This window comes from Echeneis naucrates, chromosome 9 (assembly GCF_900963305.1).
Source record: "Echeneis naucrates chromosome 9, fEcheNa1.1, whole genome shotgun sequence".
Taxonomy (NCBI): Eukaryota; Metazoa; Chordata; class Actinopteri; order Carangiformes; family Echeneidae; genus Echeneis; species Echeneis naucrates.
In genome coordinates, this window is record NC_042519.1 from 21,763,795 (window position 1) to 22,043,309 (window position 279,515).

The 279,515-nt window shown below is 42.1% G+C and overlaps 10 protein-coding genes across 18 annotated transcripts; 4 read left to right on the forward strand and 6 right to left on the reverse strand.

Annotated features, from left to right (window-relative positions):
* The first annotated feature begins 29,796 nt into the window (after nucleotides 1-29,796).
* Nucleotides 29,797-34,915, forward strand: LOC115048795 (kelch-like protein 20). Its single transcript, XM_029510556.1, has 6 exons — nucleotides 29,797-29,958; nucleotides 31,388-31,531; nucleotides 31,954-32,087; nucleotides 33,307-33,518; nucleotides 33,776-33,882; nucleotides 34,799-34,915. The coding sequence occupies exons 1-6, from the start codon at nucleotides 29,858-29,860 to the stop codon at nucleotides 34,854-34,856; spliced, it is 756 nt and encodes a 251-aa protein (XP_029366416.1). The 5' UTR covers nucleotides 29,797-29,857; the 3' UTR covers nucleotides 34,857-34,915.
* A 1,094-nt stretch (nucleotides 34,916-36,009) lies between these two features.
* kcnt1b (potassium sodium-activated channel subfamily T member 1b) lies at nucleotides 36,010-89,275 on the forward strand. Its single transcript, XM_029510554.1, has 30 exons — nucleotides 36,010-36,134; nucleotides 39,032-39,092; nucleotides 39,744-39,914; nucleotides 62,104-62,183; nucleotides 63,522-63,621; nucleotides 64,327-64,375; nucleotides 64,580-64,639; nucleotides 65,975-66,049; nucleotides 66,391-66,474; nucleotides 67,715-67,809; nucleotides 68,557-68,737; nucleotides 69,236-69,400; nucleotides 69,527-69,663; nucleotides 70,762-70,825; nucleotides 71,091-71,199; nucleotides 71,307-71,415; nucleotides 73,354-73,503; nucleotides 73,617-73,852; nucleotides 74,495-74,708; nucleotides 75,770-75,875; nucleotides 76,018-76,190; nucleotides 77,396-77,467; nucleotides 77,931-78,065; nucleotides 78,320-78,431; nucleotides 78,733-78,834; nucleotides 79,007-79,090; nucleotides 79,166-79,294; nucleotides 80,277-80,574; nucleotides 86,212-86,296; nucleotides 86,793-89,275. Exons 1-30 carry the CDS (start codon nucleotides 36,068-36,070, stop codon nucleotides 86,920-86,922), a joined length of 3,633 nt encoding a protein of 1,210 aa, XP_029366414.1. The 5' UTR covers nucleotides 36,010-36,067; the 3' UTR covers nucleotides 86,923-89,275.
* Nucleotides 89,276-95,473: 6,198 nt separating this feature from the next.
* Nucleotides 95,474-116,004, reverse strand: camsap1b (calmodulin regulated spectrin-associated protein 1b). Of its 3 annotated transcripts, XM_029511164.1 has the most exons (19): nucleotides 115,797-116,004; nucleotides 114,110-114,275; nucleotides 109,620-109,882; nucleotides 105,630-105,791; nucleotides 104,668-104,748; nucleotides 104,317-104,349; nucleotides 102,498-102,639; nucleotides 102,142-102,281; nucleotides 101,961-102,057; nucleotides 101,714-101,834; nucleotides 101,158-101,243; nucleotides 100,956-101,040; nucleotides 98,493-100,800; nucleotides 98,162-98,298; nucleotides 97,841-98,055; nucleotides 97,524-97,626; nucleotides 97,297-97,409; nucleotides 96,887-97,005; nucleotides 95,474-96,479 (listed from the first exon to the last, which is right to left on the reverse strand). In XM_029511164.1, the coding sequence occupies exons 2-19, from the start codon at nucleotides 114,273-114,275 to the stop codon at nucleotides 96,183-96,185; spliced, it is 4,668 nt and encodes a 1,555-aa protein (XP_029367024.1). In that variant the 5' UTR covers nucleotides 115,797-116,004; the 3' UTR covers nucleotides 95,474-96,182. The 3 variants fall into 3 exon arrangements, with proteins under 3 accessions (XP_029367024.1, XP_029367023.1, XP_029367022.1); XM_029511163.1 differs by lacking the exon at nucleotides 104,317-104,349; XM_029511162.1 differs by lacking the exon at nucleotides 104,317-104,349 and having other exon boundaries at nucleotides 101,681-101,834.
* A 1,333-nt stretch (nucleotides 116,005-117,337) lies between these two features.
* On the reverse strand, nucleotides 117,338-125,310 carry ubac1 (UBA domain containing 1). Of its 2 annotated transcripts, XM_029510614.1 has the most exons (11): nucleotides 124,828-125,310; nucleotides 123,715-123,835; nucleotides 123,572-123,645; nucleotides 123,347-123,454; nucleotides 123,101-123,203; nucleotides 122,562-122,670; nucleotides 122,200-122,335; nucleotides 122,059-122,148; nucleotides 121,474-121,560; nucleotides 121,044-121,182; nucleotides 117,338-119,819 (listed from the first exon to the last, which is right to left on the reverse strand). In XM_029510614.1, the coding sequence occupies exons 1-11, from the start codon at nucleotides 124,963-124,965 to the stop codon at nucleotides 119,704-119,706; spliced, it is 1,221 nt and encodes a 406-aa protein (XP_029366474.1). In that variant the 5' UTR covers nucleotides 124,966-125,310; the 3' UTR covers nucleotides 117,338-119,703. The 2 variants fall into 2 exon arrangements, with proteins under 2 accessions (XP_029366474.1, XP_029366473.1); XM_029510613.1 differs by having other exon boundaries at nucleotides 122,059-122,335.
* A 1,789-nt stretch (nucleotides 125,311-127,099) lies between these two features.
* Nucleotides 127,100-165,479, reverse strand: notch1b (notch receptor 1b). Its single transcript, XM_029509754.1, has 34 exons — nucleotides 165,179-165,479; nucleotides 164,432-164,513; nucleotides 152,202-152,464; nucleotides 151,744-152,082; nucleotides 149,948-150,070; nucleotides 149,628-149,861; nucleotides 149,218-149,373; nucleotides 148,608-148,793; nucleotides 147,717-147,830; nucleotides 145,060-145,173; nucleotides 144,657-144,890; nucleotides 144,460-144,570; nucleotides 143,592-143,784; nucleotides 142,685-142,830; nucleotides 142,426-142,539; nucleotides 141,564-141,680; nucleotides 140,872-141,024; nucleotides 140,557-140,785; nucleotides 139,806-140,007; nucleotides 139,405-139,558; nucleotides 138,975-139,159; nucleotides 138,291-138,423; nucleotides 137,207-137,464; nucleotides 136,596-136,708; nucleotides 135,910-136,466; nucleotides 134,997-135,431; nucleotides 134,753-134,901; nucleotides 133,026-133,239; nucleotides 132,603-132,693; nucleotides 132,182-132,344; nucleotides 130,497-130,795; nucleotides 130,051-130,198; nucleotides 129,872-129,969; nucleotides 127,100-129,763 (listed from the first exon to the last, which is right to left on the reverse strand). The coding sequence occupies exons 1-34, from the start codon at nucleotides 165,234-165,236 to the stop codon at nucleotides 128,399-128,401; spliced, it is 7,530 nt and encodes a 2,509-aa protein (XP_029365614.1). The 5' UTR covers nucleotides 165,237-165,479; the 3' UTR covers nucleotides 127,100-128,398.
* A 28,630-nt stretch (nucleotides 165,480-194,109) lies between these two features.
* On the reverse strand, nucleotides 194,110-196,776 carry LOC115048615 (gamma-crystallin M2-like). 2 transcript variants are annotated; one of them, XM_029510238.1, is made up of 3 exons: nucleotides 196,765-196,776; nucleotides 194,485-194,727; nucleotides 194,110-194,397 (listed from the first exon to the last, which is right to left on the reverse strand). In XM_029510238.1, exons 1-3 carry the CDS (start codon nucleotides 196,774-196,776, stop codon nucleotides 194,110-194,112), a joined length of 543 nt encoding a protein of 180 aa, XP_029366098.1. The 2 variants fall into 2 exon arrangements, with proteins under 2 accessions (XP_029366098.1, XP_029366099.1); XM_029510239.1 differs by lacking the exon at nucleotides 196,765-196,776 and adding an exon at nucleotides 194,966-195,016.
* Nucleotides 196,306-202,779, forward strand: inpp5e (inositol polyphosphate-5-phosphatase E). 4 transcript variants are annotated; one of them, XM_029510236.1, is made up of 12 exons: nucleotides 196,306-196,385; nucleotides 197,215-197,664; nucleotides 197,695-198,067; nucleotides 198,833-198,956; nucleotides 199,088-199,185; nucleotides 199,280-199,404; nucleotides 199,818-199,937; nucleotides 200,210-200,317; nucleotides 200,564-200,725; nucleotides 200,803-200,918; nucleotides 201,177-201,313; nucleotides 201,646-202,779. In XM_029510236.1, exons 2-12 carry the CDS (start codon nucleotides 197,271-197,273, stop codon nucleotides 201,776-201,778), a joined length of 1,890 nt encoding a protein of 629 aa, XP_029366096.1. In that variant the 5' UTR covers nucleotides 196,306-196,385; nucleotides 197,215-197,270; the 3' UTR covers nucleotides 201,779-202,779. The 4 variants fall into 4 exon arrangements, with proteins under 4 accessions (XP_029366096.1, XP_029366093.1, XP_029366094.1 ...); XM_029510235.1 differs by adding an exon at nucleotides 197,107-197,139 and having other exon boundaries at nucleotides 196,330-196,385; nucleotides 197,215-198,067; XM_029510233.1 differs by having other exon boundaries at nucleotides 197,215-198,067.
* Nucleotides 202,780-202,821: 42 nt separating this feature from the next.
* pmpca (peptidase, mitochondrial processing subunit alpha) lies at nucleotides 202,822-208,761 on the reverse strand. Its single transcript, XM_029510237.1, has 13 exons — nucleotides 208,684-208,761; nucleotides 207,498-207,700; nucleotides 207,331-207,410; nucleotides 207,093-207,175; nucleotides 206,842-206,936; nucleotides 206,640-206,740; nucleotides 205,952-206,215; nucleotides 205,313-205,405; nucleotides 205,107-205,225; nucleotides 204,929-205,019; nucleotides 204,667-204,729; nucleotides 204,419-204,563; nucleotides 202,822-204,288 (listed from the first exon to the last, which is right to left on the reverse strand). Exons 1-13 carry the CDS (start codon nucleotides 208,728-208,730, stop codon nucleotides 204,119-204,121), a joined length of 1,554 nt encoding a protein of 517 aa, XP_029366097.1. The 5' UTR covers nucleotides 208,731-208,761; the 3' UTR covers nucleotides 202,822-204,118.
* Nucleotides 208,762-209,319: 558 nt separating this feature from the next.
* On the forward strand, nucleotides 209,320-230,619 carry ppil2 (peptidylprolyl isomerase (cyclophilin)-like 2). The gene is made up of 20 exons (XM_029511344.1): nucleotides 209,320-209,458; nucleotides 209,644-209,693; nucleotides 209,856-209,901; nucleotides 210,034-210,096; nucleotides 210,338-210,389; nucleotides 210,931-210,982; nucleotides 211,230-211,321; nucleotides 211,725-211,814; nucleotides 211,913-211,988; nucleotides 212,131-212,291; nucleotides 215,541-215,616; nucleotides 216,349-216,455; nucleotides 220,460-220,549; nucleotides 222,310-222,343; nucleotides 225,680-225,797; nucleotides 226,123-226,179; nucleotides 228,167-228,239; nucleotides 228,676-228,738; nucleotides 229,160-229,302; nucleotides 230,470-230,619. The coding sequence occupies exons 1-20, from the start codon at nucleotides 209,427-209,429 to the stop codon at nucleotides 230,576-230,578; spliced, it is 1,584 nt and encodes a 527-aa protein (XP_029367204.1). The 5' UTR covers nucleotides 209,320-209,426; the 3' UTR covers nucleotides 230,579-230,619.
* Nucleotides 230,620-248,079: 17,460 nt separating this feature from the next.
* On the reverse strand, nucleotides 248,080-273,620 carry ypel1 (yippee-like 1). Of its 2 annotated transcripts, none has more exons than XM_029509818.1 (5): nucleotides 273,126-273,620; nucleotides 266,820-267,104; nucleotides 253,511-253,554; nucleotides 251,621-251,729; nucleotides 248,080-250,482 (listed from the first exon to the last, which is right to left on the reverse strand). In XM_029509818.1, exons 2-5 carry the CDS (start codon nucleotides 266,934-266,936, stop codon nucleotides 250,393-250,395), a joined length of 360 nt encoding a protein of 119 aa, XP_029365678.1. In that variant the 5' UTR covers nucleotides 266,937-267,104; nucleotides 273,126-273,620; the 3' UTR covers nucleotides 248,080-250,392. The 2 variants fall into 2 exon arrangements, with proteins under 2 accessions (XP_029365678.1, XP_029365677.1); XM_029509817.1 differs by lacking the exon at nucleotides 273,126-273,620 and adding an exon at nucleotides 270,817-271,064.
* Between the last annotated feature and the right edge of the window lie 5,895 nt (nucleotides 273,621-279,515).

Here is a 279,515-nt window from a genome sequence, read left to right on the forward strand (position 1 = left end):
TCATGATCCAGAGTATTTACTTCCTTATTTAACTTTGTATAATATAGGAGAAGCCCAATCACAGTGACAAACCTTCAAACATACACTGAATTTTAGACGGTATAATTAATAATTAGTTAACGATATTCAAACTAAAGGCTTTTTTTGTGACAGCCTTCTTTCACCTTCTGCTTCTCCAACATCCACTTCCGTCCTCGGCCGAGGAGCAGGGATCTGGGTTTGAGGGCTTCACTGGTTTCAGTATGTGTGTGTTTTTGTGTGCGTGTCTGCGCTGTCGTGTGCTGTGAAATTCCTCTGCCAAAGAAAGTCCTCATTGACCCGCCTTCAGCAAACACGCTATGACAGTGTCCAGGGGAGACCCAACAGAGCACCGATTCAGCTGCCTGCAACTGGATCCCTCCCGCTCGCACAGAGCCGCCTCACAGTCCGTCCTCTCAGGGCCAGGAAGGAAGAAGCTCGCCGCTTTGAGAGAGAACTTCCCATGTACCTGTCTGGGCTGCGTCGGATGTGAGCTTTTGTTACCCCAAGTTTTAGCTTGCAGACAAGAAGGGCAATGTCCTCGCTGCCTGAGGAGGATCCTCCAAAAGGGCTGCAGGGGAGGAGGGAGGTGTAAAGTTTCACTGGGTTTCGTAGCGATTAGTGTTCCAACCGATGGAAGTGGTTCCTCAAACCGAGAACCAGAGATGCCAAGTGCTCTTCAAGGCATGCCGTGGGAAGCCAAGTAGGACGAGGCATCGGTAGTTGGACATACTCTCATTTGACTTCCTGCCAAGAGTTATATGAGAAGATTGATACTGCTTCCAAGTTGATGATGAATGTGAAGCTGCAGCAAGTGACAGGTTAGCTTAGCTCAACAGAAAAACGAAGGACCCCCCCCCCACCCGCCCCATCCCGACTCCATCCAAAGCTAACAAAGCTGCTCAAACTATTATTCCACTGAGTATCATTTCCCCAAATTTCTTTCATTCTGAGCCAGCTGCCGATGGCACCTTTTTAAAAAAACAAAACAAAGAGTTGCTAAAAAATGGTAGTGAACAGGACATTTGTTGGAGCAGTGTGTCAGCAGGTGTTGACCGCAGCGGCCCGAGGTGAGCTGAGCTGAGCTGAACTACGGAGCCCAGGTTAAGAAAGGAGCATGTCAGCCCGTCTAAAGGCACGACGATGTTTTCTGGACAACAGTTGAGCGCTGTGGAACAGTGGGATAAGCTACAGCACATCAGGATGTGACTACACTGACACTTTTCATTGGATTTGTTGACAATAAGATAAATGGATAAGGCAGACATCCCTTATTGCTCATTGGTCAGAGAATGAGGGCGAGCTATCGCTGTCAACATCCATCTTTTCCCGAGCAACATGGGTCAGTAAGTTATATAATTGTTCAGTGGAGTCTTTCCAGATATCTTTGGGGAGTTGTGATCTGATACCTATACTGGTGGTCCTCAGCATGTAAAGACTTAAGAGCCCATTTTAAGTCGGCCCCTGAGACACGGCGCCTGAAGGCAAGATCACCGCAATTTTATCATAGATTTCCTACCTGACAGAAGTTCAACACGAAACGCTTTCCAAAGCAAGCAAAGACCTTCCATTTTGTGTTCGGGCCAAAAGCCTGAATGAGCTGTGGTGGAAAGAGAAGTGAAAGTGTTTCTTTTAGTGTTTTAAAAGTTGGTTTTCATCCGTTCTTCGATTGTGACTGCCATCCTGGACCTCATCTATAACCACTGACAGGTGGGGATGGATGCTGTGACTGTTTTCACTCCAGACCGGCGGTGGGTAATGAAAGTCAGCTGGCAGTTCACTCCAACATTACAATGGATATTAGAAGTTCAGTGTCTGCGGGAAATTGGAGGATTTTCCTGCAGACAGACGGTGTCGATGCAAGCAGGGCGCGTATAGCATATCCATATGAATCCTCTTTAGCTAATAGAGTCAATGTTGTGTGCCCAGACCAAAAATCACGGCCTTTATTCCCGAGATTAGCAAAAAATAAAACAATAATAATCACAAATATGTGTCATTCCCCTCCCTCAACAGGCCTCAAAATATGAACTTATAAAATAGCACATCCTTTCATGTCACGCTCTGGTGATGGAAACTCTGTGTGATAAACACAGAGTCTTTTGTTTTACTCCCATGTCTTGGGGAATTGGGGCCAGATGAATGCAGCAACCTCTGTCCAGGCCCAGCTGGATCCAATAAGAGGCCGCCCCGCTGCTCTGTTTACCCATTCCATACATACAACAGGAAATTTAGGGAAAAGTTCTGTTCATTCATGGCGCGTAAGTCCAGATTTAGAGTGACGTAATCGTATGTCTCTATTTGTACTGAATGAAAAACTCATAGCCTCTCGTAGTTAATTCATTTCATTCTTCCCCTCGTCTCAGTGGATCAGCCACAAGATCAGATGAACAGATAAATTAGATGTTTAATGACTGATAATAGCAATTTTTCAAGCACAAATAAAAGTTACCAAATCTAGATTCAATTTTAAATGTGCTGCTGTACTTTTCCATGTGATAAACAACTCAAAGTAATAAGTGATGACATATCGGGGATATATTAGTTTTTGCTTTTGTCCATGAGTTTGCAGGACTGTTGACCCATTCATTAGCAAAAAGTATTGGGGTCAGTTGCATGTCAAGTAAGTGCCTGCAATATTTTCTTTGCAGTCGCAGGTCTGTTACACACATCAGTCATCTCCCACGTTTCAGCAGTCCACACATTTCCTGCATTAGGTTTTTTATTTAGAAAACATCATAAATCAGAGCAGAGCGCAGCGATGCAAAAAGCCAAGAATCACATATCTTCCCTTACCTCTCAATGAAATTGTAGTAATAACAATAATAATACCATGAAAAACAAAATCGTTTGACAAGACAAAGTCTAAATCCTTCTGAAGGCCACATTAGATGTGGTAATTATTGCCAATTCCTTACCCCGCAGAGCTGCAGAAAGACGGCCGCTGCTGCCAAGTCAGAGGTATTGTTGTGGTGACATTTGAGTGGAGGATCAAACCGCTGATGAATAATCTATATTGAAAAGCTGCTCTTTCTGCCAAATGTCAAACAGCAGCAGGAGCCATTGTTCAAGGAGCGGATTTTGAAAACTTTCCTTTCACCATCATCAAAATGTGTGTCACATAATGTAGTGCACTGAGCATTAAGCTGTTTGAAGTCTTTGGGGGCAGCACTGTTGTCCTCATATGTTACTCACTGACAGTGATGCTGCCCCACGCTAAGAATTTAAGTTATTGTCATGATTCTTAATTTGGGTCATTACGGCCTAAATCAGCAGGTCCTATGTTCTTTTGAGTTGTATTGCAGACAGCTAATATGAGCAAACGCCGGATCTGCTTTGCTTTCTTCGATTTATTTATTTTCTTAGAAAGCAGATTGATGGAAACAATTATCCAGGTTTTCCCAGGAATGAAGCCATGATCTGTGGACATGTTCTGAGATTCCCTCACACTTAGTTTGGGAACGAGTAGTTTGAATTCTGATGGCTGTCCCAATATGATAATAAAAGAGAGGAAATGCTGAATATAGCTCCAAAGATGTGGAATTTAAGGAATCAGTCCAAAAAAACTTTTTGCTGGCATCGCTCTGTTGAATGCTCAAGCAGTCAAGCCACATGGGACAGATTTGTTTAGGCTACAAACGCCAATAAATTTCATTTCGCAGATAATCTGGGTCTGGCTCAGGCTGGGGGGGAAGTCTGACTTGACAGAAGACACATTTTGCTAAATTTGCAAAATTTGACTATTTTCCACTTGAAGTCAGTTTTTTTTTTTTGTTTATTTGTTTCTGTCACAGCAATGAGAACATTTTGCTTTCCTGTAACTGTAGCTTTGCATGCATCATCTCCAGTCGATAAAGGCGATCTGTTATGGAGAGGTCTCACTGCAGCGCTACATCTCACAAATCTTCGAACCTTCACTCTCATCCTCAGCCAGGCCTCATTTATCCTCTGCTTTAGCGTGTGCGGCTACTTCCAGCCAAGGTCAACTTCCTGCTCCCTTCTTACCGCCGACTGCAGCAGCTGAAGATGAAGACAAAGATCTTCATGCTGCTGTTAATCGAGAACACATCATAGTTTTTTTTTTTGGTTTTTTTTTTGGGCACCATAATTTACCTGATTATCTTGTCACCATCCAAACTAACTGCCAAACAGGGTGCTTCTAATTAGGCCAACACAAAGCCAGGCAATGTCTCCGGGGAGGCGAGGGGGGGGGTTGAATTGTGGACAAATGGCCTCCAATTGGTCAAGCTGCACAAGCACCATCTGATGTGTGTGAGCCCACGGTCGGTGCAGAACGGGCTTACACGGACACAACAGAGGGTTTGCTGTTCTGACGGACATCCACCACCCCCGGGCTTCCGTAAACACAAACACACCACCTGGGTTTCTAAATGTGGACTGAAAAACTGGTCCACTGTTCGCAAACATACACCCCTGCCCATCTATTACCTCATGGTACACACTGACTCAGACTGTTCTCATGGCACGGAGCCACAGAGTGGATCCAGCCGGTCCCAGCACACGTGCTTCGTCCATCAAGAAAGGAGGTGTTGGGAGTTTGGAAATACCAGATACAAAAGTTTGGTTTGGTCTAGCTTTTATGGAACAAGACTAAAGGTTTGAAGCCATGCTAGAAACTCAGAGATCTTTATTTAGATGAGAAGATGGGATGTTTTCACTGTGGTGATGGTGCTGGATGTAAAGTTAAGGTGATAAGAAAATGTTATGCAGATGAATTGATGAGTGTCCTCTATCTGTCAGCTAATCCAATAGTTGCTAAAATCTCCACTGTTATGAAACCCCAGGAGTTAATATGTGAATGCGGAGGTGAACAGTTTTCGAAACATCAGGCGTGTATGATTCTGTGAACAGACACTGACCCTTTCTATACTGTAAGAGGAAATAAATTACATCACCCCGCCCAGAAACTTAAAGGAAGTCTGAATCATTGAATTTCCCATGAGCCAAAGATCCCATTGTTCACCTCATTAGTTTGGTTTTTGCCTCGAGTCACAGTCAAGAAACTGAATTCCCAAAGCTTCCCTCTCTCTGTTTCCCCCCGCAGCATAACAACGGTTGTGTGAAACTTAACCCCTCAGTGTAACTGATGTGTGTGTTCCAGCTATTTTTCAGCTTTTAAAAGAGAAGAGCTCCTTGTTTTATGAAGATTCGACTTGCACCTGTCACAGAGATGAGTGATGTGTTTAGCCTGATTGTTTCTGGGCTCTGTGACAGTAGATGTTGCACCACGAGGGTGAGGTTTCGAGCGACTACAAAGGCCTGAAAGGAACCTTTAAATTCCCAACAGACTGAGCTCCTGTGATTTAAGGCCTTGTTTCTGGAAGATCAGTCGAAAGAAGCTTGCCACATTGCAGGATTTATTTCAGGCCGAGTGCAGATAGCATTAGTGGCCGGTCAATGGGGTCGCTGATCTGAGTATTACATGTAACATAACCGCGAAGACCTTATCGAAAGAAGTCGGCAAACTATTGAACACCTCCTGTTTGCAGGTTTATGTTCAGCCAGCCACAAAATCTTTCTCAGTCTTTTTTAATGCCGATAACAAAATTTGAGCTGCCTCATCAAAACAGCAAAACTTTGTAGAGGCAAAAACACAAAACCACAAATTTGTCATCCCTCCTTCGCTGTGCAGAGTTTTAAATGGACCACAAATGCAACCTCATTCATTCACAGCAGGATAACTTCTGCAGATGTAATCTTCAGGTGCGCCAGTCTCATTCATCTGTCATCATCCCAGGACTTCGCAGAGCGTCTTTATCAGGCTTCCTCAGACAGGAATTTGTGAGTGAGACTGCAGATGAAATATGAAGAGATTGGATTCAGCAGAATCGCTACTGGCAGCTCTGCTCGGAGGAGATAATTACCACTCTGACAAGCTTTGATCTCAGGTACAGTTATACTCAGAATGTCGGTGTTGATAGAACAATGAGACGACAGCCTTGAAATTCAGATGCATTCCCCACAGTTCCCCCCACACGCCCTCCGTGCTTTGAGTCTGAATAGAACCACCGTCTGGTGCATGCAGAGCGCGACAAACTGGGGCCAGGTGACATTTCACCGTGGAGCTGTCTATAAACTCTTGATTTATAGAAGTGGAAAAAGGGGATCTGATGATGGCTACTGAAAGGTTCCCAGGGAAAAACAAAAATGAAAGCGAATCGTGGATTAGTCATCCATGACCTGTAAATACTGTGGGTGGAATGAATCACTGTGGCTTCTTTTTTCAGGAGGCACAAAATTATTCAACAAAATGACAGGGATCGGTGAGCCTTGTGCTAGAGTCAGTTTCAGCAAAGTAGGAGGCGTGTGAGTCATGAGGGGCAACGGTGGTGGGAAGAAGAAGAAGAAGAACATCAAGGTGAGGATGTAACCTCAGCGCAGAGAAGAAAGGTTCGCTTCATTGAGATTGCTTTGAAAAGGCATCCAGACCACAGCGCGGCCCTAAAGCAAACATACCTCCTACACCACCTGCCTGGGCAAGATGCAGCTTTTCTGTTTGCTGGGCCACCCAGTTGTAGGAAGGAAGAGATCCGCGTGTGTGTGTTTGAGTCCGGTTCTGACCTCAAAATGTAAACAAAGAAGCTGATGAAGTCCGTGCTTTGTTAATGGTGTCACATGGCGAACCGTTCTCATGGTGCTCAGTTATATTTTACCTCCTCTTGTATCCGACTCATCAGCCCGGGGCTGATGTTGTTCTCCTGAAGGCTCAGATGCCTCAGGCGCCGCTGCGTCCTGCTAAGTAGCGCCCCCATGATGTCGTTCCCTCCTACGTCGCTGATGCCGTTCCCGTCCAGGTCCACCTGCAGCAGGCTCGCGTTCTCTTTCAGCGCGTCGGCCAGCAGCCTGACCCCGGGGTCGCCCAGGTTGTTCTCGTCTAAGATGATCTGAGTCAGCGAGCCGTTCGCCTTCAGGCTGTCGAAAAGTTCCTTCCACGAAGCCAGATCAGCATTGCTGGTCTGCGCCAGGCCCAAGTACTGCAGACAGGAGTGGCGCCTCACGTACAACGCCAACACCTTCACCCCTTCGCTGCTCAGGCCGTTTCCCCCAACGTCCAGCTCCGAAAGAGCAAAAACCCTGAAGGAGCTCCACCCGGTGGGGAGCTGCAGAAGCACGTTTTGCTCCGATGAGAAAAGCTTCGCCTGCTGGATGGCGGCGGCAGCTCTCCCCGTCTGCTCCTGCAGCTCAGCTATTCCAGTCAACAGGGTCAGCACGCCATGGTCACGCAGTTTGTTGCCAAACAAGCTGTTAGGAGAGAAAAAAAAAACAGTGTATGACAGTTGTTTTTAACTCGAAGTGTAACCACTTGCACTTCTCTCCCCGCGATGTGATATGTAAATTATTACAACCCGCAATGTCACACATCTGTTTTTTCTATCTGCTTGTTCTGCAGCTCCAAGACAAGCGGCTTCAGTGTAATGAGAAAAAAATCCGCCCGTGTCTCTCAGTGGAAATTTTATACACATTTCTCTATAATTGAGCCTGATAGATTTGGCGCTATTATTCCAGCGCAGAGCTGAAGGTACGAACAACTGCAGCAGGGGTATTGTTGGGCTTTAAACAGGCATTTCCTTCATTGTTTTGTCAATACTTTCATCTATTTACAGGAGTATGTTGCGTCTGCCGCGCACATTGAAGAAATAGTTTGACATTTTGGGCAATGTTCTTATTTGCTTACTTGCAAAGAGGTATATAAAAAGATCAATACCAAGTCTGGCTGTTAAATATGAGACTGCAGGCAGCAGCTGGTTCACTGAGCTCAGCATGAAAAGTGAAAACAAATGTTACATCTAGTTAGTTTAAGCCATACAAAAAAAAAGAACGAAAGAAAAAACACAGAGAGAAACTGTGTAAAATCACAATACACCATTTTAATGCATGACGTGCTTCTTGGCCGAGTTTAGCTGATCAGCTGCCTTACATTTAATGCGCCAGTGACCTTTTCTCACCACATTTTGCCAGAGCTTAAATCCATTACCAGCATTTGAAACCAGCCCCTTTGAGCTCCACTCAAAGCTGTGTCTCACACTTTGAGTTTCTAAACCTGTCAATATTTCTCTGAATCAATGCCACAAAGACACATTTACTGTAGTTAGCTGGGGGAAAGGAAACAACACTGAAAGGTGAGGCACTGGAGGCATTTCTTGTTCACATAAAAGAGATGGATTGTGTAATAGAAAAGCTGAAAGCTGATATTTCTTGTGCAGCGAGGAGGCCAACCTTGGATTTGCTGTGCTCCTTTGTCTGCTTCATCAGTTCTATTCATTTCCTTTAAAGGCAGATTCAGTTATTTAGGCTGATGTTCCCAGATCTGTTTGTTTGCTTTCAGCGTTTGGATTCTGTACTCTGTCAGATTTTTGCTGGATCACTGGACTTACTGTAAGCCCGTGACCTGAGGCTTCGCTCGCAGGACGTCCAACAGGATGTGAGCGCCATATGGGCCGATGAGGTTGAGGTTGAGGTTGAGCAGCGTGACCTCGGACGGGCTGGTCTTCAGGGCGCTTGCCAGGCTCAGCAGAAGGTCGTCGGTCAGGTCGGTGTTCCTCAGGACCAGCTGTTCCACCTCGTCAGATGTGCTCAGCACCCCGATCATGGCATCGAGCTGCCGTCACAAAGCAAGCCAGCGTCATGGAAGAATTTGAACCGTGCTGTTATTTTTGGATTTGGTTTGGCTTGGTTCGAGACATAGTTTCCAAAAAAAAAAAGACATATCTCCGAAAGGTCATCTCTTTTTTTTTTCTTTTTTTAACAGGGCTTTGGAAAGATTTCATAAGACCAGATCTATAAAAAAATGTTGGAGGGATTGGAAACATTTTATAACAACACCAATATATTTATTTATCTTATTTCTAATGCCTTTTTTCTATTCTGTAATCCTGCGGGGAAATGGTTCCCCACATGATGATACGAGGCTGCAAAAAAAAAAAAAAAAAAAAAGTGATCCAAACAGATATATCTTATCTAACTTCTACTTCGGCTGAATCTCCAGACAGCAAGTCCTTATAAAATACAGAAAACCCATTTTGTCCTGCAGAAAGATTATTTTTCTTCCTGGCAGAAATAAATTTTGCATCAGAGCCCTGAGAATTGAGTATTGTGAACATCAAGTATTTACTGTTTGGGTGTGAGAGCGGCAAAGCGCCAAAAATGTGTTGTTGGCCGGGAGATGTGAGCGGGACAGGTGTCGGAGGTTTTCTAAACACAGACGTGGGGGGAGCGTCCAGGGAGACATATGGTCTGGCTGTCAGCCACGTCCACTGTGTCACTTTGCTGCACCTTGAGGAATTTTTCAGGCACAGTTCGAAGTTTTTTCATCGTGATAGCTACAACCGAGGCAAACGTCTGCCTACCCCAGATAAAACCCAGGGGCCATTTGTTACAAGCTCTTTGTGTTAAACTCCCAAATAATGAGCCAATCCTTCAGTTTAGGATTCATTTGTAGTCATTTAATCAGCTTTTTGCCATTTGAGCAAAGCCATTTACTGTTATTAGAGTCGGCTGTATGTTATGTTAACTTCCTGGCTATTAAATGCATATTTATTCAGTTTAATCTGCATGGTTTCATTTCATTTGTTCCTTTCGGATATAAATCAGGTCTTAGTTCTGCCCAGTCCGCAGAGAAATCAGCCGGTGATCAGAAACTTCTGTAACTTAGTTTTTGTTTTGTTTTGTTTTTTTTCCTTTAAAATGAGTTTTCAGACATTTTCGCCTGACACATCGTCCACCCTTGCAGGATTTGGTTTCTGAGTGATTTGGTTTCAAAAAATCAATCAGACGAGAGTCTCGCCAAATTGCTTAGGTGAACATTTGCATCTTTGCTTTTTTATTACGTTCCAATTTGTGCCGCGTCACTGTGGAAGTTTTCTATCGTAACTAAACAGTCATCTGAATGTGCCGTGCAGTCACTCCGTCATTAGTGTTGGGCACACACCTGTGCCTGCAGGTCTTGCTCTTCGGCGGCCTTTCCGGCCTGTGCAGCTCCATCAGGCTGCTGCTCCACCTGTGAGCCTGCAGCGTCGGGGCCCCTCGGCAGCATCTTCTGTGGGCGGAGCCTCTCCGGGACTCGACACACACACAGAGGGAGAGAAAACGTCAGCACACAGTGATACAGGTAACGACTGCTGCTGTGAATCTAAAATTCAAATATGCGTGTGCAGGCCTCTGAGTGAACAACATCTGCGTAACCTCTCCGGCACGCCGTCCGTCTTCTTTTCAGCAGACTTTCAATGCATCACCTCCTCGCAAAGTCAAGCCCTTCTGCTAAAGTGTATTATGTAAGTGTGTTACAGCCCTCCAGGGGGATTCCAGTCTGTTCCTACTGTGCTGTGGTTTCTTTACTCACTGTTTGCCTTGAACCAGTTGTGTTTATTTGGGCCGTGCTCCAACGCGGCACTCATTTCTACACATTCTTCATGGAAGTCCTTCAGTCTATCCCCGTCTCTGTTTTTTCCATTGGACTCCAGCACCACCTTTTTCTGCTTAGTCAGAGCTTCCTCATCCTGCAGTGAACCTTTGAAAGGAGAAAGAAAATACTCTTGTTCTTTCCCATTTTCCTTTTTCCACACAGAGTATTAAATTGAAATACCACATGCAGATGGACTGCACCATCTCCACACGAAACGAATCTCCCTTCTTTTTCCATCTCCTCTTATCGGACTGAGAGCGGCTCAGATGAGTCAAACGCTGCTCACCAGGAACTTTCCTTGTCTTGTTCGCTCGCAGCTGTTCAGTTTGCATCTCCCGTTTCTGCTCTCGTCTGTCCAACAAAACTCGTTCCTCACTTTCTTCTGTCAGCGTTGACCTCGGCGAGACCTCGCCACTCTCGCTTTCTTGCCCCTCTCTTCTGTTATCTCCAGCTGTCTTCCTTTTGCTCTCTTTCTGATTAGCCTGACCCTTGCGCCGTTTCTTCTTGGAGGTCTCTTTAATCCCAGATACAACGTGGTCCTCACTGTCTGTTGATCCTCCGCCACCCTCCTTCACGTGTTTTCTCGTCCTCCTCACTGATTTCTTTTCTGGTTTGGCCGGGATAAACAGAGGAGACGATGGACGTGACTCAACCGTGCCTGCATCGGAGACACGCGAGAAAAAATAATGATGTGGGACATTTTTGAAATCAAAGCTTGTCCACTTAAATCATGAACTGGGCCTGATATCAAGAATATGATGATATGGTGAATAAGCTTCAGGAAATAAGAGAAAATTGAGACACTCGTTTCCAGGCTTTACCGTTGCCAGGGCTCAGCTCAGGAGGGAGAATTGGGTTCTCCTTTGTGCTGTTGTTCAGCTGCTGGCACGAGCTGTACTTGTTTCGAAGACTCGTACATCTGAAAAAGATGAGAAATGTGCTTTTATTGTAATCCACATTTTCCGCCACCAACATCAGTCCCTCATGTCATGCAATATCCGTCCCCATCGTCCCTCCTCTGTCAGCAGAGCTGTGTTGCCCCAGTCTGTTTTGACGGGTTCTGGTTAAAGTCTAACCTGTAACAGGGCGTCCCACCGGCCAGCCAAGTGAGTCTGAAGCAGCTCTTCCTTCCCTGCTGGAAGCCGGGAGCGTACCGGTACTCGCAACAGGAACTCATCCTGGCCGCCGTGATGCCGTTAACGTAGAAGGTAGCACTGAAGGGAAAGCCTCGGTGTCTCTGGGAGACAAACTGGAAGTTCTCTGAAGCACACAGGGGGACAGTGTTAGGAAACGCTTCTCTGATAGATTCAACATGGTGACTTTTATGTTGTGTGGAGATCAGCGGCTCTGATCTGTGCTGAGACGGCACACAGTACTGCAGTTCTTCCTAAACTGGTGACCCTTCATAGTCGAGAAACGCCTGCAGAAATTACAAATGAATTTTCAAATAGTTTTGGCTTCGTCTGGAGGATACATGTGTTTATGAGCTATGATCAGTTCATACAGCAGTTTGGCAGTAATGTTCTCAGATCGTTGTGTTTCAGTAGTTTCCAGAGGAATTAAAAAGCAGAAACTGTTTTCTTTCCTGACCCGAACTGCCTTCTGACTGTGAATGATGGCTTGTCACACCTTTGTGAGGTCCTGAATTTCAGGATCGCTCTCCAAACCATGTTGGCGCATCATGTGTCCAAACCAACCAAACCAACGTCAGACTTTCTCAACACAGATTAAGAAAAGTACTTATTCCAAAATCACAACACACTCTGTGAACTTTTTAGGGAAACTGTTTCCATTAAGGCCTCTGAGTAAAACCAAAACTATCTGAATGGCAAATGTCATTAGAGTCGAGTGAGAAAATGTTTTTGTTTTGTTTTGTTTTTTGTTATTTGGGTAAGCCGAGTCATGGGTAGAGAGTCAAATATTGTTTAGTCTAATACAAACGGAAAAATGTTGAGCTGAAGTTTCATCACAGCACCACTAACCACACCAACAACAAAATAAAAAAAAGGGTGAGCAACAAACTGCAAAAGATCAAATAACCAAGATTTAAGTTGTAAAACAAACCAAATAAATCACGCTGAGTTGTATTCGCTCACTTTATGCAGCTACAGAGGATTTTGGAAACAGGTCATGCACAAAGATTCAAGCAGAAATCCATAAGCTCTTTGTAGTCCGTCTGCCCGGCGCGCTGCTGTACAGAGCGAATCAACACGTACCACCTGTACAGATGAAATAGCTCGTCCATCACGGCCTGCAGGCTTTCTGCTCGCTGCGAGCCTGCCTGGACTTCCTCCCTGCTACACAATTAGACATCTGAAAACTAATTAGGTTTTTTCTTGTTACCTCCTGGAGTCACCAGGCCTTTGAAGACGCAGATGTTCTCGCTCCCGTTGACCTGCTGAAGCACCTTGAGCTCATCCCGCGTGGACTCGAACCCACGACGGCTCTGTCCCAGGTAGGTCATTGTCACGCTGACGTTGGATTTCTTCGCCTCTCTTTGCGCCTTCATGTTGCTCTGATGTGCAGAGACAAGGCGGCAGAATGTTTTGTTTAGTTTTTTTTTTTAAACACATTTTGATCCACGATGGTTTGATGGAAATGATAACAGATGCCAACTTGCTTGTTTTTTGGGGTGAGCGCCCGTTCGCTGAGAGGCCACTGAAGAGAAGGAGCCTCTTCTCTTGTCGTACAGGTAAGGACAGGACTGAGACAGAGTCCCCCTGATGGAGCTCACACCGGAGGTCTTTGTTGTGATGGCGGGAAGGAAAACGTCGTCTTTGCCTCCTCTGGTTGAACGCGCCGTTGGCTCATTCAGCTGTGAGAATAATTACTTATATTCATATTATGAACATCCCCATTAAAGACTGCATTGTTTTGTTTTGTTTTGTTTTTTTAAGCCACAAATTCAAGAGTTTTAAATTCAATGCAGCTCAATTCATCATTTTTAAAATGTGGAAAAAGACCAAATGATGCAACGTTAAGACATTTATTAAATAGTTTCTTCCATCAAGACTCATTTGGATATGTAGAGTAAAGTGACAGGAGCATTTTCTCCTTGATTCATTTGCTTAATTCATTTTTTGTTCAATGCTTCTGAAATATGTTGCTCTATTTATCTCTATTACTAAATCACCAAACAGAGCCGTGTTGGTTTCTTCTTCTTTTTTTTTTTTGTTTGTGTAACTCTGGTACAAAGTTTATTTGTTCTACTTCTCATTTGCATTTCTTAAAAACAACTTTGAATTTAGAGAGAATTTCTATCATAAATATTTAATAATTGGCTAAATCTGAAGCAAAAACTACAATAAACCAACCGCGCTTCTTATGGAGTCAATGTATATTAGGGGTGCCACATGTAAAAAATGGAAATAATTAAAAACCTGTTCCACTGTTCCCTGATAAATATTGCAGCACTGCAGCAGAGCAGGTTATAACTCTTAAGCTTTAGCTGAAGTGACGCTGCAAATCAGAAGTAGCTCTCACCGTGATAATAACATACTATTACAGCAGTGCTTTATCCCTCACCCTGTAGATCTCCACAGTGTCAGGGCTCTCCAGCAGGAGAAGTTTGCTCTTCGCTCTGATCAGACTGGCAATGGAGTGGATCATTTTAGCGTCCCTACCAGTCTGAGGCGGGATCTGTCGAAAATAAATTCAGGGAACGAAGGGATAAGGGTGTTCACAGCAGTCATGATTAAAACAGTTAGGCAAATGCTACTAAAAACAAGGCGCTGGCTACAACAGGTGCTATTTTATTCAGTGAAATGATTCTATTTAAATATTTAAATATGAACCTTATTTAGTCAAGTTTCTTTGTTTTTTTTTTTTGTTATTCTCTGACTCGCTGCACTTGCTGTCTGCTTCAGTGTGTTTGTTTTCAGGCCGTGCTCGTTGTTTTTATGTGGCTGGTTGTGTTACTGTGACTCTTTTAGTCCAAACCAAATGTGAAGTCTGAAGTCCATCTGATCTGAAGTAGATGCTGCTGAGACACTTACAGGAGTGTCCCGGAGATCCTGGAGGAGACTGTCTCTCCTGATCCTCCTCATGGATTCCCTCTGATATGACGGGTTAGGGTTAGGGTTAGCCACTCTAACCACTCTGGGCTGACTCGTGAGCTGATGGATCTGAGATACAATTGACACAAATTGACTTGAGTCACAGAAGCACTGATATTGGTACCATAGTTAGCCTAGCTTAGCATAAATCTGTTTACAAATGAAAGGCCATTCGAGCTTTTAGAAGATTTGGTGTGTTGTAACTATGCTGGGCTAACAACTCGTTCTTATTGGGCAGTCATTAGATTTGTCTCTATTTTGAGAAATTCATTTTGGGCATAGTCATTAAAAAACTCATACCCAAGAAAGACATCACCTACATAAATGATAATAATCAGAAGCTGTTCATCTGTTCAGCATGAAGAAAGCATAAAAAACCAACTTGTATGATGCTTCTCGTTTGTCAACTCGATGATGCAAAATTTTTTTCTGAGTTTTGGACAGTTGAAGTGAGAAAGACGGAGATCAGGTTTAATTCCATCAGTGGGATGTAATTCAGTCCGGAGAGAATGATGTCAATCCCCGAGATGAGAATTTATAGATGAAAATGAAGTGAGACTTCCTCTTCTGATTGGACTTGTGAGGTCACTGTGGCTCTGCAACTGAATAAACAGTCAGGTATAAAATCTGCACATTGCTACTACCCCCCTTTTCTTTTTCTTTCCATTGTAGGCTAACAAGCCTCCATTGTTCCGTCGCTCTGTGTGCAGCCGGTCTGCGGATTACAGTATCTGTAACCTAATCGCAGCGTCAGTGGCCATGTCATCTCCTGGGCTGGTGCCTCCGGGAGAGGAGGCAGCAGGCAGGCAGCCATCGCCTGAGATTAGCAGCCAACGTATGCATGAGTGCACTTCAGCCTCAGATGGTAAATAACAGGAAACAGGACTTGTGCTGTAGCACACATTTACCTCTTTATTTTCAGCCCAATTTATTAGTTGTTGTCCCAAATTGTGCATGAAATATAGAAAGGAAGAATTGGAGTTGGATTAAAATTGTAACAATCACATATTTTGTGCATTCTTTATGGAGTAAAAGAAACCTAACTAAGAGCTCTGTCAGTAAAACTGCAATTTAAACTTTAGTAAAAGTCGTTTTACGCCAAAAGCATCAAGGGCAGCAGCTTTTAGAGTCGTATTATTATTATTATTATTAAATAGTTTCTCTAATGTTTGTGCAGCTGGATGAGGTGGAGCTCATGTGACTTCCATTATATCCTGAAAAAGTCTGCATCTGACAGCATTTTGTGTTTTCTTAATTTACAATTTACACCAAATAAACATTTTGTCCATCACGGTGACTTCTTGGTCATCCTCATTAATTAACCATTCAGCTGCACGATAATGCTTACAACGCTTCACAAAGTATTTATTGAGTCTTTCAAATGACTCTCTGGAATTCTAATTCAGTATTACAGAGTTGAAACATCTTTCTCTTCACTACTTTCCCGTCAGCACAGAGGTCTTACCTGTCGTGCCGTCCTGCGTCTCTCCACCAGGTGATCTGATATGTCCACAGCTGTTGATCTCCTGTTCTCTGCTTCGTCTGACACCCGAGCAGCCGTCACCTTTGGCACCCGGCCCCCGCCGCCCCGACACTGGTTCCTCATTCAACTTTAACTGGCCCTGACCTTCCCCACACACACATGTGCTGCTGTGGTTTATGAGCTTTCCACTCCCGTCTGACTTTTTCCAGGTACCTTTTCCACTCAGTGTGTGATGATGCTGAAGATCATCCTTCTACATGTCAGAAGCTTGTTTGTAGTTTTGCACTCACAAAAGATTTAATCTTTTTTATTGAGAAAAAAAAACATCACCAAGGCACATCCAATCCCCTTCAATGCAAAAAAAATCAATTATTATTATTACTTAGCATTTACGTCTGGCCTGATCTAGAAAAGAGGAGAAAGTGTTTGATATGTTAGTTCAATTAACTTATTCACAAACGGAGAAAGAATAGCAGGCCTGAAAAATTAATGGTCTGCAGCTCATATGAATACTGAAACAAGTTTTTTGATGAGACACAATTCACCATTTGTCCTTCAGACTGAGAGGAGGATAAACTTTGGACTTAGAGGACTTTGAGTCATTTCTATTGTAAATGTCTGCAGACGGCAGCTCAAAGAAAGAGTTTGCTGATGCAAAAGCTGTTTCTTTGGAAAAGACATTCCTGATTTTTTTTGTCTCAAATTGAATTCAGATCAATTTAGGAATTTGGTTTTTTGTAGAACAAGGACTTTGAATTGTGTGACAGAAGAACTTCAAGTGGAAACACATTGGAGGGGGAGTTTTCCCAACTGCCAGTAATGATGAGAATCTGATTAAATGTTCATGTGATGATTCTTGTAAGAGACGTAAAAAAAAAACGCCAACAACATGAAGCTAATCTTTAATAAAGACGCAGAGTTTTCCACATACATGTTGGCAGACTGACATGTGGCTCCTAGCCGCTCACTCCGTGGTGATATAATTAGTGCCATGAAAGTTTTGACTGTGCACAGCTTGTTGCCAGACACACTGAAGGAAAATAAAGGGAACTGTCTCATTCATCTGCGGGATTAAAAAGAATCCAGAGATGAAATCACCATCACAAGACTTTTTCCCCCAAGTGGATGCAAAACATATGAAAACAGTTGAAATCTCCAAAAGGTTTCATGGAATAAATGGAGGCTAACATACGTCCCTCCTGACACGCTGCCGTCACACGGTGTTATTGTTATGTAACTGGCATTTTGCTGCCATTTCCCCTTAAAGACCTGCTCGTGCCCTCTTCATCTCTCCTCTGTGAGCGATCTGAATGGTCGCACTGTGCGCCTGGAAAAAAAAAAAGAAAAAAAAAAGCCTGACCGGCCAAGTACACACCGGTTCCATGCAGTTTTGTTATGTGCCGTGTCACATCCAACGGGCCTCTGGAGGCCAACAGGCTCCGTCTGCCTGCTGGATCCATTACATCCAAAAGCCTGATAGGGGGTCTGAGTGTATTTGGCTTGGCAGTCCAGCATTTGCTTCCTGCCATGTTCGCTGAAGCAATGTGTCAGTTTATTATGGGCCTGCCGCACACACCTCCGCCCTCCAGCATCCAAGATGTGACGCACGTCGTGAGCGGCGCTTTCCAGGAGGCCTGGTTTGTCCTTTTCTTCCCCCAGCTCAGCATCTTTTGAAGGCCGAGATTTGCGAAAGTCTACAATAATCAGCGTTGTGATGAATATTTGGACGTGTGGCCACATTGATTGTTGATGTTGGAGTTTGTCATCTGTGGTAAAGCTCTTTATTATTGACTGCTTATGTGATATCCGGCCCTCAGGGGACACTTTAGATTACCAACCCTTCATTCTGTTTCTCATTGTAAGAATCAAAGACGCAGAATATATTTCATTTCCTCCATTTATTCCTTTTGTATAGATCGTAACCGATATAAGGGAGCAGTACCTTAAAGTGGCGATGACTCAAATAACCTTGAGTGCTCTCCCGTCCTCCCTCTTCAATAGCAATTCAAATCAAGTGAGCTCTGTGGCTGTGACACTTTGACCCCTCGAAGTGGCAGCTACTGATTTAGACTCTCCTGCAGTTCTTTCCAAACCCAGATGAGTTTCCCCGCGGATTTCTTCGTGGTTCACAGCCTGGCAGCTGCAGAAGTTTAACGATAAGTGAAGCAGTGATGTGAACAGACGGGCGCTCGCTGAGTCTCTGGGCCTTAAGTGAACTGAAAGAGACGAGTTTCTGCTGCCTCATTGTCACCGCCGAGGTGCCCCTTCAGCAGGCACATTACAGAGCTGTTCGGTGGCCACTTCTTTTACTGGGCGGCTTCCAGGAATGAATGTGTGCAACTGTCAGAGCAAATAGAGCTTTTTAGAAACGATTGGAAGCAAATGTTGAGATGGAAAAAGCTGAAATATCACACGAGCATATGAAACAACAGGACGCAGAAGCACTTTGGTGGAAGGTCGGAGCAGAGTCTCAGTCTTTATCCACGAAATGACACTAATAATGGTGAAATATTCTACTCTGCAGATTATCATAAAATTGATGATAAACTTCACTTTGTTGAAACGATCTTTGTCTCAAATTCCTGCAGCGGAAGACAAGTTGGACTGTTCATCTGATTTCTCCACTATATAGAAATTGATTTTTGGCTGTAAAGTTTCAGATTGTGTTGCCAACGATGAGGGTCTGAAGTTGAGGGATTTTTTTCTTTTGTTGTGGTGTTAAAATCTATAAAGCTGTGAAGTCTCCAAAGCCCATGTGGGCTGAATAAAGACGTTCATTAATTCAGTATGTTTTTCTGGGCAAGGCATTTTTATTAGTGTGGCACGTTATCATCTACCAAGGTACCTCAAAGTACTTGACTGAAGCAGAAAATAAAAAGCACAATAAAAGAACATTACAAAACAGATAATATATAATTGTAGAGCAGGATTAGGCGGTGAAGTGAGCGCAGTGGAGAACAGAGCAGTTTTCTGCCTCTTGAAGCTGGGAGCCGGTTCTTCGTGGCCTAAAGACATTTCACCCTGTTTGGAGTTACCGTTTGGCTCCTGCAGTTCTGTCACACACACAAACATCCTCTGCTGCAGAAACATAGCAACGCTATGAACTATTAATCTCAATTAATAAGCTGTTCTGTGATTGTTGATGCTGCGCCTTCAGGCCGTTTATCTTCATCGCTTGGACTCAAGTTCCTTTGTCTCCTGAGCCACGAGCGGTTTGAGTTCTCAGTTACTTTCCAGTTGAGTTGATTTGCTCGAGTCCTTCTTTTTTATGGGAATGACACTGCTCGTTGTCATAATGAACAAACATCAGCTGCTGCTCTCTCGCTCATCCCGTCATGTCATCATTTCACCACTTGAGGGTGCAAGAAGACTGTCAGCCCATCACATCAACATGCTGTCATTGCTTTAGTGCACATAGGAGGGAGCTTTGGCAGCTCTTCCTGCAGCCTCTCGGTGCTCTGTTGATCCTCTGCACTTAATTACCTCCCTCTGTATCATCTCTTCCTGCTGTCAAGGCCATTTATTGCGGCCACTCAAACTTCTAATTGGCAAGTTTAGTGGAGTTTAAGCCAACGCTGGACTTTCTGCACACACCGCTGCTGTCTGAGAGGCAGCTCAGTTTCAGCACTCGGTCACAGCAATTTCATGTTATGGTGAAAATTATATTAATACCAAAAACCTGGAGTGTCTCATACAGCATTCAGAGGAATTACATTTTCTAAAAATTGGAAATTGGCAGATGGGTGAGTATTATTGTTATTGCACACTGATTTCACGCATTAAGAATTAATCCTCTGATGAAACCACACACACACATACAAATAAAGAACATCCCATTCTCTTCAACAATTTGCAATGAAGCACTTTGTCGGGTTTCTTTTTCAAACATTAAAAATCATTTTCCCGGGTGCTGCAGCAAATTTGGAAATTCTATTCATCTTTATGATTTGAGTTATGGGATGTATTGAGTTCATCTGCAGCATTTGGCTGCTTTGGCTGTGATACGTCTTCTGTGTCTGGGATCTTAAGTTCACGCAGCATCCATGCGCTGTGTCAGAAGATGGCACGAGTGGCCTGTCCCATCTGTGCAGAGCAGCAGGGGGGCCGGAGCTGGTCCCAGCTGGAGACGGGTAGAGCCATGTGGCAAGTTGGCACCTTCGTGACAGGACATGAAGCAGGCTGTATACCCCAACCCCCCAAAAATAATCAAAGGAAATGTTGTCTAAGCCCCAAAATCATGTTTCAGTAATCATTACACATCAGTGTTGGCTTGTAGCAAATCCAGAATCTGAAGTTAATGTATGAAAGTGGATTTAAGGCCACACTGTGGTGTTTATGTTCCCACCTACTGCTTCTAATAACGCCGTGTTCATGTGTTTGTTTTCATGGGCAGTCTTGCTGTTACACACTACAGTCTCAGCTCTGCAGGCTCAGAAGGGGCCCGCATCTCAAACTGAATGTGTGGGCGAAAATTTGCATGTGTTACTGTTCACATTTTCTTCTCTCCTGCGGTCCAGACGTGCAGTTGAGATGAAATGAAACTCTCCTACATGTGAACCTGTTCATTCGTCTCTATTATCCCTGTTAGAGTCGAGCAGCCCGGCCGCTGTGTTTGCCTGCTGTATTTAAATCAGAATGATCTCATTAGCTGTGTCTGCGCTGTATAATTGGTTGTCTGGGAGGTAGAGCTTCCATCCCCGGGCTCCTGCAGGCACTCATGTGGTCAGATGATAGGGTGAGAAGGGAAATCAGAGACAAGTCCTTTGTTTATTATTTATCTTTTAAATGCAGTAATATAAAATATCATCTTTCATCTGTGTCCCCAAACCTGTCTGTCTGTCTGTTTAAGTGACAAAATAAAATGTTTATATATTATTTGATATATGTCATTCATTATATCTAACTTAATTAGTAATTTTCTACAGAATAAAGAAATGATGATGTCACTGTAGTCAGCAGACACAGACCTGGTTATCTATCACACAGCTCACAGTGTTGCTTAGTTCATTTTCAGTGATACATGACGTTCGTCTATATCTATTCTTTTTTATGGAGTCTGTCAATACAAAACCTAAGCTGCCACGCTCTATACTGAGATCAACTTTCAAATCCTCACACGCAGGCAACAAAATCCAAAACAAGGTGGAAAGAGCACGGCTTGGGCCGTAAGACAGGTGAGCCCAGGACAGACACCCCTGAACTGTTTTCAGCTCTCAGGTGGCAGAAGGTGAAACGGAGCTGGAGTCTTACAGACATCAGTGCGTTCCTCTGCAGCAGCGTGTCTCTCTTCATCACACAGCAATGTCTTCACAGAGCAAATATCTTGCGGGGCTGAGTGGGAGAGAGATAAATCCTCTATCAGGGACAAACACACACACACACATAAAGTGGTCTGAAAATGCAACGCTCCGTCGCATTTGAAGAGCTATTTCACAGTTTGGTGCCGCTTTTTAATACAACTTTATTCGATCTACTTGAATTATGATGCTTATACAAGTGTTAGCATTAACGTGGCTGTGAATTCACATTAATGTCCACGGATACTAAGTTGAGTATAAATATTGCAGCATCTACAGAAAGGTGCCTGCTTTTAATTGTCATTTCTTTCCTAGTATCAGCATTCTTAACTAATTGATGCGTCATCAAGTTGAAAATTGCAGTTTCTGCAGTGACTGCTGCTCTGATAGACCAGGATGCCACATTGCTGCTTGTTTTTTCAACAGGAAATGCTCATTTGCAGTTATTATCTCCTGGTGTCAGGTCCCAAAGTCCTTTTGGGACTTGTGGGAAACTGCCAGCTGAAGGGGAACATATGTTGAGGGCGGACCGGGTGCATTTTGCATTAAAAATTGATGATTATAGTATATAAATCCTCTGATCTATCATTATAACCGTATTTAATGGCAGCTAAAGGTAACACTTGCGGAGGACGTCATGTGGATTTATAGTGGTGTGTGGGCTGGATATGAGGCTCATCAGAGACCCGTCTAGGAAGTCAGTAAAGATATGAATCTGATTATTAAGCCCCTGTGATCCAGGAATATACTAATGGACTCCTGTCTCTGGTTTGCAGCATTAGAGCTGCTCTCCCTCGGCTCTGCACAGTCCTGCGTGTAATGGCCTGTGTTGATGGCTGTTTGTTTGATGAGATTAAGACCACATTAATAATTCTTCAGCGTTGAAAATAAAAATCCATATACATGTGCCGAAAGCACGTTTAAAGAACCTTCCTTTAATGGGAAGGTTAGGTTAGGGAGTGAAACACTTCAGGGTTTGCTTCACATCTAGATGGTCAATCACTGAAAAACATCCTTGTTACTTTTCATTTGCACTGCATGGGAGGATCAGGGTTTGGATTACACAGCGGCACTCAGGGGAGCTGAGCCATATTTTACAGAGTGCACCACGACTTCCCAGCCACATATCACAATCCAAGCCAACAATGGGGCTACTGTGAAAAGACTGTGTGACACTAGTCAGCAGCATTAGCCCAGTCCATTACTCGTCACCAATTAACCAGTTAACTTAGACATGTTTGGCTGCCCACACCGGGATTTGAACCGATGACCTTCTTATTGTGGGGCGGACATGGTCAACACGTCATACTCTGAAAGCCACGCCCACCGGCACCATTAAAAAAAACAAAACAAAAAAAAAACCACTGTCCCGAAGTTGGTTTAAAACATTTTTTCAACATGTCAGATGGTTATTTTAACACGCTGGCTGTTCTGGAGAAAACCCAGTACAATGAAAAACTCCCATCTGTGTGTCTTTATCATTGTTCCTCCATTTTTATGGAGAAATGATCCCACTGAACGGCCGGTAAGACCAACATTTAACCTGGTAGATAAAAAAACATTTTAAAATAGCTCTTTATGACCCAGATGTTTTGGGTCAGCAGGGTCACCTTGGCCCATGTAATACAAATGATTTCCCAATAAAATAATAAGTAATACAAATGAAACTGTAAATAAAAAAAATATATAATGAGGCTTAAATAAATACCGCAACTTCATACCAACAATTTCAGGCACAGACCACGCCTACTTCCGGTTTAAGTACCGCCCCTAAGGAGTGCGAATACGGATCCAGATAATGTAGATGGTCAGTGGTGTGCTTGCTCATCCCTAATAACAATAAAAACAATAACAACAATAATAATAATATAATATTGTACCTGTATATGAACTGGGATCAGCGTTCTCCTCATTAGTAATGAGATGTTCATGTGCGGCTTCGTAAATCTAGCAATTCTACTCCAGCACCACCACAGCAGGAATTTATGGCATTGTGTTAATTAGCTGAGACAAATGCTTAGAAATATTGAACATTAATGAGCAAATAAATACACACTGTCATGTTATGTTTATTCTTTTTCATTTCGTTAACCTCGATGCAGGGAAAATAAAATGTAGCTAGTGGACAATTTTTTAGCGCTCCCCCTGAATGTCTCAGTCCAGGCTTAGCTCCTCTGCTAACGAAGATGAGAATAAAATAAAAATAAAATAATCCTTCATTAGTCCCTCAGTGGGGAAATTTGCACGTTACAGCAGCATATAAGCACGCATGAATATCTAGAATATTTAATAAATATATTGAACAAAAATGCACAATTGCACAATTCGCCTGTGCAATTGTGTATTGTTCATTGGGTGGAGGGGTTGTGTGGTGTTGTGTGGACTGCTGGGTGAAATGTTGACCTGTTATGAACTATAATCAGAATTTGATCAGAGTTTTCCTTTAAATTAGTTCAAAAGATCCTTTCACTGTTGACTCAGCTTTAAATTGGACACCATATAAATATAACCAGAAGCGAGCAGTTTGTTAAAACTATGATAATTACAATCTAAATGTGTTTGGAAGCAAGACACAAACATCCCCAAATGTTTTGTGTGTTTCAGATTCCAGTCAGTAAAAACAGAATAATGAAACACAAGGCTGCTGAAAATGACCTGACTGTGAAGATCTTCTGACTCCAGGCCCTTGGATCATCTGTCAGGAGCGTCACCACACAAAGCTGCACGGCCATTAACTTTATAGTGTCGAGGGTTCCTCTTCCTGAAGAACATCCCGTGACTTCATATCACTTTCTGCTCAGCCGGGGTTTTTTTGTCAACCGCAGCACTTTTTTAACAACTGCAAGAAATGTGACATCTCCAGAACCCTTAAAGATCACAGTTGGCATGTGGGGTCATAGTCAACGCCCCCAGTGGCTCAGTTTGTGTTTATCTATCTGGTTTGAAGACAACTTTGTTTAATTATAAAGGTAAGAAGTGAAAAATTAAGATCTGTACTAAAACTGAAGCATTGTCTTCATCTTAGTCAGCATTTTAAATGTGCATTTGACACATAAACTGAATGTAAATCTAATATATACAGGGAACATAATAATCCGTACAAAAAAATTTTGTATTTATATAAAGAGACACAAATCGAAGAACATTCACACCTAAAAATAAAATATGAAAGGTTAATTGAACTGTGGCAGAGTAGCCATAATTCTCAAATAATGATAAAAACAGATGCTGTGCTATTTTATACATGTAGGTTAATCTCTCCTTTTCCATTTCCTGAAATAAATATAATTCCTTAAACAACATATTAAGATGACAGAACATTTATTCTCATCTAGCTGTTTTCTTTTCCTTTAGTTCTTTTTCTGTCAACGAAAGCCTTGCAGAGAGACAAATATCACATTGACATTCACAATCTACCACTAACGTGTATTTTCTCTTTTAGGATCTTTAAGGATCATTTACACGGGTGCTGAGCTGCATGCCACACTGCTGTAACAGGAAGTCTCCAATGGGCAGCTGCAGGGGCGGTTAGCGTGTCATTGGGTGGCACACCGACCTCGTCGCTCAATCTTCTCTGGGGTCCCCCCTCCCACATTAGTGTACTTGAAATCGCATTGCTGAACTTAGGGACGTCATCCTTATGAATTCTTCTCCACCAGAAAACTAATGATTAAATAAAATCCCACGGCAAAAGGTCTGTGTGAGGGTTAACCCCCTAACCCTAACTCTCTGGAAAACTCCAGGCTGGTCTGGGATGTGTAAGAAACAGGACATTAAGGATCCGCATGCCGTTCTTGTTCAGATTTATGAGTGTGACCACAGACTTTTGACGTGCTCCATATGTTCGCACCACACAGCTGTTGGCCAAGAAATAGATAAGATACATGTTCAGCATAACATCTATAAAAACCAAAACAAAACAACAAAAAAACCATCTGTCTGCATGATTTAAAACAAGAAGAAAAAAAAAGAAAAAGAAAATGACAGCTAATAAACCGTTGGAAGATAAGTGGTGATTGAGTATGATTATTTCCAGGTGTCAGATTAAATTGGTATTGGTGTTTTATTGAAACTCTCCAGATGTGCTTTGTCACTGTTGATATATTTTTGCTGCATGGCTCCTCATTTTAGATGCTGTCTGCATCTGACTGTGTCCAAAATGATGCCAGATGTATGACAGCTCCCATTACCTGTTTGAATGTCTGAGTCAAGTGAAGGTGGAAGTGTTCAATATTACACTTGTTAATTCAAAAGCATATTGGACTTTGATTAACTGTCAGATGCTGAGTACGTATCTTTCACATCCACCCATATGTTGCATTTTTATATATCCTGTTGATTCAGATCAAAAAAGAAACAGTATTTACAGTTTATGGTCCAGAAGATACCCTGTCAGCAGCTTTTTTTTTTTTTTTTTTTTAAATCCTTTCAGACTTCAGGAAAGCCTTGACCTTCTGAAAATTTGGGATTTTACAGCTGAATGGCTCGACCGGCTCAAGGCGGGTGCAGTCGAGCTGCCAAGGTCATAAAGTGGCCAAATGAGAGCTGCCAGCCAATGTTTGGGTCTCTATTTTGGTTCTAAGAGGGTACGTTCAACACATTTCAGGGGATGAAACTTTAATCCTCACAGTCAGTCCTCAGGGGAAGTCTCAGCTCATCTTATCTGGATAATTATAGGCGTAACTTCTTTTATACCACCAGACCTCAGACTTCTCTGTTGCTGGATTAACTCTGAGGGGCCTCGTCAACAGGAGAACAGCAACTGTTTCACCTGGCCTGTCCGTCAGTCTGTCTATCCATCAAGTCCTCCTCAACCTTCACAGAGCTACATGACATGAATTATTTGACCTGATCTGGGGCATTTTCTCCAGACAGAGATATAAATGTGTAGCATTGAGAGTCAGATTTCAGAAACACGGAGGAAGTGATGGAATGGGTGAGAAGGAGCTAACAGGGCTGGGAAAGCCAGTAATGGATATTTGGAACCCCGGGGTGAAGATGTGAAATGCACACAATGACAGAGAATCAGTCACTCCTTACTCCTAATTTCACTAAACATTCATATAAACAGGCAATTTGAGCCCCATATTTCATTATTGGGAATCCAAAATCAGACACAAGACTAACCAAAATATGATTTCTTCATATTTAAAACAAAACCAAATGATCGTTCACTTTTCTTTTGAACTACACTGGACAGGCTGATAATCAATCAACTGATGTGCAGATAGACGTTATATTAATAACTGCCATCCCCACAGCCCAACTAACTGCAGAAAAATTGCACTGAACATGTAAAAACCTTCAACCTAAGCTCATTATCATGTGACCCGGTAACACAGAGACCACTGAGGGAGTCTGGTCTGAGCCCAAAACTGAAACCAGTCATTTCCTTCGGTGTCAAACTGAAGCCAGTGGGTGTGTGAGGAGAGTGTCAGGTTTCAGGCTGAAGAGATGGTGTGGTGAACCACTTAGGGAAGGTGGTGGGGGGGAGTTTGACCTCCCCAGACCAGTCAGGTGCAGTGTCGGTCAGAGCAGAACTTGGCAGTGACCAGCAGTTTAAGCAGTGTGCGCTGATAAAGCAGAGGAGGCCAGAAAGCTGACAGGAAGCTGCTGCAGGGAGGCAGAAACACAAATCCTGAAGGGCTGAGGAGATAAAAGATGGGAGTGTACAACGAACTGGGGTAAGAGCATCAATCCTAATACAGGAGTGTATAAGTGCAGCTGGAGACCTATTTTGATTCAAATTTAAACTGTATCATCTTTCATTGCCTCTATTCAATGCATGCTCTTCAAGGTGATATTCATGTGTTTAAATATAATAGAAATAATATAATAAATTATTCATAAATAACCAATAAGATATTTTTCTTTCATATATTCTTTACAGATACCTATTTAACCTACTACAGTTTCTGCTTTATCTATGTGGATTTATTACATTTTTGTTTATAACTGACCTCCATAAAAGGCTTTCAATTGGTTGTGCAATTAGAAAAGTATTCTTAAAGATAATTTTATTTAACTGTAAATCCTTTTTAGTTAACTTTAATTAAAATAAACAATTGGGATAGTGATAGTAAAAGAGGCCCTAATAAACATGACAGTTTGAAAATTATTTCTTGATGAAGAAAGACGATCCTGGATCCAAACCCTTTTTCCGGTCTGTGTTGCAGGGCTTCCCTGGAGGAACCAGAGCTTCGTCTCATGCTGATCAAGAGAAGTCTCGGAGGGTCGGCCCGCCATCCCCTCCGCAAACAGCTCAGCAAACGGCCCCCCAAAGACATCTCCACTGACATGATGTTTGTGGGTCAGTTCCTGTGTTTGTGTAACTCTGGCATGGAGAGTTTCTGATTGAAGAACCTCAATCATGACTGTCAAGTCCAGGTTTGCAGAAAAAGAGGAAAAAGAAGTTTTTACAGTTACTGAGATCTGCCTTTCCTTACAAACCTTAGAAATAAGAGACACAAGCAGCCTCTGGTGATTCTTGAGAAGCACCTCATTGATTTGCTGGCTGTGTTGTTGTGTTACCTTGATGAATAGACTGTCCTGTGTGCTCCATGTCTAGTTCCTCCTCTGCCTTCTTTTATGATTGCACTTCTTGTCAGAGATTCAGGATGACGGCAAAAATGGAGGCGAGAATTAGTGAGTTAGAGTCGCGGCTCCGCGCTTTAGCTAGCTAAGCTTATGCTAATGTTGCTAGCTATAAAGCTAAGTCTCGTTTCACCTTAGCTTAGCTTGTTGAGGCTGGTAACCATGGTAACTAGGGTCTTTACTTCCTTCAAACATCACAACACAGGACTTTTATGGCAGCAGAGTTCAGTTTCATCACACTACGGCTACAGCCGGCGTTACTGCTAACACCATTCACGGAGAAAGGGACAAACACGCTTCTCTGCAAGCGAACACACAACACAACGTGGCTACGTGCTGACTACGTCACACATTACCCACAAGGCCACCTGCTTAAAGGGGAATGCTCAGGCCGGTCACTCTGCAGCGGCCATGGTACAAGTGAACGAGAGACTCAGGACAGAAGTTCATAAAATGAATATAATTATTTACGTGAAAGATTATGTAATATTTGATTTACACAAGCTTCTTATTAGTCTTCTTCCTGATTGTCAACCCCCCACAGGAAGCTCCGCCCCCCTAGGTTACTGTTGCTATGCTAGCCTGTTCTCCGTTTTCTGAAGTTCGGTAGGAAAATGTCCGGTCAGCATCAGTCCGGTGATCAGAAAGGAAAAGAAAAGACGTTAAGAAAATAAATGGTGAAGAAATGTTCTAAACAAATATTTTTTAAAAAGGCGTAGGCGTACAGCAAGGTAAGAAACAGAGCAGTTAGCCTGTAGTAAGCTAACCGGCCAGCTCTAATGCTAACGTCCATTAGCCTAGCTTAGCTTAGCCCGACACAAAACGTTATCTTTGACAGAAACAGCTGAGTTTGGTAGCTCCATCAGAAAGGAAGAGACAGAGAGGAGAGGGCTCCAGCTGCAGACAGGTAACAGAGAGAGGGACACGGGAGGGCCCTGTCCAGACCGTGTAGTAAGTGATGTCCACAGAAGACGTCCAAACACCGGCTACAAGCTAATGGTTCTCATCTGAAATACAACAGGTGCGTGTTCCAGGTAATAAATAATACAGCCACGATGTGTAATGTACAATGAGCCGTACAGTACTCAAGTAAGTTACTGTCCACCCCTTCTAATGGCATTAAAGATGTTTTTGTTATTATGATAAGACGTCAGTGTCAATGAGTCTGGGCAGAAATATGACCCTCAATAAAAAGCCCTCAGTTATTTTTTCTAAAATGATCAGTAATAATAGACTACCTGACAAAGTAGTTCATCAATATATGCATTTTATGTAATTATCAAAGGGGCTCACAGAGCTTCTGCTATTCACAGGTCTCTGTTTACTGGGTTTTCTAAGAAAGAGAGAGCTAGGACTAAAAATGAAATGACATGAAACAAATGAACAGGGGGGATCGAAAAAGAGAATGAAAGATTTTGGACCAAAGCTGATAAAATGCAGAGGCGTATTACTTCTCTGCCAAACAGCCCTGAAGCCCCTCCGGAGGCCCAACACCAGACGGTTAATGTTGGGTTTTTTCCTGTATTTTGTCATCCATCTGCCTTGCGAATTACTCATAAATCCGAGTCCACTTTCATCACTCATCCTTTGGCCAGCGATCACCATGGAAACGAGTCAAAACATCCAGTGCTGTTGATCTATGCCTATATTTTCCATGTTTACGGTTTCTATTGAATTTAGAGAAACTTGGAAAATTTAGAGAAAAATTGTATAGAAATTTAATTATAAATTTTAATTTAGTTTAAAATCTTTTGTTTTTCTCTCTGTCTCTCTGTTGTGGCATTTGACCTTGAGAGTCTTTTAGGGGCAAAGGAGGAGATTTGCTTTCTTTTTGTGGCAGCATCATGAACACGCCTAAAAAGCACAATTATTATAAAATAAGAGCCCTATTTTGGTTTTGGCAGTTGGGGGGTGGACCCAGGACGATCCATCCTGCCTGGTAGAGCAGTTCTGTCCTGAGTACAACGAGTGGAGAACAGCAGCACGCATGGTGAACAGCCGGGGCAGCGTGGCTGTGGGTACCCTGGATGGAAAGATCTACACAGTGGGTGGAGAAGATAACATCCGATGTCACAGCAGCGTGGAGAGGTGAGAGGAAGAATCATTTCAAGGCATTTCTTATTAAATGTATGTCATTGTATTCCCAAAGTAGTTTGACTTCCAAATTTTCCTCCACTTCTTACAATTTCTAAGAAATTCACAACTCCATTTGAAGATATTTGGTCATATCTGGTTTGTTTTGATTCAAATAGTTTTTTTTTCTTTGGGTTAATTTTTCAGAATAAGCTGGGCACACCTGAACCATTTCATTATATTATATCACACTCCTGGTGAAAATGAATTTTAAATAAAAGTCGTTTCTTAAAAAGTGAGGGCTCCTCTACACTGGCAGTCATTTGATGGATCTGTGAAACTCTGGCCTACTGTTTGACTGACCTTATTTTAACCTTGGGGTCTTTGTTACCTGTGTGTCCCGACCAAGACAGAATATAGAAGATAACTAAACACTCATTGACACATCGGTGACATTTCAAGGGTGAACCAACGTCAACTTGGATTGCATTCAGCAACCCTGGACAAATAACTCATATGCTGAGTGCATGAACAGACACAAAAGACAAAAAGAGAGACATAAGAAATGTAAAGGGTTCACCACTTTGGGACAGTTAAAAATAAAAAAAAGAAAGACAAAGTGTGAGACTCACTGTTTATCCCATTGACCAAGGTTTGTTAGTAGGAGAAAAGATCATCTTTTATTTGTTGGTGTTTACATTACTGAACAATGGAGGTCAGTATTAAGGTAGAAATTAGATGTAGACCCTTTGATATTAAACCAAATAGTAAACAGTGATCAGATTTATACTATTTTAGTTGTATCTATCTGCTCGTATTGCCGGGGAATTCATTTCTCATATAGTCAAAGAGAGTCAAAATAAACTCTTTACATAGTACTCCTGTAGCGTATTTTCTGCCCTTTCCTCCCCTCCCACCCTATCAGATGTCTCCAGTGGGGCTGGCTCTGGTCCCAATTCTCACAGTCACTTCTGAAACGAATGCCAGCCAGCTGACCCCATAATGATTATCCTTGGCTGCAGACCAGCAGGGGAAAGACCTGCTCTCCTGACTGATGTTCTGGTAATGGTCTGAATCATCTAGCTCTTGTTTCGGTCACAGGAGAGTGCCTCTGAGGGGGGTTACAGCACTATTGTGACATCTCAGACGTCACTCAGGCAAAAACTTTGCCAATTAGAGGAAAGTGTTGTTTTTCATAATGTGGCTTTTTCCTCTAATGGCCTTGAGAGGAAATGTGCTGTTCAAGCGGTTCAGCACACACAACAACATCAAACACTTTCTCTCAGAATTCCTCGAAAGCAAACGTACAAAACAAAGCTCTTGCAAAATATGTTTCCCATGAAAGTTTGGATCTCTGTTGGTTCTGCTCAAGCTGTTATCACCAGCAGTTGATTTTAGCCTCCAACTGTTTGACACCCTCGCTCCTTGACTTCCATCCTGCCAGGTACAGCCCCAACACAGACAGCTGGAGTTCAGATGTAGCACCCTTGAGCAGCCCCCGCAGAGGAGTGTGTCTGGTGGCGATGGATGGATACCTGTATGCTATTGGAGGACACGATGGCATCACTGCTATGAATACCGTGGAGAGGTACTGCAGCACTAAAGTGCTACTAAAGACTATTGTCCTTTTTTGTGTGTGTGTTGTGATTCCTCTTTTATAATCACTGTCTCTTTTCAAGACATCTCATCTACAACGAACATCACTTGGATTTATCTATAAATACTCTGTAAAATAGATTTTTGATCTTTTTAAGACAGCTTTTCATTTTCCCAAAAATCATCTGTTACAGTTTTTGTTTCCTTCAACCGGTCGGCTGTGTCTTATATCTAGATTGGAAGAAATATTAAATTTAATTACCTGACATTTCACATCACTTTAAGAGCAGTCTGAAGTGGCTGACTCAGAGGAAGGGAGAAAAACATGATTCATTGGAGTTATGCAAGAAATTGAATGATTGACGCACTATTTGTTAAATTAAGTGCTGCTGAACTTTTATGTCATTTTTCTAGGTATGATCCAAAAATAAACTCTTGGAAGAAACAGCCACCAATGCTCACCAGACGCAGCAGGGCCATGGCTGCTGTGCTGGGGGGTCACTTGTATGTGATCGGAGGAAATGACGGTGATTTGACTCTAAAATCAGGTGAGAGACCTGTGATGGGAACGTGGGAAGATGGGGGGCCTGTTGAGAACGGTGAGAAAGCCCATTGAGCTCATAGTCAAATCTTCAAATTGCTTTTTTTTTTTTTTGTCTGACAACAGCCCCCAGAAATGCTAGAATAGCAAATGTTAATTATTTTAGGTCCAATATTGGATGAAATGTGATTTCAGGGTTTGTTATAAAGCGGTTCTGGCTTCTACATTTATTAATAGAGAAAATATCAGAAAAATGCACAAACTTGCAGGATTTGGGCTCTGAGTTTTTTTTTTTTTTAGTTTTTTTTTTTTTGCTTGTTTGTTTTTTTGTTTTTAATTTCTCTGAAATCTTTTATATTGATATTCAATCACGAAGAAAACAGTCAGCCAATCAGATAGTAGACTCAGAGCTGCTCTGATTGGCTCCCTGACTCGTTTGTAACCACATATAGATCTTTTTCTGGATATCAACACTTCAAATAAATAAAACGCTGGAAAAGTAAAAATAAAAAATAGTGGACCTTTAACGCTCAATGCTTGTTGACCTTCTAACAGAGATATGGCTTTATACAGCTGGCACAGAGTCCACAAAAAAGAAAAAAAAAAGTGGCTCTAATATTTTATTTATGTTGGGGTGCTGCTACTTCTTTTATTTTTAAATTAAGTTCATTCCACCATCATCTGAAATATTCCCATTTTTCTTTGACAGCTCTGAGGTGTGACAGACTAAAGCCACACATAACCTCTACCTTGACCTTTTATTTCCTGCCTGTATCCCACATCCAAGGGCACACACACACACATTCCTAAGCCCTAGGACATTGCCAAAGATAAACACGGGTTATGTTGCTCTGCCACTTCTCTCTGACTATTTCAGTCTGTGAGAACTGCACGTCATGAAAATTCCCACAACCTCTGGTGGTTCCCATCATGTCCTTAGAAAAATTGTTAAAAATTACAATAACTGGGGCTCATTTTAAAGAGAGTTTGATTTAAAAAAAAAATAAAATTGACATCACATTCATATCTCTGGTGTTTTGCTTTCTGGTAGTTGCTTTCAGCTTTTCAGGCGCTTCTGAAGTTGTAACAGATCAATATGGCCTAGAAATTTTTGACTGTAAATATAAACACCAGGTCTGGCTGCTGTTACTCATACAGTCTGGGCAGCCGTGTTTTATATGGTATATATGGCCTCTGACTGCAGCCCTCCTCTATATGTTCCCCAGTTGAGCGTTACAACCCTGTAGATGGCATCTGGTCGATATGCTCTCATATGCTGAGTCCCAGAGAGGACGCTGGCTGCACCGTGTACCTGGGACACATCTACGTATCCGGGGGCAAAGACGAGCTTGGCCTGGAGCTCTGTGCTGCTGAGAGGTTCGACCCCGACACCATGAGGTGGTCGCCTGTGAGGTGCATGAACAACAAGAGGAACAACGTGAGTAAAGAATGCTTCTCGTCTGATCAAGGTATATTTACATGCAGAGGGTAATTTAGTTTCCTTTTGCTTTTACAGATTATATAGATTAGATGTTTTTAGATAATTTTTTTTTATCTAATATATTGGATAATTAAAATAGGTGGATGTAATCCTCTTTAAAGAAACCCCAGGTCACAAATCCATTTGAATTGATTTATTAATTATTCCCCTTTGTTTATCAAATTAAACGCTTCTTCTTATGTATTGCGTCACAGGTGTCCCTTATAGTCTTTAATGGAGCCTTACTGGCCATGGGAGGCTCAGATGGTGTCACCCATCTGAAAACAATAGAAGTTTACAGCTATGAAACCAACACGTGGAGGTAAGAGGAGAATCAACGCTGTAAATCACTCAATATTATGATGATGCCCAAAGAGCCGAATATAGATAATATAGTTTGCCGGGAACATAAAAGCCATAACATCATTAGTCTTGAAGAGGCTATGAACTGAATTACTTCTGAGCATAATCAATGACCAGCTACAAGCTACAATGTGGAAATGTATAAATATGGAAACAGTTTGTGCAAACTGACACAAATTGCACAGAAGGACTAAACATACAGCAATAGAGTTAAATCTATACTGTGTTGGGGTTGTTTTTTTTTTTTTGTTTTTTTTTTTTGAGAAAGAAAAGAAAATCTAAATCCTATTATGCCAAAATGGATCCTCAACACTTGTGATTACTTATTTATTTTATTTATTATTTTATTTAATTTTTTATTAATTTTATTATTTATTTATTCACTTATTTTAATATAATTGAAATTATTTGTATTGATAAGGTGATATTCCACACGATCACAGGATATAATGTTGTACAAACATCTTCAAAAGAAAAGATAAAAAGTTGAAAAACTTTGGTCAAAGGCAACTTTGAAGTGACTCGATGACTAAAATGAGAAAAGCTTTGTCATTCTGTGCAAAAGCGCCGACTGATTAAAATGTAAATGTAACTTTTGCAAAGCAAAAAATGTTCACAGATGTCTGTCCTTCCACAGCAAAACAGTTATCAAATGAATTTGATTTATATTTTGAAAATATATAAATATATATATTTTACATCAAGACAATCTGCTGCTGCTTGCAGCTAGACACACAGCCACTTTGTGATTCATACACCAGGCTGTATGTATCCTGTTTGCAGCTTCTATATATTATATATGCCTGCAGGCTGCTCACTAAATCTGAGTTTTTCAGTGTCTGAGTCTCAATGTATGCCTCTCCATCTGTTTTTAGACACTTTGGAAGCATGAAGAGCAAGCATCCAGGAGGGAGAGTGGCTGTGCTCAACTGAGTCTCGACTCAGCACTGAAATGCTTTGTATTATGTGAACAGGGGGAGGTGATAGAGACAAAAAGCCCTAATGGATGTACGCCGGGATCCAGGACACATTGTGATATGGTTTAAGTAAGGCGGCATAATGACTCAATAATTAAGGAGTTCGCTCCAACATGAGCTATGCCAGCATTGGTCGAGGCTGGCAACCGCTGTTACAAAACGACTGTGAGCTTTAAAGCACATTATGGGCTGCCAGCTTACCATTTAAGTTATGGATATTTCTATCCAATTTTTCTGGCTCACAGCGGACCTCCTCTATAGAGATGAATCAGCCGCATTTCAGGTCATATTTCCCCTCTAGGTACAGATTGATGGGTTTTAAATACAAATTGAGTATGGTAGTGAGTTTATATTAGACAGAGGTCGTCACAAAGATATTAGTGATCTAGTGCTTTAAGGGATAAGCACATAAGTATTATGATGTGGTAATAATTTGTGATCATTTGTACTGATTCAGTATTAATGCGAAGTGGCAGGAGATGAAATGAGGGAAAATGTGATATAATCCTGGTAGATGGTAAAAAAGAAAGTTGGCTGATTTGGCTGTAAATGTTTATAAGACTGTGTGAATGTAAGAGAGACATCAATATTAAGTGCAAGGATTTTTGGAGGTTATTGGAAGTGAAAGGCTCACTGCATATTTGAACTCTACCACGACTAATATGAAATGGAATTTCAGAAAAAATATAATCTATATGAAACTTCATGAATAGATTCAGCCAGTAGTTAAGTCTTTGATTTCTTTTTTTGACATGTAGATGATAATATTGTGGTGGCTGTCTGCAATGCCATCGAACTGCAAATGGCCCACCATGATTGCAAAGTAAGCAGATTTTCCCATCACATTTCCTAATTTAATTTGTAAACACTCAGAGAACTGGCTGTAAAATAACCCAAATCATCTGGATCAAGTTTTGGAAAAGAAATCTGTGGGAATAAAGCTCCCTGAGTGAGATTGGGTACTGAGTGATATCTGACTGCTGGCATGGGAAAGCATAAGTAGCTGTGTGGGCTTTAAAATGATGACGCTCAGAGCTCTTTCCCCTGGAGAATAATAGGCTGAAATGTGGAGAGGCTGAGCACAAGGAACGCACGTAGAGCAACACGGATTTTCCAGAGAGACACAGCCAACAACGTCTCTCCCACCGGTTCCTCTGCGTGCGCAAAATGAATATCTTTTTCAATTTGAGAGGGACAGTTGTGAGGCAGATAGCAGAGGACAGAGGTTTAACAGGTATGTTTGAACAGATGAATAATATTCTGCCTACTGAAGACTTTGCATGCTGCATATACTCCATCAGTGCTGTTGATTATTCTGAAATTAAGAGGAAATTGAATAAATAACTTTTGTGATCTAATTCCAACACACAGGGGTTATTATTATTATTATTGTTGTTATTATTATCATTATTATTATTTTAATGTCTCTTATTTTAAACTCTTGGTCTGACAGAATGTTTTTGACTTGCATGGTTAATTTTATTCATTCCCAAAGTTGCACTTTCTATCTCTGACCACCAGATGACTCAACACTTTAAGACTGAACTGATGAGGAGGATGAGTCCTGACACATGAACACTGTCATGTAACTTTGAAATGAGAGACAAGCGTGTTTTTGTTTAGAAAATATATGATGATTGAGGGGGAAAAAAAGAAACAACAAAACATGATCAAGCATAGCTGCAGTATCTATAATCAGTATTTATATGAGAGGTTTCCTACTTCATAAGGATTATTTCACGGTTCTCCGGTAGATGGCGGAGGAACGGTGGGTCGATCCAGGTGGAGACACTCGCTGCTCTGCCCGCCTCCTGCTGCTCTTTCCCGGGGAGGGAGAGGATGCTGCGGCTGCTGCAGGGAAAAAAGAACCCATGATATTTAACTCAAAAAGCGAGATTTTCAAGGTGATTGCACACCTGGAGGCGCTCTGATGGAAAATTCGTTTCTAAATAATAATAATATTAATAATAATAATAATAATTATTATTGTTGTTAATTATAAGGATGGTGATAATAATAATAATAAACAATAGAAGGCAAGGTGAAAGTTTAATAATCGATATTGTTGCGGTTCCTCCGCCGCGCGGTGATAAAACAAAGCTGTTGCTAGGATACAGCGAGGCCCGTCAATATCTGCGGAAGTGCCTCGGCCGTGGCGCATTGATATTTCAAATCAACCGTCAGGTGTGCGGCAATTTTTAACGGTTCGGAACGCGCTTTGGCCAATCAGAGGGCAGGGACCGGGACTATTTGTTTGCTCGTGGGGGGGGGGGGGGGGGGTTAGCCAGCTGTTTTAAGTAAGCTAGTTTCTTTGAGGCAGCCGTTAGCTTGTTCTTAAAGCTTCTGCACGGATGTCTTTGCGTTTATCTAAAAGAAACACACATTTATTTAACTCGGTTTTGCCGCTTCAGTCCTCGTAGTTGCCGTTTTCCGATGATGGCAGAGCTGTCGCGGGGTCGCGTTGACGGTCCTCCGTCGGTCGGACACGCTGACGGCGGCCGGAGGTCTCCGGATCCAAGCGGCCGGCAGCGATGATGGGACCTCGGCCAGAAACAGGAGCACAGCCCGGTAAACCGAGTTAGTGAAGAAGTTAGCTGAAAAGTCGGGCTGTGGTGGCATTTCTGCTGCAGCTTCAGGCAGCTGATGTCGAAGCACAGCTACACATCTGACTGGAGTAAATAATAATAATAATAATAATAATAATAATAATGCAGCTGTTTTAGGACCATCAGTCCAGCTGAAGGAAGTTTGTGTTACTAATTACTGGATTCTTACACAGTGATTTTATTTATTTTTTTTTATTTTTTTCTGTTTACAAAGTTTGTTTGGTTTTTTTTTTTTTTTTTTTTTGCAGTTTTTACTTTTGTATTTTACATACAAAACATACTTTTAACTTGTTTTTTAACTAGCATTGTTTACAGTGGACTTAGTTTTGGTTGATCTGATTTATTTATTTCATTATTTTCACAAGGCTTTGTAATTGTAATTCAACCTCCCTGTAATGTGTTGAATATCTATTGTATAACTAAAAAGTTGATCACCATCACCCTGGGCCTTATTTAGAAACCAATTTCATCTCTGTGCCGTGTGTATTTGAGCTTCACATGTTTTCTTTGGTCTGACTGCGGTTTACTCTCCATCATGGGAAGAAAGTCCTCTTACCCGGAGCAACTCTTGTTTTCTATTATTGTGGCCACTTTGCTTCATCCATTAAGTCGGTTTTCAAAGGTTTCAGACTCTGTATTTTCATAAGGGACATAGTTTATTTTACTCACAAGGCAGAGCCATCTTTTTTTTTTTCTGTATTTATACAGGGTTAATATTGTCACTTGGTTCTTTATTCCCTCCTCCTTGTAGCTCTCAGTACACCAATTTGTCATCAACCCACTCTTTTCTCTAGCTGAGCCTCTGAGGTTCTTGTGCTTTCACTGTTTATCAGACAGAGGATGTCTTTGGGTGCTATTAGTGCACTTAAGGCTGTCTACACTGGACTATGAAGACCACACATAAACACACAGCTCTGTTTTGCCCACATGATGTTCCCATCTTAAGGCACTTTAGAGGAAAATAGAAGCCACCTCAACACTCCACAATTGGATTAAACATTCTTATGTGAAATAAGATGAACATAGATTAACAAAAAATGACACAAACACACAAAAATGGAAAAACATAGATTAATCCCTGTTTTGCACCTAGAACTGGAAATCTGTGAATACCACCCAAACAAAAGGATTCCCAGTAGCTAAGTCAGCACAAAGAAGCCTCTGCTCTTATTTACTTTTGGTAAAAACATAACAGCACAGCAGGTTATTATAGACCATTGACCACCTCAAATGCTGCTTTCCTCTTTAACAGAATATATGCTATAAATAATAGAACATCCACAAATGGGCATTTGTGAGCGGGTGCGCATATTAATATTAAACTGTACTGTTGCATTAAAGTGTGTCCATGTAATCCCTCTCTGCTTCAAGAGCAGCACGTTCCAGAGGGCTTGCTCAACTCTGAGCAAAGTTAAGCTGCAACCCAGGCAGTGAACATAGTGTTGAAGAGGTGAATTTTTAATGTGTTTAAACTCACTCTGTCTTTCTTATCCCTCTCCTTCTCCCCCTCTCTTTGTCACTCAAGTCCCCGCTCAAGAGGCAGCCATGAGCCCACCACGCCGACCATCAAGTTCCCATGCTGACAGGTAATTTCCTGAAGCGCTCAATTATCCTACATCTGTCAGTAGGAGTACTTGTTTACATATACACCGATACGTGGCCAGTACTGTACACAGACATGCACAATTACATGTACATGCATACTGCTATAAGTATGTGGGTGGTGTTTTCATATGTCTCTGTAATAACCTTTTTAGGTTTAGTTTAGTTCAGTTTAGTCATTCCCTCAGCTGTGTTTCACTTTCTAGACAGGGCAGTTCATTCATGCCAAAATGTAAAAATGTTATCACTTCTCTTTAAGTTGCCTTTAATACATAATTTCTGGTTTAATTTGAATTGGTAAGGATGGATGTCGATACAAATGCACCTTCTTAATTTGCTTTAGATTTTTTCCCTTATTCTTTCCTGGATTATTATATACAATAATGATTGTAAACGGTCTCCTTGTACATGCCATACAACACCATAACTGCCTTCAAATTTCCCAGAACATTAAACCCTTCCCCCAGTAATGGATTTTCATTTAGTGGTTTGTATTTATTGCATTTGCAAAAAAAATCTCATGTGCCTAATCGCTGTGTCTGTTGACTTAAATTGTTCTGTAATATGAACCTTTGTAAGACAAGAGTCCGCCTTAGTAGATCAGTGTGAAAGCTGGAATACTGATTCTCGTACAGCAGGCCCTCCTCTGAGACCCTGCAGAAGAATAACAGCAGCAACTCGGGTGTCATTCTGGACATCTCGGCTCTCAAGATGGCAGAAGTGGATTCAGAAGTGCCTCCGCTTCCACCTCGCTACCGCTTCAGGGACTTGCTACTGGGGGACCAGACGTTTCAGAATGATGACAGGTAGCATGACAAACACTGTTATTGTGCAGAGCGTTGAATATGAGAGGCTGCCCTGGGTGTTTTCCTGGAGAGGGAGAGAGCGTAGTGTTTGTGTATTTGTGCATGCATACATCTACTTTATGTTTAGATTTCCTTTGGTACTAAAACAGTTTTCTGTGGTTAATGGAAGTTCATGCATTCCAGAAGTCACATTAAGGTTAAGTATTACAGATTACATTCCTTTACCACAAGCTGCCTGATCTACTTCTTCTTCAGTCACTGTTGTCCTCAGCTGCCCAGAGTGACTTCTCACAATAACCCCTTAGAGAGTGTGGCAGGATTGTAAGTTTGACGTGTAGGTGGATACAGCAATGGAAATAGAAGCAGTGGCTGTGTTTCTTGCTGTGTCGCACGGAGGTTGTTTTTGGACTGCTGCCAACAGTGAAATTAGTGTCCTTCCCTCTCTGTTGTCACTGTGGTTAGGAATAAGTTCCAATTTCAGAAAGATTGACTCTAAAACGGATTCTGTGTTTGGGTCAGGTCACAAAATGATGAAAAAAGACTTGCTGAAATGAGCAGATATCTTGATAATTTAATAAAAGCATTCAGCAGATATGAGAAAAGAAGTTCCGCCTTGCCCTTCCTTGGCCCCTAACTGGTCTTCCAGTGTTTTAATTTAAATTTCTTTTTTTTTTTTTTTTTTTTTTTGGGGGGGGGGCGGGGGGCGGGGGGCGGGGGGGGGGGGGGGTGACTCCAAAAAGATGAACTGCTGCGGTTACAGAAATGATGCTGTTTGTTTCCAAAACAGTGAAAACTAAACTGAGCACCAACTGCAGCGAGCACTCGCGCTCTCCATGGTGCTGAAATCAGGCACTCTCTCTACGACCAGCAGCATTTGGCCTCAGCGCAGCCCGTGAAGAGCGGCGCTTTACCGTCTTCCACTTGCTTTGACAGCACACTCAAAGTTAACATGAGACTCATTGCTTGAACTTTATTACACTGTTAAATCAAGTTCATTGTTCATTAAAAGATCTCCAGACTGCCCACAAAGTGTGGGCCATTAATATCAGCAGCTGCCTGAAGGCAGGGTGCTTTCCATATCAAAGGCATGGATGATGCCTGAAGGAGAGAGATTAGCAAGCTTCTCAGTAAAGAAACTGGACAAAGCAGGCACAGATCTCGATTTAGCTGAATGGGTCATTTCATGCAAAACATTTGTTACCTTGCTTTATTATCATTTTTTTTTTAATTTGCTTTGCAGATACTGCAGTTTTGACATCTCAGACAGAACCTCCGCTCCGTAAATCTTTGATTAAGACAAGAGTTTTATTTTTTTTTTGTTTTAGCTTTGTTTTAGTTTTAAAAGTAATGACACTCTGATTTGCCACTATACACGTTCCTCCTTTTTCTTAATTTCACTTTAGCTCCCTGCTGATCACTGATTTTGTTTGCATGTGTGCGTGCGTGCGTGTGTGTGTTTCACCCAGAAGGTTTCCTCTGAGTTGTTTTGCTTATCACTATTCAATTGCAAAGGGTAATTAGGGCTTGTTGCTTGGCTACCAACATGTGTGTTAGGTCTTTTCACAGAGCCGTAGAATTCTTTGATCTGGCCGTGACAGATCAACATCCTTCTTTGTGTTTGTGTATTTGTGTGTTTGTTTTTCACCTAACCTCCCCAGAACAAATTATGTAAACAATAGCTTTTTACACTGAAATACATCTGCGCTGTGTTAGAAAATGAATGAATGCAGAAGAGAACACCACCATATTTATCTTATCTCAAGATAAAGAAATTGGTAGTTTCCAAGCAGTGGCACAGAATGGGCAGATGGTTTTACTGGCTTTGGGGATGATCCATTTCATGATTGATCTTTTTCGTGCTCATGGTTGTGATGTTGATTATTTCCTGAGCTGATGTCATGTTAAGTGCAAAACCTTGAACAAATTAACCCCCACAGGGATAGTTAGAACACCCATTCCTGCCCGCATGGCTTTTTGCATCTGTCGTAGTGAGCTGTGGGAAATAGTCAATGGGCTGAAGTACTCGTGCAGTGATAATTCACCAAACCTAATGGCACTGCTGGATGTGTGGGGAAACGAGAGCATTCAGAGCCACAAAGTCTTGTTATTATGGCATTTTAACCTTGTTGTCAAAATATAATCAATATTTAATTCAAAGTTTGTACTCCCAAAATGCCATTACTACTGTCCACTGAATTAAAAAAAATTACATTAAGCTCACAGCTTCTTTTTTTTTTTCTCTATCAAAATCGAATGGGTGGTATCATTCATATATTTGCCTAACTGACAGTTGACTAATCTATGTAGCATACCACTATAAATTGTCCTTGCCACCCAAATGTAGTTAAGATATAGCTGGACTGGTACGAGTTGTCTGATCATTTGTGTTCCTTAATCCTGCTTCTTAACGACATCATAATATATTGAAATCGCCAGAAAACAAAGCATGTCTCAGTGTGTTTGTCCGTAAGCAAGTGCAGGGCTCTCGGTGTACAGTATACCACACCACCATAAAGAAGCCTTTATGCGCTGTTATTGTTTGCACTATACACCCACATCCACCTCTTGGTGGGTTGAAGAGCTGAAGTGTGCGGGGCTGGGGGTTTCACCTGGGCTGTCATTTTCTCTCTAGTTTGGCATCAGAAGGATCTAATGATGATTTTTTTTTTTCTTCCTTTTCTCTGTGTGGGTGCTGAAGAAGAGCAATCACACTGAAGTCATGGGTCTTACAAGGTGTGTGTGTGTATTGTTTCCTGCAGGTGTTTGTGTGTGTGCTCTATGTGGACACAGCTCTTTCTGTGTGTGTCTGATTATACAGCCGAGTGCGTACGTGGGCTTACTTTTCAGTTTGTCAGCCAGCCGAGAGGGCCCCAGCCTCAGTCAACATCAGAAATAGTAACAAGCCACAAAACATTTTTATACACGCAGACAGTTGAAAGCAGAAAGAGGAGGGAGAAAATTGGTTCCCTCTATCTTTCCTCTCCGTGTCTGATCTTGTTTGCTGGGTTTTTTTTCCCCTCTTAATTGAAGTAGTATGCTGATGGAAGTAATGCTGACTTGGTAAAAGGGGTTAATTCAATAAATCAACTCAAACACTTCTTTATAAGCCAAGTAGTTGTATATTTGGATTGGTTACTGATGTTCAGATGACGAGCAGCAGCAGCTGGCCTCAGATGTAGATCGTTTAGTCATCATGCTGTGAAATTCTATTCTGCTCATTATGGCCATTTCTGATCTAAATCAGTTCTAATGACGTATTCCCCTGCCACTATACTTACTGTAAACTGGGGAAAAAATGGTAGCATCTCACACTCCAAGTGGAATAAAGTGTTCATAAATGGCAATTATTGTGGCCTGATAATGGCATTCGATGTTTGTTTGCACTAATTTTTTGGCAGAAGTGACTGCTAGGATTTGATGCATGGATGATTTCTTTGTGAGCGACTTCCGGATGATAAGATGGGTCAGGATGCTGATAAGAGGGAACAAAGACACAGAGGGAGGTGAAGAGTAAAAAGATTTAAAAACCCAGAAGAAGAAAAGTCTTGATGATGAGTGCTGTTACTGGTTCCACTAAGAAACAAGAACGTGCAATTTAGACCATAGGTGACATTAGTCACCGCCATCAGCAGAGTGTGGGTGGACCACACTTCTCATCAGCAGCAGAGGGGCTGTGTGTCTTTGATGTGCTGCCAGTTTTAAGAATTACTCTTGGTGTCACAACGAGGCCCCAAACATGTTGTCCACATTCTGTCTGTTCAGGCACATCCTATAGGAGCCATGCTTACTCAACGGATTTGTGCAGTCAGTGAGCAGAAACTGGAATGTGACCAAGTGAGCAGTGACAGTGAGAGCCAGCCAAGGCGCTGCATTCCTGAAAGGCTTGTTTTGGACAGGGCTCTATTTCAACAATGTCTGCCCTGCTTTCTTTCCCTTCAACATATTCTAGGTATTGGCAACAGTGGCACAACATACTTAAGATGGGGGGAAAAAATAAGGCGGCAGCTCTGCTAAATGTCTTCTACTGGTTTGAATCGTGACCAATAATTATCATGAAATGATTTGAAACATTACAGGCTGAGCTCACAATCATGGAGGAATAGGTCAAATGGGACAGACAATTAAAGGCATGCTGCAAAGAGAAGATCATCAGGGGAGATGGGCTGCCTGAAGAAAAATACAATTTCTTCAACCGCTAAGCATTAGTCTCTCCTCTGAGCCACTGTGCCTTTGTGTCTGGAAATCTCTGACGCTTTTGCTGTTTAGCCCCCATCTTTTGTCTTTGCCAACTTAATTAGTATCGCTGCAGTTGGCTTGTCAGACTTTAATAAACAGCTGTGAGGATAGAGACATTTTGATGAGGTTGTCAGTGCTGTAGAAGGGTTTCCATTTTTATGTGTGTAATCACAGAACACAATTGCTTCCACCAGTTCAGAGATTGAATCGTAGTGCGTGTGCCCTAAATACCCAAGGAGCATTAGAATAATAAAGGTCTTGTTTTGAATAAATTGAAATACTCAATTGTTGCTCATTAATGTCTCATACTGGTGTTTGTGTAGTTGCAAAATTTGTGAGGAGATTTAATGTGTGATCGTGTAGTTGTTTACCTTTTTTTGTTTTTTCAAGACAATCAGGAAAATTTTTCATAATCAATATCCCTCCTATGGTTCACTGATCATGGATTTAGTTCATTCTTTTAATGACGAGCCCAGAAAACACTTAACTGCCTTGCTGCTCCAGTGATGTGTAAATGTGTTTTTTTTTTTTTTTTTCCCCTCCATCTATTGCCTGTTTTATTTGGACTCTATTTTCTAATCATTTTTCTCTTCATTTAAGTTCAATTCTTATTCTTAGTCCATTTGCAATCTGTGTAAGTGATACATAAAAATCAGATGTTTATTCTTGTGGTAGATATTGCAGTTGTGATGTGCAAATATTGTGAAATATTTCAAATGCTTGCTCTATGGACCTTTTGTTTATGTTGGGAATAGTAGGACGACACATTATGTAATACACTGAAGTCTAATAATTTCCATGTTCTTTAAAGGCAGACCTGGAGTGTGTGTGACATTTTTAAAAAATGAGACTGAAATCCATTAGCCTGATATAGTGTCTTGTCAGTAAAAGCATATGACTCAAAGATAAACTGTGCTGTGGAAAGAAACTTTGACTTTTTTTCATAAATCAGGGAAACTCATCTGACTCAAATTATAAAATGGTAAATAGGAAGGCCATTACTCACACTACCCCCCCAAGAATCAATACAGACTGCACTGAGTTATTACTGAAGATGAAAAGGTTCATGGTATGATCATATTTGAAATGTTGCAGCTGTTTACCCCTTTATTAAAAAAAAAAAAGGAACTACATCCATAAAGACTCAAGTTGATTCTTCTGATTCATGCAAATATTAAAACAGCATCATCTCTGCTCTTTTGGCACACCATCCTCCTGTTTTATTCATGAAACAGTTGAACTTGGTATTATTTATCAATAATGTTGCAAGCATATCTTCAGTGTGGTTTCAAAAGAGCTAGCGCTGGTAGCTGTATGTGTAAGTCAACAGCGCAGAAGACTGAAGTGTGTGTGATCGATCGGCATAATTTAATGGCTCCACTGATTATATCGAGACCAGGTTCTATATTGTATTTTGTCAAATGAGCCATTACGTCTGGAACGTTACACAAACAAACCTTCCCTGAAATAGACATCTTCCCTTTTTATGGAGAGCACATATGGTTACGGCCAATAAATGGGTAGTTCAACCTTTTTGCCCGAAAAAGCCTTTGTCTAAGCAGCAGTCGGTCATCATCCGTGTGAATACAGCGCAGAGGAGTGCGTGCATACACTTCTATGTGAGTCTGCCAGTGGCATTGGCTAGACTTCTTCCTCCACTCTGGCTGTGCTGTGCACAGGCAGACAGCTCGCCCACAGAAACACTAGCTCACTGCTTTAATATGTTTTGACAGAGGAAGCATTATTTCAGCTCAACCCATCTGGCGCATAAAGGCCAGATGAGGGAGACACTGTCAAATGATCTGCTCTGTCGTCACCTTTGGTGCCTTCTCACAGTCTTCAGGGAGCTTACATATTTAAGTCATAGTTCTGTTCCCAAAACTTTTTTTTTTTTAACACCCCGTTTTATCTCATTGACATGAAGTTATGGCTTTATCAGTATCTGAATTACTCAATTTTAATAGCGCTTAACTGCAGCTCTTTTTATGCTTTTGATATATCAGAGACTTTGCCCTCTCAAAAATTCAGCGTGCCTCTGACATGATGTATGTAAATATTCTGTGTGAATCTGAAAGTGGGCTAGTAGGCATTTCAGAACATTTTCTTATATCTATATTAATTTTCCTCTTGCACTATTTGAGTATTATAGATGGCTTGTTCCTCTGGTTGAACTGCAGGTTCCACCAGCTTCTGTGATGTACTTGAAGCATGTGAGGATACTGCACCTCATGAGAAATAAAACCTGGGCTTATGCTGCCATCTGTGTCATTAGATATAAAGTACATTAAGCCACTACTGCCTGATGTCTGTTTCCTGTACATCAGGATGCTTTTACTCCATCTCTGTGGACAGATGACTCACACCGTGCAGTTCTCTGCTTCCCCACATCGTGTCTCTATGCTCATATCTGTCCTGTCTCTGCATCCTCCTCTCCTCATTCTCTGACACATCTTCATATTCTTTACAAATGCATCCCTTTCCTTCTCTTTTTATTTTATTTTTGTCCTTCCTTTGACTCTTGTCTTGTAATCAATGAAAACCAGTACACAACACACCCACGGCCACTCAGCACAGACACAGTTCCATCCAGAGCAGATTTGTTTGTTGTCGTGATTGAATAATACCACAATGTTCATCGAGCAGCATGTTTTCATAAATGAATTACAGCTCTAACTGCTGGAAAATGTTTGGCAATTAGGAGAAGCGTAGAGGTGGAAAATATCTTTAATAATATTTGTATAGAGGATGTTGACTTTGTATATATACATAACATTAATTTCAGTGTTGTACTGTAATTTGGCACTCTGACATCTCTAGGATAATTAGATGGTTACAGATTATAGGCACCACGAAGACTCTTAACAGGAATAGAATCAGGATGAAGTGTATGTTTGTAACCCTAACCCTTTTCCTAACTAATTGTGGGTAAAACTCTCAGCCCTCCATCCGCCAGCCACCTCTCTAATCCTGAGCTTGCTATCAACGGATAATTTAATGCATTTCCTGAAGGCTGAACCCAAAATGACTCGTGGAATGAATATGGAGTATGCCGTGCCCTTCCTAAATGCATTTCTATTGAGGCTTCAGCCTATGTGGCTCCACTGGCTATATTAGAAATAAACTGCATCCTGTGAACACATCAGCTGGAGATGGGCAACATTAATCTTAGACACTGCTTCTCAGTTAATCTCTGGCACAATGGAGTATGACCTGAGAGCCAATGGCAAACCCATTTTTAGTAGATTGAGATGTACATTTTCATCATGTTCTTTAAAAAAAAGCAGTATCAAAACCCTAGGGGTTATTTGATTTTAGTTTTTTCTCCACACTCTTTCCCTCATCTCATTTTGTGATTTGAAGTCAAGACCTGAGACAAGACTGTTTGTTTTTAAAAGCTTGTGAATAGTTGGCTCCTTGTTAAAGCAATTGGCAGGGGGCACAGCAGCTCAGTGTTCAATGCTTTTACTTCACACGGGGGGTTGGGAGTCACCATTCTGCATGTTTCATTTCATGAAGCTGTTTGAGTTCAAGGTTTCAATCCCAACACGTTTAGTCACAACACTGTTTCGTGATTGTTAGAGGCATGTGTCAGTCTGGTCCCATGTGCAGGACGTTGGCTCAGCTAATGGACCAATCAGCGCAAAGGACACTTAGTCTCAGAGGTGTTATCGTCTGACGTTTAAAATTTTAAACATCTTATCTGCTGCAAAGTATGAAACATGTTTATGTTGAGTGTAAAGTGTGTCATTGAATTAAACTGCTTCAAATTCTACTGTTAGGTCCCCTAAATTCACTGCGTTAGAAGTAACAACTTTTTATTTTGTCAAGTAGTCAGGTTTACTCACTCTAAGTTAGTAAAAGGAAAAAAAAAAATATTATTACTAAAGCACAAAACTGCCAAAGAAAGCTGACTGGGAAACTAAATGTAATGCTCCAGCTCCTCAGGGAAGAAACACGTACATCTGTCACACAAACACACACTGTGTGACTAAAGAATGCATCATCACAAAGTATCAGTGTATTGTTAACGCAAGAAAACCCAACTTATGTTTGCCTACAAATCAGAAGTTTCGTCTTTCAGATATCAAGTCACATGTCAGGCTGTCCAGGTGTGCTTGTTTGCATATCCAAACCGGCCTGCTCAGGCTGTGTGGTGTCTGTCAGGATGGGTCACCTGCTCATTTGTTTGTGGCCGTCATTGTTCTTCGACTCTTCAGTCAAAACAATAAGAGCAGCTTAGATCATAAAATAGAATACGTGACCCCAGAGTCGTCTAAATCTGCAGGGATCACACGAAGAGCAAACGATTGATGGAGGTGAATTATTGGCTCGTTTTTTTTTTTCTGGCTGGCTCAGTTATGTAAGGCGGTCGGGGAGCCCATTTGGGTTGGCCAAGCGCTTGACGCTACATCGTGACGACGCGTGAGTCTTGCAGAGACACGGTGGGAGTCTGACATGGAGCAGCCGGGAGACACACCGGAGCTGCCCGTGATGCAGCAGAGAGGCAGCCGCTCTCTCTCCGCCTTCGTGCGGCACCAGTGAAACCGGGGAATGCGGTTTTCCGGCGGAGTCGGTCGCTGACTGAGCCTGAGCTGACGCCGGGAGGAGGAGGAGGAGGAGGAGGCCAATCGGCTGCTGGAGGTAACTCTGCGGGGAGGCAGGAGCAGAGAACCATGGCAGGCGCGAAGTTGACGCCCTCGCCCTCGGAGATCGACCCAGACGTCAAGACCGATGTGCAGAAAACCCCGGAGCCCACCTGGGTCAACCCCGCCAGCCCGCTCCGGACCGTGGGCTCCTTCGGGAGCGATGCCGGCCAAAGGTAGCTGAGGTGGCATGTTTCTGAATGCTTGCACACACGCAGCATCCGCGATGTAACACGATGCTGCGAGCGCATGGTGCACCAAGTCTTCCTGGGAGGAGAACTTGGCCCCTTAACCGCCCCCAGCAAAAGTTACACCGTGGTCGATAGCCCATTGTCATTACATCCATTCGTCTGTTAAATGATATTCCACAGGGAGATTTACAGCAACAGGAGTGTCCAGAGGCTGTATTTTCCGTGTTGGCTTGAACATGAACGCAGCCAGTGCGCCGCTTTATCACGCTGATGACATGCTGTAGCTGAATGAACGCATTCTCTGCCGTCAATCATTTATCTCCCAGCATCACTAGGATTTGTTTAATGGCTGCAGTGTATAGTGATTACATAATTCAGTGCATGCTGCATTCCCATTACAATTTTATGATTTTTTTCTTTTTTTTCAATGGGACATGGGAAACAAATCAGCAGGACTGTTTCAAAAACGTGACTTTATGTTTGTGATGCAAACAGACTAATGGGAGGGAAAAGGAAGAAAGTGCAAACCATAGGCGGTGAATTTGATTTACCGTTTTTCTTTTCTTTTTGATGAAACCTCTGTTACATTTGAAAACATGCCACTCTAACCTCCACTGTGAGGACATTCTCCTACCATTTTTCAGACAAATTAGACTGTGGTTTGTGTGACATGGGAGACTTTTTTTATTTTATTTATTTTTTTATTTTTTTATCTTTATGGGGGAAAAAAGAACTTGAGAGTTTCACATTGGCGCTCTTATCTGCAGGTTATAGAGGATTGGTTAGGCTGGAAATGGAGTGAGTGCACTTGTTTGGCAGTGTTTCAGGTACCCCTGCACAGCCAGTGTTCAGTGTGCTGCAGTGTTACAGCACTTTTATTTTTCTTCCTGTTTAAAATTTGAGAGAATTGACATTTTGAATATGTTTGTGATCAACATTTGCTGTAGAATTTAGTGTGTAATAATGGGAGTAGATGAAACAGAAATGTACACCTTCTGTGCAGACCAAAGTTTATTGCATGTGATGCCAAAATTGCAGTAAAATAATCTCAAAGTATCATTTAAGTCACAACCACCAGACTCAACTGTGTGAAATCTGTTTATATGTTCATGCATTTCTTTCTGTCATTTCTAATGGAGACTTGCTGAGACGTGTACAGTAATGTCACACCCCCAGTACTTGAACACTTTTGGATGTTTATTAGTTATCAAACACTCCTCCTGTAAACTCCACACATACACCTCTGCAAAGCTTTTCCCTCTGAGCAAAAATGTCTAACTCAACTGCCTTATTTTGTGTGACAGACTTGGAAAGATGTCATGGTACATTACAGAGTTGGCAGTCTTACTCTGTACTGAATCTTTGGCTTTAGAGATGCAGTCCAGGATTCTTCTCAAAGGGTTTGATGCTTGATGTAATGTGAACTCACACCTTTTATTTTATTTTATTTTATTTTATTTTATTTATTTTTTATTTATTTATTTATTTATTTATTTTTTATGTAGTTTTCATTTTATTTACGCCTGAAGGAAAGCCATTGTGCTTTTAGCTAATAAATGTGAACTTAGTTGCAAAAGTTTGACAGGCTCACCCATTATGAATTATATCTTGCAACTCCAGAACCTTTTTTTTTTTTTTTTTTTTCATGTGCAAACTTTGCACCTCTCAAATGATGTTCTTGCTGCTAAAGCTTCTGATGTTTCTGATTGAAATGAGTGGCAGGCTGGCTCAGAGCGATTTGTGCAATGCAACAAGAATACCAGACAACCATGCAGTTCAGCTAAGGATGCAAAAACTAATGATGACTCCAGTAAAGATGATATTGAGTTACCTGCACTCCGCTGATATATGTCATAATGAAGAATGTAGCTTGAGCTTTTGATGACAAAACTTCCTGTCAGCTTCTTGGATCTGTAGATGGACATGCAAGTTGATTAAAGGGCTAAAAACTCTGCAGCTTCTACCACAAATGTGATCACAGCGATGATGGAGAGAGCTTTTAAGGTCTACACGAATGGGGTAGCTGATCCTCACTGCTATCGAAAGGTGGTAACTGACCCTGTGTAACTCCCTCCATCATCACTTTTATCTGACTGCCGTTATGAACGCGGTGTATGTTGGTGATGGTGAAAATCGCAGTGACATCGCTTCATCATTAAATATTAGTGTTACTGAATGGTGATAAGCAGTGGCATATGGGATGACGTACATGGCAAATCTTGCTGTGTTGTAGCGGTGACTGCAGATCTGCTTGAGCCATAAAATGCTGGCAACTGGTTTGAACAGGCTGGACTGGGAGCATATAGACCGTCAATCAGCTGGGAGAAATAGAGCAGCATGGACTGGATATATTGCAGTGCCAGACTTTTCTTTTTAACGGGGGTCTCATGCATAATATCTGCAAATGGCCGAACCTGGAATGCCTAATGCATCAGTTGGCCAGGCTCTCTGGTTAATCAGCTTAAGATCACTGTTAAATGTTTCATTTGTTTGGAAGAAGTTCTACTATTTTAAGTGAAGGAATAGATGTGTGTCACAATACTTTCTTTTCGAGATGATAAAAGTTTATATTGTGGCGGCCACTAGGGGTTATGCCTCTGGGGGTGTGGTTTATGCTCCCAGTCTCTCTAGTGCAAGGCTGTTCCTGTTTCAGTTTGGTTTTGGAGCTGAGGAACAATTCAAAGTTCAAACTCACCTTTGTCTCCTATGTTTTTCCTCATCCTGCCACAATATTTCATTTCCAAAGTCTACACAGAGCCCCACAGGTTTCCTGAATCGACGTGAGATGTGTTGCAAAGGAGAGGATGTGACAGGAGGATGTGAATCAATAATCTGGCCTATAAAGAAGAATTCATTTCTGCATCATTTAAAGAGCCTACTAATCCAAACTTTTATGTTTGTATTTAGATGTCTGTGTTGTTAATAGAATCCGATACACACAGAGATACTAGATGGGTCTTGGAGGATCCTCAACAACAGAGGGGTGGACCATCTTTTAAACGCAAGACGTGGTCAAAACAGATAAATTCACACAGATTTATTTTCTCTTCCTCTCGCCTCACCAACACATGGGCTCTCTGTGAAAAATCTGCTTGGGAAACAGGCATTTGGTCTGGCCAGTTGGCGTGCAATAAATCTGACAGAGCCAAATGGGAGCCGTTCGTAACACTTTCCCGTTGGGGCTGCATCAGTGTATTACACAGGATGATTTTGCTGGATATAGGCCAGCAGAGCAACCTGAGAAAGGGAACTTCCGACAGACAGTTATGCGCTATAAATGTAATGCATACAGGACATTCAGTAGCATAGAGCCTCTTAAGGAGTGTACATGTCTATCCATCTGAAGCTTTACTGTAATCATATATATATATATAAAAGTGCTGTCAGCTGTGTTTTCTGTAAGTCACATACTGGCTGATACGATTTGTCCCATCCACTGTGCAACTAATACAGTTTAATTACCCAGACAATTTAATTCATCACAAATATGCAAGGCTTGGCCACAGAGGGGAAGGTATAATGCAACAGACTTCACGATATGTTTGTCAGCCAATGAGGCACTAGATTGAGAAGAGGAATCAATTAGTGCGAGTTCTCTCTCCTGAACAAGACAATCATATGTTACTGGTGAAAAGTGTATTTATGTACATGTTTTCCATCTTAGAGAGGACAGCCTCTACATGAATATCATGAAAATTTTTAGTTTAACTGGTGTACAAGTCAAATTTCAGTCAACTCAACTTCGCTCTGCTTCTCTGGCTTTGCTGTTGTCTTCTTCAAATAGTGTGTTAGATTGTCTCTTTTATCCAATAGTTTTCATCAATTTAAGGTTAAAAAACCTTGTCGGATCAATCTACATATTGAGGTTTCACTCAGCATGATAAAGTACAAGCATTACTGGGAAATAATTTTTCCTCAGTCTGCACCAACCAAATGAGTATTTGTTCTGGTGTAATCAGGAGTCAGTTGGGAAACAGCAGGAAGGTAATGGGCATATGGCCTGTTTAAATGAATGCTACATTAGCCTTGATGTCATAAAAGAAGCTGCTCACTGGAGTCAACCAACAGGAGCCTATTTCTGTCTGCTTGTTCACAACCACAACAATTTTAAATTATCTTTATACTGAGATGCTGGTGTTGCTGTTTTTCCAGCTGCCTTCATATTGCGTCATAATTTTTATTTTTTTAATGCATGGCTTTACACTTGGTACTTTCTGACAAGGACACTGCTTTCACAGAACAATTACTCTTTCCTTTAAATTGAAGTACCCATGCTTTAATGAGGCATTTTAATGTGATCCTTAGGGAAACTCACACATTGTCCATCATTGCTGTTCATTAAACCAGGAGAAGGAAATATCGCAGCTACTGACTTGAGAGGTAAAACTGGAAAATAACACTCCCTGGTCACTGCGCGTTCCCTTGAACAAAATTGACTTTTAAGAAGAGCTTGGATATCAATGTGATACATCTGAAACCATGCAAGAGGCCTTTAATTAAGTCTTTGCAACTCTGTTCAGCAGATGCAGTGTGTGTTTGCCTGTGTGGTGTGTGTGTGTGTATATAGGCCTAATCAATGCTCCGACTTGTCGTCTCACTTGCTTTCTCCAGCTTGTAAGAGTATCAGTTAGCAGAGAATCAATCAGAAGGCTTCAGGAATGTGGACTAATTTGAACAAAGCTGTCCAAATCAAGGTTGCTCATAGAAACAGCTCGGCATACTGAACTGAGTCTGAGCTGTGCTTCAGAAACCACCACCCCTCCTCCTCGGCGATGAAGACTGCAGAGTGCAGACCTTTGACATTCAAGTAGATTTCTGTGGAAGGGAGAACAACAATCTGATTGAATAATATGCTTGAGAGAGAGCCCTTCAGAGTACCATTAACACTGAGGCCATAATTTGACTGATGAGTCAGTGTGCACTGAGCATCAACAGTGGGTGGACTCAACATCATTAACAGCTTTTCTGTCAGCATGCATCAGGATGCATGAATGTTCTGTGGAGACACCATACATGTATAAACAACACACAAACAAAAGGAGGTTTTCAGTGCAGAGAAGATGCTTGATTTATTCCATAGAGTACAAAGTGCTGGAACATTGACTGAAAACATACTTGACACAGTTTCATACATAACTGGGGCAACTTGACAGCCGAGTGTTTTGGGTGTGTAACAGTCGTGTCTTGAACAGGAAAGCCCAAGGTTCAATTCTCTGTCAGTTGACGCAGTCCTTTCTGATTAAATAAAGGTAGAAAATGGCCAAAATATTGACTGGCCCTGATAAATGAAATTAATGGTTCCATTAGGGTGCCAATGACTTCATATAGTGCTTTTTTTTAAAGATTGCTCGAGTTCATTTGAACCCCTGAGTTTCTATAACTGGTGGCCTAGCAGGAAACAGGTACAGTTATGTGATAATCAACCAATGGCATTTCCTGTTAAATAATATAAAAGAATAGTGGTAGATCAGTACTTTAGCACACCGTTTACAGCTGGTAAAACTAAGCTTCAGTGTTGGATTGTTTAAATGTTAAGTTACTGGACCAAATTAATCACTTTTGGAAATGAGACCTTAAGCTGCCTCTGTGGCATATAGGAAAAATGCTGACGTCTCCAGTGGCAAGTTAGCCGACTGAGAACTACAAATCCCACTTGCCCTTGAAATTGGTGCAGAGTTGGTATATGTGTGAGAGGCCCTCCCACTTTGTATCAGTCAGAGCTTGAGGCAGTTCTCAGTGAACGTAATTGAAAGGATACTTGGAAAGTGCAGGTCATGTTGCACTTGTCTCGGTGGCTTGGCTCATGCTCGTGATCCCAGAGGTGAGATTCAATTTTCTTGGTTCTTCTCTGTATCATCATTGGTGTAAGGCTTTCAGGGCATCATGATGCTAACTGCATGGATTCTGGGATTGGATTTCTTTGATTTTTACATTAAAAAGACAGATGAAAAGGACAGGCAGGATGCTTTAGCGTATGAGTTGTAAGCTAATGAAGGCAAAGGAAGCCACTGCTTATCAGTTAAAGCCCTTAGGAGCCAGAAAACAACTTTATTGCTCATTAAAGTGTTGCCAAACAGCTGCCACATGGACAGCGAGACAATGACCGAAGGGATGAGCCTGATATTGTTATGCTGTTTACCTGATAAGCACACTAATCATTTCGTTATTAAGTATGAACTTAGAAGTTAAGTTTAATCAGGCCAGTTGACATTTGAAAGCAGGTCAATATTTAATTGAATCTGGCTTCTGAAATCTGAAACTATTTCATGCAACATGATTCAAGTTCTCTGACAAAAGAGGCTCGTGTGAATGACAAACTTAAGGTAATTGAGTGTACGCTTTTACAGATACGTTACTAGAAAGTTGTAGTCAATTGCCGTAACTTTTTAGTAACACTTAGAACTGAAAGGTTCTTGATTAATCACAGAAAAGGTGTATGCTGTCTCCTATGACCTAGCTACTTCCTGAGTTTAATGTACAATCCATTAGTCCATTTAGAAGGCATAAATGGGATGATGATGCTTCTTGTTTATCTTCAGAGCTGTCACATAATGATCTTGAAGCTTTTCTTTTTGCTCTTTTGACCAATAGACAGGTTTTGTTCTGTCAAAGCTTGAAAGCGACAACAACCTAAATAATAATATAACCCTGCTGACAGCTTTAATATGTGTAACATTAAAATGAACCCCAAACCAGCCATCCACTCTTTCTAAATCTCACTGGAATCACGTTTGCAGTCAAATTAATAAGTGACGATGCTGGTTTGGAAATTAAATTAACATCCTTTTTCTGTGTCAGGAATGAGCTTGGCCAGTACAGAATAAGGTATGGGATATGTTGTGTAGGAGAAAAAAAAATGTTAGTAGAAATGTTGGTAGAAAGGCATGTATTCATCATATGCACCATAGTTTCTTCTTCATATTTTCTATAAGGAGATAAAGGACTGCTGTGCTCCCTTGGCCATTTTTTAGCACAATGGGCTTGTCATTGTAGGCCACACTTAAATAACATCATTGATGGCTTCATTTTATCGTAGTGTCTCATCAAACAGTCAACCTTTTGACCGCTAACCCATCAGAGCTGTCCACACATCCTTAAAAATCAATATGAGTATGTCTTCCTCTGTCGTCAGTGTTGTGCACTTCTGTTTGATCCCTGGTCATCTCAAATAGATGCCTCTGAGACGGACCAAGAAGGTGTGTCCACTGATCCCCTGTGCTTTGCATTAAGTGTCCCATCTGTTCTGTCAACTGAGCTTTTGTTGTTGTTTTGGTCAATTAAGTCAATGTATAGTCTTTACCTTGCATGTGTCCAATACACTTTGTATTTCTTTTCAAGCACAAACTTTCTGTTCCCACTGCTAACGTTTATTTACTTGCATGTGGCGTTTGAAGGTGTCTGTTAAACCTTGGTGGAAAAGTCTTGACAGTAGCTCCTGACTGTGCAGCAAGAAGTCCTGAGACAATTGGATGTAATTGTCATTTCATGTCATTTCTGACTGAAGCCAAGCCCCAGATTGAAGTGCCTACGTATAAGTTGGATGACTGATAATTTTGTATCTTGTATTAGCTAACATGATAATTTCACAGCATGGACCGTCTTGCTGCACGACCTGATGAGGTTCGCCCTCAAGGTTATAAAGTGGTTGCATTCTGACACAAGATGCAAGTGAATTCAGATAAAGTGCAGTGGTGTCAACTTTTCCTCCTCTCCTTCCCTTTCCTGTGACCTCGACCACTCTCTCCTAATCTGTACCTGTCTGTGTCCATGTGTGCTGCGTCCAGGTATCAGGAGGAGTACAGTATGGACTCAACTAATGCCCAGTAAGTCCCTGGCAGCATCATGCTTGCATGGCATGGATTGTGTCTGCAATGGTAACTGTATACCAGACTGATTGGGATAATATCTGCGAGCACCAAAGCACTGTTCACTCTGACCATATGTGGACAAAAATGTAATGCCTTGTTTGTGTTTGGAAGTTATACTGCCATCATCACCAAAGTGGCCAGTGATTGCTGTGGTAATGAGATATCTGGGAATAACAAATCCATTTGTTGCTACCTTTTCAACAGTTGTTGTGGGAGCCTCAAACATTTTAGCCCATTGTAAATTTTTGCCAAACCCTACTATACCACAATAAATGGTGAAAAGGAAGCCTGTAAATGTTTAATTAACTTTCTGGTGTATTCTTATTCTTTTGCCTGAATGTACAGTCTGGACTTGAGCAGGTTATGAAAGAATATCCTGACAAATTAACATATATAAAGCTAATATTGCTGCTACAGGGGCTGAAAACACCAACATGTCAAGTACTGCTGCTGTGCATGCGGCTGAGTGACTGATCACGACAACATTCATACTATAGTTTTAATCACTGTGACAGTTTGAGTTTCCTTCTCTGCTGCGGAGGGCTCCACTACTCATCTATTAGGGATTTCCACTAGAGTGTAGTGATTGTTGGGGCTGTAAAATGTTGGAAAATGGATTGTGATCCTTAGGGATGTGATAAGTGGTGAGCTATAAGCATGTGTTGACATGCAAGTGTTGCTTGGCAAGCAACACTTGCATGCAGTCTTGCTCAAGCTGACAGACCACATTGCATTTTGTGGTCACAACATAAATGGAACGCTTCTGTGCCTATTTAAAAACTACAATAGTCAAATGCAACATGAAAGTATTTCTTGTGGTATTGGAAGGTTGAGCCTGTTGTATCACATCACAGGAAATGTCAAATCAAGTTTGGTTTGTAGCTCCTCAGAGTGAATCTACCATTGCGTATTCAGGAAACCATGCTTTGGGTTCACACGTGTCTGTGTACATAAAACAAAAAATCATGCACCTTTACTAATGAAGCAAGAGAGCCAACAAAGTGCAGTTAAACTGGTTATTTCATCTTGTGCATTATTCCAACTGGCTCCTCTTAACATGGTGAAACGTCATGCAGAGACATCCCTGATTAGCTCCAGTAGGTAGGCTACCGATTCTGTATTGAGATCATGAAGTGAAGTTCAAAGTAAAATTGTGCAAGTATTGAAAGATTGGTGATATTTTTTCCTACAACATAAGAAAGAAGTGTTGTTTTCGTTTCTGAGGATTGCCAATGAGAAAATATAATACTCCTGCTTTCTTTTGTTTCTCTATTTCAGTTCTGCAAACGAAACTGTGGCTTCTTGACTCTGCTCTAGGAGGAGTAGCAGTTAATATCAAAGCCGTCTTTTAACACCAGTGATATAACCTTAAGTTCCCTCTAGATGTCATTGCTAATTTAAGGGCTTTCTTAGTCAGGTTCTGTGTGTTAGGGTAATGCTTATTCACTGGAACATCTCAGCTTTTATTTGGCAAAGAGATGACCCCTTTTGCTTTTTAAAATGTATTTCTGGGGTATCATTTCTTACACTTGACTTTGTGTGCCATTTTCTGAGCTTAACTCTTTGTAGATTGATGCAGCACTAATGCTAAGCTAGTAGCTGTTTTAAAGGACCCCATTTGGCCTTTATCTGACACCTTGGTACTTTTCAAATCTGGTTCGAGATAAGATGTTAAAAGTTGGCTGGCAATCCAGTAAAGAGGTGGCACATCATAAAAAAATCATGGACAAACAAACACAGCAAAGATCCTCTCCGTGCCTCCCATACACAGCAGCATGCATGCAATAAAACTGCCCCAGAGGACCAGAAATGGCCCTTACCTGCTGCTGCATGTTACTCTCATCAGTCGGCTTGCACCCATTAAGGTGATTATAACAATGTATTACGGTTTCCTCATGAGGTTTTCGGCTTCATTATCCGTTTCACAGTGTACTTTAACACTTAAACACATCCCATATCTTACCCTAGCCTAAAGCGCCATTCCACACTTTTAATATTGTCATGAGGCGTTTGGACAAAAAGTACCTTTACTATGGGAGGTCTTTAGATGCTGTTCTGTGAAACATAGGCAGAGCATAACAAAGATGCCACAGCTTTTTAATATTCATGTCTGAGTGTATTATTTTTAGAATCCCTCTAAGCTTTCTTTTCAGGCACACTTCTGAGGGCAGTGCATGGCAAATTTTCTATTTTCAACTGTTTGCTTTGCGAGAGGGGGGGATCAGAACAAACGTGAGATCAGATAGTGAAACAATTAAAAAAAAGACCACTGTCGCCACACAGGTCATCAGATGAGATGCATGATGCTGATGGTCTGTGTGCAGATTCTACGCCCCGGAGACTAGATGTTACTATAAACTATGATGCATGCTGTTTAAATTTGAAATAAGGGCTATTCATTTCATTAGTTGCTATGACAACATTGTTGGAGTTATCTTGGGATGGTTACTCTGTCTTGATTTTAAGTGCTGCCAGATGCACATTATATAATACCTTCTACAAGATCATGATACTGAAAATGTTCTCCACTTTCTGTTCTGCAGAAGCATCAGTGCACCATTTCAGTACCGATCCATGTTGTAGCTTCCTCCTGCAGTTCCTAAGGTGATGCTACGCTAGGCTAATCCATATTATTGTTCACCTATGCTTGCCCCAGTGTCACTTTGACAAATATTCTGTGGCACATAGCAGCTGTTTGACAGGATTGGTTGTTCTGTTTGTTTGTTTGTTTTTTTTCTCCCAGCGCCATAATAAACACAGGTGCTTGGACAGCTCTGCTCTGTCAGTGAGATTTTCCCCAGGTCAACACGCTGTTTGATGTCTACAAAGCAGTTGTTGTTGCTCTGTGTTTTGGGCAAAGGTGCATAAAATTGTAATCCTACCACTAGCAATGGTCATGGTTTGCTCATTCTCATTCTTGTGTGTGTGTGTGTGTGTGTGTGTGTGTGTTTGCGTTTGCAACTTTAACACTTCCAAACTTAATCAGAATTCGCCCTCATCAGGCTAGTTTTTCAGGTTGCACTTAAGCTCTTCATTACTTTCATCTTGATCACTCACTTGTTAAGGAGTCTGTCTCATATTATGAATGGCTGTGATGTACACAAAGGCTCTACATTACCGTTGATGCATCTGTTGTGACTTTGTGCCATCCTGGCCTATCCCTTTCTTGCCATCTTAAAGCTTAGTGGAAGCAAAGAAAGTGCGCCTTTCTAAGGTTAATAGGTCCCAGTCTGCTGTTGATGCCGTCTGGCATCTTGGACGGTTAAACTTCTTGTGTTTACGTTTGACAGTTTGGCTAATGTCCATAACTTGGCAGTAATGGCTCGCGGTCTACAGTGATGCCAAAGAAAAGACTGCAAGTACTTAAAAGGTATTGCTCTGGGTGAGCCAATCCTGGGAGTCTCCAAGATTTGAAAAAGTGGTGGCAGAACTATCTAGAAAGCTAGAAGGTTGTCTAGATTGTAGACGGGATTGAATCGGGCTCATTCCATTTGGATGAAAAGACCCTAACGCCGAAAAATTATTTATTTATTTTATTTATAATTCATCTACTTTAAACTAAATGTAATGAAATAGAGAGCCAGCGTAACACAAAATGCTCCTTCTTGGGCCGGTCAGGTGTCTTGTCTTCCATTTAGAAAGCCAGAGAAGCTTCATATTAGAATATTTTTAGAAGACGGTACAGGCTTCTTCATGGTTATCATCACCCTCCACACCCACACACAGACAGAAACACACTCAGCTGTGTCACTGCTTCAGTGTTGTCAGGCCAGAGCCAACGCAGAGTTTATTTTAGAGTCACATTTTAGGTTTTGCAGGCTTCATGTGTAATTGCAGCTACCTGTAATTACTGTCTGATGCCCGTGTCAATGCAGGCAGCCCGATTCACCACCATTGGCGTCTGTAGCCATGCTCCTGAATATCAGGTGAATGAGCAGCCTCTATAATTGGTTTATGTTTGAGTAGGATTGAGTTACACAGATGATGATGTGTCGTTGGTTCCTATAGAAAATATCATGTCATTGTGTGTGTGGCATTGCCTCATCCCCTATAGTGAGAAACACTTTCAACATTTCCTGCCTTGGAAGCTGTCTCCATGGTGATCAGGGCCGGAAGAGGGGGAGAGAGGGGAATAGCTGGGAGGTGGTGCATGTTTCTTCCACCTACACTTTATCAACACATACACACTTCCCTCAGTCTGCTGCAGTAATTGCCCCCCTTGCTCTCCCTGTCCTCCCCTGCCTTTTGTACCCCGTGTTCGGCTTGAAACAAAGGGAAGAAAGTTCAATGGGGCTGTTATTATTACCCCTCTGTGCTCATTGGTGCCAAAAAGCAGTCTATATGACAGATACTCCTAGTAAACCCAGACCATTGCTTTCATCCCTCTCAATGTAGCTATAAAGTAAGTATATGATCTTTCATGCTTAAATGATCATGTGATCAGGCGCCCCAAGCCTATTAAAGCCAACTCAAAACTTTCATTTGTCACATTAAGTGTCATCGATGAGAGAGCATAGCTGTTAGATTTGAAGTAACTGCAGTTTTTAATAGATGATTGTCAATACCCAATTTTGTGTAAGTGCTTATTGTACCATAAACCAGACTATCCTCATGATTTCACACACTTATGGAAATTCAGTTTGTCATGTCTTTCAACTGCACGTTTTAGAGAGTGTCATTGTCTCTGTCTAATAATCAAAGCAGTGCTTGCACATTATACACAATGACTGATGGTGAACGGAGGGAAACGGCAGAATCCAATCTTGCACTTGGAAGAGCTAAATGACTGGAAACCATCACCAAACATAATCATGACGATGGCACAATCGATAGTGCATACAATGAAATGTTTCTTTATCGTCAACTGTCAAACAAAAAATTGGGAATGTTGGTAGAAAACGGTTCAAATTCAGGTATACTGGAGAGCACGACCAATATAGAAACTTGGGTATTATATTGGCGCGGGTATCAGAACAATAAAGAAATGCAAACATGAGTCTGACTGACTGTATGATTGTATGGACTTCAACATAAATGTAAGTGTAAATACACTTCTTCGTCTCACACCTGTTTATATAGCGCCTTTACATGCTTAACATCTTTTACAAACGGAATTGGGAACCTTTCTCAGTGACATGCTATCAGTTTTGCAGTGCATGTGTTGGCAAGGGGCTCGGAGCATTTCTGCAATCTGCACGACCTGCTGTAAATGTGTTCTCCTCTGACATTTCGCCCCTTTCCCCCTCTGCAGGGTGCAGGTGGAGTTCTATGTGAACGAAAACACCTTCAAGGAGAGGCTGAAGCTTTTCTTCATCAAAAACCAAAGGTCAAGTAAGTACAGCCAATGGGGGAACATCACGGCCCGCCGCCACTCAGAAATGCTCCGAGCTAAATGAGGAAATAAAAGCATGATGTAGGAAAATGCAGCCTGTGATGATGCATATCCAATTTCTGTCTTAGATGGGGGTTTTTGAATAACATTAGCTGCCATATTTTAAATGACTGTAGCTGTTTGTGTATGTACACTGGCCCAGCATGGCTCATTTGTTGCAAGATGAGGCAGGGCTGCTGGGTTTTTGTCATTTGGAGATAAGACTGACAATACTTCAGCATCTCAGAGCGATGTTGTGACTCTGTGGGTTGGTGCATTATGTCTGGAACATAATGCACATGAAAATAGTTTGTTTGTGTCTAGTTGTTTCAACAACAACAACAAAAAAAAAAAACACCATGGGAACGCTTTGGAAAAACATGCTGTTAACATATTCTCATCACTGCCGTGCTTCTGCTGCGTCTGCTTTAATTTGTCATTTTGACTAATCTGCCATGATATTTGGCATAAAACAACAGAGTCTGGTGAAAATGTCACCCTTGGCTTCAGGGGTCTGTTGCTCTATTTCACTGCAACATTGTTTGTTTGCCCGGTTTTCACATCATTTTAATATTGATGGTGGCTTAATGTGAAGAGGTCACGTCACAAGAGATTAAGTAGGTGCTGAGGCTGATTGGAAATGGTTAATTCAGTTAGCACCATCCTCTGGCTGGCAAGTATGCTGGCAAGTTTTTTTTTTTTTTTCCCCTCCCCCCTGCATAACTGCACGTTGTGTGTGCGCTCATCAGTGCACTCCCGCGAGTACCTTTTGTTTTCCTTCTCTGCTACTTCTGTGTAATCCCAACAGTGCTTTATCTTATCTCATAGTCCTTTTAACATGATATTACAAACCAATAAAGGTGCTGTTTTTGCCCTTGGAGGATGTGAAAGTTGCATGTCAGGGGAAATCAGTTGTGGCGGGTTGTCAGAGCAATGCTGAGCTGCATTAGTCATGCTTCAAGGCTTCGGCAGATAAAGTCTCTGCAGGTCTTTCACCACAAGCATTTCATGCACCTGAACAACCTATGTTCAAGCAGGATCCTAATGTGGAGAGACCTTCTATCATCAATCAGAAGAGGACATAACATTGTGGGGTTTTAAATTTTCAAAGCAGACTGGTCTGGAAAAAGTGCTAGATGATGAACAGGGTGTGTAGATGTTTTATGAATGTGGTCAGCTGTGTGAACAAAATATGAGCGATTGGAGGAAAAAAATAGATTTTTGTTTATTTGTTTCAGGCTAAGCTGGACCAGTTTTTGAGTCATATATCAGATGTTGCTGTGTTTTCTGCTCTGCAGGCCTGAGAATCCGTCTGTTCAACTTCTCACTGAAGATCCTCACTTGCGCCCTCTATATAGTGAGAGTAAGCCTGGATGACCTCAAGGAAGTCAATGGAAGGTGAGACTCGCACTCAGTCAAAGCTTCCCCAGGCATCACTTATTCCCCACGCCTGATGCTAAAGGGACAGAAAAACAGCACCTCTCTTAGCTTTTATCACTTCCAAACGAACCAGATGACTTTCTGCATGTGGGGAGGAAAAACTCCCATGTGGGGAGCAGCGCTAACCACTATGCCGCCATGCTGCCGTATGAAAATTAAAATATACCTTAAATCAGAATCTAAGTCTGCAACCTTGTGAAAGTTTGATGTCTTAGAAACGGGATGTTTGTTTTAAAGTGAGAGCATTCTCTTATTTATTGCGTGTAAAACGTATAGTTAGTAAAAAAATGAGCACAGATAATTTGCTATTACAGTGCAGTCATGCTGATATTGTAGACGCTCTGTGAAAAGAGCTTTTAGAGGCATGTTGAGATTGTTCTTTGGGGTAGCATGTTAACTGATGGAAAATGTTTCCCTGTGGCTGTTTCCACTTATGCACGCACTTTCGCACACACATTAATGCCCCTCGGGTGCTTCCCTTGTTTCTGCTTTTTCTTTATTTTCGACAGTGTAATGTGTCGGAACAACAGTTGGACAAACACATCAGAGTCAACAGGAATCAATTGGTATGCTTCGTTCAAAATTGCATAATTATAACCTGAATCATGTTACATTTACTTTGTATGAAGGTGTGAGGATTACCCTTCTCATGGTTTTTGACAGGGAATTGATTTTCTGGGTGACCAGACGGGAGCCTGTATGGGAAATACAGGTGAGACTGACGATATGCCAGTGAAAGTGCATATAAATTCCATTCTACTGCATGAATTGAATCTCACTGCAGAGTTTGAGCCAAACACAAGTACATTTACTAGATAAAAGAATTGCAGAGCACAGTAGTTCCTCAGTGAAGCCAGAATTGATGAGTTGGCAGCTGTTCGTTTCTGATAAGTCCATCTCTTGCTCTCTGCTCCAGGTGACAGTGGCCTTAATCAGTTTCTTGGAGACCATGCTTATCACATATCTCAGCTACAAGGTAAGAAATGGCCCCACAGTGCACAGCTTCTCTTGATAACACATGCTGATGTCTTGCAGCTGTCTGAAAGTCCAGCACCACTTGTTTATTTCCTCCTGTGCTCCAACATTTCTTGGAGTCCAGTCCAAATCCCAGTGCCAAGGCACACGGAAAAGACACAGGTCCAAGAGTTTCTTGTCCTAATTTGAGGCTGAGACATTGCTCACTGTGGCAAAGACAGGTTATCTAAAAGCTGGAAGTGCAGCTTCTGGGTTTCATCTTCAATAATTCATTTTCCCAGAAATGGAAAGTTTCAGTGATGTGGATGTGTGGCTGAATTCAGCCTCATGTGTTGGGCTGAATATGTTGTTTGTTTTTTTGTTGTTTTTTTTTTTTTTTGGATATGTTCAGATCTGAAAATAATTAACGAAAACCTCACCAAACATGCAGAATATGCTCCTACTATCTTCTCTGAATCATGTCACAGCCGAGGTCTTCAGCAGTACTGCCAGTCTCAATTTATGTTTACTTGGAAATATTGTCTTTTAAATTTTCTGATCTGAGACTGATAGTTTCTCCTAAACGTGCTGTTCTGTACACTTTAGCTCCTTTCCCCGTGGTGCTCTCTAAAATTTGGTCAGGGATTTTATTAAATGCATTCTTTTTTTGTTGCTGTTGTTGTTTGTCTCTTCATGCCTCTCTGTGTGTTTTTTCATCTCTCCTCGGATGGTCATGAAGGGGACTCCTACTGCATTTATTTGAGATTTTCTTTATCTTGTAACACAGTGTGTTGGGATAACAACACTGTATTTTCTTTATTCCACTTTTTGATAGCTCCTTCATAGACAGAATCCATATCATATCTGAATCTTTTCATCTCTTCTGAGCTCCCAATATGCAGTTGGCTGCAACCACACTTTCATATGTATCCACTATTATATGGACTTTTGGAAATAAGGTCTACGTTTTGCCAGTGTCTACAAAGTATTGTTTTGTATTGGCATGCTATATTGAATATGACCTAGTATGTAATCCTGATGCGCATGATAATAAACTTCATTTACATAACACATGCATGCGCAAAAAAATGAAGCTTATACTAGTTTAAAAACAAATAAAAAAAATCATGAAATTAGAAGAACATATTAAATGAAAATCAGCAACCTCCTTCTCAAACAAGGAAATATTTTTGAATGCAACAAAATCAGGTCACAGCATTAATTACCATCAGCTGTAATTAGTTACACCTTTAGTATACTTGCACCAAAGAAAGAATCATGTTTGGACTCAGCTGTGATAAAAGATTAAATTTCCAACTAAAGGTCATTGTAACTGGAATTATTCTCTTCATTTCAGGGAAACATTTGGGAGCAGATATTCCAGATATCCTTCATATTGGAGATGATCAATACAGTGCCATTTATAATCACCGTGAGTAATTAACCTGAATAAATTGATCAGTCTGTTCAATCTGTTCCTTCAAAGTGTATCAGCAAACTCCATTTGGGCTTCTGTGGTCATTTTGTTATTGGCTTGTTCTGTACAATTAATAATCCAATACGAATCCCTCCAGTGCAGTTTTATACCTTTTCCGGCCTGAATATTCAACATCCAAATAACCTTTATGGAAAGCAGGCAACTTTTTTTTTTTTTTTCCCTCTTCTTGAGAATAAAGATTTCCTATTGGCTCAGGTCTGTTCACCGATTAGTATCTCATCCATTTTGTTTGTTTTTCTTTTTTCATTTTCTCTCTTCATCCTTTCTCCTGTAAGATCTTCTGGCCTCCACTGAGAAACATATTTGTCCCTGTATTTCTTAACTGCTGGCTAGCCAAAGGTGCCCTGGAGAACATGATCGTGAGTATTTTATACTTGGATTATAATTATATATTGTTGTGCACCATTTGTAGATGCATTTCAAAATAGGCAAGTCAACACTTCAAGGCTTTGAAGGAGCATTATTTGCCCCACGACAGCTATATTGGAGGTCTCCTCAGCTCATCAGTAAGGCTCAGAGTGAGATTATACAAATTTGCTGCGTGCACAGATTTCAGTTGAGCAAATTAATTTTTTTCTTTCTCATTAGTCGACAATCCTTTTGTTAACACATCTAATTTATGCACTAGCTAATGCTAATATGTTTTAAAGTGATTGTTGGTGTTAATGCTGGTTACTTTGAGAGATTACCCCTTTGGCTAACAAACCTTACTCAAGCTGTTTGGAGAAATAAAGAAAGGCTCTGGATAGAGTCTGAACAGATCTGCCACCATATTACATACATTTTTCTCAGGTGTACTTTTAGATATTTTCTTTTAGTGGACTAGACTGAGAGTTGAGTTAATGTGGTTGATGGTCATTATCCCAGCAGCTCTAGTTGCAGGGGTTCTGTGATGCAACGCATACTAATACCTAAGACACTTGAGACCTACACCGCGGTATGCTGGCATAATGATGAATTACATTACCTGGGGGAGTGCACATTTTAAACCAAATTAAACCCAAAAGCGAGTCAGTCCAAAAAAAGGGAGGCAAGAACCAGTTTCTGCAATGCAACATAGAAAAACAGGAGGGAGGAAAATGTGTGCTGTGCAGAATATTCGTGCTGGAGCATCGGTATTGTTCAGGATATGCAACGGGTGCAAATTCACAATGTACATGGAATTCAAAGCAATTATATGATATCCAACCGTGGGAGTGCATGCTCTCTCTGATGCAGATGAGACAACGACTGAGTAAAAGCCTCACGCCAAGGTGGTGATTGGGCAGATGGTAGAATCTGGGGCCATATAGAGCAGCACATGGAGAGAGAGCAGTGGCAGGCAGAACACGCTAACAAGGTGCAAATGGAAATGAGTCGTGAGCGGCATATATTTCAAGATGGACAGTATGTTGTGGGACAAAGTACGATATGGAAGACCAATAAAACAATTGAATTTAATTTATTTTATTGTGTAGCCTTGCACAGAAAGAATCTACACAAATCAAAGCAAAGTTCATGAATATTGGGATGTTAATTTGCTTTTCTTACTGAATGTAAAGATGTGGTAAGAATATGACTCTCAAACCTGCCTGTATGTCTCTGTGCTACTCTGTCCAGAATGACTTCCATCGTGCCATCCAGAGGACCCACTCGGCCATGTTCAACCAGGTGTTCATCCTCATCTGCACCTTGCTGTGTTTGGTTTTCACTGGGTGAGTGTGGAAGCTATCATGTAATCTTACTGTGGACCCTGCCTCAGGGAAAAATCGAGTGCTTGAATCTGAACCTTCCCCTTAATTGTCACAGGTGTTACAAATTCAGCCAATCAAAAGAAAGGCTCAGAGTCTCTCCTCTAATTGGCTGGCCAACCTTTTGTCACTGGAGGAATCTAAAACTACATCATGATTTTCCATTCTTAAAACCACAAATATCTTTTTATGAACATTGAAACTTCATATTAAACACAGGAAGAGTCTGAAACATGAGACCTTTAAAGGAAAAGCCTTGTTAGGTTTTTTTTTTTTTTTTTTGGTTGGTCTAAATAGCTTTTTGTTCATTTTCCCTTATTTCTTCTATCGCTTCAATTTCCAGTCTAAAGAAGCTCATTTGTTTTAATCAAAGCTGTCACTTCTCCTTGGCGGCCTTACTGAGCCTTGGCCTCCTCCCAGCACCGACCTCATCCACTCCACTCTGTCCAGTTAGATCCCCCCCCCATCTGTCTCAGGTGTTTCATTAAATCTTCAACTAGTGTTGCTTTGAATGACAGAGGAGCCTTCGCAGTATTGACTTTGGTGCCCTTTGATCCTGTTCAAATTGAATTTTGACACACAATCCACCCGGCTAAATCATAATACTGCAGATCCCCTAATTAAAATATCTCCTCATTTGTTTCATTTGGATTATCTTTATCCTTAGGAGACGTGTGTCACGCCACTTTGTAATTCCTTGTTGTTCTGCAGAGCCTGTGGGATCCAACACCTGGAGAGGGCTGGGAAGAACCTGTCCTTGTTTGACTCGTTCTATTTCTGCATCGTCACCTTCTCCACTGTGGGCTATGGGGACGTCACACCACAGATCTGGCCCTCCCAGCTGCTGGTGGTCATTCTCATCTGTGTTGCTTTGGTGGTCCTCCCACTACAGGTAGTTAAACCAACGTAGAGCAATTAAAAGTTAAATTCCAGAGTAAACCGCGAGTCAGGTCCTGATTCAGCACCCAGTCATTATCCTTGTAGGGTTAAGGTCAAATATTCAATGGCATTTTGTTCTAACATTCAAAGGCTGATAGAGGCAAGCACTGCAGTAGATTTTTTTTTGCTCTGACATTTTGGGTGCAGGAGATGTTTCCAATCTCTTTCAGTAATCAAGCCAAGTCGTGCCATCCCACGCTTTTCATTTTGCTATTTATTTTTTTTAAGATCTCAAACATGTTGGTCGCTTTAAATGTTCTGAGGTGATTACTCCTGCAGAGCAAACTGGCTGAGAAATAGAAGTGAACTCATGCTTTCCAGACTAAACCATCAACAGTTTTCACTCCAGCGCATTTCCCCATCTGTGTCCAGACAGCAAATCTGTCTGTCTGATGTTATTCATTCAATTCTTGTTGCTTGTAACGTCACATTAAATTTGATGTTGTGTCAGTTTGAAGAACTGGCATACCTGTGGATGGAGAGCCAGAAGTTGGGGGGGAACTACAGCCGCCACCGTGCACAGACGGAGAAGCATGTGGTGTTGTGTGTCAGCTCCCTGAAGATTGACCTGCTGATGGATTTCCTCAACGAGTTCTACGCTCATCCCAGACTACAGGTACTAGCTGTTCTGAGCTGTTCTGTGGGTTGGGGTCAGCTTATTTAGTCAGGAATATTTCATGTTCTGTAGAATATAAATTTTTTTGGGTTATAGCAAATGCACTTTTTTCTTGTTGTCGTGCAGGACTATTACGTGGTGATTCTGTGCCCGACAGAGATAGATATTCAGGTTCGCCGTATCCTTCAGATCCCTCTGTGGTCTCAGCGGGTCATCTACCTGCAAGGCTCTGCCCTCAAAGACCAGGACCTGATGAGGGCCAAGTGAGAAAAATATGGAATGCATTTCACATTGAGGCAAACTAAACAGAAATAAACATGCACTTAATTGTGTCCCAATTATGATTGCGCCCTTTATGTTGCCCTGTTTCAGACCTCTGAACTGTTCCTGATAAATTGTTTCTGCTAATTAATTACGTAAAATCTTCCTCTCACTGATATAACCAGGTGTTAATGCCTAATTCTGCGTCCCAGTCTATCACATTATCTTTGTGTTGTTTTGTTTCACTTAGGGATAAGAATCTCTGTAATTATTCTATATAGTATTTATGTATAAAGATAAAGTGTAAGCCTTCCACTGGCAATGAAAAACCACAGAGGTGCAGTTACTGTGATATACTTTCAAGTCCATTTGGCTTCCCTGTGCTTGCTCATCAGTGTAATGGGATGCATTCTTATATCATCTGTTTAGATAATATAAAAAAATAATAATATTGTGCCTGATCACGTTGGAAATTGGCTCAGTATTACAGCAAAATCTGTCTCTCGTGTTTTATTTGGTTTTTCCTGCCTCGGGGGAGAACACGGGCTGCTGTTGTGCATTTTCATGCTGTTTGTCATGACGCTGTGTGATTTTTGGCAAAATTATCAAGACGTCATGATGGTGTAAAATAAGTCATGAATTTATCTGGCAGCCAACCCCCCACTGCAAAGTGCAGGGGATCAGATGTTATTGGCAATTTCACGCACTGAGTTGTAAGAGATAAAATCATTCAGCCAGGTAAGCCTCATCAACACATCAGCCCTGAAGAATTTCAATGTAGTCATTTAAGACGCACATAGTTTTCAATAAGTTCACAGCATGCAAGTTTTCTTTCCCAAATGAATGATCCCTACTCTTCGTAACGACAACACGATAAAGCCTGATGTCGACCAACAGCAGATTGTTTTTGTGCGAGATTGATGCAGTTAAGCTTTCCAGCCACCGTCATAGAGTGATGTAATTGCATCCATCCCTCTTTTTTTCTTTAAGCCGTTGATCTCTCCAAGTAATGACTTTTCTGTATAGTTAAATGATCTCTCAGCTGTCTCCAAACAGTGACCCTGCCTTTCTTTTCTCTGTTCGCCTCTGTCGATCCCCAGGATGGATGATGCCGAGGCCTGCTTCATCCTGAGCAGCAGGAACGAAGTTGACCGAACTGCCGCTGTGAGTCACGGCAACATTGATCACCTCTGCTTCACATTCAGCATAAACCTTCTCAGAAAAAGGACAATTTCAACAGTGCCATTTCTTCTTCAGATTTTTTATTTTTTTTTATCCTTTTAAAAATAAGATATTGTAGATATTCAGATAATATATAGTATTGAGCACACTTTGAGTCTCTGGGGCCAACTTGAGGTCCATAAAAATCTAAATGCATTTAGAACTGACTGACTGGATGAATAAAATGGGTCCATTTCTTGTTCCACAGGATCACCAGACAATTTTGCGGGCCTGGGCTGCAAAGGACTTTGCTCCAAATTGTCCTCTCTACGTCCAGATTCTCAAACCAGAAAATAAATTTCATGTTAAGTTTGCTGGTGAGTGCCTGAAGGCCACGCACATAATGTTTTAAACAGCTACTACATTAAAAATTTAAAATGCTTCGAAATCTAACCTTGCACTTTAATTTATCCATTTCAATCAGATCACGTAGTGTGCGAAGAGGAGTTCAAGTATGCCATGTTGGCACTCAACTGTGTGTGTCCAGCCACGTCCACTTTAGTCACTCTCTTGGTTCACACCTCCAGAGGACAGTGAGTTGCACACCGCTGTTTTACACTAATAATAATTATGGCTTTTGTCAGGCACACTTGAACGCCACAGAACTAAACGGAAGTTGTAAAAAGAGTTGAATTTGAAGAGTGTAATATTCTACAAAGATGGAGCTGGTGAAAAATAAGTGGCCTGACGGGCTATTGTTTGATTACTATCACAGCTGCCCTCTTATAATCAGTAATTTGACCTGTTTAAATGGAGAAAACTGCTTGTTGGTCTGCTTGGTATCACGTGCGTACCACACTGATTATGAAAAAATATGAAGATGAAGAAGAGCTGTCTGAGCAGATAAGGAAGATGAATATCTGCTGTGCAGATAGTCAAAATCAAGGGCAACTCCTCAGACCACAGTTGCTAATATTAACAACCTCCCTGGATGAGGCCATTAGAGGAAAATTAACCTTATATTAAACAGAAGGGTGGAAACGGAGCCAAGGATAAAGTCAAAACAAATACGAAATAATAATAATAATAACAAAAATGTTCAGTCCATGGGCTTCATGGAGGAAGACTTTGGGAGAAAATGAGTGATCATAAAAGATCGGACCATTCTTCAGTGGTGCACGATGAGTCCGAATCTAGTCTCACAGATGGGAAAAGGCACCTATCGGACCTGGAGGACCAGGAGCAGTTTGCTGAAGAAGCGTAGGAGTCTCATCACGAGCTGCTAAAATATTTGCTTGACTGCTGGAAGCCGTAGTCTGTTAGAAATTCTACCACAGAGAAAGTTTCTGAACACGTTACCAAAAAGAAAGCAAGATGAGCTTTAGAGGTGCTGGTAGGTGGATTTCTGTTCCTTGTTACACCAGTCATTATGTTACAATAATCTAAACTCACGGGGGCGGTTGAATATGACAGAGTCACAGATGCTGCTTTTCATGAAGCTAGTCACTAATCCAGCAAAGAAGGAAGAAGGAATTTAACTGCGCGACAAACACATTTGTTTCTATGTCCATTATCATTTCACACATAAGCAGATAAATGTAGGCTATGGTGACTCTCTTGTAACGTCAGCTGAGCGAAGTACTGACCCTGCTGACAGTATTTTAAATGTCCTTTCTCAGTGGCTCACACCTTAGTATTACTTATGAAAATATCATCTTGACATTTAGCTACTCCTCCTATGAAATGCTTTTATTCTTACAATCTTGAGTGCTCTTCTGCTGTGTTTGTGTCTAATATGAGGCCATATTTAATCTCCTGTTATGATTAATGGAGAGAAATGACAGATATTTTTGCAGCAGAGTTTTTACCGTCATGAAGACTAGACCTGGCTTTTCTCTCTTTCTCTCAGCAGAGCTGATGACTAGACTGTCAAGTCAGTAAACATTGCATTCGTTCCTTCTTAGGCTAAAAAAGCTTGGCTAGTGTTTTTCACATCCTCTGCAAGGTGACTGCTGTAACTGCTCTACACAGCAGGGACACAGCACATCTATTATAACTTCCATTACTGGGGCTGTAAAGGACAGAAATGGAGATGGATTGCTGTGTGGCAGGTGTTAAATTAACTGTTAATTGAGTAATTGATTAAGTTTGACTTACATGAAGTGCCAAAAAAAACACAGCCTCATAGCCCTTTCTCTTAAATTTATAATTGTGACCAGAATATAGGAGGACGGGATCAGGAAGGCCATGGAGGGTCAGAGATTTATGTGTGTATGGGGAATTGAGGGCTGTTGAGTCACAGTGAAAGGCACTGATGATTTAGGGGGCTCTCTTCAACCTGAAATATCTCTTGAGCCACACTTGAAATAAAAACAGAAATTGATGGCAGCTCAGTTACCTTTTGGCATCCAATTTAAAATAAATTCTCCTCCTTTTTAAACAGAGCTGCTATTTGTCACCATTCCATCATAGAGGTCTGATTCTTCATTTCACTGTGATTCAAGTAGTAAATATTCTGAATACTTTTCCAGGGAGGGGCAGCTGTCACCGGAGCAGTGGCAGAAGATGTATGGACGCTGCTCAGGAAACGAGGTCTACCATATCCGCTTGTGTGACAGCAAGTTTTTTGGGGAGTACGATGGAAAAAGCTTCACCTACGCTTCCTTCCACGCTCATAAGAAGTCAGTAACTTTCACCAGCTCAGAGTGGTCACACCATGATGACGTGTGAGGCCATTGAAGTGCTGGATGTCTTGTAGAGCAAAAACTTTGCCCATGTGACTGTTCCCTCTCAGGTACGGTGTGTGTTTGATCGGGGTGAAGAGAGAGGACAACAAGAGCATCCTCCTGAACCCGGGCCCCCGCCACATCATGGCCGCCACTGACACCTGCTATTACATCAACATCACCAAGGAGGAAAACTCGGCCTTCATCTTCAAACAGGAAGAGAAGCACAGCAAAGGTCTGTCCGTTGCCGGCCTCTACGATGCCCCCTCCAGGCTGCCGGTGCACAGCATCATCGCCAGCATGGGTGAGGAAGACTACAAACATTTAGACGTAGAGAGGCCAGTGGAAAAAAAGAGGAAGATGGAAGACAGTGTTGGTCGCTGCCCAAGCTTGAAGAGAGCAGAAAACAGAATGCTTTGCTGTTGATGTTTCACTCACACCGAGCGTTTCTGAACATGGGCTGCCTTGGTGATGCTGTCTGCCTGTGCTGACTCTTTCGCATGAATTCATTATTTTACTTTGTTGGCTGACGTCATTGTGTTGTGCTTTTGTCTTTGACCTGTGAAAGTTGATCAGACCACTTCATTTGGTAAGTTTGTGCATGGAGCTTCACTTATCCACTCTCATTTACTGTTTTCAAATGATAGATCCCGTTTTTATATTTGGTGTATCACGTAACTGGCACATCTTTCATATCTGCCTTCTCATAAAGGAATATTTTCTCCTCAAGGTCAAACTGTTGAGCTGAAGAAGGTGATAGGAATGCTGAGCAAGCTAAATGGGGGCTTTATTATATCCAATATGAAAAGGCTGTTTTCCAACACAAGAATGAGAAAAAACGGCTGCACATGGCAGTACAGCGGCTGTGCATGCTGTGTCTAAACACCTTTATAGTATCGTGCTCAGCATACATATAATAACGTCCTGTATGTCCTGTTGTTTTCAGGCACTGTAGCCATTGACCTTCAGAATCCAGACCCCCCCGAGGAAAGCGGCAAACTTACCTTGCCAACGGAGAATGGCGCTGGAAGCCGCAGGCCGAGCATCGCACCTGTCCTGGAGATCGCTGACTCCTCCGCCATTCTGCCCTGCGACCTTCTCAGCGACCAATCGGAGGACGAGACCAACCAGTCCGATGAGGAGGGCTCTGTAGGGTCAGAGTAAGTAGCTGTGGTTAAAATACACCCAAAATGATTGATCTCACCTGCCCTCCTCCTCATAATGCTTCAGTGCTTGTAGGAGGACAGATGGATGGATTTGAAATGGGTGTGTAATCTGTGTGTCACACTGGGAGGTTTAGAAGGAGAAGTGATGAATTTGTACATCGTGAGAAGGACTGGGTCAGCAATTTTTCTCTGCAGCCTTTCACTGCCTGTCTTCACATTAACCCTAAGTCCTCAGATAGTCGCCTCAGAAGTCCAGCGAGGTGAGAAATCAGTTTGTGTTTTCAGTGTGTTCCTCTCTCCTCACTGTGGGTGGTTTCATTAGATTGAGATTAGTTCAGGATAGATTGTGCACATACAAGTCCAATCTGAACAGCAGCTGTGAGACACAGACATCTGTGGGTGTCGTAACAGTTGAAATAACACACTCCTCCTAACCTCTGAGCCTCTTAATACTGCTGCCTGTGGCCGCTCAGCAGTTTTCCCTTAAAAAGCTTTGAAAAAGATTAGATCCAAGGCCCCACAGTGCCATCATGTGGTGTTTAGATTGTAAGGGCATCAAGAGGGCACATCAATAAATTAGACAATTTATTGGCAAAATCTGTGGCACTGAGAAACTGATAAGGATAATTGCTGAAATATTACAAATGAGGGTAGCAAAAATGAGACACAATTAAAACTGAATAGACTGAAAAACACATCGTAATTGTAGATGTAATGAACAGGAATGACTGCTTCACAATTACACACATCGCCGCTTTGAGCCAAACAGCTGCAGAAAACTAATAATGAACTGAAGCAGAATCAATGTGATCTCTGGTCCAGCAAAATAATGAAGGATTCAGTGAAAAAACTCTGTATGATTTTTATCATGTTCAAAGCCCAGATAGAAAAACACATCAGTCCTCTAGTTGGGATGCATGTTTGACTCATGGAACTGAAACTTTTCCATCTGGGTGTTGTGTAAATGTCGGTCCAGGTTTCTTGACTTTGGTGTTAAAGATTGATGGGACTATTTTTTTTTCTCTCAAAGGCGTCTCATGTTTCTTTTCCATCAGTTTTGTGAAGGGCTACCCTCCCAACTCACCGTACATCGGCAGCTCTCCAACTCTGTGCCACCTCCTGCCGCAGAAAGCTCCATTCTGCTGCCTTCGCCTCGACAAGGTGAGCTCACCTGCAGGACTGGATGGAAACGGCACAAGTTTATTAAGTTACCAGAATATGATATTGACTTATCTGTCACATTTATATGCTGTTTCTGTTTAAAAATCTGGCTGACTCCCGTTTGAATTGTCTCTCTAACCAGGGCTGCACACATAACAGCTTTGAGGATGCCAAAGCGTACGGCTTCAAGAATAAGCTGATTATAGTGTCTGCAGAAATGGCTGGAAACGGTCTCTACAACTTCATCGTACCTCTTCGTGCTTACTATCGGCCCAGGAAGGAGCTCAACCCCATAGTGCTGCTGCTGGACTACCCGTAAGACAGCTCAACCCTCCCAACCAACCCAGTTTTAAGTCTGTTATGTAGAGGCCCTCAACATCTCTGCATGTAATTATGAGCATTACAATAACATTTCAGTTGATTATTCCTCCCTCATTATCTCATATCTATGCCGTTGTACCAGGCCAAGTGCAATCTCTAAACGACAGGAGCTGCAGTGTTGTTTTTTCATTTGTTTGGTGAGGGGTTTTTGTTTGTTTTTTCCGTAATTGACAAGTATTGCTACAGTGATGTCATGTCCACTTAAAAAAATCAAATTTAACTTTAATAGCACCATCTGGCCATCTGCTTCGACCAGTTGGGTTGTTTTGAGAACGAGATCAGGATGAAAGAGAAATCAAATGGAACAAAAAAAAAAAAAAATACAGAAGAAAAGATACTACTAGTACATGAGTAAATATCAGCAAATTAAACTAGCAGAGGAAGCAGCGATACACTTGAGCATATGAGCCAGAACGAGCAAGAGTTGGCAAGTACAAGTTCACTTTTCTCCCCCGGTACACAAAAAAAAAAATTATGATGATTAATAGAAAGCAGTTCTCTACAGAAAATGGAATCAAAGTTCAAAACATTGATCTATGCGTGTCTGTTTGTGTTGGTGTATAGTTACATTTCTTTGTGGCGGCTGTGTGTGGATTTAAAACTACCAAATTGCCTTTAGTAGAAAATTGGATCTATAGCTTCACTACGCTTCACTGAAAAAAAGAAAGGGGGAAAAAAAAAAAACCTTTTGCATTATTCATAAACAACAGTTCTCTCCAGATAAGAGCCTGCTATTTGTGTTAGTGCAACAGAAACGTGTGGATCACTGCAACGCACACACACACACACACACAGAAGAGTGTGTACATGCCCGAGCTGACCGTGTGCTTCATTAACCTCGGCCAGATCTCTGCGGATGCTCAAACAGATAAACTACAAAGACTATGAGCCTAGAAAGTGACACCCCCAGGAGTTTCCATAGCAACCAGTGAAGTCCTCCGGTTGCAGTGAAGAATTGAGTTCATGCTTACCTCTCGTTGCCTATAAGCCACCAATTGGTACAGTCCAAAATCCCCCTGCTCTCATAAACAGAGAGATTTCAGGAAATTGCACCAACTAGGTTGTAATCTCTCACTGGGGCTTTACGGATATAATTAGTGTGGGACACTCATTCAGGATGTTTCCCTTTTTTCCTGCAGGCCCGACAACCACTTCTTAGAGGCCATTTGCTGCTTTCCAATGGTTTACTTCATGGCTGGCACTATCGATAAGTACGCACATGTATTTGGATTCTAAAAACCTCTTCGTCTGATTAACAACTGATCAGCTACAGTAAAGTGTTGGACTTTGACTGCAAAATATTTAGAATTTCTCTTAAACATATTCTGTGTTCTAGGAAGTTAAATGTGAAGCAGTTGTCTCCAGTTTTGCAGTGAAACCAAATTAAATTTTTTTGTAAAGACTGAAAGACTGAACTTGAGGAAATGTTGGTTTTCAGATTAAAAGCTTAACATAATTATTAATATTATGCTAAATTATATGATGCAGTTTGGTCATAAGTGGTGCAGCCTTTAACCAGCTGACGTTATGATAATTCTCTGGACTGCAGGAAACTGCAAACTTAAATAATTATGCATTGAATCTTAGAGATTATTATAAAGTTGTTGGAAAAAATATTGTACGTATCTTGACATGCAATGTCTAACGAACGCTGTTGTTTTCTGATCGGACCAGCCTGGACAACCTGCTGCAGTGTGGAATAATCTACGCTGACAACCTGGTGGTTGTGGACAAAGAGAGCACCATGAGCGCTGAGGAGGACTACATGGCAGACGCCAAAACTATTGTCAACGTCCAAACCATGTTCAGGTGTTTTGGGATTATATAGCTAACGTATAAATTGGATATTTGCATATTTGTAATCAATCAACATGAATCAGATCTGTCCTCAGTGACCTGCAGGAGAGTAAGTGCTTGTTTTTAGGACTTAAATGAACAGTCGTCAAAGCTCTGAACCTGTTTCTTTTATTTAACAGCTAAAATTGAAAGAGTTAATCACTGCGGCACCAGGTCCTCCCCTCAGCACAAAGCATTTCATCTCTCTTTATCTCCGCCGCCCTCAGGTTGTTCCCCAGTCTCAGCATCATCACCGAGCTCACACACCCGTCCAACATGAGGTTCATGCAGTTCAGAGCCAAGGACTGCTACTCACTCGCTCTCTCCAAACTGGAGAAGGTTAGTGATCCAGGGGTTGAAACTCTGTGATCCATTTGTGAGCTGGATTATAGAGGAACATCTGTAGCTGTTTTGAAAGGAGCATCTTCATCTCCTTTCTGCACCTTTTCGCTCACCTTCATTTAAGCTCTCATTTCTTTAAAAAAAAAATCTATGAAAGCCAACAGACCATTTCTTTTCTGCATAACTCCCCTTGAAGATGGAGCCAAAGAGCCATGCTTAAGCAAAGAGAAAAAGAAAAATCTGACATTTTAAGATGTTGCTGCTCTGCTTCTTCAAGAGTTTTGCCTTTTATTTTCAGATAGAGCGTGATAAGGGCTCCAACCTGGCCTTCATGTTCCGGCTGCCGTTCGCTGCAGGGAGGGTTTTCAGTATCAGCATGTTGGATACGCTGCTCTACCAGGTGAGACATGTCAGTCGTGTCTTCTTTGTTTTTTTTTTTTTTGCTTGTTTGTTTGTTTTTGTATTGGTTTTATGGCAATTTCACAGTAGCCCGTATCAAGAAATAAGTCTTTGGCTGAATAGATAAATCTAGTTGTTGGACAGATGGGACTGTAGTTACTCTCTCTGTCCAGTCTTTCGTTAAGGACTACATGATTGCCATAGCGAGGCTCCTTCTCGGTCTGGACACCACGCCTGGCTCCGGTTACCTGTGTGCTGTAAGTAGCCTCTAAGAAGTTTGACTGAGCGTGTGCGATGTGCATCGACTAAACTGCTGGATTCTCTCTCCTCAGATGAAGATCACGGAGGAGGATCTCTGGATCAGGACTTATGGCAGACTCTTTCAGAAACTTTGTTCCTCCAGCGCTGAGATTCCCATCGGGATCTACCGCACCGAGTCTCACGTGTTCTCGAGCTCGGAGGCAAGTTCAGCTTCAAACCTGGAGTCAGGTTTGATTTTGGCTTCATCTTCATTTTCTGGTTTGGCCTTGGCTGTGCTTTCTTTGGCTTCCTCTCATCGTTCTTTTCATTTGCATCTGTTGTGCTTTTATTTTATTCCTCTTGATTATTTAGTTTTTCTTCTTAGTTTTGATTTATTTATTTTTTTCTATTTCCCCACATTTTTGCCTTAGTTATTCCTTCTATCCCTACTGTTTTTTTTGTTTGGTTTTTTTTTTTCCTCTTTTATGCCCAACTTTGTGCATCTTTTTTGTTTTTAATTCTGTACCATTCTCATGAAAACAGGGAAGGAAATTAAAACTTTTAGCTCACATTTCACAGTTTTTTTTAGGCTTATCAGCCCGAATGATTACTGAAATACAAAATACTACCTAAGTGACTGAGACAAACTAACCAGAAATGAACCAGATCTGGCAAATGCTCATTTCCTGCTGTTAATTGGTAATTATTTAGAAAATTCATCACAATTAAAATTTCATGCCCTACATTTTTTTTTATTATTATTATTAATTTATTTATTTAAAGCTTTTAATAATTTAGTCTGCTTTGAAATGCCCCCATCTTTCATTGCATCTCTTTCTGTTTGGATGTCTGTCCTCCTCTTGTTTCAGTGCAAGGACAGTTATGCGCAGGTAAGATTTTTTTTAATTGGCTGTTTCATTCATCAGCTGTCATCTTTCGCTTAAAGCAGGCAAAGGTTAAAAAAAAAAAAATGTTTGTCTGGCATTTTCATGGTGTTCATCCAGAGTTCATTAATACCATTTCTTGACAGCGCATGCTTCTTAAAATAGCAGATAGAAAGGGGAGATAATGGGAGTTTTCTTTTAATGTGATTCAGACTGGATATTGTTTTGTTTGTTTGTTTTCTTGAATTGGTGTAATGGGGTCAGCCTTACACAAACGCACAGAGTATCCAGCACTAACACTGCCACCCTGCTCTCCCAGTCTCAGGTGTCCATCAACGTGGAGCAGGGCGAGGAGCAACGAGACCGCAGAGAGTCCTGGAAGGAGAAGACGGCCCACAGGAACTCAACCACGAGCGACCAATCGGAGCACCCGCTGCTGAGGAAGAAGAGCATGCAGTGGGCGCGGCGTCTGAGCAGGAAGGCCAACAAACCGTCGAGTCGGGCCGAGCGCATCTCTCAGCAAAGACTCAACTTGTACCGACGCTCTGAGCGGCAGGAGCTGTCAGAGCTGGTCAAGAACCGCATGAAGCACCTGGGCCTGCCCACCGTGGGATACGGTGAGTAGAGCAGCTGATGGCGTGCTGCTTTATGTAGAAACGCTCTCAGGAAAGCTGATTCAACAGAATATTTGTGATATTGATTTATTGTATAACAATATTAAATACAGTACAGGTGACTACGTTTCTATTGGCATTAAATTTTGTAGTGTCAGTCCTAATCCACCTGAAAATGAGTAATAATGTAAATTTATGTTTGTTGCAGATTGGAGTCTCTGTTCATTAAACATGTTTGTAAGGTCACAACGTGTCTGGTGGCAGAAACATTGTAGTTGGCTGAGTTTTAAACCTCAGTGGTTAAAAGAATATTCGTGATCGTAGTGAGTGACGGTGAGCAGACACGTCGCTGTGATGTTTGATTTGAGTCTCAGTTCAGTTCAGTCGGCTAACCTTCATAAGTTTTTGGTTTTTGTAAATCACTTTGTCATTTTGATCGTTGCGATATGAATGCACTATCTGATTAATATTCCTATTCCTCCTTCATTTATTATGACTGTAATTCATCTAAAGCTGATACGATCTGACTCTGTCATGATCCATTTTAAATCATCTTTTAGAGATCAATCACTTTTTAAGTTACTTTTTAAAGGCCAAATAGGCCAAAATCTCACTTTTTCCAGCTCCTGAAATGTAAATATCTGCTTGCTTCTACAATGTTGTATCACGGTGGACTGAAGCTGTTTGAGTTTTATGGTTTTTTGTGTTTTAAATATGCAAAGTGAGTGTTATTTTCCTATAATTTTACAGATAGGAAAATGAAGTGATGAAATTATTTCCATATTGATAGTAAAGGAATAAACATGGAAAATAGACTTTATTGACCATAAAACGAGCTATTATAGATGCACAGGGACAATTTACTTCCCCCAGAACAAATGAAAAAATGTTTGTTTCAGACTACAGGGCTCAGCTTTAACTTTTCATCATAAAAAGTGCCTCATTTAGCTGCTCTTGGACCACTCGTCCTTTCTTCACAGGCTTCAGTCTGCCCACCCAGATAACGCTCACTAATGGGTCTATTAGCTTTTTGAAAAAGAAACTCTTTCGTCACGTTGTGTTTAAATACGTGACATCAACACCTCTGAAGTTTCGACCCATAACGAGGCATTTGCCCCTCCCACTCAGACTTTCTCCCAGCCAGTTACATTATTTCTGCCGTGTGAACAGGGCTGCGTTCAGTATGTTTATTTATAAACCTCCAATCTGTGTATCATCTCATTTACTGTTAAGACACAGTGCTGTGTGCCTTGACAGGACATTTCACCTCATCATCATCATCACTCTTCGTTTTATCACATCCAGTTTCACGTCTCATCTGACTCCTCCCTCCATGTGCCATAACTCACACAGCAGTGCGAGACATGTAGATGTGAACATATCATGCATGTAGATGCAGGAGCACTAAACCTTTTCTCAATTGCATTTGATCACTGCAATTGCCTGCATTTTTATCAGCCCACTTTTGGGCTTTCTTTCTTTTCTTTTTTTTTTTTCAGTTCTTCTCTCCTTCCAGCTTCATGCTTTAAAAAATATATAAAAAAACGGCAGAATCATGCTCCAGATGTGTTGCACTTGCTAATTATTATGTAACATGTCAATTAAATACGTTTCAGGAAGAACCCCAAAAGCTCAAGATCTTCCTAAGAACCATGAAAGTCAGTGAGGATTACTGCAACATGTGGCAGAAGAATAATTTGGAAGTGATTCTGTGCACACACTAATGCATGGCTTCTTTGCATCGCTCTCACCTTTTTCAAGACTTCTTTTTGAAACTGCAAATGCATTTGCTGCCTGCCTGATCTTTGTTTTCCCTTTTTTTCTTGTTTTCTTACCCCTCCTTCTCTTCCTTTTCCTCCTTTCTTTCTTCTGACTCTTCTGTCTTCGCCCTTCCCTTCCCCTCCCCTCCCTTTGGCTTGTAGAGGATGTTTCTAATCTCACTGCGAGCGATGTCATGAATCGAGTAAATCTAGGATATTTGCAAGGTAATTTGTGTGCCGTTTCCAACTCACTCACTTACAACATCTGAGTGGTTACGTCCATCCTGTGGAGAAAGATTTTGTCCTGCCACCAGCATCCATTGAAGAACAGTGCACTGAATCTGTCTCCAGGACACGTAGATGATCTGTTTTCTGCTCACTTCTCTGTTATAGCAGCTCAACATTTTCTAGTTAATTCTAACTGAACACATAAGGACATTGAAGTTAACAGTGAATGCCATTGCTTAGAGTTGCAGGACATTTCAGAGCAGCCGTATACAGAGGGGACCAGGCTGTCAGGTTAGCCGGTTGATCACAGTACTGCAACTTTACTGCATGAGTGTGTGTGTGTGTGTGTGTGTGCGTGTGTGTGTGTGTGTGTGATCTTCGTATGTACAGTATGTGTGTATGTATGCGTGTTCCCGCCAGACTCCAGTGGTAGATCAGCAGCCAATCTCTCTTGCTCTGCTTTCTCTCCCTCTCTCTCTCTCTCTCTCTCTCAATCTATCTGGTCTCTTCTTGCATTGTGTTCCCGTGAGGTGGCGTCCCCGGTGGCTAGAGTACTGCAGGGCACACCAGTATGGCTTCAAGGGTGGAGCGGAACGCGTTATGTCTGTGGATGGAAGATTAGGTGTAGATTATACATGCAGACCTCAAATATAAAGAATAATGTGTGTCAGAGGTGTCCTGGTGTAGAAAGTAAAGACCAGAGATCCTTTAGTCTGTTGTTTTCCGTACACCACGACACCTCAGAACGGATTATCACTTTATACAATGGCCACTTAGCCACGAGCTCCAAAGAAAAGCTTGGTGTATTTTATATTTTTTGATTTATTTTTTTGATGCTTTGCCAGTCAGATTCAACACGCCTTGTTGCCGCGGTTGCCTGCAGTTCAACAATGATTTACAGAGACAAGCAGAAGTAGGTGAACCCTCTGAGGCCGCGTGTTAAAGCTATTAAATAATTTTTAAACTACCAACCTTATAAAAAATCATCTTGTGTATCTGAGCTGAATGCATTCATTAAACATTCACAGTGTTGGCGTACAAAGTAAGTGATCCTTTGAGTTAAATCACTCAAACAGCTGCTGAATAAATCCTTTCTCAGCTCGGTTCGGTTCAGGCCTGGAGTCGGACCGGGTCAGTCCAACAGGCGGATTCTCTGTCTCAGATCTACTGTGATGATTTGGGTCCTGAGGCGGCTCTAACCACCAATCCTGTTTCCTGTGTCGGCTTTTATTGGTGTGATCTGGGAGTTGTGAGGTTCGATATAAATCTGATTTGATGTCAAATTTAGATTTGTATGATTGTGTCCATCCTGAACACAATCTTCACTCTGGTTTTTATTTCATTTGTATGCTTAGAAGAGCTTTTCTTTTTCTTAGCCAACACTGCAAATGTTTGAGTAATACTTTCCAATAAAAGTGAGTTATTAGTTGAAGTAGATTGCACTTGTTCATAATCACAACCAGATCGCATTTTTAAGACAGATTTCTGAATAAATGATGGTGATTTCAAAGGGTTCACTTACTGCTGGTTATCCTGTCAGCAGGAGAAGACTTTTTATTGCAGTGGCTTTGTAGTCCAGCAAATTGGATCTGAAACTAAATCAAATTAACCAAAAGTCTCCCAGCTACAATAGACCGTCTACACCTGCTGCAATTAAGGAAGCAGGAAGTGTAAATGGATCATAAACGACATGGAAACTAAAACAATAATTCTAAAATCACAAAAACATCAACCCAATTTTAGTTGAAGCGAAATATGATATTCAGAAACACACTTGGAACGTGATGGAGATGTGAAAGGCTGGACTCGGTAGGTTTTGATAAATCTGCGTATAAAATCACGTATTTTAACTTTAGTGTTAATTTTATTTGTCCATCTGATCTCCTGGACTATGAGTCAAAACCGTGACTCTTCCTCTGCATCGTAGCCGTTCGCTTTCTTTCTACTTTTTGTTAAAACCACTGAACACCAACTATGAGCTTGTATATTTCTGTGGCCCCCATCAGCACTAAAGCCTCTTCCCTCTTCCACTTCACACTCCCGATGTGTTCTGCTTCACTCTCCGTTCGGTCCAGTCTGAAGCTGGAGCATGATGTCCTGTGTCTGTGGGGGGGGGGGAAGGGTCACTCAGGGCGGGCAGGGTTGTCTGTTTGTGTGCGTGCGTGCGTGCAGAGGATGAGGGGATGGGGGGTGCTGAGTGTCGTCCGTTGGCATGGCAACCTGCCGCCTCATCAGCCTGTTGGTCCAGTGTGGAATGCGATGGAGCGCCATTTCTGTGGCCGCGGACGCTGTCTGCATGTTGGCTAAGTTCTGACGCTGCGCATGAGGGTCCTGTTTGAGCCAGCAGGCAGCATGGGCCTCCCCCCCGCCCCCGCCCCCCTCCCACACAGTGCCCTGTCAGTAACGGTTAGCCCTTCTCTCTCTTCCACCCCGCCTGGCTTTAAAAAAGGGCCACAAGCAGGTGGGTGGTCACGGAGACACGTGTGCCCTCCTTTGCCTTCCTCTGTCCATCACGCAACGCAAGTAGGAGCCGCCAGAGAGCACTCAACACACAGACAAACAATAACACAATAACACACACACTCCCACAGTAATATCACTCATCAGGGGAATGGACGTTAAGTCAGCTTCCTCTTACTGATTAACACTCAATTCATAAGGTGTCACACTGTGGAAGCGATTGTTACAACTGTTAAATTTCAACAAAGCATAAAACATATTGAATTTTTGCTCTTTAAGACGCCTTTTGTAAGTTTTACTTATTATTATACTTATTTATTTTTTAAGAGTCAGTCTAACCAGATGACAGTCACAATACGATGAGTCTGTTTGAGGGATGAGTCGGACGAGCCGGCTGGCTGCCACAGACGGAATAATAGAAATAAAACTGAAAATTATTTTCAGCTGCTGAAGACGACTTCTGCTAAATAAAGGAATGAAGTGCTTCTTCTATACAGCCGTTAATATTATCTGTCAGTCACAAATCTTGCCAATAAGATTTTTAAATAAACTTGAAGTAAGAATTTTTAAGTAGTTGATATTTATTGCAGCAAAAATGAAGCTTAATCTAAGGCCAAGTAAAACAAATTTATTTATTTGAATTGAAATAAAGAAGAAAATCTCAAATAAACCAACTTGGCAGTCCAGTTTTCTGTTTTTATAATAGAAGTTCAATGATTTGTTCCTTTAATCCGTTGACGTCTCGGCCTTTTGCTGTTTCTGTGGTCTGGATGTTCTCGAGGTAAACAAACAAATGTCAGCTAATGATGGCAGATCGTTTTGATGCAAAGTGCAGGTGAAGGATAATCAACAGGAAATTACATCACAGAAATCAGATCCAGTTAGGTTTGATTTAGTGTCCCGATCTTAATTATTCATTTTAAATTGTTAAGGTGAAGCATTTCTCTAAAAACCGTCGGCAGGTTGTGTTGGAGAATCCTTAACAGTTGTAACAAGCCTCTCTTTAGCTCACAGCCAGTCGAGGAAACGAGCATCCCAGATGTTCTTAAACTGAGTTACTCTGCCTTTGTCCTCATTTCAAAGGTTGAAAGTGGTTCAGGGCTCATTTCCTGGCTGATGTGCTGTAAAATGGAGGAGGATGAGGGAGGGCTCCAGAGCCGCTCTGAAGGTCTCTTCTGTCTCTTTTTTCCAGACGAGATGAACGACCACCAGAACACGCTATCCTACGTCCTCATCAATCCTCCTCCCGACACCATGCTGGAGCTCAACGACATCGTGTGAGTAACAGAGCGAAGGACGTGCCATTCTATTTTTATTTATCTGTCCGCTGAATTTTACTCCGCTCTCAGTCTCAGGGGAAAGCGGCCATACAGCATATTTTTAAATGATTAAAGACGCCACAAAAGAGCTTTGATTTAGTTTAAATGAAATTGAAATAAATTGTTTTGTTTAATTTAAGTATAAAGAGTAAGTTAGATGTTTTAACTTGTGTAAAACACACCTTCATTTCATCTCCTTGTCTGCTCATGCAGGAAATCACAGGCTAAAGTTTTTAAACTTCGTCAGCTTCACCAACTTTCAGCAGATCACAGGATTAAAGAGAACTCTCTTCTGTCGTGACTTTCTCTTTTCATTTTAAATTGTTTCTGTGCAAATGCCACACTTTAGTTATTGTCAGCAACAATCCGGCTGAATGTGTGAGACATTTGGACTCTTCTGGATTTTCTGGTTGATATTATTATTTGTTTATTTTTATTTTTTCTGCCTCTTCAGGTACATAATCCGGTCCGACCCGCTGGCCCACGTGCCGGAGGACTCACAGGTGGGGAAGGTGGGGCAGCCTCGCAGCTCCAGGAACCAGCAGGACTTTGGCGTGGAGACCAGAGACGAGACTCACCTCTGAAACCACACCCCTTCCTCCGCCCTCGACCCCTGTCCACCACACCCTGACCCTTAACCTGGAAGACGGAGCTTGTTTGTCTCGCTCAGATGAGGACGGCCGTCCACGGTGAATGTGCATTATGTCTGTCAGGCTCAGAAACAATCAACGTGTGAGAAGACGGAGCTGAGAGACCTGCTGTTTCCCAACGAGCTGCTACAGGAGGGTGCATGAAGAGTGCCTCGCCATTGACCCCGCCCCCCCCACACACACACACACCTAAACCCTCTTCCCAGTTAAACAATCCAACACCAGGCACTGGAAGCTCCCCCAACCAAAGGTCTGAGAGATTCGATGGCTGCAGTGAGAGGCGTCTGGAGGGTTTTATTTTCTGCACATACAGAATCTCAAATCATCAGAAAGACTACCCAACCTCACCATCGTGTTTCCTAAAGAGAATTTCATCACCATAAAATTCCAGTTCACGTAAACCTTCCTTAATTTATTACTGACGTTTTGGTTTTGATCGACAGTTTGTATTCTCTTTATCAGAGTTTCATTTTCTTTATGAGCACAAACTTTGTTACGACTGTCCTGATTACACATTTTTTTTATATCAACATTTATTTCCTGTTTTCCTTCAGAAGCTATTTTTTTTCTTTTAAAAGTTGAACTTTGTTTATTTATTTCATAATTAATTCAAGAGTCTTGAATCATCTACTGTATGTGCCATTTTGTTTACTGCGTTGTAAATATATTTAAATGATTTGTACATTATGTGCCATTCTGTATCTAAATCAGTGTTTCTGTTTTAACTTAGAGCCAGTAACCAGTACAAACGTCTGCAGTACAGAAAAGCCAAAAGAATATCAGAAAGTTAGGGACCTGTTTGTTTTATTTCAGCGATCATAAATGAAGTGAATGTAGATTGAAAACAGAAATGTGTGTTTTACTGTAGTTCTGATTTTCCAAATGAATTTATTTCTTATTTTTTGGCGGTTTAAATTTATGAATGCACGTTTCAGTCCATTTTGTTTCTTGTTATTTATAGCTGCGACTGTTTTTGTTTTCACTTGTTTATTTTTCAACTGCAAAAATCACAAATCTTTTCTAACAAAATTTAAAGAGACACATCAACATCTTGTGAATTCTGCTCAGTTGACAGTCAGACGAAGAAGCCGGACGTTAGATTAGTTTCTGCATTATTCAAACATCTTTTTTTTGATTTAATAAGCAGCCACATGCTCACTTGTGTTTATGCTAAGCTAAGCTAACGGTCTCCGGTTTGAATCTGGTAGACAGAAAATGGCATTTAAGTTAAAAAAAACATTTGTCAGATAAATCGTCTCACTGTTTTAAATCTGTTATCAGTCAGATTCAGGTGATCTTAATTCTTAAAAATGAAACTTTCTACCACAGCTATTTGTTCTGACGCAGCAGTTTTGCACAGATAAATCTGTCTCCAAATGCGCCTGAGCAGAAAACGAAATCCTACAAATTTCCAAATTCTACAGGCCAGAAGTGTGGAAACAGTTCGGTCCGATCATTTCTGGGCTGCGTTTAGTTGGATGGCTGTAAACTGTGACTTCACACATTTTTCTTTGTTTCTGTTTCGCTGCCTTGTGTGTGACTTTGAAAAAGGGAGAGAGGACTTGAACTACTTTTGCACTAAGCTCTGCTGGGATGTCTGGAGCAAAACAGCATGACCCTTTAAGCTGAAACTGTAGACGGACAGCATTCAACCATTCCTGTGAAGCAAAGACAGTCAGATGTGCAGAGCTTCTTTTCATGTCAGAGACCGAGTGATAGTTCTGAAGTAATCATTGTTTAGTTTTTTTAAAATCTGTATTTCTTTTCTTTTTTTCTTTTATATATATTTAGCTAAAAGAGTCCAGTTGAGCCGAGCTGGTTGATCTTTGCTCTGTAGTTTACAGGGCAGGACCACGATGGAGGATCGGATCGGTGTGCTGATCCATTCATTAAACGTCTTCCTGCGTCCTGACGTCGCCAAGAAACCACTTCAGATCTCCATCTGTCCGTACTTACAAAACCACAAGGGGCATGTAAACACTTTAAAAACAAAACTAAATAAAAAGAAGAAGCATGTCTTGATATACAAGCTTGCCAAGAATAATACATTTAGGACATTTAGTGTGATGTCCCGTCGCTAGAAAAACACATAATCAAGTCAGCTGCTTGCAAGTTGGATCTGTTATTTGATACTGTGTGTTTAGATGAATGGAGCATGCATGTCGCCTCCGTACTGTTTACCTCCACTTTGTTTTTAAGTCGGTGTCTAAAAGGGGGTCGATCCATTTTGTACTCTTTCTTACGAGAGGCGACGCGTCCTTCTCCGTGTAATAAAATATGAAATAAATGCTGCATGCAGCCGGAGCGAACGAAGGGAGACGTGTTTTTATTGCTTCTCAGATCTTCACAGCACAACTGAACTGTTGTCTTCAGATCACAGAGTTCAGAAAAGCAGACTTTGGCTTGCAGAGTCAGAAACCCTAACCCTGCAGTCTAAGCAGATAATTGTATTGAAGTGTATTGGAAAATGGCCCCTACTTCTCGCCTGATTTAATATAACAGTAAAAGTTTTTCTAATCAGTTTATGGTCTCAGTCTGAAGTTTCCAATCTGCTTTAATAGGATATGATTAAATCACAGTCTCATGTAGGAGACGGAGACCACGAAGCAGGTTTGTGTGATGACAGACTTTAAAACACGTCACGAATTAGAGCTTTAAGATTTCAGGAGAAACTTTTCCTTTCTTGTTGTTTCGTCTCTGGCTTCCTGTTGTAGTTTTTCCTTTTCATCGTCATCTTCATGGGACATTTAAATGCTCTGGTGTTTCTAAAGTTTCAAACTAAAGACAAAGAATACGATACAAAAATCACTTGAGCAATGTCACATTGACCTCCTCCTTAATTCTCCTTCAATTAAAAATTTCAAATGAAAACTTTTTAGTTCAGGACTTCAGAATAAAATGACTGAACCTGATGAGCTGTCTGGACTAACGCTGCTGCCTGTGGACGTGGCTCTGCCTCCACCTCTCTCGGGTCCAGCGGCCGTTGTTCTGGACCACCTCGTGCAGCAGGTCCATGAAGGCGGACTGGTTCCCCCCCAGCAGTGAGGCACCATCAGGGCCGGACCTCCTGCTCCTCTGTGCAGGTCTGAGGACTCTGCTGGGACCGAGCGGTTCTGGATCGGGCTGCCTGATGTCAGCGTGGGCCGGATTGGTCCTCAGAATGTCTTTGGTTGTTAAATCTTCAGTCTGAGCAGGAACACACGGATTCTCCTGTTTGTTGATCTTCACTTCACCTGGAACCTTCTTCTCCTCCTCCTTCTTTCCTTCCTCCCCCTCTTCCTTTCCCTCTTCTTCCTCCTCCTCCTTCTTTCCTTCCTCCCCCTCTTCCTCCTCCTCCTCCTCTTCCTCTTCCTTTCCCTCCTCCTCCTCTTCCTCCTTCTTTCCCTCCTCCTCCTCTTCCTCTTCTTCCTCCTCCTCCTTCTTTCCTTCCTCTTCCTTTCCCTCTTCTTCCTCCTCCTCCTTCTTTCCCTCCTCCTCCTCTTCCTCCTTCTTTCCTTCCTCCCCCTCTTCCTCCTTCTCCTCTTCCTCCTTCTTTCCCTCCTCTTCCTCTTCCTCCTCCTCCTCCTCCATCATTTGACGCCTTGCCTTCCACTGTGCCGCAGTGGGAGGCCAGGTGGAGATCCGCCCCATGCGTGACCTTTGACCCGGCCTGTCAGGAAGCTGTTTGCAGAGCTGTCCAGGGTTTGCTGTGCTCAGTTTGGCACCGATGCTCAGATACTGTTCGCTGTCAGATCTGACAGACACACATTCGGGGTTTCCATCCAAACTCCCGGCGGCTCGTCTCTCTGTTGTGTTCTCGATCTGGAGTCCTCCTCCGGCTTCAGGTTTGTGTTTCACTTCCTGCCCTCCGTCTGTTTGTGTGTCTTCTGGTTGATGCTGCTCGGTCACCGACACACAGAAAAGAGACGTGAGGAGAACGGCGTCGGCCGACTTGGCTCTGACCGACCTGATCTGAGCCGCCTCTGGACCGGGTCTGGTGTCGTCCTCCACCTGGCTCTCCTCCTCTCTCAGACGTCCGGGCATCACAGTTTTCCTCCTGTGATGCAGCAACAGGACGCACAACACAACAGGCGGCACACAGACGACGACTGCACAGAAACAGACTGTTATTTTAGGTCATCCGCTGCAGTTTCACCACAACAGGACAGAAATCTGAATAAAAACCCACCGAGGACAACGATCAGCATGCAGACAGCGTATGAATCCAGTCTGAAGGTCGCACAACTTCCTACAAGGAGGAATCACAAACACACAAACCACCTGATTTATTTATTTTAATTTCAAAACTCAAACTAAAAACCAGAGAAGAAGAAAAACACACCATTGAGTAGGTGGGGGGGTGTCTCTGTCTCGAATGCTGCCGAGGTCCCATCTGTTGCTACGGGCAACAACAGAGATACTGAACAACTAGAAAGACACGTTGCCATGGCAACAGTCTCCAAACTGTGATACTCAATCAATGGATCATTAATTAATTAGGTTTTTTAATAAATTTTTTAAATGTTTGAAGCCGGAAAAAAATCTATCTGTAAATATAAACCAGATTGTGGTTGTGTGTCTGTTGTGTTGTTGGGGCGACATCTGCTGGTGAAAAATCACCAAACACTTCAGGGAGTGAAAAGTTTCCATCAAACTGAGAAAAACAGCATCACACCATAAATTTAATGACCATGAGATGAGGCAGAAAGCTCCGGTAATCAGATTCATTTGTTTGTATGTTTTTTACTTTGTCTCAGGAGTGAGTTTGAGTCTAAATATTTTAAGAAAGTCAGAAAAGAGAAAAAAGAATAAATGTGACATTTCTGGACTAAACTAAAAGAAATGAAACCTTTCTGCAGGAGATTCTCTGATCACAAACTGATTAAACGAGGAGAAGGAAACTTACCTGCCTGTGTCGTGACGACTTCAGTGGATCTGGGGGGGGCAAAAGTTTCCACAACTAGGGACAAACAAACACAAAAACACGTAAATGCACACATATATGCACAAAGACAAAGCGACAGGGAAGAACAGTACCTGTGTGTGAGGAGGTGGTCGTAGTTTGGACGGTTTGTTCTGACGGAGCTGAAAGAAACAAGAAAAAACAAGTTCAAAATCTTTTAAGGGTTCTGAATTTTCCAGCAAAGTTCCTAAAAATAATTCCTTTTTATTTTTCCACCTGGAGAGAAGAAAACTGAGGTGAAGTTCTTTAACTAAAAAAAGTTTTTCTTTTATTTTCTTCAGAAACAAAAATTCTAAATGTAGATTTTCTGCTCGCTGCCATAAATAAATAAAAACACTCCATGCTGAAAAGTTTCACTGACTCAGAAAGTTTATAATTTTCCAGTCCAGCTCAACAAATTCATCTTCTATTTTCTATCTCTTCAAGCAGGATGAATATTTGTTTCCTTTCTGGAAAATGTATTGTTGTTATTATTATAATTATGAACGTTTCCAGGAAGTTTAGTGAAATAAACCAGAAAAGGAAAAACAGGAGGAGGACCAGTTGGAGCGGAGGAGGACTGGGGGACCGTGGTGAGACCATCAGGGGGTCTGACAGGGACAGTCGGGGCCCCGGTCTGTCCCGGTGGGGGGGACGTCTCACAGGTCGACATGCTCCACACAGGTTGACCCCTCAGAGACGGAGGACTGTCACAGGTCACGTCCATCAGCCTGTCCAGCAGAGACCTGGTCTGGAGACCTGAAACAGACGACGGTCTGGACTCAGTCTCTTCAGACACACACGACTCGTTATCTGTCTCAGATGTCACAAACCTTTGAGGAAGACCACAAAGTCTTCAGCTCCACAGGAGCAGTCCCAGGGGTTCCCGTCCAGCCTCATCCTCGTGGACCCGAGAGAGCCAAAGACCCGCGGAGAGATCCGGGTCATCCTGTTCCCAGACAGGTCCAGCTCGGCCAAGGCGAGCTGGGATCGGAAACTGTTCGGCTCGATGGTTCTGATCCTGTTCCGACACAGATGGAGCTTCTGGAGGCCGACGAGGCCGTCCAACGTGGACTCCCTCACGGCCTCCATCTGGTTCTGGGCCAGGCTGAGCTCCCTGAGGAGCCCCGGCCTTCCGAACCAGCTCCGGTCCATCTGGGTCAGCTGGTTCCCCTCCAAAAAGACCGAGGTGAGGTTCAGGAAGGAGCTGAAGGCCCCTCCGGCCACTGCGGTGACTCCGGCGTTGTCCATCCTGAGTGTGGTCACCGAGGTCAGGTTCTCACTGCGGAACACGGTGGCGTTGACCTCCCCGACCTCTCTGAGGTACATCAGCAGGGTCAAATACCCGGGACTGAAATCTGAGACGAGCCACAATCATTTTTTACTCAAACATCCACCAATCTGAACCAAACCCTGAAGTCTCACATGGAGGGAAGCTCTGGCAGATCAGGACATGATCCACTCCGTCACATGATGGACTGAGCGGGACCTTCAGCAGCAAGAGGACCAGACCGGCAGCAGAGACTGTGGAGACACAGAGGAGTCACCCGAGTCCAGAGACCAGCACGTCTTTTTCCGGGCCCAAACGAGTCCACTCACCTCTCATGGCGGCGGATCTCCTCGTTGCAGGATCTGGATCTGGATCTGGGTCTGCATGTCTGCAGTTTATGAGGTGTGATGAAGAAACACACGGTTGCCATGGCAGCTGAGTTTGTCCTGGTGATGAGTCGTAGCTAAGTGAAGGAATGACCAACGCCGCTGTTCCAGTTGGCTGGCGGACTGTGAAGGTCCTGGTTCAGGTCCAGGCCTCATGAGGTTTAAACTTTTCTTCGACTGACACTGACTCACTTTAAAGGTCTTTCATTCTGAACCAGGTTCTGGTTCTGTATCAAGTCCACAGCCTGCTATCAGGACTTCTGTCACTTTGTGATGTCACAACAAAACTGTCAGTCAGTCAGCCAATCAGAAGAGAGGATCGGTTCCCCCCTTCTGACTGGCTGAGATGGTTTTTAGTTCTTAAAACCACAAACGTGTGCTCTTATACATCATCCCTTTAAAAAAAAGAGTCAAATATGGAAAAAATGAAGAATCCTGTCAACATCCTGTTGGATTAAATAGAAAACAAAAAGTGAATGAAGAAAAACTACTTCAGTGATTTCAGGTGAGCCGCTGTGTGAAGGTTAAACTCAGTCAGGTGTGTGAACGTGAGAAGAAAATGAACTGATGAAGAAAGAATAAAAATAAAGAAAAAAGAAAAATGTGACTTTTATTCACTTGAAAATTTATTCTGTTTCAGTGCTTCCATTTGAAAATAAATAGATGGCATGGGATCAAAGATAAAATCAACAAAGATGAGAAGTACACTAGTGTAACAAAAAATGGTGACCAAATGCCGATACAATCTTTTAGTTAACATAAAAATACACTCGTACAGTTAAAGATCTACCCCGCCCAAAAAAAAAAACATCCAGAATGCAGCAAATAAGAATCAAGTATTGTGTGGTTTGTGTTTTGGAGACAGCAGTAGTTTCGTATCAGCCCGTCAGGTTTAGTGTCACTATCAAATCTTAGCGTTTGGTTTAGTTCCCACACTTTCCGAAGCGCACAACATCAGTGTTACTAATTGGTTCTTCGTTTTTATGCCCATTCAAGTTTAAAAAAACAAAACTCCCAAACAGACAAGAAGTAAAGTGCTTGTGCAACACTTGTGGTTGTTCTCGAGGCCAACAATCGGTTTCTGTTAAAAAAGGAAAAAGGAAAAGCACTTTGATTTTTCTTAAAAGACAGAGAGAAGAGAGAGAGACGACGTGGCAGTGTGTTTGTCAACACCTTGGAGGAATGTTCTTTAATGTTGGTACATAACTGAACCACAGTCAGCCCCCCGACCCCCCCCACCCAGGACCCCCCCACCACCACCAACACACAGAAACCCCCTTTGTGGAAATATCAAATACTGTCATTGGAACCGATTACAGAGTAACATGAAACCACTCTTCACAACAAGAGTGTGTGTGTGTGTGTGTGTGTGTGTGTGTGTGAGCGCCGCTGGTGGTGGTAACGATGGGACAGGCCAACAAAAACACTCAAGCAGGGGGGGGGGGGGTTTACATTACAAGTGATGATGAGTGCACCTTTATACAGGACAGTTCGAGCGTCCAGTGGAGAGAAAACACAACTAAGCTCTAAACATCAGAGAATTCCCGTTATGATGAAAACACATAACATCAGCTCAAACTCTATACCACATTGCTTTAATAATAATAATTATATAAAAAAAAGCTCAAATAAAACAAAGAAAAAGGAAAGAAAAGCATCATTTCTGTACCAAAGTCCGTCATTCTCCCTCTTTAGACACCCTCCAGAAAAAGGATGCTCTGACGTCAGTTTGTAAAAGGGCTGTTTTAAAAACACAAATCCAGTGCTACACGATCGGCGCTCAGGTTAAAAAGCGGTTGAATAAAGAGACGACAGTACCACGATGAAAGGCCAACAGATGTCTGAGGGAGACGTGAGGAGCCCCCCCCACCACCACCACCACCACCACCACCACCACCACCACCCGCCATGATGAAGAGAAGAAGACAGTTCAGAGCAGCAGGTTTTCGGAGATCCCCGGTGAGGCAAATATCGGTAATGCCAGCCTGATTCGACAGATTCCACGCTGGAAGAGATTCTTGTTTTCTAAAGGGTCGAACAAAAAAGGTCCCTTTTTGGGACCTCCCCCTCCTCCCCCACCTTGTTTTTGTTTTTTTTTTCCCAATGATGTCCAAAGGAGAGACTCTTCCCGGAGGGGAGGAAGGATTTTAGTGCTGCGGCTGAGCTCCTGGCCAGGACAGTGCTGAACTAATAAATATTTCATGTAAAAATCAACATCCACCACATTCTAGAGACAGAAAAAGAAAAACGCTGCATGCTTGAGTCGCCGCTGCCGTATTAAAAAAAAAAAACAACTAAACGAAACAGAGAAACCCGAACGGATGACGAAGCGGATTCAGCCGGCATTCCTCTTTTTGTTGCAAGCACCAGTTCCTCAGACCAACTCTGACACACACTCAGACACACACATACACACACACACACCGTTTCCCTTGTTTCTGTCTTGGTCCACCTACACGTGACCACATGCTCGTGGGCGTGGCCTCTCCTGATTAGGTTTCCGGACCAAGCATGGCGGTGGCGAGCCTGGCTGAGAGCGTCGATGCAGTCTATTCAGGACACAAGCAGGATGGAGAGAAGATGGTTTGGATGATGAGAGGGTTAAAAATCCAGGCTGCTATTTTACACTTTTCTTTGGCACAGCGCTCCTCTTGGCCTGCCACAGGTGGTTGTGGATTGTCAGGGCGTCCACGCTGACCGACACAGTCTTGGCGGGAATGACGGTGAACTGCTTCCGGTCCGAGCTGTACTTGTACAGCTTGTCGATCATCTTCTTGCTGATGCTCTTGGGTCCGGTGCCCGTCAGCTTATGGATCTCCTCCGTGTCGGGGAAGTACGAATACAGCGCCCTGAACTGACAGCCGCCGTCACGAAACAGGATCATCAGGTGGTTGGACTCACATTTCTCCAACTCCTGATCAACAACAGTTAGCAATAAGAACAGTTAGACCTTTACATCAGAAAAACTGGCTGAGATTTTCTATCTTGAGACGAGATATTTAGATCAGGATCAGTTCCAGCAGTGGATAATAATAAATAATCATAATAAGGGAAACGAAAAGTCAAGTTTTGTTTTTGTAATACCGAGTTTGGCCTCAAGAGGCCGCACAAACTCCAATCGATTTATCTGTTCATGGCTATTTGAGTTGAGTTTAAGTTTTCTCATTTCTCTCTTTTGGCTCAAAATGGAAAAACACAAAAGCAAATGTGATTGCATTATTTCCAATCTCAACAAAACCTATATCAAATGATTGATCAATGATTTCAGAGACTTTTTGGCCTCGGTGACGCCTCACGTGCGACGAAAAAAACAGTTGGTACCTCGAGGATCTGGTTCTTCTGGGGCTCGTTGACTTTGCCCGCCAGGCAGCAGTGGGAGATGGCGTTGTGGATGATTGGCTTGTTTGACTTGGCGCTGGGCTCCTTGAATAGTTTGGGACCTGAAAAGGAGGAAAGCCGGTTGAACAACATGAGAACTCAGAACAAGAGAGAACATAATGAATCAGAGGAGCAGAAATTAATTACACTTTGTGTCTCTGTGAGGTAGCTGCTGTTTAATTTATCGACTCCAAACGTGAAAGGATCTTTTTCTTTCTTTTTTTTTTCTTTTCTCTAAATCAACGATCGTATAAGTAACATTTAAAACCCAACCAGGGGTCCTGTCATTAAATTCAACCTGATCGCAGCTGAGAAGAAAAAACAAAGCACTGTAATCATTCCTGCGTACTAACCGGTATATTCAGCCATGGAGGTGATGGAGGACGCGGTGGAGCCGTTGTCCCAGTCTCTCTCTGCAGCTCGGCTGTTGTTTCGGCTGCCTGGAAACGACTCCACTGAGTCACAGCTGGAGGACACAAAGGAAGACACAGGCTGAATAATTATACGCTTTTCTGTTTACAGAAAACACTTCAAATCGTGAAAGTAAACGAAGCACAGAATGTTATTCTGAGGTTTGTACCGCTGGGAACCGGCTCCTCCGGAGTTCACGCTGTCGGCCTCGTTGGTCGCAGCCGAGGCCAAAGACAGACTGGACCCTGACTGGGCGTTACTCAGGTTGTCAGCTGAGAGGAGGAGAGGAGACAGTTTTAATGTTTCTATGCTTCTGTCCCTGAGGTTTGAGTCTTCTGATTTATGTGCAACCTGTGAGATTCTAATAAAATAAAATAATCACACTTTAGACTAAAACTCAAAGACGCTGTACAGGAAACAAGAATAAAATCGTCAATAAAAAGATAAAAGTAATCGTCATCGAGGGTATCGATGTGAGGATCTTACGTGTGGAAGAGCACTTGGAGAAACTTTCGCTGGAGGATTCCTCCCTGAAGACGGACTTGGGTCTGTGTTTCTGTTTGGGTTTGGGGTTCTTGGGTTTGACGAGGCCTTGTTCCTCAAACATCTCCTGCTGCTTCCTCCGCAGATACTCCTGCTTAATGAGCTCCCGCCGCGTCTTCTCCTCCTCTTTACGCTGCCGGTCCTCCTCAGCCTTCCGTCTGCAATCGGAAACAAACGCCTGGTTGTCAGCAGATTTTTTTTTTTTTGTGGAGTAATGTACGAATGCTGATATTAACGTTGGTTTAAAAAAAAAAAAAAAGTTACCTCGCTTCGTCTCGTTTCAGCTCAGATTCTGCTTCTAGTTGTTGTTTTCGGAGTCGAGCCTCTTCAGCTTTCTTCTGCTGCTTCAGCAAGAACGCTGCTCGTTTCTTAGCAAGTTCATCCTCGGCCTTCTGCTCGTCCTGGTTGACGGGAACGCATCATAATCGTTTTAATATTTAAACATTTGGGTACTGATGACAAGGTAAAGATCAATTCATAGTCCAAAGGTGGCTTAAATATTTCATTTAGTGTTGGATGCACCAAACATTTAATGACACAGACCTGAAGTTGTGAAATCATCATGACTGGAATCAGAACAAAATGGGTAAATTACCTTGAAGAAGAAGCCCAAGACTGACTTCTGCTCTGCGTCAGCTCCTTCTGCCGTTCTTTCTTCAGGAGCCTCCTCTTCCTCCGGAGCTTTCAGGTCCGACAGATCGACCTCGATCAGGTGGGCTTTGCTGCGCTGCGCCTCTTCTGTTGGTATATTCTCTTTCCCTGAACCGTCTGAGGAGTTGAGGTCGGACTCTTTGGCGGCGCTGGACTCGTCCGAGGACATTTCTGCGGCAGCCACCGCCGTCAGGTCCACTCGGGTCGGCAGGCGCACGTTGGCCTCGTCGCGAAGCCGGAAGGTGGCGCTCCGAATGTGGCCGGAGCCCGGCCTGTCGATTGTCTCCGCTGCTGTGGGGTTTTTGGGGCTGTCGGGCTGCTCCACTCTGGGGGACCTGCCCCCAGATAAATGCCTCGGATGTGGCAGTGTCTCCGACCCGCTCTGTGTGGGGGTGAGGGTCCTGGAGGCCTGCCGGCTCTGCTCCTTGGATATTTTCAGTTCTGATGGTTTGGACCTGGAGCTCCGGCCTGAGCTCAGCTTGGGGGGTTTCCTGGTGGGGGCGGTGCCAGCGCTCGGGACGTGCTCCATGTAATGAAAGCCCGCCCCCACCTTAGAATCACTGTTTTTGTCTCCGGTGGGAGGAGGAGGTGGAGCGGCACCTGGGGAGGACTGTACATTCTGTTTCATCAGCATCTCCTGCTGCAGCGACAGCTGCATCATCTGCTGCTGGATGCTGCCGATGGCTTCGTTCAGCAGCTCGATGGAGCGGCTGCACTCATTCAGGTCCAACTCTTCATCTTGATAGAAGCTGCCGCCGTTTCCCTTCTTGTCTGCGTCTAAGGCACCGGGCGGGGTGGTTCCCTCCAACTCTTTGTCCCCCCTCAGGGCATCAACACACATGTCATCTTTACTCGACCGTCCTTTTTCCCCGTTGAGCTCGTCTTTAGAGATGTCGGCTTTGACCGGGTTGGGTAAAGTGTCGCTCTTGCCTCCACCTTTCTTTACGATGTGCAGGAAAGCCGCCTTTCCCAGCTTCTGCCTCTGTCTCGCCGACAGCACCTCCATCTTCTTCTTCTGGTGCTCAATGGCACGTCGCTTCTCCTCCAGCTGCATGTGCAGCTGGACGATTTCAGAAGCCAGCACATTAGCACCACCGCTGCCGTCCCCTGTACGATTGCACCCCCCCATGGGTGAGGAGGGGCTCTGGTCTCTTTTCAGCCTCCAGGACGAGGGCAGGGGCCCGCTGCTCTCTGATCCATCAGGAGTGGTCCTTTGGGAGCTGGAGGCACTGGAGCGTAGGTCGTGGTTGCTGCCGAAGCGCTGCTGTTGGGCTTTACGCTCGGCGAAGGAGGTCATGCGCACGCTGCCGCTGGCCATGCTGCTGGCCTGGGAGTGGGCGCTGAGACAGGGGCTGGAACGGCCACTGCCCCCATTCAAATCTTTGTCCTCGTGCTCTTTCACATTCATATCCTCTTGGAGTTTGGCTGATTCTTCTTCTTCCTCATCATCTTCCTCGTTGAAGGCTTTTCTGGGCCAGTTGGGGTCTTTAGTGGTGACTGCTTCGTCCAAATCCTCTTCCTCCTCATCGAGGTCCTCCAGCTCGGCGTCCAAGCTCTGGCCAGACTTTGGTTCCTCAGAATCTGAATGCAGGTAGAAACCCCCGGCTGTCTCTCTGGACGAGGGGTCCACGCTGCTAGTGACGGTGGGACTGAATCCCACCTGACCCTGAGGAGGCTCCTCGGACAAATCTGCCTCCTGGCCCGGAGGGGTGAAGGTTTGGTTTAGACTGCAGGGCGCTTTCCTTCGAACAGCTGATGTAGATCCATCTCCTCGGCGTAAAGAGCCCCTTCCTGAGGAGCGGGGCCCCTCACCACACTCCTCCTCCTTGTTTAGGCATATAGACTTCTCTTTAGCCGTTTTGATCACGGCAGGCATCAGTGGTTCAAGGTAAAAGCTATCTGTTGCAGGTTTGGACTCAGTGGAAGGTTTGGATCCAACAGTGGCAGCTGCTTGTGCCCCGTCCACCCATTTTGGCGTGGCGGAAGCATCAGTCCTTGAGACCGCCGCCAGAGGCTCTTCCTCCCCTTCGGTGCTGACGTTGCCGAGCAGGCCGTGGCCGTTGACTCGGCGCATCGCAGGCTGTGATGGCTGGTGAATTGCAGTCTGGTGTTTAGGCGTGACGTTGATGGCGTTGGAGGCCAGGCTGTCCTTACTTATGGAGCGAGCCAGACTCACGCTGTCACCAGAGGCCATGTCTGCATCGCTGTCTGTGGTTGAATGCAACATAAAAGGGCTCAGCGTGGACAGCGGCCTGCAGACACAGAGCATGGGAAACCCTCATTTTAAAAAGCCACTTGCTTTATTTAAACCGCCACTTTCCATCGATTATTTCCAGTAAAATAAAAAAAAGAGTTTTTGAAATATATTGAATGAGAAAAGTTTTGCTTTCATGCTATTTTCAGATACCTCTGCCTCTTGTCAGGCCACGCGACAACAGAGCCTCGGGGCTGTCCGTCCATCTGAGTCAGAGAGTTTGAACGGTTTCTCAGACCTGACCAGAAACACATGAGGTGACTCAAACGGCTCATTAACCACAATATAATATGAGTTGTTGATGAATCTAATGCTGGGAAACACGTAGGATCTAAAGGTGTGCATGTTTTCTCACCTGCACCATCCTCTCCTTGTTGCTTCTGCTGCCTCTGTCGCAGGGGCAGAAGAGGGTGGGAAGGACTGAAGGTTGGGCCTCCTTTACTGAAATCCAAAAAACAACAGAAATCAGAACGCACCATTTACGTCTCAGTGGATCATCCCAGTACAGAGGTCACGCCCAAGACAAAAAGACACATGTTCTGCCAACCAAATACCATCTGCACACACAGTGAGAGCCAAGAAATTCAATTTAACACCAAACACAAAAACAACATGACAATTTGATGGAATCTTTTCAGGCAACTAACCTTAACTCACACAGCTAACAACTAACATCATGATAATACTACAAACCAGTTTGACTTCAAGCACATTATTATTCACTTTGGTGCAGGAGAGGAAGGATTAGAGGTGAAGAGCACGTGAAATGAAAGTCAGACACGGCTGCATATCTACCCATCGTTGTAGGGTTACTGAAACTGGTTAGCAGACAGGATCATGATGAGGTGGAATGAGAAGGAAAGTGAGAGATGACTTACAGGGGGTCAGAGTCTTCAGGGTGCAGGAAGTACCTGTTACAGACTTCAGGGCTGCTTTGGTCAGCCACACCAGGGCTGGCCAGGAAGCTGCGCTTGGTGGCGTTGGAGATGGGCACGGATGGACGGGCACTCTTGGGCTGAGCTATGGCTCGAGCTGGAGAGGAGAAGTTGATCAGTAAAACATCAGCTGGAAGTGAAGTTCATTGAGGAAACGGTTTTACCTGAGGAGGCTTTTGTCACACAACAACAATCTGTCATATCTTCATCGTGTCATACTTACCATCTTTAAACTCCTGCAGGTCTCTGGGCTGGACAAACTCTGGCTTGACAGTCTCGAACCACCAGAAGAGTTCAGCAATGAACACCATCACGTTGTGCTACATGGACAGAAAAAAATAAATCATGACCCACCAGGTCAAATTTTAACTTTACTGTAATCATTTACGTGTGCGCTTGTGCACCTTGAGCACGAGTGGCGAGTAGAGCAGGTCTTCCGTTGTCAGATAGAAACTTTTGTTCAGATACTCGTTGGCAAACTCTCTGAGTAGCTGGATGTTGTACAGGCTGTCAGCAATGGAGGGCACTTCCTTCAGGCAAATATCTGTTCGGGCGGGCAGACAGCAAGTCAGATCAGGACGTAACTCAATGACCTGATGCCTTTAAATGTCACGCTGACTTGACTGGACCGGAAAGTAGCGTGCAAGAGTCAGAAATAGTCTCACGCATAGATATTAAATTCAACGTTAGCAAGAAAAAGCCTGGTGGTTTAATGTAGCTATTGAACGAGGGCGTGTTTGTGAGAGTGTGTACAGCATACCCTCCAGTTTCATGAGGTCTGGGCAGTAGTAATGGACCACGGTGAGCAGTGCAGCTCCGTCACAAACATCCCTCATCAAGTCTTCAAGCAGCGGGAAGAACGGCAGCTGCCGGCCTGAAGCGTGCTCCCGACGATACCGCACCTAACCCCCGGGACAGGAGAGGAGGACGACAGTTTAATGAAAAGAAAAGCCGCAGCAGCTACACACTCCACCATGATACCACCAAAGAATGACAGTTAATGCTCTGGCCAACTCATTTAAGCATCAGGTCAAGGTTCTCCCCAGGAGTTTCAAAGGAAGCTGTTTTGTTTTTTGGTTTTATACACATAATCCAAGAGCAGGTTTCATATAATAACCCATTTTAGGGAGAACCCTGAAGAGCAGTTTAACTGCGAAGAGATGGAGGTGAAGGTGTTAGAGCAGTGATATGACACACACAGTAGATGGTCAGCCTTTCCTCCAGGCTTTAATGAGGGAAAGCAGCCATCGGTGAAGCCCAGTCAACTCAGGCGACATGAAGCAGCTGACTCGGACAGAAACTGGGGTAATCACTGGCCCACTTATGGCTGCCACAGAAACTCACTCACCCCAAAAGCATTAGTTTAGGACACATGCTCTCTACAGCTGAGAGAATGGCCATTTCCACTACTTATTTCAGCTTCCAAATTACTCTGACACACAAACAAGCTTGATACAAGAGACCTGAATGATGTAGGCTGAGCATTCCTACACAGGAGATGAAATATGATTTGGAACAACAGAAATAGAGATGCCGAAGCAGTCTGCACTGACTGGTACTGCTGGTTGTATCACAAAATCCCTCTGCACGGCATTCAAATATTCAGCCTACACTGGAAACACCGCTCCCTACATGATGACTAATGAATCTGACACCTACTGTGGTTCTAATGAAAAGAGGCATGGGGGCAATTAAGCTGTTTACAAATGCAGGAGAGTTAAACCCTGAAGTAGGATGGGAGAAGTCCAAAATAAACTGCTTAAATTTCAGGCCCAGTAATCACCCGATCCTTAATGTGTGGCAGAGCTGTTGTACTGTTGTAAAACGAGGTGAGGTAGGACATTTTTTATCTATTTGGGGATATTCCATAAAACTATAGCAGGTGTAGTCAGGCAGGTACTGACACAGTTCACAGGTGAAACTGAACCAAACGAGCTCGACAGAAGTGAGTCTGTACCGCTTCAGAGAGCTCCTCTCACTTCAGCATGCTGCGGGCCAGCTCGTGCACGACATCAGGCTAAGGCACGCACGTACACACGCACACAGAGGAAACAGTGTGTGAGAGCAGAAGAGAGAAACTGAAGGGTGAATGACATAGCAGATCAGTGAGGGGAGGTTGGCCTGGGATGGGACTGCGAAGCAAAGGAGGGGTGTACGCATGGTTTTGCTTTTATTCTCCCTTGGCAAGCAAATACCAGACAGACACACACACTCTCACACACACTCACTCACTCACACAGGGCAAATCTACATGGCCTACTTAAGCTTGAAATGAGGTAGCAAACAAAGAGCAGCTAAAACAGCACCTGACAAAGGTTATATTCACCTTAGACCAGCATATAGACATATTTGCCACAAGGATTTAAAAAAAAGAAAGAAAGAAAAAGGTAAATAATAATTGTCAGCTTCTCCCCCTTGCTGACACACGGGCTACAAGCAGCACAGAATGAGCTTGAATGAGCCACGGTGGAGTGTGCGCACACATCAACACAGAACTATGCGTGCAAGGGGGAGGAAATAAGGAGGAAGAAAATGGGGTTATGGGGGGAGGTGGGGGTCAGGGCTGGCATCCAACTTACAGGGACTAGTTTCCAATACCATTTGGAGGGAGACTATCCAGTTTGCAGGGATAAGAGAGGGGAGGGAGGGACAGATGAGGAACAGGAGCAGAAAGATTAACAGGTCAGAGGTCACAGACAAAAGGATCGGATCTGCTTCCGGTTTAAACAGAGAAAAGGAGAGCAGGATCAGAACAGCTCCAATTAGGGAGAAACATTCCTGTTGCCTTTTGCCTTGAGCCAAAACTTCATGAGGTTTCAAATAAAAGCAAAAAGTCGACCAAAAGCCAGACATATTGGAGATACTAGCAGGAATAAGTTGTGGGGTCAAGTATCAAAGAAGCAAATGCAAGACACTGAGAATGGCTGTACCTTTTGGTGGCTGGGGGACTCCAGCGGGTGGTGTTTGACTTTATGCTCCCTCTCTGTGATCTCCCTCATCTTCATGTTCAGCTGCAAAATAAATAACAAGAGAGTCAGTAAAGTTTGCATGTGCTCCAGAAACGAGGTCACTCAGAGAAACCAGGTTATGCAGATAAGTTATTTAACCTGCTAACTGTAAATCTGAGCACACACGCAGCAGGTCAGCGAAGATTTCTGCCAACTTGTTTGGTTTTCAGAGGGTTGTTTCAATCGAGGACAAATGATGTAGTTGTCTGAGGTGGAAAAGTTGGGATATCAATGCAAAGTGCAATGAAAACTGGCTCAGTGAATAACTCACTGATTTACAGGAGACGCGAGTTTCCTGAGGGTTTTTTTTTTTTAAATCATCAGAATATTTGAGAAATTAACTTCCCTCTGAGCATCTACCTTAAAATGTAGGAAAAGGATAATAGAAAAAAATATTTTGAATAGCTTTTTGAATAGCTGCTTAATCGTAGCAATTTATCAAATAAATTTTTTTTCCCCAATTTAACTTCTCAGTGGGAGGATTTGCTTCTTTCCTCAGCTTGACATTTTAAAGATTATTTGTAGGCCTTGTATTCTTCTTCCAAAAAAATTCTTTTGAAACTTCAGCTTATTAGAAAAATATATGGAACATATAATTTATTGGTGAATCAACATGATTTAAAAAAAAAAAAAAAAAAAAACAGTATACAGATCCTCAGATAATGATGGTGCGATACATCACGATGATTCACTGCATCATGGCTTTTACTGCCTCAGGTCTGAGTGCAGCTTTCCTTTAGCTCATGACTGAGCAGCAGGACTCAAGCAGACAAGCGGTCAACTGTTGTTCTCATTCACTGTGGTGAATGAAATGCAGATTAAAACCAGCCTGGTGTTAGTGTGCGTGCTGTGATGCTTCTTATATCTGGGTTGTGTGTCTGAACCTTGTTGATCCAGAAGACCATGGCGTCCTCCAGGTCAAAGGGCAGCTCCTTGGAGGCACTGAACGTGGAGAAGCGCTTGACAGAAGCTACCACTTTCTCGATGCTGATCATCTCCACTGTGTAGGCCATCATCAGGGCATCAATCATCGGCATGTGAGCACTCTGGGAGGGAGAGCGAGAGAAACAGGGCAAAATGAGATGGTGAGACTGAAAAATTTAGACAATGCTCCTGCTCATTTCTTCTACGACTGAAATATTGCAGGATTGCAAATAACAGGATTCAAAACCTCCTCAAATCTAACAGAGGCTGCAGGACTTAGAACTCAGGAGGATTTCCTTTTTCATTCCTAAAAACTTCTTCCATCCCTTTCTGTAAGTACAAATGCGTTCAACAACCAAAAACACTGCTGCTGTCACAGTTTAACAGTTCACCCTATAGCCCAGAATTTACCACCCATAACATTCTCCCTATGACATCTTATTTTTCCTTTCAAAATCCTGTTCCAAATTTACCCACAATGCAATTAGAACCTGATTGTTCAGTTAGAGATTCAGCTGCATTATCTGGTTTCATGTAATGTAGCTGATGACCTCATGCAAGGCTGCAGAGATCTGGCAACGTTGACTTCTCTCCAAGTCCACACCCTGTGTTCAACCGAAACTGGCTCAAGTGACCCAATTTATCATATTTCACATATTTTAATAGTGAAGGCACATCTTTTGCAAGCACAATAATACTGCTCAAAATGGTTTGTTTGAAGAATATTCTAACTATTGCTTTGGCAGGTAATCCTGCATCATTTGATGGCTTTTTTTCCCCCCAATGGATCGTGGTACTTAGTGCACTACAAGTTGTGGACAAATGGATGAGATTAATGGATAAGGAAGCCATCTAATTCAGATTTCCTCTTCCAAAACAATTGTGCAGCTTTAAATAACCACCCATTCTTAATCAGAGGTGATTCAGCAGAAGGGTGTCCAACCTTAAACCCCCTCTCTGCATCCTAATGCAATCAAAAGCCCCAGCAGGGGCATTTTTAGTGCGAATGGTCCAACACCTGGTGCCTGCTGATCAAAATATCAATCCATTGAGAGGCAGGGTGGGAATTAACACCAGACAAATACTAACAAACTTGTCCCCAGCTGGCAAAACGCAAACCTTAATTTCTAATTTTATTTTTGCAAAAGTCTGTTTTGTTCACACTACTACAGCTTTGTGTGATGTGCTTGCATCCTAATCCGATTGGTGATGGACGTGCGGTGAAATTAGGCTGGTTAACATAACAAATGAAAGCTATTCAGAGCTTTCTCCACAGCACAACCTACATGGAAGAAAACAACAGTGAAGAGCCAACTCCAGACAAACCTTGACTGCGATACTGAAGCACGGCAAAGTTTATACATAAAGAGACGATTGAAGGCGCTGAGGAAATGAAATCAAAGGCTGGTTGAGATCCATCGGGTCAATCAATTCACTTATACAGAAGGTATTGTGCATCTAATCTGAGCAGACCTCTGTTCTAAACTGCTGCATCTCTGCCCTCATTTAAAGAATAACGGTACCGAAGGTTAGGCCATGGTTTTAAATCACTGCAGTGATGGTGCAACATTCCCAGATCTCAACAACAACTGGCACGTACAACATTATCAGAAGCTACGGAAAAAATTAAGTCCAAGATGTACAATGACAAAATTGTGTTTTCCTTTTGCCGCTTTCATTTAATGTGTGAAGTATAAGATTCAGCTACAACACAACACAAGTAGAAAATATCAGAAGCGTCACTAAGCGCTGCTCAACAGATACTAAAAAGGACAAATTTAAACAATGATGCTCTGTTCAATCTTTTGTTCTCCAACAATCACTCTGCCCTTCAGCAGCACAGCGTCAAGTCCCGTGGGGAGCACAAGCTTCTGTTGCCCTGAGCTGTGTGTGTACATGCTGACTGACAGACAGACAGACACGCACACACAAATGTATATGTACACAAAAGTTTAAGTGGACTCCAGAGTATAGCTAGCCTCTGCAGGATGCTGCAGAATGATAATCAGACAAGGTGCAGTCGAAACATCTGCAGGTATGAGATCTCTTCCATTCACACGCACAAAGTCCCAAAAAAATGGAGGTTGCTATGGAAACGCCATGTCAAGTCAGCAAACTGGGAGGAAGGAGGATGGTTACAGCAGCCTATCACTGATAAGCGGTGTCCCGCTCAGAATTTTCCATCCCCTCACCAGGCTTTTGTGTCTGGCTGCTTACACACAGGCCTGCGTGGATTATTTTGTCATGGCCGCTAACAGGAAAAGCAGACGCACATCCCAGACAAGTCAGCCTGCAGAGGGGAGGCCTGCTCAACACTGCCGCTGGTTTCCATGGTAACAAAAAGGGTCAGAAGATGGCTGGGAGCAGCCGAGCTGGTTGGCTTTAACGCTATCCTGGTGAAACTGCGAGACGGGACGGGGAGGGGGGGGGGTTCTGTTCTTCATTTACTACACGGTGACGTGATGCTGTTGTTACAGGTGACGGCTCAGAGGACGTAGGATACAGACAAAGGACATTAAACCTGTCTAAGAGCCGAGCTGTGAAAATATAAAGAGTGTGACACTCATATGATGACACAAAGGGTCACTGGAGCCAAGCCACCTCTTTCCTGTGCAAGGAAATATGACCTTTGCAAACAGATTTCCAGAATCAAACTAATACATTAAAAAGCATATGGCTGTGTTGAAGGTATTTCAACTCAGCACTGGAGGATGTAGGGCAAAGAGTTCGGGCCAAAATTTAGCAAATGCGCTTAACGGCTTTACAAAAATGTAGGTGAGAAAATATCACAGACAATAAAATCCATTCTTAAAAGTATTAACGCAACAGTAACCCTCTTAACACTGATGCCCCTGATTAAACTGCCTGTTCTGAGAGCACAAACGACTCATTTACTGAGGATTTGTAGATTTTTTTCTCTCCATGAACTAGATAGAAAGTGATATTTTTGACAACTTAAAGTATGAGTTAGGTCCACATGTGAAAACTGCTAGAGAGAGGAAGCTTATTAAAGCAAAGCCCTCAGATTAAAACACAGTATCCACAATAATCAAAAGAAATGAAGACAAGAAATGTTAGACATCTGCTAATACAAAGACGGTTAGCTGTCAAACTTAGGTTTATTCAAATAACTGAATTAACATGAAGTCATATAAATTGTGACTAATTCAAGCTTTTAATAATAAACCGCAATGACAATATAACGGCCAGTTTCACAAAAAAGGGAGTTTCAACTCCATTTGTTAAGTAGTGACAGTTTTATTGTGAAAAATTTATTTGATTATGGACATACCAATTAACAAATGTAGACCCAAAAAAAAAAACAAAAACAAAAAAAACAAAAAAAAAAAACACGAAACAAAACAAGACAAGAAGTCACTAAATGCCGCCCAGAACAGAGCACACACCACTCTGCCATAGCCCCAACAGCTCACACATCATAAATCCTAACCTCAGCCTTATCTCGCATGAAACTCCTGACACAACCTCTTTGCATAAAAATGATAAGCGTGCTCCCAAATCGTCCTGAAACCATTCAACTGCTTTAAGCGGCAAAACCACATCCCGATACTCAGTATTAAAGTGTATTATTATCCATCACCACCGGCTGTAAAGTTTCTCCACACAATAAACAGAAGCCTCACAGTAGCTGTGGCTGAGACTGACTCCACTGCTGGATGAGGACAAAAACACTGGCTGCTTCCACTGAGGTAAGATAAAATCTGAAGCAGGAAGAGCCGAGGTTGTTACAGGTTACGTGCAAAGTTGTTTTGGCAAGTGGCCTAATTTCCTTCTTCTCTGACAGGCATCGGAAATCAGGGACTGCCTTTAAATCCAGCCAGAGCTGAGTTTTAATTGAAAACTGTCAAATAGGGATCAATCATCAATGATGATTTTTTTTTTCCAGGCATCTAGCATCATGTACACCAACTATTACTGCATTCACTCACCATTTTAATGGGCACGCAGGCCAGGTCTCCGTCTGTGACCGGTGTATCGTCACTCTCCACCACATAAATGCCCTTTCTGGACAGCGCCTGTATGACGGAGAGGTGGGACTGAAGAGAAGCTGCCTGCTCCGTCTTGAGGATGAGGGTGCAGACCCGGCAGTAGAGCTCACAGGACAGAAGCAGGCGAATGACAGGAGGCTTTATGTGCTCCTGGTCATACTGGTCTGTGTAGAACGGGTCCCGTAAATCCTCAGGAATATGATCTGCAATGGAGAGAGTAGGCAGGTGAAGCGTGTGCCACTGACGTGGTATGTGCACCGCAACCGGAAGTGAAGAGATGTATATGAAGTAACGGGTGAGATGACAATATAGAAAGATAATATATGGCAAGCACCATTTAACACAGACATCTCCATCTGCCTCAGCTTACAGCTATCAAACTTCAACAATATCTACCTGCTACAGGAATGCAACAAAGCTAAGTGCATTCCTTGGAATATTTGTTCTATTCCAGCTTCAGTTTACTTGAAGCAAACATGGCCATCTGTAATTGAAAGTCACAGCTTACTGCCCTGAAGATTACACTGGGTAAGAGATCCTTCCTAAGCCGAGTCTGCAGTGAGAGAGGGCCTCTAAAGTGACGCGTGTGGAGCTCGTTTAATGATACTGGAGCCACAAAAACTAAATGAAAACTATGAGCTATAGGAGTGTGTTGCTTTGGATATGAAGTCATTCCTAGATTCAGAAACCAAAGCCATATAGGGGCATGGAACGAAGGAGCACTTGGTGCGAGGCATGTACAACCCAAATTTATACTGCAAGGTAAACCACAGAGCTCCAGTAACAGAGTGTAAGCTGTGTGAGTATGTGATGCGTTCTTAGTGTCAGCTCTGACGAAATAAAGAGCCACTCATCAGCAACCTCCTGTTCACAAAAACAGCTTCTTTGTGAATGACAGTGTACCAAGGAAAAATGTTGAACTGCACAAGTACGGAAGCAACAAACCAGGCTTTGAAATGTAATGACAAAAGTGGTGGAACAGAAGAATAAAGTATAAAGCCATGACCTGACAGTGGCAACATCACAATCTCACACTCGTGAGAGAGTAGTGGAGAAATGGTTTTCTGTCACAACTCTGCAGGGAAAACGTTTTTGATGAAACTAAACAAGATTTGTCATTCACATGGTAGCTGCTGCTGTAATGAGGTGGAAGGGCTTTCCCAATTTTTTGGGCCTGTTGTGATGTTTCAGCTGGATCAATTGTAATATCAGCTGTAAAGAAGGTGCTTGAATCACAGCCTGAGTGTTGTATTTCTTTCTGTCTCAGCTGTCCTCCCTCCTCACTGGTCACGTAGCTTATTACAGTCTTGTTATTTGCTGACTTAGGAAGCAATTAGCAATTTCACATCTCCCCACTGGTCCATACTGTACATGAAGACTTGTACAAAGTAGGAACTGAAATGGCAATAATATGATTAACAATGCAGCCCTCATTTCAGCAGCTGCTAATGCCCAGACCACACTGACCAGGAGTGCTGTAGACTGCACCAATAACACCACCGGCCTGGCAGATATACTGCACAATATGTGAAAAACCACCCTGCACTGTGGCTCATTCCTGGAGAGATGTGTGTGAGTATATCACCAAATTAGAACAGTGGGAGTAATTGTGTATGAAAACAAAGGGCGAGTCTTCACGTTTGACTTCATTCCATAGACACTGATGTCGTCTGGCAGCTGCCCCCCCATACACACACACACACTAACACCCCTCTGCTACCAAGAGCCAGCCTGAAAATTTTACAAACTGGGTTGGGGTGGAGTGTGAGGATAGGGTCTGTCAACAAGAGCCAGGATGTGTCCTACAGCACGATCTGCCAGCCGGGATCATCATCATACCACAATTAGCACAGGCGGGCCGGTCCAGAGCAACAACCAGCAATGTCCCTGCAATCATGACAGGTGCTCCATCTTGCTGGCGATGAGTCTGGCTGTCTATCGCTCAGGCTGGGAGCAGCTGTGGCACATGCAGAAGGCAGCGGGACAGGAGAGCATGTACACAAACGTACACATGCATGATCACAGACTTAACAGGGAAGCCATGCTGGTGAGGGCGCAGCACATGCACCTGAACTGCACCTCTTTGTGACGGAACGACATCACCACAATACTGTTCGTGTGTGCCTGTGGTTGCACAAGCGAAGTAAAATAAATAAATAAAAAAATTGCCACATTTGTCACATAACACACTCCATGTGACCCATAGGGAGAAATTCAAATGAGCAGAATATATTCAGTTCCCACGGGAGAAAGACAATTGTGGCTGCACCTGAGAGTCTCCTCCCTCTGGGCTGCTAAAGCTTTGGGGCTACTAAATATTTCTATTGTGACTGAACAAATTCTCCACCCAGGTTCATCTGTGGTGCATCCTTGATGTTTGTACAGGGATGTTGTTATTCTGCATCTTTGGGCCTGCATCATTAGCCAGGGTATATGGTAAACAAACATCAGAGCAAATAGGGCTTAGGATGAAAAAGCACACTGAACAAAAAAGAAAAACGTACAAGAAACAAGAGCTTTCCTTCTATAACCTGTATTCCCATTACGACCAACTCAGTGCCATTGGTTTAGTATGAATGCTTCAGTGGCAATAGGAAATCAGAGTAATGATCACAGATAAAGGAGCAACCAGAGAACACAAAGGAAAGATTGTACGTTACTCTAAAATAATGATGGCTGATTTGACCTGAGACAATACTGATGTCACAGACATGCAAAGCATTGAATGATGGGACCTGAACATCAGATAGCTGAGGCTAACACTGACTAAGCCTGACTGCTAAGACTAAGAGACACCCTGAAGCACATCAAAACGATTAACTAGCACTAAACAAATGACAATATGTAGTCCTGCAACAATTTTGAGTGTTGATGATTAAACGCTTGCCAAAAAGTCAAGACGTTCCCTGTCTGCTGCCATGTCTCAACTTAAAGGTTAAACTCTTATGTGACTCAGAATAACAGAAAAAACCAGCATGCTCACACATGCATTCTTTTCCCCCCCTTCTGGTCTACAGATCTGTAATAATTTAGGATCAGCTAGAAATTCTTCCATCATCTCAGACTGCTGGTTAATTGCTGTTAACTTAGAGTTGCTGATAAGGGGTGTAGGGTTTTCAGGCTTGATCATCAGACAAACACAACCAGTTCCAACTACAATGTGCCCGTACAAGATACAGCAAGCTGCACTCACTGCACTTCTATTTACCTACTTAACTGTCCCTTATTCTCAAAGATGCATTCTAACCTGGCCCAATTCCATTTGTGCCACAAACTACAGCCTCTAAAATTAATATAGCTATTCAATAGTGAGGTTAATTGCAAGGGCACAAAACTAAGAGATTAAGCTCACTTTTTTTTTAAGAAAGGACATTTTACACTAAAACACAAAAAGATTACAATATATGAACTCAAAAATGTCAGTTTGAAGAGACCAAATAAGCTTATACATCTACAATACAGACAGATGTTTTAAATATGCTCAAGAAGAAAGATCAGTGCAAACAATGTCCAGATGGGCATCTGACACTTCTTGCAGACAGAGTTGACAGCTAAATGTGCTCACTTCAAAATAAAAATAATGAACTAGAACCTGGTTGGACATGCCTTCGTATATTTGTCAAACATTACATCTACAGTAAAATGGAAACACATTATACAAATGCTCAAAAAGAATCTGTGAATCATGAATATCTGCCTTTACTTCCCCAGCTCTATACAGTGAATAATTCCACTATAACAAATGATGAGCACTGCTAGGAATTTTGACAGAACAAATCCTTAAAAGGCTTGCTTGAATTTCACACATCCCATTCCTGAAACTTGTGTAATTCTTGGCTATTGCTTTTACAGACAAGACCAAATCTGCCCCAAAGATCTAAGGGCAAAAGCTGACTCAGTCTTAACAGAGTGTGAGTTACTGGCAATGCAGGTCAGTATTTTTGATGCTCTGACTACAGTCTAACAAATATAGCCTAATCCTCAGTGCATGTCACTCAGCCTGATTTGGGTTCAATCTCACTGGCCACCCAAGAAGAATGGAAAGATCTAGTGAGTCAGTGAGAAAGGCTTCACTTGCCAAGTGTCAACTGGGAATTAGTGTTGGCCCGAGTGCAGACGTGCACAAATATTTCTTTCTATTTTGCTTTTACTGTCAATGTTTCACCCACAATGCTCCACACAATCTGCTGACCATCAATATGCCGACAAGAGTAAACACACTGTTCCAACATCATCTGATTTTCCTAATTAACTGGGAGAAGATGAGGAAAACATGCAGTAAAATTACATCAAATTGCTTAGGATTCATCAAACCCTGTATGGTCTGTAACTGCAGATGTTTAGATGTCTTACAGTTAAGTCTATAGACAACTGCAAGGTTAAAAGACAAAAGCATTTGTGCAGATTAGACGTAAATCTACATTACTTACCAATGCCATAGGCTTTGGCAAACAGCCACCGAAGGTTGGCAGCTATCTTTGCTCTTGCGGAGTCATACATCTCCAATGGTACAACGTCCAATGTGCCTTCTGCTACACCAGCCAAATCCACTTTTCTCCTGGTACTGTCCCCGCCAGCACAAAAATCGACATCCATCTTTAAAGAAAAAAAATACACATGTTGTTACATTCATATAACAGCACATTAGCCATCTAAAGTCTGCTACGATGCAGAGCCCCTTGGCACAGCCCATGCATCACTGGATGCTCCATTAGAGTAATTTTTCAATAATGAATTTAATAAATTCCCATCTTGCCATGGGTTTGTTGATTATCACGGAAATTGTTGTTTTGGCTGCTGCTCTTAGTCCTCCTAATATCGTTCAATTAGAACTTGCACTGAATGTTAGAGACCAAAGTGCCGAAATAGCAAGCTTGCAGTCATGATCACAGTCATTATGTCACATACTTGATGACAGAGTTGAGACGGTGCCTTTGCACTATCTGATACTTAAATGAACAAACAGTGAGGCCATGGCGACCTAAAGCAGACTGAAATAGAGAGATGAAACTGTGTACTCTACCAAGTACACCGAGTTGTGATCCCTGTGTCAAAAAAAAAAAAAAAATCGCTTCCAGAAAGAATATTTCGATCATAAACAAAACCTGAAGACTCTTACTGATAAAACAGTCATAAAACAAAAGCAGCGACATCTTCACATTGCTTGACAATCTGAGCTTTTGCAACACAACACTGACAACAGTTGACATCTCCGGATAATCAGAGATGATTGCATTTGCTGTTGGAGAGCCCACATACTCTGGAAAAGCCCTTCATTGTTACTTCAGGGAAGGTGTTTAAATCTGTATCTGTCTGTGGCCTCTCTCTCTCTCTCGCTCTCTCTCTCTCTCTCTTTTTAAATTAGGGTCACCATTGTGTTTTAATTTGAAGCACACCATCATTTAAATTGAGAAAGTGCTGCACAATGAAAGCTTATTATTAAAGACAGCTACACTAATGTCCATAACAAGTGCCTGAATCAGGATCTTCACTTCTATTTCCCCTCTCAGCTTGAAATCTTACCTGATCATTACTCCCACCGAACTAATACTTAATCTATACATTTCATTTTTTTTAATATATTTATAATTTTATGTGATTAAAGTCACCTGAACAGCTGCAACACACATCTCCTGTGCATCACTGCCATCATTTCATTAATGATGAAGATGATGGAAAAACAGAAAATATCTACACACTGCCACTTAAACAAAACAGAGAAATGCTTTAATATTCTCTGAAAACGGAACCTCTGTGGAGTTTTTGCCTGTTTTTACCTGCTGCCTTACCGTTGTGTTGCCGATAACGGCCCAACGCTGGTCTCTTAGAGAGGCTATCTGATTGCTAATCACCCAGATTACCTTTTTATTTTTTTAACCAGAGTGTGTCGGCGGTGAAGGAAGTGTTGTGATAATATAGTCAAGAGGAAATAATAATAAAAAAAGATGCTACCTTTGGGTGGTTAATTGTTGAATTGCTTAACGCGAGGTCAGCGAGGCGGCGGCCATGAATGCAAGAATGTGGCTCGGCTAACTAGCCGGCTAACCGTTAGCCCCGCGGGCAGCGCCGCATCCGCCGGCCCCGGGAACGACGCTAGCTCGTCGGCTACACGTTTACCTTGAAAGTCGGGGTGAGTGTGTCCACGTCGCCCTTCACTTCCCTCTGAGTGTGTGTGGGGGGGTAATCAACCGAGGACCCGCCCGGCGGCTGCACGGTGGCCTGCTGTGTGGAGAATACACCGGCGGCGGCGGCAGCAGCAGCGGCGGCGCATCGTAGCCAGCTAACAAAGCTAGCAGGGAGTCTGGGCGGTCTCCTCCCAGCAACAAGAGCCGATCCCCGGCCTGCCTGACGACCGCTCCCCGGCCAGACCTCCGCACACGCACACGCACACACACGTGAGCGCGCGCCAGGAAGAAGGGGGGGGGGGGGGGGGACGAAAAAAACAAAAGAGTAAAGAGGAGGATTTCAAACGCAGCTGATTTTTATGTGTAATTCAAAACGTCTATCTCTAGATTAGATGCCTCATGTTAAAAACGAAATAACGCAAATTTATTTATTTATTTATTTATTTATTTATTTATTTCAGGATCGGGCGGTGCGTTCAGGCTCTGCCCGGAAATCTAATTGTCACCATCCAGGGCTGCGTGAGGCCAGCGATTGCGCATGCGTGATTACCTTCCAGCCTGTCACTGTTAGCGGTGCTGCTCGTTATAGTCACATAACTGACTTACACGTTTGGCATTTTAAGATGAAAAATAACGCATGTGTTGTAACTCCAGGTTATTTTAACAACTAATCCATTCATTCGTAGATACACTGAGTGCCTTCAAGTGCCTTGAAGTTTGTTTCTTATGATTTGGCGCTATATAAATACAATTTTATTTGATTTTAGTATACAAAGGTTTCAGGAGACCATTTTAACAGTTTTGCATTAATAATCTACGAAGTTCTGAGTTGGTGTTTGAGATTAATAAATCCCAGTGAACTGCCTGGACAACGTTGCATCTGCCAAACTCAAAATTCCAGCATGAGTGGAAACAGTTGATGAAATGTAGGTTTTTTAGAAAGTTATTCACTTAACAGATTAGGTAATAGGTAATAACAGTAATAAGTACCGAAGTGCATCGTTTCAGATTACAGGGTGTGTAAAATAAAGCTACAGGACTGTAATGATGACAAAGAGCTGCTGCCACCTATAGTCAAAGACATGAAACATATGGCAATAAACCTGGCAATTCTTTTTTTAAAGTAAAGAAGCACCAATAGTGCCCTTCACAGAAAAGGAAGAAAACATTAAGTGTATTTCTGGTGAATATCAAGCACATGTAATTTCCCAATCTGGGATAAATAAAGTATCTATCTATCTATGTGACTGTGCTATTAGGATTTTCACATTATACAATAAAGTTTTTTTCATTGTCCACTGACTTTGACCAATGTTGTCATCTCGTGGCAAATAGCAGTACAACATTTGGATGTTTTATTTTTAATTCATAAAATCTTCTATTTCTACTTTAAAGAATGCCATCAAAACAAAATTACCAAACTGTTAAATGGGTCCAGTAACTTTCTATAGTATGACCGTGTGCCCACATTCCTACACATGTAACAGTATAATAGTTCCGTCACTTAAAAACAACCACACAGAATCCAAATAATACAGCCACAAAAATAACTTTAATGCAATAGTGATTTAGATGCCAGTAGCCATGAGGCTGTTTGAATGAACAGACTGTGAGAGTATATTGCATAGGTTGTTGATCCGGGACAGTCCTGCATGAAAGCTGAGTGAAAAACAAAAATCTATAACTCCAACAACTCTTCAGAGTCACTAAACAATAAAGTCCATCTAGTTTGTTTTTCCCAGTTCCTGTTGACCGTTTTGAAAGAAATCAGCATTTTCTGTGGAGCTATTTCTGAAGACACACAATCTCCCAAACTTTGTCTCAAGATATTATGGGGGAGAGATGGGTTGTATGCAAGCCAATGCCAAAGTGTGGAGGTGGTGAGAGAGCTGATCACTGTGGCCAAGATAAAGGTCCACCGTGGAGCAGAAAGAGTGCCGAGAGGCTTCCAGATGTGTAGAAGTCCTCCATTCAAATATGTTGCACTACTTTAAAATCACACTGTGACCTTCCAGTCCATAGGTTCATTTTATAATGGTTTGTAAAAACAACATTTGAATCATTTAATTTTCTTCACATTTGTAGATTAGCTTTGAGGTTTGCTAAAAATGTTATAAATTAAAAAAAAAAAAAAGTTATTAGTTTGGCTTTGATATAAATAATGTAATATACATAGTTCAAACAAACACATCTTTCTAAAAACATTTAAATATTTTCAAATATTGCATTTACGAAACCATGTCTTGTGTCACTCTTATTCATAAGCAAAGTTCTAGATAGATTATTTAAAGCCATTTTTCAAATGCCAAACTAGAGCAGGGTGAGCAGAGGTTTGCCATAGCGACATGTTTAGAAAAACAATCTCAGCCTCCCTGAGCAGAAAGTCACATCAATACCACATTTTAAATATTGAATAAAAACACTCAAAACCTTGGCAAAACACACCACCGTCCATATTGTTTTGAACTCTCAGTACATCCAGGAGAAGCGAAGCTCGCCTTGTTGTAGCTGGAGATTTTTAGTTCTCAATGCAAAGGCTAAAATTGCATAACACACTACCCATTGCAGTTCACACATCTCTAACACTCAAATCAAATATATTTCTTTACAGGTCAACACAAATCCTTGCTATTGCACAAATACAGGGTATTTTAAATGGATACATCTAATGACAAGGCAGGTTATATAGTGACATTTTGGTTTGGTTGACAGCATAAATGTTTGTTGCTCTCAAAAGATAAAAAAAGTAAACCAAAAGACCAACTGTGGTTTTGTAATTCTAGTATTATTTCTTTGCATGTATAAAGATGTTTGCATCCCCGTAGGGAGAAGAGAGCATGCATCTTCATCATTCAAATTAAAGGTTTAAAACGGCCTTTTGGATTCAGCTCAGCTTCATTTAATATCCCAGCTACAACCTTTTTTAGACCAAACCCTTCTCTTAACTTCTTTAGTGCTGCATTGAGCGATATTCATAGAAGTGAACAAGTGCTAAATGAATGCAACATGATAATATGACATTCAAGAGCACATTGACAATAAACACGGGCCTAATACAGTATAGTTTTCCTGTAAAGACATGACTAAGACACAAACAGTTTAGTGTACAATTTTCCTCTAAAAAGGCAAGAAAGTCAAATAAATATGCTCGAAGCTCAAAGACAAATGTTCTCTTTACACTGAGAGGTGGTTGACTTACAGTGACCTCACAGGTGTGAATGGAGAGTGAGGTAAATGTGTTTGAAAGCTCATTTTCAAACAGCGAACTTTGACCACCGGCCTCTTAAGAAGTAGACGATACTTTGATGAAAACAAACGAGTGGGAGAAGGAGGAAGAAAAAAAAAAAAAGAAGAACCACGATACTGACAGACAGAAGTCTTTCCACACATTCACCACAGATAAAACGCAACGATTTAAAGAGACAGACAAAACTGTATTTGATATTTAAATATTGCAAAGCATACAAAAACTTTCATCTAACTGTAAACATTAAATTGATGTCTGATGTCATTGTTGCACGTGGGGAAATTATATAAAATAAATCATGTCTGTCATAACTATAAATTGTTCTTATTAGAATGTAAAAACAACATACTAAATCTCGGTTTTTTTATTATTACTGCAATAATAGTAATGTTTGTGTTAACATTTTGTTTGTATAAGTGTTTTTACTGTACTGTTATAAATAGTTATATGTATAACATCTTAATTCATACTTTGACTCCTCGAGCTTTGTCTTTACAAGGCAAAAAGAATACTTGTGTCTCTGCCGTACTCAGTTACACACACATTCTCACACACATACACACCCCAATATGGTTAAACATACACACACACAAGCTGCCACAGTCACACAGGAGGGGCAGGGGAGTTGGGAGGAGGGGGTCACCGAGAGGCTCTATGTGCGGTTGAGGGTCTGGAAGATTCTGGATATTTGGAGCATGACGGGTCCAGTCTCAGGGTCGTTCATCCACTGGGTGCTGTTCAGAGGATTCTCCAGCATGTCTTCAAAAGCTGCACACAAACACACACGACACACTGGTGAGAAATATATGCAACAGAAAACCTGCGTACGTCAAAGTGTTCAAACTCTGCTAAGTTGCTTTCAGCAACAACTCTTAGGTTTGTTCTGCTCAAACAAACTCTGGTGTGAGTTTTTGTTTTGGGCTGGTAAAGACTTTCAGACTATTATGTGAGTCTTTTGTGGAAAGAAAAACAAAACATCAGTTTCTGATGGTAAACTTCACTGATTTAAGCCTCAATTCAAAACCTAAACTGCTGATAAACCAGCTTATTGTGAAGAAAGCAGTCTTACCATCTGTGTAGACTGCATCTATAAAAAGCAATATCACTTTGTAACCGTGGCAACACGTATGTCAACACTTCTGCAACTACAGAAATTAGTTCACGAAGGAGGTGTGGAAATCTTATACATATTTTTGCACCTTTTCTATGCAGGTCCGGTTTTGGCCTCAAAAAAACAAAAGTTTGCAGGTTATTTCCCGGAGAGTGTTTTGTGAGATGACAGAACATAAATCAAATTACACAAGTGAAAGTGGTGCATTTATAGCTGAAAGTCAGTCAGTGAAATCTGATTCCCCCGTGTGGCTCCATTTAGTCTTACAGGACGACGTGCACTAAGACTGACTTGTCAGCTGAGATGACTTCATGTTTGCAGGTCTTAGTTCATGAGTTATAAGACAGTGTGAACTAAAACTCGACCAGAAATAAGACGCAACAGTATTTTTGTGTTTGTATGTACCACAGGTGTGAAATGTCACATTTTTTGTAGGGCTTGTAAAGTTCAACGAATTTACTAATTTAGTTGAATGCACCATCGCTTTCAACTCTGCGATTCCCCTTTTAAAGAATAAACTTATTCTAAGCATAGTGCAGAAAACAAAGCAGCTCTTCCTGCTTATCAAACATGCTCTCCATCTGTGATGTGAACAGGGGTCATTAAGAGAAGCTGTGTGAGGAGGTCCTGCACTACACTCGCTTCTACAATTCATCTTAAAAACAACACGCAGGCAGCCAAATGTTTTGTAAATGTCATTTTCATTTGATCCATAGTGTGTGTACACAGAAATTGTGGACGATGGTTTGACTGTGTGTGTCTGAAACATGTCCTCTGAACAAACTCTGTTTTGTATTATTTCCTTCAAGTGTTACTTTCTGATATTTTCTGTCTGTGTGTAAAATCACTATTCTGGAGGTTTACACCAAATTTAACTGTACCTAGCAGAGTCTTGGGATTGGTTAGACCCAGCTGGACCACTGGATTCTCCAGGATGGCTTGGAAGAGCGGGCTGTTGGTGTCGATGCCCTTGTCCAGATCTTCTGGCGAAGGTTTCCTGTCACCCAACAGCCACTCACACTACAGGAGGAAAAAAATAAGTTACCCCTCTATTTGTGACGATACAGTGACATCTTTATGGAGGAGAGAATGTAGAATCAACTAGGTGTTCAAATTCTGATTTCATCCAATGACACAGCAGAATATTTGGATTATTGCTCTTAAACTAATACATACTGCTCAAAATTGCTACAAAGACTATTGCAGCTGGGTGGGTCAAACGGCTACCCGCATATATTCATCATGATTTATCTTGATGTAGAATCATTTCTCAAATCTGGTGCAAAAATTATCATGGATGTGTGAACATACTGCAGCGTCCTGTTGGTTGTTATTAACCCTCAGAGCATCAATGACCTCCTTTTCATCGAAGCCCATCTCCATCAATGCAATGACAGCCTGCAGAAACAAAGGCATAGATTCCTCGGTCTAATTACAACAACATTTGCAGTCACACTTCTACGGAGCACAGCAGGTCAAGTGTCTTGGGGATATAGAAAAAATTGGAAAACAGTCTGTGCACTGCAGCAGAAGGTGGTGGTGATGTTACCAAATTAACCAGAGCGGAGGTGTTTTGTTGGGAAATGAGCTTTTAATCACTGTACTATTTTTGGAGACACTCTGCAGCAGAGCACTCAGTTTGAGGAAGCTCAGGTATATTAAGCTCTACAGTTAAGGAAGTGAGAGAAGAACAGTTTTATATATAAAAAGTAAATGGGCACAAGGTTACGAGTGGTTTAAATTGAAAGCCTGTCTAAGTAATCTTTACTGCTTTCTACTATATATTAGCTGACGCTTATATGTCAGACTTATTTGTCTTGCATCTGTTCTGTCTGGAGGATTTTAGAGAAATAATTCACCAGTCAAACCTTGATTTGACTTGATAGAGTCACCTACCCTTGAGTCTGGTCTGAACTCCCGTTTCCTGCGGATCCTCTTGAAGATTTCTGTGAGCTCGTCCTGCCTGCTGCTCTCGTCTGTGCTTGACTGGTTGGAGAGGCTGCGGAGAAGGTTTGGGCCGGAAGCTGAGGCCGACGCTGAGGCAGAGGGGCCTGGTGCGGCTGCTGCCGTGGCTCCTGCTGCTCCAGAGGAGTCCTGACCTGGAAGTGGCGTGTCTACAGAGGGGTCATCTACATGTTCGATCAGCCACTCCATGGCCTGAGTCACCGACATGCTGCAGAAAGAAGGGACGAGGTGTGAACTAAAAAGTCTGGTAGGCATGAAAAGGTCAAGAATTAATAAAACTACCCAGACTCAGTGGAAACTATGGAAACTTATTGAAAGTCTTTTCTGGAGTCAACTTGGATTTCTAATTATAATAATTTATAATAATTATAATAATTTTGTAACCAAACACTCTTAAATTGACCCCATGAAAGCACAGTTAAGTTCAGACTTACTGATTCAGTCGTAGAGCTTTGATGGCCCGGCTCTCAGGGAAACCCATCTCAGTGAGCTGCTGAAGGGCTGTTTCATCCACTCGATCCTCTTCGTCTTCATCCAGCATCGCTGTAAAACACAGACACACCAATATATATTATCTTAGGACTGATAGGCTGGGTCGTATAGACCAGGTGTCAGGATCTGTGTTATTTATTTATCATTTTTTAGAAACAGTACATATGAAAATACATCTTAGATATTTGAAACAAACAACTGAAATGTAATTCACTGCACTGAGCTGGATGATGAAGTTGAACATGCCAAGTTTTTTGTTATCTTCATATTTGTGTTAGTCTAATAACCTTGTGCTTTCCTAAGATTTTTGGATGGGTAACACACTGGCGATGTTTTTTGGATGTAATGCACCTCCTCTCCAATGTGCACAGAGACTGACAATATTTAAGAACATAAGAGATCAGAAACATTCAGGAGTGGATGTATTGTGTCTGGCTAACTTTCCCAACTGTACGATTATTAATACTATTGTGGAATTTACCATTGGCCTTTTTGAAGAGTTCCACAGCATCAGGGTTCAAGGCAAGAAGTTTCTGAGCCACTTCAATCAGAGAAACCAGTATTTTTCTGAGCTCCGTCTGAAACTGGAACAATAAAAACAAAACATGAGCACACAAACACGCCCATATATCAGAGCCATCTTTGAAACAATTCATTTCAAAAGTCAGCTGAGTTTGGTATTAACAAATATGAGTCACACTTTGTGCCCTGACTCTGAGACGCTCACATCTCTGATATTGTGCTGGGTAACAGTGCGGTCAGTGTGGCGTGTGGACAGGTTGGCGGTGGCTTTAAGGATAGCATCTTTGTCTGGAGCTTTGTTATCTTGTTTCTTCTGTAAAAACAAACATGAACATGAATGAGAGTTAGTGACAAGCAGACGGACTAAGTTGTGCAAATGTCAAAGACATAATTTCATTTCTATACGATCCAAAAAGTTAAATAATGTTACCTTTTCATCTGAACTAACTTCTGCCATCTTTGGAGGGGTCGGTGGCGGCCTTTTCTTTATGAGCAGCAAAACGTCTACAAATAAGAAACATGTTGAGTTCATGAAAGACATGGTGTTGTGTTCTCAAATTTAAGGTTACCTACCTTTATCTTTGAGATTCTCATCAGCGACCGTTTTAGTGTCGGTGAGGACTCTTTCTGTAGCAGCATGAATAAGTTTATGGTGGGTAAGAGTTTTGGGGTCTTCTAGACTTCCATGTACATACTGCAAAATAAGAAAAACATTAACCGGCTCAGGAAAAAGGAGGAGAACATTTTATTTCTTCACTGTCATTTAATTGGACAAGTGTTTTCTTTAATTTTGTGGTTTTATCCGAAAGTCGACAGCCTCAAAGTGTTCAAAAGCAGGAAATGCTCCAATTACATACAATATATGGCAAGCATTTTGGTTAATAGATCAGTAATTCTTTTGTCTCAGCATTTATTTTTAAGTTAAATATTAAATGAAATGGGCCCAAACTGAGAAATTTGGGTGATATTTTCTCAATATATCATTGATTAAATGTTAATTTCTGTGACTTGTGATCAAAGCTTCAAATGATTTTTTTTCCTCCAACCAAGACAAACATTTGAAAAAAAGAAGGAGATTCAGTTTGTTCGCATAGAAAAAAAAGAAAAGTCTAATTTTATTAACAGAGGTGTTTAAAGAAGCTTTGCTTGCATAACTTTCTCTATCAATCTCTATTCTGTTATTATTTATGCTTTAACTATTTCAAAACTTAAGACAGGGAGAAACTGCGGCAAGCAGTTTTTAATCACATGGGATGTTTTCTGGGTTTTTAAAAATACACTTCTGATTTAAAGATGAATGAATATCCTTCTACAAGCAACAGTATGACAGGAATGATATCCATCCATCTGTGTTGTCATGAGAAGCAAACATGAGTCCAACCATAGAAGGAGACCAGAGATGTGTAATAATAGACAGGATGAGGAGCGGAGTGTCCTCAGTGGCAGCACAGTCGGACTGTTAGCTGCAGCTAGCCTGAGAGGGAGCAGCCAACCTGCTAAATTATAAATAGCAAAGTCTACCCAGTTACTATAAATACAAGTCAGCTAGTGACACCGACACTGGCAGTTTGCACAGAGGGCGAGAGAGACGGCAAACACCCCGAAGCTGAGGAGTGACAACACAAAAAAACACGACACAAGCAACAGGGGGAGACACAATCAACCACAACCTTAAAAAAAACCTACATGTTTTAAGCACTTCTCCTTCAGTTTCTCCACCGTCGTGTCTTCCGTGACCTCCTCCAACCACTCCGTGCCGTCCATGGTGCAGATGTGTATTTTCAACACTTTTCCGGCGAATATCTTCTCCTCCTGGACGAACATCTCTGCAGCCTTCTTGGGAGGGGGGCGGGGGGGGGGGGGGCACCGTCCGGTCCGGTGACGTTAGCTAGCAGCGGTTGCTATGTGCTCCTGGCGAGCTAGCGTGCTAGCGTTAGCACCCAGCTAGCTAGCTAGCTGGCTAGCCGGCCGTCGTCCCCCGTAAATCCGCCGACAACAGACAGAGAACCGGCGCCGATCAGCCGACGACCATCTTCGGGTTCCTCTGCCGGTTTTCGGTGCGGTGGCAGCCGACTGGTGCGAGTTGTTGATCCCCCCCCCCGTTAACACACAGGCGGCCAGCCAGAGAGAGCCCTATTTTCACTGTAACGCTTGAACTTTGAACTTCAACGGTGCTGTCACCGCTGCATCATGGGAGTCGTAGTTATTTTATCAACAACAACAACAACAAAAAAAAAGATGCGTTAGCGCATGTTTATTATTATTGTTTTATTTTTATTATTTTATTAATATTGTTGATGGTGAAATCACAATAGCAATAATAATAACGACATTTCTAGATTCAAAAATATATTGTATATAATTGCAGAATAAAAATGGGGTATTTTATTCAATATATATATTTATATATTATAAAATTACTTTCTTAACAAATCAACAATGAAAGTAAACTTTACAATTTCAGCATCTACTGTAGCTATAACTTTTTATTATTAGTTTTTTGTTTTGTTTTTCTTTTAAGCTTTCATAAAGATGTGCAACAGTCCCAAGGATGACTTAGCTACAAATGACTTGTACTGTTTTAACTGAACTTTTGAACTTTGTTAAGAAATACGTACAACTTCCACAAAAAAAAAAAAAAAAAACTAAGTAGATCATTGCCAAATAAACTGCATTTCCACTGCATTTTGTGTCATAAAGCACAAGATGATTACTTCTTCTTTGGTCCAAAAACTGGTGTCATATTAATAGTTAATCCATTTGAGTTCATACAAAACACAGAAAAGGTGAATAATTCTCAACATGGAGACACTGGGAGTATTATTGTCACTTTTCCAGGGAAAACGGCAAAATAAACCTATTTATATGATTTTTTTCCTAAGAAACTCGCTGTGTCGAAGTATCCTTTACAGACAGTCAGTTTTATACTTGTGTTCTACAGCTTTTCTTTTTGTGTAAACAGAAATTACCACACATCAAGCTCTAACATAGAAAAACGTTCTTTGGAATCATTCTTTGGAATCGGAAAGCATTTAGGATTTATTTTGTGAACCAGAAACTAGCTGGCCTTTGAAACAGCTATATTGTTAAATAAGGCAACAGCCTTTGAAGCCTTTGCTTCCATGACATGCACAAATTGTATAGATGTTACTAACCCAAACAAAGTACATAGCCTGTGATAGACGTTGAAATTGTGAACCACCAGATGGAGACATACAAAGTAAAACCAGCTTCTGCTGCTTCAGCATGAATAAAAAAAAAAATAAATAAAAAAAAAAAAGATGAAGATGATGAAGATGCTTCTACTGTGACTGTTGTTTTTGGTTTATGTTTGTTCAGCCGATCCTTAGCGTTTTGTTTTGTTTTGTTTTTTTAATAACAGAGCCTACCCAAAATATCTTTTTAGGTTCATCTTTCAGAGTTTGAAGAAAAACAAGACAGTTCTCTTAAGTAGAAGACACTTGAGTGCCCTTTATTATAACAAGAAACATTTTTACAGATTGAAAATGAAAAGGGAAAATACATTTCTTGCAAATTATATCTTTAGAAGAGAAAGAAAACATTTTACAGATATTACAATATCGCTACAACCTAATGTTTGTTTTTTTATTATAACAATTTGCAAACTATACCAGTGAGTGTCTCACAAAACATTGACGTGAACACAACTGAAGACTTAGCCAACATTTTTATCTCTCTTTCTGTTTACTGAAGTGTAACAGAAACGTTACATCACACACACAAAGTTGCCCCAGTGGATTTTTATGTTACAGATAGGGCAGGGCGATATGACCTAAAATTAAATTTTTAACGATTTTTAATTTTAATCGTTTTTTCCCCTTCTTCATACAAACTAGAATGACAAATGAACTGTTCAAAACAGGTTTTGCTTTTAATTTGTTTTAATTTCCCTTCTGGGTTAAAGTTGCTTAGTGTAAAAAGTTCTTTTCACATTTTCTTCATTTCTGGCGCCACTTTTGTCAAAGTGGAGTTGCTGTATGAACAACAAGCTCTACAAGAACGCTTGTGCAAATCACATTTGCTAACAAACTACAGGATTCCAAGAGGAGCTGAAAACCAATTTTCATTCAAAAGAAATCATCCTACACTTCAAATTTGAAGTGATTGATTAAATGGACTTATCGCCTAGCCCTAGTTACAGAACAGTAAATAAGTATCAATTTACAAAACCTCATAATTTAGTTTTTTTTCTTTTTTGAGATAAAAACATTGTCAAATAATATATTGAATTAATTTGTATATAGCTCAAATTTATCTATGCATAAGGGACAGTAAGATACAAAATATATATATTTATATATTCTGTTGTGTTTGATATTTCAGAGGCTGTTGACTGGTTCGACACTCAATCAAAATTGCATGCTTAAGACATCAGATTTCTTAAACAAAATCTTTCTTACAAGGGAAATGCAACATATTTACAAAAGGATGAACGCAGCCATAGGCTCAAACTAATAGGAGGGACAGGGGACATGAAGTTTCCTTCTCCCTCTTGGACAACAACATACACTGTGGCTAACGGGCCAGTTCTCCAACACCTCAGGACCAACAGATACTCAAGCCGATCTCCAAGATGGCTGTATACTGTACACCATAATCACAAGTCCACCACATCTCAATGCAATTAAATCCAGAAATACAAAACGATATTGAACCTTTAATTTGAGAAATGTACACAACCGTAGCGAGTTTCACCGAGATATTTCAAAATGCAGTAAAAAGCGAGACGTTCTGCAGCTTGCTTGTAAACCAACTAGAAATGAAATAACACTGAAACTTGAAATCTGTTCTATAAAATGCCCCTCAATCACAATTTTCTTTATAAACAAGATTATACAAAAAAATTATATAATATAAACAAAGACTGAGAAATCATATGGAAAAGGCAAAGACTAAAAGTCCTCAAAGAAATAAATACCCAGTGTGTATTCTGCGACTTTACTGCAGAAAAAGGTACTAAAAAGGAGTGACTTTCTAGAAGATGTCTGTCCTGTGTACAGCCCGACACCATTGGATCCCCGAAATTTCTGGAAGCAGGCAATGCGTATAAATAAGACATTAATAAATAAAAGAATGGATGAAAAACGTGTTGCTGTTAGTATAAAAGCATATAAAAAGTCCTATTAAATCTTGTTTACAGCTTTGCCCTTTTTCTCTTTCGTTCCCCCCACAGAGTGCCTTCTTTTTAATAAAAAAATATATATGGAGCAGCTCATCTGGGCTCAAGGATACACATTTATTTGAACTGTTCCGGTAAATGTCCGATCTGAGACTGCATGCTTGTCGGTGGACTCGAAATGCCCTCTGACCAGTCGGACATGTTGGAATGAGGGGACGAACTGGACCACTGATCGGGGGAGCCGGGGGAGGGCGTCAGAAAGGGGTGGTCAGGCACCTGGACCTGATGGTTTGGGGTGTTGTCCATGGGGCCTGAATAACTGTGCTGGGAGGGCGGAGTGAGGAACTGGGTGCTGGGCATTATCTGGGTCTCCTGTGGCAGGATGGTGTGGATGGGCATGCTGGAGTTGCCCGTGCCCTGCTGGAGCTCTGGGGAGCTGAGCTCACCGCTGATGAAGTTCTGGCTGTTGGTGGTGTTTGAGTTTTGGTGCTGCAGCTGGATGCTCTGCTGCTGCTGCTGCTGCTGCTGCTGTTGTTGTTGGAGTTGCTGGAGGTTCTGGATCTGCTGCATCTGTTGAGCCTGCTGCTGCATGATGTGCGACTGTGGGCCCAGCCTGGTGCTCTGGATCCCCTGGTAGGTCATCATCTGAGACAGGCTGGTGCTGGGGTGGCCGTTGTGGAGGGTGGTCATCATCCCATGCTGGCCTCCCTGGTGCAAACCCCCCTGACTGCTAGGGCCTCCTCTCAGTGGATTGAACTGGCCTGGCTGACTTATGTTTCCGTGCATCCTGGACAGCCAGTCGCACTGGCCATTCATGGCACCCTGCCCACCGGAGCCAGAGACGGGCAGATGGGTAAGACGGGGAGGCAGCGGGTCGAACTGCATGCGAGCCAACTCCTGCTTGTTCGGCATCACCATGTGGTTTACAGCTAGATGTGGGTCAGACATGCCCTGCAGATGGTTCAGGGACACGGAAGGAGACTGCTGGAAAGGTGAGGTCATCATGGGCGGCGACGCCACATCTGAAACATAGCCGTGTGGAGACTCCAACGAGTCCACTGGTGACAGAACAGCTGAGCTGTCCAGAAGGTTACCAGGCTTCCCATCTTGGGAATTCTTCTTCTTCAACTTGATGTCTTTGCCGTCCTTGCAGCCGATGCCCTTCGTGCTGGGCTTGCGTGCCTTCTTGCCCTGGCCTTGACCTTGAGGCTGCGGCTGCTTCATGTTGCCCAGGTAACCGTTGGGCGAGCACAGAGGGGGTGACAACGTGGTGCTGAGTGACCCTCCATGCATGGGAGGACTTCGTACCAGGTTGTACTCGTCCATCAGCCGCACGATGTCGTGATGCATTCTCTCCTGGGCAATGTCTCTGGGCAGCCGGTCCATGTGGTCCGTTATTTCTCTGTTGGCAAAGTGATCCAGTAAGACCTTGGCGGTCTCGTAGCTTCCTTCCCTGGCGGCTAAGAAAAGAGGCGTTTCCTCCTGAGGCAGACAGAAGGGAGAAGACACGTTAAAAGATGGACAGATGCACACCAAACAATGTTTCAGAAAGGTGCTTCTCTCTGGTTTTACAGCACGAAGTAGCGATACCTTGTTGTTTTGCATGTCCTTGTTGGCACCGTTCTTGAGAAGCACAATAGCAGCCTCCACATTATTCACTGCTGCGGCCCAATGTAGGGCTGATTTACCTGAGCAAACAAAAACAGGTTTTTTTTTTCCCCCTCCGATGTTAAACCACATTCATAATAGAAAGTATTTTTTAGCTTTACCAAAATCATCGATTGCATTGACGTCAGCATGACAGTTAATGAGCTCCTCCACCATGCCCTCCACTGCCAGCCTGGCAGCCAAGATCAGTGGGGTAGTTCCATCGTGCATACGAGCATCCAGGTCTGTGGCGCGGTTTCTTATCAGAATCTATAGAGAGACACACAATAGGTGATCCCTTTGGGACTTGTTGTTCATTTCAGATTTCAGATTTAACCTAATTAACCTAATTTAGACATTCTGGTCTGCCACAACAGATAACTTGACAACTACACACCAAATGATTGAAAATCCATCACAGCTTCCTAAAATATGACTTGTTTTGTCTTAAGCCCAATAAAAAGAAACATTAAACAATAGTCACCTCTCAGTAACTGGAAAAGGATTCATCAAAGAGAGACCGATCAACCTTTTTCTAATTTTATATCCGTGCCAAACGAGACCTCACCTGGAACACCCCCTGGGCGTCAGCTGCCACAGCAGCGTGCAGAGGCGTCCTGCCCATGTTGTCCTGGATGTTGGCGTCGGCGCTGGCCTCCAGCAGGCGCTTGGCGGCGTCAGAGCGGGCGTAGCGAGCAGCCAGGTGGAGTGCAGTTTCGCCTGTACGGTCAGTCTGGTTGTGAAGGTTAGCACCCTGGTAGATGAAGTCGTTGATCACGTTGGCAGAGGCGTCCTCCTCCTCCTCGCTGTTGCCCGTTTCTAAACCTCCCCCGCTGCAGGATGCGATCATCAGGGGCGTGAATCCATCTGGATGGAAAGACAGAGGAGGGTAAATCTCTGAGAGACGGGCTGCGTGGTCAGCACAGGCCCAGTAAAACTGCCCCAGAAAGACAAAAGCCTGCACTTCAAAGCAGCAGGCAGATCAAAACAAAGCAACAAACAAATCGAATGTGGATTTGACACTTTTGGCTGGGTTGAATCATCACAGCTCTCTCTTTCCAATAATGGATTCTGATCAAGGCCTCAGCACAGGAGAAGCTTCAGAAGGAAAGTGAAGCTGGGGGGATAGAGGCCAGGGCTTGCTAAAGCTAGGCTGCTGCAAAAACGAAGCATTAATATCTAACTGTGAGCGGCAGCGCAGTCAGTTGACTTGGATAGGTTTTCTCCTCTTCAAAAGGATAGCAAGCCCCAGATCTGGCAGATTTGGTCGATTCAAGCGCATCGATCCGTGACAGGGGAAAAAGTGTGCTCTCAAGTTTGTTAACCCTTTCACTTTGATTTTGCATAGCTTTTCTTCTGAGAATTTGGCACATTAAAACATTTTTAATATAGTTTTTCTTTTTTCTCTCTTTTTTTTTTTTTTGCATTTGATGCTTTCATTGGTTTTTACATTGAATAGAAAAGAAAAAAAAATAAAACAAAACAGAAGTCTATAACTGGTCAAATGATTAATCTGATCAGGAATCAGTGTTTTCCCCCAGGCACCAGGCTTCCAGCCAGCTGCTTTGAAGAAGATCCTTTACCCTGAGGACATGGGGCTTTAGCAACTCCTACACGCACGATTATGCGTGCACACACACACACATACACACGCGCACCTGCACACACAAATACACACGCACAAGAAGAAATGTGAAACGTTCCCTCAGAAAAGGCATGGATCAATTCAGGCACACACTGGAGAAATAGTAAAATATTAGCTCAGAAAATGTGTGAATCAACCCAAATACACACACGTAACTAGAAACAGTTATGTCTTTCACTTGAACCCTTTAAAAGTGATCAATATCTGCAATATCTATTTCACACATTCAGAGCTGTGAGCTCTTTCACTAGAAACTGATTTTTCCCATTTCTGACTTTAATCTCTCCAATTGGATTTTAAAGAATTACTAATCCGCTAAATAAGATTTCACAAAGCTAGAATAAGAATTCCAAGGAAGGAGATAACAAAAAAACATATTTCATTTTATGTGGCAGTAATATATATTATTAATATATATTGTCTTTCTTGGAATTCCACGTAAAATTTGGGTTTTGCAGATAGATAAAAACTTTTATTATAATTTTCTTTATCCAATCTTAATGAAGACAACCAAGTCGTCCAAGTCATCCAATGAATCAAAACTAGATCCATATCGATGAGCACAGACATCCCAGAAATTTTCTTAATACACGAGCTCAGTGACCAACCTGGTCCTCGGACGTTGACATCCATGCAGTCATTCTCGATCTCGCCCTGAGGGGGAGTGGGAGCGATGGAGGGGATGCGCAAGTCAGCGGCGTCCAGGTGCTGCTGCGTCCACTGTCGATGGTCAGTCTGGTCGTCCGCTTCCAGTATAGCCTGTTCGTCGAACTGTGAGGATGGCGACAGCAAAATGTTAAAATGGCTGAAACCGAGCAGGAGGGGTTGAAGTTAAATCAAATGACATCAGTGTCATTACACAGTTAAATGGAAAACAGTTTTAATGAGAGAAAACAACTAAAATGTAAAAAGAAAGAAGTTTTCGAATCCCATTAAAATTCCAGAAGTTGCCGCTCAAGTTGAAAAACAAAAGAAAAGAGAAAGAAAACAAAATCCTGAAAATCTCAGTCGGTGCGTTTGTTTCCTTACCCTGAAGCGTTTTGCATCCGAGGGCTCGTCCTCTCCCCACTCATTCTGGGTGTCATCCATGAGTGAAATGTCTGAGGTGTTTTTCAGTGGCCTGCGATGGAGCAGAAAGCCCAGTGAAAATCCTCCGTACTCTACTGCCCACATCTCCTCTGAGCCACTCACCATTAATGGTGCAGCAATACCGAAAAACAAAAGCATTGATTTAATCCACACCCCACCCCTCTGCCCCTACAAGTCAATTAATGCGGACCTAAACCTGCTATATCATTATCATTAATGATCCGGGCAGAACCCCCCTTTACCAAATTTGACTGATCACCAGTTACACCCATTTTGTCCTTCAGAACTAGCCCTTCACCTGACTGGTGAGGAAACAGGTACCCGATGACACCGAGCACCACTGGTGAATGAACGGAAACTCACTTTAATCCCACTGAATCCTCTCCGACAGGCTCACGTCTCTTCTTCTTGCTGGTCTCTGTGGTCTTGAAGCCCTCGGGGAGCCAGAGGCGCCCATGCTCGTGGCGGCGCTTTCGGGCAGCCACCATCCCCACTCCGAGGAAGGCCAGTATCCCTACGCCGCCCAGGACCAAGTATATTGGGTAGAGGTTCTGAGACATCTTTCGGTCCACGTCGCCTGGTAGGAAAAGGGACGGCATGGTCAACGGGGCCAGGGAACAGACTTGGGCCGGCGGGGAAGACAGACCAGGACACCCAGGACAAAGCCTGAGTGTTGGAGGAGGTCTAGTCTGGCTCTTCTTCACCCCGCGGATCCCTCTCCAAAAATCCCACCGCAACCAGCAGCACAACCAAGAAACTGACTGCCGATCCTCACCGTTTGTAAAGCTAGCTTCTGCCACCTATTCAGTAATAATCAGAATTGCTAACCACTTTTCATCAAAAAAGGAAAAAAAAGGGGATGGGGCGTGATAAAAAGAAAAAGGGGGGAGAAGAAAGAACATCACCACCTCCTCTCTCCCTTTTCAACCGAGGGTACTAGGAGACAACTTTACCATTTCTTCTTTAAGAGAAAAAAAGGAGGGGGATTAATGAACTTCAAATTACTGCACGCGCTTTAAGCTGTAAAGACGAAGGATTTATTAGGATTTTCGAGATAACAAAGACTCCCAACTTCTAGCACACTCCCGATCAATTTTTCCCCTTCTCTTTTTTTTTTTCCACTAACGATTTTGAAATGATAAACTCCCCCAACCTAAACCCTTGGAGATGCATTAAGTCCTGGTATTACATTCAGCGAGGTGAAGGTTGCAGCAGCCCCTCACACTGTGGGATGAAGTGTGTCTGTGTGCATGTGTGTGTGTGTGTGTGTGTGTGTGTGTGTGTGTGCATGCGTATGTGTTATCTGTGGATGTATATGTGTACATGTCTGAGAAAGAGAGAGAGAGAGAGACAGATATAGAGTGTTATAATGGGCAAGTAAGGGATTGGATGAGTTGATTTGCAGCAATTAACCATTTTGGAGCCTGAAGCCAGTGGATTTACACAACCAGGGAAGGATTGATTGTTTAGGCCATGAGATTCACAATTGCATTTGTTCACTGCTGCATAACAAATACACAATCAAAGAGCAGTAGGGTTAAGACCCTACCAGAGGGCACAGCAGCTACTTTTCAGTTTGAGGGTGAGCGTGAAAGAGCACGTGTGTTATTCATTCGGGTTTACGTATGTGTGTGCAGTCGGGCCTTAAATAACCATAATGTTACATCCAGACAAAACAAGATGCATATGTTTTACCCTTCCACCTGCATCTTTGCCCCCCCCCACAGCTGCAGGCACCTTTTGGTTTGCACTCATATCAAAATCAATCAGAGTTTCTGAACTTGTTTGAGTTGTGTGATCAAATCGGCATCAAAGCTAAATTATTGGTTTGAGGTGAAAACGATTTAAAAGACTAGACTAGAGTTAATCTAAGCTTTTGTTGTTTAAAAAGAACAAAAACCAACATTATGTCGATCCATTAAGAGTTTGTGACTTCATTACATTCACTCATTTGGCAGCCAATTGTGATTTTTGTAAACATGTTTTGAGTAAAAGATGCAAAAAAAAAAATCTGTTGTGCCAATCTGTAAATACTTTTTCTTTACAAGTAAATACCTTCATTTCAACTCTTTATAAAAAGGCATACTCACTAAAAACAGCTTCAATGGTGTAGGGAACATCCAGTTTGCCACTGGAGGCCAAAGCTCCGAGGAAGGCTGCAGCATCATTGGTGCTCTGGAAACACTCGGTGGACTGCTGGAAGCACTGACGATTGTCCACCTCCAAGTGGACAATAGAACTAAAGGGGATCAAAGAGACAGCACATACATTGAACCAAAGACTAAAGATGAAATGAAACCAGGAGGGGGAACAATTTTTAATAGTTTTCCTCACCCTTTAATCTGCAAGTGATCCAGCTCCCTCCGCTCCCTCCTGCTGCCTCCTGTCGCACCATAGAGGCTCCTCTTCAACACGTTCAGCACCTTGCCGGATACTTCTGACCACGAGTCCACCGAGCGCTTGACGTTGTACTTCTTCAGCTCGTGCTCGCTCCCGTAGTACGGATATACCATCATCTCACCTTTGCCGTTCTTCCTGAAGATCACGTTGGTTCGGAGGACACGGCTCAGCTCCCGCAGGAAGCTGGATGAGTTGCTGAGGAGCTGCACCGGCGTGATGTAGACCACCAAGACCAGCTGGCCCACCGCTAGCTTCTCTGGCATGTTGTTGGCGCAGTCCAGGCCATCCCACCGGCACTCAGCGTTGTTGCAGCCCTGGTCACAGTGGTCGTCGGCGTAGTGGTCTTTGCAGTACTGATCATACAGCGGGCTGAATTAAAAACAAAAAGCAGACAGGACTGAAATTTAACGATTGTTTTTAAAAACTGTTAAGTTGGCAAAAAGACACACAAGTAGAAACTTAAAAGGAGACAAATAAAAATTATTTCAGTGGTATTCTGCCACTGTAATGAACACAACACAAGAAAGAACATATCAACTTTTTATCTACAGCATTTATAAAACTACAGATAAAAAGTTCAGATTAATTAAAAATTTGTCTTTAAACTTGATTGGAAAAACAAAATCCTGCCACTTTGAAAAACGGGTTGAACTATTTTTTTGGAAAGCATTCCATAATTTTTTTATTTAAATATAAAAACAGAGAGTTTTGACATTATGTTTTTATCCGTTTAGTGGCCACTCTCAGTTATCTCTGTGATCTTCTCAGTAGCAGGCCAGACAACATCGATAAACTAACCAGATGTTTTGAACACTAACTTGAAGATTTAGACAGAAAGGCCACTAACTTGCACTGTCCTTCCAAATTCTGGCAGTCGAAGCCGTCGTACAGGCAGCCGGCGTTGTCACACTGGGAATCACACTTCCCATCGTTGAAGTGTTGCCAGCACTGCAGCGTGTTTGAGCAGTTCTTCCACGGGTCGCTGTAGTTCAGCGAACAGTCGCCGTTGTCCCACCCGCACGCATGGTTGTTGCAGTCCGAGTCGCAGAACTTGTTGTGCTTGAGATTCTCGCACTCTGGGACCTCGCAGATGGCCTCCTCCTCCGTCGGTGGCGTAACAAAGCGGTCCGATCCTCCCAGGATGAGGCAACGAAGGCCGCTGAAGTTGGCCGGGCAGACGCAGTGGTAGTACGGAGACTCCGAGGTGTTTTCACACGTGCCGCCGTTATAGCAGGGGTTTGAGTTGCAGGGGCTGTCCGTGGGGTACTGGCACTCGGGCCCCGTGAATGACGGGGTGCACATACACTTGGGAGTCTTGGGACCAGACACGCAGGTGCCTCCGTTGCGACAGTGAAGGTTGCCACAAGCCTGGGCATCATATTCACATGTAGAGCCAGTAAAGCCCTGTCAGACGCAAATAAATAACCATTAGGAAAAAACGCCTGATGGCAATGTGATAAACAATACAAAAAAAAAAAATCATAAATGAAAGGTTGTTTCATGAAGGCCAAGAGTGTGTATGTGTGTACTCACAGGAGGACATTTGCAGATGAAACCATGTGGTGTGTTACTGGCTACAGCGCAGGTCCCTCCGTTACGACACGGTTTTCCCTTACAGCCATCAAACACTGTGTCACAGCGCCGACCTACGGCGGCGTTCATACAAAAACAGATAAACATCCTCACATTTCCAATGATTCAAATCAAGTTTATTTTTATTGGCAATTCTTTTTTTTCCTTTTTTAAACTACACTGATAAGCTGTCTAATGTTACTGTATGACAGATATATTGTTTATGGCAGCAGTGTAAATGTGCTGACAAGATACCAACATGACAAAGATACAGCTGATGTTTGAAGGTTTTTGTATTGCAAGCTACCAATCAGGAAGCACTGACGACTTTATTGAACTGCAGAAGGTCCCAGCTTAAAAAAATAAATAAATAAAATCTAGATTGGCCAAAAAATTTAAAAAACAAAGCTGCATCATTGGGATGGAACATCTTACTTGAGCCCAAAACAAAACAGAAGAACTTGTGACTTAAACACAAAGAACAGAGCTAATGTCATCAGAGAATGTGGTAAGTAAAACCTAAGAAGGCCAACTTCCCCCTCCAGCTACCACTCTGACCTCAAGCCATTTACCTGTGTATCCGGTCCGACACTCGCAGCGGTAGTTGTTGGTGAGCTGAATGCAGCTGTGCGTTCCCCGCGGGTCACAGGGGTTGGACAGACACTCATTGACGTCTCCCTCGCAGCGCTCCCCTACGTACCCCGCGGGGCAGGTGCAGTGGTAGCCGCCGACTCCGTCCACGCACTTGCCTTTGTTGAAACACTTGGGCTCTTTGGTGACTGGGTCGGTGAACGGGTTGCAGTCATCGATGTTGATCTCGCAGTGAACCCCTGAGGATGGAACGGCAGGCGGAGATGGCCCGGAGAGGTGAGATTTTAGACTGTTGTATCACTGTTATCTTTGTTGGTGTAATCTTTTTCTCATCTCATCAAGCTTCATTTGGTTCTGTTTCAGTGAGTAATGTCCTTAATATCTCAGACTGACATTTTTAAGGGTAAAATTCACTGTTTCTCTCAATTTTAAAAAAATATTGTTGAAACATTTGTATTCATTAAATTTTAATACCATTACAATGTTATAATGAAAATAGCAAGGGTTGAAATGTCCAGAAATAAAACATTAATAATAATTAAAAGGGTCATGAATTAACAGAATTTTGATGCAACATATTTTTTTGAAAAAACAGCTGTAGGATGTGAAATCAGTGAGGAAGGATTTCATAAATTCCTGTAAAAAAGGGTTAGGGTTAATTTGTGTTAATTTAATTAACACAAATTAATTCTCAGCAACGACTCCTAAAAAAAACAAAATGCAAAAAAAAAAAAAAAAAATCATGATAATACGATATAGCTCTCTTTTACCTTTATGTCACAGTTTTTTCATTAAAATATCTCAAAGAACACGTGTTTTTCTTTTGGGATAGACCCAACTCCACCAGCACTTCAGGCTGACCTACAACGCACACTCCCTTCATGTCTGAGAGAAAAATCGATGGCGTATTTGACAAGTAGAGGAAGGGATGCAGGCAAGATGGGAGGAGGAGTTTTTCAGACATGCCCTGGGTGCTGTTAAGCCCTAATTAATGAAGCGTGGAGAGGGGGAGAAGAGGAAGGATGGGCAGAGCGGTGTGGAGGTGTGTGCGTGGGGTCTGCTGACCTTGGGTTCCCCGGGGACAGGAGCATTTGTAGGTATTGATCAGGTCAATGCAGGTGCCCCCATTCTGGCACGGCTGGGAGAGGCATTCATTGATCTCGTCCGAACAGTTGGTCCCCACGTAGCCTGGCATGCACTGAGAGACGGAGGGAACGAGAGAGAGAGGAGAGGAAGAAGAGGCAAGCAAGAGGAAAAAGAGGACAGAGGAGAGGAAGGATTTAATCAATGTCTGACATGAAACAGAGATGGTTTTTGTTTACCTGGCTGTTTTCTGGCCTCCATCCTGCCAAGGCCAGCAGATCCTTTATTCCAGGGGAGATTAACATAACCGAGCTTCTATTTATAAACAGGCTTCATTAAGACTACAGCACATAGTGCTGTTTTAGCTAGAATGATTGGTGCTCTACATTGAAGCATTTTCACCAAGACAAAACTGAAGGTACACATTTTAAACTTGTAAAACAAGCTATGCAAGTTCGATAAAGTTATTCGACTTATGAGACTAGTTGTGTTTGCAATAAAAAAGAATATTAAAGAAATATCAAACTGAATTAAAACCTTAAAATGATACCTTCAGGTACAACATGAACTGGATACACAGTGGATACAACACAAAAATGGCTTGCCCAGTTCATTGATTTCTCCATTTTCTTTAAAATTTAAAGCCGCTGTGTGCAGCTTTCCTACCTTGCAGGAGTATCCACCTAAAAAGTCGGTGCACGTGGCTCCGTTCTGGCAGGGGTTTGGGGTGCATTCGTCCACCTGCTCCTCACAGTAGCTCCCAGTGTATCCGACCTGGCAGTGGCAGTAGTGAACGTTTCCTGCGTCCAGACACTGACCCGAGTTATGACACAGATTGGCAACACTGACTCCTGAAAAGAGAGGAAGAGGGTTGGCACTGTTTAAAAAAAAACTTAATTCACACAGTGAAGAGTTCTGTATTAAGACCATACAAGAAGTGCACAGAAGAATGGAATTGTATTTTTCCTGGCTAAACGTACAGTCCTATCAAAAATATAAAAATATATGAAAAACAACACAGACATTGTTTCATCATCAGGGCAATTCTCAGTCAGTCAGAAACAGAGGGGATTTCAAAAGGTAACATCCATCTTACCTCTCTGCTTGGCTGCCACCTCACAAGAAACACTAGGGACATCACAATATAGGCCCGTCCAGCCAGTCTCGCACTCGCAGCTGTAGGTGGTGCCCCTCTGCCAGCAGCTCCCTCCGTTCTTACATGGCGACGAGTCGCACCAACGCACCAAGTTCTGGAAGGAACAGGAAAACAGGAACATAATCACATGTAGCAGCTGCTTATTGGGTGCTGTGTAAACAAGCCGCATCATTCTGATATTTATTTTTACTCAGGAGAATACTGCAGTGAGCTTTGATGTGCTAATTGGACTTTTAAGAGCATTTAAATAACGATATTTCAGTGTTGAGCATTTCTGACAATGGAAAAGAGGAATTGCAGGCTATAGTCTAACTCAAGCCCCTCTCCCTCTTTCTCCTCACCTGACAGTTGAGTCCGGTGTAGCCATGAAGGCAGGTACACTTGTAGGTGCCGTAACTGTCCTGGCAGGTGCCACCGTTCAGACAGGGTTTGGAGTCACACTCGTTGATGTCGTGTTGGCAGTAGCTCCCAGTGAAGCCGGCTGGGCATAAACAAGTGAAGGCGTTGATGCCGTCCACACAGGTGCCACCATTGAAGCAGGAGCTTAAGAAAGTAAAAAGATTATGAGATATGCAATAAGCATTCCGCAGCTTTTTAGGAAAAAAAGGAGGAGGTAAAAAAAAATCAATGAAACTCTCATTATGTGAGCTGCAGGTAAATTTGGGTCTATCCACATAAAGTGAACTAAGGAGCAAAAGACTCTTTGTAGCAACGCCCTGACTCATTTTCAAACAAGCTTACTTTCCCAGATGGGAGCTGCACGGACGATCCTGAGAGAAACTACTCTCATATTTTAGCGAAAACTCTAATTTAATGAACATCATTACATCTTATGTTGGGACAGCTGCAAACAGGAGATTATAAAGACAGTTGATGCAAATCAATGTTCTACCAGGGAGGGCAGTACTGGACAACAAACACAGGGTGTACAAACACAGGAGGGTGAGAGTGGACCTGCTGAGGTGAACAAATGCCCTCACCCCCTGATCTGTGTAAACACACACAGTAACCCGTGTTCCCCTCTGTGTCTTATCTCTCAAAGTAAAAGCTGTGGAGTTTGATTATGCTACTTTGAGCTTGTGAGCTCCGTACCTCTCCGTGCAGTCCGGAGTGTTATTTTCACAGTGGATCCCACTGAAGCCGAGCGGGCAGGTACAGGTGTAGCTGTTGACACAGTCAGTGCAGTTGGCGTCGTTCTTGCACGGGTTGCTCTCACACTCGTTGATGTCTTCCTCGCACTCCGTCCCCCTGAAGCCGGGCAGGCAGGTGCACAGGAAGCCGTTCACCTCATCCTTGCAGAGGCCTCCGTTGCTGCAAGGGTCTGGAGGGAGAGTATTCAACTTAGCCAATGTGTTTTTTGCAGCGTTGGTGGTGATGTGAGAGAAAAGACTTAAAAGAAGAACCTACTGGGCTGGCAGTCATCAATGTTGGTTTCACAGTTGCGTCCAGAGAAGCCGAGTTTGCAGCTGCAGCTATAACTGCCCAAAGTGTTCTGGCAGGTCGCTCCATTATGACAGGGATTCTTCACACACTCTTTGATATCCACCTCACAGGTTTGGCCTTCGAGACAATGAAAACAAGGAAGAAATGTTTCACTTTCTCTTTAAAGGAACAAAACATGTGCATTGACGATGAACTTTGGCTATAAAAGGATATTAAGTTTCTTTAACGAAGCCAAAGGAAGAATAGTAAATGGTTGTGGTTTCTACACAATTAATGTCCTAAGGTACTTTAGGCTTTTTTTTTTTTTTTTTTTTTTTTATTTGTGTGAAATGTTCATATTCTCAAACTGTGTTATTAATCATGAGAGCGAAATCAGTGTAATTCAGGTCAGGTGCTGGTCAAATGCATGCATAATATTTTCTTATATATTCATGTATACTAATTTATGAAAGTTTTTGCATCATAAACCAAAGATGACCAGTTATTTCTAAAATGAATTAAAAACAGAGATGATGTTTTGGTGCACTTTTTTTTTTTTTTTATTTTGGATATAAACACATATTTTAATCAGAATTTTTTTTTCCTTTAACGGAGTTCTGCACGCTGAAGTGACAAAGCAATAACAAACAAACAGGTATGCAGACATGAACGTTTACCTTGCCATCCCTCAGGACAGACACAAGAGAATCTCTGATAGTCCTCAGACTCCCGACACACTCCGTGTTTGCAGGGTTCAGAGTTGCAGGGAGCCATCACGGTCTCACAGTTCTCTCCTGTGAGACATAAATACTGTCAGTTGTAATAGAGCACGCCTTTAATCAAAATGAATCGCAAACTGTGCTTAACTGTGACTGTGTGTAATCGGGTAGGAGTCATGAACTTGGAGATAACCCAACCAAAATGGACACAGAATCATCTTTCAATCAGTGCTATCAGAAGATTTTAGCCAGGTTCTGTCAGTGTTAGAGGCCTGCAGAGACATTTCCCTATCTGTTTCCACAACACATGGCTCGTACAGGAAGCCGGCTCCAGTTTCCGGCTATTGTGAACCCATTTGCTGTTCTGTGAGACAGGAAGCAGGCAAACAGGAAATGTGTCAAGCACCCCGTTCCCACCCCAGCACAAGCAAAAGCTTTTTATTATTTAAAATCCTGTGGATTTTTCCAAAAAGACGACTCGAAAAATCCAAGAAAATTTGCCCTTAGCCTTTCCTTCTCATCATCTGTTTTGTTAAATAATATGTTGGGTGACATGAAAATATTTTTCCAGATCCATTATCTGGGATGCTTTTCGATCACAGAGGAGGAGAGTGAGTCAGAGGTTTGATGTCTTTGAGGCCTGAGGAAGTCTTGCTGTTGAACTCTACTCGACAGTTATTTCGTCCAACAATCATTGTCCAATAATTTAAAGTACACAACCTGTGGAAACTGCTACCCACCCCCACCCCAGGGCAAGGAAATGCCTGAACACCAGACCAGCACATAGGCATATCAGATACATTCAATAATATTTTCATACCCGTGTAAGGCAGGACGCAGTTACACTTGTAGCCTGCAACATCATCAATGCACGTCCCCTGGTTCAGACAGGGATTGGATGCACACTCATTGATGTTGGTCTGGCAGTTTGGTCCTGTGGTCAGAGGGGGGGGGTTATTATTACACTTCGGTTTAAGTTTAAGGTCAACAGTCAAGTGGCACGGAGGGAAATGCAGCTTGAATGACAGACACAGCACGCAAACCAAAACACTGGCACGCACACACACGCAAATACTGACCGGTGAAACCCATCTGACAGGTGCAAACATATCCGCTGGTCATATCTTTGCAGGTGCCTTCATTCATACAAGGGTTGGATTCACACTCGTTGTTGTTGATGTCGCAGTTTTTGCCGCTCCAGCCAGAATCACACAGGCACTTATAGCTGACAGGAACAAAATGTTGGAAATTCTCAGTGATAAAGTCGCCCCTTTGTTACTCAATTAGCTCCAATTTATAATCCACCACCAGATATTTGTGGAGGCCAAGTTTTAATGATCAGGTAGATCTTGATTGAAATAAAAAAGGTTCCACTCTTATGTCCATTAGTGCTCAAATAGCTTTTGCCAGATGCATCATTGCTAAAAGAATAGTTTTACATGGAGTTAGACTACAAGAACTGTTCCACTCTTTGTATTTGAAGCTAACTATCACAGCTAAGCTGCTAATCAGCTGCCAGCTGTTTCCTCAGTATTTCATGGACCAGTGCGTAGGACGCAGTTGCACGGTTGCCCATTGCAACCAAATAAATAGTTTGCAAGTGTATTGGAAAGCCGACAGTGGCCTAAAGGTAGTTTTGGAAAATATAAAAAGCCCTCTATGGGGCTGTGTGCAACATACCCCAATCTCTATATAGACATGAAGGGTTTATTCCAAGCCAACAAAAACAATCAATAGTTTCAGCTGTTCATAAACTAATAAATTTTTTATGACTCTTTTATTCCCTTTCTGGCCATAGAGCACCATCCATTGTTCCTTTTATGTAAAGATATGGGAGTAGTATAAAGTTGATTCAGTTGTTTTGTTCTCATCACCTTCTCTAATAATTTAAAATCGCTGCCAATAACTACGTTGCCACAGCCAGTTAGCTTTGCTTAGCATCAAGACTGAAAACAATGGGCGACGGGTGCAGGCAGACTGACTCACCCATTGATCTTGTCTTCACAGTGGCCATGGATGCAGGGATTACTGAGACACTCGTTGACCTGGGAGAAGCAGGTCAGATCGTGGTAACCCTCTGGACACATGCAGGTGAAGCTGTTGATGCCATCGATGCAGGTGCCACCGTTGTGGCAGGGGTTGATGGCGCACTCATCAATGTTGATGTTACACATGGTACCTACGACACAGGAGAGGGCGGTTTGCCTTCGAATCAATATGTCTATATTTACAGTTCAGTGACTTCTATTGGTGCATATTTTAAGTGCGTTTTTTTGAACACCTTTAATGCAACAACAACAGACAATGCCACCTCACAATGGCATCTATATCTGAGAGCAGTGAATGTATCAATTTCCAGAAACATGAGGGGTTTTAAGTCCCCCTTTGTAGGCCACTTCAGGCATTGACGCCATTCAGCCTGGTGCCACGCATAACATAAAGGCAGCCCATTTAGCTTTAAAGCAGGGACCGGCTTCTGAGCTTTTAACAGCTCAACTTTCAGGAATCTTTCAGGAAATCTTTTCTCTTGCTCAAATCCCCAGTGACTGTGTGTGTATGTGTCCCCTCTCTTTGCAGGAGGGCAGCTTGCGTGTCCTAACAGCAGCAGGTTGGGGACAGGGTGGAGCTGGAAAGTGACACCGGTCGAGCCTCAGAGGAGCGTGTTCACTCGCTCGCCATCTGTCACCCTCCCCATCAGGATCACACTGCTCTGTCCACACCTCCTATCCTCCAATGATCTGACTTAAATTCTTGTTTTGTCAATTAGTCACAAGAGACAGGTGCCATGTTTAAGTCACCTCCGCCCAAACTTAAAGGAAAAGAAGAGGAGACAATCTGTGTTCAAGTTGCTCACCAGTGTAGCCCGGTTCACAGGCGCATTCGTAGCCATTGATCTTGTCGATGCAGGTCCCAAAGTCACAAAGATTGTTCTTGCAGTCATCGATGTTTATTTCACAGTTGATTCCTGCAAGAAATTAGCTCTCAGTGAATTCGTATGTCACTTCTTTATGTTTTGTTTTTTGTTCTTTTGGAAATGTGTGTGATCCTCACCTGTGGTTCCTTTGGGGCAGATGCAGATGTAGGCGTTCTCTTTGTCCTGGCAGGTGCCTCCATTCCTGCATGGCTGGCTCAGACACTCGTTGATGTTGGTTTCACACAGCCGGCCGGTGTATCCGGGCTTGCAGACGCAGCTGAAGGAGGCCAGACCGTCGACGCAGGTACCGTAGTGACAAGGGTGAGAGTTACACTCATCGACGTCTGTCTCACAGTGCCTCCCAGAGTAGCCTGACAAAAGAGGGTTTTTCTTGTTTATGCTGATGCATTAATTTGTGTTGAACTTCAGTGTTCTTGAAATTGTTTACTTCACAGATTTAATTCCTTTCCAAACTTAAACTTATACTCCCACTTCAGGTTTTTGTTGACACTTCTTTAGCTTTTGGCAAAACTTGCATACCTTCAGTGCATTCGCAAGTGTACTTGTTGGGTCCGTCTGTGCACTTGGCGCCATTTTTACACGGCGTGCTGGCACACTCATCAATGTCCATCTGGCAATAGTTCCCAGTAAAGCCTGGAAAAAAAAAAAAACAAGAGAGTGGTATTTTGTGTGTGTGTCACATGATTACTGTGTTCTCACCATTTCAAACCAGCCCCGCTGATAATCCCGAGCCCGTACCATAAGAGCTCTCAACGAATCAGAAATCTGCATGTTAATTAACGAGTGCGAAATACTACAAGCTCCCTGTTTTTCCCTTTCACTTCTTTTCAACACAACTCCAAAAGGAGAAGGGAGAGTGGGGGTACCGACTCACTTAAAGTGGGAGGGGGGAGAGAGGAAAAGAAACGAGGGAAGAATGAAAGTTGCGAGGCCTCCTGACCGCGGGGTGAAAGACAAAGGAGGCCCTGTCTGCTCAGTGCCTCATCTGAGCCAAACTGAGCCTGTTGCCTCCTTTGTCCCCCAAAACCTCTCCATCACAATGTGCATTCTCCCGTCTTGCTTTCACCACAACTCCACTGCCCCCTTCGCTCCCCACCCACAACTAAAAAGAGTCAGCTTGACCTTTGACCCTGCACTATGCAGGGTGCCTGGTTATAAAAAAAAAAACTTGATAAATGAACTATTGATAATTACCAGCATTTTTAACTGCAGTATTCCCAAAAAAAGAAGGAAAAAGGATGAATTGCTGCCATTCTCAAATAAGAAACAATCTATTACAAGATATTAGTGAGATATTTACCCCTTATGTTTGGAAATCTATTAGTAATAAGTTGTTCATTCATGGATTTTGGTCTGAATTGTCCTGCTGCTCTTTTCTAGCAGGTAGAGGATCAGACAATACAATTAGTCAATCATTTTTAAAACTGGAAAACAATTAAGATAATGCCTTTAATTTTTTCATTGAGAGTTTTGAGTAAAGAAGAGATACCAAAAATGTTTTGCGTGTTTTCTTTTTGTCATTTCTTTCAGCAGAAGCTTCTAAACATGAGTTGTGTTAACTTTGGATTCAGTATGATCTGCAGTCTGAGACAAAAACTGCACAATCAATGGTAAAAAAAAAAAAACCCCATCAACATAAAGAAGAAGCTTCGATACTCAAAAAATGGAACATCAGCTGTTTACAGATGGATAGAGGAAAACAAAACCAGAAGCTTCTGTCCACAGAACCGCCAATTTCCAACAGTGGAAACAAACCTCAGCTCAAATTGTGTTTATTTGCTAGAAGCTGATGCAGATGTTGAGTATCTAAACAGTTTGGTTAGAGCTCCCCAAAGAGCACTCCTGCCTGAAATCAAAAAGGATAAAGGAAATAAAAAGCTCCATGAATGAATTTCTTACTCAGATGCACACATATGCATACCCACACAAAAGGTGAAGCAGAAACGCAGGCATACACAGGAGCGCATGCACACATGATGCACCTCAGTGGCCAAAGAGGGATTTACCCCCAGACTGCAGGAATCAGACATTTCAATGGCGCTCAGTGGGGTTTCCATGGCTATTCCATGTACAGAAGTGAAAAGAGGGGACCCTCGCCTCGGGCCTGGCTTGCAACGGGGACAAATTTACATCTCAAGCAAAGCGGTTAAACCCCTCCCCCTGCTTGAGCTCACCCTTCCTTCTTCAGCTTAACGGTCTGTGCGTTACCCACAACCAACACCCCACAGACCTCAGAGCACCCCCCCTCGTCCAAAAAAAAAAAAAAAAAAAAAAACCCAAAAAACACTTTCACCACCACTTTATGCTGCTTCCTCACATAACCTTCTCTCACCTTCACTAAGGGTTTTTGTAGGCATTAAGCTCTTGTGTTCACTCTTGTACCCCCTCTCTTAATTCTAAAGCTTCCTTGTTGGGATGTCTTTTCCTTTCTTTATTTCCTCCCTCCTTTCTTTTTCTCTCAACAGGAGGAATCCTGCCTCCCTCCACCCAGGCCACCTTTGATCCAGCCGACTCAGAGCTTCACTATTTCCTTCCATAAAAGAAGGAAGGACGATCTTCCACCTCAATGATCCCAGTGAAAGAATGAAAAACAAAAACAAACAAAAAAAAAAACCAAAGCTAAAACTACTAAAACTAAAACACTTTTAAGAGCCTTTCTTTGTTTTCTTCCCTTCTGTTGTTCTCTCCTTCCAACATTCCAATAGTTGTATCCCTTCATCTCTGAATAAAACATCAACGCCTTTGGTCCAAATAGCGTAAAACCAACACTGCGGCAAAACAAACGCCTGCCCTCAAAATGTTATTTTCTGGAGTGTTGTCCTCGTTCTGCCTGCCAATTCTCGTCTCCTTTCCCATCACGGTCACAATCACAAGTCTTGATTAGCTCTACAAGTTTTTTTTTGTTTTTTTTTTTTGCTCAGCAGACTTTGTAAAAAGTATCAGAAACTTGCTCAAAAAGTTCAAACTTCCTCAAGCCTTTCCCTATAGATCTCTCTCCTCCTCGACTGCTGCGTTAGTTCTGGGCTACCCGGGCCTGTGTAAGCCTGCCTCAGGGCTGGGATTAGTGCCCATCCAGAAAGGTGTTTGGGGTGAGTGTGTGTATGTGTGTGTGCGTGTGGGTGTTTGCCTCCCTCCCTCCCTCCTCCCCCTCGGTTGCAGCAGTACGGCAGCCTCACCTGTGGGGCACTCGCATTGGAAGGAGTTGGTCTTGTCGATACACTTGCCGTTGTTCAGGCAGGGGCTGCTGGCGCACTCGTCCGTATCGATCTCGCAGAATTCCCCCTCGTAGCCTGGCCAATTAGCAAGGGAGGACCGGGGGGGAGATGGATCGGTTAGACGGAGACACTCAGTGAGAAGCATTTTCACACTGCTGTAGTGCTTTTAGAGTGTACACAGTGGCTATGTGAATAGCAGCAGACCTGCCATTGCAAGTTTTATTTATTGACTTATAACTGAAAAGTTTAAACTGACGTCATTTGATTCCTTGTTTTGTTCAACCAACATTTCAAAATCTAAAGATTCAGTTCACTATCACAAATGATAGAAAGAAGCATCTGAGTGCTCAAATTCTAAGAGGGTATAAGTAAAATGTTCAAGGTATAATAAGATATAAAGTTCTCGGTTGTCTTCCTATGCACTGACTAATTAAAAATGTAATTCAAATATTTTTCTTTTTTGTTTAATTGATTGGTCAATCAGTCATAGCGGATAAAAAAAAATTGTAAAAACGGCCTCTGCAATTTCCCAAGCAGATAATTCGACATGACAATAAAAACAACACTGAACTTTGAAAAGCTGTAAAAAGCATTCGAGGACTTCTTCCATTGATTGATTTTCAACGTCTGTTAAAAGATGAATCAAGGGTCACAGTTGTTGCTCAAACAAAAATCTGAAGCAATCAGCTAAATGATGGTCAGCTGAACATTTCAGCACTCAAAAGCTGATGTTGAAGGACATATGCACAAGTGGCTTTACAATCTGTATTGCAGACACACAAATTACATATTTTATGTGATAAATGTCACTCTGCAAAAGCTGAAGATTGATTTTCCGGCCAAGCATCCCACCTGGCATGCAGATGCATTTGAAGTCTCCTATCTGGTCCAGGCAGGTGGCCTCGTTCATGCACGGGCTCGACATGCACTCATTGATGTCCAGCTCACATCGCGCCCCCACGTAACCCTTCTGGCACTCGCATTTGAACGACCCCTTGGTGTTTCTGCAGGTCCCTGCGTGCTCACACGGGTTGGATCCTGTGAAAGCAAATCAAAACTTCAAGTTGATTTTGTAAGTACAAAACTTAAATAGGGAGCAATTTCAATATACAGACGTGACAATGAGAATATTTGGGTGGTTTAATGTCGGTTGGGATGCCAAAAGCAGAACTACAACTGTGCGTTATTACAGAAAAACCACCCCTAAGGGCCTTATTACGGGTAGAATTATGGCTAGCACAGCACCAATAATAACTGGAAAGAATGAGTTTGTATGTTGGCTTCTATACAGTTCCAAAACATGTGTCGTGATTTCTTGCAAGTAAAAAGCAAAATTAGGTATTTTTTTGTACCAGCGTCATCAGTAGGGATGAACTGTGCCATTAGTCAGTTTTTGTCAGATTTAAAGGCTGAAACCTCATAACAGCAAGAGCACTGACAGGTCATGTGGTGCAAGCTTTACCGAATGCACACTCGTCGACATCCTGATCGCAGGAAGCTCCGATGTATCCCGAGGGGCAGGTGCAAAAATGATTTCCACTGACGGGGTTGGTGTCGCAGTTGGAACCCTTCTGACACGGGTTACTGATGCAAGCGTCGCCCAGCTGGCACAGCAGACCTGGAGCAGAATATTGAAAGTATCCCCCGTTTAGCACGTAAACGTAGAATGTCCATGTCTAATAAATGTCAATACAAGTGTTTAAGAATGCATTAGTCAACATTAACTCTGGCTGGCCAGACAAATGACATAAACACATTTTTAAAACTATTGACCTAACAGTATTCATGCCAAATATGTCTCCAGTAGCATAAACTAACGGCAGTCCTGCACCAGCAGTGAGGAGTTATCTCATCTCAGACATGGACGAGTACCTGTGCGGCCTGGAGGGCAATCGCAGAAGAAAGAAGCTACGCGGTCGTGACAGGTCGATCCGGCGTGGCACGCAGCGCTGGCACAGTCGTCGATGTTCTCGCTGCAGTCGTCTCCGGTCCAACCGTTCACGCACACACACTGGTAGCTGCCAAAGGTGTTGTGGCACGTGCCGCCGTTTTGGCAGGCGTTGGGCATCAGCTGGCACTCGTCGACATCCTCTGTGCAGAGCTGACCTGCATGTCAGAGGACTGAAGTTTAGCTGGTTGATATCCCACCACATATAGTTTCATCAGTGCTGTTTAAGTATCAATTCCCAAACCTGTAAACTCCGGTCTACACTGGCAGTTGTAGGTATTAACGCCATCAACACACGTTCCCCCATTCTGGCAATCATGACGGGGGCAGTCATCAATGTTATAGTTACAAAGTCTTCCAGAAAAACCTGAAAGCAACAGAGAAAAAGCAAAAATAATTAACAGGGACCACCCACAACCCAAAACGGGTAAGCGATAGAAGATGAATGAATGAATAACAGGCACAGATGAATGTGTGATGAGTGTGGTTTGTTTTTTTTTTTTTACTAATGGAGGCCTAAATATTTTCAGTTAGTCATTTCTCCAGTTTGAAGACAAAAGAGTGTGAAACCTTTCTACAGTTAAATGTGGTCAACTGTCAACTGAGGAAGAAGGCAGCTGTACCTCCTGAGGTCTGTGGCAACTTCACCATGTAATAAAATATACTCTTATGCAGTTGCACAAGAGGCAACCACTGGACTGTACCAGCAGCATGCTGGGAACTATAAAGTGAAAACCAAAACCAGATCAAGTACAAGTGCACTGCTACTGCCAGGAGGCTTTTTGGTCTTTTAAAGACAAGCTTTAAGGTCTTTTCTCAACAGTTGCTTGTTAACTTTGGAATAGGGTGAACATTTGATATTTCTGCAAAAAGCAACAGTTTACATCATCCATTGCAGCTTCACCACTTGAGATAACTGTTTCATATTATGAAATATTTTTTTAATCCGCACTTTTACCCATTTTACAAACCAAAAGGGTGAAATTGAGGAAGGTGGTTTGCATGATAGGATCACTGCAATCCCAGTGTTTGATGGATTTCTCTAGTTGGTCGGCAGGACAAGAGGCCTCTTTTATAGTAGTGAAACCATTAGGACAGTGATCTTCACCATCAGCACTCAGGTACAAACACAAGTCAACCTCAATGCATTTCCTTTCCCATAAAGAATTAGCTTCTTTTTTTTTTCTCAAAATATTTGAAATGTTTACATCCATGTTTACCGACCTTGTGTCTGGCTGCTCTCACACAATTTTTCATAGAAATTAAGTTCTTGAATCTACCAATAAGGTAACGTTATGTAGTAAAAACAAAACAGAAGATGAAATTTGAAACTAACACATTCCTTACATTATACGAAACAGAAAACAGAAAGTCCGAGTGTGTGGAGGTGATGAGCTGGTGGGCTGGGCTACAGTCCCAGCAAGCCCCACTTCACTCCACTATGTGGAGAGGATGTTGTCCTTTGACCATTTCCTTGTGATAAGCTCCGATGCCTTCCTGCTCTGCCTTGTTCACACACCGAACCGGTAACACACACGAATGTACGCAAACACACAGGACACAACATAAGCAGGAACAGCCCAGCCTTACATGACATCATCCATTCAGCAGCGACAAACAGGCACTGACATTCTCTCAAATCAACTCGAGAGACTTTTGTGCTTTTAGAACTCCACCTCCATCTCACCAGCACCAACATTCACATCTGCTTACAAATAAGAGATTAGATCTGACTGCGTAATGTCTTCATAACAAGAAACAGAGTAAATGCCCAGGACTACTTGGAAGTGCCCCAACAAAATTCATGTGACCAGCTTTGTCAAATACTCTGATCTAGAGGTTTGGTTATAAAGCAACCACTCGCATGGATAGTCGATGCCACGTCTACAAACTAAGACACCACACAATTGTCAAAACAAAATTGCGGCTTTCTACTCCAAAAAGATGAGATTACATAAAATTGTGGGTGATGGAGCATTGCATAAAAATAAGCAACAGCAGTTCCCCTAAAGCCTTCACGACATCGTCACACGTTTATACCTGGCACGCAGGAACATTCGTAGCTGGTTTCTCCCTTTTGGATGCAAGTGCCTCCGTTATGGCAGGGTGATGGGTTGCAGGGCAGGTAGCGGCTTTCGCATTGCTTGCCCGTGTACTCTGGTGGGCACTGGCATCGGTAATCGCCAACCTCATTGATGCACACCCCGCCGTTCTTACAGGGCGATGGACTTGCGTCGCACTCGTTGACGTCTTGTTTGCAGGTCTGTCCAGTGAAGAATGGCGTGCAGGTGCAGATGTATTGGAAGTCAATGCTAGAGCACTTTCCGCCGTTGGCACAAGGGTTTGAAGCACAGGGGTTGGCGAGTTGGCACTGGTTACCTAAGGACAAAGAGAAATGACTTTGTTCTAGTATTATCTGTCTACTATTTTAAAAATATGTAAAAAAAAAAAAAAAAAAAGAGATTGGATTCTTATTTTGAGTACTCAAAAGCTGTTACCTGACCATCCAGGTAGGCAGCGGCACTTGAATGTCTGGAGATTCTCAAGCTCACAGGTGCCTCCGTTGCGACACGGCGAGATGAGACAGGCATTGTTAATGGGCGTCAGGCAGTGGCGGTCGCTGTAGCCAGGTCTGCAGGTGCAGCTGAAATCCACCTTGTTCCCCTTGATCACAGCGTGACACGTGCCGCCATTCACGCATGGCGAGCTGGTGCACGGGTCAAGAAACTGGCATTGGTTTCCTAAGTATCCTTCCCGGCATCTGAGAAAAGACAAACGAAGCGGTCAGGAGGAAACAAAGAAAGACATGGCTGACTCCATTTCATTTCATCTCTCATTTACAGATCTCCATTTGATTATATCATCACTGCTATGATACTATGACAGTAAATCTAAATCAGAACCACATTTTCAGTAGCCTGATAACCGAAATATATCGCCCGGCCCTGCTCAGACGAGATAATGAAAAAGTAAAGTAAAGTAAAGACCCTAGAAAGTTTAGATCCTGCTTTTAGTAATTAAACAAAAGAGTGATCAACCATCATTCACATGAAGAATTTATGATTTAATAAAAGTCTTCCTTCTGCCAGATATATTGGTCTTCTGATAAATGTCCATTTTTCATTTTAAATTAGCATTACAAAGACTTGGAACGAGGCAGCATGGTGACATTGTGGTTAGCAGTGCTCTCCCACAATGAGAAGGTTGTGGGTGCAGTTCCCAGGCCTGCAGAGTTTGCATGTTCTGTCCGTGCCCGCGTGGGTTTCCTCCCACCGCCCAAAGCCATCATGTTTGGCTTAACTGGTGACTCTAAATTGAGTGTGAGGGTGAGTGGTTGTTGGTCTCTGTCTGACTTCATAAATGAACTAATTAATGAAGAGTAGGAACAGTCGAAGGGAGTTTCAGATAAATACCTATATTTTTGCCCAGGCCATCTTTTGCAGCTCAGTGCCGAATGAGTTAACAGGGGTAAGACAACACCACAGAGCAGCGAGGGTCATCCCTTTGTTCAGCGCTGTGCTTACAAATCAATCTGCTCTGGTAAATAGCCCTCACCAATAGGACTAACTATCAATTTCCCTTAAAAGATGCTCCTGCCGCAGCCCTGCTGCCTTTACAGCATGGTAACACAGCCATGAGAAACTATGCTTTAAATGGGACGCTCATCTGTCTGCCGTGACCCCCTCTGAACAATGCGTTTGAGGCTGTAAAACAGAGCAGTCCGGACAGAGGGGGGCGGGAGAAGAGTGAGCTCCTGTGATGTTTCTCACAGGTTGTGACTGAGTCATAAACGTCCACTCGGACCCCGGTGAACAACCTCCCAGGGAGGGAGGGGGAGAGAGAGAGAGATGCTGCAGATCACAGGGACACATTAACACATTTACAATTACAATGAGCAGAGCTGAAGAGCGTCCCCTGAGGATACAAGTGGCTGAACAAAGAGGCCACACACACGCACACATACCTGCACAGTTTTTCACACACAACCGCAAACATACGCGCGTACTGTAGGGACGTTTTAAGGGACGTTTTAAGGGACGTTTTAAGACCTGAGCAGAGTTTTTACTGCCGTTAATTTGAATACACAATACATCATTTAAGTCTTTTACGACAAGAAATTGTAAAACTTTTTCCAGCTTTTGTTGATGTCCTCAGTTGGTTTGATTGTAAAATGTAATTAAATCTACAGATTTTCACGATCAGAGAGATTCATAAAGAATTATGTAATCTTCTAACAGCCAAAAAAACTCCACCCACTTTCTGGATAATTACACAATTCTTTTATACAACAGGAGACACTAGATAGTGTCTGAACAAATGCAGTTGTATTGGACCTGAATAAAAATGTCTAAATTATATACACAGCTTTGTGCTCATGTGCCATTATGGCCAAGTTTGATATCATAATGCTGCTATTTTACTGTTAAGGTAGAATTTGTGGTGGTACAGAGATGTTTGATATTTCTTGTCAATGACAATGAAAAGCAAAGACTTCCTTTTTCTGTCTTTCCTCCTGTAATACGAATCTCTGTGAATTTCGGTTAGATGGTTGGACAAATCGAAGTAGTTTAAAGACATCCTCTCCAGCTCTAAGAAACTGATCACCCCAAAAAGATTATGATTGATTATGCTGTCAAAGCTCAGCAGCCCTGCAGTGGGGCTGGGATCTGATTTCATGTTATCATCAAAATGGTGTTGAGGTCCAATACAGAGCCATTCTTCCAGCTCTATACATCCTCAACCACTTCAGATTTAGTATGTTAGATGCTCCCTGCTGCCACATTCCCATTTTCATTGCCTTCAGAGATTCAACACTGTTGTCGACAACGCTGGGTGGCCAGAGAGGCCTGGGTATTCAAAAACAAAGCACCTACTCAATAGCACCGGAGACGAGAACACAAAAAAAATCTACAGTATTTTCAATCCTTGTTCCTAATCCGTCCTTCCCAAAAGTCGAGACACAAGAAAAGCAGTCATCGTGGCACCCTTCAGCAGCTCTCAGGCCTGAAATGTGCTCGCTTCGACCCTTTTGTCAGCACTCATTCATCCTGAGGACAAGGCAGCATCTATGCCAGTGTTTGAGCTGCAGGCCAACATTATGGCAACTTCAAAGCACCTTGCCACCACCTCAATGCTTGTTATTCTTCTTTCCCCAGAGAGGATTTGCTGCAGCATCAGACAAGAAATGGGAAAAAGGGGATAAAACAGAAGAGACTGTGGCGCAACTTCTGTCAAGACACATGAAAGATTTCTAAAAAAAAAAAAAAAAAAAAGATGGAAAACTACAAGGAGAAATCTACATTTCTTAGGTTTCGTTGTTTTCTTCAGCACAGACTTCACAAGGAACTCAGCGTTGTTGTTTTTTACTCTCATGCTGAAACAATATTGTGCATAAAACTTCCTGCTGGCATTCAAGCGGCCTTCAAACAACATTAAAGATCTGGAGTCACTCTCAAATACCTGACCCGAGCCAACAAGTCTGTTAGCCCCGAGGGGCTGGCAGGACCACGTCCCCAAACATTCCCAGGGGGGCCATCCAGTCTGTGTGTGAGTGTATGAGTGTGTGTTGGTGCAGGACAAGCTGTGGCCCCTCTGTAGGGACAGCCGTGTGTTTGGACAGGGTCTCCCTCTCAGAGGATTAGGCAGCCTTAGGACTGTGACAAGGCAAAGAAAACCTCACATGCTAGGCTGCCTGCTGCACAAACAGTAGTAGCGAGTGAGTGGTGGCATGTCACAGCGTTGAGAGCAGAGTCGATACCTTGGCTGAGTGTCATTTTGGCTGGGGTCGTTGCTGAAGCTGGCAGGGATGACAGGATCGGCGAGTCAAATAGTTTACCCTGCGAATTAAAACTCTCAGTAAAGTTTTCTTTACACAATCAAATCTGTCACATTTTCAAGTTACTTCTCTGCTGCTTAAATTATGATTTTATGATACCAGTTTCAGTTCTATTTTCTTTGAAAACATCCCTCAGAGAGAAAAGTCAGCAGACGAGGGTTGCTGACACAGGGAAAGCCCAAGCTTACAATTGCTGGTCAAAAAAAACAAAAAACTTGTGACATTCGTCCAAGAAGTAGCTTGAACTGCCACAGACTGCTTTCCAGGAAATAAAGGTTTATAAAGTACAATTAAAGGTCATTAATCCAGTGACAAATGTGATAGGTTGGCAACACTGCCTTTTAATGTTGCCTGATACAGCAATCAAAACTGTTTGTATCAAGTCACTTTGAATGAAAAACAGCCAGCGGGGAAATTGCAACACTCGGTCCAACAACAAGCAGCGTTCCCACACTGTCTTCTCTTGTGTACAATCCTGATTGGTTTCTGTCCACCAGCCATGAATGATCTACATAAAAGTTTCTTCATCACTGCTGTTTCAAAATTGCCTAATTTTCATTTGCAAGTTGCACTCATTCAGTCAGTGAGTCAATTTGGTCTAGTTAGATCTTTTTAAATAGCGCCAATTCAGAAGAGAACAAAAGTTATCTAAAGGCAATGTCTAAGTAGATAAAGTCTAATCTTTCTCATTTAAATGTTATTCACAGAGACCCAACAATTCACATCATCAGCAAGTATCTGGCGACATTGGCAAGAACAAAACTTTCTTGTTCAAAGCCAAAACCTTGAGCAGAACCAGACTTTGGTTTGGCGTCCAACTGCCTTGACCAGTTGATTTGAGACAGAGGTAACGTCATTGTCTTGAGCTGCACACAGATAAACAGCTGTAAACTAAACTTTGAAGTTATGCAAGTGAAAGCAACGCCAAGAAAAAGGTCAGCTCATAAACCCAACCAGGTTGATTTGTGATGATTTGTCATGCATAGATGTGATCACAGACTTGCTGTTGTCCAGAAATATTTTAATATTTTACCAGTGTTATTTGATTTAAGTCTTCCTGGGGGTGTAAATGAGCATCACACCAACATCTAGAGTGTCAGACGTTTGTGTTTTACTCTTCACATTAAAACGTATGTCTATGACATTCTTCCACATGATTTCTGAGCATCTGTATCCAGACAGTAGAAGACAGAGTGTGTCTGGTGATGAGAGGTGTTGGGGGGGGGGGTCTGGCTGCTAGAAGGCCAGTCCAGTTAAGCCCCAGTGGTGGCGGGCGCTGAGGTCGTGAGGCGCCACACGAGCTCGCTGGAAAAAGGCCGCGGGGAGCAGGTGCGCATGTTAATGAGGAGACGGCAGCTGCTGCCCCGGCCATTCACCCCCACCACCCTGCTGCCCCAAACCCCCTTCTCTCACCCCTCTGCATCCTTCCTCACCATCGCCCTCCATCCTACTGTCCAAAAACTGAGAGTGCCAAAAAATTTGCTTGTTCATAAAATCAGAGCTGCATTTTAATTAAGTTGATTGAATGGGAGAAACTGAAATATAACTGAATAGTATTTAATGGGTATTTACCCATAAAATAAAATTTTTCTAATTTATACACATACTATACAAAATATAGTTCAAGAGTCAAGGAGATCAGATTGCTTCCATTTTATTAAAAAGATATTTAGATGCATCTTGCGCTGGCCATTTTTTACAGGGCTGGTATCTGAATGCTGCCCCACTCCTCCTCCTTCATCTGAGGGCTCACCAAATGAGAAATGAGGAGCAAGAGAGGAAGAGAACAGAGAGAGAGCGAAGGATGAGTGGGCCCATTGTTGTTCCTCCTCCTCATTCAGAGCCCACCCCAGGCTGGGAGTATTCAGCTGTTAGACCTCCTCTTTCCTCTCTTTCCTCTCCTTCCCCTCCTCTTTCTCCCTCCCTCTCTGTATCCAAAAAAAATCTTCCTCTGAATCTTCTTTCATTATATGTGGCTCATCCCTGAATCCCCCCCCCCGCCCCAACTTTTTTCCCCTCATTATTGGTTTCACTTCCTCGGTTCAAAGCCGTATGGTTCCTGGCATCCGTTCGCTCCCCTCTGTTGCACCTTCTTTCCCTCCAAACCCAGTCACCCCACTCCTCCTACACCCCATTCCCATTCTTTCCCCCCATTTATGAAGACACCACATTAAGATTTATAAGTCTCAACTGACGACTGCCCACTGCTATAAAACTTTCTCCAAGCTGCTCTGCAAGTTTTTAGTGGTCTGTGATGTTTGAGGCCAGGGGTAACACAGGAGAAAAAGATTCAAAATCCAAAACACACACACACACACACACGCACACAAGTGGGACAAACAAAGGAAACAGAAAGAAAGGAAATTGGAACTGGGTTGGTTGGGTTTTCAAAAGAGATGGGTTGCCAGTTCAGCAGGAATTTTGCTGTTTACACTGAAGATTCTGCTGTCCTGATTCTTAACCCGGGAAAACCTCAATAGAGGCTTGCTGGCAGCCGCACTTTATGGTTCCTTGAAAAGACTTGCAGCTCTGAAACCAGCATCTGCCCTCGCAAAAAAAACAACCCAGCGTCTCACACAGAGGCCTGAAAGACAAATAGATTGAGCCCCCCGCCCCCCTTCACCCTCACCTCAGTGCACGTGGACACACTATCCAAACACACTCTGGCTGAGGTGCAAGCAGTAAGTCAACTGTAGCACACGCTAGGCAAAGAATGCTAACAGTTTGCTCTTTAACTTGGCGAGAGCCTGTCAAATACGGAATCAGCACAAAACAGCCTTCACCGGCGTCAAGCTGAACTGTCTCAATGTGTGTATAAAATAAAAGGAGGGTAAGACAAAAAAAAAAAAAAAAACATTCAACGACTCTTTTATGGAGTCTAGTTGTGCTCAAAGCAAACAGAGCAAAGCAGCTGCTTCAACAAGAGAAATCTGCCGGCAAGAAGGATAATCTCCACAGCAGCAGGTAAACTGGTGCTGCTGGAAAGGTAAATAAAGAAGACATGAAAAGAGGGGCACAAATCAGAAGCTGAGTAAATATCAGGTGTTTGGGAGGTGTCGTATAACTGCAGGACAGCAGCGGAATTATCTCTGCGGTAAGGCCGATACTGTTATTATCCTCTCTGTCATCCCTGCCCAGTAGGCCTCATTGTTCTCCTCTGCACTCGCTTCTGGGCCGACTCTTCTTCGATTGCTGTCGCAGTAGCCCGTGGCAACAGGTCCGCGACACTGAAGGGATGCATAACAGGGCCGGGCGGCGGCTCGAGCCTACAGCAGATGTTGTGGTGACATCTGACCCTCGGCCAGGCGTCACAATAAAGGGGCTTTCCTCAGTGCCGGGCCAATCTGCCATCTGCCATCTTTCTGAGGTCACACACAGATGGGGACAGCGGCTTTCGAAGTAATATGTAGGCTACACATGTGCAATGTATACAAATAAAATCCTGGAGTGAGTATACAGGTTTTGGCAACTTGACAGGCCGCCGTGCCGTGTGGCTTTTAAGAAGCTTAGTGCATTTATTCAATTATTGTGCCACATTAAGCTCTGTGGGAGACAGAATCAGTAGTGAATATGGTCGGGTAATTCTCTGTTTACCTTTGTCTAAGGTTCCAGAAAAACTTAACCAAATCTAACCATTTGTTGATAAACAACTCAGGTAAGTTTAGTAGATTGAGTTAACCAATGATATTAATCACAAACTAATTATTTTCTCTAATATCTCAATTTTTTAAAAGCAAAGAGGAAATACGGAGGGAGAATGCCAGATTGATTCCACACTGGGGGACATTGTGGTTTATGTGGTGCAGCTTGTTATGGTCATTATTTTACCATTCACTTTTGTTCTCTCTTACAAATTGCATCTGATGAACCTGACGAACTCGTCTGATTGCCTGTCTGCTTATATTTCTTGCCCTTGAGACTTAATTTTAGTAACACTGCAGCACTCCCAGAGGAACAATGATGGAGGGATGGTCAAAAACCTTAAGGATCCCAACATTTAATAAACTAGAAGTGTTATATCGTGTTTCTTTCTCAGGTGTCTTCACTAGTGACAAAGAGCTTCCAGTCAGGAGTCAAACTGTGTTAGTGGAGCATGTTTGTACTTCTGTCCCCCCCCCCGCCCATCCCTCCTTCCTTCCTACCACCCGTTCACATTTCCTGGCTGTTTGGTTCTCTGTCTGTACTAAGTCCTCTTTAGTCTTGTCAGATCTGTTTTACAAGCATTGCCCAGGGGGGTTTCTCCATCTCCTTCCCTCTCTCTTTTTTTTTTTTTGTCCCGTCTTCTCTTTTCCAAGCAGCAGATAGACACTAATCTCACTGACAACTCTGCCACTCTTCACTGTGGTGAAGAGAAATCAACACAAAAATGTGCATTTGAAATTCAGCCTCATTCACACAAATTAAGTTGGCTGCGGTAAAAATAGCTCTTTGGCTAAAACTGAAGCTGGCATGAAAACGGGGGCTGTTATTTGTTGTGGAACTGAAACCAAAGTTACCACCACTGGCTACAGAAATTACAGGGGAGGCGCTGCCCCTCGTTCCCTCTCCTTAGAGCCATCCCTCTTTTTCTTCCTCTCTAATAGTACAGGAGAGCTGAAGTGACCGGCCCACATCTGGCAGCCTTCATTAGAGACCCTGTTTATTTGGGAGTGCTACGGACACAGCCCATGGGAAAGAGCCAGCTCCCCCGGGAATCAGGACTGAGTGTGTGTCTTGACAGACACAGCAGCCCTAATGACTTCTGACACTGTTTGCTTTACAAGGCTGGGAACCACTTAAAGGCTTTACGGGTGTCTTAAGATGTACCTGCCGACGGTGCAACTGGACCCTCAGGCTGTTATTGTACGTGACAACTTCAGGGTGTGAGCCATGAGCATCGTCACCTCCGCCTCCCTGTGCCCAGGTGTCCTCCATAAATCAGAGTCCTGGATGAAGCTTGTTTTATATGTTTTAAGAGTGAGTGAATCAGCCAAACTACAAAATGAACAGTTAAATGTACATGACTACTAAACTCTGGATCCTTTACAGGGTGGCAGAAGGCATCAGCTCCCTGTGCTTTTAATATCAAACATCAAATTAACAACTTTACCTGAGAACCTGAAAACTTATTCAACATTAGTTTTGTGCCATATTCCTTTTTTTGGCCCATTTTCCAACAAAAACTTATTTAAAATAAAATTTCATCAGTGAGTGGGTGGTGTTGCTTCCCTAAACAAACAGTTTTACTTCACTATAAAGGGATCACACTCCATTCTCCTAAATGTTCTGTGACTGACTGAGTGTCAGGCAGCGAGAGTGACTGAAAGCTAAAAGCACACCTGGCAGACAAAGTCAATCTGTTTCTGCGTGAAGCTGAATGGGCAAAACCACAAGTAATTATGGGTATTATGGAGCATGCTGCTGTGTGGCCGAGTGCACGTCCCTCCTCGTTGTTATACTATAACCCACAGACAGGTGGTCTGGCTGAATGACGGAAAAAAGAAATGAGAAAGTGTGGTTTGATGTATGCCAAGTGTCTTTGTCTCTCACACTCACACACACACACACACACGCTGACTGTCAGTCCTCTCAGCCTGCGATCAAAGTTTATGCGATTTGTCTTGGCATATGCCAACCAGAGCGGCTCAAATATCACTAATCCCCGACGCTGAGGTTCCCCACCACCAAGTCTCTTCACTCAGCCAGAACAGTCTGCCGATCAGCCCTCTCACCAGTCGGACTCTTGCCAAAGGGAACCCAACACTGGCGGCAGCGGCCATATAAAAGGCTTGTGCTGTGTCTTTCTCAATGTGTGATGATATGATCAGATACAGCACCTTTTCTTCCCCCGGGCCACTCCGAGGTTGTTTCCTGACTCTGAATGGAGGTATAGGGCGGGGGCATAGAGTGTGTGGGGGAGGTTAAGATAGACTCATCTGACCACCAGAGAAAACAGAGGTGCCATTGAGGAATCTCCAGAAGCCAAACGAGGGACAAGGGCTTACTTTCACTGAAGTGGATGTATACTGTAGCAGTCACATACCAGCAAAGGAGTAATGACTGATTGTTATCTGAGGCCATGTTCACTAAAACACACATTATTTCTGAAAATCCTAAAGTTCTCACATTTTCACATCCTAAGTGCTTATCATTCGCCCTGAAATATTAGAAGAAGAAAAAAAAAACGGTGCTTCCTGAAAATATCAGAAGCATTGAGAAAAACCCCAATTTAAACTAGTTTGTCTCCAAACTGGGTAAACTGGATCTGTTGGTTTTATTCAATGTACCTCAAGGAATAAGTTCAAAGTTAAGTAGGACACTTAATTCACCTAAAATTGGAAATGGCAATTTCAGCCCTTAAGCCAAACTCCAGCACCAAACTCCCTTTGCTGATGAAGGTCATACCACGCAGCTGAAAGATCTGGAGAAAACCGAAAACATTAAGTAAGAGACAGGGTTGCTTTGCCAAGCTACTGTTTCAGAGGTCAAGAACAGGATCCATACATATGAAAAATGTTTTCTAGCAAAACAGAAGGGATGTGGGTCGTGATGCACCATCCAAACTCTTTATCTTATGTCCATGCAACTCAGCATAAATTGCAAAAAGTTCGGGTCTGATTTTACAACCTGAAAGTCTGAATCCATTCATATAAAAAACCTGACCCTCAGCATGCAACTCCCTGTTATCAACAGGCTGTCAGAAGTCTGTTGTACTTTTTCATCACCCTGACTAACTGGCAATGAATGCATGTGATCTCTCAGCAGCGTGCTTTCTCGCTCCTGAACCGCCCCGACATCTCTCATCTCTTTGGGCATGGAGAAGCTCGGCTGCAAGATGCTTTCATACTGGCCATTGTGCCACTGGAATTTGGGAGCTATTTTTCCTGATTTGGATTGGCTCGGCTCTGTCACTGCTTCCTGCCGCTGCTGCCAAAACTCTACAGTAAATGAGAGGCCTCCTCAGAGCCCTTTGGAGATAAACTTCAGTCAGGATCTCACTGGGCCAGGAAGGCCAGATACAAGGAGGATGCGGTATTTATGTTATGGCATGTCAAGTAGGCATCTCTGTCAGACTATATAAAACCAACACCACTCAGTTGACTTCCACATAACACTTCAGGTCAAGAGCGCCAGCTTTTTGATTGAGATTCAACCGACTCATAATTCCACCACAAATGCATGCTTTCATTAGAAAACACAAAACTAGACATCACAAAGAGGTAACTGATCATCACCAACAACAACTGATCAGCAGCATTAGTCAAGCAATACACTTGACCGCATCACACCTTGAATGCTTTGATGACAACTGATTTCTCACCGGTCACATTCATGACACTTACGGCTGTGCTGCTATTCAAGAGTTGCAAGCAGCGACTGTGTGGATGCTTTGGCTGTGGAGGTCATAGATCTCAGGGAACCCTTCTAATGAAGTTTATGTAAAGGCAGTGGCATCAGTAAAAACCTGGTCCTGTGTTCGGGAGCTTGAGAAAAAAGATGGAAGCTGAAGGAAGTTTGTTCACTGATTAATGAATCGGACCGAGTACTCAGGATTCTGTTTGATCTTACTTAATGCTAAGAACTAAAAGATGGGGCATTTTTTAAATATCTCTGCTAGTGCAATACAAGAGTGACCCTTTAGCTAATCCGTACTAAGCCTCCTCTGCCACTTAAATTTAAAATAACTAAATAAGACTACTCATGTTTTCAGCTTCAAGAGAGTTTGTGTCAACAATAACAGTCTCAAATGGGAAAAAAAACAATAATTTCCTCACGTAATCTATCTTAAAACAACATTGACAGAAATTCTGGTAGCAGTGACAACTGCAAATACACACACACTGAGCCTCTCACATTCATTCAAACCTTTTCAAAACTGTGAGGATAACCATCTCCATGTTTAATTGGAGAAGTCTGAGGAGGAGGAGGACAGTGCAGGAACACAATGCTGGCTTTGTGGCCCGGTGAGGTGCATGTGTGTGTGTGTGTGTCTGTGTGTGTGTGTGTGTCTGGTGGGTGTGATTGAGGGGTGAATAACACAGCCAGACCAAATTAAGATGTGGCATGGGGCCAAGATAGCTGACTGGGTCCTGAAGCTGTGACCCAGCCGGCCAAATCATCCTCTGGTCAGCGACAGTAAGATGACACTGGATAGTGGCTGGTGGCACAAAAACATTATTGTTCATTTCCAAAAAAAAAAAAAAAAAAAAAAATAGTTCTGGGCAGAACAGGCGCTTATTGGTTTACATGTGTACCAAGAAAAACATCTCCAAATACAAAAGTCAGAAGAGCAACACTTTCCCATTTTTTAGCAGGTTAAAAAACTTTTACCCTCCACCAGCTGTCCAAGGGAATGAAGGAAGGATAGAGATAGAGAGAGAGCAGTGAAGGCCATTACAGAGGGGACAAAATCCCAGGAGAGGGAGGGGGAGGTTGGTGGAGAGGGTGTGTAAGAGGGCAGGGTCTGAGGGTCTCTCTGGGAAGCCTCACCCAGATTAGTCACACAGAATTAATCGCAGCAGAGAACAATGGTCGCCGAGCTTCTGGCAACCCCAGCTGTCGCTCCGTGAAAGAAAAGAAAAACAAGATTTAGGGCTGCGAGAGTTTGGCTGCAGAGGGAGAGTGTGGAGGCACTAACACACCAACACACACATACATATATATATATATATATATACAGTCACCCCTGTCCTCATCAGTGTCCACTCATTTATGTCCCTCCTCTCTGACCATTTGCCTCCCAGAAATAGCAGCACTGCTAGGAGTGCTCCACCTTTAGAGCCCTCATGTCAACCAAAAAATCTGAGTCATCCCAGATTCCACAATCACACATTTCCACTAATCCTCTGCGCAGGTTTTCCTCATCCATTTTTTACCGGTAAAGAAAAATAGAAATGCAGATGTTTAACTTACTTGCACTCTCCATTCCCATCTGGCGTTGCTTCACATCTCCCCAGCTTCAAACACGACTCCGTGAGAGTGGAGCATCTCAGGCCTGAAAAAGAAAAGTTTTAATACACCTGTACTTTGCTAAAGAGCCCCCCCCCCCCCCTGCCTTCAAAAGAAGTCACAGGTATTACACCATCAGTGTGAAGTCTAAGTGCAACTCTTGGCCACCTCAAAGTTGTGCAGTTTTTGTGGTGAACAGGGACTTTACACCAGCGTGGCAGCAGCATGCTTCCCTCTGCAGCTGCCCCATAAAGAATGTGCCATTTGTGGAGTAACACAGCTTTGCAATAATGATTAAAAAACACACACACACACACACACACACACATATTCTGGTCTGAATCCAACCTGCAAAGGCATGCGCTCACAAAGTAGTGAGAAAAAATTGAGAGTTTGCTGGGGCAAGTGTGCAACAGCTGCCTGGGCAAAGTTTTGGGGAAAAAAAAACTATGATAAAATAAATAAATAAAAAATAAAAAGGCATTCATTGATTCAGTTTGCAAGAAATGGGCTGGTGGACAACAGGTGCAGGAAATCAGAGAAGTAATCTTGAGAAAGCTAAATTAGAGAATAGAGTTTAAGGGGGGAAGTTAAAAGCTAAGGCTCTAGATAAAAAGAGGAAAGTGAATTCATCAGGTTATATGAGGGCAACTAAAACAAAACTAAATGTTATCCTGCTGAAAAGTAAATGAAAAGTCTCCATCCACTCACCTCGTGTTAGTCCAATCGGCGACAACAAGAAAATTAGTTTGACAAAGAAAATATGCATTCCTTCTGGTTTAAAACGGTTGTACAAATCCACGTGGGTTTTTTCATAGATCCGATATTGTGTCTTCGCCCTCCGACAGGTGAAAAAATAAAAACAAAAAACAACAACAACAACAAGAACAACAACAACAAAATCAAGTTTCAGTTCATTCCTTCTTTTTCTTTTCTTTCAGGGTAAAGATCCACAGAAGAAGGAGAAGATGGAGGAGCAGGAGGAGAAGCTCCGAGGATGAGATGCTGTCACTCCGGATCCCGGATTGGAAATGACCCGGAGGAGGCACCTCTGCTCCGGCTGCCGCTCAGCGCCGAGGGGCGTGATTCTTCCGTGTACTCACAACAAACACACACACACACACACACACACACACACACACACAACAGGCAAGTTGTTGGAGGACGTTTGACTGTGTGGTTTCTTTTTGTTTGTTTGTTTTAGTCCTCTGAATCATTATTAGTGCAGCAATTAGCCACAGATGAAACGCACATTAAATGGAAATTATATGAATATATCTCATGAGATTAAAACACTTGAACTCCCCCCAAAAGAAAATAAATAAAGAAACAAAACAAACAGCGTGAATTAAACTTTGGGTTTTGTGAGTTTTATGCTAATCTAAGTGAATTGGTGCTAGCACTTAGCTCGACAGTAACAGTTGGCTAAGACTTAAGCTTAAAAACCTAAAAAGAAATACAGACAATTAGGAGCCATCTTATGTGACAGTGGGCATGTTTTAAGTTCTGCATCAAACTTAATTACTTAATTTTACTCACCTTAAGCTTTTCTCTTCTGGTGTTCCGAGGTTAGCATGCTAGATAGCTAGCTCTCTAAGACACAATTAGGCCATTTCATCACTTTGTAAAGAAGAATTATTTTATCCAGCTGAAGAAATGGGTCAGTTCAGAGGATATTATTCTTTAAATGAAGAAATGACTCAAGCTCATTGCAAAGCCAAAATTAAAGTCAGGCAAAGAACTGTTTTATGCTAACGTAGCAATAGCTAAACTTACTCATAGCCCTTAAAGTCGGTTATGCTAAAGTTAGCATTACCCAAAAAAGAATGAAAGAGTTTAGTTAAGAAGCAAAACTAAAACATGCTAATTTAAAAAAAAAAAAAAGTATAGAAGAGGAAGTGAGAGGTTTCAGGAAATGCATTATCATCATGTGGGAGAGGCTGGAAAAATAAGACTTTATGTCCAAAATATCTTAAGGTATTTTATGTTTTGATTTGATAACAAACATTAATCTTGGCCAAGTCTTTTATTTGTCACTCATGCTGCCCCGACATGAAAACGATATCCTCCAGTTTGACTTCTATATTCCTCGTTATCGTCAGGCGGCCTCCCACCACTCAAGCGAAACTGCAGAAAACTTGAAATGTTTATTTTGGCAGCCAACTAGACCTATTTTTTTTTTATTCTGCAAAACTCCTCTGAAAGTATTATAACAGACATCGAACTGCTGTTTCGGGGTGGATTGCAGTGAAATGGGGTCACAAATAGAGCAGATAGGCAAAAGTGGTCAGCTGTGGCTGTAACGGTGTTTCAAAGCCCACATCAGTCCCAGGCTGGTTCTGCACGGATGTATCAGGGCATCTCAGCCTGACAAAGCATGAGAACCGGTTAGCTGTTGGCATTCTCTACATTGATAAATAACTGCTGACAGCGACTCACACAAACTTTCCCTCTGCAAGCCTGCAGAGTCAGCAGGCGTAGATTCGCATCAAGTTGTATGTGAACAGAGTCTGAGTAGCTTCACACAGGTGACATGGAAGAGATAGCACCAACAATACAAGTGTTTGTGTAATTTAGCATTTTGTAGCTGGGGTCAGTAGTTGAGGAGGGAGAGTTTACCCTCCCTGTTCCCCTGGGAAGAAGTTAATATTATGACGAGTTCCTTTCAAGGTCAGATTTCACACCATTTAAAGAAATTAACAACCTTCCTTATAAATATAACAAGTGTCAGTCTTTGTCAGCACAAACCATTCAAAATACAGAATTTATGAACAATGCAGCACAACGTATTAAATTGATAAATTAGATAATTCTCAACTTTAAAAATGCTTCTTAAAAACTTTTTTTATTACTTGAGTTCAGTTTCATTTAAGTTCATTTTCTTGTCAAAATTTAATTAGCACCTATGCATAACCATTTCTTGATATTATGCCGAGTTCAACTGTAGTTGAAGCTACAGCTCAGTCAAATTCTCTGTTTTAGAAAGTGTAGCCAGATAAACCTAATAACTACTTATAGATTTAGCTCAGACAACTGGAAAATAAATTAAATTGTTAATTGTGTATATTTGTGGGTTGCACATAGGTTGTCATTCACTGTCAAGCCCTAATTTGTTTAATAAACCAGACAGTGACATAGATTCAAAGTTATAGACGTTTCAGACGTTACAGGTAAAACAGCTGCCTAAAAATAGGGGGAGAAAATGCATCAGGCAGACGTTTAAGCCCTGAGGGCAGAAGGAGGAAATGTTAGGCAAGTTGGTGGCAGTCGCAGTGGGGAGCTGTTCTAACTGTGTGTAACCTTAATTTGTCTGTTTACATGCAAACATGGATATTGTCATGCAAATGTTCAGTTATCTTTACCGTATTAAGCTCATAATCATCTTTGGCTGTTTGGCTATTAACCCAGCTAGATTTAAGCTCAGTCATTAAATAAATTTAAGCACTTAAACGGATAGCCCAATTTCATTTGCTGTTTAGAAATTACTCGTAAGCCCGATTGGATTTATTATTGGATTGGACAATTGTTTGTGAACCATTTTTATTTGAAGATGAGGAGGAGTGAGAGTGGATCTCACCTGTTCTGCACTTCACCCTGATATCAAGCAGTCTCAATCAAATGCTAGTCCAGCCTTAATTCATACCCTGTTTTACAGTCTAGTTTCATCTAAATGGGACCATCATTCAAAAAATTAACTTTATATTGTACTGAAAATGGTTTGAAACTAGAAGCTGAAAGTGAGAAGAAGGCAAAGTTTCCCATAGATTTCAATACAATCAGGCTTATATTTGCAAAAACGTTTCCCACCTGCTGGGTATTAGATAGCATGAAGGTTTAAGACTCCTTAGCATTGACTTAATTAATTAACTATATTTGTAACACTGGACATTCACATCAACAAAGTCCCAGTTTGACCCACATCTTAACCCGGCAGGTCACTGCAGACCACAGTCTGGACTGTGGATGTGGCAAAATAACATAAAAAATCCTTCATCACATTTTCCAACATATACCTATAGAGGCTGCGTTTTGTTTAAATAACTCACTATTGTGCTGTTGTTCATTGTGATAAGGGGAAATGTGTTTATTGTGTGACATTGTGATGTGGAGAGTAAACAGGATTTGTGCTGATTTCCTTCTCATTGTGTTGACCTGGGGCTTGGTTGTCCCCACAACAGCACAGATGGAGAGACCTGTTCTACTTTAAAAGCCCCATAAAACAGAGACAGCTGCTCGGGTTTGGATCAAGTCAGAAAGACTACACCACAATCTGTCAGCTTCAGTCGCCCTGGTCTGGGTTTATTACGGGTTTATTTTGAGGACATTATGGTGGTTTGATTGAGGGATCACCATTTACCTAATATGCAAAGGGAGCTCTGTGTTTTTGTTTTTGTTTTTGTTTTTTTTTTTTAAGGGAGGAATTTCTATATTATCAGAAATAAGTGATCCTATAAGTCACCATTGTCATGATCACTTAGCTTTTGGCTGCTTGTTATGCTGGTGTTGTAATACAAACTGATTCAACGGCTGCACAGTCGGGAGCCGTCTGCCAAGAATGTACCATGCTAATATCACTTTGCATAATACATCTTGTGTGTGTGCGGGTGGCCGTCGAGCAGCAGATGTGGCGCATAAGGGGCAAGTCAGGACGTGCTGGTATTGCACACTATAATGTAAAATACAAGACAGCTTTGCTTGTATCTTCTATCTTTTCGTCTACTGTGACAGAACCGCTGCAGTGATTGATAGTTTTGAACAACTGAAATCTAAACATTGATTATCTGATACTGCTGAAAAGGAAAAACACTACAGAGTAAGAGAGATGATGAAGATTTGTGAGAAACTGTCACACAGCTTTTGTTGTTTGTGTTTATTATGATTAATGATTTTATAAAGATATATTCAGCCTCGTTCTGTCTGTTTGCTTTATTTTAGCTGTGATTTGCATATTTTTCACAACTTATTAACGCTTGTGAAACTGTGGAAGTGACCTTGCTAGCTTGAGAAAAACAAGTCACACTTCATACTCGAAACTGAAATGTCACGACTGTAACACAATCTCATCTTCTACTGTCTAACATATTAAAATACCGACGGAAAGTGTAGTGTCTTCTTTTTTTTTTCTCAATGAATCCCACTAAAAGACCAAAACCAACAATGCGTTTGATATGTTTTATTTTCTACATAGTTTCATGTCCATTCAGTTTTTCCAAAAAGAAGAAGCAATGATAAAAATGAGGTCTTTAAACTGTTCTACAAATGTTAAAGAAATCAGAATAATCAGGGGAAAGAGCTTCATTATCTTCATTATCTATGCTCTTTATTGTGAAAGTGACTCACACGAAATAATCCTGGTAAAATGAGCCGCTCTAATCCCCTGACCCATCTACAGGCCCACTTCCTGTTTAGCCTCCGAGTGCTGACTGCTTCACAGCAACTGGTGTGATGATGGTCTGGCTCTGTGTATTGTTTTGTTATCTCAATCTGAGGGTGATCCTGCAGCCGTTTTAAATATTAACCCTAATAGACAGTTACTCAGATCCCACCAAGAAAGGCCAGAGATGACTTCCAGATGTCTAAATCAAAATCTCCCACACTCAGCTCTTTCCAGTTGTGTTCAAATGGCCCCTGAAGGATCCCTTCAACCCCAAACAAGTCAGCTTCTTCAGAACCCTGTGGTCTAGTTTCATTTCCAGAAAATTATTACAACCAAGCCACTTCTAATTATACAATTTTGTTTACTACTTACACGTTCATAGGCCTGTGAGGAGCTTTATGGATGCGGAAAGAGTTGACCTTCCTACCCTGATCGTCCCTCAGGGACTCTTATTAGTTGGACAAGATTGCTTACGTGCAGTTGAGCCGTGAAACACCAGGGACTGTGTGGGCTGCAGAATGCAATCAAATACAAATAGTTTTTTTGTTTTTTTCTGACATTTTTTCATGTTTCTCTTAAGGGCTCTTCCTCCCTCACCATCCGTCCTCCCTTCACATTTCTATTGTTTATCACAAAGGCTGTTGAGTTCAATGGTTATAGTCTTTGTCAAGATTGTATTTTTTTTCCAATTAAAGCGAAAATAGAGATGAATTGAATGAAAATTTTCAGTCCCAGTTAAGAATCAACAGGCCAGCTGGACATGTCTGCAGAGACGAATACACTACAAAATGATGAGAGAATAAAATTTCACAGTGACATTTTCCCTGATACATCAATTCAATCAGACACAATAAGTATAAATGGAGTTTTGTGTGAAAATATTTCTGAAACCTCACAAATGCTGGTCATCATTAAATCATTGTGCCAATATAAAATATTTACAGATATGACACACTGACTACATGAATTATTTGATCTTTCATTTTCCCAGACTATGATGTGTGAAGTAGGGAATTCATTCTCTTCCTCCTGTTCCTTAATCATCTCTAAGAGAATGATATTATTTATTGGACAAAACTGAAACACAAAAGCTTTTGCAGCTCTTTTGTCTCTTTCCTTTTCCCAGTAAACAGCACTGGTTTGTTCAGGGCCATACCGTTAAGGCAAGTCATTTGATTTATTGTCAAAATCTGCATTGCATCCTCTGCTGTGACAAGCATTATGTCCCGTATACGATACAAAGCATATCTGAGGGAAGGAAAATTGGCCATTGTATTACTGTCGTATTGTTTCCTTAGTGTTTCAAAGTCGCATTAATGTATCCTGGTGTTGCCGTATTGTTCTTATCAGGGAGGAGAGTTTACCGACTTTATTGTTGAATCTTAGATTATTTGGCCCAAAGTGAGGAAATGCAGACGAAGGTCTTTGGCTCCTGCTTTCCTGCAGTTGCGAGGTTAAGGGAAGGAGGTGGCTGCTCATGCCATCATTGTGGCAAATGTATTGTTGGGAATTCTCATACCAAAGTTGAGCTTTCATTTCTGGAAAATGGGGAACAGGTGGTGTAGAAATAAACGTCAGAATAAAGCACATTTGAGGTCTTACTTGAGAGAAGTACACACCATCAGAAATTACTTGTTGGTGCATGGCAACTCATTAATCAATCAATCAGGCTTTATTTGTACGGAATACAAACAGTCTATCACAAAGCGATGAAAAGTAACCCCATCTCTTTCAAGGTTGAGATGGGTTTGAATTTCAGAGCGGGCTGCTCCTTCATTGCGATGTCGGCAGCACCGCCAACGCAGTCACTGGGCTGTGAACTTTCTGCTGTAGGGTTTTACATTTGGACATGGAAGTCTTTAGGCCAGTCAGGCTCCAGTGGCCATTTAAAAAAACTACAGTTTTGTTGTTGTTCATCATATCTTCTGAGCTCGTTATTCTGAAATCCCTCAGGAAAAAGGTTTTCGTCACAGTTAGAAAAAAAAAAAAAACCTTTTCAGTCTCAGCTGTTTTCAGGCAGCTCCTCAGTGGAGCAGGTTTGGTTTTTAATCTTTGCATCTTTTCCATCCATCACTTCATTAAAGGGCCTGATGATGCGAACGAACAACAGGTCACTTGATGACAACCAAGAAGAAGTACAATCTCACTTCAACTTCCTCTTTTTAGGAATTAAGTTAACCCATCAAAACTACTGACTCTGAAAGTTAAATGCCATTAGGACAGTTTCCTTCCTATTCTGCTCCGCATTAAGCTAATTGCACTAATGCTGGCCAGTATGTTGCATGTCATTTACTACATACATTTGTCACTTTTATGTCTGCTGCAGCTGCTTCCCAGTATTGTGGCGCCTCGGCTACGTAAGCACAATGTGCGGACAGCCAGACGCAGCAGGTCAGCGGTTCTGCAGCCCCGAGTTAGACACAGTCGTGGGAGGTCCAGGGACCCCGGTTCTGTTTTTGGACACACAATCACAAACAGGAAGTCCCAGCAAGCCAGTTACACAGGGCCACTTCCTCCTTTTGTTTACGGGGGGGGGGGGTGAATTAATCTCCCAAAGACGGACTGGTACCAATGATTGCTGCCCCAGCATCCACTCTGCTCCTCCTTAAGGAACCTTCTTTTGTGGTATTGCTTCACCCATTAGCTTTGTTTTAAAGCCTCATTGAAAAGAATTATCTGTGTCTGTGTGTTGTCTCTTAAAGAAAAATAAAAGTGAATAAAAGTTGAGTTAGTGACTGCTGACTCACATTTCTGCTCTCTCCATTTTCCCTGTAAAATAAAGGTATGAAAATGGTCCAAAAATAACTTTGGTGAAAAAATTAAGTTAGTGGAAACTGTTATTTCATATTTATAGCAATAACCCTCGATAAATCTACAAGTCTTTACTGGCTGAATCTTTACCTCAAACCCCTTTAGTGGTGGGTTTGATTATAGCTCGTGACTGTCAAGCGCGAAGAAGCAAGTTGTGTGATGATATAATATGTTATGAAAAGATACAATATTTCCAGTTTCTGTTAAATTCCCAGCAATCAATCTTTTAATTCAACACTGTCACTGAGGAAATCCCATTTTTATCCAATTTATCTGCACCGTTAAATGCTGATACAGTTTTTAATGTTTAATGTGAAACATAGTGAACTCAAACGTTTGCAGAAATGTATTTGGTTTTTACCAGAATATCTAGTCTTGTACTCAAAAACAAGCTGATGACGGATGTTTGGGATCAATGTTCCTTTTTGTATATTTGGTGTGAAGGCTGTTTAAACCTTTTGTCATCATATAGCTTGCTGCGAACCGTGCAGTTGTAAAGCGTTTGGGGGGGAGAGGAAGCCTTTCAGATTACCTTTCACATTAATTGCTTGATAAAAGATGATGGAGTCACTCCACACAATCACGCACACTCAAGAACAGCTTTCATAGTGCGATTTCCCTTTCAAATGAATGCATTTAGCTTGTTGTGGCTTAAGACGTAGTGTGACACACCTCTGAGCCTCTGTTCCCAGGCAGAGAACACAATTCCTTTGTTCCTCAAATATTAGATAATTACCACAGAGAGCGTTCTCACCACCCTCCACATACCGCCACACGTTACCTTTGTGTGCTCCTTCTGCTGTGAAAAATCTTCCACTTCTACGTCCTGTGAAGTCTTACTACTACTTGGTTTTGCAAAAAAAAAAAAAAAAAAAGTAGTTTAATGGAAAAATGAATATCAGAGGCCGTGTTGTGAGGATGCAGAGGCTTGTGGAGGAGATTATATGCTACCTTAATTATTAGCTTCCTGTGTTGCACTGGGATTTTTTTGCCTGAGGTGCAGCCAGGAAAGAAAAGCAGCCTTTCCCTTATTTGGATTTCCACTTCTTCTCGATCCATCTTTCAAACCGGACTTCTCCTTCATACATATAATCTGCTTCATGTTTCAGCCTCCAGCGTCTTCATGTCGGTCACCCTCCATTGCTGTACCCTTCCTCTGTTTTAGCCTTTTCTCTTTGTACGTTTAAGCTGCAAGCCAAGAGTATTTCACTCCCACCCAGTCAGTGATGCTGCCATGTGAGAGAGGTCCAGGCTTGTTCGATTCCCTGGAATGAGTAGAGTAAATTTTCCTTCATCAGCTTTTAGTGGAGACACAAAACTTTTATCTCACATGCCACAAAAAGCTGATTCTTTTGCATTAAAAAAAAAAAAAAAAAAAATACAGTCAATGTGATAACCTTCAACGTTGGTGTTGTAGATTTGGTAATCCCCCCCCTCCTCCCAAAAAAAGAGCCTAGAAATAAATTCAATCTGTCAAACAAAAACGCATTCAACCATTTTCACGATGATGTCACCAAAGGGCACCATATTCTCTGGCGGTGAATCACTTCCTGTGGAGTGAAGGCCCCCACCTAACATTAGAGTTAGGTACGTCACCTTTTCCCACTCACAGCCCATTTTACTCCCAATTCTGGCATTCCCACTTTTCTTCTCATGCAGCTACAGACACAGGCCTCTCTTGTTCGCACATTTGTGAGCCGTTAGATTGACTGGCTGGTGAAAGTACAATATGAGCTGTCAGTGAAACCTGTCTGAGCAAAAGTGAGGGAGTGTCTCTTCTGTAAATTGAGGACAAATATGCTCTGAATCACCCTTTTAAATCCAAACGTAACCAACCATGCTAATTAAAAATGAAGCAGTTGTTTTTGGATGTTCTTTTGGTTTCTCCAGGAATACGGAAAGTCAGTTTTTCCCATAAGGACTGGTGGAAAATGACAGATTGCATTGGCTAACTGAAGCTAACAGCGCAGCGGGCAGACCGGACATCACGCAATGACTTTGGAACAAAGAGCAGGAAAAATCTTTTTCTTGATTTGAAGCTGTCCCTGTTTTGTACCAAGCTGGTTATCCCTGTAAATAAAAGGGAACGTGGCGCTGAAGTGAATTAAAACTGCACTCTATCTAATGAAAAAGAAATCAGATCATCTTGAAAATCTATGGGAAAATGGCTCTACGTCTCACTTCATTTATTGCCTGAATAGAATTTTTTTTATTTTTCTTAATTTTCTTTCTTCTATGCAACAAGATGGTCATTTTTACAGTTATGATCCCATTTCTTACAGTAGACAGGCGGTCTGTCCCGGGTGACCCCACCCCCATTATGAGCTGGGATTGGCTCCACCAACCCCCACAAGTGGTAGAAGATGATTGAATGAGAAATAAAATTTAACTTTCCAATTGGCAGACCCAACAAACCAACAGTAGTAGATTAAAGCTACTTTTGTTCTGGTTTTTAACGCTTTTTTACAAAATTAGCAGGAGTGAAGTGCTAAAACAGACGTAGGTGGTTGTCGGTCACCTGTAGGTGCCTGCAAGAGACGCTTCTTGAGGGAACTTTCAGTGGACACCCCCCCCCCCCCCCAGCAGGTGACGGGTCTGTTTACACTGTTCGTGTCCCGTGAGATGATGAGATTAATGTGTTCACCTGGTTGTTGTTTTTCCATCAACACAGGTCGGAGCCGGAGATGATGATGTTATTTGACCCAGGTGTGAAAGTACACTTTTCCTTTTTCAACAAAACCCTGATGGTCACAGTTAGTGGTGACAAGTAAGAAAGCTGAGGAATCAGTATTTCTCAGTGCTGTATGTAAAGCAACATATAAAGGCGTTCATCCACATCTGAATCTAATCATTTAGCGAGCATCAGACTTCTGTCTAATGTTTCCTGTTGTCGGATCATGTTGTATGATAATGCATCACCTTTGATGAAGCAGCATGTGAGAGGCTGAAGTATCACAGTGTAGCTGGGACAGACTGGCTCCACGATCCTGTGGGATTGTGGGTAAATATCTGCAGCCCAGTCATGGGAATGAAAAATGTCAAGTCTGTGACTGCACAGGGTTACTGATATGGACTTAACCGGTGCAAGGTCAACGCTTGGACCGGGAGGGACTTTCTGTCTTTCTCTCATTAGCGACTGTCTCTCATGTAACTGCCCCCCCACCACCACCCACCCCCTGTTTCTTTTTCTGTCTCTGCAAAATACACACACTGTTTCCCACTGTATGTCTTTATCAGAAAAATATTTGCTGGAAAATAACTGTTTACCCGAGGCTTTGATGCTCTCCGTTTATTATTCTAAGATTTAATGTCCCTTCAAGTCCTCAAGGTCTGGACAATATAACTAACTGCAAGCCCCATTAACGTGTGTGTGTTTGTGTGTGTGTGAGAGTGTGTGGGAGCAATCTCATAATTGTAGTTTGGGTGAGGGAAGGAAGGGTGAGGATTAGCCTCCTCTGTGTGTCGCTGAGTCTGAGAACAGTGACACGGTGCCACACAAAGAGCGAGGAAACCTGGAGTTTTGTGGAACAATGAAGCACCTGAAGGGTTCAGCTTGATACTCAACACCACACAGGAAGTGAAGGGGAGAAACCTTTTGTGCTTTTATAATAATAAGGTTTACTTTTTTAGCTACGTGGGGGGGCTCCTTGTTAGGTTTCTGTGAAACATAGAATATCATGAGGTAGATTGAACCTCATTTGTAGGTGTGAAGTATCGGACTTCTAACTCGCATTTACTCCACTAAATGTTTTTTCAGGTACTTGTACTTTCCTTTAGAGCAGAGCTTTTCAAAATCTGACTGAGACTGCGAGCCTCTCCTTAGACAAACCTCACCCTACCATAATTTATTTGCTTTGATTTGTTCGTTTGCTGGATGCCTGTGAGATCAGGATTACATCAAAGGCACTCAATAATTGAGCCAAGGTATCCTAAAACTGCTGTTGGACATAACTTGACACTAAAATAAAGACATAAAAAAGGTGTTTCCTGAAGTTTTTACTAGTTTTTGACTCGGAAAAATAGGAAAAACAGTAAATTTCCCCTCAAACCGCTGTCCCTCTGAACTATCTCTTCAACCAAAACACACACATTTAGGCTAATTGATGTGATCGCTTTCTGAAGCCAAGTATAATCATTTTCCCTTTTATTCACTGATCCTACCCCGAAACAGTTTGGAGCCCCCCCCTCATGCCTCCCACTTTGTAAACCTCTGTTTTATAGCCTTTCCAAAATCACATTGAAACGGCTTAGCTGTATTTAAGTTTTATTTCTGCAGGACCCTGCACGTTGCTCTGCGTGAAAACGGCCTGAAGTACATGAGGCCTCAAGAGAACTGATATTTCATCTGCAAGTATACGTGGCATCGGAATTAGTACATTTGTTCAGTAAGTTTGAGAAATACAAAGCGAGCAGCTACCAAAACAGTTTATTTACAGACCAGACATCTAAGCATCCATCCATCCGAATGTCAAACAGCTGAATCTAATTTCTTTTATTTGAAGACATTTAGATTATTTGCATCTGAGCTTTTTCCTGCTTTGACATATCAACACGTGTTGTGTGAAAAATGATAGATGGAGTTTGCCGCCCTGCAGGCAGCAGCATTCCTTCGGAAAAGCTCACACGCAGCTTTATTTTATATATTTGGATAACTATACCGTGCACAACCTGGGCACAGCATGAGAACATACAACCCCAACAATGGCTCCTGTGACAAAAAGGACGATAAGGAGCTACAGCGTGCACAAACGTGGAGTGCAAATTTCCTCCTCAGCGGCCCCGAGCTGACAGAAATACCCACTGTGCTGCTTTTCCCAGCAGCACGTACGCAGCTCAGAGGAAGTAAAAGTTTTGTTTTCTGCAATTAAGCTCCTCAGCGTCTTGTTTTAAAAAGCCTCCGTGCTCCAGGTCTCAAGTTAAGATCTGCAGGATCAAAGATATATCTGACTTCTGTACAGAATTGTCCTCACGCCTCCAAAAAATGTAGAAGAACTTAGGCGAATTATAGGCCTGGTAACTGTTTGCCTTTATACTTAATCCTGCTCTTAAAAGAAAACAGCCATTTGAGGCTCAGGCTCCCATGGAGTTCACAGGGTACTTGAATATCCCCTCTGTCTAAGCAGAGACAAATACAGTAGTCTGCATATATAGAACTGTTTGTCCCTGGCTGGCTCTCATGGCCAGACAATCTTATAACGGTGGGAAATTTATTTTGCAGCTTGACTACATCATTTAGTGGCATTAATCCCCAAACAGCAGCTGTGGGAAAGTTCTCGGGACAGAAAAGGTTTATTACACCTCTTCACTGCTATGAATTGCTGATCACCTCTCAGCAAACAGGGACATCCAAAAGACAAAACAATGCATCATTGAGGCCTGTTCAGAGATCCATTTGTTGACTGACAGGTGTTTGGGTTGAACTTTTTGATCCTTCACCTTTGGCTCCTTGAGGATTTTTCTTTTTTCAAGTCGTGATTTGATTTGAAACGGATCAGTAATTTGTCCCTGAAATAAGATTAGATGAGACTTTATTCATCCCTGCTTGGGGAAATTTTCCCAACAAATGTTTGTTCCTGCTGCCATGCAGGTATCAGACTTTCAGATAAAAGGTCAAAGTTCAGTTATAAGAGCAATAAATAGGATCTAAATGGGGGATGAGAAATATGGTATCATGAAGTTGTTACATGGACTTCAGGTGATCTCAGCACAGAAAGTGATGTCATGTTTCACGTTCTAAAGATGTATGACGCTTTCATTCTGGGGTTGTTTGTATGTTTCATGATTTATTGGGATTATTATATATTTTTGCGGGTTAATGTTGCGGGTCACAGAGCGAGAGAGACCCACTGTGTGTGTGACTTTAGCACGTAAAGTCCTCAGTCAGTGGGTTTCTCCTGGATAATGACAAAGAGCAACAAAAGCCTCAGGTTATAATCAGTCTTCTCTGTGAACCAGATCAACAATGATCTCTACAATCTTCCCATGGGACCAAAAAAAGTAAATACAGGATTGACTGTGATGTGTGTCCTGTTTTGCTGCTGGGCACACTGTAAACAAACCAAACAATGAATCCATCAAACGACCACTGACATCTTTGCTCTCTGATCAGAATAATCGCCGTGTATTTTCCACTTCTGCGCTCGCTCCAGCCGTGCGCTGCCTCGAGGTCCCTCAGGTCCATTCAGCTTCACACATCTGCAGGAGGCTGGATGTTGAGACCATGTGTCTCAAAGTGAGCTGCACGACAGGAAGTGGCCTGTTATTCCCAGCACCGCGCTGTGATCAGTGCACCACAACAACGCGGTGAAGAGAGATCAGCTTGAGAGATTTGTGTTAGATTTGAGTTAGATTATATTTTACAAGCCAACAACCACGTGATTGTTTTCTTTTCTTGTGAAGTGTGTGAAAGTGTGAAAAGTGTATAAAGTTTGGATGCCCTGGTCAGTAATTATTCATAATTTCTGGGAAGATTAATTGTCACAAACTCTTTTCCAGCTTTTCATCAGTTTCCCACAGTGAGTCTGCTGCTCATGACTCCGTGTGTGCGATTGTTCGGTCAATGCTGAGGCAGCAGGATGGAGTTTTTTGTTGCTGTGTTGTTTTGGGTTTTTAAAATATCTCTTTACCTTCTCCCAGACCAGATTCCCTTGTGGCAAATCCAGTATCTCTGTGACCATCGGAGTCCCGTTTTGCTCACCTAACACCTGTCATCCTGTTTCATCTCAGCTGATGGTTTGTTTCCCGTCTGTATTCCTGCAGCACAAAGGAAAAACACCTCAGGGTTACCGACTATTGTTAACAACCAACCCTGTATCTGTTTCTCTCACTGTGCACAACTACTGGTGAGATTCTCTTTTCTTTTTTACAGAATTCCTTTGGAGCCTGGGAAAAACTCCTGTATCAGGAAATAATATTGACGTTTGCTGTGGTTTCCCTGCTACCTGAAAGAGGTTTGGGTTACGCCGCCTCTCTGCCATAAAATAAGTTATCGTCCTCACAGGATGCGTGACACAAGAGCAGACGTTTAGCACACGAGTCTCTCACGGTTGTAACATCGCTCACAGCTGGTTCTGTTTGATGATGGTAAGAAACAACAAAAAAAAAAAGAAAGAAAGAAAAGGAAAAGACAGTTTGCAATCTCACTGAACAGCTGGTATCATTTTTGCCTGAACATGTTTATCCTAACAGAGCACCCAGTGCGAGATTTTGCAAAAACGGTATGTCATCAATCAATTTTGCAGTGTAAATATTTTGGTTACAGCACGATTGAACAGCAAAACTCAGTTTCCCTCTTTAATTCATGTGCTTGTCACATTAAGAGTTGGTTAACCCCCTAACCCTCACCCTAACCATCAGTATTAAACAGAGTTCAACAATGACACTGTCGGAGCTTGTTGAGTTTGTATCTCATTCAGAGATGACTACATTTTTAAGCTTCTGTTTGCTGCTGATAAAAAACTTCATGTCATTCATCACTGCAAACATCAGGTTCAGAGGCTGTCAGTGTTCGATTCCCACACTCCATAGGTGGGAGAGTCAGACAAACTAGTGCATGCTTTTCAGAAATAGTGGCAGTGAAGGAGGGCGGTGGTGGTTTGGATGACGACAGTGAGACAGAAGGAAAACGGTAAATTTATTGATCTGAAAGCTAAAGAGGGAGCCGAAACTCACAGCTAGACTCCACCAAGCCGAATGGAGACGGGGAATAATTCAGCAACCCCATTCATGTTGTCGTCGCAGTGACATTTGATATAAAAAACACAAAGAGCAGCCGCTTTACAGACTTACATGCAACCAGTTATCAAGTCTTTGCTTTCATACTTTCCTAAAAGCACTTGAACGTGAGACTTGCACATTTCCTGCCATCGACCGCTTTAATATCTGCAATTAATCAGTCTGAATATCATCTAACGAAGATGCGTTTTTCACTCAGATTTATAGCTCCTGCTGCGCTGGCTGCAATCCCCTATAAAACCTTAGAAGCCAAGAAGAACACAAGCCAAAATAATTGTGCAGACTCCGGCAGGCCGGGCCTCCTCTGTCTCCACCGGCCGTCGCCTCTCTCTATCTGGTCTCCTCCGGGAACAAAGGACTTCACTGTACGCACGAGGACAATCTGGAGAACACAGTCGGCCGACGGCGGTGGGCCACACAGGCTCTCGTCCTTTCGTCGGTTTTATTTGGTCCAGAGCCGACTGGCGGAGTCGGGCCTGGGTTTGGGCCGGGGGCTTTATTGGACGATGGCTGGGGGGAAGACGAGGGTTAGGGTTAGGGTTAGCCTGAAGAGCGGCCAACCTGCAACGTGCCTCTGCTCAGAAACAACATGCAGCACTTTCTCTGTTTATTCATTGCCCTGTGCTCTCTCTGTAGTTTTTCCTGTCTTTCCACTCTTTCACTGCTGTGTGAGTTTTGTTTTTGCTTTTTAATCCCTTTTCTCAACTAGCATCACCTCCCCTCCTGTGTGGGCGGTGAGCAGGAGAGATCACGGAGCCTGCTGCATCGCATCAGCCGGCGGCCCGTCTGCAGCATCAAGCCGGTTTAATAGTTGCTGCTTCTCCTGTTAAAGCTCAGGAAAGTACCAGACTTTAACCAGGCATGGTTATGTTTCCTGACAATTGAGCACTTTATTGGCACTTATGCTTTGAGGTAAAAACCTCAAGGCAAAGAATTCCCGGAGCCATGAAATGACAGCTGTAGGAGAAGCAGAAGTTTCACAGAGGTTAACTTTTTTCTGTCTCGTAGTCCTTCTTCCAATCTAATATTTATATTTATTTTCTATCACCGAGCATATCGACATTTTTTGTACGACACAGGCCTGTGTATGTGTGATTGGCAACAATTTTTAGAGAGAAAGAGACTCGACTGAGCACTGAAGAGTTAAAATGGAAGATTGTGTTATATAAGCGCTTATTCAGCAGCTGCTGTGTTGTTGTATGTAGCAGCGAGGTCCCTGAAGGTTCGCCATTGATTTCATGATTAGGATCTGATTTTAGGATTAAAGGCATGGGCAGAGTTGATCGGGGTTATCTATTGAACTCCACCAGGTCAACTCCTCACAAGTTCATTTGTAGAGATTTATGTTTGTGCGCGCCTGCTTGTTGTTGCTGGAGCGACCTGATGAGGATATGGTTCCCGCAGTGATAAGCTGCGATTCAGGCTCGTTTGTGTACGAGAGCAAGAATCTCCGGAAAATGTGTAGTTTGTTCCCTCCATTCAGTTCCCGTCTGTCAGGAGGAAGTCAGAGTTGATTTCACTGCGCAAAACGAAATAACAGTGAGAGCAAACGACGGCTGCTCTGATGTGAAGTTAATACCATTCAGGATTTCATTCCCTGTGTGCTGGAAAAGTGTTTATAACACATTGCAACCACACACACACACACACACACACACACACATATACATGATTACTTTTTAAAGGACATATTGTGACTGGAAATCCAGATAGTCCCATTCAAACCAGGTCCAGCAGACGGAGTTGGACCGGTTCTTGTTTGCGCCTCTGGATCTACATACACTGAACTCTAGGTTTGTTGATTACTGAGATCAGATGTGTCAGATTTGAGTTCAAAGACTCGACTTGACGTCTCTGTCACACCGTCTGCCTGTCTCAGACTGAATGGCTGCTATGACTCATATAAAAAGGACCAGAGACCATGTGACCCTCCTTGTCCGTTTATATTTGTCAGTCAGACATCTCAGTTCGACTATTTCATAGTTTGTCACAAATTTGACAAAAATAAAAAAAAGTCTTCAGGAAAAGATGAATCCTATTGAAGGTATTCCTTCCCGTTTTCTCCAGCCATGACGAGGGGAAAAGTGTGAAATGTCTCAATAACTTTGGATAAATGATACACGTCCCTCCAAGATTTACTTTGGTGACTAAACGTCTGAAAATCTAACCACCCTAAACTTAAACACAGATACCAGCCAGCTTGTAAGAATTGTCGTAAGAGACTTTACAGAAAGATGATTTTCCACCATAAATTCCCTGAAAGTTAAATCCAGCTCCAGTTTCTGGATGGAGCGTCTGGAACATTTTGAAAGGCAGCAGTTAGACGTAAAGGCGTGAAGGTGGCGCTGCCACTGTGAGCTTTGGGAGCAGCCGGCCGCTGTGTTTTCGGGCCACTGGCAGCAGGACGTGCACGCTGCCAACAGCTGCTGCACATGCATGCACACACAGCGTCCCATTGTTAACAGCTGGCAGAGATTTATCCGCTGCATGACTCTTGACACACACAGAGATGATGTGGCACGCTAACCTGCACTGTCAAAACTGGGAAGTAAAAGTAACAACGTCAGATAAATTTAGTTTTGGTGTGTTTGGAGAGAACTTGAACACATGAGCACAAGATTGCAAAAAGTATGAAGTAAGTTGGGTCAAGAGGTCAACGAAATGGCCCTGATCTAAAACACGTGAATCAGTCAAAAGACACAAAAAGCTTTAAGAACTGACTTAAATGCATTTCTCTGTATTTCTTATTCTGAGAATAAAAAGCCACAACTTTCTGTGAGTCATTGCATGTGGAATAAAATATTATACATTTTAAAATTATTAATATTTTTATTGAATACTGGCCTGCAGAGGTGAACTGTATCGCTGTTAGAGAGATAGCTATTTATTTTCTGCAGCGAACGCTGGCTGTGTGAATTGTTAACTGTTTGGGTACATTTGGCAGCATAGGTCTCAGACCGGTGGGGGGGGGGGGGGGGGGGGGGGGGGCGAGCGTGGTTCCCATGCCCCGGAGGCCCCTGGGGAGCCCTGGTAACAGATGTGACGTCTCCGGCCTCCTTCCCTCTCTGCCTTTGCCTTCAGCTCCTCTTCCTCCCTGCTCTGGACGGCTGGACGTCCCGCTCCTCGTGTCCTGGATCGTCTGCCGAGGAGGGAAGACTCAGATCCATCACTGCCTCCTTTACAGGAGGATCCAGCCTCCTTTACTCTATAAGTACAAACACTGACTCTCATTGGCTGGTAGCTGATATTATTCTTGTTTGTGTTGCCCAATCAGAAAGCAAAAGTCTCCTTGTCTCTGAGGAATTTAAATCCATTCAGCTGACCTTTAACATGGAAATAAAGAGACAGTTAGAAGTCTAATTGAGGGATTTAAAGGATTTAGTTTTTAGTTTTAGTTGGAGTTCTTAAGTTTCATTGGATTTGACATGTTAACTTATTATTTAGTGATGCTGACAAATGATTCAGAAAGATTTTCTACTTTAGCTAAGTCCAGGTCCAGATGACCTTTTCAGCTCAGAATCGGACATCAGAAACACGGCTGGTCGCACAAACTGCTACAAACAAAGAGCAGCAAAGGCAGTTTAAGTGCCAAAACACAGAGCTACACAAAAACAACAAGTCTCAGTTACACAAATTTCTTATCCATGGTAGTCGAGGCTGATAAGACTATCTGGGTGTCCACGTCTCTGTCACTGTTTCCAAACTTTTTTTCCGGACACAACTCAGAGGAGCATTTTCAGGTGACGTGCAGCGGTCTGTATATTCAGTTCACCGTTTCACCGCCGTGTTTATAAGGTTTGATGTTGTCGACAAATAAAAAAAGAATACCTTTTAGGTCTTGAATTAACGAGGCGTAAATAGTTTTAACGGTGTTTCAGAGGTTCTTGTTTCACAGTCTTCAGTAAGTTGTGTGTCTGAGAAAATTGGGAGAATGGCGGGGAGGATTTGCGGTGAAGTGCAAGTGTTATGGACCCAAACCACAAGGAGACCTCATCATAACAATGATAAAAGAGAAGGCCCAGCTCAAAGGTTTGAAAGGAAGTGTGAGGCTGCAAAGAAAGAAACCTGTGGAAGAGATACAGCAGGAGAGAAGGAAGGGATCCTCCCAGATCCAGCCAGAGCCCGTTTTTCCAAGAGTCTGTCAGCATGAGACAGCTGCGAGGAGAGGCCTTTATCTCGCTAATGCACTGCATTACAGCAGGCCTCTCGGAAAAAGCCCCGTGTCTGTGCGGCTGGATGAAAAAGATCCGGATCGGATCCCCCCTCCTCTGAACAGATTAGGACCCTGTGAGCAGTCACACATCTGCAGCCGCCACATTCCTCTTTGAAGCCCTGCGAGTGGCTGTCAACACCCATCAAACGTGGCAACGGGAGCGCGGCCTCCGACGCCGCGCCCTGGGACCAAAATCTCTGGGTTTGAAGACCGGCGAGCGGCTTTTCTTTGAGGCTTTCTCCTCGGGCTCCCCTGACGATCTGTAAATAAACATGTTTAAAGTCCTCGACTGATAAGTGCTCGCCAGCTTTGTGCACAGTCTTCATTGGGAATTAGGAGAAAAGGAGAGGGGGTGATGGAGGCATAACAAATTAAGAAAAGACTTCCTGGATGATTGGAAAACAACTGCTGGGCCATTTGGGATGATAGCATCAGGAGTAACAAACAGGAAATGACCTCAGTTATGGTAAAACGGATACTTTCATGTCCTCGGAGACGTCCTCCCTCTAGGATGTGGTCGTATTTTAGGCCTTTTTTTTTCTATTCCCAGCTAACAATGGAATAAAGAAATCCTATTATTATCCTCTAAGCTCATCTTGGATACTCAGCTGATCATTACGGAGCGATTGTCTGTCAACAAGACTCATTTTATAAATATATATGAATCTATTTCCATGAAGTCTGCAGCAATGAAGGCCGAGAACTGAAATAAGATAATGATTTTATTGCAGCCTCAGTTTTTACTGTTTAAACAACATTGGCAACAATAGATACATTTATTCACTTGGTCTAATCACGCAGTCTAACTAAACACACACAACAACCATCAAATCTGCACTGGTTAAAAAGACTTTTGACCAAAATTAAACAAATCAGGAAATCTGAATTGAAATGGACAGAATAAAGGCCAACAAATCAAATCGAGACCTTCGATGCACGTTTTTTTTTTTTTTTCTAATATGGTTCCATTTGATGATAACTTGCTGAGTCATTTGAATTATTCAGATGGTTAATCTACAAAAGTATGAAAAATGCTCCCAATAATTTCCCCATCTGATGTGAAGAAATCAAACTTACAGTGTTAAAGCTGAAAAAGCAACACGTTGAGGTTATAATGTGACCTGGTGTAGTTTAACAGATTAAGAACACAGTTTTCTTCTCTGATGCTTCTGGAGACTGAAATCTTCTTAATGAAATTGAAAAATGTGATGAACAGTTTGCAGAAGTTCCTCATCTAAGAACTTTACTGAAACTGCTTAATAAACAAGTAAACAATGATCAGCAATGGATCCATCAATCCAACGTCTCTGTTTCAGCGCATGAAGCATCCTCTCCCAGGCGCGCTGGGCTCTTCCCTATTGGTCCTTGGGGATGCTCAGTCCCTGCAGCACCTGTTTCATTTTACCAAGAGGATGTCGTATCAGCTGCCCCCCCCCCCCCAAAACTACACACAACAATACAGAAAACTCTATCCTCCTCTGAAACACAACACAGGGATCTGCAGCGTTAAATATAGATCTGTGAGCATCCACCTGATACCATTGTCCTCTGGTACATTAACACCCACGCTCACACAAAGCTGAATCTTTGAGCACGGCTTGAGGACGAGGTGAAAAGGGCTTGACAAAAGGTAGTATCTACAAACACGGTGCCTTCCTCTGTCTCTGTCTGCACTCAGGGCAGGGCTTCCCTCTCACTGAAACTATGATACCAGAGCAAAGGGAGAGATCCCACAGCGTCTCAGATCTGTTGTCGCCAAAGGTGAAGAGTTTGGCTTCCTTGTCAGGTTTTGTTTCAGATGTTTGGCTTTGTGAAAGAGATCCGGTGAGCGTTATAGAGAATCTTACAATTTCAGCGAGGATGTTAAGGACACAATAACAGAAGCACTGCCTCCTTCTGGCCACAGCAAGAACTGAACCAAACCAGGAAATATTCAGCATGAATCACATTCAATGCTGGGTCAAAGCTGCACCTGTCTGTCTTAGGTATGTTCGTTTTCAAATTCAAATCCACGTGGTGATAAAAAAGTTGTCCAGTGTCCAAGGTCTGAAAGAATGTCCTTGTTGTCCGTCATAAATCTCTGATATTTTCCTCTTTCGGGTCATTGAGTCAGGACATTTCCCAGACTGGTTTTTTTTAACACTTTGGGTGGGAGACAATCTTTCCAGTATTTGTATTTTCGTGAAGCTGCTTCTCTGGCAGGCAGCACCGAGGTGCATCCTGGACCAGACTGCAGCTGTGTCAACAAGGCCCCGCCACAGCCTCCGCAGATGCTGATAATCAGTCAGTCCGATAAAGTGGATAACAACATATTAATGTGTCCAAGTTCTCAGCTTCTTTAGCTGGTTGAGCTGTCAGTTCGAAGGAAAAAAAAAGTGCTGTTTTTCAAAAACTACCATGTGAAGCAGTAATTATCTGAATATTTTCTGTTTTGACTCTGAACAGAGACTTTCACTCTTTCGCCAATCTTCAAACCGAATTACACACAAACCCAACAACTTAAAATGACTCTTTTGATCGTCATCATCTTCCTCATGAAGTTTGGTATGTTCCACTGATCCAGGAGCAGGTGGAGTTATATCTGAATTACCTTTAAGTGGACTCATCCAGATTCTCCTCTCTAAATGAGCACATGGAACTGATCTGTTGAGGCTCGGGACAGAGGTCAGAGGTCACAGCAGGTCATCAGGGTCCCGTCGGAGTCTCTGCGCCACCATTGCCTGAGGCTGATTCATAGCCTCAGGCAGGTTCAGGCGAATGTTTTCACAATGAAATAAAAACTGATGTAGCTAAAACTGTCGCTAAGAGTTCAAAAACTTCAGCAGTCTTTGATATTTTCAAAGTGAATTTGATGAGACTGAAACACTGAACTCCTTAAACTACTTTTATGGGAAAGTTTTAGTATTTAAGGATTATAAAGAAAGTTATTGGTGTCAGTACAGATGAATGACTTCAGAGTAGCGACACTTTGTCAACAAGTGAACTCAGCTACGGGTGTTTGACTTGTTAACTTGCTAAGTGGCTAACGTGACAAAGGTCAGAGGTTAATCCAATGAAGGAGACTCCCAGGTCAAAAGAGTTCAGTTCCTCAGTTCCGCATTTGGAGAAAGATGAGTCGGCACTCATGAGGTTATAAAGTTGACTAATAGAGAAAGAACTGCTGTAAAAGAACTCATTAGACTGGCAGATACTTTCATTGAAAAGTGGAAACCATCTGCACTAAACAGCACAAAACACACTTAACAACTGGATGGCAACAAAACATTTAGCAGAGAGGGCTTAAAAGAGACTGACGGGCCAAAAACGAGGAAAAAAGTTGACCAACTGGAATTATCTCATAACAAAATTTGAAACAAATTCTTGATCATTAACTGCAGTTTTTATTCGGGGAAGTTTTAAACATTTCCCTGTCACATGCTCAGAAATAAGTGCTAAAGAGTTTTGTATTTTATTGGATATGTGTTCTTGGTCATGAATAAAACAACAGCGCTCTGATTTTTTCACATTTTGTCACAGTTTTTTTTTTTTTTTTTTAATTACAAATGGAAAACGAGGCTTTATAGTCACAGCAGTGTTGGGTGATTTGAGCTAAATGCTAACATTACAAACTATTTTCTACAAAACGTCGCACAGAGCGGTTAACTATAACAGAGCAACCCTGACTGCCTAAAGTTATCATGGTCATTTTTTAACTGTCTCAGTATCCACAAACAGGCCCCTCTAAAATTCTGATGACAGAAGTGAAACGTTTACTTGTCACAGCTGTTAGAGTCGTCCATGTTAGTCCTGACTAGCACACGCTATAAGGTCAGAGATCAGAGGTCAGGGGTCAATGTCTGACCCCAGTTGGAGGAGGGGGGCCTTAGCAACAATAGTCCTCATCCACTCCCCGTTCAGTACTTCCTGGGTATCTAGTGTCGTGAACAGATTTGATTTCAGTGTCTGTTTCTTTCCCAAAGCTTCCAACTGCAACAAACTGAGGGAAGGAGAAACACACGGAGGGAAACAAACAGCGCCAGAGCAAACATCCCTCCACAGAGCCGACTTATCAGCAGCGTTGGCTGGAAATAGAAGACGAGACTGATGAGTGCAAATGCATAAAAAAAAAAAACACATTTACCTGAGCAGAGTTCGAAGGTCAGACTGATATCAAATTACATTACTACTTTACAACGTCAAAGTCAATATTTAAGTTTTAAACCATTATAAAACTTAAAATAAAACATCTTCAGATATCTCTATAAAATTTTTTTAAAGTAGATTATTTTTAGATTCTTTTTTTTTCCCAAATATGTGAAACGTGTTGTGAACTTTTTCTTATAATGGAAAACTTTCAAACTGCCAGAAGAAGTATAAAAAACAAAGGAGCAAACAACTTAAAATAAGTAAATAAACAAACAGCACGGGCAGCCACGAGACTTTCTCCTTTTTACTTGCGGTTTATTTTACACTTGCACTGATCTGCGTGTGGACTTGTTGAGGTCACGGCTGGTTGCAGTCATCCATCAAGCCTTGTGTCTCTCAGCCTCAGGCCTGTAACGTGTCTCCTGCTGACGGTTGGCTGCAGATGCTATCATGAGTGATCAGCTCTGGCTCCGCCTGATAACAGTTGGAGTCGTCACAGCTGTGAGCTGCCCCCAGGTGAAAACCCCTGCACCTGCCTCTGTTACTGCCCAACGTAGACAGGTGAAAACACAGACGGAGTAAATCAGTCTGTGTGTGAGCGGGAGGGATCAGTGGGATGTGAAGTGGATCGTTTGCACAGATGAGATCAAGTTGTCAGGCCACGTCGAGGCCTTCATACCTGCAGAGGAAAATTATGCCACCCACAGCAGACGTCTAAGATCAGTGGGGTCGAAGGGAGCCGGAGGATGAGGGATGCAAATCCATGTGAAAAGGGAGGAGACTAGTGGAAAACATTCCTGCGAGTGTTTGTGGATCAAATTAGAGCTGAGAATGTGGATATGTGTGTTTTAAGTTTATTTAGAAGCAGGAAACGAGCTCATCAAGCAGATATTCTCAAAGCAATTGTGCAAAAATCAATAAATATTGAAGATTTAGTTTCCTGTAGGATTTCATTTTGTGACTCCTGATAGAAAAAAAAATGTAACATAAAGCAAAGTCAGCAGGATCGTCCAATTCAATCTTACAAATAAATGAATACAGAAAAAGCTTTTCTCATTCCTAAAATGATTTTATCATGTGTTATGTCTTTATATTTTGAATCTGTGGTTTTTTGTCTCTAATGAATTTGATCATCCACCTTCAGTCTACAACTTGAAATGTAGACCTTTTACTGCAGCTTGACGAGTCAGAGGATTGCAGAGGGAAGTTAGCAGTTTAAGGGGAAATCAATCTCATTATCAATTATTAATATTGAAGGCTTTATGGTCATATCCTCAACAACTATGCTAGCTTCCATTAAAAGCAGTGATTGAGCAAAATCAGCATCCTCAGAGCAGCAAGGAAACAAAAAACTATTTTTATCATGAGCCGTTTTTTTGTAACGCTGTTGTTGGCATTACTGCTGAGGTTTAGCATCGTAATGTTGTCAACTTTTGTCAGAAAGTGTTGGCAAAAAAATATTTAATTCTTCAAAAGAATCTACATATAAAAAATATATAAAATGTCACAGTAGTTGAAAGCTTGAAAAAATTTGACTATTCATTTAACTCAAAACCAAGAATGAAAATGAAAACTCAGGAGTTGTAACCAAATTTCACTGTAACGTTGAACAAACTAAAAAAACAACTTGGGAAAAATTGAGAATCAACCAAACTTCTTTCTTTGATATACAAAAAATAAAATAATATAAAAAGAAGCCCATAATCCGCAACAAGACACTGCCACGGGTGCATGATTGGAGAAATCATTTCGAGTTAGTTCTTGTTTTTGTTTTTGCTGCTGTGATGTCGAGTGATTTTCTGGCACTCCACTGGGTGAGATCGGGGAGGAAAAATGGAAAGCTGCCAGAAAAGGGAGCTCTGATTCAGAGAATCCAGCCTGGGGTTAAAAGACAGCGAGCTATCGTGGCTTTGATCTGCGTTCATATCCAGGCAGAATAATGATGGCTGCTTTGACCGCAGCTAATGATGTCTGTGGTGAGGAAGCGGGCTGCAGAGGGGGATTTGCTGCCACAAGGGCACCTTTAATGAGTTTTATTTGTTTTGTTTTATCCCCCTCCACCTCCTACTCACCTCAGAACACGGAGTAATGAAGAGGGAGGGGCAGCGAGGGTTAACAATCAGCCTCCTCCGCACCTTCATGGGGCTAATTATCCAACCCCCCCCTCCTGAGGATCATCTCACTGCCTCACCTAAAGGAAAAGAGATTTCTCCTCCTCTCTCGACACATAATTCTTTATTAACCTCCTTCATTAGTCCACGTTGGAGTGTGTCCGTCCGCGCTGCCGTAGCGGATGTTGGTAATTTCACTTGGTGTTTCTGGTCCTAACTGTTTCCCTTCGAGGACTTCAATCCTGCGCGTACAAAGCAGATAATCAAGAATCAGGCAACATGTAACATCAGATAATGGAGCTGAATTCATCAACTCCTGTTTGGTTTGATAGATATTTACATTCGCATTCTCAGAATTTAGAGAGAGGACCAGATCAGGGGAGACGGTGGAAACTATGCCTTAAACAATTATAACATCATGATGAGCAGGATCGACACTTTCGCCTCCTCTGACTTTGATATCTGAAGTTAAAGAGGAAAGGTTAAGACCTTCCCAGGTTGCAAATCAAAGTGACCTCTGATGACCTTTAACTGCATGAAAATATTCAGCTTTGCTGCTGCAGCCACACTGCAGGTACCTGAACGTCCCATCTGCTCTTCACCTAACAAGTCGTTATCACACACACACACAGTTGTCCACCCACACAGGTGTTTTCACTCGTGGTACCTGATGAGACCAGGTGATAATGTTCAGTTTTGAGGATTCAAAAATCCTTTCTTTTCTCTCTCTCTTTTTTTTTTTTTACTTGGGTAAAACTTTACCAACTTTTGTGTTAATGCTGCACTAAACTAAAAACCAGCCCTAAGAATCTCTCTGGGGTGCAGCATTAAACTTTAATCCATCTGTCCCACTTCAGAGTAATTTTCACTCTCTCAGAAATCATAATTGCCGACGCGGATGAGGCCTGAGAAGCGTGTCCTCCAACGGTATCTGTCGCCGCTCTATCTCTGTGTGGGACGGCAGGTCCCAGTCCGTCCAGGCCTCATTAAGCATATGTCTCACTTTCCATTTCAGACAGGAGATAGCATAGAAGTGTACACAAAAGCACTATTTTCAGGCCCTTCTGCTCATCTCGTCTGAAAGTCTAATGAGAGCGGATCAAATATAGCTGACACCGAGGGGAGACAAAGGCAGACGTGGCCCTCGGTGAGAGATGAGGCGAGGCAGAACAATGGACCACAATGTGCCGTCACTGCGGCGGTATGGAGCAGGAACGGTGAATGTAGATGATTCTGTAATGAGGGATTAAGTGGTGGATTATGGGTCTTTATTAAGATGTTTCTGATCCTCATTAGGCTGAATCTCGTATCAGGGCATCGATTCCCTGCTCGCTCGCTGGATTGGCCTCTCTCTGGAGGAGGAGGAGAGTGGAAAGAGAGAGGAAAGAGTGAGAAAGGACGATAGACAAACATACGCCGCATGAGTCACGTCTGTCTGTCTTGTTGGAGATATAACCGTTTGTGTAACGCTGTCACTAAATCTGACGTCATATGAGGGTTAAAGTTGTCATTATAATATTTAAGGTGTTGGATTGTTTCACGTCAACTCTTGCAAGAACCTCAAAAGTTGCTGGTAGCTGCTGGCATCCTGTGTGTTCAAGCTTTTAATAAAAAGCTGACAACAAGAAGAAAAATGCTGAGGGACTAACGAAGAAATGATGGAGCCAGAGAAATCACAGAGGTGTTGCAGTTCATCCTAAAGGGGGGTCAGGATGGATTGTACCGCATTCCTACACTATTCAACCCCGCCCTGGCTGAGGTCAGCAGGGGTCGGCTGAGGTCATGGCGTCCGCGGTAAGAGCGGCACAGATAATGGATGGATGGTCTTATTGTGACAGGGAGAGGGCCTAATCCTTCATTGTGATCTGTCTTTTAGACAGAATGGTTCAAAAGACACTAACACGCTTTTCCTGTTGTTAACACGGCACTATGGCCTCACAGCAGGAAGGTTCTGGGTTCGAACCCCAGGCGTGGGGTCTCTCTCCCAGCAGCCCAAAGTCATGCAGGGAACGTAATAATGGATAGATTTGGGGAGCATTATGTGTGACATGCAACTTCCTCCTGAGAACAGAACTGAAGGAAACACTCAGTCAGGCAGAAACAAACCCAGCGGGTCCAAAGACAATATTTAGGTCTCAAACACCCTCCGACAGAGTCCACCGTTCCAGTATTTATACGACAGTGTCCAGGTTTACTACCTCCGACTGTAGACACAATGGTTTGAATTCCACTCAGATTCAGACTAAACTTCCTTCAGCTCAGTTCAACACGTTCAGCTGGTTAGAACAAGATGGCTGCAGTCTGAGCTGTTTGTACAGTTCTCCTTCCTCGGAAAATGATGCTGAACAGAAAAAATGCAATTTACCCTGACAATTAATTCTGCTTACTGGACATTTTGGAAGAAGGCGTTGTGTTTCAGCACAGTGTGTGAGCTCTATATCAGAAAAAAATCATTTGAATTATATAACGGAAAAAGATCAAGCGTTAAATATTTTTTTAAAACGTATTTCATACCGTCTGAGTTTCCTACACAGACACTGATTCTTCCTGACTTGACAGCTGTTATACCTTCACACCACAGATTAATTTAGTCATCAATAAATTATTCAAAAGGATTTTTGAACAGAATATTGGATGAATGGACATTTTTCACAAAACAACACCAGATTTTCAGTCTGATTATGAACATTTTATTCGTATTTGCACCTGTTTATGAGGCAGCATGGCGGCGTAGTGGTTAGCACTGTTGCCTCATAACAAGAAGGTTCGGTTCCTGGGGCATTTCTGTGCCTGCGTGGGTGTGAGTCTAAATTGTCCGTGGGCTGAGCTGGGATCGGCTCCAGCACCACACAGATGACCCAGAAACAGATAAATGAATGACGCCTGTTTTTTTTTCCTTCCCCACAGCAGCATGGCCCGGCTTTTTTATGGAAACCTTTGAAATTTTGAGCAGGTTTAAACTTTTCTTATCTTCTCTTATTGCAGAGTAACAAAATCCAACCAGAACCCACCAGCACACCTAAACCTCATGAATGACCAGGTTATATCTGTGCAGTGTAAAAACAAGAACCTCTCCTTTGAACAGGCGATAAAGGGTGTTAAAAATTTTAAAAATAGTCTTGATAGCTGGTTAGATGTTCCATTAAAGTCGCTGATTGTTAACTAGAACAGGCTGAATGAGAAAGGAAACCCATGTGAGTTTGTATTTTGCACGCAGGACAAACTTAAACACGGCAGCAGTTCAGTTTATGACAGTTTTATTGTGCAGAGTCTAATAGCAGGAGTCAGTGATGCGCCTCATGCTCATGAACCTCATGCCGCTCATGCCGCTCATGCCCATGTTCATGAAGTTCCTGTACTCTCCGGGCCTCATGTACATCATCCTGCCTCTGAAGTGGGGCTGCTCGTACATCAGCCAGTGTCCGTCCATCACGTTGCAGGACATGCAGTTGTTCATGCGGTAGCGGTCCATGATGTTGTCGCAGTCGTCCATCAGCTCGTACATCTGGCCTCCGAAGTTCTCCCTCTCGTAGATCCTCATCCTGTAGGAGCCCCTGTACTGTGGAGCAGAGGAGGAGCGGCTTTGACTAAAAATAAACCCACAGACGATCAGCTACAGCCAATCCGACCGGGCGTGAGGCCTTACCATGGGGATCATACGGCAGGACCTGATGCAGTCGCTCATTCCCATCATGCTCATGTAGTCGGAGTACTCGCCCCTCCTCAGGAAGTACTGGTTGCCCATGTAGTTGGTGCGGTCGTAGACCATGAAGCAGCCTCTCTCCACCCGGCAGGAGTGGCACCTGCTCAGGTAGGAGGACATGTCGGGGCAGTCGCTCATGCACTCGTAGGAACGACCCTGGAAGTTCCTGTCCTCGTAGAAGATGATCTGAAGGGCGGGAAGAGGGAAAGGTTCGTCACGTGTTCTAGTTTAAAGCTGCGCTTTTGTTTTTTTAGGCAAACGCAGAGAGAGAGAGAGAGAAAGAAAAACAAAACAGACTTCAATCTGTAGAGAAAAAAACGATTGTTGCTCTGTTTTTGTTCTCCACCAACTTTTCAGTGAGTTGGCTCACTTTACTTTGTAAAAGCATTTTCCATTTTCCATTAACGGGAAAACCAAAACTCACCCTGCTCATCATGTTCATGCCGGTGGAAGTCATTTTGGTGGTCGGCGGGCTGCTGCTGCTGCTGATGGAGCTGATGGAGCTGCTGCTGTTCTTGCACCGAACTGTGCCCTCTCTGGTTTAACCCTTTGCTTTTATACCTGTTGCACAGACCGAGCCTTTTGTCTAAACCCCCTGACCAAGCACTGATGCCATAGAAATGCACAGAATATGGAGGGATTGTCACATTTCCAGGGGCCATTTCTCGTACAGCGTGGCAAGGGCCGGGGGGCGAAGGGCGGGGGGGGGGGGGGGGTCACAGAGCGGGCCAAAGGGTTAACAATTGGAGGTCACACCTCCACATTGTTCTGACATGCAACGTTTTGTCAGCAACATTATTATTATTATTATTATTATTGTTATCTTTTTTGTTGTTCCTGACACACACAGATATGTTGAAGTATGTGTGTAGTATTTACATGTACTTCAGTTTTCAAGAGTCGTGGAAACAACCGACAGTAATAATTTTAATTTTCTGAAAGTTAAACCTAAAAAAACAAAAAAGGAAAACCTCTATGTGAACAAAATAGTTTGAAATGTTTGATGTGTTTGAATTAGAAGGTCGATGAAACATTATCAGAATGTGTAAGTGAGTCCTGGTCCTGAGTCCTGGTCCTGAGTCCTGGTCCTGGTCCTGGTCCTGGTCCTGGTCCTGGTCCTGGTCCTCAGTCCTGGTCCTCAGTCCTGAGTCCTGGTCCTGAGTCCTGGTCCTCAGTCCTGAGTCCTGGCCCTGGTCCTGGTTCTTAGTCCTGGTCCTCAGTCCTGAGTCCTGGTCCTGGTCCTCAGTCCTGAGTCCTGGTCCTGGTCCTGTGTCCTGGTGCTGAGTCCTGGTCCTGGTCCTGGTCCTCAGTCCTGGTCCTCAGTCCTGGTCCTCAGTCCTGGTCCTTAGCCCTTAGTCCTGAGTCCTGTTCCTGGTCCTGGTTCTGAGTCCTGTTCCTGAGTCCTGGTGATGTTCCTGGTCCTGGTCCTCAGTCCTGAGTCCTAGTCCTGAGTCCTGGTCCTGGTCCTGGTCCTGGTCCTCAGTCCTGGTCTTGGTCCTGGTCTTGGTCCTGGTCCTGGTCCTCAGTCCTGGTCCTGGTCCTGGTCCTGGTCCTGGTCTTGGTCATGGTCCTGGTCCTGGTCCTGGTCTTGGTCATGGTCTTGGTCCTGGTCCTGGTCCTGGTCCTCAGTCCTGGTCTTGGTCCTGGTCCTGGTCCTGTCCTGGTACTGGTCCTGGGTCTCCGGCTGTAGTTCCTCCTCTCGGCCGGAGGTGTCGCTGTGACGTGTCAGACTTCCGGTGTGATTCTCTTGGAAACAGATTGTGTTGTCAAACGTTGCTAAGGAAGTGAAGGAGCTACTTCTTAAATAATTAGCCACTGTGAGGCCGAACAGCTGCTCAGCAGAGGTAACTACACCTCCACCACGAACACATTAACACCGAACCGAGGCCCAGAACACCAACATCCACCGGCTGTTAGTAAAAACTCGATAAACGTCCGGCTTTAATGTTAGCTCCGCTGCTAACCTTTATTAGCTTTGCTAAGCAGTCTGCTGTGTAGCTGTTAGCTCACTGGATTAAATAAAACTAACCCTAACTACTGTGTGGGTTTCATATCTAAACAGAACTTGTTAACGGGATGAAACTGCATTCAGCCTTTCTTTATTCGGTTGTGGGAACTAAAAACAATACGATCGATTTTTTTTGGCTAAGGTTAGCATTAATTTGCTCCCGCTGCTAACATGCATTTAACGCCAGCTAGCTAAGTCTGGATATTTGAGGTTACTTTGCTGTTCATACTAATAAAACAATGTTTTATGGGTTAGGTGATCAACTGAAGTGCTAAAATAAAGGGTGGGTTAACTTCACCTCGCCCTAAGATGCTCTGTCATGATGTAGAAGTTAGTGTAGTTATCTCAACTGTGCAGGATAATAAAACATTGTTTGGCTGTAAAATACAATAACACTATGGCTGTTGAAGTTTGTTTTAGATTTTCAGTTTACAAGCCTAACAATAAATAGAATAAGAGTGTGTTTAAAACTGTGTTTTCACTCTGCATGTACGTTAAACCGATGTTTGAGAGATTATTTTCTTAAGATTACATTTTTTCTATTGATACTCTTCCAGTGTCACCATCTGGTTGCTAACTTTGGACCGAAGGTGTGCATTTATGGCTAAACAAACTTGTTTAAAGGTCAGTATTTCCCCAAATAATCCCCTGTTGTCTGGCTTCAGGTGTCAGCCAGAGCTCTATCTGCCTGACCACAGCTGGTTTCAGACATGACGAGAGGATGACTGAGAATGGAGAGGACATTGGCCTCCATCAGCACTACAAAACTCCTGACAAAGGAGACTCTGTCACTGACAGCAGGCCACTCAAGACCTCCTTAGTAGATGTCAAACCCTCCAAGGAACACAATGATGTCCCTGCACTCACAGCTAGAAACACAGAGGGAGAGATCAGTCCATACCAACCTCGGCCACCCTCTTTACCCAGGCAGTCCAGCAAAAGTGGCTCAGTTGTGGAGCCAGTGAGAAACAGGAGGCTGAGAAACAGCCAAGAGAGTCTGAGTGACCCAACTGAGACAGGCTCCTCCACAGACTCACTTAAAGGGGACCAAACACTTCCAGGGCTGGGGGGGTTTGCTGTGAATAGTACTGCACCTATCAGGCACCAGGACTCCAGTGTGAGGTCCTACTCTGCTGTTACCACAGGATCCCCAGTCTTCCGGGAGAGAGGGAGCAGCCTCTCAGAGTATGAAAGGAGGCCTCACAGTCAGCAGAGCGACCCCACAGACCAACGGGTGCGGTCCGCCAAGGTGCGTCTGTCTCCGGTTCATCCCATGGGGCCACTGCCTGCTCTAGAGAAGAGTTTTGTGTCAGCCACTTTGAGGGCAGCTAATAGGATTGACAGGGATTGTTTGGATTATGCGACACTAGCCAAAGAGAACCTTGGGGAGAGACTCCACAGGAACCTGAGCGACAGCAGGCTTCTGGAGAACATGGGGTCGGATAGCGCCTCTGTCAACTCCATGAGGTCCAACTACAGCGTGCTCAGCCCCATCAGACCTCAGGATGTGAGGAACAGGTAGTTGGCACAACAGATCATGTATAGGATGTAGCTGGAGTCTTCTTCACACAGGGTGTGACGGCTCTTTAGTTTGGCTTACTCTATGTGGTGTGATAAAACTATTAGGGTACTTAATCTGCTTATTTAGTTGTAGTCTGATGACAACATGAATTTAGCCAACTCTGGAAAGGCATCTATTTGTTTTTACCCTGTGCATCATTAATAATTAGTTTTACATATAGGTTACTTTGTGAACAGCCTGAGCTCAGTCTAAACTTCAACTACATTATCTGTATGTTGATCAAGAGAAAGCACCACCAATGGAAAACTTCTGTGCATATGCACTGTTTATGAATAAGTTATTAATCATCCTATATCCAGCGCACGGTTTGAGTGTGCTGTTTGCTTGGAGCTGATAACTGTGACACATCTGGACCTTGGTCCAATATCAGGAGGAAGGCTGAAGCAGTACCAACAGACTGTTAATTCTGTGCTGATTTCAGGCTCTACACTTGTACTCTGATATTCGTCTTTAAGAGAAAAAGGGAATGTGATAATGGGGCTGGGGATTAACACAGGACCAGAGGAGATGCTTACTAACCAAATTTTTGACAGGAGGAGGAATAAAAACATCTTGATACACAGTCAGAGCCCAGCAGGGAATTTAGTGACAGAGCATCTAAAATCATAGTGAATATTTAGTTTAGTTGTAATCAGCTTGAACCCAACTGCTGCGCATGTCCGTTTAGCTGCAAGTGTTCCTCTCCAACATCTATCTCACAGGAGTTTTCTGGAGGGCAGTGTACTGGGAAGCGGTGCCCTGCTCGGGGCTGAGGAGCTGGACCGCTATTTCCCTGACCGGAGAGTGGGCATCTACATCATCACATGGAACATGCAGGGAGAGAGGGTACGAGGAAATCATTGCTCTGCTGTGTCTCACGGACCAGGAACTGTTTAACATCTTAACACTTCCTGGATAAGTTCACGGTCAGCTCTTTGCTAACCAAGTTATCATCATCAAGTTATCATCATTTTCAGGGGCTGCCGGCCAACTTGGATGATCTCCTCCTTCCAACAGACTCTGAGTTTGCACAGGACTTTTATATCATTGGGGTCCAGGAGGGCTGTCCTGACAGGTATGATATGCTAAAGTGAGTTATGCTGTGCTTGCTTTTTCCATCAGGGCTGTAGGGTGTACAGTTACAGTGCTGTGTATGTGACTGTGTGCAGGAGGGAGTGGGAGACCCGTCTTCAGGAGACTCTGGGACCTTATTATGTCATGCTGTATGCAGCATCACATGGTGTTTTGTATCTCACTGTATTTGTCAGAAGAGACCTCATCTGGTTCTGCTCAGGTCAGTCCTACTTCACAAAAACAGGACACAGACACCAGTTTGTGAGTGAATACACGCTTTAGATAATTTATAAACAAAAATGCCCCAATGCAGCTCTTGTCCAAATATTTTAATATTTGCTTTGTCTTTTTTAAACACAGTAACTGATCATTTTCATTGTGAATGTGAGTCAATATTTGTCTGAGTTTCTGCTCCATGTTCACATAAACACAATCTTAAAATTATTGCTCTTAATAATTCAATTTGAGGGATGCACGTTGTCTTGATTAAGTTTTAGAAAAGTGTAAGAATCAGACACTAGATTTTCCTCATTGGCCAAGGAAGGAATATTAATAATCATTTGGCTTTTAGGAGTTGGATGATTTTGATGATGGTGTGTGATCTGAAGACATTTGCTCTGTTGACCCTCACAGAAGTGGAACATGCCACAGTCACAACCAGGATCATTTCGCAGATCAAGACCAAAGGGGCTGTGGGAATTGCCTTTACCTTTTTTGGCACATCCTTCCTCTTCATCACATCCCATTTTACCTGTGAGTAGGCAGTTGTTTAGGTGACTGAACCACTTACAGCCAGAGGAGCTGCAGGTAGGACGGGTTGAAATGCCTCCTCATGTTAAGGAAGGATGTAGTACCTCAGAACATTACTGTAAAACAATCTAACACTGCCCACATCATGAGAGTTATTCATCAGTTGTCTCTCATATATGTGCACTTAGCAGTACATGTTTGCATTTAAACCTTGCAACATTTTCGGCCCTGCAGTCTTTTTGTGTTTCTCATCTGTTCTTCTGCTCTTCTTCCAGCTGGAGACGCCAAAGTTTATGAGAGAATACTTGATTACAACAAGATCGTTGAGGCTCTTGCTCTTCCTAAAGGCCTCCCAGACACAAACCCTTACCGCTCCACACCATGTAAGAATCTTTTAAAGGACCAAGAAATAGAAACAATTAGGATGATTGTGTTTGTCCACCATGAGACTTTTTTATATATTTAACTCCAGACAGATCTGGAATCTTGCATCCATGGCTGTCTGTCACAGCTTTGGTTCTCCTACTGAGTGGAGGAAAGAAACTATTAGCTGATCATAAACTTATTTGATGTGATTAAGAAAATGTGACAGCAATCTTTGATAATCAATGTGTCATTTTAAACTGCAGCTGACGTCACCACAAGATTCGACCAGGTCTTCTGGTTTGGAGACTTTAACTTCCGGCTGAATAAGGACCGGACTGGTGTAGAGACGCTCATGAACATCGCAGGAGACGGCAATATGGGCCCGCTGTTGGAGCACGACCAGCTCTGCAGAGAGATGAAGGATGGTACGTGTGCATGTAGGAGGCTACAGGAAATCGTGTTTTTCTAGAAGAACCCTGATCGTGTTCTTCTGTTTGTCTAGGTTCAATCTTCAAAGGCTTTCTGGAGGCACCAATACATTTCCTTCCCACGTACAAATTTGACATCGGCTGCGACATCTACGACACGACTTCTAAACAGAGAACACCTTCATACACAGTAAGAAGAAAAGAAAACAAAGCTCTACATGACGAACAATAATCATGTGCTCTGTTCACTGTCTCAATTCAGGGACTGAATAGTTAGACTGTCATCTGAGGCCTTTCCTTTGTAGACCTCTTCTTCTGTAGAATGTGTCCCCTGAATGGGGACACAACTGTAGTTACCAAAACAGGTGGCTCATTCTCATTTAGCTGTTACTTTTGAAGTCTAAACTGAGCAGAGCAGGCCTAAACCTCGCCCTGTTGGTGTCTACAGGACAGGATCTTGTTCAGGAACAGACAGACTGATGACATAAAGGTGGTCAAGTACACCAGCTGCTCCAGCATCAAGACCTCAGACCATCGGCCTGTCATCGGCGTCTTCCAGGTCAAACTGAGGCCAGGCAGAGACAAGTGAGTCACAAATAATCTTAATGGCACCATGAGCTCCTTTGGTGTCACATGGAAACAGTTCTGATCTTGCACAATGGAAAATTTGACACTTTAGAGAAGACTTGGAGGTTCACAAACCCCAGGGAAAAGAGCCATTTTGTCCCTTAACCATTAGAAATTATTTTAATTGGTGAGACCTTACTAAGTCCTTTTTGAGTCAAAAGCAACTTTTTTTAAGCTCCAGCAAATATATTGTGACCAAAATTGTACTTTCTGCCCTTTTAAACTGGATTTGTTATCGCTTTATATTTTGTGCATTCGGGCCTCCTCATGTTTGCTCTTGTGCTTGTCAGTATTCCCCTTGGGGCAGGACAGTTCGACCGAGGCCTGTACTTGGAGGGCATCAGGAGAAGGATCACCAGAGAGCTGAAGAGGAGGGAAGCCATGAAGAGCCAAAGTAGCAGCACCATCTGCACCATCTCATAGATCCTTAAAGGCAGACCAGACTGCATCAAACTGTGCCACAAACAGGCAGCTGGTGGAAAAGGACTAAAAGGAAACCAGAGTTGTCTTACTTACACAAACCCCCTGTCGCAGGCTGTGGGGACTGAGCAGAGTACGCCCTCTATTGGACATTGTTGGACACACTGTGTTTGCATTGGGGGGAGCTGTCATCACAAGAAGCTGGCTGTACTTCAGGGCAGGGACCTTGAGGTCAGACAGACAGAGGTTTGCAGACACAGCAGCTGTCTGTCCTTTATTTATTCAGCCCCCTGGAACAGAGCGGTGGAGGGGGGGCCCTGCCGTTGTGACTTACCCTTCGGTCATGTGCTGCATTGTGGGCTGATCTGACTTGCAGCGTCACTAATTCATTGTTAGGTCCATAAAGAACCTCAGTGTTACATTTTCTTTTCCCCCTTAAAGCTACATCATCGTTTAAATGCCTTTTGAATTTATCAATAACTAAGACACACAACATAACTGCAGCGGACCTGTAAGTACTTTTTTATGTCACTTACGTGTCTTTCTAACTTAAGTTTTGCTTTTAACAGCATGACTGAAGAAGGGGTTGTGTGTGTCATGGAATTAAACATAATTTCAAGACCATGACGTTAATCAACACTACAGGTAAGAAGGTCGTTTCATGCTACTGTTGGATTTCATATGACAGCTAATATCAAAAACTTTTTTTATTTTAAAAAAGAACTCACTTGCTATGAAAAAGATGGAGCATCCTAAATATACTGTTAATGCCTGTAACATGTCTATCTCATTAGGCCAAGTGACCCTTTGGAACAAATCTTAACTAATTGCCTTATCTCTCATCTCACTGCTGTGTAACCTCATAAATGTTATGAACGTGCATTCCCAGCATGAGGCGCAGTCTGCACTTAAAAAAAGTGCCTGTGGGTCTTATTTCCTCAGGACCTCATATCTTCCTATGTCAGCTACGACATAACATCCTGTAATAAAGACTTTAAAATGCTCTTCTTGGCTAAATTGTTGCATTTTGTGACCCTGCAATGCAAAGACCTTTTAAAATATATAATTTTATTCAGGGAAGTAATTACATTTATATATGCGCTGTTGTACAGATGTTATCTGAGGTCACATGAAACAGTAATCAAAAGCCACTGAGATACAATAAAATTCACTTTGTGGTGTTGGTGGATGCAGGACTAAACAATATTTCATGTTTTATCTGGCAATTAGAAAAGTGTCACTTTGCAAACGAGAAGCTTCACTGAAAGCCAATTTGATGTGTAGTGCTTTCAGGAGATTGATGTCCTGTCTGGCTTTTGGTATCACACCAAACAACATCAGGGCCAGGATCATGATATGAATACTATTAATTGTCAAAATTAGCTGATTTACTACAGAATCTGTCACAATCGTGATGCACCTGTGAATATTTTTGAATTATCCCATGATATGGATGGTTTTCAATTACGACCACGTTAAAGCAAAAGACAGCGTTGAATGTCAATGACAAATGTTATGACACTGGTATTAACAGTCCATACCAAGACTCCCGTATCAGTATCAACACTCGATCGATCCGGCCTCTCGCCTCTCGTCTAACTTTCCCTCAGAGGATGAATCATTGACTGACGCCGACCTCTGCCTTTAATTTATACCCTCAAGATTTATTTGAAATTTACACGGGCACCAACACAACCAAAAAGCAAATGCCAGTCTCTCTAGAACTACATCCACAACAAGGTGAGAAACCATAATTTCAGTCTGGCTACAGAGGTGAAGTTGGCAACGATGATCCAAAAATTTCCTGCAGCAGCTTCATTATCAGTTGCTTCTAAAGGACATCAAGCATCATCCTTCATACCTTTGCTTAAGTCTGAGGTGCCATTTTGGTGACTTAAAGAACTGAATGAATGTTATGGCTCGAGAATAAGTAACAGCTTTACCTGCCTCCTCAAAGCCACTTAGCTTTTTTTGAAGATCATTTCAACATCAGAAGATGGTACTGAAGTGGTAGTTTTCTTTTTTTTTTTAAACAGGAAATGAAAGCTTACATTTTGGCTTTGGGTTGCATTGTCCCTTTAAAACCAAACTCCTGAAAACCAAAAATAATGTCACTTGGCTTCCTGCCCACAAACAATAAACACATATACTCCAACCGTACGCTGACTACTTTTAGAGTAAAATGGAACTTTTTCTTTAAAATCCCCAGTCTCAAAGGCTCAGGTGAGAGCCCAGGGATCAGACCCCTCCTGGGTGAGTTCAGTGTTGGGAGGGAGAGTCCAGTTTATTTACAGTGACGTTGGCCAGTTTCCTCATGGCTGAACGGCAGCTGGGGAGGCGTGTCTATCGGAAGAGACGGTACATGCGGGGCAGACGTCCGTCCTTGCTGGACAGGGCGGCCTGGATGTGTTCGTAGGAGGGCAGCTCCGTCAGGTCCCCCAGAGCTGCTACTGCAGGTTTACTGCGCAGCATCTTAGTGGTGACGCGTTTAATATCGCTGGATGTCACATTGCCTGGAAATTATTTGTTGAGAGGTCAATACAAGTAAACAAAGAGGGTGAAATTAGACTATGCCTACTAATTTCAAGGCCAATTTAGGTCTGAATCACTGAAAACCAGCACTAAATCTTGTTCAGTACTCACTTATTAGATCACACAGTTCATGTGGCAGCTTTCTCCTTCCTGTGGACAGAACCTGCCGACCAACATCCTCAAAAATAACCGGCCGTGACTCGAGGTTCATCATCAACATGGACTTGAGTTGAGTCTTAGCTCTCTCCAGCTCCATCTGGACATAAAAGGAAAACAAAATGTTGAAGCTATTTGTGTGTGTAAAAAAAAAAAATAAAATCAATATGACCGTGGGGAAGTTTCTCTGCAGAGATTTTTACCTCTCCTGCACTTCCAGCCATTTGAATGAACTCTCTGGTTATTATTTCAACCATCTCCCGCACCTGGGGATGGATGCAATGTTACAATAATATATTCTGCAAATTAAAAACTTTTTTTGAGAATGTCTGCACAATTAAACCTGAAATTATACAAAACATTTTTACATTTTACAGCAGCTTTTCTGACGAGGGCCAACCCTTTTTAATTGGAAATTAAAATCAACACTTTAAGACGCTGCTGTTGTGCCGGGGCTGCACCAACCTGTCTGGGGTCTGCACTGGCATGGATACACAGCAGGCCGCTGTCCTCGTAGCTGTGATGGTAGGAGGTGGCGTTGTACATCCAGTGATGCCTACCTCAGTGGAGGACAGCAAGGTCAATGACACGTGACAAAACTGGCTGCAGGAGCGGCACGAGTGAGTCTGAGCTGGTTCCTCACCTGTTGAGCACGTTCAGGTACAGGCGAGTGAACATGCCTTTCCCGGGTCCTCCTGCAGAGAAGGAGCCTCCTCCACCCATCATCATATTGAGCACTGCGAACGGGATGAAGTCGTCCTCCTGCGGAGAGAAACCCAATGAAACACTTTAAATGTGGGCTCTTGGTGCTAACCGGCGTATCACACCTGACCGGAGCCAAACACACACCAGGAAGGAGCAGGTCTCCAGGCCGATCATGATGTGGGTGAGCTCTGGGATCGGGGTGGGGCCAAGACTCACGTCAGACATATCCTTCTCCATCTGAAAGAATAACAATATAAAATCTTATTATCCGGTCTTCTGTCTTTTTGAACTTCATCCAAACTGCACTGGACGGAGGTAAAAAATTAAACTTTCATCTGCATTTGACAGCTGTTCTAAAAGCTCTAAATACCGACTGCACACCAGCTGTTTAGCATCTATTTCCTGGCAGACAAACTTAGCAACTAGCTGGCAAAAACTGTGAGGCATTAAGTAGCTAAACAAAGTCAAATATCCCTCAGGAGTTGAAAAACACAATCCAGACTAAATACAGAGCCACAAGTGAGTGGATACTGGATCTACAGTCTGTGGCCAGAAACAAACAGCCAAAGCAAAGTTAATTTTGTTCCAAAACTAATGGAAGTGGAAAATAACTTTTGTGCAAGAAAGAAAATCAGTGTTATTTTTTGTGAAACATAAACTCTGGTTCCATCGATGCTTTGAAACACATTTTTTTCACCATTTTCAAACTGGAAAATCCACCAGATCTGATACATCAGGCGCAAATCTGGCATAAAGATCCAAACTACGAAGCCAGTGAGTCACCTTGACAATGCCACCAGTGTACTGTGCGACAGACTGGTCCACGTTGGCCACGGTGCTCGTTCCCCACACAGGCTTCACGTCCAGCAAGTATTTCCTGGCACACTCCACCAGCTGCTCGTGTTCGATGCCAACTCCGGCCAGCACCATCCGCTCAGGACTGTAATAGTTACGCAGGTAGCTGTGGAGCATTTTCCGGTCAATCTTGTCCACGTTGTCTACGGGACAAAAGCGAGGAAGTCCCACCGTGTTGCCTCGATATGCAGCCTGGACACAAACAATAAAGACTCATGCAAATGTTCAGGATACACTATACACTAAAACATGACAAAGACATTGTGGTGGATAGTCCAAGGAATGGAGGAAACATTTCCAAGTGACTTTTTTTTGTGGGAGCAGCTGTGCTGTTAATATATTAAAATTAAATTAAACTGAGAAAATTGGAGGAGCTACTCGTCAAATGAAACTTTGTAATTTTTTTCTTGCAATACATCAACTGTAAGAATTGTTCATTATCAAAGCGGAATAATTCCACCAAGACACTTAAAAGGGTTAAAATACAAGATGTTTCAGAATTAAACTCTTTGACGACGTAAAAGTCATGATAAAAGCTGCAGAGAACATACAAACACTTTCCGGATGCTGAAATGATTTGACAATGTCACTTTAAAACCAGAGATGTGTAACTCACAGCGTGGATCATCTCAGTAAGTAAAGGTTCAGGATCCGGCCTCATGTTTAAGTCCTCTAACTCAAAGCGTACCACCATTTTGGTCATCTCGATCTCTTCATCTGCAGGCAGACAAACATAACTAATTTCACCCTGACAGGCCTTCGAAGACTGATCTGTCATTTCAAGGAAAAAAAAAAAAAAAAAAAAAAACTTTACTTACCCAGCAGGCGAGGCTGCAGAACAGCATCTGAGAGAAGACTGACCACTGTGTCCAGACCTTTCACTTCAGCAGACACCGCATACATGGTGGTGTCCCTGCACAGGAACAGGAGAGACACAGCACATACACAAACAGATGTACTACTTACTCCTAACAAAGGAAAGGACACGACACACTGCTATCAAGAAGGAGAAATACACAAAAATGTGACACTTTGTAAGACTGAGACATTGTGCTGGAAGACCTGATACCTCGATGTTTGGCAGTCACATATCCCTCCATGCTTTTCCAGAGTGAGCAGGATTTCATCTTTACTTCCATACTGAGCTGTGGACTTGAGAGATAAAGACATACAATGTAAGAGGACTGACTCATTTACTGGTCAGTCAAAAGCAGCAATAACAAAAGTCTTTTCCAGTTAATTTGACTGTCAGCTTTAATAATCAGCTTGGATTGGACATTGGCATTCTCAAAAGGAGAAGTACTTACAGAGAAGGAAAGTTTCTCTAAGAAATGTGCTATTCCACTTGGGTATTTTGCTTCATATCTGGATCCAGAGTTTACTAAAACTAAAAGAAAGAAAGAAAACATCCACATTTTATTCACTTCAGTCTGATCATGAACAAATAATTTCTTATGTGACTCCTGCTGCTTACTTCCAACTGTGCAGAATTGACCAAACTTGTTTTGAGAGGCAATTCTGAGGCCATTTTCTAGAGTAGTGATTTTGGTCTCATATTTTTCCTGGCCATCCACAGATGCAAACACCGGTTTAGGGATCCCAGGTAGCGGTGAGGAGAGGGAGATATTTGGGTATCTGCTGCCACTGCTGTACTTCCTGTAAGCTGCGATCCCAAACCTTTGATTAAAAAAACAAAAAATAAAACAAAAACTGTGATTCCTCTAAAGCCTATTTTGCTCATATTGATATGATTGAAATTGATTTCTGTTTTTGTTTGTTGTTTTTTTTTTTTTTAAAGAAAATGTAGCCAAATTTATGCGTTAACAATTTCTTGTGTTTAAGGTCTTCAGATGTGACAAACTCAGTATTGCTAGAAGTGATCAAACAAAACAAGACACTGGATGATTAAATATGTTGACAATATTTCTGACCCATTATTGACCAAACCAACTAACTGACAAATGTGTTCAATTATTAAAATGTCAGTCCTAAACACTATGTACTGTCTGAACTTGAAAAAAAGCAGGAAAACAGAGTCAGAGTTAAAGTTAAAGTTCCACAAACTCTGAAGTGAAGCACAGAGTCAAACATTAACTGTTTTAATAATGGGAACTTGAATTATTTCTGTTAGTCCATGGAGGCTCATCCACTTTTTCACCATGTTATCTCTAACGTTCTAAAGAATCACTGATATTCTGTTTTCTGTCTAATATGGGTCTATTTCTTTTGGTGTTTTTGCATATGCTGGTATTCGCTGTATGACAAACTGTCCTTTTGGGACATTACATATTTTCTCTTCTTTGACTCATCACCTGAAACTTTATGACCCATAAACTAAAAACAAACATGAAACGAGAAGAAACTGCTGAACACCCCCCCCCCCCCCCCCCAGAAATTAACTGGCACTTAGAAATATATCTTATTCGTGCCAAAGCTCACAATTTAAGTAAAATACTCTCCCCATCAAAGTGACAGGTGACTTTCTGCTTTTATTTCATGAAGTCATGAAGCAGCATTAGCCCTGACTGCTAGCATCATGCTAACTGGCTGAGCTAATCTCTAATAAAGAGAAAATCCGACTTTACTGACACTGTTGGGTTTCTGCCTCCGAGTCAAATCCGAACATAGTTTTAGAGAGTTTCTTTAAAAGATGTTATTACCTCTGAAAACGACTCCAGGTTCTGCACCTCGACATGTGAGCCGCCATGTTCGATCCTCTATGACCGGAAATCAACCCGGAAGAGTTTTAAATTACACTAAAGCGCTTCCGCCGCAGAGACACAAACAAACAATAACTGCTTTATGTCTTTATTATTTTTTATTACGATCATAATGGTACCATAAAACTACTGTGTCTATAAATATTGGTTTATTTTTACTATGATTTCCATCCAGTTGGTCTTTGTTTTTTGTTTTTTTTTGCTTTTATAATGCTTTAATAAATTCATTATTATTATTATTATTATTATTAGTAGTAGTAGTAGTAGTAGTAGTAATAATAGCAACAATAATAATAAAGGCAGAATAATAATATCCAAAAGGTTACAGTTATTATCAATGGATCTGATGATTTCAGTGGTTTTAAGTCTGAACTTAGAAAACACTCAAATTCAAAAGGGTTTTTGCAGTGAATTTTTGATGAAAAATAAATCAAAGTATGAATAAATTGTTAAAATTGTTGACAATCGAAAGAAATTTTTCCTGTGGAGGCAATTTTTTTAAGGGATCTTCCGGTAGAGGGCGCAGTTAATACGCTGCCTTAATTGAGGCGTCGAAGAAGAATAGAAGCCGGAAAAGAAGAAGAATCAGAAGCGACCAAGTTGGACTACATATGTACTTTTTTTAATCGCTGAAATATCTCTTTTACTGGACTTTATCTCGCGGACCAACACAAAAACTAAAAATGGGGAAGCGTCAGCATCAAAAAGACAAAATGTACGTTTTAAAGAATACACCAAATGACACACAGCGTCGCTAAAACGTGCTTGTTGTTGTTAGCATAGCATGCTAATGCTCTGAACTAGCTACCAAGCGAACGCTACTTTTTCTTTACTTCTATCAAACGCTGCTTCACACCGTTGGCTTCTCCTTATTTGTGTGTTTCTTTATCATCCTCACAGGTACATCACATGTACAGAGTATACAAACTTCTATGGAGGGAAACGAGCAGGTCGGTTTGTTTACTGTTTGTTTATCTGCACTTTCTACGGGACTATTCTCCCGTTGAAGAAGTTAGACTTTGTAGTTGCACTTTCCCGAAAAACTCAACCTGAATCCATGAAGTCCTGTAAATTTTTCCCCTTAAGTTTTGCTTTATGTTTTTACTTTTCAGAAATCCCGCAGGCCAACTTCCGACGGCTTCCATTTGACCACTGCAGGTAAGTGGAAGGTTACAAATTCTGACCTTGCTTGTATGTAGAAAAATCGAATTGACAGTAAAATTAAAAATCATCGTGTGTTTTAGGCATTCAACTGTTTTTGTTTTGCCCCCACTCCCCCAAACAATTTAGTTTGTCCCTTCAGCCGTTTGAGTATCCAGTCTGCACTGAGGAGGGAGTCGTCTTTGACCTTCTGTAAGTAGATCAAAAATTAAGACATTTTTATGGATCAGCTGAAGTGCTGCTTTTCTGTTATCACGAGTCACACTAAACAAATTGAGAATTAAATTAACTTTAACTTAACTGTTAAGGTCCAAAACTAACAGAGGATCTTTAAGTTGTTTTGAACAAAATATGATGCGTAATACAGCATCTGGTAGCTTTCTGCTTCCCGGTTTGGTCCTAAAGATCACTTGCTGTCTACCTTCTCTTTTAGGAGCATTGTCCCATGGATTAAGAAGTTTGGGACCAATCCAATTTCCGGAGAGGTAAGAGGAAAAGGGCTCTAATCGTGTTGGCACTGGTCCATTCATCTAATGTCATTTTTACCATCATATTGACATGTTTTTTTGCAGACTTTTGTTGGTTGATTTGTGCAATTTAATCCACGACACAGTTCTTGGAGTCAGAAGCATCAGTTTGAATATTTCTGATCTCCTGGGATTTTTTTTTTTACACACAACATTTTCTGTTGATAAAAACAAACATCTAATGAGTGGCAGCTCTTGAAACACCTTTTTGATCAGAGAAGTCAATGGAGGATGGACAGACAGGAAAAATATAACCCAGTTTGATGGATCTGGATTGGGAATCAACCTCTTGCATGTTGCATCATGTGGAATCAGTGATATCAAGAGTTTGAGCTCTGAAGGAATTACCCAGTGTTAGTTAGGTGCCCCTAATTAAGCACACACTGAATGTGGATGGCGCCATTCAAAAAAAATTTAATTAGTACACAACCTGTGTGAGATGTCTTTGATGCTTTGTTCTGTTTGGTAAATTAACCTCAGTTTTTATACCCTCCTACAGAAACTGGAAGCAAAAGCTCTCATAAAGCTCAACTTTGCCAAGAACAACGATGGTAAATATTCATGTGTAATTTCACCTTCTTTTTTTTTTTTTAAAGGGCACAATCATTCAATAATTTCACGGGGGAGGGGGTTAGAGCAAATTAAAACAAGTGGAAGATATTCAGAGGTGATATAATTGAGCAGGGATCACCTTGCATCAAGGATTTCTTGACTTTTGGTGGAATTTAGTTTTCTGTAGCTTGAGAGTGACTCTGCTACTTTATTTGCTTCTGATTCATCCTTCCTATTCTGTTCCAGGAAAGTATCACTGCCCTGTTCTGTACAGCGTCTTCACAAATAATTCTCACATCGTTGCCAACAAGGTTACTGGCAATGTGTATTCTTATGAGGTCAGTGATCTCACACCCACACTCTGTGCATTCATCCCCATACACACAGTTTTTGTAACAGAGACCAACATCTAAAATTACACACACAAACACTCACAGAGATGTTATTGATTGTGGTTTCACTCTGATAGAGTGCAGATTCTCAGCCCACACAACAACACAAGATGCTGCATTACATCACACTGAGGTAGTTGCGTACAACAAATCTGAGTTGACTAAACACTGTACGGTTTTGCAGATACATTTGTAAAGACAAGAAAAAATGTGGTGCAAAGCTGTAACTATGAATGAATACATAAAATGAACCTTGACATGATCTTCAGTTTTTCTTTCATTGTAGTTATCAACTATAGTGGGATGGATTTATTTATTTATTTTTCCCTAAATATTTGTTTCCACTCAGGCTGTTGAGCAACTCAATATTAAGACCAAGAGTTTTAAAGATCTGCTGACTGACGAACCCTTTACCAGAAAGGAACTTATAACACTTCAGGTGGGTTGTTCATTTATTCTTGTCATGTTTCGAGAATGTCATTCAGAAAAAGCCAGTCCATATTCTAACAGTGTATTTATTCTCTTTTGTCTTCATAGGATCCAACAAATTTGGATAAATTCAACGTTTCCAACTTCTTCCATGTGAAAAACAACTTGAAGGTGTTGGATCCAGGTGAGTTATTGAACGAATATAGAATTTTTTTTTGTTCAGTACTAATTAGGAATCAGGCTTGAAATTGCTTCATTGTATTTGAATCTGCTTTGTCCAAAGAGTCATATTTCTCTGTGCGTTTGTTTTTTCTGGTGTGTTTCAGATGAGGAGAAGGCCAAGCTGCACCCAGCCTACCACCTGAAGAGCACCAATCTGGAGACCAGGGAGACCTTAGCCGAGCTGTACAAAGATTACAAGGGGGATCAGCTCCTGGCTTCCACCATGAAGGAGCCAGAGGCCAAGAAGACCGATAAGCTTAATGCTGTAAGGAAAAATTTCTTGATGCTATTTATTAAAAACTACAAGGTTTGGATAGAGGATGATGGACTGGAGGTGCGATATAGCTGATGAAGCTTGGTGCGCAGATTCATTTTAAGAGATGATTCACGCGTAGGAAATCAGAGCTGGATGGCCTATGACTAACATCTTTAAGTCTTTTTCATGTACTCTTATTATTTATTGATAGATTACTGGCAATTCCTTTTCACTAAGATGGCCGGGTCAGATAATGAAAGAGTTCATGAAATGGGACAACTACAGAAGTTATTTTTTTCTAAAATGTTTTGTTTTGTTTTTATGTTATTAGAAATAAAATTCACCAACAAAATTCAGGTGCACTGGCTCTCCCTAAAACTTTGAGCTATTTTGCTATTCTTTTGTTTTCTCATTTGTCATAGAGGCAGATCAGTTGACATGCAAACTTAGTCGTTTTTGATTCATCTACAAGCATACGTTGGACCTCTCTGAGCTGGTTTGAGTTTTAAAAATGAAAGTCTACTTCCTGGCTTTTTCGGGAGTTCTCAGACATCACAAACAGCATGTGGCATTCTTGGCTGGTGAGTCAGAGACAATTACCTTTTGAAAAAATATCAACATAATGAATTTAAACATTTTTAAGTAAAAAGAAAAAAAATTGTTAACTGATCTATTTAATCAATTCTGCTACTGAATGAGTGTAACTCTTACTGTGTACACAGGGGGGAGCCAAACATTTATTATTACATCACACTGTTGTTGGCCATAAGTCAAAAAACAGCACCCAGAAACAAAACAGAGCACTTACAGTGCTATGAGGAAGGTGGGCCATATTTTTTTTTATCTAATATTAATGAAAGACATGGGCAGTAATATAAATATTAATAGAGAACAGCCTGAGTGACCCATAGATTGGTACAAAGGTCTCATTAGATAACTAGGAGGCTTATATTATTTATTTTAAGGAACCCTTTGGGTGCTTGTGTGTGATTCGATTCAATATGACTTCACCTGTTTATTAGTTAACTTAATCTGTTAAACTGTCAGTACATGAACAACACGTAGTCAGACAAATAGGCTCTTCACATGTTCCATATTGATCCTACTAGCTGAGACAAAAATCAAAGACGAAATGGACAACAGTGTCCAATTTTTGACGGTTTCAGATAATAATGTTGGACAAATGTAAAATCGATACATCAATCTACAGATAAAAAGTAATTACTGAGGATCAAGCCTCAAAATTAACGAGTAGATGTAGCCACAAAGATTGACACAATCCACCTGGCCTTGAATCTGAGGGTGTTGTATCTTCAGCCTGATGATAGATGAGTGTATTAGTTGTGTTGTGTGTCTTTTTAATTTAGTCTGTTGTAGATGCTGTTTTTTATTGTTGTTTTTTGTTTTGCTGAGAAGGTGGATTTTAGTCAAAGCACCAAACCAAGTTTATTCGTTTTAAGTGATGATGGATTCACTTGCAGAAAGCCAACAGATCTACTTGGCGGTTCATCTGAAGGAATATGTTTTTCTGACTTTTAGACATGATGATTTCGCTGATGGGGGTTGAAGGTGAGGTATCTGGGTGCCTCCATCTGTCTCTGTAGCCCGGCTTTGGCTCACCAGTGCAGACATAAAGGTTGGGATGACCAGCCCCTCGGTCATGGAGGTGTTGAGGTTAAAGCAATTCTCTTAAAAGCTCTCCGTCTCAAATTGAAGCTGGCCCTCGCTGTTGGTGGCATCCGCATAGACTGACATCAGAGTACTTGTTGTGAGTTATTTCCAGAGAGCTAATGGAGATGGTTCATGTAGAGCAGGATTGACTGCTTCCTGCAGGTCAACGGTGTTCGTGATGACTCGGGCAACGAGACGGAGACTGGCTCACTTTGACTGACAGCATCACCCCTTCTCTTCTCAGCTCCCCTTTGATGCTGCACCACATCCCGTTTCTATCCCAGAGCTCTTCCTATGTTGCTCTCTGTCTCGAGTTCACAGTTGAGGTGATGCTCTGACAGCATCTGAAGGAACAAGGAATATAGGTCAGACGGGTCAGACAGGGTAAAGTCTGTGCTTCCATGCGTCTTCACAAGAACTAGAGCAGAAGAATGCTAAACCAGGGACTGTAGAATAGACATGAGTTTTAGATGCCCATTTTCATTTCTTTGCTTTCATCTTCAATCAGTTGTTGTTCTTTTGATTCAAAGCCTTCCAGCTTCACCTCTTTGTGGTATTTTAGATGCACGTTGCTATTTAGCAAATGTATTCCATGATTTTAGCTCAAACAATCCAAAACCATTTCCTCAGCCCCTTAATTATGCGTTGGCAGAAATCTCTCTAAGCTGGACAGGGGCAGGGGATGTTCTTAATCATACAGAAGCTGGAGAGGCTTTCATTAAGTTAGTTTTCACTTGATGTACCACCTAGTGCAAATGAGGGGACCAGACAAGCATTTGGCTGGAAAGACTTGTGGAGTGAAGACGACTGGAGCTCCAGGAGCCTTGTCTGCCCTGTTTAAGTGCCTATTTAAGCTGCTGCTGACTTCCTGTGGAAAATTTCCACAGCAAGGACAAATATGGCCTGCAAATGATGCTTATTTGAATTGTCTATTCACCTCTTCATTAGTTTATAAAACATTAAGAGATAACTAAACTTAAGATTCACATGTTTTTCTAATTGTTGTCCAAAACACACAAACAGACAAAAAGCAGCACATTTTCACATTTAAGAAACTGAAATAAATATTTGGCCTTTTATTTATTTTTTTTTGGCTTCACCTTGACATTTGAAGGAACTGAGTTTTATAAAGTGATGTTCCTTCTTAGACTGACTGATCGATTGGTCAACTCAGTGCTCATGCAGAGCCTGTATAACACTTGAAGGAGCATTAAATGATTGAGCATGAAAGCTTAGCAGTAGCCCTCGAAATAGATATTTGTCAAGCTTACTAGCTTATTTCTTGAGGCATGAAGAATATGAAAACTGTATTGTTTGTTTATTACACAGGCCACATGACAATAAATCGTTCACAAATGAGGATAATTAGATAAGCTTCAAAGCTCTGGACAATAGGGGAGAAGCAGAAGGGAACTTTTGGATTTTGCATTTCCTTTTTTTTTTTTTTTTTTTTTTTTTTGTGAAATATCACTGATGCAATTAACAGGCATTGATTTGTTCTATCCAGAGGTTTTGAGAATTGGATTTTAAGCTGGTACCATTGATAATGCACATAATGCTGTTTTTGTTTTTGTGTTTTCCCACCAGGCTCACTACTCCACAGGCCGAGTCTCTGCCTCCTTCACGTCCACGGCCATGACGCCGGCAACAATACACGAAGCAGGCAAGTTAACATTTTTATACAAAAAAAAAAAAAGCCCCAGCAGAAAGAAATGTTGACCTCCTCCTTTCTTCTGTTTCTTTTAGTCTTTATTTATCCATTTGTACAAGCACAACTTCATGCTCAGACAGTTTCATGCAGCTGCAAGTGGGAGCTGCTCAGTTCGACTGTGTTTTCTTCTCCTGTCACTCTCTGTACTGCTCCATGGGAGAGATCTGCTCTTATGCAAGTGTATAGTAGGTTCAGTACACTTCAGAAGAGGATGGCAGTGTTTAGATTTAAAGACCTTCTTCAGGCTTTTGAAAAAGAATCGCATGCTTATTTTTTTCATTGCTGTGTGATGGATTTATATTGAAGTAATTAAGCTATGCCTAGATTTAGGTTTTGGTTGGATTTAGTCATTTATTTCTATATGTGATACTAAAAGTATTTCTCTTCTATAAAGGTTAAGCCGTAATTTTCAAAAAGCTAATTGGAATTAAAGACTGTTCACAGGAGAAGAACACTCACATAAATCTAAATAACAACCTGAGCTGAAGAGATTCTGAGGGTTTTTAAAGGTCAGGCATTACACCAGCAGCAGCATCAAGCTGAGACTCTCATAAAATCTGTTTTTCAAAATAACAACCCCTCTGATTTATTTTTTCCCCCAGTCATGATCTCCATGGTTGCTCCATATAAAGACACATTAAAATAAGTATATTTGTGGGTTTTTTTTTTTTTTTTTGGTTGCAGATGCCATTTCGGACGACACTGTGCGTTACCAGTACGTGAAGAAAAAAGGTTACGTCCGTCTACACACAAACAAGGGAGACTTGAATCTTGAGTTACACTGTGATAAGGTAAGCCACACACACATTCAGCATAAACTCATTAACCCACAGAAAGGGTCATTAAATAGGTTTGTGTGGCGGCAGTCTTATGGAGTCAGGCATCTCAAGTCTGAGTTGAATTCTGTTATATAAATATAAAAGCCACAGCAGTTCCAGAGATGAAGAGAGCAGCCTGATTGTTAATAAAACTACCAATCAGATCAATCAAATGCTGCACAATTGTTGGGAACCTTCCAGGAATAGTAGTATTAGAGATCAGCTTTTTTTTTTTTCTCTCTCATCACAGCATTTTAGCAATTTTGGCTAAATTTTTAAGAGAAGTACCAGTAAAGACAGGAAACAAAGGGCAAATGATATGCAGAGGCCTTTGAACCCATGCTGTGTGCGCCGCTGCTGAAACGTTTTAGTTTGAATATGACCAAATGCTTTTTCCCAAGATAAGCTCGCAATCAGATGATAGTCTCAGTGACCAATGAAAAAATCCCGCTCTCCTGTTCTCACTACAGCTCCAGAGAAAAGCCGAGGGGAAAAAACTACATTTATCATCTTATTGACCTGAAAACGTGTGAAGTATAGTATGTTAGAATTTACTGTTTATACTCAACTTCTTGTCATTACTTTGCAAGTAACAAGGGCAGGCACTGTAATGATGGGATTTTATAAAATATATGTTTGGGAGGTTTTTTTTTTTTTTTTTTTTTTTAGCTCAGCCTTTTCATTTGCTAGCAGAAGCTTCTTGAGTAATGTTGTGATACAGATTTGGCTCCAGCAGGTGGTTAGATCACTTTTAGGGACAATCATCAAAGACACTGAAATCAGCCTTCTGCAGAGTTTGTCCCCCAGGTTGCCAACTTTTATATCTTGGCAAAAAATGTGTTTCTCGTGCACCTCCTTTTTAAGGTTAGATGTTGAGCTCCAGAGAGAAGGCGTGTGCGTGAGTTCCAGGAACATATTTCTGCCCTGGTAACCACGCACTTTGTGTGCTTGGTTTTCATTGGCCTGTGAGCCGTCGAATCAGAATAATGAGGGGGAAAGTGGCAGCAGTTAGACAACCTGCCCTCTGTGCCCCACATCCACCTCCTCCTCCTCCCCACCTTCCTCCCCAGTGATTTTCACATAGGACTGCAGCTCTATTCGTGGCCTGCTGTTTATGAATTAATGACTGCCGCTTCACTGTCACATGCACTCTGTCACACACAACCATAGCCCTCCTCCCTGAGAAGTGCCCATTTGCTCGCCCAGCTTTGGATGTCTCAGCCGCCTCTGCCCTCGTTGTGCTCAGCTTGAATGAATTGTGAGGGGGCAGATGTTTCAAGATCATATGACACAGTCTGTACCTTATTCACACATAATGTGGACAAAAGGTCTGCCTTTATTACAGTGGATGGACTAAATAGGCTTCACCTCAGTGGGATCAAATTGGATGACTGTGTTAAACTTTAAAAATGGATTTGCATGACTAAGATTTATATTTAGATGCAGCTGAATATTTCAAATGCACCGACTATCTCTTTGACTTTGGTTTGAGTTTGAGAATAGGATTAAACAAGCTACCAGTAGATACGAATAAAAAATGTGCAGCCCAACAGAGCTTTATTGATTACCTTCACATAAATAATATAAAATAGTTTAATTATACAGATGCTCCAATGTTAGTTGGGAAAATGAGAATTAAAAAAATTTCAATACTTACAACCCAATAAATACTTTATTTTGCAAAAAAGTTTACATTTTTGCAATCAAAAATGTCTCAATCAATGGATGAAATAATTTTTGAGTTGTAGACTGTCCTTTCTCCTTCTCCTCCTCCTCCTGGGAAGGAAACAGAGGAGTCTGTAAGACTTAAACTCGCACAGAAACAAGACGTGCAAACATGCATGCAGATGCGCTAAATTAACCACCATTACAGGGTGGCAGCAGAGGAAGCCTGAGTGTGACAGATAGAGATCTCTGACGTGAAGCCTGGTTAAAATTCAAAAGGATTAAGATGAAAGTAGAAAGGGGTAAAAGAGAACAAGACATAGCTTGTATGTCTTAGATTATTTTCCGTTTTATTCATGCATACAGTAGTTATTCATTATAATTAGTTAGAAAGCTGTACTTTTCAGTGCCAGGTATCAATTTTAGGTCTAAAATTGTTAAAATTGTTATCTTTTTGAGGGAGAGGGTTCAGTGGTTTAAAACTGTAAGCCCGTACCAGAGTGATTTGAAAATGTTTGATTTGTGAAAGCAGGAAAAAGAGGCTGAGCTCTGAACCCCAACAGCAAAGTTGAGATGTAAGGAGGAAACAAAGCGGTATAGTTTAGAAGAATCTGCCACACAAGGAGAGGCCAATGAAGAAAAATGGGCTTTTTACAAAAGCATCTGGTGATTCTTTCAAACTGCTGACCATTATTGCCCGGGGGAGAAAAGTTTCCAACTCACACGAGTACAGACGCATACACACACCTCAACACACCTTGTTCCTCAAGACTATTGATGTTAATAACAGCAGACCAAACTGTTGGCATAATTAAAGCCACGTTTCCAGCTTTGGAGAGCTCAATTCACAATGCCAGTCAAAATGAGTTTGTTGAGAGTTGGTGCTTTTAAGGAGAATACAAGATGCCTGAAAGTTTTCATGACGCAGCGAAAACCCAGATGTCAGGTATGTATTCATTTATTAGAAAAAACTTTGGAGTGGAGTGTTGGGCCTGTCTTCTAGCTGTAGAGATACGTCAGCCTGCCTCAGGCAGCAGCTAAACTCTACTTCATCGCTGACATACGTGCACAACAACCGCTCTTCAAGGCATCAGACCGAGTCACAAGTGTGGGAGTGAGCTGCAGACACACCCAACCTGTATCTGCAGCTCAATATCTGTTCAGCGTCTTGTGTTGCTGCTTTCAAATTAAGCAACTGCAAGCAAATAAGATGGGTCAAATGGCAAGGTCACCTTTTCTCTGTGTGGGGGTGAGAGAGTCTGTTAGTTTTTCCTCTGAAATGAGAGAAGCACAAACCAGCTCTGGCTCGTGGTTGTTGGTCTTTACTGATGCCTTCAATCATCTGTAGAGGTTAAATTTTTTAAACGCAGCAGTTTTCACTTTTTGTAGTTCACTATAAAGTATACGAGTGAGCATTCCTTGTAGATGTGATCACTTATGAATGATATTAAGACTTCTAACCATCAAGTGGCCTTGATTACCCTGCAATTTTTACATCTGTGGTACATTTGAACAAGGCAACGATGAAAAGGGATTGTGTTAAATTTATCAGGGTACCTTGGCCTCACTGAGAACTTCTTATAGCAGCCGAAATCTGATTGAAATTTTTATTTGTCAAATGAAAAGCGATGGTATTGAGTTTTCTCAGGCGGTCAGATAATGTGCCAGACGTGAGTTTCAGATTGCTTTTGCTTAGTTGAGAAAGTACTGAACAAATAACAATTTGGATTAACACAGAGAATCATTACGCTCATTTGTTGAGATTAAAAAATTGGCCGTTTTGCATGAACTGATCAGGGATCTTACCGCAGCGGCTCTTCCTGCTTTTATTTCCTGTCTCTGTCTGAATAAAAACAGAATGAGCCAAAAGATACTTTTTTATTTTTATTTAACTCATGTTTATTCAATGATGATGGCCGGAAACTGCTTTAAATGTAAAGCAGCAGTAGATAAGTGCTGGCAATTGACGTTCCAAGTTATCTAAATGTTATGTTTGAGTGTGGGTGTGTCACCGGCTTCATCCAAAGGTCTCTTCTCATCAGACAGTCAGTCGATTTTAAACTCACAACACTTCTGATTACAGTGTGTTTCTGTATTTGTATATTTAGGTTACTGTTTCCATTCCACTTCTTAAGATTTCACCATCGGAGTAATCACTTTGTGTACTTGGCGGCTTTGAGCCCAGCTGAGGAACTGAACAGTATCACCAAACAATTATGCTAACTACTGTGAACAGTAAAGAAGCATCTCACTGTTTTTATCGTGGGTGGTCTTTTTATAACCAATCGATCTGTGCCTTCTCTGTCCTATAGGTTCCCAAGGCTGGAGAGAATTTCGTCCGTCTTTGTAAAAAAGGATACTATGATGGTACAATCTTCCACAGGTCCATCCGCAATTTCATGGTGAGGAATTTGACCAGTTAAAATGCTTTCTTTGCTCTTCTGCCTGCTTTTGTGCAAAGCAGGTACCCAATGCAGAAGGATAATTTTACAGCTGCATGCTCTCTTCTCTTGGATCAAAAGAAGTTTGCAGCATTTGCAGCTGAATGTAGGGACAGCTTATGTTGCCTTTAAACAGGAATATGGAGAATTCCTAACTGTAAGAACATTTAAAAATAAAGGCATAAGTGACAGTTTCCAGGCTCTTCATTGTTAAAACAAAACAAGATGTAATTGTTGCAATTTTGCAGAAGGCTTAAAATATTCCGCTTTCTAAAGAAACAGATTACAAAAATACTAACAGCACATGTCTGTTGTCAAGACAGCGACATGTACTTTAAATAAATCTATTTTTAACATTGTTTTCCATCTTGTTTAATTTGGCTCCCATACTTCATATGAACTGTCCACAGTGTGACATTAAGTTGAAAATCTATGTAGGTGCAGCACAGGAGGACACAACAGGGTCAGACAGTGGAAAACAAAAACATATCACAGGTTTTTGCAACTTTGATGGGTTACAATTAAAGTCACATTTTGTGTATTCATTTTGCAAAAGTATTACACATTTCAGAGGAATCTCAACTGTGTAATACTCACACTGTCCAACAATTCAGTGTACTGATTCAAGTATCTAAAATTGAGATCCAGCTCCATCTCTTTGTTCTAACTCAGCCTGAAGCTTCTCAGCTGACACTGAGGGTCTCTGATCAGCAGCTCGTCTGTGTATTTCACAGCTTCCGTCCCCGTAATTAAAGAGGCTCTGAGTGGACATCTGGTCTCAAGAGGACCCTCAGCTTTTTTTTTTTTTTTTTTTTCCCAGCCTGTCCTCTGGTTTTCATGCACTGTCGCGAGCTGTGAATTGTTTCTCTATAATTACAGCCTTGCTGTTCTAAAGGAGACAACAATTGAAGAGAATATTTTAATAGCAACAAATACTTTCAAACTAGTTTATTAATAGAAACATTAATATGATTCTTACTTCCCTTAAAGCAGTTTAGAAGGAACTTATGGGTCAACCAAATTTCTTCCCTGTCACATAGAACAAAACCTTTTCTGAATACATCGTAACGGCTGCTGGTTTAATTTAATTTTAATGCCAATCTCAGATGATAATCTCAGACCCAGTTTAAAATTATAGCGTTATAGTGTTTTTATTGAACTTAATAAATCTCTTGGCTGTTTGTGTTGAAATAAACAAGACCTTCCTAGTCTAGTCAGCACAATGTTTGCTCAGTGTTTAGTCTCCAAGGTAAAATGGGAAATACTTAAAAAAATAATCAGATACTGACTTTTCCACTGTTAGCTGAAGGGGGTTTTCCAGGCCTGTGCTAATGGTGTACATGGAAAAAAAAAAAAAAAGCACTACTGGGCAAAACCTGAGAAGTAATCATCCATTGCAACAATAATAGGAAAGTTGAGCATTAACAGTGAACAATAGAGGCCAGTATCCTGCAAAGCGTTGACGCTGGCTAGTAATGATTAGAGGGAACACGACTCCTGCTTGGCTGCGTGACACAAGGAAACACTTCTTACGTTACAACCTAAATTACCGTGTGACCACTGAAACTCAAACATTTGCTTGTAATAACTAAAAGGAACAAGTCCTGTCCTGTCACAGGCTCAACCTATGTTTGGTTTTCAGAGTGCAGGACAGACAGCCAGTGTTAACCAAACCTGACTATGTGGTTTGTCACAGTTGGTTTGTTTTTTTTCCTTTCCAGATTCAAGGAGGCGATCCCACTGGCACTGGTACAGGTAGGATGAGGACTGAAACCACATTTTGGATTACATAAGGCCTCACTGTTAAATTATTAATAGTTGCTTTTTCGAGGCTTTGTATAAATACTGCTTGCAACTCGAGACACAAGTCAAGAGTGTTACTAAATATACTCTGTAAAGGCCCATCGGAATACAGAGGGCACTTATATAAACGGCCAAAAGTCTGAGTGGGGGTGTAGCGAACAACCAATCAACCAGCATTTGGTGTAATTTTCCTGTTGGGTTTTTTGTGCGTTTGTTTTTGTTTTTTTTTTTTCCCAGTTTAAAAGGCAGCTAAGGGTAATTGACTGCAAGGCCTCTTACATTTAATTTCCTGCTTTCATGCCATGTGTGAGAGTTTGCAGCACAGAGTGTTCTTTGTGTCTGTGGACATCTGAACACTATGCAAAATGCATCCACCATGACAGATTTATGAAGGTGCAGAATTCCTGGCCTGTGGCTAAAATTCCCCTCATCACCTGGACTGAAGCTTGTGCATACAAATGAAATTATTACAAAACCAACTCCTGTCGGTTTTGGCGTGGAATGTGTATCAAATTAAGGATGTTAACATACGATTAAGCCTGCAGGCATTAATTAAATTAGGTTTTTTTAAAATAAGACAGATGAAAACAATAAAGAATTTTAAAAATAACACAATTTCCTTAAAATTAACCACTATTTGGTTTCCTTTAAAGACAAATCTGCGTGTTTATTGCCTAAAGGTAAAAAATGATCTGTCAAAACCAAACATGGTTCACTTCATCAGTCTCCTGCACCGTCATCATGTGATGATGTGGCTCTAAACAGAAATGTAAACTGATCTGCGGGGCATTAAAGGACTAAATTGCCTTTTTAGTTGTGTTTAACAACCTCTTTACACCCGTTAACTTTGGTGTTTTAAAGGTATTACCAGCTGAGAAACCTCCAGAGGCGCTTTATCACCGCCTCCCTTCACAATGTGCCTGACACAAAACAAAGCCAAGCTGTCGGCTACACATGCATCGGGGGGATTAATGCTGCAGTATGTAACATGAGTGACTACAGAGATTAGCCACAGCCATAATGATAATTAAAATTTAAAAGGGTAATATTAACAGTCGTTGAAACATGATACCAGTAACCGTTTCATCTCCAACTGTGACTGCTTCGCTGTTTTACGGATTGAGCAAAAGCGCTGATGCAAAAACTTTGCCTCTATTACTTTTATTAATCAAGTAATGAATGGTGTGTTTCAGCCAAACATATGATTATTGGCTTCTCTGCTCTAAAACTTGTACAAACAAAAGCAGCTCAGACGAACTTAAGCTCTGTTTGATTTTTGTATTTCAGTCATAGTTAATGCTCCAGATGATGAAAACAAGCAGGATCAGTGAGGAGAACATGAGGATAGGGAGGAATTTTGGCCCGCTGGTGGCAAAAATATGTTCAAGTGACTAAAGTGTGAAGAAAATCCTGCAAAAGTTACCGACTCATCTCGAGTGGTCCCCAGTTATTCATCGTCTGTATATAAATTGGTGCCTGTACATCCTGCGGACTGCTCACTGTAGCGTTGACAATTTCAGATCAGAAGAGACTCATTTATCTAAGATCCTTCAGAAGCAGATGCTTCAGAGAAAGAAATTATTTTAACATTGACTCGTAAATTTAATCCAAGTCAAATATTCCAGATATGAAACGAAAAACACTCGCTCATACTTTTTCAAATGACCGCATAAGTTCAACCATCGCGTTGATAAGTGGAGATTCCTCACAGCTCTGCACCGCCAGGCAGCAGAGTAAATTTTCATTTCCTGTTCAGTAGGTTTAACTTTGAGTTTGTGCTATTGCTGTAAATCAAACAGGATGCATTTTGATTTATTGCATAACTGCTTGGCGAGAATAAATTTCTCCCCTCAGCCGCCTCCTCCTCCTCCTCCTCTCCCTTCATTTATGATGTAGTCGTACTGATGTAAAATGTCAGCATGTTGATAAATTATGCAAAAATGTCACTTTGGAAGTTGACGTCTGCACAAAGCTTCCGAAGAGCTGATTGGTCAGCAGCATTCACTTCCACTCACTCTCTCTCTCTCTCACACACACACACACACACACACACACATAAATAAACATTTTGGATGTTAAGGGAAAATATCCATGGTATTCCCTGAAATGTGAATATTTTTAAGGACAAGGTTTTGTCAGGAATGACTTTGACTTTGTACTTGGACTCATTACAACGTTACAGTCATATTTTGGGCAGCAGCCAAAAGTGTGAGCTGTTAAATGGTTTGGAAAGTTGCTTTGACATTCAAAATTTTAGATTGAAATGAAATGTCAGCCTTTTGTGTGTAGAGGTACCTGTTTCCATTTTTATTTTACCAAAACATTTTTTTAAGAATTAAACTGCTTTGAAATATAATTTCTTATTCATTTTTTTTTTATTTTTTATTTTAGACTGCTTCAGTCTAATATGTTGTATCGTCACGTATGACGTCTCAGGGAGAAAACTGCAATCGGCTAAATGATGGAGCGTAACTCGCTCTGGTGATTTGGAGGGTGGATTATTATGGTTGCAAATGACATCAGAGCAGATCTGTGCATTGCCAACAGACACAGAGGTTACATGCATGTAGACCAGCTGGCTGAACGCAGGACAGCGAGAAACACCTCAGAGCGACAGATCCTCTCCCCCCGTTGAGAGCCAATAATCTCCTGCAGTGCATGTTCCTGTGCACTCATCATGATGCTTCTTAATGATGAAGTCAGTCTAAGTAATGATTTACAGCTGAAAGCTCTAAACATGGGTCCATGTTCAAGGATTACGATATCCCAACGTTGTGCTTTGCGGAGCAGGAAATTCGAAGTTGATGTCTATTTCCACCCCCCTCCAAAAAAAAAAGTTTTTGTTTACAAAAATAAAATTTAGGGACCGATAAAAAGCAAACTGCTGCCTGAAAGGATGTAATGATGATTTCCACATAGTCCAGTGGCATAAATTTTGTTTATAGATTAAGGCTGTATATTGATACATTATAATATAGTAATATTTGAGCTTTACCCATCCATGTCTGCAACTATGAAGAATATCCTCCCTCCGGAGCCAAACCGTGCCAAAAGCCCAACAGAAAATAAACGCTGTGCGGCGAAAATAGGGAATAGATTGAGAAACCTTTGTTTTCTGAGGATGTTTTCAGGAAACTGTGGTACTTTTAAAATAAAACGTCTTGTTTTTAAGGTTTGATGCCATTTCTTGCTCGCTCTCTCTCTCTCCATGGTCTTTTCCCACTTTCAACCCTTTGTGTCCTCCCTTCTTTCCTTGTTCCCTTCCTCACCCACTTCCTCCCATCCCAGGAGGGGAGTCGTTCTGGGGAAAACCTTTCAAGGATGAGTTTCGACCCAACCTGTCCCACACGGGCCGGGGGATTCTCAGCATGGCCAACTCTGGTCCAAACACCAACAAGTCCCAGTTGTAAGAAATGTTTTCCAAACTTTGAACCAGCGTTCAGCCCTAGAGAGTCAGCCAACAGAGAATTATCTTTTTAAGTTTCTGGCTCTTCTTGTTCAGTTTCTTTGTTGAGGCCTCAACAAAAAAACAGGTGAACAAAACAAAACATTTTAAAAGTACTTAGCAAAGCTAATGTCATCATGTAAGCAGACCTTTGTCTCTCATCTATTGATAAGATGAGACTTTTCTGTGAATCTCTTGTTTCCTGCACTTGTTATACTTTTCACACATTCAATTGCTGAGTGAAAATGATTTGTACTCACGTTTGTTCGGTTTTTTTCTCTCTCAGTTTTATCACCTTCCGATCGTGCACCTACCTCGACAGGAAGCACACGGTATTTGGAAGGTAAACAATTTACTTTTTTCCATTCATGTTTTGTGGCTGTGCTTTTGTGCAATTTAGCAGCTGAGGCAGGCGGATTTGAAAGGTGACAGTCCTGACAGACGCTTTACCTTTTAGCCTTCCTTTCTCTCTCTCTCTCCTCTCTCTCTCTCTCTCTCTCTCTCCTCTCTCTCTCTCTCTCTCTCTCTCTCTCCTCTCTCTCTCTCTCTCTCTCTCTCCTCTCTCTCTCTCTCTCTCTCTCTCTCTCTCTCTCTCTCTCTCTCTCTCTCTCTCTCGACCTCGCTCGCTCTTTTTCCTCACCCTCTCATATTATTCTTTACACATTTGGTTCATTGTTGGCTCCAGACAGAGCAAACAGTATTGTGACTTCCAGTCCGACTCCAGGCAGAGAGCGGTGAAAAATTTAGTACATGCTGAATCTGAACTGATGTGCCTCTCTCTCTCTCCTCTCTCCTTTTTTCTATTTCATGCACAATCTCAAATGGCTGTGTTTTCAGAGGAAAAAAATCCTGCCTACAGTCTAAAAATATTTGCTTTCAATTGACTGATTCTTCACATGGTCAGCACAGTTAGAAAGCTTCTGCTTGAACCCAGAATCCAGGTCTTCATCCTCTCCAGACTGCAGCCTGCGCTCATTTAATGGGAGTGGAATCGTGACATGGTGTGAAAGGAAGTTTTTCTTACATGTAAAATGTGAGATGGATCTTCTTTTGTGTGGTTTTTGACTGGTTTGACTGTGGCTCTATCATTTTAAATGCTCGGGACAGGTGGTTTTGGAAGTGAAGCTGCCTTTTGAGCTTATAGATTCTCTCCATTATTGAGCACATCAAGTACAGTAATTAGTTTTGATAACAGAACGTTGAACTTTAGCAGAAACCACAAAATAAATAGCATATGTACTAACTCAAATTGGTTCTGTATTAGTACTTTTATGTGTAATTGTATTTTCCAACATTTAATAATCTAAACCATAGTTTTAATATTTATGGTGGTCATTTATAGTAGTTTCCCCATCCGGACCCAAAACTGAAGACAAACACGGTGTACTGCCAAACCAACCATTCTTTGGCTTGTTAGCACATGTGACTTAGATCTCCTTTTAATAAAAATAAATAAATAACAATCCTATGTGAATCTTTGACTTTTCCAATGGTACATAAGCAAAGCATTTTTTTTTTTTTTTTTTTTTCTCCCCTCGAGAGAGAGGACTGCAGGAATCTTGTATCCTTCATCATCGTGTGTTTTAAAGGGAATTGTATTGGATGGAATGGACTCACATAATATTTTAAAGTCGGACAGTGTAGTTGCGGAGGGTCGTCTGAACACGTGGAAGAAGCACCCCCCCCCCCCCCCCCCCCCGGCCACCTCGCTTGCTATTCACTGTTGTGTTTAAGAGTGTGTGGCTTCTCACTCAACACATGGTAACATGGGGCCCCCACAGGAGGGGTCGGACAAAGAGTTTAAAGAGCAGAGAGAGAGAGTAACTTCTTTAAGTGCTCTGCACCGGGTGTGGGGGGGGGGGGGTTTGCTAACAGATCTGCTCTTGGCCCTCAGCAACAGAAAGGCTGTATTTTCAGTTGTCGCAAGTGTTTACACCACAAAGCCGCTGCTCTTATAACAAACACTATAAAACTCATGTTCAGGAACAAAATGAGGTTTGCAAAATCCATCAGCCGACAAATTATGTGAAAAGTAAAACATTCTAGGTTCAAGTGTGAGACGCAGATTTATTCTAATTGGCCTGATGAAACATCTCATATGACCTTATGATGATGAAGGTTGCTTGTTGGATTTTTAATCAGCGAGGTTGTTTGGAAAGACTTAAAGTGGCCATTTGTATTAATCAGAAAAAGTTCTGAAAGCGTCGGCTGTTTAAGGGAAAAAAAAAAATGGACTAGGCCTCGCTGAGTCACATTTGATGCTGAATGTGGATCTAGATCTGTAGACAGCAAATGGGTCTTTCACTTTTGTTTGTTTGTCTTTTACGCAGGGTTGTTGGTGGATTTGAGGCGCTCACGGCCATGGAGAATGTGGAGAGTGATCCCAAAACAGACAAACCAAAGGTAGGCTTCGGCTTAAACCTGAGATCATTTGACTTAGTAAAGTAAAAACACAAAGGTCATCCTCAGAAACACAGATTTTTATTTTTTTTTTTATATATATATATATATATGCTGCTCAGCCAATTACTGAGAGTGACAGCGGACTAAGTGTAAGTTGTGGGATCACAAACATGAAAAGGTGATAAGGAGAAAGAGGTTCAGCCGCAGAGCCGTGACAGTATTTTGACCTTTAAGTGGATCAGGTGCAAAGACAGGAAACGACGGGGAACCAGGGAGAAGTATGTTAGAAACACCAGAGCTGCTTCCTGCTGGGACCAGAAACCTGATATTTTGGTTCTACAGACTTGTTTCATATATTTTATATTCAAAAATCATGATCATTTAATGGTAAACGGCTTAAAGACGCTATGTGTTTCTGGTTTTCTCTGTTTTCCAGTCGGAGATCAAGATCATGAGCACGACTGTGTTTGTGGACCCGTATGAAGAGGCGGATGCTGAGGTTTGGTCTCTCCTTCTGTTTCCATTCATGAACAACTATGAATTTATTTATAATTATTATTTCTTTGCTGGCATTATGGCGGTGGGCGGGGTCTACGTTTTCATGCTGTACGTCCGTCCCATTCACTTGACCACAGAAAAAGAAAAAACAAAGCAGGAAATCAAATCAAATGTTAGAATTAGGTTGTTGAGTGTGTTTTGGCTTTGTCGAAATGGTTACAAACAAATTATCTGCTGGTCGACAAATGATTTAAATCTTATAACTCCCATCAGAGTAAAGATTTGGTTCGTTGTCCTTTGAAGGCTCCCTCTTGCATTAGAGGCGCGGGGCGTGCAGTGAATGTATCAACGCAGCAGCAGCAGCAGTGGGAGCACGCGGCCCCTCTCCTCCAGTCTGACGTGAGCTTCTCTGGATTTTTCAGATCGCAGCCGAACGAGAGAGGGAGCTGCAGAAGCAGGAGGAGGAGAGGCAGCAGGCCAGCCTCACCCTGAAGAAAGCTAAAGAGGAGCAGGCACCCAAGACCTTCAGAGAAGGTGTGGGGAAATACATCAATCCAGCCACAGTGTAAGAGCACACACACACGCACACACACGCACACACACGCACACACACGCACACACACGCACACACACGCACACACGCACACACGCACACACACACTCTCTAATCTGCTATTCACCAAACATCTCCCCCACCCCTCTGTGCTTTTAAAGCAGCAGTGACTCATCCATGGGCATCACTGTGCTGTATATAAAAGCTGCATATGCACAAACCTGAGGTCTGAATAATTATTGCGCTTCGTTGACAGAAGTTTGGATTAAAGAAGTATTCTGGCCTTCACGCAAAATGTATAAAACGTCTTCTTTCGGAAACAATGCAGTGTGGAATGGATGATAAAACATTATTACACAGCAACTCAAAATGAGCAGAGACATCATGAGGAAAAGTCCAATTATGGAGAAGATTACCTTTTTCCCTCATGGGGATAATTCAGGTTTATTATCCAATGCATATTTCTGCTGAGTTTGTGTACATTATATTGTGTTTTGTGATATTGCAACATATTTCTTTTTAGTTTTAGGTTTATGTCTGATAGCACACATGCGGCATGGTCTGCCAGTCGAACGTAAAACATAATAAAGAGATCACAACATCCGATTTTTCTCAGTCTGCGCTATTAAATCCAGCCATTAGAGGATTTTATGGTGGTTTATGATTTTATTGGAATACATTTTTATTATTTTTCCCCGTACTTTATCATAGCAAACTTGTAACTTTTATGGATTTCTTCCAGGTCCTGTTGAGTAGAGTGAAATACAGAGTTCACTTTGCACAACATGTTATGCTGAAACATTTATAGTTACACTGAAATTACCTTGATTATTCAGAACCAAGGCATCAGCTTAAACACACTTACGTCATCATTAGACTTCTAGTAAAAGTCATTCAAGTTCATCAGGTGAGTGAAGGTCTCCAAAGTGCTGCACGTTCTTCTGTATGATTTTTGAAGCCTCCAAAAAGGGAAAGAAAATAAGCCTGAGAATCTGAGATACTGTTTACAAAGACAAGAACTACATCATTTACAAAGAGAACAGAGCTGTGGGACTGAATTCAAACAAAAAGAGATCGGAGAACCCCACAATCTACAAGAAGCAAGGCACACACGTCCGCAAAGAAACGGCTGATTATGGCGGTCCTCTGTGCGTTGATACGCTGCTTCTCCTCTTTCAGGAAACGCTCGGCCGCTGAAGATGAAAGCGGACCGTCCACCAGCGGAGCGGCGGCAGTGGCCAAGAAGTCCAAAGGCAAGACCACATTAGGAGACTTCAGCTCGTGGTAGCGCTGACATGCCGTCCTGCAGCTGTATTTTTTTTTTTTTTTTTTTTTTTTTAAACAGCTTGTTTAAAATTGACTTTATTCTCACTTTCTTTTTCTTTTTTCTTTTTTTTTTTTTTTTACCATCTCCCAGTAGTGTTGGTGTCTTGTGAAACTGTAGACTAAAGATGGTGTGATAGTTTTATTTGCTGCTCCTTTGAGCTCATGCAAAGAGGAAATACACCCGCAGTGTGAGAAGTAATTTGTCTTATCTCCCCCCTTCAAAGACCGTCTAAAAACATCTGATTGATATCTTTAGTTCCTGGGTGGTTTGATCGATATTTGATTCAGGACCGTCTGATCAGAATTTGCGGACACGATAAATCAGCTCTCAGTTGGCCACTTTGGCTCAAGTCCCAAGTGCCACGTTTCCATAATCCTTCGTGTCTCACAGGAAGCTCCAGTTACAGAATTTCATCCACGTTGAGGTGGCACAAATGAAAGATTAATCTCAAGATTGGTCCCTTCATGGCCACAGCGGCCGCCTGGTTATTTCAGGACACACTCTGATTGTTCTCTTCTAACATAAACCCTTATTGTTGACTCTCAAAAGAAAAATAAATAAATTTTAAAAAATCATTTTTGGAGACGCTCTTCAGATGTTGATTGGTTTATACCAGCACAAAAGGTTTACGGTTGAATGGTTGTATTGGTAATATTTTCAGATGACAAAATCAGCTGTAAATGCTTTCAGTTGTCCAGTTTGAAGACACGACTATGAAAGAAATGACTTTAGTCTGTGGCTGGCTGTTGTGTGCATAGAGGGGTGATTGTTGTGTTCAGATTTATAGTATGTGGCTGTGTTGAAGCAGTTTTCTTTTTTTTTTTTTTTGGGGGGGGGGGGTTGTTCCTTTCATGCATTTCCAAATGTTAGATTTATTTATTTATTTTTAAACCTTTGTTTTTGTAATGCAGGAATTATGCAGTGCTCCAGAAAGGCAATGACACAGAACCTGACCTTTTATAGACAAACATGTCAGTCTGGTAACTCTGCTGAGTCTGAATCCACACTTTTAAAAGTCAAATTTACAACTTAGTTATTCTCATTCATAGATATTCCTGTTTGAGGGAAGTTCTTTATAAAGCCTCACACACTAAATCATGTCCTGTGTGGTACCTTTACGTTTTTATTCCTTTGAGTCACCCTGAACCCCTCATTCCCAAATCATGCTAATCAGAATTTATCCCAATCCCACGGTGAAATTAGGGATGGAAAATCCTCCTTAGAATATTGTCTCCAAAGTTTGGGGCCATTGTTTTTTTTCCCCAAAAGCTCCACACTTTCTTTTACAAGCAACTCCTGGCTCGTGGAAAAACATCTTGCCTTTATAAATAAAAAGGGCAGCAAATGTAGAAGTATTTAAGAGTTGAGTGGACAACCCACAACTGTTGTTTGCAAAACGCTCTTTGAATGGCGTGAAGCTGTGTGGGAGCCTCTTTTTGTCGAGTGCTCGGCGACGGCCCCCTCGTGGCACATAACCCATAACTTAACCCGTAGCTCGGTTATGGCCTCAATGCTTCTCCACTTCAGCTCTGTTCTTAAGCTGCTCTCTGAATGCACCCTTGAGCGTCTTCTGTGCTTCAGCTTCCTGAATGATGGAGGCTGTGTCGCTACCTGAGGTGAAAAATGAAGTCGCTGCCCTCCAAAAGTGGGAGCTCCTGACCTGCAGGAGCAGCAGAAAATGGGTTCAGACCTCAGTGACCTCAGTCTGGGACACTGAGGTCACTAATTCACTGAATAATTAAGGCCTGTGGTTCTGTGATGTGAAACAGAGACTTCAGATGGTAAGTTGCTCCTGTGTGAACACACTGTCATTTAAGAAAAGACGCCTTGTCAGGTCTTCTCACTTCTGCAGGAACTTTTTTTTATTTTATTAGATTTTTTTACTTTTTTCTATCACTGTCACTTTTTCCGCCCAAATGGGCTCCAGAGCATTTGAGGTCAAACACTTACAAATGACTTTCACAGCGTTTACTTTACCGACTTGATCTTTCTGTGGTTGTGCTGTTGGAGCTGATGACATTTCTTTACTTGGCTTCAGAAGCTGATCGGATTTTTCTGCAGCAGCTCTTGAAACGAGCATCGTTGGCCATCAGTGGACAGTCGCTATCACCATAAGGTGCTTTTGACACTTCTCCATTCCCCCCAAAAAAGCTGAGATTTTCCATTGAACTTCATATTCATTGTACAAGTACATGTTATGCTGTTAGAAATGCAAACTGGTCAAACTCCCACACTTTTTACAAATTAACTGCAAGCAGATAATTTACATGCAAACAGCAAAATATGTCCATCCTGTCATGGAGTAATTACATTTTAATTACATAGTGATTATAAAATGTACATTTTCAGAAAGCTATTTAGTTACATTCTCAACAATCTATTTTAGTTAATGGGAAAAGTATTTGGATGATAATGAAATTATGGCAAACTATTTTTTGGTTTCTCTATAAAATCTGCGAGAGTTGAACTTTCCTTTCTAAATAAAATCTAACAAAGATATCTGGTCAGACTTTCAAACTATACTATTTGGCCCTCATTTGTTTATAAAGGAATCACACACAAGATTTTGCTAACTTGTGAAAATAATTAGTTTATTTTCACTGAACATGAAAATAACAGGGTGGACACGTTGTGAACTGTCATTGAAAGGACGTTATGTAAAAATGATGGTGTGTCAGATCCACAGGAGCAGCCAAAAACAGTCTGAGCATGCTTTTGGAGCTTGTACTCCTTCAGAATGTTTCCACGGACAACTTTTGCTTCTCTCTGTTTTTGCTTGTTCATATTTTCTTCTAATATCTTCAATCAGGGATGTATGGAACAGAAGAGCTCTCTTGATTGGTGAATTCACTTTTTGTTGTGGTGATTTGGATGCACTTTCTTTCTTGGGCCGATGGTACCTCTTCTTATATTTTTCAGTTTTAGTTTTCTCTTTTGCAAGCTGTGCCTCCAATATTTCGATCTGGTTTTTCAGTTTTCTCTTCGAACTCCTTCGAATGCTTTCCCCTTGATGAAGCACAAAATATTTGTAAAGATTTTTAGTAAGATTTTAACAAATTAGTTATAAATGTGTCATTTTATGGGTTGATAACGGTTGATAATTGTCCTTCAAATAAATCAAAACTTTCTAATAAGTCTCACCAGCTGAACTTGAATGATCTAAGTTGGAGGTGCCTGGCTCACGCTGATTTTCAGAAGTTTCAGCAGCTGCAGGAGAGTTGGGTGGTGCCTCGGACTGTAGCGAAGCACCGGCCCCGTTTCTGTTTGTGGAGCGACTGTTTGCATCTCTCTGCCACTGAGCTCATTGACACCCTTCTTCCATTTGTTCCCTTTCTCTCTCAAGGTACTTTCTTCTTCTGTCTGGGTCAGCATCACGACGTTCCAGATAGCTCCTTGCTATCTCAGCTCCTTTTGATCTCATTCTTTGAAAAAGACAATTCAAAATGTTCCCTTACACACTTTAATTGGTAAACTAATCTTTCTGATGCCAATATCGCCCAAAAAATTGTCCATATTGTCCATTCTTACTATGTATAGCATGTGCTGTTATAAAATGTGTGGTAGCTGTTGTAATATGTTGAACGTTTTCAGCATGAGGCCTAAACTATGCTCATGTCCACCCTGTCATTGAAGGCTCGCTGGCATTTTTGGCTAATGTTGGCATTTAATGAGCACATGGTGGACCTTCACCGAGCAACATGCTACAGTTAGCAAGCTGACTGCGTACTGTTTTACAAATACATTTCAAAGTTCTGATTCTGTTCTGGTTCAGTTCTGGTTTTTCTATCCATATTTCACTATGATAGAGTTGACACCCAACTACACACACATATGATTAAAATTATGAAACTTAAGTGTAAATACTGAAGCCACAGCTTCAGCATCCATTGGAGAAAGACAAAATGCTCGTAGTGATGTCACTGAAAACATCAGTGGGTTTATTATAGGGGCAGTTACCCCATAAAGACAGCGGGGACAGCAGTTTCAGGGACACGTGATCGAAATGACTTGTTTTATCAAACAACTAATTGTGGACAATAAAACCATGTAAACATTTTTTTTTTAAATTTAGTATCATTTAACCAACACCAGTTTAACATGTTCTCTGTTTTAATGAGTAGTTGTCTCGTAGCTCTGATTCTCAGATGATAATCTCGTCTGTTTCAGGCTGTCACAGTGACAGATTGTTTTTCTATAAAAAAAAAAAAAAAAAAAAAAAAACTTTTTGGACACAGTGAAAGCAAAGAATAACTTTAGTATTCAGACTGCATCTTCATCCATTTAACACTGAGTGTGTTTGTAAATATCGCACCGTTTTTAATTTAAAAATATTAATTTAACCATCTCAATGGTGTAATGACGCTTTCGGTAGACATGCCGGGCAGATATATGCATCTGAAACTTTTTAATGTTTGCATTTAATGAACTGAAGACATAAAACTAAAATGTCTGAGAAGTTACTGCTAATTAATATCTTAAATTAATAAAGATTTCATTTGCAGAACTACATACTCTGTTTTATACAAGGGAAGGGGATGACTGTGCAGCTTCGTGTTTTAGTGTCTTTTGTGTGTTTGCTCCTGATGTTGTTTTTAAAGGGTTATCAAAAACTGATCATTTGCTGCCTGTCTGTCTGTAAGTGGACATGTTTGGCAGATTAGGCCCCCAGATCTATTATTGTTGTGGATTTTAGCTAATTAACAATCATATTTGCAAACAAATCTATTGTCTTCAGTGGATTTAACAAACTCTCTATAGCAGCTTAATTGGGAAGTCGTAAAGATGCTGGCTGGAAGATTTTGATGTTTTTTCGATCCAGACTAGACAATTATTCAGTTTTTGTTTGTGTTTTATTTATTTATTTATTTTCATGCTGCTAGCATCAGCAAATGTGGCTGACAGCTGTTTACGGTAAAAGCAGTTGTTAGCAATCATGTACACAGTGGTTTTATGTGGGACTTACAATCATAGACGCTGCTTGGATCCTGTTTTATCTCATAAAAGGCCACCTAGAGGACACGCTCCTAATAAAGTCATCACCCCGCCGCTTCAGTGCTGTAATAAAAAATGAGCAGAACTCTATCCAGAGGACGTGCATGAAATCGTAATGTGAATCTGTGAATTTCTCAACTCTGGCCCTCACTTTGAAGTCGACCATTTGAGAATAGATACCAGCAGAGATACTGTTGTGGGCATTCGCCGCGTAGAGTTAGAGTTCAGCAGCATCCTCCGGATTCACAGAAGGATCTCTTTATTCGACATTATCAGTCCCCATACTGTCACTTGAAGTTTTATACTCGCTCTCTGAAGTTACTGATGAATAAATATTTCAGCTGTTTGATGGATTAACATTTAATTTACAGTTTCCCATGAATGAATGAATCCTTTCTGACTTTGATGACTTTCCCTCTCGCACTTTAATCAGGTCAGGTAATCGGGAAAAGTTCCACGCTGCCATGTTGGACAAAGTTCTCATATGTTTATTTAACTTTGGTTTCAAACAGCTGCTGAGTGTGAACTATCCAAGAACCTTTTATGAAGATGTTTGTGTTGAAAAGGTCAGTATTTTATTTTCATTCCTAATATTAGTAGAGTTTTCTGCTGATTTCGTGTTTGGCATTGCAAGCCGGAAGAAATCTTTTTAAATGTTCATGTTTTATTATTTATGAGTAGATTTTGAAGCCGTATGAGTTTCTAGCTAAAATCAAACACAGACTCGTTTATGTTTCCGACTTTACTGCAGATATTTTATTGAATTCACATGGTTTTACGAGGCCAACATAATTTTTTTTTATTTTTTCAAAGGCAACAGAACAAGAACAAATATTTATTGATTTATTTGTACGTTGGCGTGACTTAAAGCATTTGGTTGCAGCGTTAAAGTGGAGTTCAAACAGCCTTTCATTGGACATTACATAAATTTTTTTATGTGTTAACTGTCAGAAACTTGCGATAACAATGTATAATATGATTTCTGTTAGCTGCAACTTTGTCCAAACACGTCTGTCTGATAGAAAGACAAACATCCAGCCTGGAGGCCCCCGAAGGGCCCCTGAGCATTCAGGCCTTTTTTCATTTCACTGAAATCGTTCAGAAAGTAACAGCAATCACTTGTTACTTTGGATGATGAGGAAGTGAATCGCCCATCCTGGAAAAACCCGACTCCCAACACTCCCTTTTCCTCTCCGCGCCGCACCGAGGGCAAAGGGTTTATCATTTTATTTTAGCTCCATCCGAGCCGTAGCTTTTTAATCTAAAACATTTATGATGCTGCACAGTCCAGAGAGAGTCTGTGAAGTGAGACACAGAAACTGTCTTCCCTCAGAAAAAATACTCCACTTTTTACGGATTACCTTCTGCTGCAGAATCTAAAATCCACCATAAGTCACCTGGGGAAGCAGTTAGCAGGTTATCACAGCGATCTGATTACAGCAACACGGCTGTGTGAATATCAGCCACATGTGTTATTTATAAATGGAATAAAAATAACATCAAAACCACATTCATTTTACCCCAAATTCAGACAAAAATAGAAAATGTGATGATGATGTTATGAGGCTAACTTTAGCGTTGTCGGTCAGCTCAGATTTCCAATAAATGTTGGAGTCTGTCAGTTAGCATCGCAGCGTAGCGGAAATTAGTTGTGACTAATCTTAAAATGTTCAGGGAGAAATGTTTGTCGAGTTGTGTTAATGGTATTTATACACAATCAAATGTCTGACTCCTGTTATTAGTCAATAAATTACTTCAACCAATTTTATTTGAAAGCTTACACTTTCACCTGTCTGTTGTTTAAATATGTGCAATGGCTAACCTCCACATTTTAGTTATTTATACCGTTACAGACCTAATTATTCGTGATATGGAGTCTTGTGGATGCCAGATGTGTCGACATTTGACCTTTTTTATCATCATTTTCTTAACCTTTTTTTTACTGGGAGTGCTTTAGTGAAGCAGCCATCGGTACTGCATCCTGTTTTCCTTTAGTAAACTGCCCCATTTTGAGCCTTAATGGGTAACACTTTATTTCCCTTAGCATTTATAATCATCCTGCGTAGATTTAGGACACAGTATACTTCATGCTCTATATTTGTGAGCGAATTTTTACATTTTGTGATGCAGCTTTTCCAGATGTCTCTAAATCATTTTGATGCCTTTTTAGTTTGGCAGTAAAAAGCACATTTTTATTTGAAAATCACATTTCAGTGATGGAACAAGCTGTTCCAGAGGTGGGACTGAATCACAAACAGCCTCACTGGAGGCTCGTCTCTGAAAATGAACCCTAACCGTCTCCTCGTTCGGCCCTTTTTTGTTAATTTCACTTTACTCTTACTCAAAAGCCGAATCGATGTTGATGATTCGTCCGTGTCACAGAGTAACAAAAGGCAGCTGCAGGCTTTACGTGTGAAAGAGACCATCCAGACAATTTTCTGGCTTTCAAGGGATGACATGAAAGGCTTTGAAATTAACAGTGCTGCTTTTCCAAATATATTTTACTGGGTATTCTTCGTAAAAGGGACTGAAGGGAATTATCCGAATGGCCACGGATGCTTCTAACATCATTTACCAGACCTTTCAGCACATCAGACTAAAGGATGTCAAACAAACTGTGATGAATACCGAGAGGAAAATGGGACAGCTGTGGTTGTAAATAGAGTTTAAGATTAGAAATAAGAAATCAACAAGTAGACACCTCAGATGCGGCCCGTCATGAGAACGCACCAACAGCCGTTTGTTTTGTTGCTCTTTTGTCGTACGACGTCAGAAGAGAATCGTTTGACCTACTCACCATCTGTGTTCCCTTTTCTTTTTTTTATTTCCGTTTCTTCCGTTGCCAGTTGAAGCGGAGAAGTTGGAGGTGAGGCTCTATTTTGCTCTAAATTTCCCTAAATCTCTACTTCCCTCCAAACCATCATGTAAAGAATTAACCTCATATTGTATTGAGGAAGACTTGAAAGTGGAGTCTGAGCCCACAACTCGTTTTGGGCGAAAGTGGACTGGAATAATGATTCAAGTGAGAAGTAGGGCCATTTTCCCATTCACTTCAATACAAACTGATTATTTTTGCCATCTGTGGAGTTGCCCCTTGATTGTCAGGAGGTAGACAGCAGGTTTAAGGCTCTCAGCACGGATTCACTTCATCAGACAACTTTAGGGGACCTTTTAAGATCTAAATCTATGAAAACTAACGTAGATTCAAAATAAAAGGAACTGAGTCAAAGTACGGATTATTGGGCGGTTGAATAAAAGCAGGAAATCCTTAGCAGTTCATTTACGGGGGATATTTATGACCCACTTTTAATCCAAATATTGATCGGGGTAGTTTTAAGTCTCTAAGTTTATGCCTTGTGTTGGGATCTTCCATAAAAGTGAAACTACACATATAATCATCTCATCATACATCATAAATCTGACCGCCTGATTGATTTGGTTGTCAAATACATGGACTTGGTTTTATAGATGTGGCCTCAGAAAAGCTTCGGTGGTTGGAGCCCTGTGATATTTTTAGCCTCTTTCCAACACAGAACCAAACCCCACCCTGATGAGCCGATGGTGAACTGGTGGCTTTGGTGCAGAAAGAGCAGGAAGCGGCTGCAGCAGCTCCTCAGACGGACCCTGACGTCTGCCCTCGCCTTTTTTCCTTCAGCCAGAGAAGGTGCTAATGTGGCAGCCTCCCATGTTAAGTTGGTGCGTCAGCAGATGATCTCTGACACTCTGCGTCTGGAGACACATCTCAGCTTCCCTCCGATGACATCACCCACCTCCCCTCCCGTTGGACGGAGCTCCTGTCAGTCAGACGACGCCGGCCAATGGCGTCCCGGTGGTTTCGGACGTGGGGAGCCGTGCTGTAACCATGGCGACAGTGGATGCTGGGCACTGCCACGACTTTGTGTAGGCAGAGTCCGAACGGGGATGACATCACTCAGGCAGACGGGAGCAAAAACAGCATCTCTCTCAGTTCCTGTGTCTGTTCTTGTGCCAGTGACATGAACATAAATCTCATTCGGAAGCAGAGACGTTTGTTTTGTTGGACTGAAGTACCTGGAAGTGAAATATGATTTCCTGCAGAATGGACAAAAAACACTTTATCTCTGCAGATGGTGTTGTGTTTGCTGTTTCTGATATTTCAACAGGCTTTTTTATCAGCTCCCCAAATACACCCAAAATAAATAAATTAATACAAATTAATGCCAATTTTAAAAACCTGAATTTAAACCTGAAAATCTGGAAACATCATAAAAAAGACAGAATGACTGAGCGGAAAAGCTTCAAATGAATGAATGTGGAATTGATCAACCTTTAAAATGAAAGTCAAAAAAACTTTATGGGAAAACAAATCTAAAATATAATTTACTTTATATGACGAATAAATCTAAAAAAGGGGAGAAAATATCAAACGTAATTCAATTTATTTTTAAAAACGCAACTTTCCATTTGTTGCTGTTGTTGGGGAGGAAACGTGATTAAATCTGGTTTGTGCGTTTGATTTTCCAGTATTTAACAAACACCAACATCAGGTCAGTGTGCAGTTCCTGGTCATCGGTTGTGTCCTCTCCATCTCTGGCTCTGACTCACTGGATGATGATGGCAGGCCCATCCTTCAGATGACATCAGAAGGCCTGAAATAGCAGCAGCCATTAAAGCTTCCGGTGGTCGGAGCCTGCTGCGAGGCCTGCAACCCGGGTGGCCACTTCCAGCTGAGGAGGGAAAACAAACACAGGAAGGGCAACAACAAACAAACAAACAAACAAAAACAACGAGCCAAAGTGATGGAAGCAACGAGCCAAGCTGGGCTTCGCCATCCTCACACTTTGGCCGCGAAGTGCGAGAGCGGCAGTTATGTTCTGTGAAATTAGGCACTTTTGGAGGCATAATTTTCTTTTTTTTTCACCTCTGCCTTGCTTTTTTTCCCCAGACTGTATAATCAAAGTGTAAAATATACATGACCTACAGGCGGTTTCCTGCAGCTCCACTGAACCTCCAGGCTCAGACTGTGTGCTTCTCCCATCAGCTCTGACTGACGCTGGAACACAGTTGGTCCCAAAAAATGTATGTTTTGGTGCTCAGCCCATTTTCTGTAGGGTTTCTGTGGCAGAGGAAGGATTCAGTTCTTTGACTTAAAATAATTTTTAAGTTTTGTGTGGAAAAATGAACTGTATTATGTCATCAGATAGAATATGGACTGCATATTATTACATATATATATAAATATATACCTTATATTCTGTAACCAGATGACTTTGAATGTGGTCAGTTGATGAGAACTGGTCCACCCCTCCTCCCTCAGTTCATCACTCAGTCCAAAACACTTACTCTTTATCCTTATCTGTCTACTTCCTGTCTCATGCTCAGGTCCTGTCTGTGCTAATGGAGTGTGAACGAAAGAAAGGAGGACGAGGATCCGGTCATCCAACCACGAGGGCGCCGGAACTGTGATGACACCAACCACCTCGTAGAGTGTGAAACACACACACACACACACCGTTCTGTGGGAGAGTTTGGATTCCATGTCCAAGTGTCACAAAGAAGTAGGTCAGGAGTCATGAGCATGGCAGTAACACGTGGCAACAGGACGGCATCCTGTCTATCTGCAGCCATCACAACAACCCCCCCCGGACAGGATATGGTCCTTCCAGAGTAAAGGTTAGGTCTGATTCACACTGCTGCTCTGAAATATGTATGCACTGAAAGTAGCCGGAGGAGCGCTGGATAAAAGCGTCCACCAAGAGGAATATGCTGTTTCTAACGTCCACACTCAGCCATCTGTGACCTGCATGAATATCAAGGCAGACGTTTTTATTTATAAGCTGTGATGACAAAAGATACCTGTTGAGTTCAGCAATGGATGGAAACAGCAGGCACCCGAGTGCGGGCCTTTTTATTTTTTATTTTTTTGGTCTTTTTCTTGTTGTTGGACTGACTTCACCAGAACCAGCTCCAATAACGGCCCCTCTGGGCTCCTGGCCTGTTCTGGACTACCTCTGTGGGCACAACTACCACCTTTCCACCCACTATGGAAGGCTTTAAAGCCTTGAGTTTGGAATTGGGACGTCACCACGTTGTTTTGTTTTGTTTTTTTTTTTAAGAGAAGGTGGAGCTTTATGTGTGGTCCAGTCTGTCTTTCACACAATGGCCACGCCCCCTAACTCATACCCTGGTTTATGGTCTGTTTTCTACTAAATGGGACCATCATTTAAAAACTTTGTGTTTATGCTGCTGTGATTTGACATAACGTGAAACAAAAAAAAAATATACATCTTCTATAGCTAAAACTCTCTCCAAACATGGATTGTCACAAAGTGGAGGAGTTACTTTACCAGATAAACAAGCAAAAGTGTTAAAACAACTGCGTGAAACGATATCACGTCGTTGGCAGCGATTCCATGTTAATTGGCAGGAGGTGCAGGCATTAATAAGAAATATGTCCAGTCTGTCCACGCAGCTGAGGACGCAGAGGCTGAAGTCAGAAGGAATCGTGGTGTTCATCAGAAAAACGGTGCATGTTGCAGCTTCAGGAGCGAGGCAGGGAGTGTGACAGGCGGCGTTGTGCTCGAAGACAAGCCAGCCACCTCAAGGACATCAAAACACGGGGGCTGTGTGGGCATCAGCATCACAGGCGGGGAGACGGATAAAGAGCGCTGTGCATCATCTCAGTGTGCACACTGCCATAGCAACTCCGGTCTGCAAAGCAAATGCAGCTACAAGCGCCACTTTATCAGATGATTCATGTCTGATTAGCTGAGCTGCAGCAGGTCAGCATTCTGCATCACAGAGCTAAAAGTGAGGGATGTTTCACTGGACTATACAGCTCATATTGTTAGAGCTGTAAAACATGTTCACACCCTCTAAAGGGTGAGAGCACCCCCCCGATAACGTTCTTAGAGATATATATTGATGCGAATAATTACAGTGTTATAGTCATTATGCCAGATTTCTAATGGTTGCTTCTGTCTTCTTGCTGTAACCTTGTTTGTGATGCTCAAAGTCAGAAAAAAAAAAAAAAAAAAGGCATTTGGAAATTCAGATCCAGTCAACTGACGTCCCTGTTGGATCAAAACGCTGCTCTGTTAAATTTAATTTATCAGGAGCGCCAAAAAGCAACGTGCCAACCTTCTGTCTGCGTTTGATCCGGCACCTTTTCGGATGATAGCTGAGGTCAAAGTCGCTCACACAGCTCTGCTCCGGAATGAAATATCTCAGATACGGAGAATTCAGAGCGAAGAGCGAAGAACCTGCCACAGTTGTTCTGTGGCTTTAGTGCGTCTTTTCATGTAATCCCTCCATGATGCTGAGATCAGGGCTCTGCGGGGGGTCAGGCCATCTGTTGCAGGACCTCTTGTAAAAAAAATGTTTTACTTAAAGAGCCTGAAACCTTTGTACAGACGTGCATCTCAACATGAAGCGGATAGAGTGGCGTCCCTGGCTCCCAGAGGATAAATCCTATTGACTCTGCTGATCCCCTGGCCTTTTCTCTATCACTGCCATAAGGTTGACATTTGTGGGAAACTGATGATGTTCCCACCAGCCTCAGCCGTGCTTTGTGTTGAAGAATACTCAAGTCACAGCGGGTTAGTGTTCAGTTGTTGTATTATATAGCTTTAAGCTAATGTAGGCAAATCAATCAGCACTAAAGACTATAATAATAATAATAATAATAATAAAATGATTCATCAGATATGAATTTGCAGGTGAAAGGAGGAACCTCTGAAACAATTCAATCTGTCAACAGCGCCACGAACTGCAGCTCAATGTGGAGGTACAGTAGGTTTGTTTGTTTGGCTGTTAGTTGATGGATTGTGGCAAAGGGAAACTGTTTCATGTGCAAAATATTAATAAATAAATCTCCAAACCTTTAACATTTAAGGTGACGCTGGTCACCTTTCAAATCAGGTGAGACCTGAAATAAGAACACATCTAAAGGCTAACTTAGACACTAAAGCTGGAGGAATATTAATGTCTCCAATTGCATTTCTGAGTCTTGTTTTTCTAATTTATCAAGACTGATGTGTGAGTTTAAGAAGTTAATATTCAACTTCCCTCTTAACTTTACAGCAACTGCAGGTTGAGGGGGAGCGAAAACAGTCTGAGGAGCTCGAGGGAGATTCAGTCATCAACTGAAGCATTCATGCTGCTCAGCTGATAAAAATGTAAAGTCAAGAGGAAAAATATGAGCTCATTCTTGTTCATATTACAGACACGATCAGTCTTTGTGTTGTACTTCTCTATCATCCTTTCACAAAGATGCAGCTGAATTTGATCCAAACCCAACGTGAGTGCCTCAGCGAGAAAAGCAAAAGCTATTCGGCTTATATCACATTAAAGAAGGAGGAACTTCTTTGTATAGCCCCTAAAATACAGGAAATAAATACCAGAATTGCACAATGAAAGAGAAGCAGATGAGAAAACGGTCTATAGCAGACAACAACAAAACAGATTTCAAAATTGACTTGTTGAGTTTCACTTTTTGATCTCAGGATATGATTAAGCTTCCAAAATAGAAAATAAATGAATAAATAAATTTAAAAGTTAAATTTTGAGTTGATGAGACGTGATAGAAAGCTCCAGATGAAGATTTTTTCAGAGCTGTTTGTCATCAGCATAGAGGTGAATGTTTAAACATAGGTATGCATAATTTAGATTTTGCTCATCATTTGCCAGATATAAAATGAAAAGCAGCCAGGCCCTGAGGTACACCGCATGGTGAAAAGTTGTTTATATAGGAGACGGTAGCTGAAATATTGTTTATATGGCTCAGAGAGACATTAACATTGACCAACACCGACTGCCTTTTATCTCATATCATCATATTTATGAGCAAAAGCTAAAATGTTTTTGTTTTTCAAACAAGAATCTGTCAAGTATTTAAAGTTGGCATCCAGTACATCTCAGAATATTATGTTTGTTTACTTCATGTCTGAGCAGGTCTTTCTAATCTGAACAGGGAACCATATTTTACGAACATATTTCCTCAGGGATGTCTGGAAATAAATATTTGATTGAGTCAGATATTATATCAGCACTGAGGGTACATTTTAAAGCCCAGCCTCAGTCTGTAATTTTAAATTTAAATATGAAAACACAAGCATCAGGCTATTATTTTTGGCTGTCATCCAGAACTGCAGTCGATGAAGGACTCGCCAGCTGACTCATGACTTCGGGATCAGTCCTTTAAAAAAAATCAAAAATAAAAAATGCCATCAGTGGAAAACCTCTGCTGGTCTCTCAGTTTTTAAGTAATTACCTGACAGCCTGTCACTCGCTCCACTTTCTATCTGAGATTCACTCGGCAGGGCAACCAGCGGATTTCATGCTTCAGTAATTGTTTTACATTTAAAAGGGCATTTCCTGACACATTCTCTGCCGGGCCTGTAATATTTTATCAGACGTTCAGCCTCTGCGGTCAACCGTCGGTTATTTTCATCACCTTTCCACACTCAACGGCTGCTGATAGTTCCCCTTTTTCACAAATTCTGTGTTCCTGATTTTGAACTGTAACCTGCCGATGTCCTTCGTTTGTTCTCAGTATGGTTCAGATTTCCTTCTTATACGCGAAAAAAGTCGGAAATGTCTGTAATGGCTCGTTTGATAACACTAAGATGATTGGAAATAACATTTGTATGATGTTTTGCACAATTTGTAGGAATATGTACAGACACGTCCAAGTGTGTGAATCACAGTTGTCGTGGATTTACTGTGAAGATAAATATAAAGTTAACACAAACTGTTTGCCAACACTCCTTTGAGCAATGATGCAACTTCACCACAGTCCAGCCAAAAACAGATTGTGGAAGCTCATATATGTGTTTCAAATTAATATTCTTCCCAACATTGGATAAAGGGTTAGAATGTCTTTTTCTGCCTCAAAATTAACTTTATTGGGTGAGAAAGTAGATCCTCAGAAAGAAACCACTGATCCCAAAGTGGCTGTAACGTGTAGAAAAAACAACAAAAAAAAAAAAAAACACGACTTAATGCCATTGAAAATTTATTGTGATATCTGATAGTTTACATTAGAGTGAAAACATGTGACATGGATTTACTAAGACAGAATGCAAAGCAATGTAGTCAAATAAAAAGCATATAATATTTTTGTTTTTAAATTTAGGAAAAAAATGTTGAATAAAACAGGCACGACATATAGCCATTATAAATACAACATGCTTTAGACCTTAAACTGTAGTTTAACAGTCCTAAGAAAAGAACATGGACAGTCTTTTCCCCTGTATAACCATTGATCAACATCCTTTCAGGTATGTTTTTGACGGTAACCGAGCTCAAAAGGTAGATAGCCAGAAACAACAAAATAAAACAAAAATAACGCTTAAAAAGTAAACAGTATTCAGCAGCAAGTATCTATACACTGTTCGTCCGCGCTGCTTCGACGCCGTTAAGTTCAGAGAATCCAAACATTCGACAGACAGACGATGTCACAGCTGACAGGACTAAATTTTGGTATCGCGGTTGAATTTCCGGGGCGACACTCGGACAGAACCCCCCCCGGCTTCCTTCCTGCTGATCCATTCGATGAAACCTGGTTGTGTTTTGTTTTGTTTTGTTGTTGTTGTTGTTTTGTTTTGTTTTTTTTTGGTACACACCGGCGGTGACACTGGAAACTGCGTTTTGTTGGATCGACTTGGACTGACTGAATCGAAAAGGGAGCGTGTAAACGAGCAGCAGCTGGGTCAAAAGATTTCCCAGCAGCCACTGCTGGCGCCAAGCTGGAGGGCCTTCGGAGAAACTGGCTGTGGAACGTCGGACCCATGTTAAGCAAAAATGCTTTTCATGAAATATCATCTTTTGTCTTTTTCAAAGCTAATAATGGATTTACTTGGAATTCAGGAAGGCATAACTGGCCTTTTCACGATTTTCTGGCATTTTATACACCAAACAATCAATCAGTTGTAGAGGCGTGGACTACAGATAATAACTGCCATTAGTTCTCCGATGATGGATTAATGCTACCTTGCCTGAGGTTTTCTGTGCGTCAGTTAGTCAGCACAGAAATAAAATGGAAGCAATCTGGATGGAGCAGAAATTATAATTTCAAATGGCTGATAAATTTGAGTCAGATAACCCGAAGGGGAGATGTTTTGGACAAACATCTGAAGTAAATGTCGATGTGAAAAGCTTCTTCCCAGTTGAAGGACTGCAACGCTGACAACGTGCGTCCTCCCATTATGGTGCATTCAGGCGATCCTCCGCAGTTTCTAACGTCAGCACCTTTCAGAGCTGCACAGTTATCTAAATATAACACAACAAAAAGCCACCAAACAGACTTTGTAATGAAGATTATTTTGCTATTTCCAAGGCCAAAGAAGACAAACTTTCAGTCTCAATAGTTCTCAAGTTTATCAACAGGAAATGGTCGACACCGAGCAGTGAAGTCTGCCACACCAGAGTTCATGAAATGTAGCTGGTTTTATCAGCACCCACGCTGACGGAGACCGACTGAATGAATGCACCATCAAAGCCTAAACACAACACTCGGCTGAAAAGTTCAGTGTCGACGCTCGACGCTGCAGCGGTGCTCTACAGACAACAGGGTGTGCAGTGGACTGTGAGGCGCCGAGTGCTGCAGGAGGAGTCTTTGTTTGACAGGTGCAGCCCCAAGACTGGGATGTGGCGACTGAAGTCGGGTCAGTAATAAGCAACAATCAATCTAATCGAAGCCCTCAGAGAAATACAATCAGAGTTTCACAGCCATCAGCTCAGGACCTCCAACGTGGCTGCCAGAGCGTTTCATCAGCCTGAAAGCCCTCGATGCAGGAGACACTGACTGCGGTGGCGAAAGGGCGACATGGTGGGAGATTCCAGCTCGCCCCTCAACGTCTACGCGGCCCTCTAACGGGCTCTCACCACACCAGCTAAATAAACAAGCTAACAGAAGACAAAACCAAGCAAAGTTGGGGAGGAGAAAAAAAAAAAAAAAAAAAAAAAATCACCTCCAAACAAACTAACCTGGCTCTCGACCTCACAGATCACCGGGAAAGACAGCAACACCAAACAGCTGTAGGAGAAAAGAAAAAAAAAAACACAACAGGACAAACAATGATAATAATAATAATAATAATAATAATAATAATAATAAAAAAAAAAAACTTCCAAACATAAGATCTTCAGGGGGAAACAAAGAGAAATAAAACTGTCTGAGGAAAAAGAAGTAAACATTCATTTTTGTATGCAGGCATTCATGTGGGCTAATACACATGTATGCACGTGCACACACACACACACACACACACAGCCAGAGGTACAGTGAACAAAAGTGCTTCAAGTTGGGGAAGTAAAAGAACTAACCCAGTAGAAATACGTATAAAACCTTAAATATGTTACTTTATGTACAAAAACGGTAACACGGGCCAAAATCTCAGCTGTTTATGTCTTTATATTTTCAAGTAGGTATCACTGCTGACTCTTAAGGGTTTGCATTGTCTTTGTTTTTAGAATAAAAGGTCGTGTGATCTGACTGACCTTGCCGGCAAAGTAATCAATCACTGCAGATATTTTTTTTTATTTAAATTTTTTTTTTTTTTTTTTAAGAATCTTTCTTATCCCGTCCCACCCTGCTTCACCTCGAACCTGCTGCCGTCTAAGAGTCAAAACAACAAGCCCACGGCGTCCCGACGTCGTCCTAACCTCCTCCTCCTTTTTCTTCTTTTACTCTGAGAAATAATATACTGAATATCCATCTGTTTATGCACCTCTAAATCTTAACATAGAAAATATATGCGTTTATGTATACCAAGTCTCTGTTGTCCAAAATAACAGGGCAGACCTCTGCAAGGATTTTGGTGAATATCACTATTTTCTGGGGCCACTTTGAACCAGAACAAACAGGCGGGAGGGCGGCGGGGGAAGACACAGCGGTTCATATGAAGGTTTTTCGGAGTTATGCACTGCACAACAGAAAAGAAAGAGGGGGAGGACGTTCATGTTTTGAAGAGGCACAAGATTCATACGGCTTAGAGGCAAATCACAGACGGCATCCACAATGACACAATTCAGACAGCGAGATAAGCATAAAGTGCAAAAGACCTACGTGAGGAGGAGGGAGGTGGGGGGAGGAAATGGTGGGATTTTTAGGACAGCAGCGAGAGGATCGGAAACAACATTTTACCCCCCCCCCCCCCAAAAAAAAATAAAATAAAATAAAAAATAAAACATAGACTCGACAAAAACCCTAAAAAACTGTCAGGCTCAAAATCTCTCTCTCCATCTCCAACAATCTGTCGTTGAGCTGTGAAAAGGCCATTTTCTAAAAAGAAGAAATAAATAGGAAAAAAGTAGGAGTTGTTTTTATTTTGCCTCTAAGCTGAGATGAACCAAAGGCCTCTGCAAAGTGCAAACGAAGGAGCGCCGTTCAAGTATGACACTAACGCGTGACCACACACAGTCATATGCACGTAAACATAATGTGCATGACAGCAAATATATAGAATCCATGTTCAAATATCTACGTACTACCAACATTTTCATAGTCTTTATGGATATGTGGTCATAGTATGTTATCTGTATAGATAGATATATATATTTGTGTGTGTGTGTGTATATATTCGTGCACACGCACACACACACACATATAAATGTATATGTATATAACTGTGTCTCCTGTTTCAATTTCATCATTACACAATGCAGTTACACAGCCTGCCAATGTTTTATGACAAGTGGACACAAACTATTTCTGCTCCTTCTTTCATTTACGTTTCTGCTGAAAATGGGACCAGCCACAATCGCATTTAGCCAAACACTACAAATATCCAAATATACACACATATATCTCTGTATATATATGTGCATGTGTGCGTGTGTGTATATATATATGTATATATATATATATATAAATCCATTTATGTCCAAACAAATAGTAGGTGCTGCTTTCAATGCTTTTTTGGCTGCTGAGAAGTACCAAAAGGGGGGAGAGATTGAAAGAAATTCACAAGAAAGAATAGATAAAATAAAACCAGAAAGGAAATATTAGGTAGAAAATCCCACACTACTGCGGTTCTCATCCTTTGCCACTTAGAAATAAAAATAAAAAAACAAGATGCTGCTACATATGTGTAACTACAATAAACTCCCTTTCCCCTCCGCTCCTCACCCATCCCTGATTGCTCATTTGGACATTAGCAAAGAAAAGCATGCTCAGCTATAGGCAGAGATACGACAAGCCAACGACAAGTAAACAAAAACAAAGAGACTTGACGGGGAAACAAAATGCTAACCAGTAACATCCATCTGCCATCAAACCGAAACCCAGACGTTAAAACTATAGCAAATACCATTAAAATAAACAAAGTCGTCACGAGGCGTCCGTCTCGCCGGGCAGCTCGAGTAAAGAAAACAAAGAAATGTTCTTTCAGTGAAGTTTATCTCCGTTCGCACAGTGGTCGCCATATCGCCACAATCACTTGTAAGCGTGGATTGGTGGGGGCGGGGGAGCCGGGGTGAGTGTGTGAGTGGGGGGGGGGGGCGAGGTGAGGGTGAAACCCAAAAGCTCCGGAGCTGCGAAGGAGAACGCACAATCTTCAGAGTAACGGCAGGGGGGAATCCCGGCTTTCATTTCATCTCGTCTGTTCTGCTCAGTTTCACGATGAACAGGTGGGTGTGTGCACGTTAAAGAGCCGTGGAGGGATGACGTGTTGCTGTCGTCGTCGATTTTTTATTTTTCTTCATAGGGAAGAGGTCGGGGTGGGGAAGGGGAGGGGGGAGGTTGATGGTCGTCGCTCCACGCAGTTCAATAAAGAGCATTCCAAGATCAGAAAAAGACGGCGTCACTCCCATCCGTTGTCCTTGATCATGTGAGCCAGCTCGATGATGAACTTTCCCTCCTTGTACTTTTGACTGCTCTCGAACGCGTGTTCCTGTTAACACAGAACACAAAAACACTGACTGACACCTCAGTGGACAGCAACAACAACAAAAATCTGATGGATGGATTACATCACATTTGGCTCAAACTCACAACTTTATTTGAAAGTTCTTCTGTCGCCCCCCCCCCCCAACCAAAAAAAAAAAAACAAAAAACTGGTGTGCGGCTGGACTGTGTGTTTTGATTCCTTTTATTCTACTCCTGTAATGAGCCCAGGTGGTCCTGCACACTAATTCAACTGCTCAGTGGTTGTCTGTTTGTCTCTTCCGGTATGGATAATGGAGGGATGGATGTCTGTGTTCTATCCATGCAGCAAATACTATAAACAAACCTTTCTAATAGTTGACGTCAGAGAAATCATAAGACAGTTTTCAGTTCCCAGGCCAGACAATGAAGAAGAAAAAAAAAAAAGAAAGAAAGAAAGAAAGAAAAACCAGTTTGAAGCACCAATAAATAAAAAAACATTCCATCACATGCTTCAGCTCCGACATCATTGTTATTGTGATTATAATTTTATTGGACGTGCCCAGATGTGTTTGGCTCTGTACTGCCTCCTGCTAATGTGAGAGATTTCCTCCAACGTTTAAATTCATCAGTCTGATCGTCGCTGAGCCTTTCGGCCTCATTATTGTCCGGGAGAAGGCAGTTGTTTTGGCTTTTTTGTGTCTGGGAGCATTTGCCTTGTAAAGCAGCTTCCCCAGAATCTCTAATTGTTTTCGTGCTCTAAGCGAGTCCCCGCCTCGTCCGCTGCCGAGTTATTTTACACCCATCTATAGTCATTTCAGACAATTACTGGGACAGGCCTCTTCAAAATGCTCTGACATTTAATCACTGTAGACTCTCGGAGGAACCAGCCTGGCTGTCTGCAGCCAACCTTTCGGCTCTGTAATTATCTTGCTCACCAGGAGACCCCAGAGGGCTCAATCTGTGAGCCTAAATACAAACCTGGGCAAAAAAACAACAACAAAACAAAACAAAAAACTGCCGCCGTGGTTTTTTTAATGAGAGCCACCCTGTTATTCTGACCTTCGGAGGCCAAGGGACCACAACAACACAGCGGCAGGTGTAAGCAGGAAACATTAAGGACGAGGAAGTAGGAAGTGCTTGTGGTGGTGGGGGGGGTGACTTACATATTTCCAGCCCAGGGTGGTTTTACAGTTTTCACAGTAGATATCCGCCACAGCGTGTAAACCCGTGAGGAGGACCCGCTCCTCAGCTGGCCCGCAGCCGACATTCACCCTGTGGGGAGGTCACCGAGGGGGTCAGTGGAAGAGGAGACAGTGAAGTGACGCAACTTAAAAAAACCATCTCAGCTGTATGTTACGTCTTATAGATGACATTTCACCACTCAGAGTTTCCTGAAACTGTCAACGATCCGTTTCCCATCCAAACAAACAAACAAACAACAGAACACATCTACTTTGCTTCTTACCCAACCTGTTGACATTTTGGTGGCAGAGAGATTTTCTACCCGACAACTGTGACATTTTCTGAGCCAGTCTTGTATTAAATATAAAATCAGCACTAATGATGGCCTTCAGATAAATGTGTCTGAGGAAAGTATAGGCAGACAGCTCAAATGCAAAAGTTTCGTTTCATTTTTCAATGATTCACTATTTTTTAAATAAAATTCTTTTATTTTTTGGTAACTATAAAAAAAAAAAAAAAAAAAAAGCTCAGGGTTTCTGGTCCATTCACAGCGAGAATGCTGGAAATGATTTATTGACACTCAGCAGTCTGGCGTGTGCTTCTTTCATTCAGTATGTTTCGTTTTCTGGCAGCTGAAAACAGTGTAATTCAGACTCAGGTGGCATGAAGCAGTTGCACTGTGACACCTGTAAATGTCCCAGGCCTCCCGTGGGGGCAGATTCGTCTGCGTGGTTCATTACGGCTGAAAGCCGAAGCCCTAGAAAAACAAACCAACCGAGATTTTATAGAGATGGATGTTAACCAGTTTGACGGAAAGAGCGAAAACAAGCCCATCAGTTCGTTTCAGCAGAAAGCTAAATTTACTCTTTAGGTTTGAAGTTGATAGCTGGAAAACTAATTTCGTTTTTCGGCATCACATAACTTGTTTTCACAGAACTTCAGCCGCTATTTGAAAGTCTCATTACACCGAAATGCTGTAATTTAAATGTTACATGTGAACTGAAGGTCACATTTTATCTCGTGGATACAACGTGGAAAAAATAAAAAATAAAAAAAAATCTACCACATCTGTGCTCACTGGCTGTTTGCATGAAACCTCAGTAAAATAGATGTTATTTTCTGACCCTGAATAGGAAGTCTCCATCACAGGAAATGACCTAAAACTGGTTTCAAGCTCACGACGGTCCTGATAGAGAGACGTTTATCAGCACATCGTGTTCACAACTTCATCAGGTTTTGGCTCATTTTCACTGCTGCTTTCATTCATTGACAGAAACTGGCAGCTATTCTGACACCAAGTTGGTTTGTTTGTTTCTTTTTGCCATGAAAACAGCCAAAATCTGATTGCAGGCTCTCCTGAGTGAGTGTTTGCTATTTTCATTTATTTTATATCAAGTGAAAAACTTTGACTGGGAAAATGTGACAGGCATTTTGGCAAATTTTTTGACTTTTGTTTTATGATTCATGTCATATGTTCTATCTGAATTTTTTTCTGGATCTGTAAAGCACACACTTGCCTTGCCTAGACTAAACCAATAACTGTGAGCTAGTTGCTCGTGCCGCTCTGCACACGTGCGTTGTTTTCAACGTTATCCAGTAAACAACAACAGTTGTGTTGCAGCACACCACAGCTGAACGTGGAGGCCGAGCGGCGGCGGCGGTGAAATGGGACTGATGCGGTCTTAGTTTCATACAAACGCTCCCAGTGTGAATGCGGTTTATAACCACTGAGCTGCTTGTGAGTCCGTGTGACTTTTATTTACGAACCCCCAGATCGCTTGTAAATTGCAGAGTGTGAACGTGGAGGAGAGAAGTTTCCACTCAGACAAAAGGAACACACACACACAAAAAAAAGTTGTAATTGTACTTACACTGAGTTGAACAGATAGGCTCTACCTTGACTGCCTTGAAATGACTGAAATAAGAGAGAGGGGAGAAAAAGAAATCATTGAAACAGCCACACCTCTGACACCCTGAGGAGCTCTTCTCCCAGTTAGTCTGTTTCTACTTGTTCTTGCACCTCCTCAGCTTTGTGGTGAACAACTTTGACTGGAGGTTAAAAAATAAAATAAATATATAACACAACCAGACACATCAACATTACAACCATCAGCACGTCAGGAGAGAAAAACTTTCATTTCCTTGTTACAAGTCGTTACATCAGACCAGAAAAACTCAAGCTCAGATCTCTTTTTAGTTGAAAATCATACAAAATAAACAACTGAGTGGTTCAGGAACAGGTGGAGGATTTACCAGGATATGGATCAAAGTGTTTTTAGATGACATTCAGTCTGGAGAAAAACTAATTTCTTCCATCTGCAAACTGAAGATGCGACGCCTCTAAAGTTAATGTGCAGTGTTGGAAATATTGAACGTGTTAGCAGAACAACAAAGCAGCTTTTCAAGAAGCAAGACGAAGAAGAGCCTTTAATGCCTCCAAGACGACGAGAATCTGAACTTTCTGAATGAAATATCAATAAGGACGCATTTCAGCAGGACGCGCACAAACACACACACACAGCTGATCACAACACTGAGTTCTGGTTTAATGGTTCAAAACATCCCTCTGAAGTTCCAGACGAGCAGAATCCGATTCACAGAGGGAAATTTATGTTTGAAAAAAGGACCCTGCAGAGCTTTTCTCATAAACAAATATTGGCATGTTTACATTCTCACCACAATGCTGTGTGTGTCTGTGTGTGTTTGAGGAATTCTAAACATATTTAATGTCTTTGCTTGAGGCTGGAGCTGAGATATACAACAGAGTCTGCAGGAGAAAGGTATTATGGGTAACCACAGGTTGCAGAAAAGTCATCGCACACACCTCGACATCTCATTCTGCTCTACTTTCTGATGGCAGGCGGCTTCAAAACAAGGAGAGAAAAATGATGTTCACATTCCCATAACTATAGAAAACACAGTCAGACAAGAAGAAACCCGTTTCACCTTTGAGTCATTTAAAAAGATCTTTTATTTTAAATATATCATTTCTTTCCAGCCACAGCAGATAATTAAAAAAAAACTAAACAACTTATGGAGCACTTTTCAGAACAGATCAGCTCGTCTCATCTTATTCTCATATATGGGACATAATCAATAGATGTTTTTTCTGAGAAGAAATATGAAACATGCGAGCAATTCATTCATTCATTCGTCTTCTACTGCTTATCTGTGTCCAGGTGGTGGGGGGGGTGATGGGGCCAATCCCAGCTCACACCGGGTGAGGGGCGGGGTCACCCTGGACAGGTCACACACAGAGACAGACAGAGACCAACAACACACCGATGAACCCAAACGTGTCGTCTCTGGACGGTGGGAGGGAACATGGAGACTCCCACAGAAAGGGAATCGAACCTGAGACCAACAGGACTAACCACACTGCCTCAATGCTGCACCAAAAGTGACCAAATGTTTACAAATCTGAAACAGGATATTCTTGAACCATTTTCACTTCCTGCATTATGTGCAGAACTCAACCCTCCACGTCGCCACGGTGCGATTAAAGACGGTACGGACTTCCTGGTTTGGCTCCAGTTAGAAGTCGTCGTCATTCGTGTGAAACTGTGCTAATAATTAAAAAGCTCTCTCACCGCTGTCGTGTGGTTTGTTTCATCTGTCTGAACGAGGTCAGTGGGTTTGTGTTTTTGGTGACCTTTAAAAAAACCACCGTTTCACATAGACCAGCGGAGGCGAGCGCACAAGCAGGTCACAGGGTCGTTATTAGGTCGGTTCTGTAACAGCAGAACCGACACAAGTACCTGCACAATAACGATAACGTTTCATAGCAGGACAAAGAGGAAAGCAGACACATAAATCAGTTCTATTAAAATAAGCTTTTAGAAAGTAAGAGTTCAGCTGCCCACAAAGTAAAAGTAGTTTAAGTGAAAGGGAAGCTTCTCGTGGCAGCAGCTGTCAGTCTGAGTTTCACTGTTTGACAAAGACAAATGCACGAAGAGGCTCGTCGGGCCGTGAGGTCGGGACTTCAGCTCTGCGGCGGGATGTGAAAGAGGAGCAGCTGACTCTCCAAATAGGAGACACTCAATTACAAAAGACAAGCAAAGTCGCTAAAACAGAAATACGGGAAAATTCACGGCACCGCTGCACAACCTTTGCTTTGGAAAATGACTTTTACATTTGGACCAACTTCAGCAGGACTGGCCCTCTTTATTATTTAGCGTTTCTCCAAACTGAACCTGAAGAATGAATCAATAATTTCAATTTATTACTGACCTACTGTATAAGCAACAACGGCTGACCTTCACGGAGGTATTAAATATACCTTGAATGGTTGTGAAAATCTGGCTTTATAAATATCCTGCTGGGCTGCAGTCCAGTCGGTCTAGACATGACGTTCCTATATACTGATGTAAACAGTAAAGCTGTGCTGGTGGCGCTCTGAGGACGCGGCCCGTCCGGCCTCCGTCAGCCGGGCCTCAATCGGCTTTGCTCTTTTTCCATTGCAAATGAGCGCGGTAGATAAGTTTGTGGTTGCGGTTGAGGGCGCTGAGCTAATACTACCTAATAGAGAGCACCAGCTGCCTCCTCTGCTGACCGCAGCTGCTGCCACCGCCGCCGCCACCACGGCGGGGGGGGGGGGGGGGGGGTTCAAAAGCGACGCAGTCGTAATAAAAGCAGGATTATTATTCTTTTCTCCTGCTGCCTCCTCTTGTCGCTGCGGCCATTAATGTCTCACTGTTACATCCTCCATTTCTTTGCTTGTGTGCTTTTTTTTTGGGGGGGGGGGGGGGGGCAACAAACACATGAGAGACCAGAGCCACCTGACATGATGTGACCTTTAGTGGTGAGAGGGAACTGGGTCGGTCCCTGTGGAGTCGACAAGGCCAGCGATTGGGGGGTTCACGTGGTGACAAGAGCTGGGTGTCATATCTGTGTTTCATTGTGGGTCAGCCATCATCTAAACCAACAGGGGGGGGGGGGGGGGGGGGGGGGGGCCCGCCGTCTCACTCTGCCCTTATCTGTTTTCCACTGTCTATTTTTACTTTGCAGTGTTTTTCTGTCTGCTGTGAGCTTCAGTGTAGATAACTGGGCTCCAGTGGGGGGGGGGGGTGTGTCAAACAGCCCATTCAGGATGTAACGGCAAAATCCAACAAGATCAGTTAAAGGAAATAACTTTGGAGAGATCTGACAGATTTAAGGGGCTGCAAGAAGCCCCCCCCCCCCCCCCCCCCCCATAAAACAGGAGTGGTTACCGTGCTCTTTTCTTAAGCTGCTGCAATCGCACTTGTTTCTAACAAATGAATTCAACAAAGCAAATCTCAAAATCCCTGAATCCTCTTGACCACACGGGACCGAAGGGAACAATACATCTCACACAACACAAATCCACCCCGAGGGGCAAAACGCCTCGGCCCGCAGGCAGCGGCGCGCCCTCCGGTGATCCCGCGGGCAGAAAAACTTCATCGGATTTCAACGGCGTTCATGAGAAAAGGATTCATTTTGGTTTTAACGCAATAAATCAAGCCCATGTCTGAAATTAAGATCAACTGGAAGCTATTAACAAACCTGCTGAGGTTGACTTTTACCATCTGTCTCCACAGATGCCGGCCGTTGTAGGCGAAGGCTCAACTCCAACTTACATGGATCCTGTTAAAGGCTCCAGTTAAATACATTTAAAAGGTAAATGACTTTTAATCTGGTGAGAATCTCTAGTTAAATTCTTTGGAATCTAAAATATTAATCTAATCATTTTTAACAAAAAATAGGTTCAGACTTCATCTGTGTAGTATCATTTATTTTGCTTTTTTGCCCCATAAAGATATTTTACACTTGAATGAGAACCCGGTCTCAGACTTTTTGGACAAATTATCAAGAATGTCTACGACAACACATGATAATTGAGAATATTAGACTTTTAATAGCAGCTTAATCAGCCAACAATGATAACTTAATTAGACAAACAACCTAGAGTTATTTTTCTGCAGCTCAAAATCTTCATTTTCTGCCTTTATGAAATAAAAGTAATATGCAATAATGTACATGTTAAATGTCCAAAAAGCTCCATGACGCACATTTATGAAATAACACAACAGCAGGGGAACATTTGAATTCATTTTCCCCCAAATTTCACCACAATCCATCTGATAGTTTCCAAAATTTTTCACTTCAGATCAGAGACGTGGAGGGACGGACTGTCACCCGACGCCATCCTGCACGAAACAGCTTCGTAAAACAAAAAAAAAAAACAGGTGACTAAGAACGCACTTGTGTTAATTGTGGGATTATACAAAAAGAGCTGGAAACACGAAGATTAAATTGAGTGTTACACCTCAGTCATATGAGCCATAAGAGTCTTGGCAATCCTCCAGATAGAGAGTTAAAACAAAAAAATAACAGGGCGAAGCCAGAAGGAAGGACGTCCATTAATGGCGAGAAATGAAAAGTGTGATCGATCCATTAGAGGCACATCCATCAGCATGATGATGATGGTGGTGGTGAGGGGGGGGGGGGGGGCAGGGGGGTTGATGATGATGATGGTGGTGGTGGTGAGGGGGGGGCAGGGGGGTTGATGATGATGATGATGATGGTGGTGGTGGTGAGGGGGGGGGCAGGGGGGTTGATGATGATGATGATGATGGTGGTGGTGGTGAGGGGGGGCGGGGTTGATGATGATGATGGTGGTGCGGTTGGAGGGGGGTGGGGTTGATGATGATGATGACGATGATGATGATGATGGTGGTGGTGGTGAGGGGGGGTGGGGTTGATGATGATGATGATGGTGGTGGTGGGGGTGGGGTTGATGATGATGATGACGACGATGATGATGATGATGGTGGTGGGGGTGGGGGGGGGTGGAGCTCAGTACCGAGGCGGCGTCCTCCCTCTGCAGGGCCCCTTCCACGCCGCTATCTGATTTCAGGAAGCCGCTCGGATCTTCAGCGAGATGCAGCTCCAGCCTGATAAAAACAGGAACTGACAGCGATGGGGAAAAGATGCGGCGTGCCCGGGATGACAGTAACAACAGATGTCGGCTTCGATTTTGTGCCTGCGTTTCTTCTTCCTGGGTGAACGTGTACACTCGGATAAATCTGCGATTATGGTTAGCTGTCAAAGTTTCGCCTTGTTGCCCGTCACACCGCAACCAGTTGGTTGTTTGCCAACAGCAGGCCTGTCACTCTTTATGGCCGATGAAATGAACAAAAACAAAAAACAAAACTAACAAAACCAGAAACACAAGAAAAAGTGCATGGAACTGAACATTAGCCAAAGGCCAAGGGGATGTTTTTGCAAAAAAAAAAAAAATAAATAAATAAAATAAATAATAAATAAATAAATAAATAAAAATCACATTTTGTTAGACCCATTTCTGAACTCTTGTGGTTGTGGTTGTATGTCAAAGTTAAGGCTGGTCCTCATATTGTCATTTTTACAACTCCAACAATTACATATGAGTTTGTCTGACAGAGCCTCAACAACCTCCAAAGTTATAAGAAGGTTCATCGAGAAGTTTCACTGCAGCAGCAAAACTTTATCATCTGCTCTCTGGCTTTTTTTCAGCAGCTTCTCTTGTCGGGTTTTAGTGGCTGAGGGCCGGACTGGAGGAGGAGGAGTGTTGTGCCTAACATACTTCCTTCTGGTTGTGCGTTCAGGTTAATCCTTTCTTTTGGGCTGCTCCATCTGCATTGTTGCTCGCTGGCTGGCATGCCTCCAAAACTTGGAGCATAAAATAAGATTGGGGAGGGGAAGCTTTTTTTTTTTTTTTTTTTTTTTATTTAATGCCCGGCTCGGGAGTTTTCCAGAACTCAAGCTGCAACTGTTGGGAAAAATTTGCCAGATCCTGCAGTTCCTCCAACACCTCCCTTTATTGTTGGGACGACTGGTTCCCCTGTTTCCTGCTCTGTGCACAGCAGGGCGGGGGTAAAGACTTAAAGAAACAAAGCACTGGAGCCTGGCACTTGGTAAATTTCATTTGGGGATGAAAGTCAAAACGTGGACGGGGCGAGCGGCCCTTGGCAGCGTGTAGTGGAAAACACCAGACCAAGGTGTCATCTGCGCCTAAGTAACATAATCGGCTTAGAGGGGGTGATGCTGAGGACGGCTGACGCTGCCACGGACGGGTGAACGCGTCTCTGCCAGCGACGTGTGGCAGCGAGTACAGAGCTCATTAATAGTCTGTGACCATGAGCAAAATCAATAATCACGAAATCAATACAAAACATCATAAAAACGTCAACCAAAATTACCAAACCTTTATTTTTTTGGTCTTGTCAGGCTCAAACAAACTAATATTCACAGCAGGGGATTCTTTTCAACCCGATTACATTCTTACGCCGAAGAAAAATGACAATTTGACATTATTAATTTGCATCAGATAAATTCGGCGAAACAAGGACACGGTGCCACTGTAATGACTTCCTGCAGACACTTTTTTCAAACAGCTGATCAGACCTGTTGGATGAGATATGCACAACAGTCAGTCGACTGTAAAGCCTCACGGCTTATTGCCTGGGTGTTTTGCTGATGAGAACAACAGCGAATCGCATTTTCTGCTTATTTGCATGAGGAAGCTCAGGCGACTAGTTCTTCTCTGATGTGGCTCGAGTTTCTGAAATGAAACTTCGGCTTTGTGATGAAATTTCTGCCTTTTACTTCGGGAAAGGTTGTGCACATTCTGGACCAACGCATCCACCTGTGCGCGTCGTCAGCATGAAATGGTTCGTGAACAGCAGCCATCTCTGCGGCGTGTTTACTGAGCGAGCCCTCCAGGACAAAGACAGACTGTCGGTGGAAGCTTCCTTAATGATATCCAATTATTATTAAAGTGGATTGTTCAGACTAAAGAGGTCATTTGTCAAGAGCCCAGCAATCGAGTCAACACAACCAGTCAACAGTCATTAGGCCAGCGAGCGGCCTGAAAACTTCTGCTGCAGAAAACTTTAGAGTTCAGAACCTCGGAGGGGGAAAATGAAACTGGCATGGTGAATGTTTCGTCAGCCGTTCGGTTCATATCTGGTCTCTTCCACTAAAGTCAGTTCCAATGGGACATTTGTTACTTCAATATCTCTGCACAGAAGTCCAAACGTGTTAGTTTGTGTGTGAAAAGTCAAACCTCTGGACTGATTAAATCGTTAACTGTGAACCTAAAACATTTTATTTATTTATTTTTTTTTTAAATCAGCCACGTAAAAAAAACGCCACATCAGGGAGGCGTTCGATTCTGTCACAGATGAATTCAGGACAATGATGAATGAACGGCCTGAGTCCTGATAAAGAGACGCCTGCAGGTTGTTTAAAGTTCATTGGTGGGCGATATCGGTTTGATTTAGGTTTCTCTGTTGACTGTCCTTAAGATGCTTTCAACCTCAATGCCAGGAATTATTTTCATTTTACAAGTTAACTTCATCCTGAATGTACTTTTAAACCTTTTTCACAGCTCTGTAGCTCTTCTGCTCTTTCTCCTCGAAGGTTTATATTTCATATGAATGATTTCTGTAATTTTTTTCCTCCTAAGTTGTACAGACTATTTCAGGCTACAGTGGTGGAGAGCAAATCTCACTGTGGGTGACTTAATATGTGGACCAAACTGCAGAAAAGGCAGCGAGCCGCATCCTTTAATGTCATCAATGCCGAAGGTTATTTGATTATAAATCAGGTCTCGGTACAATATTAATCCTGTGAAAGTGTCAAAGTGCTCGGTCCACAAAGAAATCTTCACAGTCTGTATTCAGAAGCTGAGCTGTCAGGACTTCTGTCACTTTGTGATGTCACAAAGAAGCAGCCTTACCAACCTTACCGAGTTCGATCTCTGAAATTTTTGCTGCAACAAATCTGCAACAATCTTACTGGATCACTTGGAAAACAGTCAGCCAATCAGAAGAGAGGCTTAGCTCCTCCTCCCTCTGATTGGCTGGTGAAATGTGAGTGGATGTCACGCAATCATATGTTGGAAAGGGCAGCTTTAATCTGCCTGCAGTCGGGTTTCTCCCATCTAGACAAACAGCAGGAAGGAGAAAAACTTCCAGGCAGCTTCTGAATCAACGCCACAAAACCGGAGCAGTTTAATCTTTGCTTATGTAAACAGAAACCACAAAACCTAGACCAAGCCGACTTTTTCGGTTCTCTGGAAACTCACCGAGACGCAGCAACTGCGCAGCAATACGTTTACGTTCATTTGCAAATTTCCAGTTTAAAGCTCGCCGGCTCTACTGGATCACCAGCATTCCTGCACCAGCATCACCGGTGGCGCGACCTGCATGAAAGGAGCGCCGACGCCTGGACTCATAAACATAATGTTTTCATCTCATTAAGTGTCATTTAGGAGCCGGCTGCAGTAATAATGAGGTTAAAGTCGTGCTCAGGAGGATGAGATTGATTTCTGCTGAGCGGAGGAGGGGAGCTATTTCAGACATCGTCTTCCTTTATTTGTTTAGGACCTGTAGGCCCCAAAAGTTGAAGTCACATCTTCTGTTGTGAGGAAATCGCTATTACATCAGTAAATATTCCCCAATCTCTCTGAGAACCGTTGATTTCCTTCAAACTCACCGGCTCCAAAAACCAAACAAACTCATTTACAAGCCGACGCGTCAACAACTGATCTGTTTGGCTTTTGGGCAGGAAATAATTTGCGGCCGCTGGGTGGTCCTCACTGTGCTGCGTCTCGGAGGGCTGTTTGTGGGATGCATTGGCTCCATTTGCCCACCCGCCCCCCCCCACCGCTCATTCACGTGGTCTCACAATAACGTGAAAATGGTGCGTTCACCTCTAAACATGGAGCTCTGGTCTCCGGAGAGAGAAATGGCAACTGGCAATTCAGCGTTTGCTCTCGACCTGCCTCCTCCATCACTTGGAGGAGTCAGATGAAGGTCGGTGCTGAGGTGTACAAGAAGCTGCTGCTTTAATATAAACAGGCAAACAAGTTGGACGGCACCTTGTGGAGCTCTTGACCACCGTGAAGCGACGTTTTTAGGTTGCAGCTCCTCGTGTTGTTCTGTACATGAGGATTTAGGTGCTCGTGTGCGAGCATGTTGGTGCCGTGTTACACACTCCTGCCAATGTTTTCACACCTTCCCGCTGATTTACAGGTGGTGCTAACATGTCAGGAAACACGGAGATGAGCCAAAGAAATCAGGGAAGAAAACGACTGCTGGCAAAGCAAACACGAATGTTCAAGAGTGCGGCAGCGAAAATGAAAAATTCTGCCAAACTGTGGCACACTGTTAATGCTGAGGCCACCCGATAATGGAGTCATTTAAGAAGTCTTGTCTTTTAAAGTTTGGCTGCGTGTGTCTTTTGTAACAGCAGTGGAGTATTAAAAAAAAAAACAAAACAAAACACCCAAATTGTCTTTCCAAACTTTTTTGTCTGGTTATTCAGCACAGAAAGTGCTGGTCTGTTTGTTGGTCTTAGTTTTTCTATTGTCCCTTTTTTTTTTTGTTTTATATTATATCAAGTTCAAAAGTCCAATCAAAATTACTGAAATAACACTTCTGGCTGTGTGTGCATGTTATTTAGGTGGCAAATTCCAAATGTTTCAGTTTCAGAGTCTCATTTTCAGTAACAATGAAAACCTGCGGATGTGAGTCAAACTGCAGAATCAAAAAAAGAAAAATAATACTTGAACAGCCAAAAAAAAAAAAAAAAAAAAAAAAATCTGCGCTTCGATTCCTCTTTTCAGTTTTACTGAACTGAATTATTATATTATCCCGCGAGTTCTCCACTTATGAGAGCCCCTTCAGGCGTACATCTGCTTATAGTCATATAATCATAAGCAGATAAATGCTAAACAGCAGCCGCCTCTTTTGTTTAACTTTTATTTTCTGTTTAAAGTTTGATTTCCTGCACAGAAGCTGGTAAAGCTCGTCCCTCATTCCAAACTCCGCTTTGTGCTGAAACAATTCTCTCTGCTTGTTCTGGCTGTGTGACAACACTTCCTCATACTTCCTCATATCTGACAGGTCGAGTAAGCTGCCGAAGAACGATCCTCCCTGCTTTTAATTTTTTTATTTTGAAAGTGCAGCAACAAAATTTACAACCATCTAAAACCATTAAAACCAAAAAGGCCATGTTGAGGCATCCGATCCTGTCTGTCTGTCAGTGGAGCTGCTTTTCCTGCTCACGCTAACAAACAGCGAGCATCCAAGTCTCCAAGCTGCGGGGGGCAAATGGATTTCGAGGTGGAGATGGGGAGTGCGCAGATTGATCATCTTTGCCATTTGAATAATCAGCTTAGTGCGTGGTGACAGTGCAACACGAGGGGAAGCACACTGTCACCGTCTTATTATCACACACAAAAGGTCAGCGCTGCAGTCGGCACCAACTCCGGTTAATCTGATAGTTTATGAACTTCGCTCAGTCTTTGCTCAACAGCTGTCGGCATTAAAGCTGCTCTGCAATGTTAGTGGCTTCAAATGTCAAGCGTCGGCCTGCCTGTTGTTTGGACTTCGATACCCAGAAACCCCTGAGACAAACTCACCCAGTTACACTTCACAGCCAAAGAAGAGGCAGAGGCTGTGCAGAGTCCTGAGTCTGTTTGCCTTTCACTCCGGCTCAGATTTGTCATTCTGCAGGCAGATAAACAACCAGACCTGGCAGGAAGATCTCATTTTGGGGAAATGGGCTGAATCTTCAGCGTCTTATTGAGTGATCTGACTGTAAAATAGTTTGTTTTGTTTTCGTCTCTGCGAGGATTGATAATTACTGCAGACAGGATGTGGGAGGACTTTTGAGCTGGCAGTTGTAAACATATCAATAGTTATTTGGCCTGGAAGTTAGAAATGAGATTTTTCACGACTGAACTAGCAAAGCCTTCATTTGGGGGATGCTCAAAAGCAGCTTCATACAGGAAGACGTGCGCCGTGACAGAAGGTCCGTCACAATTTTGTGGGACTCTCCAGCAGTGAGTTGCAGTGATTTTTGGGAAAACATCAAAAGAGGAGATTGAATGAAGAATGAATGAAAACTGCGGCTCTAACACTCTTTTTACTTTCACAGCGTCACTGCAATTTATTATCCTCAAATGGATCCTGATTTGAAAGAAAAAGATTCAGATTTTGCAAGAACATGGACTTTGAAACAGGCTTTGGGGTAAAATACCAGAGTAAAAGAAGGAATAACAAAATGAAAAGGAGCAGATTGGTACAGAGCGAAATTTCTTTATGAGACCGTTTGTCCACTCCATCAGCTTGAAGTCAATAAGGTGGACAACCGTAGTTCACTATTTTCTGACTATTCTCCATGAAATGCTTCTTTGGGAAAAATGATTAACAGATTACTGAATCATGGAATGACTCATTAGCTGCAGCTTAATACATTACGGCACAACAACAAATAAGAATTGAGTCTTTTTCATAAATAAAGGCTCCAGTCATTTTGGCCTTGAGCTTTCAGAGTGATTGGACGTGGAGAGTTGTGTGAAATAAAAAAAAATAAAGCAACATCACATCTCAGAGATCGCTGTCCAAGTCCGTTCATGCAACTTTAAGGCAGCTCTCTTGAATTATTAGTTTGAAAGACACTTCCTTTAAATTCAGAGCAGCACTGTCAGACATTTTACAACACTTATAATAAACTGTCACAGTCTCGCAGAGATGAGTGTCTCTGAGTGAATGTCAACAGCCGGACAGACACACTGCAGTAAACTACTGACAAAAGCAGAACAGCAGAAATCTCCCGTTTACAACGTTTGTGTCTGAGCAGGAGGCGACGCTGGGTTGGTCCCTCTGCTAATGATGAAGTTCGGAGGACGAAGTGCAGCCGACGGCAAGAATAAACAACCACGTTATTACTGAAGCAACATTTAGACTTGGAAACATCAGCCAGATGTCAGCAGCTCGAGAGACATCAGTAACCGAAAAAAGGTTCAATCAGCTGAAGAGCAGCAGCTAATGTAACCAGCACTCACTTTAAAAATCACGATTTCACTTCTCTCATGTAACTTCAACTGCTGTTGAATTTCTGTATCATGTCAGAAATCTAATATTGTTTTCTGAAATTCTCGGACGAGGTTCAAGACAAAAGTTCAGCTCAATAAGAACAGTGGGAGCAAATCGTCCTGATCCAGTGCATTCAGTTTTTACTCTTCTGTTTTCCAACTCAGAAAAAAAAAACAAAAAAAACAGAAACAGAAGCAAAAATAGCCGAGACAAGGACACTTTTAAAAGACTGGCCTGCTCTTTTGTGTACTGCCGGAACAGCTTCAGTAAGAAAAATACATCAGCCATGGCTGTCATCCAAGCCTCTGATGATTTACTGGCAGAAATAAAATGCAGATGCAAAAACAGACAGGTACGCAGGCTGAAGAGACGCATTGAGGCCGGTCAGCGTCAAATAAAACGACACTGCTGTCAAATTCAAGAGCCTTTTGCCATAATCAACACCGGAGGACAAACCTAAATCACAGCCGGGCGCAAATTCACAGCTGAGCCGGGCTGATTTATTCATTTATAAATATTACAAGGACGCTGTCAAATTTGGTCATCACTCACAATGTCGTCCAAAGGATGAGACCACGTTAGCCATTTTGATATCCAGATGAGTCGGCACATTTATCAGTTTGACTTTAAGTGAGAACTGGAACGGCCAAACTTCATTCTGATCTGACAAACTCGGGACCTAAACGTTGCTCATGTTTCTCAGTCGCTTGACTTTAAAGCTGCCGATGAACATTTTGTGTGTGCGAACTGAATTAGAAGATTCTCAGCCAAGCAAAGCTCAAACAACAGACACATTCAAACATAAACAGGGAAACTGTCCGTTAGCTGTTAGCATGGAGCTAACCGCCGGTTAACATGCTACGTGGCATTGACTGTTAATTTAATTCCTAATTGGTTGAAGTTTCTGAATTAGCTGATTATTTCAAATAAAATTTAAATTGAATGCAAACCACTCAACGGTCTGTTAAAATCTTGGGGCAACAATATAATTTTCCATTGAATTTTATGTTGACATGAAAGATTACTGGCTGTTGCAAGCGCTCGAACAAACAACAGCCGTATTTTCTCTGCTGAAAAGCCAGCCGGCTTTTTACTCTTCACAATTTGCAGCAGCACAGTAACCTACATGAAACGAGCCATTTTCGTTTCAGGAACCAATAAATGAATATATTTCAAATATCTTCTATATTTCTACCCAGTTAACCGTCATCGTGTGTACCGGCGCCCTGCCGTCGGCTTCATTCATATAGACACAGACGTCGCGTGAGAGCGAAGGATGGAGGCGGCGTACCTTTGAGATGAGCTCGTCGTGGTTGGCCAGGTGTGCCCGGCAGTGGATGCAGCTGTAGGTGCGATGGCAGGTTGGCAGGTAAGCCTGGAAGGTCTTGGACTTGGTCATCTTCACCATGTCAGTGGGGCAGGGCTCCTCGCTGGTGTCAGGGCTGGCACTGGAAGAGTTGCAGCTCTGCTGGACTTGCTGACAGAAGAAACACTGGAAGATGCAGGCAAAAGCCGTCGTTGTTGTGGAGTGGGTGTGTGGCACGCTCCACACAGACACCACAGGAGAAAATCAAACCTGCGGGGGAAAAAGGAGAGAGATGTGGTGAGAGGCCTGCTTCATACTTCCTATTTTTAGAGCTCATAATCTTGATTGCATTTCTAACATATCCGCAGCTCGTTTGCTGAAGCAATCATTTGATTACAATCATCTCTTATGTGATTGCATGTTGTTCATATGAAGACACGTAACACACTTCACTTGGTCACTTGGTTTTAATTCAGAATTTATGACAGAAGCGAGTCCGCGTTTGTTCTGTCTCACTGCGACGATAGATGCAAGGATGAGATTACTGCGAGGTGACGCAAGATGAAGTGTTTCTGTTTGGTTGCCTGTCGGGAATGTCAATGATTATTCATGAAAACCCCTCAATGGACGATCTGTGCATCTTTAAAAAGGTCTGAAGTTTGTTTGTTTTTACTGCACCAACAGTTTGTGTTTCCTGTTTCAATTAACACCCAGCATTTCTGCTCTGAAGCTGTCGGCTGCTCCTGCAAAGTTACGTTTCCAATAAGAATTACGAGTGCAATATGGAAAATATCAAACAAACTGTCATATTCATTGGTAAAGACAGGAAATAGAACGTGGAGATGTATTCTTCTGGTTGTAGAACAATTTTAATGTGTCTAATTTAGCAGGAGTTATTAGTTATTAAGTAGCAGCTTTAGTCAGAGAGGTAATTATTCTGAATAATTAATAACTGTTGCCCTTTGGCAGATTGGTGGTGAATTTGGAACTTAATTGTGTTTCTCCACGTCAGTGACTAAAATCTAGAAATACAAGCTGTAGGCTTATGAGGCGGGTAACGTCAGCAGGTAGGACATCAGACCGTCTGGGTAATCGTTTTAGAGCGCACCTTTTTAAAGGTTTTGGCCCACCTGGGGGTTCGTTTACAACCTGTCTGGTCATCTGTTCGCGCCGTCTGTAGCACCAAACAGCACAAACCTTATCCAGCATAAACTAAAAATAACATCTCTGAACAGAAGCTTCACGGTGGTGTCATAGCAGGCCTGCAGGAGAACCAGCTCTACAGAAAGCAAACGCATACCAGTTCGGTTCATACACAGGACGGACTAGAATAGCCGACGACACAATGCAGCAAACACACAATGAATTTGTGACCTTTTGAAATGGGACAAAAAGCTCTCTGCAGGTGTTTAACAAACACAAAAACTCACCGAAATGGGCAAACCTGTTCCACCTACTGCTGCAAAACAATCTGGACTTTACGTGGGCAAGACCAAATACGACACTCATACATGTAAGAGTGCGCACAAAAACACATATGCACATGTGGAACGTCTCATTTAGAGCACTGAAGTTGTCTTTAAAGAATTTTAACTACACAATCCAGCACAGCAGAAGATCTAAAGGTTGAAACAAGCTGATTTTATGTCCTCTTTGGGGGCAGCAGAACACACAAACACAAAATTTGATACGTTAGGGCCTTGTTGTTGTCGTTAATGCGTTAACAAAAGGTTTGTGCGATATTACAAGTTAAATTTCTCACAAAAAAAGCGCACAGCTTACACTAGAATTAACTTAAAGTGGTTAGTTGTAATCTAACTTTGTAATTGAGTAATTAACAGCTGAGAAAAGCTGCCATTAGCTTAGCATGCGTTCAAGAGCTGAACCGATATTTCAGTCTTGTGAATAACTTCAGCTCAAATCTGTCGGTATGATCTGTGATTTCTTTTTTGTTTTGTCTGATAAAATCTTCACTAGCTGAGAAAGTTCTTACATGTTATTGCTACAACAGGATTTTGTAAATGATTATGGGCAGTTGCTACATGAGTCCGGCTGCTGAAATTCACGACTTTGGTTGTAATGGACTATTTTTGTAGTGTGTGAACGCATGACCAGTTCCTACAATCACCTGTCAGTCAAACTAAAAGGGGCGGGGCTTAGACGCTGACTCTAAAATTTGCTTCATATAGGCCATGCTATAAATCTGCTAACTATTCTGGTATTTACAACAACAACAAAAAGACACATTCAAAACTATTTTCTGTGAATTTCAGCATCTTCTTTTTCAAGGCAAAGACCAACAAGACAGTGTGCAACAGCAATTAAGCGTAACACAACAATCCAATTTCGAGGAAAATGTTGAGTAATTTGGTTGGAGTTGGTTTATTCTGCACTCATGCTGCTGTGTAATTCTCAACACTTCTTCAAAATATTCTCCAAGAATGTGAAACAGCGGCCATCAGCTTAAGGGTTATCTTCTATATGGCACACAACTGAGGTGGCAACGACCAACAACAACAACAACAACCTGCATCGCTGGCGCTGAAAACACAATAAAAAGAGGCCTAGAAGTTTCCAGTTGGGCTTGACGTGGTGCAATAGGAAGAGCAGCGTTGAGACAGAAGCCAACAGCCAGACAAGAAAACAAAGGAGCTTCCGCAACTCAACAGGAAGCAGCCATGACGTGACGTAAAGCATGGCTGCTCTGCAAACACACACACACACACACTGGACACAGCTGGGAAAGTGAGAACTGGTAACACAACCCTGCGGCGCCAGACGAGCCATATTTACATACATACTCTATAATCTGCACAGGTGCCTGAGCCATAATCCCTGCATGAAAGGGACAAAATCCCCTTTCTGAATTAGCCCAGTTTATCCTGAGGAGCACGTGCATGAGGAAAGGTAAACACACACACACACACACAGACACACACAAGAGCTTTGTCAGTGTGCCACACTTCAGCATCATTACCATCAGTGATTAAATGACTTTTTTGTGCAGTGCGTCCTCAGAGAATGAGCTGTCATTAACACAAAAGACACACAATGGCATGCTGTTATTTGCATTTAGTCCCAACTCCCTCCTCCTCCTCCAACACACACACACACACACACAAACACACAATGGCATGACGCACACTCCTTGATTTTATCTTTCTAAATGCCAAACAAGGGCAAATATAGATCAGCAGTTAGGTTTGTTTGTTTATATTTCCTGAGAAGTTTCTGATTTCAAAGAATTTGTCAGCGCACGGTTTTAAAAGTGTTCACATTTTAAGGTGTTACTTTAACATTTCCTGTGTTGCTTTTCACTGAAACATCTGTAAAAAAAAAAGCGTTAAAATAAAGTGCTGTGATCCTGCAAGATCATTTCCTGCTGCCAACATCTCATGACTCTTTTGTCTCAGCCGGCTCAGAATTTGATGTGAAGGTAAACAACAAAAACAGCAACAACAACGACGACAACAAAGATTTCAAACATATATTTGTATTTAAAACAGCAGCAGCAGAGGTGAAGCCTGCTGGAACAGCTGATGTCCAAAGTGAGCAAAGTGAAAACAAAGAGGAGGCACATTGTGCGTCTCTGGTAACAGGAAGAAGAGTGTCCAGACAAAAGGCTCTACACATACAACACAACAACACAACATCTCTCTCTGCAGCCATCTACACAATCTTAAGAGACATTAAATGCTGTTGCAGCCCCCCCCCCTCTCTCTTCCTGCTTCCATCTAAACGTGTTTATCCTCCAACAAAGAGCTCGACGCCAGCTCAGATGCAACAGTGTCGCTGTGCTGCTTTTGTTTTTCCGAGCCTGGTGCAGACTGTGAACCCAGCACGACATCACGACCGCGTCGGCTGCCTTTCTGTTGATGTTTATTATTATTATTATTATTATTATTATTATTATTATTAATGGTAATTTTGCACTGATTGTTGTTGTTGTTGTTGTTGTTGTCGTTGTCGTCGTTGTACTCACCACCAGAATGAGATCTGAGCAAAACGCAGCTTTGGAGGAGGGAAAAAAAAAAAGAGAGAGAGCTGTTTGTTGTTGTTTGTTTGTTTGTTTGTTTTTAAGTTAAATGGTCGCCTGTCGTCCCGGACTCTGGTCCATGGGTGCTGCTGCCGGATCTGGACTCAGTGCCGGGTCCTCTGGGTGCTGACGGATCTCATTTTTGCCCCCAACACGGGCTTTTGTTGGTCTTTTGTGTGCGTAATGGACTGGCCTCGTTACTTTGGGAAGAAAACGTCATCGGTGGGGGGCGGGAGCTGCTGCGCTGATTGACAGCCGGCTCGGCCAATCAGCGGCCGCGCTGCCTTCAGGCTCCCGTGGGAAAGATGGAAACCAGGTTGAGAGGAGCATTCAGGTGGAGGCAAATTTAAAACGTTTTGGTTTCATTGATTGTTACCACTCAGATTTAGTTTGTGGTTCTTTTTTTTTTATCTCACCGCCTGTTTTCATGCCCTCATGTCTTCTCTAGAAAATAAATTTGGCAGCTTCCGTCAGTATGTTGAATAAAGATTCAACATTTGAATTTCTTGTCAAAAACACTTCCAGGCTTTGCTCTTTCTTTTATTTTAAAGGTTAATGATCACATTGACAGTTTTGATTTTACTGTTTAAGGATTTTACCGTTTGCAACTTTATTTATATTTCTATCTTTCAATTTAGCAACTGAGGCCCAATATCTGCTATCTGCAGTTAGATTGGATCGCCCAAACACACACTCAACTCGGACGATGTCGGCACTTCTTTCCTGAAAAGCACAAACTACACTAATATATCCCACTCTCATCAAAACAAAGCTCTTAAAGTTATTGGTTTTGTTCTTGCAGAAGAGATTATTTCCCATGCGGTTTGAACGCGCCACTGACTAAAGGCGGGAGTGCGAAAAAGCCCGGATGTGTAAATAAATACAGGATGGGAAAATGTAATCTCATTTTTCGTTCAATGATATTAAATAGTAACAACAATAACAAAGATTGTTTGTCTTTGGTGTGTTTGGTTCTTCCACCTGCAGCTCGTCGTCCGGATTGAAGACAAAATCACTTCCGGTTGTTTTTTTTTTTTATTTTTATTTTTTTTACTGCCATCACAACAACTCATTAATCTAAAGTGATTAAAAGACATCAGGGGGTTGAAATCCGCCCCAAAGAAGAGACCCTGACGTGTTTAACACATTTAACGGAGCAGAAAGGTCGACTGAGCACCAAGAACACAAAAACAGGAACGTTAATTCGTCAGTATTATTTTGTGAAAGATATTTCTTTTAAAATCTGATGTTTCGACCCAAAAACACATCAGGTCCTTTCAGAAACAGATCAATAAATTCAACCAGTGTTTTTTTTTTTCTTTCTTTTTTTTGGAAAGCTTTGCCCTGAATTGATATTAAAATAATCATTATAAGGATCGAAACACAGAACAACCTCCTCCTGAAGCTGCTACACCGTCTGTGTGTCAGTGCTGCATCACTCTGACACATCTGTAACATGATGCCAGTAAACGCATCTCTATTAAAACCCCCAGAAATTAAAGAAACCTGGTACCCCCCCAAAATAAATAAATTAATTAATTCATTAATTAAAATAAAATAAAAGCCTCCTGCCCCCATCCTACCCCCCCGACGGTGAAGACGGGTTATTTTTTTTACTTGAGCTCCCCTTGGCTGTTGTAACACAACCTGAGATGTTGTTGTTGTTGTTGTTGTTCATCTTCATCACCAAGATGAAGGCTGTGTGCGCGTGAGCGTTATGAAATCATCCTTTCACTGTTTTTGTCGCCTGTTCACGTGGCATTTAAAGCCCCCCTCCCCTTTAAAAAAATACAGATATACATAAAAAAATAAAAAATACAGAATAAAGACGGAGATCTGCAGGAACTCCGATGAGGATCAACAAATGATCTCAACTGAAAACAACTTTTTTTTTTTTGCAGATGTTGTTGTTGTGTTGCTCTTGAACACAACTCGAAGATCAGATTGCACAACGTGTTTCGGCAAAGAGAGAAATGTAAAGATGAGAAGAAGGTTAACACAACCGAGCCGACGTTATATAAACCAACACAACACAAAGTGTCATCACGTCGGAACCATCAAGAGATTTGAGTTTCTGCAGGAACACGAAGAGGCGGAATATTAAAGAGTGTTTTTTTTTTTTTTGGTCATGCAATTACCTGAAAACACAAAAATATCCAAATATGCGTCATTAAACTGAACATAAAAAGCAATAACACGCTTTTTTTTTATATAAACACGCGTGTCCTCCAGCCGGTCACTGGCTCAGCACTCACCCGGAGATCCCTTCGCCTTCCCCCGGCCGTCGGACATCAAAACAACCCGGTGACAGAGTCCGTTCCTCCGCCGGAGCTGCAGCTGATGTTTTTTTCTTCGAGTTTTCTCTTTTAAAAATAAAATAAAGAAAAGAAAAACAACAGAAGAACACCTTCACCGTCCCATAAAGGCAGCAGCTCAGATTGTCTCAGGTCATTAAAAAGTCTCCCCGCACAGCAGCCTCCTCCTCCGGGGATGGACCGACGTGAAACCGGGCTCCTCCTGGAGAACAGTCCCATCAGAGAGTGTGTATGTCCGGGGCAGGTTTCTTAGCCCCCCCAGGGCAGGACAGGTCGAGCTGTCCCGTCTGCGGCCTGATTTTTACTCAAATCCTAATCAGAATAATGCACACACACAAAAAAACAACACAAAAACAACAGTGTCTGTCGGGGAAGGCTGCCTTCGTGTGTCCGTCCTCTCCGGGTGGAAGTCTGCAGGCTGATCTTTGCAGAAAACTGGAGGTTTTTTTTTTCTTTTAACAATTTGGAGAAAAATCAGCGTTTTATTCGGTCCACCGCTGCTGCCTTCAAGTACTGTGGGATATTGGGACGTTAGGGCACTCAGGGAAAACAAAAAGAAAAATGGGGAACGTGTTTGGACAAGTTGAGCCTGAGTGGTGGTGGCCTCAAAAAGACAGAAATAATCTACTGCTGGATATAAAAAGTACTAAAATTGGGATTAAAAGATGGTTGAAGTTGACTTTGTTTACATAAGCGACTTTTCTTTCAAAACTTTCACACACTTTTTGAGGAAAACCACAAAAATGTGGTTGAAAGTGTCCCACAGCTGACCTGAGGGCTGTATAGTTATCATTTAGTCTATTAATATACAGATTAGAGAGATGGATATACAGAGGAGAAGAAAATATAGACCCCAGATTATCACGTTTCTATTTCAAGAGAAAAATCCTTCCCAGCTGTGTAGTTAAATCAGACTTTTACGGTTTGTAATGATTTTATTTTTGTATTTCTTCGGTATAAAACAGCAGGAGCCAGAAGTCTCAGAATTATAAACAAAATTTCCCAAAACTGTTTTTTGAGCTATTTTCATATAAATAATTAGCACTTTTTAATGTCCTTACTTTCTCAACTGAACTTTTCTGGTCACAAAATCGAACACTCATTCTGATTTTTGTTATTTAACAGCAACAGCAACTTCGCTTCATCCTGAAAGCTCTGAAATCCGAGCTTTGGAGAGCTACGTGAAGGCATCAGCAGCCTAGCTACACAGCCGCTTCCACAAATAGCGTCCAATCAGCGAGCAGCAGAGTCTCCGTCCGGCCAATCGGCTGCGAGGGTGGGCGGGACGGAGGCCCGCAGCCAATCAGCGCACGGCCAGAGTCAGCAGTGCGCGCTGCCGCGAATGAAAAGGGGGGGGGGGGTTGTTTTTGACTGTGCGCGCCACCGACATAGACGCGTGCCAAAAGCGCTTGACGCGCATGCGTGACCGCATTGCAAACACGTGGTCGAAGCAGAGGAAGTAAACAAACAAAAATCAATCCAGCTGATCGATGACGTCATACTGTTGCGCCATATTTTATTTATATATATAAAAAAAAATAGATATATTTATAATGTGTTAAACCAAAAGTTAACTCTTTTTATTTTTTATTATTTTAATTTTAACTTTAACTTTTAACTTTTAAAGTAAATATCAAGCAATGGTGGGAAAAATATGTTATAAATATTAAAATGAGAATAAAGAATAAAAAATAGAAGAGGATTCTTGTACATTTACATATGTGAGTGTAGATACAGAAATAAGTTGTCGAATATGTGTACAGCAACACGCAAGCTAATGTTTGTTACATTTATATGACAGATGTTAGACTGATGTGTGGATGTGGAAGCAGCGTGTTGTTGTTGTTGTCTAATTCACACATTTAGGTGTTTTATTTCCGTGGCTCAGAATAAAATGTGACCATTAATGGAAGAGATGAAACACAAAAAATATGAACGTCTCACCAGCCAAAAAGGTTGTAAAGGTCACGTTTAAATAACAGCTTTGTATTTTATATCATCACGTCATCTGAAAAATAAAAGCTAAATATCATATCGCACATCCACCATCAGTATATATAAATATCAATATCAACAGTCACTGAATTTGTGAATTTGTGTAACCTTCTTTCCATCCCTTCAAAATAAAACAGGTTGATGGACTTTGCATTGTCTGTTCACATTTGGTAACTTGTTGTGTTTTGTAGGTTTTTCTTGTGAATGACAAATTTATGACTCAGACATTTGACTGGACTGCAGCAGTTTGATAGCCAACACAGCAGCGCCCTCTACAGGACACAAAGAGGCGACATGAGCAGAGGACTTCTCCCTGTTTTGGTTTTAGGTATTTGAGAAAATCTACATTTCAGATTTGAAGATTCAAGTTTGTTTTTTTTTTTTTTATTTACTGTTTAATACATTTGAATGCAATAAATCTTTCCAAAAGGAGAGTTTACGGTAATTTCTAATTTCTCTTCTGTCTTGATGTATTAAGGAAATGTAATCCCTCAATCTGGGGAGGATGTACTTGTGATTTAAAGTAGCAACACCACACCATAAAAGTGCTTTGTTACAAGTATGAAGAGCAACATTTTGTATTTAAAGTAAAAGCAGAGGCCCGTTTCACAGCAGACATGAGGCTGGATGAAATCTGTACTGTAGCTCACAAAGACACAGATTCTAACGAAGGTACAGTGTTTTTAATGAACGTCTATTTAACTGTCTTGGCAGAGTTGCAAAAAAAAAAAAAAAAAAAAAAAAAAAAAAAAAAAAAAAGTAAAATAAAATAAAAGAAGTAATTTTTCAAAGTGGCAGTCAGTTTTTAATAACAGCAAAGAAACGCTTCGTTCAAGTCAAATCCTTCACACAACAGCAAAATAAAACTGACCAATCAATTCAAACGGTTTCTCTGGCAGGTCAAACAGAAACCTCTCAAATACAACCAAGGACTGTTTTGTTTTTTTCCTCTCTTCCAGAAATGTTAACTACACAGTTAAAGGTTTATACTGATCAAAACATACAGAGTGAAGTAGTTCTACTGGAGACAACTCAAACAAGATTAGTGTCTGATAGAAACATAACATTCATTTTACAATAAAAATATCTGCACAAAAAGCCCCCCCCAAAAAACAAAGGCTCAAAGAAAAAAAGGGTAATGCAGGAAAATAGAAATGTTTGCTTTTTCATCTTTTTCAATACAGTCACATCACACAGCTGTGGCAACAGAATTTACAGAACTGAAAGGTAAAGGATCACCCCCCCCCCCCCCCAGGCTTTTGATTGTGTTCATTTTTGAGAGCATATACTGCGATTACAACGGATTCCCGACTAAACAAAAGCTGCACATCGGATATCAAGACTATCAAAAAAGGCACAAACAGACAGGTAGCACAAAGAACTCAGCAGAAGCTTTTTTTTTTTTTTTTGTTGTTTTAAATACAACTAATACCAGTAATAAGGTTTTCCAGTGCCCTTTAATATTCTCACTGAACACCCTCCCAAAAACCAAACAAACAAAAAAAGAATATCTACAGGAGAGTCAAGTCCCGACAGGCACCTCAGATTATAAATCCCATCTCAACTTCTGTAGGAGCAAGTGCAATCAATAAGTGTGAGACGGTGTACGGTGAGCGAGAAGGGACACACGAGTCTGGACCTCACGTCTGTGCAGGGGGGGTGCAAACATTTTATTTCTGCAAGATGTATAAAATGTTCTTTAAATGCCATCAGAGGATGAGGAATCTCTGGACGGAACCAGCAAAGCCAAGATTTACCTTTTTTTTTTTTAATTCAAACAAAAAACATGGAGAAGTCGTTGATTCGATCAGAACAGCTCCATTTAAACTCAGCTTCATGCTGCTCATCATTCATTTGGTTTGGATTTCTCACTGGAGCTGACAAAAAAAAAAAAAAAAAAAAAAAACAACTCCTGATGTTAGCCAGAACCAAATTTAGAACCAAATCACCAATATACCATCAAGTAGATGATTAATCAGAGGGAGTTGGTTTTAATTGAGATAAGTGATTCAAATAGGTTTTCATTTGTAACCGCTGACTTCTTAAAAATATAACCACGTTAGGTTGAACAGAAAAATTATGGTTAGAATTGGGAATTTTCATTTTGGACCAAAATGAACTGAGATCATATGCAGATGCTGATGATACTCAGCTCTGTTGAACGCTGACTGAGATTTACCTACAATTAGGACCAAAGTAAAGTTATTTGCAGGAAATATTTTAAGAATTTAGCTGTAAAACTTCTGTGTTTAAGTCTTTAAGACTGAACATCAGAGATAGTAAACCTTGAAGTGCATTTTCCACGCGAACAGGCCGACTGAGTCCATTTCAACATTATTCAGCCGAAAACACAAAATTAAAGTGTGGTTCTTTGGCTCCGCCCACTTTGATTTTACTCCCTGGCCTCAGAGAAACATCTGACAAGAGTGCGAATGTAGAGCAAGAGTCAAAAGTCAGTCAGTGTGAATCATCTTCTGACACAAAACAGAGTTCTGAGTTTACAGCTCGTCCTCATTTCGTCACAGACTGTTTCTACGAGTAAGAATGGAAAAAATAAGCCGAAGCAGCTGATATCTTCTCAATTAAAAAAAAAAAAATGTTACTCTCTAAATTCTTTAAGTGCCAGCAGAGTCAGACTCCTGATTCTAATCTTTGAGATGCTTTAGTGTTGTAATAATTAACATTCGGCCGCTCGCACACTTCCAGAAAAGCTTCTGAGGCTTGTAAACAAAATGAACGGCAGGTTGATGAAATCTCACTGCTTCTGCCTTGAATTTTACTTTTGACCCCTCCAACCCCCAAAAAAAAGTTTCCAAATCCACATATATAACCTTTAAAGTCATAATTCCTTTCACTTGAAATGAAATCTTAAAATTCAACAGTCTTTAATCAGCAGTTACTGACAAGAAGTGAAAATATGGTTTTGATTTCCGCTGCAGTTCAGGATTTTTTTTTTTTTTTTACTATTATTATTTTTATAGTGCAGTTGTCTGCTCGCACTGACACTGCCAACTGTTCTCAGATGTGAAAATGTGCAATAGAAGCAAAAAAAAGAAAAAAGTTACAAAGAACTGAATGGAGAAGAACATGATGGGTTACGTTTGAGTCATTATTTAATCTTTCTCGTGTCTGCATCTCATTTCTCAGGCTCAGGAGACAACATGTTTTGCAGATTAGTATAAATACAGAAATATCTGCAACCACAACAAGACGTCTGAGCGTGCACATGGAGTTTGAAAACTGCAGAAATGAATGAAGATGGAGACCAAAAAAACCCTGAAAAGAACAGAAAAGTAAAAGAAAGACAAAAAGCACCATGTGAGTGGGAGGTGTGATATACCACAAAAGTTACAACGGAAAGAGCCGGATCTGCCCGGCTGGTGTGGCACTTAACATTGTCGTCTTTGTATACAGAGCTTATAACAGTCATGCAAAGGGCACAGTTTTATTCTAACAAGGCGAGAGAGACAGAAAAGTCAGAGACTGAAGACGAAAAAACCTAAAAAAATAAAATAAAAATAAAGAAAGACACAAAACAGGAGGAAAAGGGAGGCACAATATTTTCCCCAGATGAAACGGGTGTGTTGTGTGAATTCTTGTCCTGATGCAGCGACCATGACGTCCCCCCGATATGAAAGATATCAGACTGTACATACAGACTTGTGTGAAATAAGCTGACTTCTGCTTTAGTTTCCTCACAGCTAAGGCAGAAATTCACCGCAAAACTTCCCAAACGCACCTGAAATTTGGTGCATTTACACGAACAGACATTTTTAATGAAGCCAACGAAAAACAACAACAAAAAAAAAAAAAAACACACAAAAAAAAAAACGGGCATTTAAAAAAAAAAATTGTTTTTAATAATAAAAAAAAAGAAGGTTATAGATGTATCTGATTCACCTATCATCACTCTTGGCATTAAAATATCTTAAGACTCTTTAGGTTTTATACATATACATTTATATATTTGCATTTGGGCCTTCAATGTGAGTGTTTTAAGGATTTAAATACAAGGTCACTGATAAAATATTGATCCTCATCAACACTGAGTGATGGCTTATGGCCCACAAGGTCTCTGGCTGATTATGTGATTACATTGCATAAATCAGTTAATTTCATTCGGGTTTTCCTATTTTTTCTTCTTCTTTTTTCCCCAAAAGACATAAAGAGATAAAGGATAGGAAAGATCCCTTGTAACAGTGCAACAAAGGCTAGAAAATTCAAAAGACCTTTTGCTTTTAATGAAGGATGATTCTTCAATCTAATATACTTTTGTTTGTGCAATGGAGGCACAGCAATGACCGCAACAGTTGCACCGGAAAAAAAAAACAAAAC

What these genes read in the sequence shown, in the direction of transcription:
- inpp5e (XM_029510233.1), top strand. Translation starts at nt 197,271, where the DNA reads ATGACTGAGAATGGAGAGGACATTGGCCTCCATCAGCACTACAAAACT. An exon ending in GGAACATGCAGGGAGAGAGG is followed by an intron (nt 198,957 to 199,087) that starts GTACGAGGAAAT and finishes CATCATTTTCAG; the next exon opens with GGGCTGCCGGCCAACTTGGA. An exon ending in CCCTTACCGCTCCACACCAT is followed by an intron (nt 200,318 to 200,563) that starts GTAAGAATCTTT and finishes TTTAAACTGCAG; the next exon opens with CTGACGTCACCACAAGATTC.
- notch1b (XM_029509754.1), bottom strand. Translation starts at nt 165,236, where the DNA reads ATGCATATTTTCTTTGTCAAACTAATTTTCTTGTTGTCGCCGATTGGA. An exon ending in GATCACTTGCAGATTAAAGG is followed by an intron (nt 134,902 to 134,996) that starts GTGAGGAAAACT and finishes GATCCCCTTTAG; the next exon opens with TTCTATTGTCCACTTGGAGG. An exon ending in TGTCAACGTCCGAGGACCAG is followed by an intron (nt 130,796 to 132,181) that starts GTTGGTCACTGA and finishes CTTTCCATCCAG; the next exon opens with ATGGATTCACGCCCCTGATG.
- LOC115048615 (XM_029510239.1), bottom strand. Translation starts at nt 194,998, where the DNA reads ATGACTTCCACCGGCATGAACATGATGAGCAGG. An exon ending in GCATGAACATGATGAGCAGG is followed by an intron (nt 194,728 to 194,965) that starts GTGAGTTTTGGT and finishes CCCGCCCTTCAG; the next exon opens with ATCATCTTCTACGAGGACAG. An exon ending in CCTGCCGTATGATCCCCATG is followed by an intron (nt 194,398 to 194,484) that starts GTAAGGCCTCAC and finishes TCTGCTCCACAG; the next exon opens with TACAGGGGCTCCTACAGGAT.
- LOC115048795 (XM_029510556.1), top strand. Translation starts at nt 29,858, where the DNA reads ATGGTGAACAGCCGGGGCAGCGTGGCTGTGGGTACCCTGGATGGAAAG. An exon ending in TGTCACAGCAGCGTGGAGAG is followed by an intron (nt 29,959 to 31,387) that starts GTGAGAGGAAGA and finishes CCATCCTGCCAG; the next exon opens with GTACAGCCCCAACACAGACA. An exon ending in TATGAAACCAACACGTGGAG is followed by an intron (nt 33,883 to 34,798) that starts GTAAGAGGAGAA and finishes ATCTGTTTTTAG; the next exon opens with ACACTTTGGAAGCATGAAGA.
- ppil2 (XM_029511344.1), top strand. Translation starts at nt 209,427, where the DNA reads ATGGGGAAGCGTCAGCATCAAAAAGACAAAAT. An exon ending in GGTCCATCCGCAATTTCATG is followed by an intron (nt 220,550 to 222,309) that starts GTGAGGAATTTG and finishes TTTCCTTTCCAG; the next exon opens with ATTCAAGGAGGCGATCCCAC. An exon ending in CCAAAACAGACAAACCAAAG is followed by an intron (nt 228,240 to 228,675) that starts GTAGGCTTCGGC and finishes TCTGTTTTCCAG; the next exon opens with TCGGAGATCAAGATCATGAG.
- ypel1 (XM_029509818.1), bottom strand. Translation starts at nt 266,936, where the DNA reads ATGGTGAAGATGACCAAGTCCAAGACCTTCCAGGCTTACCTGCCAACC. An exon ending in ACGACGAGCTCATCTCAAAG is followed by an intron (nt 253,555 to 266,819) that starts GTACGCCGCCTC and finishes CTCTTATTTCAG; the next exon opens with TCATTTCAAGGCAGTCAAGG. An exon ending in GCCTATCTGTTCAACTCAGT is followed by an intron (nt 251,730 to 253,510) that starts GTAAGTACAATT and finishes ACCTCCCCACAG; the next exon opens with GGTGAATGTCGGCTGCGGGC.
- camsap1b (XM_029511162.1), bottom strand. Translation starts at nt 114,275, where the DNA reads ATGGATGTCGATTTTTGTGCTGGCGGGGACAGTACCAGGAGAAAAGTG. An exon ending in AGTCCCCCAGCCACCAAAAG is followed by an intron (nt 102,640 to 104,667) that starts GTACAGCCATTC and finishes CCCGGGGGTTAG; the next exon opens with GTGCGGTATCGTCGGGAGCA. An exon ending in ACAAGGAGAGGATGGTGCAG is followed by an intron (nt 101,041 to 101,157) that starts GTGAGAAAACAT and finishes GTTTCTGGTCAG; the next exon opens with GTCTGAGAAACCGTTCAAAC.
- kcnt1b (XM_029510554.1), top strand. Translation starts at nt 36,068, where the DNA reads ATGAATATCTTTTTCAATTTGAGAGGGACAGTTGTGAGGCAGATAGCA. An exon ending in CTCTCTCCAAACTGGAGAAG is followed by an intron (nt 78,432 to 78,732) that starts GTTAGTGATCCA and finishes TTTTATTTTCAG; the next exon opens with ATAGAGCGTGATAAGGGCTC. An exon ending in ACGTGTTCTCGAGCTCGGAG is followed by an intron (nt 79,295 to 80,276) that starts GCAAGTTCAGCT and finishes CTGCTCTCCCAG; the next exon opens with TCTCAGGTGTCCATCAACGT.
- pmpca (XM_029510237.1), bottom strand. Translation starts at nt 208,730, where the DNA reads ATGGCGGCTCACATGTCGAGGTGCAGAACCTGGAGTCGTTTTCAGAG. An exon ending in ACCTGGAGTCGTTTTCAGAG is followed by an intron (nt 207,701 to 208,683) that starts GTAATAACATCT and finishes TTTTAATCAAAG; the next exon opens with GTTTGGGATCGCAGCTTACA. An exon ending in TGTGACTGCCAAACATCGAG is followed by an intron (nt 206,937 to 207,092) that starts GTATCAGGTCTT and finishes GTTCCTGTGCAG; the next exon opens with GGACACCACCATGTATGCGG.
- ubac1 (XM_029510613.1), bottom strand. Translation starts at nt 124,965, where the DNA reads ATGTTCGTCCAGGAGGAGAAGATATTCGCCGGAAAAGTGTTGAAAATA. An exon ending in AAGTTAGTTCAGATGAAAAG is followed by an intron (nt 123,455 to 123,571) that starts GTAACATTATTT and finishes TTGTTTTTACAG; the next exon opens with AAGAAACAAGATAACAAAGC. An exon ending in AAAGCTCTACGACTGAATCA is followed by an intron (nt 122,336 to 122,561) that starts GTAAGTCTGAAC and finishes TTCTTTCTGCAG; the next exon opens with CATGTCGGTGACTCAGGCCA.